The sequence below is a fragment of the Ambystoma mexicanum genome, chromosome 12 (genome assembly GCF_040938575.1).
Source record: "Ambystoma mexicanum isolate Mex_15411 chromosome 12, UKY_AmexF1_1, whole genome shotgun sequence".
Taxonomy (NCBI): domain Eukaryota; kingdom Metazoa; phylum Chordata; class Amphibia; order Caudata; family Ambystomatidae; genus Ambystoma; species Ambystoma mexicanum.
Window position 1 is genome coordinate 1,257,960,446 of NC_090936.1, and position 288,358 is coordinate 1,258,248,803.

Here is a 288,358-nt window from a genome sequence, read left to right on the forward strand (position 1 = left end):
GGCGCCAGGACTGGGTCCAAAAGGTCCCAATTGGGACTGGTTGGCCCTCGGAACCTGGGTTATGGATCTGCTTCCAAGGGAGTTGGGAAAACCCTGACCTTTTGGAAGCAGAGATCATGACAACAGGTGCAGAGAGTATCTGGCCATGTTTATCCCAGGGTACGGTATATAGGCTGCAGGGACACAGGTGCAGAGAGTACATAGATATGTATCTGGCCATGTTTATCCCAGGGTACAGTATACAGGCTGCAGGGACACAGGTGCAGAGAGTACATAGATATGTATCTGGCCATGTGTATCCCAGGGTACAGTATATAGGCTGCAGGTACACAGGTGCAGAGAGTACATAGATATGTATCTGGCCATGTGTATCCCAGGGTACAGTATATAGGCTGCAGGTACACAGGTGCAGAGAGTACATAGATATGTATCTGGCCATGTGTATCCCAGGGTACAGTATATAGGCTGCAGGTGCACATGTTATTGGGGTGGGATAATGTGTAGAGGAAGCTATAGGTTCCTGAGTATTAGAAATATTCGCATCCGCTCTTCATGTGGTCATTCCTTATGTACATGCTGTGCTGTAAGGCAGTGAGGTGCTATATTTTATTAATCGTTTAACTGTTCAGCCGGGATTTCATTTCCTGATTAATGCATGATATTGTTGAGCCGTGTTGAGGCATGTTATCCTCTGTCGTGTACATGCCTGCTCATGAGTTGCATTGCCTGGTGGCTTTACAGAGCTGGGGTCTGATTGAAGCTTTTCTTGCATTCTGTGCACCTGTAGGGCTTCCACAAGTATGGATTATCTGATGGATTATCAGAGCTGAGGAGTGACTGAAGCTTTTCTTGCATTCTGTGCACCTGTAGGGCTTCCACAAGTATGGATCCTCTGATGGATTATCAGAGCTGAGGAGTGACTGAAGCTTTTCTTGCACTCTGTGCACGTGTAGGGCTTTCCCCCAGTATGGATGCTCTGATGCTTTTTCAGATAGAAGGATGAACTGAAGCTTTTCTTGCACTATGTGCGCGTGTAGGGCTTCTCGCCAGAATGGATCATCTGATGCCTTTTCAGAGATAAGGATGAACTGAAGCTTTTCTTGCACTCTGTGCACGTGTAGGGCTTCTCCCCAGTATGGATCCTGTGATGGATTATCAGAGCTGAGGGCTGAATGAAGCTTTTTTTGCACTCTGTGCACGTGTAGGGCTTCTCGCCAGTATGGATCATCTGATGCCTTTTCAGATCTGACGATTGATTGAAGCTTTTCCTGCATTCTGTGCAGTTGTGGGGCTTCACTCCTGTATGTATCCTCTGATGGCTGTACAGAGCTGAAGAGTGGCTGAAGCTTTTCTTGCACTCTGTGCATGTGTAGGGTTTCACCCCAGTATGGATCCTCTGATGCTTTTTCAGATCTGACGATTGATTGAAGCTTTTCCTGCATTCTGTGCAGTTGTGGGGCTTCACTCCTGTATGTATCCTCTGATGGCTGTGCAGAGTTGAAGAGTGGCTGAAGCTTTTCTTGCACTCTGTGCATGTGTAGGGTTTCTCCCCAGTATGGATCCTCTGATGCTTTTTCAGATCTGAGGATTGATTGAAGCTTTTCCTGCATTCTGTGCAGTTGTGGGGCTTCACTCCTGTATGTATCCTCTGATGGCTGTGCAGAGCTGAAGAGTGACTGAAGCTTTTCCTGCACTCTGCGCAATTGTGGGACTTCACTCCTGTATGGATCCTCTGGTGGCTGCGCAGAGCTGAAGAGTCACTGAAGCTTTTCTTACACTCTGTGCACATGTAGGGCTTAACCCCAGTATGGATCCTCTGATGCTTTTTTAGATCTGATGATTGATTGAAGCTTTTCCAGCACTCTGTGCACGTGTAGGGCTTCTCACCAGTATGGATCATCTGATGCCTTTTGAGAGATAAGGATGAACTGAAGCTTTTCCTGCACTCTGTGCAATTGTGGGTCTTCACTCCTGTATGGATCCTCTGATGGATTATCAGAGTTGAGGGATGGATGAAGCTCTTTTTGCACTCTGTGCACGTGTAGGGCTTCTCGCCAGTATGGATCATCTGATGTCTTTCCAGAGATAAGGATGAACTGAAGCTTTTGTTGCACGCTGGGCACCTGTAGGGCTTCACCCCAGAATGGATCCTCTGATGCTGTTTCAAATTTGATGATTGATTGAAGCTTTTCTTACACTCTGTGCACGGGTACAGATTCTCCCCAGTATGGATCCTCTTATGGATTATCAAAGTTGAGGGCTGGATGAAGCTCTTTTTGCACTCTGTACACGTGTAGGGCTTCTCACCAGTATGTATCATCTGATGCCTTTTCAGAGATAAGGATGAACTGAAGTATTTCTTGCACTCTGTGCACGTGTAGGACTTTTCTCCAGTGTGAAGATACTGATGCTGTTTCAGAGTTGAGGCATGACTGAAGCTTTTCTTGCACTCTGTGCACTTGTACAGTTTCTCACCTGCATGGGATGTCATGTGTGAGATTAGAATGGACCTGTGAGTGAAGCACATCCCGCAGACTCTGCAGGCAGCTGCCTTCTCCTTTGTTTTGATCTTTATAGGGGTGACGGGCATTGGACTCCCCGAGGAGGATGGTAAATTATCTACAGGTTCAGGGGAATGGCACTGCCCATCTTCTGCAGAGCTTCTCTCAGTCCACTCTGTATTCCCCCGTCTCGTCTTCATGTGCAAATTCTTGGTTGCAGAAATGGCTCTAGTCTCGGCTGAAAGAAAGAAAGATTTCAGATATTATTTAATGGCATTGTACTGATCGACAAAGAATTGGCTAGTGTACAGAGTGCCCCATCACACTCCAGCACACTCTGTGATACTAACTGATTGTATCTGTATGTCTGTCCATCAAAATATATAGGACTTCAGAGAAAGTTATAAAAAACAGTGAAATAAAACCCTGTGTGTAAATGGAGGATGCTGTACAGCAGTTGATGCTCTTATGTTCTTGACTGGTATTTTTGTTGTATTCTACTCTCAATATGTACAATCCAGCACAATCCTGTACGAGGTCCCCTCTCCTTTACCTATTCTCGCTTCTCCGTAAGCGAGTTTCAAATTGTGTGATACTTTTACATTTAATTTACTGTGTTTGTAGATTTGTCTAATATGCAATACGATGGCACAACATATATTTATATGTCATTATTTAGTATTTGAAACAGATCTTTTTTAGAAAATAGTCATGTATGTAAGAATGGAAACGATCAGCTTGAAACCTAAGCACAATCTAAAAATAGAAATGATGAAGGGAATATAAATTATTCCAAGATGATGGACAGTCAAGTTAAATGCTTGGTCTAATCCACTATTCCCAAAGTAGTACCAGGAGCACTCAGGGACAGCAACCACATCCCAGCCTTTCCCTATTCACAAGACACAAGGATAGACCCTCACTAAGAATAGAAACCAGGGGCAGGAAGAAGAGAGCATACAATCAGAAAGCCCCATGTCCAATTGTTTTTATGATGTCTAGTTAATGACATGTGTTTGTGTGCCACTCCTGAATTGCTGTACAGAAGATTTCGGCAGTGATTGTGTTCCTCACTGTGCATCTGCAGACAGTAACTTGCAAGTCCACTCTTTCACTCCGTCCTTGCGCCACTTTTCCCTGCTACTCTCTGACACCACTCCTCGTTTCTTATAGTGGAGATCTGCTGCTTCCTTGGTGGGGCTGTTCTGTGTCCCCTCTCCTTTACCTGTTCTCGCTCTTCCTTGCCCCACTAGTCCCTGCTACTCTCTGACACCACTCCTCGTTTCTTATAGTGGAGATCTGCTGCTTCCTTGGTGGGGCTGCTCTGTGTCCCCTCTCCTTTACCTGTTCCCGCTCTTCCTCGCCCCACTTTTCCCTGCTACTCTCTGACACCACTCCTCGTTTCTTATAGTGGAGATCTGCTGCTTCCTTGGTGGGGCTGTTCTGTGTCCCCTCTCCTTTACCTGTTCTCGCTCTTCCTTGCCCCACTAGTCCCTGCTACTCTCTGACACCACTCCTCGTTTCTTATAGTGGAGATCTGCTGCTTCCTTGGTGGGGCTGCTCTGTGTCCCCTCTCCTTTACCTGTTCTCGCTCTTCCTTGCCCCACTAGTCCCTACTTCTCTCTGACGCCACTCCTCGTTTCTTATAGTGGAGATCTGCTGCTTCCTTGGTGGGGATGCTCTGTGTCCCCTCTCCTTTACCTGTTCTCGCTCTTCCTTGTGCCACTTTTCCCTGCTACTCTCTGACGCCACTCCTCGTTTCTTATAGTGGAGAACTGCTGCTTCCTTGGTGGGGCTGCTCTGTGTCCCCTCTCCTTTACCTGTTCTCGCTCTTCCTTGCCCCACTTTTCCCTGCTACTCTCTGACACCACTCCTCGTTTCTTATAGTGGAGATCTGCTGCTTCCTTGGTGGGGCTCCTCTGTGTCCCCTCTCCTTTACCTGTTCTCGCTCTTCCTCGCCCCACTTTTCCCTGCTACTCTCTGACACCACTCCTCGTTTCTTATAGTGGAGATCTGCTGCTTCCTTGGTGGAGCTGCTCTGTGTCCCCTCTCCTTTACCTGTTCTCGCTCTTCCTTGTCCCACTTTTCTCGCTCTTCCTTGCCCCACTAGTCCCTGCTACTCTCTGACACCACTCCTCATTTCTTATAGTGGAGATCTGCTGCTTCCTTGGTGAGGCTGCTCTGTGTCCCCTCTCCTTTACCTGTTCTCGCTCTTCCTTGCCCCACTTTTCCCTACTACTCTCTGACACCACTCCTCATTTCTTATAGTGGAGATCTGCTGCTTCCATGGTGGGGCTGCCCTGTGTCCCCTCTCCTTTACCTGTTCTCGCTCTTCCTTGCCCCACTTTTCCCTGCTACTCTCTGTCACCACTCCTTGTTTCTTATAGTGGAGATCTGCTGCTTCCTTGGTGGGGCTGCTCTGTGTCCCCTCTCCTTTACCTGTTCTCGCTCTTCCTTGCCCCACTTTTCTCGCTCTTCCTTGCCCCACTTTTCCCTGCTACTCTCTGACGCCACTCCTCGTTTCTTATAGTGGAGATCTGCTGCTTCCTTGGTGGGGCTGCTCTGTGTCCCCTCTCCTTTACTGTTCTCGCTCTTCCTTGCCCCCCTTTTCCCTGCTACTCTCTGACACCACTCGTTTCTTACAGTGGAGATCTGCTGCTTCCTTGGTGGGGCTGCTCTGTGTCCCCTCTCCTTTACCTATTCTCACTCTTCCTTGCCCCACTTTTCCCTGCTACTCTCTGACACCACTCCTCATTTCTTATAGTGGAGATCTGCTGCTTCCTTGGTGGGGCTGTTCTGTGTCCCCTCTCCTTTACCTATTCTCGCTCTTCCTTGCCCCACTAGTCCCTGCTACTCTCTGACACCACTCCTCATTTCTTATAGTGGAGATCTGCTGCTTCCTTGGTGGGGCTGCTCTGTGTCCCCTCTCCTTTACCTGTTCTCGCTCTTCCTTGCCCCACTTTTCCCTGCTACTCTCTGACACCACTCCTCGTTTCTTATAGTGGAGATCTGCTGCTTCCTTGGTGGGGCTGCTCTGTGTCCCCTCTCCTTTACCTGTTCTCGCTCTTCCTTGCCCCACTTTTCCCTGCTACTCTCTGACACCACTCCGTGTTTCTTATAGTGGAGATCTGCTGCTTCCTTGGTGGGGCTGCTCTGTGTCCCCTCTCCTTTACCTGTTCTCGCTCTTCCTTGTCCCACTTTTCTTGCTCTTCCTTGCCCCACTTTTCCCTGCTACTCTCTGACACCACTCCTCGTTTCTTATAGTGGAGATCTGCTGCTTCCTTGGTGGGGCTGCTGTGTGACATTGCAAACATGCTGAAATTCCAATAACCAACAACAATTTCTGAACAAGAAGATATAAATGTGAGCAGCTTCATTGGTTGCAGACAATTGTGGGGCAAAAATGTGACCCCAGACTTTCTGAGAGTAGGGAGCTTGCGTGGCTTGTAACTTCCGCAAGGATTCCCTGCTTGAGTACCCATGTAATAATGCATCGTGGTGAAGTCGCCCTGCCTGGTTATGGATGTTACCATGGCGGGGAGGGACTCTCTAATCACCCATTTCTGGGGTTCATATTTACCATGAGCAGTAATTCTGCACAGTCAATCTGTGGATTTTGAGAGTTAAGGTGGACGATTTACCTCCATCTTTTTGTTGGGTGTAAATCACCCCGGTTAACGCCATAACGCACAGTGCAGTGGTGCGGTAGTAAAGTCGATTTATCTGAATTGCCACCTGCTTGTAATACACCACTCGTCATGAGGGCCAGAGTCTTTAAACAGGTTGCCACATGTTTTATTGTGTGATACACCTCAAGCAGATGAATCAGATGAGAAAGGGCAGCCAGGAGCAGAAGAAGACAGCATAAAATACACACAACTCCATTTGATCAGTGTGGGTGATTAGAGGCAGCTGTGGATGTGGCTGGAAAGTGGTGGAAGGCGAGAAAGGGATGGCGTTGCAGGAACTTGAGGCAAGTGTGAGAGAAGGAGGAGGTGGTATCATCAGAAGCAAGTGTTTAACAGAAAGAAGTGGTACCAAGACAAGGCAGTTATCAGGAGGACGTGATAACATCAGGAGGGGCGATACGCGAGAGGAGATGAAAACAGCAGGATGATGCAGTTGGCTAACATCAGGAGGTGGCAGTCAGGAGGAGGTGGGGGAGGTAATTGTCCAGAATAGGTGGTAACATCAGGAGGTGGCAGCTGTCAGGGGGAGGCAGGAGGAGGTCATTGTCAGGAATAGGTGGTAACATCAGCGGGTGGCAGCTGTCAGGAGAAGACAGAATGAGGTGATGAAGTGGTGTTTGTCAGGTGGACGTGGAAACATCAGAAAGAGCTGGTTGTCATGTAGAGGTAAAATGAGGGGGAGGAGACAGTTCATCCCTCAGCTACTCAGGTCAGGAGGGAACCACTCATGTCAGGAGGGAACCACTCAGGTCAGGAGGGAACTAGGATGCCCTGTCTGGCTTACGACAGGTTATTGAGGTGGGTCGAGATTTGACTCTAACTCCCAATTTGAAGACTTGGCAAGTTTGGCCCGCAGCCATTTGAGTGTGTCACAGAGAGTCTTGCAGTAGAGAACCACGCAGTGGTCCCTCTAGTTAGCCAATGGAGAGAGCCTTGCAGTAGAGAACCATGCATTGGCCACTCTAGTTAGCCAATGGAGAGAGCCTTGCAGTAGAGGAGCACACATTGGCCCCTCTAGTTAGCCAATTGAGAGAGCCTTGCAGTAGAGGAGCACACATTGGCCCCTCTAGTTAGCCAATGGAGAGAGCCTTGCAGTAGAGGAGCACACATTGGCCCCTCTAGTTAGCCAATTGAGAGAGCCTTGTAGTAGAGGAGCACACATTGGCCCCTCTAGTTAGCCAATGGAGAGAGCCTTGCAGTAGAGGACCACACATTGGCCCCTCTAGTTAGCCAATGGAGAGAGTCTTGCAGTAGAGGAGCACACATTGGCCGCTCTAGTTAGCCAATGGAGAGAGTCTTGCAGGCCCATCAAGTTAGCCCATGGAGAGAGTCTTGCAGTAGAGGACCACACATTGGCTCCTCTAGTTAGCCAATGGAGAGAGCCTTGCAGTAGAGAACCACGCAGTGTCCCTCTAGTTAGCCAATGGAGAGAGCCTTGCAGTAGAGAACCATGCATTGGCCCCTCTAGTTAGCCAATGGAGAGAGCCTTGCAGTAGAGGAGCACACATTGGCCCCTCTAGTTAGCCAATCGAGAGAGCCTTGCAGTAGAGGACCACCCATTGGCCCCTCTAGTTAGCCAATGGAGAGAGCCTTGCAGTAGAGAACCATACATTGGCCCCTCTAGTTAGCCAATGGAGAGAGCCTTGCAGTAGAGAACCACGCAGTGGTCCCTCTAGTTAGCCAATGGAGAGAGTCTTGCAGTAGAGAACCATGCATTGGCCCCTCTAGTTAGCCAATGGAGAGAGCTTGCAGTAGAGAACAATGCATTGGCCCCTCTAGTTAGCCAATGGAGAGAGCCTTGCAGTAGAGGACCATGCATTGGCCCCTCTAGTTAGCCAATGGAGAGAGCCTTGCAGTAGAGGACCACACATCGGCCCCTCTAGTTAGCCAATGGAGAGAGCCTTGCAGTAGAGGACCACACATCGGCCTCTCTAGTTAGCCAATGGAGAGAGTCTTGCAGTAGAGGACCACGCATTGGCCTCTCTAGTTAGCCAATTGAGAGAGCCTTGCAGTAGAGAACCACGCATTGGCCCCTCTAGTTAGCCAATGGAGAGAGCCTTGCAGTAGAGGACCACACATTGGCCCCTCTAGTTAGCCAATGGAGAGAGTCTTGCAGTAAAGGACCACGCATTGGCCCCTCTAGTTAGCCAATGGAGAGAGTTTTGCAGTAGAGGACCACGCATTGGCCCCTCTAGTTAGCCAATGGAGAGAGTCTTGCAGTAGAGGACCACACATTGGCCCACTAGTTAGCCAATGGGAAAATAGTGTGAGAAACCTAAAAGCTCAGTGACAACACTGGGGGTGAGTAGCTATCACTCCCCATGGGAGACACTGGGGGGTGAGTAACTATCACTCCCCATGGGAGACACTGGGGGTGAGAAGCTATCACTCCCTATGGGAGACACTGGGGGTGAGTAGCTATCGCTCCCCATGGGAGACACTGGGGGTGAATAGCTATAACTCCCCATGGGAGACAATGGGGGTGAGTAGCTATCACTCCCCATGGGAGACACTGGGGGTGAGTAGCTATCACTCCCCATGGGAGACACTGGGGGTGAGTAACTATCATTCCCCATTGGGGTGAGTAGCTATCACTCCCCATGGGAGACACAGGGGGGTGAGTAGCTATCACTCCCCATGGGAGACAAGGGGGGTGAGTAGCTATCACTCCCCATGGGAGACACTGGGGATGAGTAGCTATCTCTCCCCATGGGGGAGAGTAGCTATCACTCCCCATGGGAGACACTGGTGGTGAGAAACTATCACTCCCCATGGGAGACACTGGAGGTGAGCAGCTATCACTCCTCAATGGGGTGAGTAGCTATCACTCCTCATGGGATAAACTGGGGGTGAATAGCTATCACTCCCCATGGGAGACACTGAGTAGCTATCACTCTCCAACACACCTGAAGCTCTCCTCTTGCAGCAACACACCTGGCACGGCCACTCGGCTTCAAAGTCACCAGACCCATAAAAAAGTGATAGTGGCTGCCTTTGTCTCCACCTACTCTCCTCCTCACATGCCTGCGGCTGACTCCCACCCTGACACAGCCCTCGCTAACTTCAATCTCTCTATCTCCAACACTCTTGACACTCTTGCCGCTGTCATGAGGGTAAAACTGGCAGGCTGCTGCTGGACCCGTAGTGAATTACCGGCGCCGGACTTGCCAGAATTATTAGGACATTACAGCCCTGGTGGTCCGGTAAATCCGGCAGCGGCATCCTGTTAATCCCCATTCCCGACTCCATGGGTGAACAGACATGTGACCAGCCAGGCGCGAAGAGGTACCAATGTCTGATGTCACCCAGAACCAAGGATGCCATAACTTCTCCAGATAAGAGGCTACAGTTTCGAGGCCATCCTCAGCCAACTAATTAACACATAGCCCTAAAAGTACTGATTGATGGAAAGGAGGCAGGGTGAATTTTGGGGCACAAGGCACCTGGGTGTCCATTCTGCATGCTGCTTATTAAAGTGGAGATTTATGTCTAGGGGTGTAACCTACCCAATCACAATGGACCACGTAATCAAGGGTCCTATAGCTCGTAGAACCAATAAGATGTTGTAGTTGTAGTGACGTCTACAAGTGATGTAGAGGGATGGGCATAGACGCCCACCCGATAAGAGTTATCCAATCTGCATGCTCTATTACCATAGACAGATATGGTTCCATGTGATTTCATCGCCTGCCATTACATCGCCACGCTTTTAAACGTGCACGTTCCATCATTCCCAAACCCCCCACCAACACTTATTTTTTACTATTGCTCACCCGCCCAAACCGTTATTTGCCCTTTCCCACCCCCACTAAAAGATTCGATGTGCACATACGATGTAATGTGCACGTTTAAAAGCCTGGCGATGTAACAACAGGCGATGAAACAACGTTGTACCACAGATATAGCAGCTATACTTTTTTCCAACCAATAATATTGCATAACAAACTTGTAGAGTTAGGCGTCAATGATGACGAGTTTTGACTATAACTATTGCTGTCTGAATGAAGAATTTGGGAGTTGAAGCGAGACAGGCGATCGCGACACTGTTGATTACCATTTGATTCCCCGTTTTTTGTACTTGTCATTAAACAGACTTCCCTTTGACAAACAATTGAGTTGTCTTTATTGGGTTGTGTCGGAATAAGAGAATCCTGCACCCCAAACTCCTCAAGGTGCAGCTATCTTGTCTTACAGGTACTCGAGGGTAAGCTCTGACCTATGGGCCCATCAGAGGACGCTCCGCCCTCCTGTACAAACTTGCTTTCAGCTCTCCAAATTTTTCTTTATACACACACCTGCCTATAAAAATATTGTTTCTTATTATAAGATGTGAAAAATAACAGTATAATTATGAAAAAGACTCTCCAGTGTGTTATAAAATTACATGCAGCCAAGATGAGTACATACATCTTCATTCAAGCACACACACAGACAATATCATTAGAAAGGCTCCCAGATCAAACGACACCACTGCCTCTATATCAAATCCTTCTGCTTTATTACCCACACCTTCACAAAGGCATACATTGAATGGTTTTATGTACAATCTATGCCATTTACCCTGTAAAAATAGCACAAAATGCATATAAATATTTACATCCATTAACATAACATTAAAAATATACAGGATGCACATAGGCAAAGAAAAGTGCAGAACAATGTCTACATTAACAAAAGTGCTATAAACACACATATGCACTAACTTCTTTCTTTTACACTTTCATTGAACACTAGTCTCCTGAAAAGCAGCAGCGTCTGAAGTACGAACAAGGACTTAGAAGAAACCTACTCTTTCCATACAAAAAAGTAAGTACAAAACTAACATAATGTTCTAACTGTTACTCAAACACACTAGCATTTTAGTGTTGATGAAGAAACACATATATTAACCCTTTTGCATTAGATGTAGTATTAGTGCTTCCCCTGCCAGCTACATATTTTATATTGTCATCTGAAGCCCAGTATAGTAACACACAAATACAAGAATAGTCTTCCCAACTTGATGTACCTGCCCATTGCACAATCACACGGTGTGCAGTCAAAATATCTATTTTTTTAATTTTTTTATTTATATATTTTTTTGGGGGGTTCGCATTTAAAAAAAAGGTCAAAACAAAAAAAAATGAAAAAGGGGGTTTGGGGGGAACCCCCCCATTTCAAATGAAAAACATAATAAAAAACAAATTCTGCTTTTTTGTTTTCGACATTTTTTTTCTATATTACGACTTTCAACATTATTGTTTTTGATTTTATAACTATAAACCCAATCACACACCTCCACAATCATACTTACCATCATACTCAGGCACTCATGCACAAAACACGCATACACTGCACAACAGCCCAGCCCACACTTTCTTTTTTTTCGCCAAAAAAACCCAAAGAATGCCTACCGAGTAATGTTGTTTATTTTAAAGAAGATGGCATTTCTTTATCTTTTTTGGGAAATGCCATGCTGTTTTGGAATGTAAGGATTGTTTTGGAGAAGGTTATGTAAAGATTCTAGTTGTAAAGTAAGAAAAAAAAAAAAAGAAAATACAAAATAACAGGTGTCTGTCAGGCATCTGCAAAAAAATAAAAAAGGCTCTTTTCAGAGCCCACCTCAAAGGGGAAATGGGGCACACTATTTAAATGTACATTCACCACGATCATATTTTCGATATGTCCGCAGACATGGCGGTAGTCTGCGGACAGCGCGTTTTACATACAGGGATTCTGGGGTAGAGAGGCATGCAAATGAGAATGAGTAGAGCTAGGGATTGTTCAGTAAAGTTTACTGGGTGTGTTGTGTAAAGAGAGATTTTGTGAGAACGTCTTTTTCTTGAGAGAAGAACAGATAGCTATGGCTGTGTGTTTTCGAAAACAGATTATCTGGATTTTGGGAGTCTCATGAATACATTGGTTGGAGGTGCATGCAGAACGTTGTGGAGTAGCTGCAGATCTTGGATTCCCTCATGAGGAAGTGCACTGGCATGGAGTGCGTGAAATGAAGTGGCTGGACTTGGTACCTCTCTGTGCTACTTTAGAGACAGAGCATCATCCAGACATAATTATAATTCATTGTGGAGTGAACAGTTTAGGACATGTGTCTGGAATGTCTTTGCAATTTGCAATGAAAGAAGGACTTGAGAAGGTCATGGACATTTTTCATTTTTACTGAAGAAAACCATGTGGCCTAGATATGTCAGTAAAGAAAAAAGGGGGAGCCAGGCATGTGATGTCATCAGTGATGTCATCAATGACATTTGTGATGTCATCTTTGATGTCCTGTGTGTTAGTATTAGCAGTGCACCGTGATGGCGCGGGTTATGGTTACTTAGCTTACCATAACTGGCGAATTTCAGGGGTTTTTCGGTTTTACTTGGAACCATAACGTCCCTTAAACAACGTTTTTTTTTACTGAATATATATATATATATATATATATATATATATATATATATATATATATATATATGTATATTACACAGCCTTCAGTAGGGACCCTGTAGTTATAGTTAAGTTGCTCAACCCATAGGAAGAGCACTTTTTGGGCGGCTTATAAGTTTGGCGCCGTTGGACGAATCCTCACCAAACTTTGCAAAAAAAGTAAAAAAGGGTATGGCCAACTCGGAATGACTTTGCAAAATTTGGGGTGTTTTTGTCTTTGGGGGCAAAGTTATAGGGGGTGTCCCAAAATATTTGAAATCATCATAAACACTATTTTGCTTGCGTCTACAGCCCGAATTGCTGTACAGATTTTCACCAAACTTGTGCCAGGAGCTGCAGCTTGGTCCCAAAAGTGTGCTTTTGTAAATTTGATGTAAATCCATCAAGAAGTTTTTCCAAAAATTTCCAAATAGGGGGTACAACAAAATTAGTGGTATCTGGGCCTGGTCCGTGGATTCATTTCCTGATTCAGAGACTGCAGACGCCCCTGGGCCAATCAGATAATGGGTTGGTATCCACGGACATCAAAGAGGCCTGCTGATTGGATGTGGAAAAACATGAGGTGCGTGAGAATTTTTGAAACGGTCACCATATTGGATCCGCTAACCACTGTTGTCCGCAGACAGCGCAGTGAGATAATTGTCTGGAAAATACATTTAGGGTTATTTTTTGGCCGAAAGAGAGACTGCAAAGGGTGAGGAAGAGGGATAGTTAAGATGAAGCTGTTTTATAGGTGAAAAAAGTAGTACAGGTGCTGCCAGGTCGGCTGGGATTGTTTGTGGCCGCTGACACAAATATTTGACTGCAGGCGTTCTTGGGATTGGGGGGGTTGTGGGTGAGTATTATTTGAAGGTATACTGCACGTACTTGTTATGTGGTTTCATTGTATTGTGGTTGTGCCCAGTGGCCAGATTCTTGAGGGCATGGCCACTATAACCACTATAGTAATTATACATACTGTAGGGGGAATATACTGTATTTGTAATATGGTGGGATGATATAATTGAAGTGTATATCGTATTTATGATTGTAGAAGAATTGAGGATAGTGCTTATGGAATCTATAGGTGAAGGAAATAAGGAAAAGAACACTGGATATCGATACTTAGTTTCATATGGAAATAAAGCTGGAATCTCTGGTTCTTTTTCTGTGATAAAAACAGTATCATTTGTTAAACAAGACAATTTAAAACTTTTAATAGCATAGAATTGGAAATATAGATGCACTTTTCTGACCCTCATAAATAGTACATGTATGTACTGTTTGGTACAACATTAGTGTGTGTTACATTCTTGTTGTAGTGATGTTAAATAATCAGTGGGCCATTGGGAGAAAAAAAAAACATTAGTGGATAAAATAAAACAACTGTGTTTACACACAATTTTTGGCATTTACATAGTTTTAAAGAATATACATGTTACAGAATACATGTGTGTGTTAGCATGGATATTTTATGTGAGTGTAAGTGTGATAGGATGTTTGATTGGAGTGTGTTGTAATTAAGGGTATGCGTACAGTAGTTAGATACATGTTGGCATATTGTAACTATAATGGATTTTATAAGAAGTATTGCAGTAACAATAACTGCAATGTATAAAATATGCATATTTAGGTGATGGGGAAAGGGTAATAAACTATTGATAACTAGAATGTGTTGAGTAGTTCTGCTGCTAGTGAGTACTGCTGCGAGTGAGTGCTGCTGCCAGTGAGTAAGGGAATGGTGGTGTGATGGAATAAATAGGAACATTATGATGTTTTGTGGATGTCCATCTCTCATCAAATGGTATACCACAATTTCATTTCCTTACTCTCCCTTCATAACAACCACAGTTTTCCTCAAAACATCATAATCCAGGCAGTAAGGAATTGATGGATTATTTAATGAAGAGACACCTGCGGTAGCAGGTACAGATATAGCAGCTATACTTAAGTTACCTTTTCCAACCAATAATATTGCATAACAAACTTGTAGAGTTAGGCGTCAATGATGACGAGTTTTGACTATAACTATTGCTGTCTGAATGAAGAATTTGGGAGTTGAAGCGAGACAGGCGATCGCGACACTGTTGATTACCATTTGATTCCCCGTTTTTTGTACTTGTCATTAAACAGACTTCCCTTTGACAAACAATTGAGTTGTCTTTATTGGGTTGTGTCGGAATAAGAGAATCCTGCACCCCAAACTCCTCAAGGTGCAGCTATCTTGTCTTACAGGTACTCGAGGGTAAGCTCTGACCTATGGGCCCCTCAGAGGACGCTCCGCCCTCCTGTACAAACTTGCTTTCAGCTCTCCAAATTTTTCTTTATACACACACCTGCCTATAAAAATATTGTTTCTTATTATAAGATGTGAAAAATAACAGTGTAATTATGAAAAAGACTCTCCAGTGTGTTATAAAATTACATGCAGCCAAGATGAGTACATACATCTTCATTCAAGCACACACACAGACAATATCATTAGAAAGGCTCCCAGATCAAACGACACCACTGCCTCTATATCAAATCCTTCTGCTTTATTACCCACACCTTCACAAAGGCATACATTGAATGGTTTTATGTACAATCTCTGCCATTTACCCTGTAAAAATAGCACAAAATGCATATAAATATTTACATCCATTAACATAACATTAAAAATATACAGGATGCACATAGGCAAAGAAAAGTGCAGAACAATGTCTACATTAACAAAAGTGCTATAAACACACATATGCACTAACTTCTTTCTTTTGCACTTTCATTGAACACTAGTCTCCTGAAAGGCAGCAGCGTCTGAAGTACGAACAAGGACTTAGAAGAAACCTACTCTTTCCATACAAAAAAGTAAGTACAAAACTAACATAATGTTCTAACTGTTACTCAAAGGGCCTCATTACGACCCAGGCGGTAAGTTACCGCCTGGGCCGTGACTTTACCACCATGGCGTAAACTACGTTTACGCCATGGTGGTTGGCGGACTTACCGCCCCATTCCGACCTAGGCGGGGCGGTAAGTCCCCAATCCCCATTTACCCTTCCCCATTCCCATTTTTGCCCCATAGGGCATAATGGGAGTGGGGAAGGCGTTAATTACGCCACCGTAAATTACGGTGGCGTAATTAACTCCATGGTCCCTTAGCGCCATGGATTTTAACACCTGCTAAAAGCAGGTGTTAAAAGCACCATGGCGCTAGGGGACCTCGTAATTGGCGGTAAGGGGTCGGCGCAGCTAACGCTGGCGTTAACCCCTTACCGCCAGGGTCGTAATGAGGCCCAAACACACTAGCATTTTAGTGTTGATGAAGAAACACATATATTAACCCTTTTGCATTAGATGTAGTATTAGTGCTTCCCCTGCCAGCTACATATTTTATATTGTCATCTGAAGCCCAGTATAGTAACACACAAATACAAGAATAGCCTTCCCAACTTGATGTACCTGCCCATTGCACAATCACACGGTGTGAAGTCAAAATATCGATTTTTTTTATTTTTTTATTTATATATTTTTTTGGGGGGTTCGCATTTAAAAAAAAGGTCAAAACAAAAAAAAATAAAAAAGGGGATTTGGGGGGAACCCCCCCATTTCAAATGAAAAACATAATAAAAAACAAATTCTGCTTTTTTGTTTTCGACATTTTTTTTCTATATTACGACTTTCAACATTATGGTTTTTGATTTTATAACTATAAACCCAATCACACACCTCCACAATCATACTTACCATCATACTCAGGCACTCATGCACAAAACACGCATACACTGCACAACAGCCCAGCCCACACTTTCTTTTTTTTCGCCAACAAACCCCAAAGAATGCCTACCGAGTAATGTTGTTTATTTTAAAGAAGATGGCATTTCTTTATCTTTTTTGGGAAATGCCATGCTGTTTTGGAATGTAAGGATTGTTTTGGAGAAGGTTATGTAAAGATTCTAGTTGTAAAGTAAGAAGAAAAAAAAAAAGAAAATACAAAATAACAGGTGTCTGTCAGGCATCTGCAAAAAAATAAAAAAGGCTCTTTTCAGAGCCCACCTCAAAGGGGAAATGGGGCACACTATTTAAATGTACATTCACCACGCTCATATTTTCGATATGTCCGCAGACATGGCGGTAGTCTGCGGACAGCGCGTTTTACATACAGGGATTCTGGGGTAGAGAGGCATGCAAATGAGAATGAGTAGAGCTAGGGATTGTTCAGTAAAGTTTACTGGGTGTGTTGTGTAAGGAGAGATTTTGTGAGAACGTCTTTTTCTTGAGAGAAGAACAGATAGCTATGGCTGTGTGTTTTCGAAAACAGATTATCTGGATTTTGGGAGTCTCATGAATACATTGGTTGGAGGTGCATGCAGAACGTTGTGGAGTAGCTGCAGATCTTGGATTCCCTCATGAGGAAGTGCACTGGCATGGAGTGCGTGAAATGAAGTGGCTGGACTTGGTACCTCTCTGTGCTACTTTAGAGACAGAGCATCATCCAGACATAATTATAATTCATTGTGGAGTGAACAGTTTAGGACATGTGTCTGGAATGTCTTTGCAATTTGCAATGAAAGAAGGACTTGAGAAGGTCATGGACATTTTTCATTTTTACTGAAGAAAACCATGTGGCCTAGATATGTCAGTAAAGAAAAAAGGGGGAGCCAGACATGTGATGTCATCAGTGATGTCATCAATGACATTTGTGATGTCATCTTTGATGTCCTGTGTGTTAGTATTAGCAGTGCACCGTGATGGCGCGGGTTATGGTTACTTAGCTTACCATAACTGGCGAATTTCAGGGGGTTTTCGGTTTTACTTGGAACCATAACGTCCCTTAAACAACGTTTTTTTTTACTGAATATATATCTATATATATATATATATATATATATATATATATATATATATATATATATATTACACAGCCTTCAGTAGAGACCCTGTAGTTATAGTTAAGTTGCTCAACCCATAGGAAGAGCACTTTTTGGGCGGCTTATAAGTTTGGCGCCGTTGGACGAATCCTCACCAAACTTTGCAAAAAAAGTAAAAAAAGGGTATGGCCAACTCGGAATGACTTTGCAAAATTTGGGGTGTTTTTGTCTTTGGGGGCAAAGTTATAGGGGGTGTCCCAAAATGTTTGAAATCATCATAAACACTATTTTGCTTGCGCCTACAGCCCGAATTGCTGTACAGATTTTCACCAAACTTGTGCCAGGAGCTGCAGCTTGGTCCCAAAAGTGTGCTTTTGTAAATTTGATGTAAATCCATCAAGAAGTTTTTCCAAAAATTTCCAAATAGGGGGTACAACAAAATTAGTGGTATCTGGGCCTGGTCCGTGGATTCATTTCCTGATTCAGAGACTGCAGACGCCCCTGGGCCAATCAGATAATGGGTTGGTATCCACGGACATCAAAGAGGCCTGCTGATTGGATGTGGAAAAACATGAGGTGCGTGAGAATTTTTGAAACGGTCACCATATTGGATCCGCTAACCACTACTGTTGTCTGCAGACAGCGCAGTGAGATAATTGTCTGGAAAATACATTTAGGGTTATTTTTTGGCCGAAAGAGAGACTGCAAAGGGTGAGGAAGAGGGATAGTTAAGATGAAGCTGTTTTATAGGTGAAAAAAGTAGTACAGGTGCTGCCAGGTCGGCTGGGATTGTTTGTGGCCGCTGACACAAATATTTGACTGCAGGCGTTCTTGGGATTGGGGGTGGGGGGCTGTGGGTGAGTATTATTTGAAGGTATACTGCACGTACTTGTTATATCATGGTTTCATTGCATTGTGGTTGTGCCCAGTGGCCGGATTCTTGAGGGCATGGCCACTATAACCACTATAGTAATTATACATACTCTAGGGGGAATATACTGTATTTGTAATATGGTGGGATGATATAATTGAAGTGTATATCGTATTTATGATTGTAGAAGAATTGAGGATAGTGCTTATGGAATCTATAGGTGAAGGAAATAAGAAAAAGAACACTGGATATCGATACTTAGTTTCATATGGAAATAAAGCTGGAATCTCTGGTTCTTTTTCTGTGATAAAAACAGTATCATTTGTTAAACAAGACAATTTAAAACTTTTAATAGCATAGAATTGGAAATATAGATGCACTTTTCTGACCCTCATAAATAGTACATTGTATGTACTGTTTGGTACAACATTAGTGTGTGTTACATTCTTGTTGTATTGATGTTAAATAATCAGTGGGCCATTGGGAGAAAAAAAAACATTAGTGGATAAAATAAAACAACTGTGTTTACACACAATTTTTGGCATTTACATAGTTTTAAAGAATATACATGTTACAGAATACATGTGTGTGTTAGCATGGATATTTTATGTGAGTGTAAGTGTGATAGGATGTTTAATTGGAGTGTGTTGTAATTAAGGGTATGCGTACAGTAGTTAGATACATGTTGGCATATTGTAACTATAATGGATTTTATAAGAAGTATTGCAGTAACAATAACTGCGATGTATAAAATATGCATATTTAGGTGATGGGGAAAGGGTAATAAACTATTGATAATTAGAATGTGTTGAGTAGTTCTGCTGCTAGTGAGTACTGCTGCTAGTGAGTACTGCTGCGAGTGAGTAAGGAAGTGGTGGTGTGATGGAATAAATAGGAACATTATGATGTTTTGTGGATGTCCATCTCTCATCAAATGGTATACCACAATTTCATTTCCTTACTCTCCCTTCATAACAACCACAGTTTTCCTCAAAACATCATAATCCAGGCAGTAAGGAATTGATGGATTATTTAATGAAGAGCAATGTTTGCATAGGAATAGAAAGAGAATGACTGCTATATTTGTAATGTGTTGCAATGTTGTTAAATAATATGACAACTGTGGCCTAATGATAATGGAATGGCAGTTTGCAGTTGGAGCAGTGTGCGGTGTTATAGTAGTGATTGGAAAAGAATATGATATGATATGATATGGCATTTATAACGCGCCTATACACAAGTGTTTCAAGGCGCGACGGGGCAAGGGAGGGGAACAAAGGGAGGACAGACAACGATCATACTAGACCAGGTGTCATTTAGAGCGTGCAAGTGCGTGGGAAGGGGGCAGGGCCAGTGCAGTACCTGGGAATAGATAATAACAATAAGTAAGTAACGGCCAGCAAGTGGCAAGTGCATGGGTAAGTGCAGACACCGGGTGTCTTGGTAAGTGCATTGGTAAGTGCAGACACCAGGTGTCAAGGGCAGGTAGGGGGACTGCAGGGATACAAAAACAGTCCCCAAGTGCGGGGCTTGCCAGGCGGGAAGTGCGGGTGTGTGATGCTGGCGGGAGAGGGACCTGGGCCCGAGATTAGAGGGTGTCCAGGTAGTCAGTGTAGATCTGGTTACAGCCAGGAGGTCAGCAGAGGAGAGGAGGAGAAAACGCAGAAACAAAGAGAAACGTTTTCAGGTGCTTCCGGAACCGGTGATGGTTCTCCTCAAGTTTAAGGGAGGCAGGAAGGCTGTTCCAGAGGGAGGAACCAGCCGAAGAAAGAGATCTACCACCAACTCGTTGCATGGAGAAGCGACTGACCCTGAGGGAGTTGGAGGCGGATGAATAGTACTTTGTATGTAAGGAGAAGTGTTATATAGAGATACTTTAGCAGTATACACATATGTGTGAGCAGGTGGGAAACGGTGGCACTACACAGGATGCAATGAGAAAGGTTGGAAAGTATGACATTTACATTTCTTTTTTGGAGTATTTTGTTGAGAGTTAAAAAATGCATATGTGCCTTTACATCAGTACTGTTTAATGTTTTTGTATAAGTAAGGGAAATGGAGATGCAAAAGATGTGTAGAACATTCTTAAGTGGCAGTTGGTGTGTGGAAGTTCAATATGTTGGCAGTACATGTAAGTAACTGCCACTTGATGTGTCCAGGTGCACAATGCTGCAATACTTGGCCTTTCATAGAGCGGTTAAGAAAGAGAATATGCTTGTTCAGAAGTGTATTACATGGAAAGTGGCAGCAGCCTTATATATATTTATATTACAGGGCCTGCGGTAGCGGCCCTGTAGTTATGCTTAAGATGCTCAACCCATGAAATAGCACTTTTTGGGTGGCTTTTAACTTTGGCGCTGTTCAACAAATCATCACCAAACTTTGCAACCTTGCAAAAAAATCTATATTGCTCCCTCAGAATGATTATGCACAGTTTGGTGCTGTTTCGTCTGGGGCGGGAGGACAAAGTTATAAGAGGGGCCCAAAGCTTCTGAAATTCTCATAGACCCAATGGAAATTGTTTATTGCTAACACCTACAGCCCAATCTGCTCAACCGATTTGCACCAAACATGCACGAGGTGCGGCAGCATGGTCCAGAATGTCTGCTTTTGCAGATTTGGTGTAAATACATCAAGTGGTGTTTAGAAAAATTGCCAAAAGTAGCTCCAAACAAAGGTGCAATATCTGGGTCCGGGCCACAGACTCATTTCCTGATTTGGAGTCCACTGATGTCTCTGGACCAATCAGGGAGCTGTGTGACATTCCTCGGACATCAAACGCGCCTGCAGATTGATCAATTAAAAATGTGAAGTGCGTCAAAATATCTGAAACAAATTCCATGATTTATTTGCGAACTGTGCCTGTAGTCCGCGGACATTGCGGTAAAAACATATTAAAAAACACAACATTACAATTGTCAAACTAATGAAACAATCTCTGGGGAGGTGAGGGGTGATGAGGATGGGATATGTCCATATAAAGCCAAAAATCCGGTGTTTTTTTTCTTCCCCAATGTGTGCGAACATCTCAGATATATAAGCACACGGTCAAGCTCTACATGCACAGTACCTTTATAGTATGTGTCAGAATTTAGCACACGTTCAAGCTCTGCATGCAGAGCACCTTTATATTATGTGTCAGAATATAGCACACGGTCAAGCTCTGCATGTAGAGCGCCTTTATAGTATGTGTCAGAATATAGCACATGGTCAAGCTCTGCATGCACAGCGCCTTTATAGTATGTGTCAGAATATAGCTCAAGGTCAAGCTCTGCATGCACAGCGCCTTTATAGTATGTGTCAGAATATAGCACACGGTCAAGTTCTGCATGCACAGTGCCTTTATAGTATGTGTCAGAATATAGCACATGGTCAAGCTCTGCATGCACAGTGCCTTTATACTATGTGTCAGAATGTAGAACACGGTCAAGCTCTGCATGCACATTACCTTTGTAGTATGTGTCAGAATATAGCACAAGGTCAAGCTCTACATGAACAGTACCTTTATAGTATGTGTCAGAATATATCACACGGTCAAGCTCTGCATGCACAGCACCTTTATATTATGTGTCTTAATATAGCACAAGGTCAAGCTCTGCATGCACAGTACCTTTATAGTATGTGTCAGAATATAGCACAAGGTCAAGCTCTGCATCCTCAGTACCTTTATAGTATGTGTCAGAATATAGCACACGGTCAAGCTCTGCATGCACCGTGCCTTTATAGGGTATCACGTAATATTATAACCCAACAAAAATATCGCCATATATATGGTCGTCAGGAACGGCCTAGGCAATATTTTTATTGGGGATAATATTTATCCAGAATACCTTTATAGTATGTGTCAGAATATAACACACAGTCAAGCTCTGCATGCACAGTGCCTTTATAGTATGTGTCAGAATATAGCACACGGTCAAGCTCTGCATGCACAGCACCTTTATAGTATGTGTCAGAATATAGCACACGGTCACACTCTAGAAGCACAGCACCTTTATAGTATGTGTCAGAATATAGCACAAGGTCGAGCTATGCATGCACATCGCCTTTATAGTATGTGTCAGAATATATCACACGGTCAAGCTCTGCATGCACAGTACCTTTATAGTATGTGTCAGAATATAGGACACGGTCAAGCTCTACATGCACAGCACCTTCATAGTATGTGTCAGAATATAGCACACGGTCAAGCTCTGCATGCACAGCACCTTTATAGTATGTGTCAGAATATAGCACACGGTCAAGCTCTGCATGCACAGCGCCTTTATAGTATGCGTCAGAATATAGCACAAGGTCAAGCTCTGCATGCACAGCGCCTTTATAGTATGTGTCGGAATATAGCACAAGGTCAAGCTCTGCATGCACAGTACCTTTATAGTATGTGTCAGAATATAGCACACGGTCACACTCTAGAAGCACAGTACCTTTATAGAATGTTTCAGAATATAGCACAATGTCACGCTCTACATGTGCAGCACCTTTATAGTATGTGTCAGAATATAGCACACGGTCACACTCTAGAAGCACAGTACCTTTATAGAATGTGTCAGAATATAGCACAATGTCACGCTCTACATGTGCAGCGCCTTTATAGTATGTGTCGGAATATAGCACAAGGTCACACTCTAGAAGCACAGTGCCTTTATAGTATGTGTCAGAATATAGCACAAGGTCAAGCTCTGCATGCACAGTACCTTTATAGAATGTGTCAGAATATAGCACACGGTCAAGCTCTGCATGTACAGTACCTTTATAGAATGTGTCAGAATATAGCACACGGTTAAGCTCTGCATGTACAGTACCTTTATAGAATGTGCCAGAATATAGCACAAGGTCAAGCTCTGCATGCACAGTACCTTTATAATATGTGTCAGAATATAGCACAAGGTCAAGCTCTGCATGCACAGTACCTTTATAGTATGTGTCAGAATATAGCAAACGGTCAAGCTCTACATGCACAGCACCTTTATAATATGTGTCAGAATATAGCACAAGGTCAAGCTCTGCATGCACAGTACCTTTATAGTATGTGTCAGAATATACACAAGGTCAAGCTCTGCATGCACAGCACCTTTATAATATGTGTCAGAATATAGCACAAGGTCAAGCTCTGCATGCACAGTACCTTTATAATATGTGTCAGAATATAGCACAAGGTCAAGCTCTGCATGCACAGTACCTTTATAGTATGTGTCAGAATATAGCAAACGGTCAAGCTCTGCATGCACAGTACCTTCATAGTATGTGTCAGAATATAGCAAAAGGTCAAGCTCTGCATGCACAGTACCTTTATAGTATGTGTCAGAATATAGCAAAAGGTCAAGCTCTACATGCACAGTATCTTTATTGTATGTGTATCATGTTTCAATAAAGTATAAAAACATGAAGTCCTCAGCTTAAAATGAATAATGTCACTGAATAAAAATAACCACCCTAGGTATGTGATATCATCAGTGATGTCATTGATGATGTCATTTGTGATGTCATCTTTGATGTCCTGGGTGTGAGTGTTAGCAGTGCACACAGTGTTGCTATAAATTCACATATCCATTTTTTAACTTTCATGAAAATGATCCTAGAAAGAAACATTTTTAAATGTTCTGCATTTTCCATTTTTCATTCCTTATAAATGTCACACTTTCCAACCTCACTTATTACATCCCTTCCACGGCCACCATTCTCCACCTGCTCACACATACATGTATACCACCATTGTATCTATGTTCAACACTTCCCCTTACACATAAAGTACTCTTCTTTCCAAACCTCTACTATAAGATACCACACACTGCTGCAACAATCCTCCATTGCATTAGTACTAGACCAGTTTCCCTGTTGTTTAAAAACAGTACAAGGCATTATATCAGAAACACAGCACTGCCTTCATTACAATCGGCAGCACTAAAGTAACATTCAAATGCACATTTTTCTTACACACATTTTTGCCCTGTTTTTTCTGATCTCCCAAATAGCACTTCTCATATTCCAACTGTTCTGACAACATAGTTCGCATAATTTAGTAGACTATCAATAACTTTAGCTCTTTTTCCCAACAACGCCTCCTACATTCATAAAGAACAACCTCTTTTACTAAAAGTACTTCACCATTACCATATATACCCACATATGTTCTTTTAAAATTACAGGAAAGAAGAACATTACTGAAGACACCCACCGGAAGAAGATGACTCACCATATCCGACAAAGTAAGTGCATTACTATAGTATTAATCTGTCTGTTATTGTAACAGTATAGTTTTGCTGTATATTAGTCTACAGTATTCCTTTGAAATCCACGCTTACCTATTGGGGGTCATTCCGAGTTGGGCGGTAAGGGTTTACGGGCACCGGCACCATTACCGGCGCCATTAAACCCATTCCGCCCACCTCGTAATGAGGCCCTTGGTCTGGTTGCGGGACCCGCTAAGGATGCTTGGGTTTACCAGGCGTCCTAAGCGGGTCCCGCGAGCAGAACTCATAATGAGGCGGTAACGGGTTGGCGGCTCCGGCACATTTACCGGCGCTGTTAACCCCTTACCGCCAGGGTCGGAATGACCCCCCTAGTCTTACAACCTTCCCACCAATAAAAATCATCCCACTACAAGATCACAATCATATGAAAACAGCTGAAAAGTCACGATCTACCCTTACAAACCACTGCAGAAGACTAACCCTCAAAGCTCTAATTGACAGCACATTTCTTTTTTTTAATTTTTTTTATTTGTTTAGCTGTTACAAACAACTTTTCAAATATTTGACAGCACATTTCTACTGAAAAGAAAGTTATTTATATCAATTTTAAACATAATGAAACCAAAAACTAAATTAATCAGTACATTACAAAAAGTACTTCTAAACATTCCACTCCCTGAGGACCCCCCATCTAGGTGATCCTCCCTCCCTGGTCCACCCCCAGGCACTGGATCCAATAGCGATGGCCATGTCCTGGCCACCTGGATGACAGATCCCTGGGGACTAGCTAGGGAGACACCTTCAGGTTTCTCACATACCCTTCCTCCATGCGATGTAGCCACATTTGTTTCACAGGAGAACCAGGAAAGAAAGTCTAGATTTTCCTGGACTGTTCCTTTTCTGTGTTCCACAATGAAACAATAGGGCTGTACGTCTAGAAACCATTGCATAACCCTAGGGTTGGAGTCTTTGCGTTGGCTAATCCACACTAGGGGTGAGTGGTCTGTAAAAAGATTGATTTTCTTCCCAATAGGTAATACCTCAGATGTATAATGGCCCACTTGATGGACAGGGCCTTCAGTGCCAACACAGAGTAATATGTTTCACGTTGGAACAGCTTGCGACTGGTGAATAATATGGGATGCTCCAATCCATCACAAACCTGGGACAGGACGGCTCCTAAGCCTGTAAGGGAGGCATCTGTCTGTAAGACAAACTCCTTAGAGAAGTCGACTACCTTTAGGATTGGGTTCTGACACAGCGTCTGCTTCAAGGTGTTATAACATATCTCATCCTCTTCATTCCAATGAAGTTTCTGGGGTTCGGCATTCTTAAGTTTATCTGTCAGCCGGGCTGTTTGGTCCGAAAAGTTGGGGATAAACCTTCAGTAGTATCCTATTAACCTGAGAAAATCTCTAAGATCTCTTTTGGTCTTGGGAGTTGGTGTATCTAAGACAGCTTTTACCTTCTCATGTTGTGGTTGTACATTCATGTTCCCTACGAAGAAGCCAAGATATTTTAAGGCTGATTCGGCCGATCTGCACTTAGCTGGATTAGCAGTTAGGCCAGCATTCCTAAGGACTTTCATGATGGTATAAAGATGGAAGAGATGATCCTCGCAAGTCTTCCTATAAATGACGATATCGTCCATATAAGCCCCACAGAAATCAGAATAGAGTTGTAGGATTTGATCCATGAGGTGTTGGTAAGTGGATAGCGCACCATGTAGACTGAAAGGTAGAACTTTAAATTGGAATAATCCTAGCAGCGTTGAAACACAATCTTTTCCGTATCTGGTGAATATACAGGAACTTGCCAGTACTTGGATAAATATAGGGTAGATAGAAAGTTGGCTGCTCCGAGTTTATCAATTAGGTCGTCGATGTGTGGCATGGGGTAGGCATCAAAATCCGATATGGCATTAACTTGACGGAAGTCAATACAGAATCTCCAGGAACTGTCAGGTCTAGTGACCAGCACGAAAGGAGAGGACCATGGACTTGAGGAGGGCTCAATAATGTTAGCTTTCAACATTTTGTTGACTTCCTCTATCACTATCTGCTTACGAGCTTCTGGGAGTCGATATGATTTTAAAGGTACCACTTTAACTTTAGGTGTTCTAATACAGTGGTATGTACCTTTTACTCTTCCTGGTTTTAACGAGAATACATTGGGAAATTAAATTACTACATCGTTTAAGTCCTGTTGGCATTGAGTAGATAACTCGGAAGGAATTAAATCAGCGTTCTCTATGGGCCTCATTACGAGTATGGAGGTAGCCATGCCGCATTTAGCGGCATGGCTTTCCCCATACCGGGTACCGGGTCCGGGTCCCAGCAATGGGGAATTACCAGGCCATTCTGACCTTGGAGGGACCGGTAATTCCCTTTCCTGCAACCCGGACCCAGTACATTCCCATTCCCATTTGAGCCCCCATATGGCTCAATGGGAATGGGGAGGATGCTAACAACGGGCCCGTTAATGACGGGCCCGTTGTTAGCATCCTGGTCTGCTAGCGGGTCCCGCTAAGGAAGCCTGGTTTTACCAGACGTCCTTATCGGGACCCGCAAGCAGACCTCGTAATGAGGCGGAAAGGGGCTAACGGCGCCGGCAGCTCTACCGGCGCTGTTAACCCCCTAGCGCACTCCTCGTATTGAGGCCCTATGTCTTCGGGAACCAGAAAGGCTAATACTTTGGCCTGGGTGTCTGACGGGTTCTCTTTGCACTCTTTCAAGAGATTTATGTGCTATTATTGGATTTTCTGTTTTCTATCTGATTCGGCTACTCTATAAGTACAGGTTCCTGTTCTTTCTACTACTTCATACAGTCTCTGCGACTTGGAGATCAGCTTGTTCTCAGAGGTTTTGTAAGAGGACCAGTACTTTCTGTCCTACGGAGAATGATCTTAAATTCACTTTCTTGTCATAAGTGGCCTTTTGTTGGCTCTGAGCTTTTTCCATATGGGTAGAAACTACATCTCGGACCAACTTCATATGTTCTCGCATTCGGGTGGCAGTTTGCGAGACGGGAATAGGGGCTTCCTTTTATTCTTCCCAGGTTGCCCAGAGTATGTCCAGGACATCTTTCGGTTCTCTTCCATAGAGCAATTCAAAGGGATAGTAACCTGTGGAATTTTGGGGGGTTTTCTTCACTGCAAATAGTGCCCGTTGGCTCATTCGGTCCCAGTCTTTACCGTCCTTGTCTACCAGTTTTTGGGGAATTCGTTTTAAGGTTTTGTTGAATCTTTCTACCAAGCCATTGGTTTGGGCATTGTACACTGAAGTTTGCAAGTTGGTAATATGGAGTAGCTCTTTGACTTCGCCGATAGACTTACTCATAAAAGTCAACCCCTGGTCGTTAGAATGTCCTTGGGAAAGACGACCCTTACCGGCATCTACAGGAGCTCCGGACAATAATTTGCCATAACAGCCTCTGTCCCAAGCGCTCCTGCCCGTGATTCTGATTCTCGCTTTTGAAATCTTAGTTCCTGCTAAGAAGTTACATGTTAGCCCATGTGTCCTGTGATGTCAATTTCTGCCATAAACATGTCTGTGGCTTTCTTACTTGTTCTGTCCGTCTGGGAAACACACATGATGTAAATCAGGGGGGGGGGCCTGCTCGTGGGATTCCATGAAACCGTACCAAGGAGTCACGTGCTGGCGATGTAGGGCTCTCTTCTGATCTACAGTATATGGTGAGCGCTGCCTGAAATTCCCAAACAGCCACAACGCGATACATGGCAGGTGCCACAGATCACAAGACAGCTCAGCAGGTGAATGCTGCTACCGTAAACTAGTCAGCACCCATCGCCCCTCAAGCATAGCTTGGGGAGCAGGGAAGTGAGGGGGGCATTGAAGGGAATGGGCGTGCAGGAGGCCTGGCAGGTGAGTCAGCTGTGTACCAGGAGAGTGGCACTGCCAACAGCGTGTGACTTCAGGGACACGCCTAAAGTGTGATTGCTGATGGCAAACAGACATCCAAAAAAATGAGATAACTATATCCCACACATGACACATCACACTCCTGCACACCCCTCACTCACCTGACCAGAAGCTGCTGGGACCCCCACACTCCGATGTGATGTCACTGCTGCTGTAATATCAGTTTCTGGCTGAAACTGGTCACTAGTTGAGGGTCAGTAATCAGACTCCAGATTCAGACACCCGCATATTCACGGCCACCACCTTCTGATGCACTGCACAAGCCCAGAGCCTGATTCACTGCTCCCCAGGGCAGCTTAGAAGCAGCATGTACACTGCAGCACATGCCCAGAGCTGGAGACACTGCTCCCCAGGGCATGGTTAGAAGCAGCATGTAGACAACTATACCAGCCCAGAGCTGAGACACTGCTCTCCGCAGCATGCAAGCCCAGAGCCCGAGACACAGCTCCCCAGGGCAGCTTAGAAGCAGCATGTACACTGCAGCACAAGCCCAGAGCCTGAGACACTGCTCTCTGGGGCAGTTTAGGAGCAGCATGTACACAGCAGCACAAGCCCAGAGCCTGAGACACTGCTCCCCAGGGCAGCTTAGGAGCAGCATGTACACAGCAGCACAAGCCCAGAGCCGGAGACACTGCTCCCCAGGGTATGGTTAGAAGCAGCATGTAGACAACTATACCAGCCCAGAGCTGAGACACTGCTCTCCGCAGCATGCAAGCCCAGAGCCTGAAACACTGCTCTTGGAGGAATGCAAGCCCAGAGCCTGAGACACTGCTCCCCAGGGTAGCTTAGGAGCAACAAGTACACAGCAGCACAAGTCCAACGCTGAGACACTGCTCTCCGGGGCATGCTTTGAAGCGGCATGTAGCTAGCTATATAAGCACACTGCCTGACACATGGCTCTGCAGCAGATGCTCACATGCAGCACCAGGCCAGACCCATGAGATATATGACTTCAAGCTTCGGATTCCAATAAGTGTTCGGCCAAATTCCAACTTAAAAAAAAAAAATATTCTGTCTCCGGCTAATAGGATACATATTTCACTGGGCTTCACGTACAAGTGTGCAGCAAGCATGCATGTAATGATGCATGCATGCATGCAATGATCCACGCATGCAGCATACATAAAATGGTCCATGCATGCTGTTTACTCCACATGCATTTTTTTGCAAATGTGCTTCTTTCTGCCACACCCATCTAACACCGGATATCCCAGGTCTAAAAGGATGACTTTAGAGACCATCCTGGAGTCATCCGATGATCATCGAACTACATTAGAAGTCATTTCCACATCATCAGAAGTCATCAGGCTGTTAAAGTCATCAGCAAATGTCTCAGAATGGTGGGTGATGATTTGGGGATGAGTTTAGGATGACCTGCTGATGATGCCAGCATCATCCATATTTTAGAAAACTCTTTGATCCTGATGACTTTAGGATGACTTGCCGATTACTTCAAGAGCATCACCATGATGATTTGGGGATGATTCTGGGATGACCTGCCGATTACTTTTGGAGCATCAACAGGTGTGCCCCAGATGATTCTGGGATGACCTGCTGATTACTTGAAGAGCCAAAACATGTTTGTCCCTGATGATTTGGGGATGATTCTGGGATGACCTACCGATTACTTGAAGAGCATCACCATGAAACATTTCTTGATGATTTGGGGATGGCTTGCTGATTACTTCAGAGCATCACAGAGTTTGTTGGATGATTTGCAGACTAATACTGATTGTCATTCAGCTTTTGCTTAGTTGCACTTGTGCTGAATGATTTTTTAATGCTTTGCTAATCACACCTTTTTGGCATTCTTTTTAATTGCCCTTATCTTCCCTGACTGGATTCCTGCCACTGTCACTCCTACGCAGACCTACTCCTCTTTTGAATGTCTTGTCTGCCGACTCTCTCTCTCTCCTAGCCATTCCCTTACCGTGGCTACTATCTATCGGCCACCTGGTCAAATTTCCTCCTTCCTCTCTGAGTGGGCTGACCTCTCCTCCTCACTCCTGTCCTTAACCACTCAACTCCTCCTTCTTGGCGACTTCAACCTCTACCTTGATGCCTCCTGTCCCCCCACTGGACTCTTTCGTGACCTCTGCGACTCTCTCTCACTCTCTATTCTCCCGTCTGGGCCTTCTCATTCTGCAGGTCACACTCTTGATGCTCTGATCTCTTCTGACCTTCCCCTCTCTGTCCCTCTCTCCATTCCTCTCTCCTGGAGTGATCACTTTCTCCTATCCTCCCACCTCACCCTCCCTACCCCACAGGCAAAGCCACCCTCACCACTGCCACCCACCTTCTCGGTCATCCGACCCATGAAGCGCGTGTCAGTTGAGGCTTTCGCCGCCACCTTCTCATCCCCCCTCCCCCTTCGGCTGACTCCCACTCTGACTCAGCCCTCTCCACTCTCCACTCTGCTATATCTGATACTCTTGATGTCCTTGCCCCTGTCATGAGAATCCGCCTGAAGCCCAAAGCCAAATGTAACTCCTGGTATGACTCGGATCTCGTCACCCTAAAACGCAAGTGCAGGGTGGCTGAGAGGAAATGGCGTGCTTCATGTTCATCCTCTGATAAACTGGCCTGCCGCCTGCTCCAAAGGCAATACCGTCTCTCCGTTCTCACCAAAAAGAGAGCCCTTATCCAAGCCCGCATCTCTGCAGAATCCAACAACTCGGCTGAACTCTTTAAAATCTGCAAGGAGCTTGCCAACCCTGCTGCAGTCTCTACCTCTCCTGTCCCCTCCCAGGCCCTCTGCACTGCACTGGCCTCTCACTTCATCTCAAAAACTCAGGACATCCTGTCCTCACTCTCCTCCTATCACCTCCCTCCCTCTCTTCCCGGCTCTTCCTCTGGCCCTTCTGCAGCCACCCCTCCTCCCTCCTTCTCTGCCTTTCCACTTTTTTCTGCTGACGAGGTAGCCAGACAAGTCCGATCTGTGAAAGTCTCGTCTAAACAGGTTCACCCCTGTTCCTCCAAAACTATCAATGACCACATCGACTCCCTGGCTCCTGCCCTGGCTGACTTTTGCAACCACTCCTTCGCCTCTGGAGTCTTCCCACCCCCCCTCAAGCACTCCCTTGTGCACCCTCTTCTCAAGAAACCCTCTTCCGACCCCTCCTGGGCAAGCTCCAGGAGAAACTGGCCATCTCCCAGCTTAACCTCCATGCTGAAACTGTTGGTAGTCTCCATGACCATCAATCTGGCTTCAGAGCGGCCAGAAGCACGGAAACTGCTCTTCTGAACATCCGTGAGGACCTGCTCTTGAACCTCGACTCCAACACTCCGTGTGTTCTCATTCTGCTCGATCTCTCTTCTGCCTTTGACACTGTCAACCATGCCATCCTGCTCAACCGTCTCCGTGATAACCTGGGTATCACTGGTCAGGCTCTGGCGTGGCTGACCTCTTTCCTTTCCAATCGACCCTCCCAGGTCCAACTTGGGTCCTTCCTCTCTGACATCTTTTTCTCCACCTGTGGTGTTCCCCAGGGATCTAATCTCTCTCCCTGGCTGTTCAACCAGTATCTGGCACTCCTTGCCCACCGCATCGCCACTCTCTGCCCCTACTTTCAGTGCTATGCGGACGACACCCAACTCATTTTCAGGCTACCCTCGGCCTCCTCCTCTCCTTCCCTCATCTCTGACTGTCTGTCTGCCATCCAGGAATGGTGTGCCGCCAATGACCTCTGCCTTAATGCTAGTAAGACTGAGTTTCTACTCATCGGCACACCCACTCCCTCCTTCCCTGTAGCTCTCTGGCCAGCCTCGCTTGGCCCTCCTCCTGCTCCTACCTGCAAGGCAAAAAACCTTGGGGTCATCTTCGACGCCACACTCTCCTTCTCTCCTCATATATCTGACGCCTCTAAGAAGTCACACTACCAGCTGCACCTCCTCAGAGGTATTCTTCCCTTCCTCTCCTTCCCCCAGAAGCTCACTGTCTCCCGAGCCCTGGTTCTCTCGAAGCTGGACTACTGTAACAGCCTCTATCTTAATCTGCCTGCCTCCACTCTCCGCCCCCTGCAACTCATCCAGAACAGAACTGCGAGACTTGTCCGTATCTCTCCAGGACTGAAATCTCTACACTGGCTCCCAGTGGCTGCGAGGATTAAGTTCAAAACCCTCTGCATTGTCCACAAGGCCTTCTGGGGCCTGGGGCCTAAATACCTTCAACTCTCTCTTCCTAAATATCTTCCCTCCCGAGCCCTTCACTCATCCATCTCCAACTTCCTCAGGGTCAGCCGCTTCTCGAAGCAACGAGCTGGGGGTAGATCTCTCGCCGTGGCAGGGGCCTCCCTCTGGAACAGCCTTCCAGCCTCCCTGAAACTTGAGGAGAACCATCTCCGGTTCCGGATGCACCTCAAAACCTTCCTCTTTGCTTCTGCTTTCTCTCTCCCTCTCCCCTGCTAAATTCTCGACTGAATCTGCACCTAATCTGCAACTGGGCCACTCTCACCGACCTCGGTCCTGGGCCCAGCCACTCTCCTCTTGCACTGCCTCCCTGGCAACCCCTGCACTGCGGGACTGTCTCTGTATTCCTACAGCCCCCCCCCCCTTTCCCAGCACTTGTCTGCACTTACCTTGCACTTGCCACCAGCTGGCCCTATTTATTTACTTTATTCTACTTACTTGTACTGCACTTCCCCCCTCCCCTTCCCCTTGCACTTTTCCCTTCCCCCTCCCCCTGCACTTGCGCGGTCTGAATGACACCTGGCCTAGTAGGATCGTTGTCTGTCTTCCCCTTGTTCCCCCCTCCCTGCCTCGTTGCGCCTTGAAACACTTGTGTATAGGCGCGTTACAAATGCCATATCATATCATATCATAATTGCATGTAAAATGCATAATATGGATATGATCATTTAAATTGCAACACCCAATGTAAAAGTGCTAAGCCATTGACCAGGAATCACACTTAAAAAGCAAACATGCCACAAAAATAGTTTTCTTGCAGTAAAAAGTGACTGGTCACAAATGTCCCCAACACATATTTGTCCCTAGGGAATAAGTAAGGGAAACGCACCGTAAAAATACTAGCAGCACTTAATGGAAGAAGGGGTAAAACAAGTTGTGAATGGCCAGACAAACTATAGAACCCATCCCAAATGGAAGTCATGAGGCCTAAACATATCGTGCACCTCCTGGGTGAGAATCCTTTGCCATCCAGCCAAAAGCAGGCACCCAGCACCCTCAAAATCCCCAATGTGGCAAGGGTAAAGCGTGAGACTATGTTGGGTGAAAATGGAAGCCATGAGGCCTAAACATAAGCATGCACTCCATGGGAGAGAAACCTTTGCCATCCAAGCAGGCCCGAGCACCCTCAAAATCCCCAATGTGGCAATAAGGGAAAGCTTGAGACCCAGCATAAAAAAACATTGCACACACATGAAAGCCCCCCCAAAAGTCAAACGCAGCTGCCATGCTGGTCAAGTTGCTGCATGCATAAAGAGTTTTTCAATGGCGCACAAAATGCATTTAGAATTCACAGAGCTGGATCGATGCACTCACCTGATATGCTGCCTGGAAACTGAAACTGAGCTTCTGCTAAAAGAAGGCCCTATGTAATAGCACATAAATAAAGTCCATATGAGACCCGAGAGCATTGTGTGTTTGTTTAAAAGTTTGCCAACACTTTCTGAAATGCCTTTAAGGCTTCATGACGTAGGGACGTTTTTTCACGTAGGATGCCTACGTGATGACGAAGCTGAGGAAGACAATCATGGAGGAAGAAGGACTCCATGCCGTGCAGCGGCAGGTATATTTAGCTGCTGGTGCGCTTGATTTGTTCTTTCTATTTTGGAATTTTGCAGCAACATCTCGTTGTGCCTGTTTCGTGTTTGTCTGGTAAGCATTACACCCCCCCTCCCCACAAACAGAAGTGTTTTTGATCATTTCGAGCGATGGCCGCCATCATCCACGCAGCCCCCGTGTGCAAGTGTGATTAATATTAAGTGCTCCTCGGTGTATGCGATGTAACTGTTCGCCGCGGGCTGCGCGTGTAATGGGTTTCTGTATGCTGCATGCAAAGCAATTGTGGAATACGCTGTGCTTCTGGGCCAGCTATCAATTTATTCCTGCATACACCGGACGCGCATTCCTTTGGCTTTTATGATTCATTGTCATTTTCATTCCTTAATACGAATGAACCTCGGCCTAGAAGGTGGTTCCTTTGATCTCACAAGCATGCTGGGGTGGAGGCTACGGTTCCTCGCAGCATGCTGGAGCGATAAATGGAAAAAAGGGCAGGGAATTCTCCCAGTAATCCTGCGGGTCTGCCTGCCCCGAGTCAGGTTACACTCCTAGCTCAGAGTGATGGAGGTAGTGCTATAGTTCACATCCCGGAATCCCCATTGGCTAGGATCGCTCTAAAGGTTTTCGTCATAGTGTTGCAGATCGCACAGTCGACCCTAAGTCACTTGTGAACAGGTGTTTAAATATCGCCTTGTGTCCGTGGGCTAACCCAGCGCAGCGTGTGCAGGGTGGCAGAGACTCCCTGTTTTCACTGGAAAGTAAAGTAATATGAGCTTAATCTCCATTGGATTTGTAAATGTGCTTTCAAGACACACAACAAAATGTATTTAGTGATAATAATATCACCTACGTTTAGTCATTGTTTGATAGAGGTGTGCAGCCAGGGACGTCATTTCACCAAAATGCCTGGGGTAGGACATCACATGACCCTTAACATCTGATGACATCACAGGAAGTGATATAATTGGACCCCACCCAGAAGTGACATCACAGGAAGCGATGGAACATGACCTTTCACCACTCGATAAAACAGGAAGTGGCATCACATAGCATTGTTCCTAAGTACACTATGAAAATTATGGGTTACGCTATCACTGTAAAGTGATATACATTTCATACAAGAATGGATCACCATATGTATCGTTAATATCAGTGTATATAGGCACCTATTAACAAATCACTGTAATTGCAAGGAGATGCCCAAGGCCAAACGATAATGATGTGTTATTATATAGCACTTATGTTTAAGTGCTTCATATAGAATAAATATACGTACAATATCACCCAACCTGTGTTGGTACTCATTTATCAACCTCAGCAGGATGAAAGGCTGCGTTGACCTTGCTGGGAGTCGAACCTGCAGATCGCACACACTTTGCAGCAGCCAGCACTCAACCCACAGAGATATTTTACCAGTTATAGCTATAAGAAAACCAGCCACTCCAGGAACAGAGCCACCTGCTGCTGGCCACAGCCCATGAGTCTGTTTAAAAAAATCAAAAAAAAAAATCGATTTTTATTTTTTAGGGGTACCAAGGGAGACTACAGGGGTAGCAAGAGAGACCTCAGGGGTCGCAGTTGCGACCCATAAATGACGTCCATGCGTGCAGCTAGTTAATAAAGAGAATTTCATTTAACTGTGCTGCTTAAAACAAAGGGTGGTTTTTTTTTAAAAAAAGTGTCTCTTTGGAGAGTGTGGTTATATATGCTGGGTGAGCAGCAGATTATAGTAAAATATTTTTATTTTAAAACACTGTGTTCTATGTATAGTTATGCTATTCTGTTAAATGTGTTACTTTTGAGACCTAACCATGGCATTTTAAGTGAGCGCTCTTTCTATCTGCTTATTTTGTTGGGAGTAGGCTTCTTTTGGGCTTGTCTTTTTATTTTCTCGGACCTGGCACAGCTGCTGTAAGCAGCAATGGCGGCGGAAGACCATATGGTGGTCGTGCTCTTGCTGGAAAACAAAAAAGTGGATAAATAACACCAAAGATAAGTGGGAGTGCACAGGTTTTAGGGAACCCTTGTTTATGCCAGCATGAGGGTTTTGCAACATACGCTGCAGGGGGACTGGGTCGGATCTGGTGGTCTCTCGGGACGCAATGACGGATCAGGCCACAAACATGGAGAGGAGAGGCGGGAAAAGGCATCCGAGCCAGCTGAGTAGCTCAGGCAGGCAGCAGAGAAGGAAGGAGGCTCTCACGGGCCTGTTCTGAGGCCTGGCGAACTGATATAGCCGAGGAACTGAGCGTGAGGGAGGATTGAAATACCCGGACATTCAAGAATGTTGATTTAGGAGGCAGGTCGTGCTGCCTTTGTTGTTGGAAGTGTCCACGCGGCAAAGACTATAGCAGTCTGCAGGCGTGTATGTGAAACATGAAAGCGTGCCTGGTTTAGTGAGCAATTCTTATTTCTGCCCAGTCCATTTCTCGTTTCCATGTATATGGCTGTGATCGCCTCAGCGAGCCACTTACTTTGACCACTGTAATTACTTTTGCGGCTAGGATGGTGTGGCCGTGTTTGAAGTCCTGTTGCTGTGCATGCATATGGTATATCTTCCACTCGGCTTCCGCTATTGTTTCTGGACAATATTCATTTTAAACGGCCGCATATTATTTCAAAATGTTCCATCCCAGTCCCTTCTCGTGCTGGTTTCACAGTTCTCAGTGTGCAGCACTTTTTTGTACACAGTGCTTTTTTATTTTTGGCTAAACTGAAGTTATTGCAGTGGAGTACATAGTAAGTAGGACACGTGTGGAGGGACCCACAGCATGTGGGTGTTTTTATTTCTTTATACTGGTTGATCTGCCACTATAAATGAGCTCATAAAGTAATACAAATGCCTTAACTAAGTGTGCCTTCTCCCGTTCGATTTATAAGCTGGGAGCGTGTGCCTGCATAAGAGTGGTGATGGGAGTGGTGTCCCTTGGGGCCAAGTGTGGCGATGGCAGTGGTGTCCCTGGGGGCTGAGTGGTGATGATAGGGAAATATCCTTGGGGCTGAGTGTAGTGATGGGGGGGGGGTCCTTGGGGCTGAGTGTTGTGATAGGGGGCATCCTTGGGGCAGAGTGTAGTGATGGGGGGGTGTCCTTGGGGCCAAGTGTAGTGATGGGGGCGTCCTTGGGGCCAAGTGTTGTGAGGGGGCATCCTTGGGGCTGAATGTGGTGATGGGGGGGCATCCTTGGGGCCGAGTGTAGTGATGGGGGCGTCCTTGGGGCCAAATGTAGTGATGGGGCGCGTCCTTGGGACCAAGTGTTGTTAGGGGGCGTCCTTGGGACCAAGTGTTGTTAGGGGGCATCCTTGGGGCCGAGTGTAGTGATGGGGGTGTCCTTGGGCCGAGTGTAGGGATGGTGGGCATCCTTGGGGTACAGTGTAGTGATGGGGGCATCCTTGGGGCCAAGTGTAGCGAGGGGACAACCGTCCTTTGGGCTGGGTGGGGTGGTTGGGGGTGCACCTGAGTGTGGGGAAACAGACCTTGGGTATAGGGTTAAGGTGGTAAGTCCAAGGGCGGTTCTATTAAAGGGGAGTGAATTCTTTGACTAAGGGATAAGGGGGTGAGGGGAGACCTTGGGGTGATGGTTATGAGTGGGTAGAAGTGCTTGGTGTGGGGGATTAAGAGTTTGCTGTAAGTCTTTGGCGGGGACATGGGTTAAGTTCAGTGGAAATCTTTGGGGTCTGAGGCATAAGAGCTGGGTGGAAGTCTTTGGAGCGGAGAGGGTTAAACATGGGGAGGGTGTCTTTTGGGTTGCGGGTTAAGAGTTTGGAAGTATTGTGACAAGATTAAGAGGGTGTTCACGGGTAGAACGGGTATAACAAAACGTGGGTGGTGGGGGAGTTTTGGGGTTAAGGTCACAGGAGTAGTTTGGGTGTGGATAGGGGCAGGAGTGCGTTTGGGGATGAGGGCAGGAGAGACATGGGGGGGCGTTAAGGTTTGGGGTGTCATTGGAGGGTAGGTGGGTTAATGCAGTCAAAGTCTTTTGAGAGAAGAGGCTGGGCAGAGGCTTTAGGGCAAGGAGGGCTAAGTGTGGGGAGTCCTTGAGGGGGAGGGCTAAGGGCGGGGGAAGTCCTTGATGGGGGGCAGTGGATTAATGGAGGTTCTGGCGGTTAGGGGTGGGGTGCAGTTGGAGGACAAGAGGGATGAGGGCAATTTCAGGAAAAAGGGAGACAGTTAGAGAAGAATAGTGGAGGGTGGATGCAGAGTGTGGGTGATTGCTGGGTGCTGAGTGTGAGTGGTGGGTCTGAGTGTGGGGGGCCTACTGTTGTGTGTGTAGGGTGTGCTGTGCCACCCCCACAACATTGGTTGGGGTGGAGTAACTGCAGTGAAGGGGGATGGGGGTAGTTGGGAGAGACGTGGTGTGTGATAGAAGGGTGTATGAGTCCGATGGGAGAAGTGGGCAGTTAAAGGAAAAGGGAGAATTTTATGGAGAAGGGGTGGGGAGCAATTGAGGCCGAAGGGCCTGGGGGAAGTTGAAGGGGGGGGCGGTTTCAGGCATTTGTGCAAAATGGGGAGAACAGGATGGGGGCAGATAGGGAGCAGAGGATGTGGCAGTTGGAGAAGTGGTGGGGCATTTGAAGGGAGAAGGTGTGTGGGGCAGTTTGGGGAGAAGGGTGGTGGGAGCAGGTAAGGGTTCTCCCTTACCTGCACCCACCACCCTTCTCCCCAAACATCAGTTGGAGAATGAGATGTGGGGCCAGTAGAGGGGGAAAAGGCAGTAGGGTCCTGTGGGCAGTTGAGGGTGGAGCATTTGATGGATAAGGGGGTAGTTGGGGTGAATGGTGGCTGGGAGTAGTTGATGGAGAAGGAGGCAGTTGGAGAAGGGGGTGGTGCAGCTGTTGAGGGAAAAAGGGGCAGTTGGGGGTTGGTGGGGTAGTTGATGGAAAAGGATGCACTTGGAGAGGCTGTTAGGAGAGAAGGTGTGCAGTTGAGGGAGAGGGAGCAGGTAGGGGATGAATGAGGTGGGGCATTTCACAGTTAAGGGGCAAAGAGTGGATGGGAGTAGTTGACGGGGAAGGGGCTGGTGGGGCAGTCGAGGAGGAGAGGCCATTTGGGGGTGAAGGGAGATGGGAAGTATGTTGGGAGAGATGGTGCACAGTTTCAGTGTCTTTATATTTCAATTTGAACTTCCATCTTGGGTCAACTAGTGTGGAGTAAAACCGCTCAAATAAACAAGCCAATATGTAGTACACACACAGGCTTGAATGCTTTTATTGTTGCTGGGAATGAGTGCAGAACTTAAATATTTTAATACAGTTACTCATTCACCACACAAAGGGGGGGCCACATGGTGCTAAAATACACATATACACTGATTTAAAACATTTTCTTGGCAAAGGAAATCTCTTTTAATGGTGTTACGAGCACAAGAAGATTGTCCTAGTGGCTTTTTCGGGGGATTGCTCATTCCTCAGGGCTGTCTGTCCTTAACAGGAAGGCACCAAAAAGCGGAAGTTTTACTTTGGTCTCGAGGGATTAGAATGTCTGATCACCGTTTTCAAAACTGAAGATTACTGTTTTTCTGAATCTGGGTCATTCAGTTCAAGAACTACAGCCATGAGATGGAGGTTCAAAGGGCCCCAAAGAAAAAGCAAGAGGCCAAGGCGACGACGAGAGAAAGGCACTCTGCATTGAACGTCCGGCTCTTTCTCAAGAAACTTTTCTTCAACCTCCTGGAAAACTGCTACAATCATCTCATATATTTTGTGAAGGTGAGTTGGGCCTGTTGGGATTGGAGTACATTGAGCGTAATGGCAAGGGCAGGAACGGTGAGAGCGCACTGACACATGGGGGTTCACTCTTGCCAACTGAGACTAGCAAGACATAAGCGAAGAGCCCAATGTTGGAGCTCTGTTCCGCACTACACTGGTCACAGCACTGGCTATTCACCTCACAACTTGTCTCAGTGTGAACTAGCTGAAGCAGCAAGTTTGCTGCACCAGTTCTAAATCGAGTGGCTGAAGGCAGACCTGGTTAAGACATTTCTATTACACCAGTAGTGGGTTTACTACTCCAATTAAGTTATTAACGCTCAGAAGACTGCTTTGAAAAAAACACTGGCAGGCACTTTGAGTGCACCGTTTGATGGGATGGCTTGATTAATACGAGCTCAAAGAGTTCCCATGAGAAGGTATTTTGGGGCAAGCGCAGGATCTGGGTGTAAATGGCTATGGGGATTAGCATGGCCATGGCCAGTCAATAAGTGGGCAAATAACCAAACATCTGCATGCTTTGTCTCCCTCCTTTTATGACATTCCCCCCTAGGTGTACTCTATTCCAATAGTTTCAGTGACACCCGATAGCCCTCAACTGACTCGCTGGGCAGGGTCAGGGCGCCCATCCGACTTCCTGGCTGGTTCTCAGGTTCTCCTTCCCTGTTACTCCCTGGGCTGGATCTCCACCTGACACCATTGCTCACTGGTAGGGGCAGTGGACCAAGTTGTAATTGTGTCTTCTCCCACTGTTACCGCAGTGTGATATCCTGCGCAATTTGCCTTATTGTTCTTGTCTACGCTGTTAGTTAGTCTGATGGCCAGAAAGTAGGTGCCTTTAACTTTTGTTTTTTGTTTTTTTTTAAATTGTAGAACAGTTACAAGCCACGCAAAGACACAATCAGTTGGCAATACATCATTTGCAGGCATCACTGGCGGCGCTTACCAGGACCGATTCATTACCAGAATCAGTGGAGAAGTCGTTGGGAATGGACACTGGATCATCCACACAACAGAAGGTGATATTCCCCTCATAACAGAACCGTTCCCAATTTAAAAACTGTAGTTAACTTACTTAATTTTGAGAGTACCTTTTCCGCATTGAATGGACACCATAAATAGATGGTGGCCGTTACGCGAGAGCTGTTGGTGTATCAATTCGCTACTGCATGAACAAATTCTATTCTAGACTAATAAATCATTTGTTTCTAATACATTTCAAAACCTGTCCCTCACATTCATTGCACATTGGCCATTCCTGGTTTCCAAGCAGAATAGGGGTAATTAAAGGCAGGGAGTGGGTATTATCTTTGGGGTGTTGTATATTTGTTAGTCCATTCGAGTATGTAACAAATCAGTGATGCATGGTTTTCAGGCAGGAGGCGTTGGGTCACCCATGTAAGCAAGGTGTGCTCTGGCATATCTGGGGTCATGTGTTTCCGGACCTTCTGGTTATGTTAATTAGCAAAGGATTTAAAAGACTATTCCCCCACATCCACGTATGCTTCTATTTCTAACTGTGTGATAGTTTCTAATTTAAAAGTCAAACTGTTGTATCTACACAATGAATCTGTCAATCTTGTTTCTGCATGATTGTCCTGTCTCCCATCCCCACCGACTCAGTGCCTGGCTCAACATCTCCTCAAAGACATATTAACCCCTTTGACCATTAAAGACCATAAATCTTCTGAATGCAGCCACAGAAAACCATGATTCATTTTCAGTTCAAATCTATCTTTTAAGCCTGTTTCAACCGTTGTGTACAAATGCATTTAAATGTAGTGACACATTTGTAGGTTGACATTTTAACATTTGTTAATCCTGTATTTATTCTACAATAAGTAATTTAATAATGCCTATTCTGATGTCCATTTATATTCATATATCCTTTCTTGTTTTTGTAGAATTTCTGAGATCTGTCTGCAAGGCTAACAGTTGGCCTACTATGGACAGCCAGGTGATGAGAAGGAAGCTTGCCACCAAAATCTGCAATGCCAGAAGAGGCCTAAAGAAGACACCGCCTTTCGAAATGCAGGATCAATGATTATTCGTTTGTATTTTTGCAAACTGATTTATTCTTATAGAATACAGCTATGCCGTTAAACTGCATTTGTTAAATAAAACATTTTTTGAACACTTTCTGAGCCTATGTTTGATTGAAGACATCTTATAGCCACAGCAATACTATAATAAAATATCACCAATGTATAGCTGCAGTATTTTACTATCATAATAATGTTGGCTGCTCTCAGTGATATTGGGTGAAGTGACTGGCGGCAGTCTGTCATGCAGGTAGACCTTTAACAGATTCTGTTTAGGTCACTGGAAGTGTGTGTTTCAATGCAGTGCTTTGTAATTTTGGGTGTGAGGCCCTGTTGGCTAGAGGTGAGAATTGAAATTAGGGAGTTTACAGGTTGGTTTGTGACATGGGAGGGGGCGGTTGTAGTTTTGTGCGCTAAATCGGTGAACTTGGTTAACAACATTTGGGTGCTCTAGCAAAGATGGACAGTGACAGCTGCAAAATTCATTAGATTTATTTCCAGTAAACTATCCATAAGTCTAACGAGTCGTTCTAAAGTAATGCCACCAATCTTACTCAAAAGGAATACATCCTTGGGTAATCAAACCCCTTTTCCTAAATGTTTTGGAAGCATCTTGAAATCTTTTAAACTCATCATGGAGTGGTCTGCAAGAATCATTCACAATTCAAAACCCATCCTAAAGTTCTCATGCAACCATCCTGAAGTAATCCCCACCCATCCTGAAGTTGTCATGAAGTCATCCTGGAGTAATCCTGAAGTTGTCATGGAGTCATCCTAGAGTAATCCGAAGTCATCCTGGAGTAATCCCAACTCATCCTGAAGTTGTCATGGAGTCATCCTAGAGTCATCCGAAGTCATCCAGGAGTAATCCCCACTCATCCTGAAGTTGTCATGGAGTCATCCTGGAGTAATCCAAACTCATCCTGTAGTAGTTTCTGTGATAACTCTAGAGTCATCATCTCATTACATATTTTGGCCTGTTGGAATACTTTGGATGATCTTCCTGAACTATGCATGGATGACTCTAGAATGGAGTCATCGGATGACTCCAGAATGATTCCAGGATGATCTTCCTTTTTGACTTGGGCTGCCTATACACAAGTGTTTCAAGGCGCAATTCCTTCTTTTTTGTTGCTTCTAATATCTTAACTCCTATGCTCTCTCATCTCTCTGCTTGGACATTCCAATATGGAGACAATGGTTGTATACATTATTACTGCATGACTGCATCAGTGAGGCTCACCGTAGGGCTTATGAGACGCCCATTTTGGATGTGTGATATGTTGCTGAACATGCCAACATGTCCTTATTTGGCTGCTGCTTAAATGTCTAGAGCCTCAGGCGTCAGGTGACGTGGACTCTTTGGCGATGCAGGATCATGGATTTGCCACTCGGGTTGATGCTGGGACTAGAGTCTTCTAGGAGGATGTCCATCAGGTCCATCTGAGCTGGCGATGTACTAACTCAGGCACTTAGAATGGATTTACCCAGAATGCAGCACTCTGAAGTCTAGCGGTGCATCTTGCCAGTCCTTTTCATGTCTTAGGATTCACTTCCCCTGTTGTTATCGAGTTGAAGTCTACCTAAATTGGGTCATGGAGATGGGAGGTTTGGTTGCTAGGTGACCTGCTGTCATTTGTTTTCTTTTCTTCTTGCAGTTCAGTCTATTTAACTGTCTTTGCTACTCTTCAAAATAAATTGTGAGGACTTCCTTTCTCGGTCATTAGCTACTAACCCATACATGCCTGGTCGGGAGATTTCCTCAGAGAAGTCAGGAGACAAACATTTTCCCATAGGAATGCATTGGGGCTAGAATTATTTTGGGCAGGAGAATGTGAAAAATAGCAATCTTTTTACTGAAAAATTAGGAGTCTTCTGCTAAATCGGGAGGGTTGCCATGTATGTACTAGCCCCAACGTTCTACTATCCAACTGGTATCCAGAGCACTGTGGCAGGCTCTGGGCTTATACAGCTGTGTCCATGCTGCCGCTGTGCAGGCGCTCCTGGAGACTTCCCTTGGGTAGTAGTAGTGCACAGTATAAAGCAACATAAAATAACATGCCTGAGAAGAGCAGTGTATCCTGCTCTGGGTGTGTACAGCTGTTTACATGCTCCTTCTATGCATACCCTGGAGAGTAGTGTCTCAGACTTATGCAGATGTGTACATGCTGCTTCTAAGCATACCCTGGAGAGTAGTGTCTCGGGCTCATGCAGATGTGTACATGCTGCTTCTATGCATGCCCTACAGAGCAGTGTCTCAGACTCATGCAGATGTATATATGCTGCTTCTAAGCATACCCTGGAGAGCAGTGTCACCTTCTCTGGACTTGTACAGTTCTGCATACGCTGCTTCTATGCATGCCATGGGGAGTGGTGTCTAAAGCTCTGGGCTTGTGCAGATGTGTAAATGCTGCTTTTAGCTTGTAAGCATACCCTGGAGAGTAGTGTCTCAGGCTCATGCAGATGCGTACATGCTGCTGCTAAGCATACCCTGGAGAGTAGTGTCTCAGGCTCATGCAGATGTGCACATGCTGCTTCTAAGCTTACCCTGGAGAGCAGTGTCTCAGGCTCATGCAGATGTGTATATGCTGCTTCTAAACATGCCCTACAGAGCAGTGTCTCAGGCTCATGCAGATGTTTACATGCTGCTTCTAAGCATGCCCTGGAGAGCAGTGTCACAGACTCATGCAGATGTTTACATGCTGCTTCTAAGCATACCCTGGAGAGCAGTGTCTTAGATCATGCAGATGTGTATATGCTGCTTCTAAGCATACCCTGGAAAGTAGTGTCTCAGGCTCATGCAGATGTGTATATGCTGCGTCTAAGCATACCATGGAAAGTAGTGTCTCAGTCTCATGCATATGTGCACATGCTGCTTCTAAGTATACCCACGAGAGCAGTGTCACAGGCTCATGCTGCTTTTAAACATACCCTGGAGAGTAGTGTCTCAGGCTCATGCAGATGTGTATCTGCTGCTTCTAAGCATACCCTGGAGAGTAGTGTCTCAGGCTCATGCAGATGTGTACACGCTGCTTCTAAGCATGCCCTACAGAGCAGTGTCTCAGACGCATGCAGCTGTGTATATGCTGCTTCTAAACATGCCCTACAGAGCAGTGTGTCAGGCTCATGCAGATGTTTACATGCTGCTTCTAAGCATGCCCTGGAGAGCAGTGTCACAGACTCATGCAGATGTTTACATGCTGCTTTTAAGCATACCCTGGAGAGCAGTGTCTTAGATCATGCAGATGTGTATATGCTGCTTCTAAGCATACCATGGAAAGTAGTGTCTCAGTCTCATGCAGATGTGCACATGCTGCTTCTAAGTATACCCACGAGAGCAGTGTCACAGGCTCATGCTGCTTTTAAACATACCCTGGAGAGTAGTGTCTCAGGCTCATGCAGATGTGTATCTGCTGCTTCTAAGCATACCCTGGAGAGTACAGTCTCAGGCTCATGCAGATGTGTACACGCTGCTTCTAAGCATGCCCTGGAGAGCAGTGTCTCAGGCTCATGCAGATGTTTACATGCTGCTTCTAAGCATGCCCTGGAGAGTAGTGTCTCAGGCTCATGCAGATGTGTATATGCTGCGTCTAAGCAAGCCCTACACTACTCTCCAGGGTATGCTTAGAAGCAGGTGGTGTCACAGACTCTGGGCTTACACAGCATATGTAGCTGAATCCCTTTTCTGTGTAATTGTATAATTATAATTGGTTATTTATAATGCACTTAATACCCAGCGTTTTCTAAACGCAGATCCCGGGATAAACTGTGTTGGTCCCAAGGCGAGCGTGTTGCCCCTGATCTATCCTCCCAAGACTACATGTACATGCTGCTGCTGTTGAGATTACCTTACAGTGTCTCGGCCACTAGGCCTGTGCAGCTGTGCACAGATTGCTGCTCAGCATTCCCCAGATAGCACTGTCTCCTGCTCTGGGCTTGTACAACTGAGTACATGCTTGTGACGAGAGAGTCTTGCAAGAGGCCGCGATCAATGCGGTCTCGCCAGACTCAGCAAGAGAAGCGCGCTTGGAAAAGGAAAGTGCGTGCAGATGAGAGCAGCAGAAGAGAGCGGAGCTTAGCTGGAGCAGGATGGAGCAGGATGATCTGCTGGCACTCCTCGGATAGACACATCAGCAGCACTTATGCTTTTCACATGAAGGCTCTATTGCATTGCAAAGAGATTTTCCAACAGGAAAAACACTGTGTTGCATCGGATTACATTCTATAGTAGGAAGCAGGAGGATTCTGAGTCAGTAGACGGTTACAGATGGGAGAGCTAGCAGCTTCTATGACTTTGGCAATAATACGCAGAGCATGTTCAGTAATCCACGGCCAAGGAGCAGAGTTCTAAAAGAGAAAATAAATGTCTACCACCCAACGAGACCACACAGATCAAGCAACAACATCCGCCTAGAAACAAAACCATACAACAAAAGAAAATTCAGAGGATCATCTTTCTCTCACCTGGCTTCAATAACCTGGAATGGGCTACCAAAAAACATACTTAACACAAGAGATCATCTTCAGCTCAGAAAACGACTAAAACTTGGCTCTTTGCCCCAGAACCTGAGGGAAAAGACTAGGAAGCATATATGCAGCGGGAAAGAAGAATCCCAGAGAGGGAACCCATCCTCCCTAACTTCCCAACTTTTCTTCCCTAATCGGAGGGCGGGGGGAGAATGCCATATCCACATGCCGCTAAACCATAGAGGAAATAAAGGTAGGTTGGGATGTCAGTTGGGAATGGGCAAGGAAGGACCCCGAGGGCAGGGGGAGAATGTCATATCCACATACCGCTAGCCCACAGAGGAAACATAGGTTGGTAAAGACCACAAAATCACAGAAAAGGGCAGGAAGGGAGCTGAATCCTGTAAACTATACATCGCCAACACCAGGGTGGGGGAACATGCCTGCTTCGACTGGGTACACAAACCACTAAATTAGCACAGAGGAAAACTGTCACCCATCATACCTGCCAACTAGACAGACAAACTACAATACCAAACTCGCTGGATAACCATAGATGTGGAGCAAAGAAACGCAAAGACTAAGAGGTAAGGAAAGACCCCAAAAAAACACTAACCCCAACCCCCAACGACATGCAGTACTCGGGACAAAAGGAGAAACCAACGGCAAGGATGGGAGGACCGGTAGAAAAGAACCATCAAGTGCCACAGGTGCGCCAGCACCCAACATCTAGCCAATGATAGGGAAAGTCTAACTACAGGAGGTTTGAACATATAGTGGTAGCCTTCAAGTGGAGATACAAGTACGTCTCATCAGTGGCAGTGAGCAGTGAAGCAAGAAGCGACAAATCTTTGGAGGAAGTCAAGCCAACCATCATTGCGGTAAACAGTTCCACTGCAAGGAAAGAGAAGACACACTGTGTGATCAGAGTCGACGGATTTAACCATTCTTCCGATACAAAGAAATGGTGGGCCAGAACAAGGTTGAGATCTTGAAAACGAAACACAGACCCACTATGCTCAGCGGCGTATCTGTTCGTCTGTTGGGATACATCAACAGTACGGTGGAATTGAAAGGGAGGAAGGAATACACAAAGGTATACTTTGCTGAAGAGGTCCTGCGGTGCTAGGGTGGGATGACTTGGCAAAATTGGACGTAAAACTCGGCCCAAGCACAGAAGATCAAGTTCTCTCAAGTTCGACAGTCAGAGGAGCGTCGGTATTGAGAGATGACTTTCCAAGGTTGTTTTACAATGGACTGGACAGAATTAAAAACTATCTGCACAAAATCAGGCTACATTACAATACAATCCAATCCAAATCAAACATAAAGTTTTGACCGTTGCCAGCTGCAGCACAATGTCTATAGGCGGGTTTGGAGAAAATGGTCAAAGAAGTCAGCATAGAGACCATAGAGTCATCAGATTGGCTTAGCCCAGTAGTACTTATAAAAAAGCCAGGCTCGAAGGACTTGAGAGTGTGTATACAGTTACACAGTTTGAACCTGGAAGTCATCACCGACAGTTCCCCACGTCCCAGCATCAATGAGCTCCTCTTAATGTTGAAAGAGGCAAGGGTTTTCTCTAAATTGCACATGCGGGATACGTACCATCAGATTACGTTACATAAAGAGTCAAGACCACTGACAGCGTTTATCACCCCATTTGACACATTTCAGTACACCATGCAGCCGTTTGGGTTGGCCTCTGTTGCGTCAGCGTCCCAGCGTATGATGGACTCTTTATTGAAGAACATCGTAAACGTATTCTATTTTCGATATGACATTCTGATATATGCAGAGGATATAAAGACACTCCACAAACTAGAAGATGACGGGGTACGGTTGCGGTACGAGAAGTGTGTTATAAGGGCCAAGGAAGTGGAGTACCTAGGGTATACCATATCCAGAGAGGGCATCAGTCCCAGGAAAAACCTACTGCAAGCTGTAGTGAAAGCTCCAGCACCGACCAATAAGGAGGAATCAAGGTCCTTCTTGGGACTAGCACAATACTATGCCAAGTTTGTGCCCAGGTTTTCAGAAGTTATAACACCACTGAGAGAACTGTTGAAGAAAGGGGCAGAATATATAACGATCTTACAACGCCTAGTGACATTGAGATCGTGCAAGTGCAGGGGAGTGGGAAGGGGAAAAGTGCCATGGGAAGGGGAGGAGTAGCAAGCGCAAGACAGAGGATCAAACAAAATGGTACTAAAACATCCAGTCCCAGATTAGCACGCATGGCTGCCAAGCTACAGGAATATACGTACAACATTGGACACATAGCTGGATGGAAAAACGCTCAGGCCGACTGCATGGCGAAGCGGCCAGAGTCAGGAGGATCAAATCTGACGTTCTTAAAGATGAATGTGTGATGGGCTCCTTTGAAGGCCTGAGCAGCAAGACGTACATGGAAATGGGTGAGAACCCTCCTAGTAAACCCCTAAAAACATACATCCTGCCAAAAAGAATAAACAGTATGATTCTAAAAAGGGTCAATTTAGGGGAACAAGAAATATGTATTAAGCAGATCATGGACTTAATCTGGATTCTGACCCCCCGCCGATCTTGGCAACCACTGATAATTCTCAATTGGTGTTTTCTTTGGACACAGGCTCCTCTGAAACCCAAAGTGATCAGAGACGGGGCTTGCCAACAATCCTGGTACACACCAGCCTTTTCAAGGTAAAGGCTGAGAAGAGATCGCTCGAACGTATTTTGGAATAAATATAACAAGTAAAAAGAAGGAAGCCTGGACATCAATACAAAAAGTATATAAACAACAAACTAATGAGGCAAAAAGAACTTTTACAATAATGACATTGAGTCCACAGAGAATAACTCAAAGAAATGATTTATTTATTTATTTTATTTGTTTTATTTGTATTTGGTTTTAAAACCAAAAGAAACCTTTACAAAGATGATAATTTCAATACGATAAAAGAATATACATACAAAACATGATACAAAACTAACAAACAGAATAACATTTGTGTAGATTTACATTACATCTTTTTACAAAATATACTATTACACCAAATTTTAAATGAGTTTAAAACTAAGATAAGCTCTTCTTTCTTAACTGTACTATAAGACCACAAACATTCGATAAGAATCGTATTTTTGCTATTTTTAGAGAAATCGATTTCCCATGCATCATGTTCCACCAAACTACCTCTGGAAAATATCTTTCTGTTTTTGATACAAATTGTCCAAAATAAGTTACACGTTCCTCACAAATCAACTCACAATCCAATAATAAGTCAATTTGGCAATACATTGAAATGGAACCGTGTATGCTGGGGGCTCACCTTCCTAGGGTGTGAAGGCTTGAAGGGCGTAGAGGGCTTTAAAGAAAGGCTAATGAAGGTCAACAACCTGAGGGCCAGTGGCAGCAGTTAACCTCCACCCCCGCAATGAGAAACGTGTTTTTTTTTCTTTCATTTTGTGGATTCCTTGTTTAGAAATCCTGCAGCGCTGCCACTACACCGGCTTCCTGTCCAGCATTTCACCCATTTCCTCTCCGAGAATTCATTACAAGTCACCAGAGAACGGCGGGCCCAGCCAATGCAGAGTCAGCGCAGCAGCAGTCCAGCAAGCCCCCGTTTCTTCCTTTATCTCAGCCGCATGCACCAATTATCTGTAATGGATTCAAATACTCAAGTGTTTGAAGGAAACAAAACCCTTTGTAATACGCAGTTGTTAGCAGTTGTAAAAATGTATTGTGCAGTGAACGTGCATTTATGCTTGGGGGCTATAGCATCAAAGATAGTAAAGGACCTGGTTCATAGTGATAATGTCGAAATCCTATACATATAATGAAAAGAGTCAATTTTTGAAAATAAAAAGTCGAAAAAAAATGTCATTTAGCACTATCAATAAATACATAAACAAGAAGAGTCCCCCCAACCCCCCTCACCCAACACCCCCCTGCCACCCCCTCCCCACCCCCCACCACCCTCTCACCCCTCATACTCAACACATTTTAATTCTATATACATTTATTTATTTATTTATTTAATAAATAAATAAACAAGAAGAGTATCATTTACTAGGGGGAGTTCCCCCCCAACCCCCCTCACCCAACAACCCCCGGCCACCCCCCACCACCCTCTCACCCCTCATACTCAACACATTTTAATTATATATTTATTTATGTATTCAATGAATAAATAAACAAGGAAATTATCATTTACTAGGGGGGTCACCCCCAACCCCCCTCACCAAACACCCCCCTGTCACCCCCCCACCACCCTCTCACCCCTCATACTCAACACATTTTAATTATATATTTATTTATTAATTTATTCAATAAATACATAAACAAGGAAAATATCATTTACTGGGGGGTCCCCCCCAACCCCCCCTCACCAAACACCCCCTTGCCACCCCCCACCACCCTCTCACCCCTCATATTCAACACATTTTAATTATTTATTTTTTTCTAAAAATTCAAAAAAATGTAGAAAAAATTCGACATTATTGCTTTTCTACATTATTTTTTTTTACATTTTTTTCGACATTTTGACTGTCGACATTATTGGATTCGAAATTATTAATGACCACCAAAGGACCTATTTTAATTTAAAAATAGCGCCTCCCTACGACATAACATACACTACTGAGGAGGATGGGGCCTGCTCTGGGGCCTGGTGTGGTTGAGGCCTCCCTTCCGAATCCGAGCTCCGGTGGGAGTTGATGCCATCCTCCTCCCCTCCCTTCCACCTGCCTTTGTCCGTGCTCCACGCCAAGTCCCTCTTTTTCTCTTTCCTCCTTTCCGTCCCGTGCACTGTGCATTTCATCGCAGCGACCCGAGTTACTCCCTGACCGAACTGACAAAATACAAACACTTTGGTGAAGACAACACTTAAAGGCATAAGTGTTAAATGTCACCAGTACCTGTCAAAATGTTTACATTAAATAAGAAATAAAAGTAAACAGCACTGGTGGAACAGAACGGACAGTCCCTTTCACCACTGCTGCATTTGTGTACTCTGGGGCCCATCAAGTATTTCCATTTTAATTTTGTTCTATGCAAATCCATGTTTTTTTTAAAAAAAAGGGCCTAATTCTCATGCTTATCTGGTTGCTTAATCTGGTTATAAAAAATATTCAATTTTTACCAAGATCACTGAATATGTAATGCTTTTCACTCAATACAATGTCAGTCCTAATAAGCGCCTCAGTCTGTCAATGCAAATCATACTTAGGATCGCAGCTTGGCTGTGCCCTTTGCACAGATAATTTCCCAATTATAAAAATGTTTAATAATCTACTGCAAGGCAGCAGGCCTTCCTGCTCTGCACTGGGGGACCAGGACACCTGACTGAAATCATGCATGGAGGTAGAACTCCCTGCTCTTCACAGGAGGACCAGGAGACCTGACTGAAATCATGCATGGCAGTAGACCTTCCTGCTCTGCAATGCAGGTCCAGGAGACCTGACTGAAATCATGCATGGAGGTAGAACTCCCTGCTCTTCACAGGAGGACCAGGAGACCTGACTGAAATGCATGGCAGCACTGGCAGACCATACAGCTCTGTACTGGAGGACCATGAGACCTGACTGAAAGCATGCATGGAGGTAGAACGCCCTGCTCTGCAATGCAGGTCAAGGAGACCTGACGGAAATCACGCATGGTGGCACTGGCAGACCTTCCAGCTCTGCGCTGCAGGACCAGGAGACCTGAAAAGACACCTGGCAGCACTGACCTAGTCAAAATAGAAATGCTCATGCTTTGCATCAGCGTTTCCCCATTTTTATTTTCTATTTATACATCAAGCTGCCATGTCGGTGCCAGCAAGTTGGCAGCCTCAGGGAAAGCTCAATGCTGCTACAGGTCTGAAAAGACACCTGGCGGCACTGACCTAGTCAAAATAGAAATGCTCATGCTTTGCATCAGCGTTTCCCTATTTTTGTTTTATTTCTTTTGATCTTTTAACAAGCTTTTAACAAACTTAGTGAGATCTATATGCCCATTTAATAAACATGAATATTCATGCCATAGAATGTCTCCTGATTATATTTAATGAAATGTTGTTTATTATGTTCTAAAACATATTTGTTTAAAAAAGCAACTATTCAGCTCACTATTCAGCTCCGGCCGAATAGTTGACAAACTATTCGGTATCCGGCTGAATACTAAATATGCTATTCGGTACAGCCCTAGTTTCAAGTTTATAGTTATTTAAGTACCAGCAAATTCCTGTTGCTTTTTATTTGAGCCCAAGATAAGAATTATAGATTTCCCTTCATTTATACTTTGACATCAATATATTCTTTGAATTTGTTTATCATTCGTTGTAATCCTATCTGCGTTCTATCGATCAATAGGAAGTCATCGGCGTAGGAACACCACTTTAGTTTTATTCCTTCTATTTTGGGGGAGATAAACAAGGCCGCATCCAATGGGGTACCCACATCGCAAACAAAAATATTGAACAGAGTAGGGCCAAAGATACAGCCTTGCCTCAGGCCATTCCATGTGCATATTGGAATTGGTCATTTGCCTTCCTGGTTCAAACGGACTTTGATCGCAGATCCCTCATGCAGATGGATAAGTAGAGATAATATATTCCCGGGCAACACTAATAATAGCATTTTCGACCATACTAGGAACCTATTCACGCTATCGAATGCTTGTGACAGATCTATACTAGCCACGTATGTCGGGGGAACATTTACCTTGCATCGATTATCCTGTAGCAGTGAGAACATAAGCCCTCCCAGTTCAGTACCCATACACTTTCTGAAGCCAAATTGCTTAAAATCGAATATTGCCTCTGTTTCTGTCCATTCTTCTATCAACTTCAATACCAAACCGGCAAATATCTTAGAGTCTGCGTCCAATAATGCTATGGGCCTATAGTTATGTGGGTCGCCGCTATCCCCCTTTTTATATATGGGGATAACGTAAGAAATTCTCCAGGAGGATGGACTATGTTTTGTTACAGCGATGTTCCCAAACAACAGAAACAGGACATTTGCCCACTGGAGTGGGTTTGCCTTAAAAATGACGTTTGCCAAGCCATTGGGTCCTGCCGCTCTAGATGGATTTGATTTATTTATTTGGGTCATTATCTCAGCCTCTGTGAAGTAACACTCCCAGTCGAGTTTGTGTATTCCAGGGATAGATAAAGGAGGAATCTTATTTGCTGCATAAATATACCCAAAGTGTCCTACCCAAACATCCTCTGGGACACTGTTCACTTGCAACGTCATAAGAGCAGATTCCATTGAGTGTATAAACATTTCGAGAGGAACCCTCTTTTAGAGCTCTTAGCATAGCATTGCCATCTGATTGTAACATCTGGGCCTTATGTGAGTGAAGCCAGTTTTTTAATTTTTGTTTTTCTTTACGAATTTGCTTATTTTTCCACTCCCAAACGATAGGTAGGGTTTTAATTTTCCGAATATTTTGATTGCACATTTTTTAATGATCTTTAATTAGATGGTCAAAAACATGTGGATGCTTAACACCTAGGATTCTCCTCTTGGGGCTAATGGAACTGGTGATTATTTTCCCAACGTAAGTGCTAAATTCCTCACTCGAGAATAACTTCCATCTATCCAGTAGCTGTAGTGCTTGGCAATCTACATTAAGAGCCGTGTTTATTTTCAGCACATTACCCGAGTGCCAGGTTATTCTGTTCCTTGTGTTCACTTCTATTTTAGTTTTGTAGTGTTTCCTTTTTTGCTGTTTTAATCTGATGTTCATTTGTATTTGAAGGAATCTATGATCACTAAAGGCGTTGTTAATCAAGTCAAAAGAGGTACATACTTTAAGTAGACTACCTGACATGGGTATGTGGTCGATTGTGGAATTGTATAGGCCAATCGACCAGGTATAGCTGGAATCTGAACTCTTTTTCAATTGGTTCGCATGAAGTAGGCCCCAATTCAGGAAGAATGTGTACCATATATAGCCTTGGAGTGTTTTCCTTGAGCAGCCCGATGGGCCTCCCTCTATTGTTTGGCCTTCCTCTCCTCCTACGAAAGAAAGGATACCTATATTGGATTCCAATTTCGATCTCCTGTTGTCTGAAATAGGAATTTCGCCGTTCAAATCACCAGTGATTACTACCTGTAAACCTTTGTATTTGATGTTCAGATCAACCAGAAGAGAATTAATCTCCTTGATTTTATTGGATAAATTAGTGGGTGTTAGAGTATATATTCACCACCAATACGTGCATTATCGCCATATCTTGTGACAATTCCAAAACCACTGCCAAGACACCAGATACCGGAGAAGTAGTCTCAAGGATTTTTAAACCTTCCTCTATCCTGACTGCAATGATCAACCCCCCTGAGGGGCGACCCCTACTTGATATGGATGCCAATTGAAACCTTGAGTTGAACCCATCAATATGGAATTTGCATGTAATCCAAGATTCCTGTATACAGATAATACTATTGGTTACTGGTTCTTCACACAGCTCTTTGGAAGATGTTAAATGAGAGTAACCCGTAGAGTTCCAGGATAATAGTTTGATCTTATTCTAAAGGCCAGATTTTAAATGTTTTAGTTCTGCCACTGATTCCTTCAAGGTTTGTGCCAACCACATCCATGAATTAACATCGTCACTTTTGGGGGGGAGCCAATTGCTTTCATAAGCATTTCCCTCTTTCCTGACTTCTCTCGCTTCTTCCACCTGTTCATAGGGTCCCACCCCAAAATTCCTACTGTACCCTTCAAGTCTTTCTCTGAGATCATCCCTCTTATTTCCATTTGGCGTAGAGCCTTCAGTTTGTGTATTTGGGACCAGGTTAAAGTCTTTTGCATCATATCCCAGTCTGTTCAATTCCATGATTTCCTTAAGAACCAAATCATGCAGAGTACTAGAGTGCAAGACTATATGTACAAAGTCAAAACGTTCAGGGTGAATGTAATTAATACATTTTAGGTCAACTGATGTAAGGAGTCTCAAAGTGGGAACTTCCCTGAACAAAGAAAGCACACAGTTTCTATTCAGACTGGGAGGACCTCCATAATCAAATAGAACAAATAGAAATAGATTTGGGTAATCTGTCATTATTGGTTTTCGCCAGCAAAGTTTACCAAAATCCTCCTTCAAAGGCGGATTAAAAGTATAGCCCTCTGGGTCTGTGGTATGCTGTAAAGATTGTACCGTAATGTGTTTTCCATAATTGCTTCCTACTTCCAAGGGAGTTCCCTGTTTTTGAACCCCCATTGTTGATGGATCACTGATGCCTTCTCCAGGTTTAACACTAGACTCAACCATCAAGTTTCCTACTACAATGTCATTGTTTACTTGGGTTGTTTTCGACTGTTGTAGTAGGGTGAGTTCTATTGTGCTTTTGATCAGGGAGACCAGAGCAGAATGATCCAAGGGTTGCTGCCCTTCTGTCTCACCTGTGTGTATCGAACTTATACCCTCCAGAGCGACACTTGGTTTCAATTTTTGATCGTCAGCTTCTTTTGATGGCATAGGTTTGGCTGATGTAATTTGTTCATTAAATACCTCCAAAAATGTATTTGGTCTGACCAGATGGTTATTAGACAGATTTGGGGTGGGTTTAGGATCTTTAGCCTTCTTCTTTGCCTCTACTTGAGCACTCCCGCCTTTCTGGGGTTTGTTAAAGAGCCCTGTATTTTGTTCAAATGTATTTGATTTTGAAATGCGAATGTCAGGACGATTCTGGGACTTCGAGCCCAACCCATGTGGTGCTTTTTGTTGATGCTCCTGGGCTCGCAGGTTTTTTGAGAACACGTGGTATGTTTCTTTGCTTTCTGTAACTCTGGGTCCCTTTGTTCCCTTATGCCTAATTACCTCAGTTAGAGTATAAGAGGCGATGCACGCTTCTTTTTCCTTTAAACCTGTTGGGTGCAGGGTATCTCTAGTGGGACCCAAATGTATGGTTCCTTTGTTCTCTTTCTGGGGGTTATTCCCTGTAAGATCGGGATTGTTACTTTCTTTTGTTATTTGCATTATGCCTAGGAGGGATTTAGATTCCTTGTCCAGCTGGTGGAGGTCCTTCAGGACGTCATCACAAGACTGGTTGTTCTGTTTCCTTTCATATTTATTACAATTTTTTGGGGAATTTTAATTTAGTTATGCCTTGCGTTTCTCTACGCACATTGCAGAGCGTCTTTCTTTACGAGTGAGTACCACAATAGGGCTTCCATCAATATGAGTCTCACCCTCCCATTCTTTATAATTACTCAGCGTTCCAGGCTTACCAACTTCCGTATCCAAATCTATCAAATCTGTCAGGGGGGACGGACTGTCCTGTGTTACAATATCCTCTTGGGAGGAGGAACTAAAAGTAGCTTCCATATAGTGCATGAGATGCAAAGATTTTATTGCATCCGTGAGGTTTGTTACCAAGGATAACAACTCGGTAATTTTCGCAGTATTTGTAGCTACTTCCTTCTTTCATTAGGCTCCCGTCCTTCTTGTCTTTCCCTTTACTCTCTCCTATACAGTTTAGTACTGGAACGAGCGCTTCGGGGTTGCCCGGGTTTGTGTTTCCCCCCACCTCGTTATCACCATATCTGCCTGGAAATGTGGGCTGAGGTGGAGCCTCGTAGGGCGGCAAGATCTTACATAGTTCACAGCTAGGTTTTTTTTGTTCCATTAACAATGACGCTATTACGTCACATGTAAACATCGCTCCATCCATTTTATTTAATTTTGCCATCATTTCAACCAATGTGTTTTTCATTGTCCTTATTTCCCAATGAGTTTGTTCGTGCCCCTTGTCTAGCAGGTTCAATATACGTGTGATTACTGGGAAAGAGTGCTCACCATCCGGAAGTATTTCCGCTTCATTGAATAAGCCTCCTGCCCCCCGAGGATGAGAGCTATCATTTGGAAATTCATTGCTCTTAATCTCGATACCATAATGTGAGTTTGTTTCTAGGCCGATATTTATGACCCCGGGTATTACGTTTGAGTCGTGAACAGGGGAGCTAGAGTTTACTTTGATAGATGGTATATGATCCTGGTGACCTAAAGCTGTCTGTACTTTTCCAGGATCAACTATTAATAATTTTGCTTCTTTGTTATTTCCTATTGGTCTCAACTGGACCAGCGTGGAGGGACCCAGGGAGAGGCGCATGCGTCTTCCCAGTTCCGCTTCTATGACTGGGGCAATTAAGGAGCAGTCTGAGATCTTATTTTCGAATTGTTCTTGTAATGCTCCCTCCACATAGGAGTCCCATATTCCCCCGAGGGCCACTATGCACATCGACAACCTGATGTCTGTCATTCATTTCCTTTAATGAGTAAGTTGGGAGGGTGCTGTCACCATCAGTGTTCGTTTGGACACTCTTCAAACCAATTTCATTTATTTTGCTTTTATCATACTCCCGGACTACTGTGAAGTTGTGCAACTAGCTCTATGCCCATACATTCTGTGCCTTCAGTTATTTTTTCTTGAGTGCATGACATTTCCAATTCAACTGTGTCTTGCTCATCCATATTTACATATTAAGGGGTGCCCGTGAACTTTCTACCGCTCCTTAAACCGTTAACCATTTTATCCCTTATTTACACTTTTAAATACAGGGATTAATTAAGGCCTTTTGTTACTTCATCTGCTGTCAACCAATTAGGTGTAGAGCAATTGAAACATAAGTATTTAAACAGTTAGATGCGGTAGAGCCAGGATGCCAATCGCCTCTCTTACAAGTGCATATGTAATATTCTAATTAGAGCATAACTCCACTCTTTCGAGATACCTGAGTTCTTACCTGGAAACTGGCGGTCCCGTCCCAACGCCTCCACGCCTAACAGCCCAACAGTCCACTTGTTCCCACTTGGGTGCGCACACGGGTGCGCGTGTCAGTGGGTAGTTGTAGGCTTGCAGGGAAGGCGGGGGGCGGGGCCCGTAAGGACGTAAGGTGGTGCTGCAGGAGGAGAACAAAAAACAACGGGTAAGGCAAGCTTATTCAGGAGTCCTTTGGGCAGAGAGCAAGTCCTCAAGGCTAACTAACAACAAGTCATCAAGGCGAACTAGAAAGCCAAGGACTACAATATGAGAGTGAGTCTATATTGAGACTAAAGAGTATTTACTTTGGTCCATGTAGTTTATGGGCAACATCTCCTACATTGTTCAATCTGTAAATGAAGCCCCTCTGTGACCTTCTCACCACCTTAGGCATCCATTTGGCCATTTACGCAGATGACACCCAGCTCCTACATATTGAAGCTGGTAGCAAGCCCAGCCACTAGGGACATCCTTGAGGAGTTACCAGCTGAATCAATCTACACAATTCAAGGATTAAACGCTGCTCTCGCACGTGCTTCACGCCACACATTATTGTGCAGTATGAGAGACATGTATTTCACACCACCAAACAGCAAAAGGGTGAACCTATGGATGCCTCGTGATGAGGCTGTGCATCAAATTGAAGCACTCTGGGCCTCATCATGGGTTGGACGGAGCAGTAAAAATACGGCGGGAATGCTATTACCATCAAATGACCGCTCTGCTCAATCCTGAGTTTGGGAGGAAAGTTGGAGATTTACATCCAGCTCTGAGCTAGAGGTAAATCTCCAGTTTTCTGCCCATTTTTGGCCCCATTACCGCTGGTGCTATTACAGACGGCGGTAATAGCACCAAAAAGCCCCATGAGTCCAACGGACTCATAATAAATGGGGATTAACAGCGCCACAGCAACTCAGGATCCGCTGTATATTGCGCCGGACTGGAGTTGCGACTACACTAATAGCATTGGGCGGTATCCCGGCGCAATTACTGCCAGGATTACACCCAACTCGTGATGCGGCTTTGTGACTTTAATAATTATTCTGACATGGAGGCCTTGCAATCTCAGATTATTGTGGGGTGTGAGTCACAAAACTTCAGAAGGAAACTACTACAAAGGGCAAGGACACTAGAGGAGATGCCCATGTTGGCAAGGGCAGAACTGGCAGTGGAGTCACAGGTGGAAGCCATGCATGCATGCCAACATTCAGATGCACATGGGAGGGAGATTTCCCCATGGAAATTGGGAGATGCATATTTCCTAACAGGAATGCATTGGGGCTTTAGTTATTTTAGGCGGGAGACAGTGAAAAATAGCAATATTTTTCACCTATAAATCGGGAATCTCCCGCCTAAATCGGGAGGGTTGGCATGTATGGCCATGGGTAATCCAAAAGGCTTTCACCTGCACCCGGAGATGATGCAAAATCTGATGGGGGCGCAAAGGTCTCAAGATGAGCCATTTTGCTACAGATGTGGTTACGAATTTTCCTAGGATGGTACATGTCCAGCAATAGGACAGAGGTGCCCGGCGTGTGTGGGGAGAACCACTTCAAGTCAGTGTGTTGGATGTCCAGAAGTCTGGAAAAAGGAGACAGTGAAGGTGGCAACACGACCAGCCATGGCCTCAGAGGCATCTCAGATTGTGGCTGAAGTACACGGGAAACTCATAGAAGGGGGACGGCGGGAGCACGAGTCAGGGGATGAAAATCATGGAAGGGACCAGATAGAGGACAAACAAGGGAGGGAACAGAGGAGATGCTGAGTCTCATCCTCAAGACCGGAGAGACGTTCCAGATGCCATGTAAGATATTTGGTGGAACAGTCACCATCTGAAACAGAACTGAGCTCCTCAGAAGTAGAGCAACGGCGCAAATGTTACTGATTTGCGTTTTGCAAACAACAGCCCATGGAACACAATCCAGTGCTGCTCATGCACCTCAACGAGCGTTTAATAGACACTGGTGCCACAGTGAACGTCATAAGTGAGCATATATGCCAGACTCTTTCCGCATGCACCTAGACTTCGCCCACCTGAAGTGGACATTTACCTGTATGGGTCCAAAGCCCGCTTGTAATGGAATGATTACCCCCTCCCTATTAAACTGACTGTAGTGAAGATGGACCCCCTCTACCTCATACCAAATGATGATTAACTATTGGGGTGATCAATGCCTTCAAATGTTGCAGAAACTAGAATTATAGTGCTTCGCTGGAAAGCGCTTTAAGGGACGATCCATGTTTATGGAGTCAGAAAGTTATGTGCAGTAGAGAATGTATCAAGTAGTAAATGTTATGATATATTATCAAAGAATCTAGATCAAGATAAATCAGAGTAGGGCCCAAGTTTTAGGCAAATTTAGGTTGGTCAGGCATTTCATAAGTGATCCGCCATTTTAGGTTTTGTGTCAAGGTCAGGTACTCTAAAATGGATACTTGCTTAAACAGAAAAGATGGTCGCTTTATGCTAACTCACTCTGACCTCAGTGGACAGTTTTTTTTAATAAAAGTTCATGCAGGGGTCAAAGGTGGGGGGAATGAGTGGGTAAAACCGGTCTAGACTATGGGGGTCATTACGACTTTGGCAGAAGCCATGCCTGTAATATAGGCACAGCTGCCACCGGAGTCGTCTTTTTTACGGCACTCAGGAATGGGAAATTAACGGGGTATTATAACCCCGGCGGACCCATTAATTGTCCATTCCTAGGCACCAGAAAGAAATCTTCCCCATTCCCATTTGAACCACATAGGGCTCTGTTAGGGAGAATTCTCCTTCTAGGGCTAATTTCCCTCACCTAGTGAGTCCCCCAGCAGCTTTGCTGGATTTCTGGAGTTTATTGTTTTCACTTGGTAAGAGTGTACACCTTTTGTCCACTCTTACATGTGTTTTGCCATGTATGTTTCTACTCTTTGTGTGATCTTGGGCTCTGGGGCACCCCACTCCAGGAGCCCCCTTTGTTTTGTGTTACACAGCACCCTCAGTGCAGTAACACAGGGTTGTCTTTGAGACTTCCCTCTGACTCCATTTCTCTGGGGCTGACTACTGTCCCCCAGAGAAAGGTAAAGTTGCCATTAACTTTACATAGTCACTCATACCACAGACCCAGTACACCCTATCTTACATGAAGTACTGTAAAGGGCTAATCTGTACCCCTTTTCTGTCTGTACCTCCCTGAGCATTGTTTCGCTCTTTTAACATTTAGACTTGGCTGGTGGCAGTGGTATCTACCCTAACTTTTCTACCGCGATTATATTATATAAACGTGGTAATGTTTTGGCTATTTTAGCAGCCTCAAGCATAAACCCGCTTGACCAAATTGTCTTTCTTTTGGCTCCGGTCGGGTTTATTCACCATTTCTTTTTGTTAAAGTCCTTCTTGTGTTTTACTTTGCGTGGCAACCTACGTTTGCTTTCTTTGTTCACCGTCTTTTGGCGGGCTTCTGCAGAGAAGCCCTCCTCTTGGCACCTGGGTGTCTAGCTGGACTGAATGTGAGGGAGGGGTGTAGTCGCCCCCTGCACAGGGTATCCTAGGAAACCCAAGACGCACTTTGCCATGATTGGCTGAGGTGGTTGTCCGGGCTGGACAACCCCCCTGTTGTGTGATTGACAGCCAGGCTGTGTGAATGGGTTTTTTTTGCATAAAAGGCAGGTCTCTTGGGCTAGAAGTCAGAGTCGCCACTGGAACTACAAGGAACCAAAGAGAAGCAGAGAAGAAGACAGCTGCTGCAACTATCCCGTCCCGGTGAAGCCCTGCTGCAGGTCCGAGCTATCTACCCTTCAACGACCAGAGAAGATCCAGTCCGGAGTCTTTTTCCCTTGAGCCTGGTGGGATCAACTAGCTCATCTTCAACAGCCAGAGGATCCTTTTCTTGGTCGAAATCCCTGCACACTACTGTAGTGGTCTGGATAGCCATCTGAAGAGCCTCTCCTGTTTTAAAGGAGCGCACCTTTTATTCACTGTCACTGCTGCTGGCTTCATCCGTGTGTGGCAGAGAAGAAATGAACACATATGCACACCTTAGTAGTTCAGGAATGGACCTGTTTGGTAGTTGTTTGATAGATAATGAGGTGCAGAGGAGAAGGCACAACCCTGACACTAGGTTGTGAGTTTGGGAAAACAAAGAAAGAGAGGGTATCCACAGGTTGTGGACCCCTCACGTCCCCTGCACTCTCAAGGTACTGTCAAAAAGACAGCCAATAGGTATGTTTTTTTTAATATATATAGAAAGCTCTATATCAACACATTTAAGGAAGAATTTCTTAACAGGTGATTCTCAGAGTGTTTGTTTTCTTGATACAATGTATGTTAAGTATATCTGCAAAGAAGATTTAAGGGTGATATTTCAATGACCTGCTACTGCTTGGTCATGTTTATGACTGATACACTTCACAGTAATATTCAGAATGAAAAATATTTGTTTATTCACAAATATTGTTCTGTTGATAATTATAGATTTTTCACATATTCACATACATCAAATGTTATTTAAAAATACATTGTACTGCAGAAATATACACATATGCAACAGTCTCTGTTATTTTTCACAGGTAGTGGTACATAGCTTTCTCAACGCGTTTCGGGAAGGTTCCCTTCATCAGGAGTGATTATTATGATTCCTCAAAGTCTATTCATCTTCAGTGACACATTTTTTAGGATGTCTATAAGAGAGATCATAATTCTCAGAATCTATTTGCTCACATTTTTACAGCTGTTAACTTATTATTGGGTCAACCATATGTTATAAGGTTTCCTACCTCGCATAAGTGCCCCGAGGTTGTCTATGATGCTGTAGTAACAACAGTAGTTCAGGATCATATCCAGTATCTTGTCTAAGTAGGTAAATCACCTATAATTTAAAAATGCATCTGCTTAGTATGAGGGGAATGTGTAGGTCAAAGAAAAGTACCTTGATCCTATGTCTGTGGTAGATTCCTAAACACCGGCTTGGCTAACACGGGTTTCAAGTCATTCAAGGTAGGGCTTCCATTTGCTGTGGGTGATTAAGCAAAACATAAGGGGAGTTCTGGTAAGTCTGAGTAATTGGGGCAAATATATACATCAATTTCGTTGGATAAGGTAAGGGCAGCTTAACTGCCAAGTTTGTAAGTCCCCTGGAGCAGATAACAATTCAGGGTGCCTTTATGCAGATCACTCTTTATTCAAAAATGCAATCCTATAACAGGAGAAACAAAGGGCCTCATTACACCGTAGGCGGTAACCATGGCGCTATTAGCGCCATGGTTGCCGCCGGTACCGTACCGAGTCCCCCTTGGTGGATGGCGGAATTACCGCCCTACTCCAAGGTGAGCAGGGGCGGTAATTCCCCATTCACCAAGGCCCTTCCCCATTCCCATTTTTGCCCCCATAGGGCATAATGGGAATGGGGAAGGTGCTAATTACGGTACTGCAAATTGCGGTACCGTAATTAGCTCCGAGGTCCCTTTGCGGGTCCCGTCCTTAACGCCTGGAAAAACCAGGTGTTAAGGGAGGGCCTGCAAAGGGACCTCGTAGTAAGGCGGTAAGGGTTTACCGGTACCCTTACCGGTACCGGTAAAACCCTTACCGCACAACGTGTAATGAGGCCCAAAGTATTGTGGGGGATAATCAGCCATCATTCTATACTGCAAAATTGGCCAATAGTTTGATATTAGTTGCCTTTGAAAAGAGTCTTACCTTAAAAAAAGTTGTTCTGAGGAGTTACTGAAACTGGGGGGGGGGGTCTTCTTGGAGCACCCATTCAGGGTTGAGTGCTGCTGTGCAAGACGCTTGAAAAGCGAGCGCCAAAAATGGCGTCCGGCGTTGTCAGCGCGATGACGTCACGCACGTTGTGACGTCACATGTAAACATGTGACATCACTACGTGGTCACGTAGCGTCACGTCATCGCGCTCGACTGACACGAGTGTAATTCAATGGAGATTATGGGCAGACCCATCCAACAGGGATGCGGTCTGGCTCCCTGGTAACAGGGAGGAAGGGTAAAAAGTTCAGTGCGGTGAGTACACAGGCCAAACAATGGGATTAAGAGGATTAAGAGGATCATCCAAAGGGAACATCCGTAAATGTTTGCTGGTGTTACAGAAAACAGCAGCTTGTAGTGTTAGCAAGAGAAAATACGGTAAATAGTTCATGTACAGTGCTGATGGAGTCCACTGTCCAAATCATTGTGATTAGAAGGTTGGCCCAAGAGGGATCCTAAAGGAGTGCAAAATGGTGTTCCAACAGAACAACCTATATTATGGGTTAGCTAATACGTCGTGTCTATGAGTAACTGGGATACAGTATACACCAAAGAGATGGACATCTGACCTGAGGGCTCTTCGGACTAATAGACGTAACTTGAAAGTGGATTGCTAGATTTAAATATTCACCTATATGAAAGGGGAATTTGGCTACCAGGATGATCAGGTGACGGTACATATGATTTAAATGAACATCCCTGTGTGGTGCAGACCCCTCCAGACGTCCTCCTTCACCTCGAAGCTCCAGGAACTATGGGTCTGTGGAAAAACCAACAGGAACAACTACCGTGGCACCAGCTTCTTATGCTGAATAAGGTACTGTGTTCTGCTAGAGGAATTAGGGTGAATCCCTTTTCTTCGTCTCCAAGGCTTGCCCTTGTCTTCCCTCCTTCTTATAACTTTTGCTTCCTCTTGTGACAATATCTAAGTACTCCTGGCTACGTTGAACATTGAACTATCTAACGGTGTGATCCTCGCCAACAGGGACCCAGTTCCACTTGACACTGGCTCTGGCCTATTGACTTTTGATTTTCGGTTGATGAATGTTCTCTGTTTCTACCTGCCTATGATTTTTGCCCCCAACTCTCTCTGGGTATCTCAGGTGCTAAGTGTGTTTTTGCCCCGGTAACATTTCTTGTCGCGGATACGCGTATCTTTAGCAAGACCAAACTGTCAAAAAATGATCTCAATTGTATTCACAGTAACACGTTTGTTTCATAACACCAGTCTGCCTAAACACAGGGTACTTACCTTGAGCTATTCCATACCAAGTGAATTGGTTGTGTGTAGTGTATTTTACGTGTGGTTTCTGAATTTCTAGAAGTGTTGTGTTTTAACTGAAGGTTTAAAAATAAATGTACTTATATTTTTTACCTGAAACCTTGAGTCAGTGTTTGCTTGAGTCACAGTATTTGTGGTCCCTTTGTGTAATCTCTGCTACTGCTACTGCTCATTTGCTCTTGAGATAAGCCTGGCTGCTCCGCTACTGCTACCACTTTAACATAGTAGTACAGGCTTGTACCAAAGGTGAACTTGTATTACCACTTGTAGTCTTAATTGTGTGTAGTGGTTCCTAAGGGCACTGCACAGGATTCTGCCTAACAGGCTCAATGGGAATGGGGAAGCCGGATGCACCAGCACCATTCGTGAGACCTGGAAGCTTACCGGTACCATAGTTCCCAGACTGGCAAACTTATAATGACCCCGTAGGTCTGAGTGGCAGATAGGCCGGCGAATCACAAGTAGGAAGAGGAACAGCACATTGATCATGCCATATCATGCAATGTAAAATCAATTAATCATAGACAGGAAAGGGGTTGTACTTTAGTTCAGACCATTACCTCACCTCCCTAGATGTGTGCATAAGGATGGGTGAATCTAGTCCAGAGATGTTTCTGATGATGTATCCTGTGTATCCTGTGTCTTGCCTGTTGGAAGAAATAAAACCTGATGACTTCTTGAAACCAGCCTGAGTGCCCTGCCTGCTCCAGAGTGTCTTCCCATCCCCAGAGATGCCAAGGCCCAGAGAGAGAGAGGGTGGTGGGACCCTCATGGACATGAACACCTTTGTAATGCTTAGGTCAGTTTGAGGTAAGATGCCGATATAAGAAACAAGTGCAGGGGATCCCTGTACATGTCATTCCACGTCGATGGAATGTGGGTGCCTTCTAAGCTTTAAAACCGCTACTGTTATGGGTCTGATGCATGTAATGTACAGGCTGATGGTCAACAAATTCATTGGCCCTCATTCTGAGTAGGGCAGTAAGGGATACCGGGCACCGGTAAGGAGACCGCTGCCAGTAATCGCTTACCGCCCTACTATGAGGTCCCTTAGCGGGTCCCTCCTTTAACGCCTGGTCTGACTAGGCGTTGTGGACGGGACCCGTTAAGGGACTTCAGAGCTAATAAGGGTACCAATTTGCAGTACCGTTATTAGCGCCTTCCCTATAGGGGCTCAAATGGGAATGGGGAATGGCTTTTTCAATGGCAATGGGGACGTACCGGTCCAGCAAAGGTCAGACTACACCGGTAAGTCCCCATTGAACCATACCGGTGCCAGACCCATTATTGGAGGCAGTCATGGCGCAAATAGCGCCATGACTACCTCCAATCTCGGAATGAGGCCCATTGACACTGTGGACAAGATTGACCAGCTATTTCCAAAACTCTTCAAAGGCAGAGGAAAGTTACACAGCAGACAAATCAAGCTTCACATTGATGAGGACATTCAGGTAGTGGCACAACACCCTAGGGGCATCCCAGTAAACATACAACGTCAAGTGGACGAAGAACTGCATAAACTGCTGGAACAAGACATTATAGAACCAGCGGTGGGTCCCACGCCTTGGGTATCACCTATTGTGTCCATTTCAAACAAAGGCTGTGAAGCAATCAGGCTCTGCGTGGACATGAGATGGCCTAATCAGGCCATCATGCTGGAACGCCACCTGGCTCCTCGCATTACAGACATGGTACACTTTCTAAATGGCACCAAAGTATTTTCCAAATTGAACCTGAACAAGGGCCTTCACCAGCTGGTCCTGAGCCTAGACAGCTGCTACATTACCTTGTTTATAACGCACCTGGGGTTACACAGGTACAAGCAATTGAGTTTTGGGGTATCGTCATTGGCAGACATTTTCCAAGCAGAGATACACAATGTAATTAAGCACTTGCCAAATTGCATCAATTGCAGTGATGACATTCTGGTGTTTGGCACGAATGTGGAAAAACATGACGATACACTTTCCAGAATATGTATGGTGTTAGAAGCAGCCAATATCACGGTGAATCGAGACAAGTGTGAGTTCAGGAAGAGAACCCTTTGGTTCTTCAGGCACATTTTTTCAGAGAAGGGCATAACCCCAGATTCTGAAAAGGTTGGCGCCCTTAATGAGATTCTGCTGTTAGGGAGAATTCTCATTCTATGGCTAATTTCGCTTACCTATAGAGTCCCCTAGCAGCTTTGCTGGATTTGAAGGGTTTGCTTCTTTTTACCTGCTAAGAGTGAGACTCTTTTTCCCCACTCTTAAGCATTTTTGCTATGTGTGTCCTAGGCTATTTTTGTGTTTAATGCTTATGGGATTTTTCTCAACCCCATAGGAACCATCTTTATTCACATGTGTTACACAGCACCCTCAGTGCAGTGACACGGGGGTGTCGTAGCAACCCCCAAACATAGACTCCATACCCTGGGACTGCCTAGTGTCTCCCAGGGCATGTAAAGTCCCCATTGACTTTACTAGTCAAATCCTATGAACTAAACCAGTACACCCCATCTTACGATGGAAGTACTGGGAAGGGTTATAGTTTTCCCCTTGTGTTCATTTTCGAGAGGGTACCGTACAGTCCCTCTCTCAAATGTTTCTGGCTGACGGCGCCGTTAACCCTTAACACCTGATTTCCAGGTGCTAAGCGTCCTTGGCGCTAATTACGGCACCGTAATTTACGGTGCCGTAATTAGCACCTTCCACACTCCCATTATGGGAATGGGGAATGGTAAATGGGGATTGGGGATTTACCGCCCCACTCACCTTGGAATGGGGCGGTAAATCCACCATCCACCATGGTGTAAACAGAGTTTACACCATGGTGGTAAAGTAGGGAACTTACTACCTGGGTTGGAATGAGGGCCATAGTAAATACGTAATACTAATGCTTCTACGTTACAATGCAAATTTTATGTATGAGTTCATAGTGAGTTTATAGTGAATTTCACCATTCCAGCACAGTAGTCCAATTCTTGTCTTATTCCATGAACACTATACGAGTTGTCAGGATTGTTTGTTGCGTTTCTATGAAGTACTAACATTTGCAAACACAATTGGTCTGTACTGTTTAAGTAAATGTTGTCAACAATTGGTAGCAATTGAAATAGAATATTCATTGCTACATTTGCGTAGAAACTTACACCAGTTATATTTGAAAATTTGAATGGACCAGATAGTTTTGTGTCCAAGTCATGTTTTTGGAGTGTGTGTTGCTTCTTTGAAGAAGTACCTGAGTTACTTTGAGTAATAGGTTCTTCTTTGTTTGTGGTAATTGATGAAGTATTAGCTTCTTTTACTCTCTTTGGAGGATTTGCAGTCAGATCCTGTTGCATTTCCGTTTGAATTAGTTTTCTTTTACAACGTTTTCCTTTTTGTGGAACAGGATAGGTTGTATAGTGAACGTAGTCTATTGTATTCTAAAATGCAAGGAATATCCGCGTTTAATTTACCTGCATCAAAGTTGATTAGAAATAGACCGTCAAGTGTACGTAAGCGAGATAGTGCTACATAGCTCATGCCTTCTTTAAAGACTGTGTTACCAGTATCTATCAATGCTTTGTCTAGGGTAAAACCTTGTGATTTATGAATGAGTTAGAGAAAATTGTTCTCTGCGTACATACATGTCTTTGAAGAGAAGGAATCGAGCTGTTAGGCGCCCTATCCTTTTTACTTCTGAAAGTTTGTCAAAGAGAATATTGACAAACTGACAGGCTAATTCATAGAATCCAGCGCACAAGTAGCGCACGCGGCTGGCGCACAGCGTGCGCCTGCGATAGTCTGCGCCAGGCACGTGCGCTAAAACAGATTTCCGCGCACAGCGTATTCATGGATTTCAAGCTCCCAAACCAGCCGTGGCGCAGAGAATCACAGCGAGCCTGCAGCAGCGCCAGTAACGCCCCCAAGAACGCCCTCGCGCAAGGAAAAGCCATCAAAATCGCATAAATCATCGCTAAGGGCTGCGATAACCCTGGACCACTTCACAGGGCAGGCAAACAAGGAAAGAAAAGCGGGCAATCTTCAAATCAGGAGTACGCGGGAAGTACTACACGCGACTAGGCAGGGAACGTGAATTACAGGGGTACGCGGGAATCATCACACGTGAACAGCCAGGGTGCGTGTATTACAGGGGTAGCGGGAAGTTCAACACGCGATTGGCCAGGGTACGTGTATTACAGGGGTACGCGTGAAGTAGAACACGCGATAGGCCAGGGAACATGTATTACAGGGGTAGGCGGGAATTATCACACGCGAACAGCCAGGGTGCGTGTATTACAGGGGTAGCGGGAAGTTCAACACGCGATTGGCCAGGGAACGTGTATTACAGGGGGACGCGTGAAGTAGAACACGCGATAGGCCAGGGAACGTGTATTACAGGGGTACGCGGGAATTATCACACGCGAACAGCCAGGGTGCGTGTATTACAGGGGTAGCGGGAAGTTCAACACGCGATTGGCCAGGGAACGTGTATTACAGGGGGACGCGTGAAGTAGAACACGCGATAGGCCAGGGAACGTGTATCACAGGGGTACGCGGGAATTATCACACGCGAACAGCCAGGGTGCGTGTATTACAGGGGTAGCGGGAAGTTCAACACGCGATTGGCCAGGGTACGTGTATCACAGGGGTGCGTGGGAATTATCACATGCGAATAGGCTGGGTGGGCCCTCACAGGTGTACCCTGTACACCCTCCACGGCCCCTGCAGGCAGCCCACAAAACAGTGGACTACCCTGCACACCTGATCATGTCCCCCTGCACCCCCATCCACCAGGGGCACCCTCCACCAGGCCCCCACCCATGTCTCCCACCACCCCCACCCCCCAGCAGTGCAGGGGCACCTGCCATCAGGCCCCCATCCATGTCTCCCACCACCCCCACCCCCCATCCACCAGGGGCACCCTCCACCAGGCCCCCACCCATGTCTCCCACCACCCCCACCCACCAGCACTGTGGGGCACGTGGCCAGCAGGCAGTCAGGCAGCAGCCGATGGCAGGTGGGAGCGTGCTCAGGGCTCTGGGGGACTTAAATTTGGCCTCCTGGCCAGGAGCGTGGTCTTTCGTGTTTGAACGCGTGGACAGCCTGATAGGGAGTGATTTTGCACGTGAAAACCCCACACTCAGCGAATCGCGCGAAAACCCGTCACCAGCATATGTGCGTCAATAGTTACCTGCACGTGCAGTGTCAAAGCGTGTGATTGGTGAAAATGGATCTACACGCAGGAGTGACAAAGCGTGTGATTGGTGAAAAGTGAGCTACACGCAGGAGTGTCAAAGCGTGTGATTGGTGAAAAAGGATCCACACGCAGGAGTGACAAAGCGTGTGATTGGTGAAAAGTGAGCTACACGCAGGAGTGTCAAAGCGTGTGATTGGTGAACATGGGCCAAGCACGTACACGCCGTAAGTGACGCTGTACGTGTGGGCCTGTATAAAAGGTAGTGTTGAACACCATTTCCTTGTACGTGCTTTTCGTGGAGAGCGAGTGGGTGAATTCTGTACTTCTTGTCGTTTCACACGCGATTTACTTCACGGCGTTTCCAGTTCGTACTCCCTGTTACCTCTGACAGCTTTTTCTCTTTTTCCTCTTGTACTGGTTTACCTGGGCCTGTTCCCTCAAACAGTGTCCCCTTCTACTGTTGTCCTGTCTCCTCAGACAGCGTACACATCTTCTTTTGGCGGGGGTGTTGCCAACCAAAAGCGCTCATTTTTCACGCTCTTTTACCTGGCAGACGGTGAGTCACGCACGTATCTAACATCTGTGCTTGCCCCGTGTGTAGCCTACCCCTTCAGAGGTCAATCTAGGCTGCGTGTGACACGCATACGTTCATTGTGTTACTGGATGCCACAGCGTAGTGCAGGGTTTTCCATCAGCACACGTGGTCTAGGAGGGGTATTGTGCACGTTCCTTAACTTTTTTGGGGTGCCTGTGCGTTGCGTGACCCGTCATCTTTCCCCAGGGGTGTCATATAGCCTTGCCACTGCACTAGGGTACGAATACCATCTGGTACCTAACCCCTTTGACACCCAATTGCCCAGGACAATTGTGCACACCGACTCCCATACGCACAATACCATCAGTGCCATGGTTGGGAGGCGTGCAAGCCGTAAGGGTGGCAAAGGTGGCCGAGCCACACGTGGTGGCCGTGGAGGATCCACTAGGGGACGTGGTTGTGACTTGCAGGGTGCCCCTGTCCCCCCCAGTCTGGAGGAACAGTCAGGGACACCCATGCCCCCCCCCCCCCAGTTGAGAGTCATGTGGCTGATACCAACCCTGATCAGCCCTTGTCGGACCAGGCCATTGTGGCACCAGACCTGTCCGAGGGTGATCCCATCGCTGACATCCAGGTCAGCAGGTCCACTGCACGTGCACCGGTGCACATTGGTGTCATCAGGGCACGCGCATCTATGCCAGATAGGTCATCTGCTGGCCCCCGTAGCCAGGGTGTGGCTCCATCCACCCCACCTCTCATACACCCTGCCAAGACTGTGTCGGTCCTAGTTCATGCACCTCAGATCAGGCCTGACCCCATCCCACTACCCCCAATGCCTGCACCTACTCCCATGCTGAGTGGGCAATCCCACACACCCAGTACTGAGTCCACCACGACTCCTGCCCCTAGTGTCCACAGCGGCGTAGGACACTCTGGATCCCCACCCCCTTCCAAGCGCAAGAGGAAGAGTGCACGTCCGGCACAGGCTGATGCCCCAGGCACGGCTGCACAGTCCGGCCCATCAAGGAAGCCAAGCTTCACAGACACCGAACTGAATGCACTTGTTCAGTATGTGTCAGATCATGATAGGGAAATGGTCATCGTTGCAGGGTCCAAGACCACACATGCCAGACGCCAGGCACACTGGCAGACCATTGCTGACAGAATAAGTGCCCTTGGAGTAGTGAGGCGCACAGCTAGTGATTGCCAGAAGCGCTGGAATGACCTTAAGCGCAGGGCAAAGGATAAGCTGGCCTCAAGTCATGCCGCAACCTTGGTGACTGGAGGTGGGTCCCCAGCACAGGAAATAGAACTCACACCACACGAGTCCGTAGCTGGATCCTACGTCACCGAGGGACAACTCCAAGGTGTGGGAGACCTCCCTGATTACGAGGCATCATCCGGTGAGTGCACATGCATGTGTGTATTATCCATGTGCATGGTGTGTGTGTGAAGCATTCATGTTGGGTGCCTGTCAAGGGGGTGTGTGGCAGAGTTGATAGTGGCACCCATGTGCCTCATCCAGTATGTTCAGTGCAACACCATCTGGCCACAGCACTATCCCTACTGGCAACAGTGCACATATGGGCCGACACCATGGAAGTTGCCCTTGAATTGTCATTTTGTCACTACATTGTTGCTCATACTCCCCTGTCTATTCATCTGATGTCTTACATACCATTCCTATCCTTTCCCCCAGCCATTCAAGTTTCATCTTCACATGCCTGACATGCAATGATACCACATGCTAATGCGTCCTCTGTATATAAATGCCAACCAACATGCTGTCATACTGTGGATGTTGCCTTGACATCCACCTCCTACCTGTGGGCTTTGGTACCGTCTGGTTTCGAGCCCCATTCCCTCACACTCCATGCTGCTCTTCATGGTCTATCTTCCATGACTTCTACAGTTCAGACCATCGTGCCCTACTCACGACACCTGCTTGCCAAAAGTCAAATGAGGGCACCCTGCCTCCAATGCGACCCACCCTATTGCTGACCAGTGCATCTGAGCCTACTCTAAGCTAACTCTCACTGACATCTGCTCATACATGCCTTTGCCTGTCCCATAGACCCTTCACATGGTCCCTGTCCTCTCTCCTTGCTCCTCTTCCACCATCATTGGTGGGACCCGTTGGGGTGTACTCCTGGCCTCCTTCCAATCCTCAGAGGCCACTATTGATGTGCATGGTAATGGGAGCGTCTCAGTCCAAGGCCCTTAGGCCAACCTCAATCTCCTTGAGAAATGCTACCCACATCTCATCAACTTCCTTACCTCTCCTGCTGTCCCCCCTCCTCTCTCCTCATCAATCCTGCACTGCCTCCCTGCACCCTCCCATGAACCTTCTCCGCCTCCCACTCCAACTCCTACACATGCTGCACCTCTGATCTCTAGCACTCCCCGTAAGTCCTACAAGGCTGTCAACCTCCTCCACAATTACACTCCTTTCACTGCGGCTGCATCAGGCATTCCTCCGATATCTGTCACTTACATGAGGTTATGCACCTTGACATCCTTGGTCTCATGGAAACATGTCTGACGGCCAGCTCTGTCTGCATCCTTGACCCTCTCCTTGGCCCGCCACTACTGTGCAGGGGGGGTGTGCCCTTGGCTTCCCTGAGGGTATTCCTGCCACTGTCACTCCTACTTAGACCTACTCCACTCTGGAATGGCTTGTGTGAGGTCTCTCTCCACCACACCTTGACATTCTCAAACAGTGCGTACTGTGTCTGGGAAAACTGGTCAAATGTACTACTTCCTTTCTGAGTGTCCTCACCTCTCCTCCTCACTCATGTCCCCAGACACAGAAATCCTCATCCTTGGTGCTGTACGCATCCACCTGCATGCTTGTTGACGCCCCCACGTGACCTTTCTGTGACCTCAGCAACTCCCTCTCACCCTCTAGACTCCCGTCTGTCCCTACTCATTCTGCAGGGCACACTCTTGATGCTCTGATCTCATCTGACTTTCCCCTCTCCGTCCATCTCTGCACTCCTCTCTCCTGGAGTGATCACATTCTCCTCTCCTCCCAGCTCTCCCTCACCACCCCACAGGCAAAGCCACCCTCACCACTGTCACACACCTTCTTGGTATTCCGACCCATGAAGTGTGTGTCAGTCGAGGCTCATGCTGCCAAAATCTCCCCCCCATCCAGCTCCCCCTTAGGCTCACTCCCATCCTGACAGGGCCCACTCCATGCTCCACTCCATGTCAGGTACACTGGATGTCTTTGCCACGGTCATGACCACCTGTCTGAAGCCCCATGCCAATGCAGAGTCCTGGCATGACTCGGATCTTGTGAACCCAAACCACAGGTGCCGGGTGGCAGAGAGGGAATGTCCTGCATCATGGCCATCCTCTGGCAAACTGGCCTGCCACATGCTCCAAAGGCAATAGCGCCTCACCCTTTTCACCAAGATGAGATCCCCAATCCAAGGGCACATATCTGCGGCATGTGACAACTCTGCAGGACACATAGAAATCTGAAAGGACCTTGCCGAGCCAGAAGCAGTGTGTACCTCCCCTGTCCCCTCCGAGCCCACAGCACTGCATGATTGTCTCTGTACCCCTATAGGCCACCCCCCCAGCACTTGTCTGCGCCTAACACCATCTGCCCTTGACGTCAAGTCCTACTTACCTTGTACAGCACTTCCAGCCGCCACTTCCCCTTGCACTTCATTGTGCCACCCACCCCTGCACTTGCGTGACATGAATGACACCAGCACCAGTAGGATTGTTGACTGGCATCCCCTTCTGCCCCACCACCCCTCAGTGCTCCGCTGTACCTTCATACATTACTTGACCGGTGCTTCACGAATGCAATATGAATCCTTTACAGGTGATGGGGAGGTGGAATCACATTGTTTACTGCATTTTGTTGATGTAGACAAGGCACTGTGCATCGTTGCCAATTTGGACTAGCAGATCCATGTACAACATTTATACTTATTGATGTGACGATGCAATGTCAGGACCAGAGTGGTTGAAATCCAAAAAAGTAGCCCTCCTCTCCCTCTTCACTTGGTGGCTATGTCACATGCCATGTGTGTGATGGCATGTGCCTTTGACATGGCAATCACCGGCCAATGTGTGATGGCAGTGCTAGGCAGCAAGGTGAGCAGGCGTTGCTCTCCAATCTGTACATTGTATGCCCTGAGCCTCCCCTACAGACCCAGTGATGGTGAATGCATAGGAGGTCTCCCAGTCATGTTGGACATGTGTCGTAGAACTACTGCCTCTGTTGTTCATCAGCCCTTGTTGCATGCCATGGTGCTAATGCCTGTTTCCATTTTTCTCTTTCATGTCTTTGCAGGGGACGAAGCACTTGTTGATGCTGGGGATGTGGTGGTGGAGCCGTCCCAGGAGGGCAACCCGGGCCGACCTACCACAAGTGAGGGACGTGGTGTGTTTGTGGGTGAAAACCCACAAGTGCTGCAGGCCGTGCTGTCGAGGGGTGTCTCTGGGGGTTCCTCCCCCGAGCAGTATTCAGGTGTAGACTCGGAGGATGACACCTATGTGCAGTCGCAGGTGAGTGTTCTTGGGAGAGAATCTCCTCTGTCCGACCCACCTGCAGCCGGGCCATTGCCCTCAATGGGGATGTCAGTGTCGGCAGATCAGCCTCCGGTGGTTACGGATGCAGGGCCACACCACCCAATCTCTGATCCTGTTCCTGGGGCTGCAGATCAGAGAGGGAATGCAGTCCTGCAGCCTGAGGCCTTGCCGGCACAGCAAGGCGCAGTCCGCCTTGCCCCAGGCAGGTGTGGTGCCCGTCAACGTGGTGGCCGTATGCCACCTGGCAATACCGTTTGGGAGCAATCCATCTACGGTATGGCCACCCAACAGGCAGCATCATCCGAGATGATTGCACAGGCCATGGATAGGGTGGCCACTTCCATTGTCCCCCCAGAAAGGCTGATGGAGCGACTGGAGCAGGCTACAGAGTCCATCTGCCAGGCACACAGGGAGGATATGTTGGCGTCCAACATGGACAGGCGGGCGGCACTGGCGACTCTGCGGGAATCACTTTCCATGGAGTCCCAGCGCCACAGGGAAGGCCTGAGGGAAGAACTCCGTCACCTCAGGTCGACCCTGTTAGAGCTTGAGGCTTCATCCCATAGAAGGACAGAGGAGCAGCTGGAGCGTCTGACACGGACGCTCTCGGCCGAGATGCAGGCAACTCGTGCGGAGGTCAGGTCATCCCGGGAGTTACTGCATGGGGACCTCCGCATGATTATAACCCAGAACCAGAACTACCAGACCCGCCTGCTTGCAGCCATGGAGGAGCAAACTCGTGCTTTGCGTGGGCTGCCTCCCATTGTCACACCATCTTCTGAGGCAGCTCCGCCACCTCCAGAGTCAGCTGCAGGGTCTGGCCAGAGCCATAGCGACTCATCTCCCACAACAGAGTAGCCGTGTGGGCCACGAGCCTATGGGGTGTTTTCCTTTCCCATGATCCACACAGGTGGATTGTGGCGTGCATCCTGTCCTCGGACCTCATAGGTGGCCCCCCACCCCCCGCCGGCCCTTTCATGGCCATTTTTTCTCATTTTTATTTTTATTTTGCAAGAGTGTTGCCTTGTGTGGGTACCTGGGCATACACTGTATTGTGGCTGGGCACATGCAGGCTTGTCCTGAGTTTGGTTTCGATGCTTGGGTAGCAGACATCCACACCCCTCCTGCTTCCGTTTCCATGGGCTTGCAAAGGGTGTGCCCAAGTGACAGCAAATTACACGGTGACATTGGACTCCCATGAGCTGTTGGCCAGTCCATAGTCAATACTGTGTAGACATTCTTAGTGTTCATTGTTGTTGCACCTAACTATGCATGATGGTTTGATATGTGCCTCTACTTACATATGTTGCTCATGTTTTGCAGGTATTTCACACAGTTCTTCACACGGGCATACTCTCTGGAGTCAGACTACATGTCGGTAGATGTGCACTGACACTTTTGCGTGGCGCCATCACTGTACATCTGGACGGTGAGGACATACCAGCAGAATCAGGTAATGAGACTACCATTGATTACATGCAATGTGTCTTGTTTGGGTGGGCTTCAGGGTGGGTTGGTGTGTAATTTGATTGAAAATACTCTTACACAGGTGTGTAGTAGTGGCTCCAGGGCGGTTAGCTGCTCAAGTGCGGCTATGTTCCATTTGGGGCACTGCTATTTGTGACACTGGTGTCATGTTGTGATGGCCAGTTTGTTTGCTGTCACATACCATGACATGGTGTCCTCAGTGGCGGGACTGTGAAGGGAATGGGTGACATGGCAATGTTGTCATGTAGTGAATCGCCTGTGGCAATGCATATTAGATTGATGGAGTTGTGTCTTTGCGTTGTGATGCATTGCTGGTGTATGTGTAGCTAGGGGTGCACACATATTGACACTTCCATGTTAACAATCTCAGGCTGATGTGTATCTGACTGTTTATTGTCAAGTAATTTTCAGACATTGTCAGGTAGTGTCATCATTGATTGTCAGATGGTATGTGCCAGAGCAGTGTGCACTAGCCAGCACTGTGATTCCTAGGTGAAGAAGTTGGCCACCAGTTGCGTACGGGCTGCCTCCCCCCGTGCCCTTTCCCCTCCCATGCGCAGCGGGCGTGCATGTGGTTGTGGATGTGGGGGCACCACCATGTCCACGGGCAGGCCCCGGCGTGTTGCAACGTTGTGCAGGACACATGCTGCCACTATGATCCTGCACACTATTCGGGGAGCATATAACAGCTGCCCGCCAGAACGGTCAAGGGAGCGAAAGCGTGACTTGAGCACTCCGAATGTGCGCTCCACTATGCCCCGTGTTGCAATGTGGGCTGTGTTGTACCTTACCTGGGGTGGCGTGGTGGGGTTCCGGATTGGGGTCATCATGTGGGGGCTGATAGGGTAGGCACTGTCCCCTGCGGAGGTGGTGATGGGTATCATTAGTGGTGTTGTGTCATGACCCAGTATCTGACATGCATGCATGTGCAGTGGCATTCATGCTCACCAAGCAGCCATGTATCTCCATGCTGGCCAGCCTCTAGGTCCCGGCATAGGGTAGACATTCTGTAGATGAAGCTGTCGTGGGTGGACCCTGGATAGTTGGCATATACTGATGTGATTATTCCCTTGGCATTGCATACAACTTGCACGTTGATGGAATGCCAGTGCTTGCGGTTTCTATAGATGTGCTCTGTTGCCCTGGGTGGACGTAGAGCCACATGTGTGCAGTCAATTGCACCAAGCACTTTGGGGAATTGAGCCACACCATAGAATTCCTGGATGCACGTCCGCCTTTCTGCATGAGTCCTGGGGAGATATATGTGCCTGCGGACTGATGGCCGTGCAGTGATGATGTTCAAGACCTGGTGTAGGCAGCGTGACTGCGTGGCCTGTGACACACCACCCACTATGGCACTTGTCCGCTGAAAGGATCCAGTGGCCAAGAAGTGCAGTACATTCAGGACCTTCTGCAGGGGGCTGAGTGCTTGGGAGCACAGGGTGGGTGATGTGAGGTCATCCTCCCACTCACTGACCAGGTCCAGTATGATGTGTGCTGGAAACCTGTACCTCCCATACACCTGGTCATCAGGCATCCCGAATAGGCTGGTTCTGGGTGTGAATATTCTGGCCCTGACTCTCCTCCTCCTCCTCCTTTGGTAGCCCACTGCCACTGCTGCTAGGAACGGTATGTTCATCCTGGCATCTGGCTTGTTTATTGAAAAGTGCGCAAATTAATGCCTTGCGCGTGTTGTAGGCGAGCGTGTGAGCCTCGCACCCCTGGAATCGAGTTCCCACTCCAATCGCGTGTGGAAATTCCCACGCAGCAGGCATACAGGTGCGCTGACGTACTTGCTTGTGTAAGTGGCCGCGCGCCCCTGAAATACACGTACTTAGGCCAATGGCGCGTACGCGCACTTTTGGCCAATTACACGCGATGAAATACACGTACATAGGCCAATGGCGTGTACGCGCACTTTTGGCCAATTACACGCGATGAAATACACGTACATAGGCCAATGGCGTGTACGCGCACTTTTGGCCAATTACACGCGATGACACTCTGACGTGCAGTATTTCCACGTGTGCTCCGTCTTCACGTGCTGAGTGGGGAACGCCCGTGCGGATCACGTCAGACGCGCTTACGCGATGAGGGACTCTGGTCCAATAGAATCGCGTATGCGTGCTGACGCACTTACGCGCTAAGGGCCTTTCCTCGGATTTCACGCTGACGTGCAGGAATTTCACGTGCCAAATCACTCCGTATCAAGCTGGCCACCCGAAAACACACGGAACACCACGCTCCTGCCCCGAAGGCCGAGTTACTGCCCCCCCAGTGCCCTGAGCAGCCTCCCACGTGCTATCTGCTGCTGCCTGCCTGCCTGCCTGCCTGCTGCCACCGTGCCCTGCCATTTGGTACCTGCACATCAGCCATCTGCAGGGGTCCACTTGCTGTGTCCACCCCTGCTGGAACTGAAGACTCCCAACTGGGATTACATCGCTCCACAGCCCAGCCCCAGGACCCAGTTGCCCACCCACACCTGCCTCTGGGGTTGCCATGTCGGGCACTTCTACATCTGGCACCAGTGGCAACCCCAGGCCAGAGGGGCAGAGGGGCACCAGCTTCACTGCCACCGAAGTTGGTGTCCTGGTGGAGCATGTCCTGGGGCAGTATGATGCCCTCTTTGGATCGTCCCGCGCCAGCAAGGAAGGACGGGAGAGGATCTGGGCCGACTGTGTGGTTGCCATCAACGCGGAGGGGGTGGCAACCCGCAACGTCTTGAAGATCAAGAAGCGCTGGGAGGACTTGAGGTCCAGGACCCTTGTGAAGGCCCGGCGCCTCGTGGAGGGGGGCCGGGGCCACATGAGTTCCATCCAGAAGAGGGTCCTGGAACGCGTACGCCCAGCGCTCCACGCCCAGATCCTTGAGAGGGAGACCCGTCTGGAGTTGAGCGGTAAGTGTCCAAGCATCACTGTGTGAGACAGGGCATGTTGCGGTGTGCTGGTTCTATGATACTTGCCTGTATGTGTGCCATGGGCCATGTATGCATGTATGTGTGCTGGGACATCATGGTAATGCATGTGCGACCAGTGATGTGTGACCCACATGGTTGTTGCATGTGTTGAAATGCGGCATGGGGAGCACTATGCAGATTTGGGACATGAGAGCATGCCAGTCTCTGTACCTGGACATGGATGGGGGTGAAGGATGGGTGCTGATGCCAGGTACATATATGGTAGCCATGTCTGTGTGCCTGACCTGCATGTCTGTGACTTGTGCATGCCATGGATGCATGACTCATGTGTGTGACAATGCACAGATTCAGTGACGCACCCAACTTACCCTTGTTTTGCCTGTGTTCGGTGTGATTGGGGCCAGATGGATGTGACTGAGGTGAAGTGTGTGCATGTGATATGCATGAGCCATGATGCATGTGAGTTACATATCATTGAATGTTTCAAGAGTCAATTGGACATGCATGGAAATGTGCATGGCATGCACCATGCCTGTTACTGTGTGTGTTTTGCCTGGACTGACCCATGTGTTGTGGAGGGACATGATGGAAGTGTACTTTGACAGGGGTGCTCATCTGCTATTGCTTCCTGTCTAGGGGACCATTGTACAGTAGCCTGATGCTTGTGTCCTTTGTCTCCCTCTACGCAGCGGCTAGTGAAGAAGAGGGCGGAGACGGCGCTGTGGAGCAAGGCGGCGGGGATGCCCCCACGGCTGCAGCGGAAGGGGTGGGTGAGCCCCCACAGGGGCCTGCTACGGCGGGAGACGGTGAGGAGCCATCCAGGTTGGTGGTTTGCACAGAGGAGGAGGAGGCCGACACTGGTGCACACATGGGGCCTGGTGGGAGCATCCCTGCTGGTGCAAGTGGTGCAGTCCAGGGCCAGGGGCAGGAGGCAGCACAGGTCACCGTGGAGGTGCCTGTGCATGTCGCTGTCCCTGACCCTGTGAGTGCACCACCATGCACCAGCAGGGATGCCCCGTCCCAGGCCCGTCCGCAGGTAGAGGGGATGTCCATGTCAACTGACTCCCCTCCACCTGCGGCCGTGGGAACCCCTGGCCGCGTGGAGCAGGTCCTGATTGGGGTCGCGATGCGCACGGCTGTGATTCGTGATGCCGTGCGTGCTTCCCGTGAGGAGCACGCACGTCATCACGAAGTGCACCGTGCCGACGTGGCCCAATTGGGATCGGCCATGTTCGGGGGGTTCCTGCATGTGTTGGCCAATCTGACGGCCCTCTCCTCCTCTGTGCAGGCTATCCACCGGTCGTTCTCCTTGCCGTCTTCCGGCCCAGATGCCACCATGGCCCCCTGTGGACCTGCCCCGACCAATGCAGCGAGCTCGGTGGGGATCCCATCCCTGCCGCAGTTGGGAGTCGGAGGTCCAGCAGGGGTGGACGACACAGCAAGTGGACCCCAGCAGATGGAAGATGTGCCGGCATCATCGGGCAGGGCACGTGCACGACGGCGTCGGTGGTTACCATCAGCCTGGATGCCGTCGTGCTGGCAGAGGCAGTGGCGTCGGAGGCAGCAGCGGGCTCGACGTGGGAGGCATCATGGCTCAGGGCCATCAAGATCGGAGGGGCAGGCATCGGCCGGAGGGCAGGGCAACCCTGGCATGGCGGTGTGTTCCGTGTGGGAGGAGTTTGGCCAGCGGATAGGTGCGGAGCGGCAGCGGGCGGAAGAGGAGCGGCTCGCCATGGCCAGGGCGGAGATCTCCATGCATCAGGCATTGAGGCGGGCTGAGTGCCTCGAGGAGGCTCGCAGGGAATTTGGTGAGCACATGGGGTTGTCCCTGCGAGACCTCGGGGCCAGGACTGAGTCCCGCCTCCAGGACATTGACATGGAGTTCGAGGATGCCCTGGCCAGCATCACCAAGTGAGCCGCAGGACTAGCCCGCTGCCTTTGTATATAGTTTTTTAGTTAGTTAGTGCTAGGTTTCCTTTATTTCTTTTTATTATTTTGGACCGCTTGGACAATGGCCACTTCTTTGTACATATTTTTTTAATTAGTTAGTATTAGGTTTCATTAGTGGTGTTGGGCTCATGGACCCTTGAACAATCCTGTATATATTGTTATTTTTTGGGAGGTACATTTTTTTACTTTCATATTGTTTACACCATGTCGTAATGGTTTTTCTTTCATTTCATACTACATGTGTTTACTTTGGACAAAATCTATTGATTTTTCTATCCTTTGTTTTTTGGTTTCTCATTTTTGTTCCCGGACATGGACCTTTTATTTGCTTTGCCAGATAGTTGTATTAGTTTACTTGATTTTTTTTTTAATACATTTCTATATTATCTTACACTTGTGTCATTTTTTCTTTGGTTTCTTACATGTCATGATATGGGTTTTGACATTCACTTGCACCCATTGTGTATGTGTGTGTGGCGGACATGTGTTCTTTTGCATACTTGCCTTTGGGGTTGTGTCATGTGATTGCATTCACTATGTGGGTGCATGCAATCCTTGCCTGGGTGTTTGTGCTGGGTATGCTGGCCATTACTGCCATTATTGTGTATCGTCAGGACCAGGGGCCAGGGGGACATGGGTGGGGGCCTGGTGGAGGGTGTCCCTGGTGGATGGGGGTTGGGGGTGGTGGGAGACATGGGTTGGACATGGGTGGGGGCCTGCTGGCAGGTTCCCCACAGTGCTGGGGGTGGGGGTGGTGGGAGACATGGGTGGGGGCCTGGTGGAGGGTGCCCCTGGTGGATGGGGGGTTGGGGGTGGTGGGAGACATGGGTTGGACATGGGTGGGGGCCTGCTGGCAGGTTCCCCACAGTGCTGGGGGTGGGGGTGGTGGGAGACATGGGTGGGGGCCTGGTGGAGGGTGCCCCTGGTGGATGGGGGGTTGGGGGTGGTGGGAGACATGGGTTGGACATGGGTGGGGGCCTGCTGGCAGGTTCCCCACAGTGCTGGGGGTGGGGGTGGTGGGAGACATGGGTGGGGGCCTGGTGGAGGGTGTCCCTGGTGGATGGGGGGTGGGGGGTGGTGGGAGACATGGGTGGGGGCCTGGTGGAGGGTGTCCCTGGTGGATGGGGGTTGGGGGTGGTGGGAGACATGGGTTGGACATGGGTGGGGGCCTGCTGGCAGGTTCCCCACAGTGCTGGGGGTGGGGGTGGTGGGAGACATGGGTGGGGGCCTGGTGGAGGGTGCCCCTGGTGGATGGGGGGTTGGGGGTGGTGGGAGACATGGGTTGGACATGGGTGGGGGCCTGCTGGCAGGTTCCCCACAGTGCTGGGGGTGGGGGTGGTGGGAGACATGGGTGGGGACCTGGTGGAGGGTGCCCCTGGTGGATGGGGGGTTGGGGGTGGTGGGAGACATGGGTTGGACATGGGTGGGGGCCTGCTGGCAGGTTCCCCACAGTGCTGGGGGTGGGGGTGGTGGGAGACATGGGTGGGGGCCTGGTGGAGGGTGTCCCTGGTGGATGGGGGGTGGGGGGTGGTGGGAGACATGGGTGGGGGCCTGGTGGAGGGTGTCCCTGGTGGATGGGGGTTGGGGGTGGTGGGAGACATGGGTTGGACATGGGTGGGGGCCTGCTGGCAGGTTCCCCACAGTGCTGGGGGTGGGGGTGGTGGGAGACATGGGTGGGGGCCTGGTGGAGGGTGTCCCTGGTGGATGGGGGGGGGGGGGATGGTGGGAGACATGGGTGGGGGCCTGGTGGAGGGTGTCCCTGGTGGATGGGGGTTGGGGGTGGTGGGAGACATGGGTTGGACATGGGTGGGGGCCTGCTGGCAGGTTCCCCACAGTGCTGGGGGTGGGGGTGGTGGGAGACATGGGTGGGGGCCTGGTGGAGGGTGTCCCTGGTGGATGGGGGGTTGGGGGTGGTGGGAGACATGGGTGGGGGCCTGGTGGAGGGTGTCCCTGGTGGATGGGGGGTGGGGGTGGTGGGAGACATGGGTTGGACATGGGTGGGGGCCTGCTGGCAGGTTCCCCACAGTGCTGGGGGTGGGGGTGGTGGGAGACATGGGTGGGGGCCTGGTGGAGGGTGCCCCTGGTGGATGGGGGGTTGGGGGTGGTGGGAGACATGGGTTGGACATGGGTGGGGGCCTGCTGGCAGGTTCCCCACAGTGCTGGGGGTGGGGGTGGTGGGAGACATGGGTGGGGGCCTGGTGGAGGGTGTCCCTGGTGGATGGGGGGTGGGGGTGGTGGGAGACATGAGCAGGTGTGCAGGGTAGTTCCCTGTGGTGTGTGCTGCCTGCAGGGGCCGTGGAGGGTGTACAGGTAATGCCTGGGAGCACACAGCCAATTCGCGTGTGGAACTTCCCGCGCACTCCTGCAATCCACGTACCCGGCCATATCGCGTGTGGAACTTCCCGCGCACCCCTGGAATCCACGTAGCCGGCCATATCGCGTGTGGAACTTCCCGCGCACCCCTGGAATCCACGTACCCGGCCATATCGCGTGTGGAACTTCCCGCGCACCCCTGCAATCCACGTACCCGGCCATATCGCGTGTGGAACTTCCCGCGCACCCCTGAAATCCACGTAGCCGGCCATATCGCGTGTGGAACTTCCCGCGCACCCCTGGAATCCACGTAGCCGGCCATATCGCGTGTGGAACTTCCCGCGCACCCCTGGAATCCACGTAGCCGGCCATATCGCGTGTGCAACTTCCCGCGCACCCCTGGAATCCACGTAGCCGGCCATATCGCGTGTGGAACTTCCCGCGCACCCCTGCAATCCACGTACCCTGCCATATCGCGTGTGGAACTTCACGCGCACCCCTGCAATCCACGTAGCCGGCCATATCGCGTGTGGAACTTCCCGCGCACCCCTGAAATCCACGTAGCCGGCCATTTCGCGTGTGGAACTTCCCGCGCACCCCTGAAATCCACGTAGCCGGCCTTTTCGCGTGTGCAACTTCCCGCGCACCCCTGAAATCCACGTACCCTGCCATATCGTGTGTGGAACTTCCCGCGCACCCCTGGAATCCACGTAGCCGGCCATATCGCGTGTGCAACTTCCCGCGCACCCCTGAAATCCACGTAGCCGGCCTTTTCGCGTGTGCAACTTCCCGCGCACCCCTGAAATCCACGTACCCTGCCATATCGCGTGTGGAAGTTCCCGCGCACCCCTGCAATCCACGTAGCCGGCCATTTCGCGTGTGGAACTTCCCGCGCACCCCTGTAATCCACGTACCCTGCCATATCGCGTGTGGAACTTCCCGCGCACCCCTGAAATCCACGTACCCGGCCATATCGCGTGTGCAACTTACCGCGCACCCCGGTATGCACGCACACGTTTATTTTTTCTCTCTGCGCGTGTCTGTGTTTGTGGGTACCCCTTTGTACGTCTTTTGTCCTGGAGGGCCACAGTATTGGACATTGATCATGTCTGTATATAGGTGCTATTTGTTGGCGCACCTTTTAGCGCACATTTCTTGCAGGCGCAGAGACGCTACCGCCTGCTTTCTTGTGGCGGTCGTGTTTGTGCCTGTTTGTGCCTGTGCGCTGCTTTGAGCGTGCGCTTTTTTGCCCTATTCTATTCCATGAATACGTGTTGTATGCGAGCGTGTGGGCGTTCCGCGCACTTGCCTCCTAAACTTTCCCCGTGCCGCCCACATTCTTCCCCATTCCGAGTGTTGTGCCCCATTTTATTCCCCATTCCGAGTGTCCCGCCCTGTGTCCCGCCTACTTTAGAGCTGTGCGCTGCGCTCGGAGTGATGGCGCAGTGGCCGTGGCGCACGACGTTGGTTGACCTGTGCGCCGGCCTGCGCCGCGCGTTTTTTCCGCGCACGTCCTCTGCTTTTCTTGCGCAGGGACTTCCATGAATCGACGTGCGCTGGTTTCCCTGCGCTTTGCGCTGATTTTCGGCGCAGCGCACGTATTGGCCCCTCTGCGCCGGGATTTTCGGCGCACATTTATTCCATGAATCGGCCTGTGAATGTTTTTGTCACATGGGTATGGTTGAAAGCCAACAACTGTACGCAGTGCTCCATTAACTAGTCCTTGCTCCACATCAAGGTTACGTTTAAGCATTACTCTACAGTTTAAGGATAATTTTAATATTTTCTCCAAACCAGCTGTGTTGGAGATAGAATGTTCTAAGGTATTTAGTCTTGTTGTGGCTTGTTGACACATGGGTAGTGTCATACCATGTACGTCCAGTTTGTCTGTGGAGCAAATTTCAATTATTGGTTGCATTTCTTTTTTCAACATTGTTTCATTGAATTTGGAACAGCTTGCAAGAGTTGGCATTAAGGACATACAATTGACATTTTTGTGCGCTAATTGTTCCATAACATCAGTAGCACATGAGTTATGGCCATAAAGTGCATGGATGTGCCGGGTTTTTAATATTGCTTGTGCTTCTTAGTACATCAACTCTAATACTTTTTAAAATGTTGGCGTAAGTGAGGTCTGCAGATTGGCGCATGTTTTCTGTTAATTCTCTGTATTGGAAATGTTGCCAAAGGTTGACATTTCCTATGGTGACAACAGTTTTACGGCAGTGTTTGAGTCCTAAGGTTTTAAAAATAGGTTCACCTTTCACTGGTGTCAATTGAAGAAGATCTCCAAAAATAATCATGTGTTTTCCTCCAAAGAGCTCTTCGTAGTTTGTTTTAAGTACTTCTTGCAATTGGAGGTGAATCAAAGCCAACATTAGGTTGGAGACCATGCTCACTTCATCTATTAGTAGCATTTTCATTTGTTTTAACACTCTGCGTAGTTCCATTGCAGCTTCTGTAGAAAGTTTGTAATATTCTAATTTGTTTTGGTGTTCTATTGGAAGGAGTAGTAATCGGTGTAAAGTGACAACGCCTATGTTGTAAGCAGCTAAACCTGTGGGGGCAGTTACAACAGCTGACACTTTGTTGTTTTGTCAATTGTTGAAGGAACTTGCTGATGATTTTGATTAAGAATGTTTTGCCTGATCTAGCTTCACCACTGACGTATAGTAGTATAGGTTGTAGACCATGTGCAATTTCTTTTGTTACTTCTTCAAAAATGGTGTGCTGCTCGTTGTTCAGTTTTGATTGTAGTACAGTTAAGTCTTCTGTATCTTCTTCATAGTGACACATGGTGTTCTCTACTTCTGTCATAGCTAATTCTGCCTCATTTGATATTAGTGGATGTCCCAGTGGTTCTTGACTTCCTGTTACAGAAGGTTGACTACTGTCGGGAGTGTCCTTATCTAGTTGGGCCTGGAGTTCTTCTTTGTGTTGCTGTTCAATGTGCAACATTGTTTTGTACTGCGTAAAGTCTATATCGGTGATAGTGCTTTCATTTGCTTTGAAAACGTCTTCATAGGAGTCATAGTTTTCTAGTATCTCTTCTTCTTTTCTCCATGGTTTAAAAAGTTGTAGCAGGGACATGTAATGTAGTTATTTCTGTTGAGGAGTTTTTAATGACAATTTGATATGATTAATTAAGCTTCGTTTCGTAAGTTTCACTTCGTATAGACACATGGTTTCCAAAGTGGCACTCCTGTTCGAGTAGTATGTGTCTAGTAAATTGTTTTTCAAAATGTCCTGGCTGTTGGGATCATTTTTGGCTATTGTTTCTATGTCCTCATATGATTTGAGAACTCTTTTTCTAGATTTAGCAGGACCAAGACTTAACCATACTATATTTTCAGATTTTCCATACAAAGCAGTACTGGTTAAACGACCTGCAGCTTCATAGGAGCCACATTCTCTATGAGAGAGAATTTTTATGCCTAAGCTGTACAATTTCTGAGATAGTGTTTTGTCTGATGATAGGTCATTCCGGAGGTCTTGAAGCTCTGTTTTTTCTGCTTTTGTTAAGTAAGCTGTAACATATCGTGCAACTGCAGTGGTATTGTCTGCAGTGTACTGCACATCTATGTTTGTATTCCATAAGAGGGAAATGATTGTATTGTAATCATTGATATATTTAGTTTCTTCTGTTCTATTTATGTAATACGTGTTCTTAGGTGATTTACCTTTAACACTATGGGCCTCATTATAAGATTTGCGGAATGGGTTAACGGGTGCCGCTAATGGAGGCGGACCCGCTAACTCCATTCCGCCAATTTACGAGGTTCCCTTGCGGGACCCAGTAAGGATGCCTGGTAAAACCAGGCATCATTACCGGGTCCCGTGAGGGGACCAGGGAGCTAACAACGGGCTGGTCGTAATCGGCTGGTTGTTAGCTCCCTGCACCCATTCCCATTGAGCCCTATGGGGTCTCGAATGGGAATGGGGAAGGTCCGGGCCCGGGTTATCTGAGGGGGGAATTACCGGGCCCTCCAAACTCGGAATGGCCCGGTAATTCCCCATTCAGGAAACCTGGACCCAGTTTTGGAGGCAGCCATGCCGCCAATAGCGGCATGGCTACCGCCAAAGCTGTAATGAGGCCCCATGTCTAACTGAAGACATGAAGTTGTTCACTTCACCTGTTTCTGTAACTGGTCTAGGGAAACCAAAGTGGCATTTGGTGTAGTATTTCCCTTTGTTTTTGTATTTGCGACGACAATATTTGCCACATCTGTGGGCCTCATTACGACTCAGGCGGTAAGGGGTTTACGGCGGCGTAAACAGCGCCGACCCTTACCGCCTGATTCCGAGGTCCCTTAGCGCCATGGAGGTTTTAACACCTGCTTTTAGCAGGTGTTAAAATCCATGGCGCTAAGGGACCTTGATGTTAAATACGCCACCGTAATTTACGGTGGCGTAATTAACGCCTTCCCCCCTCCCATTATGCCCTATGGGGCAAAAATGGGAATGGGGAAGGGTAAATGGGGATTGGGGACTTACCGCCCCGCCGACCTCAGAATGGGGCGGTAAGTCCGCCAACCACCATGGCGTAAACATAGTTTACGCCATGGTGGTAAAGCTACGACCCAGGCGGTAACTTACCGCCTGGGTCGTAATGAGGCCCTGTGTCTTTTAAATTGTACAATTTGTGCATGAAGATCACTATTTGTGGCTTCTGATGGAATTTCACAAGTGACATATTTTTCGATAAACTGTAAAACAGTGGCATCACTGTCTTGACCAAATTCAGGAGCATCTTTAATCCATAAAAGCATGTGGATATGTGGTGCTCCTCTGGCTTGGTATTCTTTTCTCCAAAAGAAGTGTTGCACTTCTCCGAGGGTAGGAACAGTTTTATTACAAATAAAGTGTAGCATAGCAATGAAGCGATGATGGAAATATCTTGAAACATTAACAGGATCTAGAGAGCAAAGTTATCCAGGTGTTAGTATATCTATGTTTGTTTTGTTTTCGTTTGATATGCGTAGGAAATCATGTACATCTTCCCATGCATATTCTGCACAACTTAATGTAACAAACCAAGTGGGCGGGCCAAGGTTTCTTATCATATAACATACATCTCCGTGACGTCGGAACCAGTACTCTTTCGTACCACGCATGTTTGCAAACAGATTTGTAATGCTTGATTGTAAAACCTCATCTTTTTCTTGCACTTTTTGTATTAATTGCGTAGCTGACATATATTGAACGTGGGTTCCTGATTTCAATATGTGTGCAACTCTGTAACATAGAGGGGGTAATTCATAGAATTCTGTGCACAAGTGGTGCACGCGGCTGGTGCGGCAGTCTGCACCAGCTGCGTGCGTTAAAACCCATTTCAGCGTACTTCAAAGGGGTCATATGTTTATCTATATGGCAGGGTGGAGGGGCCTGTACTTGGGTGGACTGTGGCCTGGCCAGGTGGCGGTCGAGGGGGCACAATCAGGCTAGTGGAGATGGATGGGCACATGAGCTGGGTGGGCTGCGACCTGGGCAGGTGGGGGAAGGAAAAGGCAGGTTTGTGGAGACAAATGGATGAACAGGCCAGAGCTGGCTTTGGTCACACACAGGGCAATGAGCTAATTTCACACTAGAAAGATACTAAACATTTGCAACAATACATGGTTGGTCTTCCATGAGAACTGGGTTCATACGGAGCTGACAGGAGGTGGAGGGGGGAGCATGGGTTGGCTGTGCGAGGCGCTGGGCAGAGGGAGAGCGACAGGCTTCTTAGAGATCATTTCTGGGCCTAGTAAAAAATGGCGTTCAGGGTGACACAAAATGGAGTCTTCACACACAGGCTTTGTCTCTTGCCTTCACGTATGGTTTAGTATTTGGTTTGAATTATACAAGCCAACAAACATGGAGACGTCTCCCGCCTCTGTAATTACAGAATCCATTTTGCGCAAGAACATTGTGGGGGTGGGTGAAAAACCACCTCTCTCCAACATCCATCATGCTTTCCCTGTAGGATGCAGAGAGTACTTATTGTGATCCATCGTGCTTTCCCTGTAGGATGCAGAGTACTTATTGTGATCCATCATGCTTTCCCTGTAGGAATGTTAGGGAGAATTCTCAAAATGTGCTAATTTCCCTTACCTTTTGAGACCCCAAGCAACTTTGCTGGATTTCTAGGATTTGATTTTTTTACCTGGGAAGAGTGTGAGCCTTTTTTCCCACTCTTTCATGTATTTTGGGTGCATTTTACTTGTGTGTTCTTTGGTTATAGAGTTTTAAAACAAACTCCATAGGCATCATCTTTTTCTGTGTCACACAGCACCTTCAGTGCAGTGGCAGAGAGATGTCTTTTAGACTTCCCAAGGTTTAAATACCTTCTCTGGGAATGACTACCGTCTCCCAGAGCATGTAAAGTTAAATTGGCTTTACTAGTCTCTTTAAATTTACAGACCCAGCACACACTATCTTACTATAGAGTGCTGGAGGGGTGGCCTAGCTTCCCCTGAGTCAAAACACTCATGTAACAGTCAAATGTTACCTTTTCTTACTTTAAATGGCTGGTGGCAGTGGTTTATATCAACTACCGTGATTGTTCCCGACCGGTAACGACGGTAGCTAAAAATCGGGTCAGCCATGTTTTTCAATATGGCGCCCAAGACCTATCTGTAAAAACAGACTCAGGTCATCTTCTTTCACCATTTCTTTTAGGAAGAGTCCTTCTTGTATTTGTCTCTGCGCACCAAACCAGGTCTGGTCCCTTTGTTCGTTGGCCTTTGGAGGGCTTCAGTGCTGAAGCCCTCCTCTGGCGTCTGATTATCTGGAATGGACAGGATGTGAGGGAGGTGCCCAAAACTCCCTGTGCTTAGTCTCCTAGGAGACCTGAATGCACTCTAGCGTGATTGGCTGGCTGACTGTCCGGCAAGGACAGCCACCCTGCTGTGTGAGTGACAGCCAGGCTGAAATGAAATGGGGAAAACTGTTTAAAAGCAGGTCTCTGGGACTTGGAAAGCAGAGTCGACCACTGGAACGAAAGAACCGAAGACGAGCTGAAGGAAGAGAACTGCTGCAACTCATGGACGGCCGGTGAAGCCCTGCGGCAGGTCCGAATTGCCTGAAACTCCAATCGACAGAGAAGCCCTTCGAGGTTAACTTCTTCCCTTGAGTTTGGTGGGAACAACCAACTCGTAAGCCACCTGGACACTGTCCCCATCTGGTCGAATTTTCATCAGAGTGCTGTTGAACACCGGATAGCCAGAGGGAAGGAAACCAGCTTGTGGTCTTTAAGGCACTCACACCTTAAACCGATGTCTTGCTAAGCTTTTGGCCTCATCCCTGGGCAGTGCAGGAACCTCCCGACATCCTCCTTCTGGTCCCCATGACTGAAGCACAGGAACAGCGAGATCTGCTCGAACTGCCAGGAACAACTGCCTCAGCTACAGCTCTTCCTCATTAACAAGGTACTGTGCAAACGCGGTATGGAAATCTTTTCAGCCATCGAGAAAGTGCATGAAACTGTCCTCAACTTCGAAGGCTTGTGCTTCTCTAAACATTCGTCAAACTTTTTGCCTAGTCAAATTCTTCTAAACTCTGTGGCAAAGACTTTACCGTTACTACCAGAACTGTGCTATCCAATACAAAGAGCCTGAACCATTGACTTTGGCCCAGGCCTACGAAATGAATTGCTGGTTGTAGTTTACTGAAATCCTTTGCCCTGCCTATGAATGCATTTGTGCTGTTGATTTGAATAACCTTGTCTTTTTACCCCTTTTAAAAGTATATGAAGTGCTATTTTGCTCACACTTCATTTTGGAGCTAAACTTGTTCATTTACTTATCGGTTGTGTATTTGTGGTTTATTAGTGTGTGATATTGAGCTGCTTATGCTAGAGTAATGTTTTCTAACTGACTAAGTAAATAAATGTATATTCTTTTACCAAGAAACCTTGGTTAAGTGTATACTTGAATCACTGGGCCTCATTACACGGAAGGCGGTGAGCCATGGCGCTATTAGCGCCATGGCTCATGCCGGTAAAATACCGGCAACGCCTTGGCAGAAAGGGGATTTACCGCCCATTCCAAGGTTGGTGGGGCGGTAAATCCCCCTTCCGCCATTGCCCTTCCCCATTCCCATTTCTGCCCCATAGGGCTCTATGGGAATGGGGAAGGCGCTAATTACGGCACCGCAATTTTGCGGTGCCGTAATTAGCTCCGAGGTCCCTTAGCGGGTTGGTTTTTAACGCCTGCAAAAAGCAGGCGTTAAATCACCAACCCGCTAAGGGACCTCGTAGTAAGGCGGTACTGGTTAACGGTCACCGTTACCATTAACGGTGGCCGTTAACCATTACCGCCTTCCGTGTCCTTTGTGTAACTTGCTCTACTGCTCACTTAAACTCTTGAGATAAGTCTAGCTGTCAGCCATCACTGCCACTTTACTGTGTAGTAGAGGCTTGTACCAAAGGTGAAATTGTGCTTACACTTGTAGTCCTAATTGCATGTAGTGGTCCCAAAGGGTACTGCATATGATTCAGCCTAACAAGGATGCAGAGAGTCCTTATTGTGATCTATCATGCTTTCCCTGTATGATGCAGGGAGTACTTCTTGTGATCCATCGTGCTTTCCCTGTAGGATGCAGGGAGTACTTATTGTGATCTATCATGCTTTCCCTGTATGATGCAGGGAGTACTTATTGTGATCCATCGTACTTTCCCTGTATGATGCAGGGAGTACTTCTTGTGATCCATCATGCTTTCCCTGTAGGATGCAGGGAGTACTTATTGTGATCCATCATGCTTTCCCTGTAGGATGCAGAGAGTACTTATTGTGATCTATCATGCTTTCCCTGTAGGATGCAGAGAGTACTTATTGTGATCCATCATGCTTTCCCTGTAGGATGCAGAGAGTACTTATTGTGATCCATCATGCTTTCCCTGTAGGATGCAGGGAGTACTTATTGTGATCCATCGTGCTTTCCCTGTAGGATGCAGCGAGTACTTATTGTGATCCATCGTGCTTTCCCTGTAGGATGCAGGGAGTACTTATTGTGATCCATCATGCTTTCCCTGTATGATGCAGGGAGTACTTATTATGTTCCTTCATGCTTTCCCTGTAGGATGTAGTGAGTCATGGATGTAGACACGGCCATCTATAGCAGTTTATCATCCTCCTGCACCAGGACACCATGAATTAGGCATTCTGCATCTATTACCACCAAACCAGCAGATAATTAACTTCTTCCCAGATACGGCCATCTGTAGCAGTGTATCATCCTCCTGCACCAGGACACCATGGGCCTCATTACAACTGAGGCGTTAAGGGTTAACGCCGTCGTTAACCCTTAACACCTGATTCCGATTTTAACGGCTGCTTTTAGCAGCCGTTAAAATCCATTGCGCTAAACCGCCTTGCTTAGCATTGATAGCTATCTGTTTCTATATTTCTTTGTAAACTGTACAGTAGAATTAAAGATCTGTGAATCGTTATAGCCCGTGTTTGGTGTATTTCCTCTTTGTAGTACTCGGCCTCGATATTTCCTTGTTTCTACAATTCTGTCATACTTGCCAAACCTCTGGCAAGAGTGGAGCCAAGAATGTGGCACCCTTGGTGCCTCTCCCAGTGGTGAGAGTCCTCTTTGAGAGGCTAGGAATCGACATTATTGGTCCCTTAGACCCTCCAACATCTTCAGGAAACAGGTTTATCGTGGTTGTAGTAGACCATGGTACTAGGTATCCTGAAGCCATACCTATGAGAACTATTATAGCTCAGGCTGTTGCTAAGGCCCTACTTGGTATCTTTACCAGGGTAGGTTTTCCAAAGGAAGTTATCTCGCAGTCTGCCGATCGCCGTGGAATCCTGCAGGAATCACAAGGTAAGGAGTCCCGCACTCCTGAACTACGCAATTCACTCACAAAAAGGCTACAGCGTTTACGCTCACGTACTCTCCCGATCGTATTGCTCGCTCTACCCATCCCCACAAGTGCACGCAATACACGCCTACAGTCAAGAACCATGAAATCTGACACTAACCTAAAGGCTCCTTCCTCAGTACTGCATAGTTCCCGCAGACTTAGCCACACAGCGAAACCGAGCCCACTAATTAAGCATCGCCTTGACCCATCTGCATTGGTTACAATGTCTAAGTCTCGCGTTAACGTGTCACCCACACGATTGAATGTAATTACCGCAATCTGCAATTCTTCTACCACTGCCTTGCTACCTAATGATGCAAATGCCACTTTATCTGTGTCTATGACCCCGGAAAATATGCCCCCCACTGGTCTGAATGTAATTACCGCAATCTGCAATTCTTCTACCACTGCCTTGTTACCTAATGATGCAAATGCCACTTTATCTGTGTCTATGACCCCGGAAAATATGCCCCCCACTGGTCTGAATGTAATTACCGCAATCTGCAATTCTTCTACCACTGCCTTGCTACCTAATGATGCAAATGCCACTTTATCTGTGTCTATGACCCCGGAAAATATGCCCCCCACTGGTCTGAATGTAATTACCGCAATCTGCAATTCTTCTACCACTGCCTTGCTACCTAATGATGCAAATGCCACTTTATCTGTGTCTATGACCCCGGAAAATATGCCCCCCCACTGGTCTGAATGTAATTACCGCAATCTGCAATTCTTCTACCACTGCCTTGCTACCTAATGATGCAAATGCCACTTTATCTATGTCTATGACCCCGGAAAATATGCCCCCCACTGGTCTGAATGTAATTACCGCAATCTGCAATTCTTCTACCACTGCCTTGCTACCTAATGATGCAAATGCCACTTTATCTGTGTCTATGACCCCGGAAAATATGCCCCCACTGGTTCGGATGCTCCACCCTCAACCATCAATGTCACCCCTGAACCACACCTCAAATGTCCCCTCATCAACGCCCGATCCATCAATGCGCACGCGCTAGACATCCACGACCTCATTACCACCCTAGATTTAGATCTTCTAATGGTCACCGAAACTTGGCTACACGAAGCCTCAGGCCCCGCCCTATCCCTCGCTCTCCCACCTGGCTATGCCATCACGAGACAAGATCGCCCGACCACTGGAGGCGGTGTCGCACTCATAGCCAAAGACTCGATCACCATCAGAAAGGTAGACAAAACTATTAACAATAAGAGCGACTACCTTCATGCCCTAGGCAGATCTCTAGACTGGATCGCCCACCACAATTGTCCCCTCACAGTCACAGGCAACACCCCCACCCCTTGGTCGGATCACCACACCATCACCTTCAACATCCCCACCACTACATCCACCTCCCACTCCCCTATACCCTTACCTCCAGCCCTTACAAGGAGTGCCCGTCAATTGACCAAAGAAAGACTCTACCCCTTCTTACAGGGACCTGCCTTTAGAGCCCCATTTCCTAACGACCCAGAAACCCTGGCCAAAAACTTCGATACTGCCATCACGGCAGCAATCAATACCATCACCCCACTTAAACCACGCAAAACTAAACCCACTAGACACGCTAATGCGTGGTTCACCCAAGACCTTCTAAAACTACGCATCGACAAACGAGCAGCACTAGCTCTTTGGCAAACTTCCCGGGATGATAAAGACAAACTCAACTTCAAATCCCTTGCAAATAAGTATAAGAAAGCCATCATTAAAGCCAAAGCTAAATCTTTCGAAGATAGAATCACGGAGGCCAAATCGAACACCAAGGAAATGTTCGCCATATTCAGGGAACTTGAAACCCCCACACCCACCCCCCAAAACTTCACCAAGGATAAAGAATGGTGTGACAACATACAAACAGCCATGCGCAATAAGATCAGCACCCTCCAAGCCAAAATCGTGAACACTAAACTATCACTTTCCACCCACATTACACCCTCCCCGCCACCACCGCCCCCCTCACCCACAGAGGCCCCACCCACCTTCTCTTTTAAAACCATCCAAGAAAAAGACATGATCAACATCATGAAAAACATAAAACCCTCCAATTGCAAAGGCAACCCCTGTCCTGCCTCCATCATCAAAGACTGTGCAGACACCCTGGCGCCCTTCCTAACAGCCTTCGTCAACGCCTCCTTCACCACAGGGAAAGTCCCCACTTGCCTCAAGGAAGCATGGGTCCGACCCCTCATAAAGAAACCCACACTTGACCCCACCTCCCCTAATAACTACCGCCCCATCACCACTGTCCCTTTCCTCCTCAAGATCCTAGACAAAGCAGCCTACCTGCAGGTCCAGCAATTCCTTGAAGAACAGAACCTCCTTGGACTGAGACAATCCGGCTTTCGCCCCAGACACGGGACAGAGACTGCCCTACTCGACCTTAAAAACCAAATTGACGACGCAAGGGACCAAGGCAAAATTGTCTTGCTCCTTCTCCTGGAACTGTCGGCAGCCTTTGATCTTGTATCCCACGACATCCTCTACCACCACCTCTCCTCCACAGCCAACTTCTCTCAAGAAGCCACCACATGGATCACCTCCTTCCTCCAAGACAGGACCATGCAGGTCTTCTCTGACCTAGTCACGGCATCACCCTCCATCATGCTATGTGGGGTCCCCCAAGGCTCCTGCCTCTCCCCCACCCTCTATAACATCTTCACCCGCCCCCTCTTCCTCATCCTTGACGCCATGGGCATCTCTTATACCAACTACGCCGACGATACACAGATCCTTCTCACCCTGACAGGAGACTATGACACGGACTCTGCCACCCTTAACAACATCTGCAACACAATCCAAATGTGGATGGCTATCAACGGCCTCTGCCTTAACTCTGACAAAACTGAGCTCCTACTCGTAGGCTCCCCTGACACCATCAAAAAACTCGACGCACAGTTTAGTCACTTCACTATTGACTCAATCAGGATCCCAGTACTAGACACAGTAAAAACACTAGGCGTCTACTTAGACTCCGACCTATCCATGACCAGACAAGTAAACGCCATTGCCTCCTCTGCTGCTTACCATGCAAAACTCCTTAACGCAATCAGACCTTATCTGTCAAAAGAAACATGCACTAACATAGCCAGGGCCATTACTGGCTCACAGCTTGATTATTGCAATAGTCTCTTCCTAGGGACCTCCAACAAAAACCTTGAAAAGCTCCAAGTAATACAGAACAATGCCCTGCGTGCTGCACAAGGCATTGCCAAAAGAGAGCACATCACCGCTGCCAGAAAAGCAGCCCACTGGCTCCCCATAAAGGAAAGGATCTTATTCAAAGCTCTAAGCATCACCCACAAATGCATCCATCTCGTCGCCCCAATGTACCTTTCCCAGAGGATCCTCCCGGTCTCCTCCGCAAGACCCACCAGGTCACCCTATGTCAGCATGCTCTCAGTACCTAGGGTAAAAAGAGCCAGAGCAGGGGGCTCTAGCTTCCCGTACCTCGCTGCCGTACACTGGAACACCCTCCCTAGCTCCTTGCGCTCTGAACCCTCACTGGCCGCCTTTCGGAAAGCCTTGAAAACGACCCTGTTCACCCAACAAACATATGCCTAGCCTTCATGAATGTTCATGTATGATGCATTACGTGGTATGACACCACCTATATCTGATCACAGGTCACTGCCTCACTGTTAACCCAAGGCACAACCTGTACCCATTGTAACTAAGTTTTCCTTACAAGTAACAGTGCCACAATGCCCCCGGGCTGTCTGCGCGCTATATAAATGTAATAAATAAATAAATAAATAAATATCTCTGACAGGGGATCTAATTATATGTCCCACTACATGCAGGCCATGTGGAAAAACTGTGGAGTATTTTAAAAGTTCTCAACTGCCTACCATCCCCAGACAAATGGATTGGTAGAGAGGTTCAACCATTCAATGAAAAGCATGATAGGTGCTTTAGAGGAACCCCTTAGGAGAATGTGGGACCTTCTACTGCCATGCTTTCTATTTGCTTATAGAGAAGTCCCTCAGGAGGGAGTTGGATTTACTCCCTTTGAGCTTTTCTATGGACATCCAGTTAGAGTCCCCTTGGCCCAGAATAAGGAGGGGTTGTAGAGTGCTCCTTCACCCAAGCCAGTGAGAGTCACTGGGCCTCATTACACGGACGGCGGTAAGGGTTAACGGTCACCGTTAATGGCAACGGTGACCGTTAACCCTTACCGCCGTACTACGAGGTCCCTTAGCGGGTTGGTGCTCTAACGCCTGCTTTTTGCAGGCGTTAAAAACCAACCCGCTAAGGGACCTCGTAGCTAATTACGGCACCGCAATATTGCGGTGCCGTAATTAGCGCCTTCCCCATTCCCATAGAGCCCTATGGGGCAGAAATGGGAATGGGGAAGGGCAATGGCGGAAGGGGGATTTACCGCCCCACCGACCTTGGGATGGGGCGGTAAATCCCCTTACCGCCAAGGCGGTGCCGGTAATTTACCGGCATGGTCCAGAGTGCTAATAGCACCCTGGATCACCGCCTTCCGTGTAATGAGGCCCACTGACTATGTGATAGGTGCCCAGAGGATAATGTGATACATGATGGCAGAAGCAGCAGATAATTTAAAAGCAGGTCAGGCTCTGGTCAAACCTTGGCATGACCAGAAGGCCAACATGGTTGATTTTACTCAAGACCAGCAATTTTTAGTTATGGTTCCTACAAGGCAGAGGGCCTTACAGGACAAGTGAATAGGACCCTTCAAGGTTGTGGGAAAACCTGGAGAGGTCAACTTTCTGGTGGATTTAGGCAATCCTAAGTAGGCTCCCAGAGTCTTTCACACCAGCCATCTAAAAGCTTATGGGCCTCATTACGAGTCCGGCTCTAACCAATGGCGCTATTAGCGCCATGGTTGACGCCGGACCCATAACGAGTCCGCCTTGCTGAATGGGGGAATTACTGCCCTATTCTGAGGTGAGCAGGGCGGTAATTCCCCATTCACCAAGGATATTCCCCATTCCCATTTGAGCCCCCATAGGGCTCAATGGGAATGGGGAAGGTGCAAATAACGGTAACGCTATTAGCAGTACCGTTATTTGCCCTGATTTCCCTCAGCGGGTCCCTTCTTTACCGTGTGGTCTGACCACACGTTAAAGACGGGACCCGCTGAGGGAACTCGTAATAGGGCGGTATGGGATTACCGGCACCGGTGCCCTTACCGGTGCCGGTAATCCCTTACCGCCAGGGTCGTAACGAGGCCCTATGTCTCAAGACCAGAAGTGGGAGCATTGCTTCTAGCTTCAGCTCAAGAGGAGGAGGAGAGTGAACCTCTACCTGACCTACTCAGAGGCCAACCTTCGGATGAGAAAATAGAAGGAGTCAATCTCTCTTCTAATCTGATATCTGAACAACAGGATGAGTGCAAGCTTCTGTTAAATCAGTTTGCCTCCCTGTTTTCACGATCACCAGGCTTGACCACTTGTCGCCAGCATAATATTATCACTTGTGACTGTTTACCTGTTAAAAACAGAGGTTACAGGATGTCAGATCATGTAAGATCCCATATATAGGAGGAGGTCAACAAGATGCTTGATCTCGGGGTAATAGAGCCCTCTGCCAGTCCATGGTCTAGTCCAGTTGTTATAGTACCAAAGGCAGGATTCAAGGAGTTGAGATTCTGTGTGGACTATTGAGCTCTTAATGCAGTCACCAAGACTGATGCCCACCTTTACCAAGAACAGATGAACTGGTGGATAGACTTGGTTCAGCCAAGTACCTCAGTACATTTGATCTAAGCCCAGGCTATTGGCAAATAGCACTGACAGACCATGCCAAGGAGATAACTGCATTCTCAACCCCAGCAGGCCTCTACCAGTTTAAGGTAATGCCTTTTGGACTGATGAATGCACCTGCTACATTCCGAAGGATGGTTAATCAAATTCTGAATGGGATGGAGGACTTCTGCATGTCATACTTGGATGACATTGCAGTGTTCAGCCCTACTTGGAAAGAACATGTTGACCACTTAGGATATGTTTTGCAGTCTCTTGAGCAGGCCCATCTGACCATAACGGCTAGTAAATGTAAAATTGGTCAGGGTAAAGCGGTTTACCTTGGACATGAGGTAGGAGGAGGTGAAATCAGGCCATTGCCTAGCAAAGTACTAGCTGTACAAAACCGGGCCACACTACTACTCAAACCCAGGTGAGAGCCTTCTTAGGCCTCACTGGTTACTATAGGAACTTCATAGAGAACTATGCGACCATAGCTTCTCCCTTGAATGTTGTCTCCTCTCCCAAATTCCATAAAAGGTCAGGTGGAATGAGGAGTGCACTCAAGCATTTGAAGGCCTTAAGAAAGCCCTTTGTCAAGCTCCAGTCCTAAGAGCTCCTTACTATAACCAAACCTTCATTGTGCAGACAAATGCTTCAAATGCAGGTATAGGTGCAGTCCTTAGTCAACTAGATGAGAAAGGTAGGGAACACGCCATTTTCTTCATCAGCAGGAAGCTGAAGGACCCAGAAACAAGGTGGGCAACCATTGATAGTGAGTGCTTTGCTATTGGGTGGTCACTGAAGAAGTTTAGACCATACTTGTATGGATCTACTTTTGTGATTCAGACTGACCACCAACCCTTGAGATGGTTGATGCAAATGAAAGGGGAAAACCCAAAACTACTGAGATGGTCAATCAGCCAACAAGGGTTTGATTTCACCATTGAACACAGGTCTGGGTGTCACCACCAGAATGCCGATGATCTCTCCAGGATGTTTGACCGACTGGAGTAAGGAGATTCATCCAGGAGTGGATTAAATCCTCCTGTCCCTTCGTCTGGGGGGGATGAGTGTTAGGGAAAATTCTCAAAATGTGCAAATTGCCCTTACGGAGCGTGGGAGAGCGGTCGCCGGTAGCCCTGAGGGAATTGCAGGCCAAGGAAGCCCTGCCTGGCCCTTGCGGGCCTCCGTGAGTAGATTTGTGTCTTAAATTGAATATTTGCTCTCGCGCTCTGAGCGCGTTGTTGTGCCTGCTCCCCCCTCCCATTTCCTGGTCCATCTCTCCCTTCCCGCCTCCCTGACCGCCCACCCCCCCTCTGATTGGCTGTCTGGCTGGTTCCCTTCTGGTCTACTCGACGGCCGCTCCCCCTGCTCGCTTCTTTGGTCAGCGGAGCGTGGGAGAGCGGTCGCCTGTAGCCCTGAGGGAACTGCAGGCCAAGGAAGCCCTGCCTGGCCCTTGCGGGCCTCCATGAGTGGATTTCTGTTTTAAATTGAATATTTGCTTTTGCGCTTTGAGCGCGTTGTTGTGCCTGCTCCCCCCATTTCCTGGTCCTCCTCTCCCTTCCCACCTGTAACGCTCGCCTGACTCCCACGGAGGCGCTGGTCTAGTCTGGGTTGCTGTGGCCTCTTCGAGCGTGATGCGCAGAACTCGGAACAGAGAGTACTTATTGTGATCCATCATGCTTTCCCTGTAGGATGCAGGGAGTACTTATTGTGATCCATCGTGCTTTCCCTGTAGGATGCAGGGAGTACTTATTGTGATCCATCGTGCTTTCCCTGTAGGATGCAGGGAGTACTTATTGTGATCCATCATGCTTTCCCTGTATGATGCAGGGAGTACTTATTATGTTCCTTCATGCTTTCCCTGTAGGATGTAGTGAGTCATGGATGTAGACACGGCCATCTATAGCAGTTTATCATCCTCCTGCACCAGGACACCATGAATTAGGCATTCTGCATCTATTACCACCAAACCAGCAGATAATTAACTTCTTCCCAGATACGGCCATCTGTAGCAGTGTATCATCCTCCTGCACCAGGACACCATGGGCCTCATTACAACTGAGGCGTTAAGGGTTAACGCCGTCGTTAACCCTTAACACCTGATTCCGATTTTAACGGCTGCTTTTAGCAGCCGTTAAAATCCATTGCGCTAAACCGCCTTGCTTAGCATTGATAGCTATCTGTTTCTATATTTCTTTGTAAACTGTACAGTAGAATTAAAGATCTGTGAATCGTTATAGCCCGTGTTTGGTGTATTTCCTCTTTGTAGTACTCGGCCTCGATATTTCCTTGTTTCTACAATTCTGTCATACTTGCCAAACCTCTGGCAAGAGTGGAGCCAAGAATGTGGCACCCTTGGTGCCTCTCCCAGTGGTGAGAGTCCTCTTTGAGAGGCTAGGAATCGACATTATTGGTCCCTTAGACCCTCCAACATCTTCAGGAAACAGGTTTATCGTGGTTGTAGTAGACCATGCTACTAGGTATCCTGAAGCCATACCTATGAGAACTATTATAGCTCAGGCTGTTGCTAAGGCCCTACTTGGTATCTTTACCAGGGTAGGTTTTCCAAAGGAAGTTATCTCGCAGTCTGCCGATCGCCGTGGAATCCTGCAGGAATCACAAGGTAAGGAGTCCCGCACTCCTGAACTACGCAATTCACTCACAAAAAGGCTACAGCGTTTACGCTCACGTACTCTCCCGATCGTATTGCTCGCTCTACCCATCCCCACAAGTGCACGCAATACACGCCTACAGTCAAGAACCATGAAATCTGACACTAACCTAAAGGCTCCTTCCTCAGTACTGCATAGTTCCCGCAGACTTAGCCACACAGCGAAACCGAGCCCACTAATTAAGCATCGCCTTGACCCATCTGCATTGGTTACAATGTCTAAGTCTCGCGTTAACGTGTCACCCACACGATTGAATGTAATTACCGCAATCTGCAATTCTTCTACCACTGCCTTGCTACCTAATGATGCAAATGCCACTTTATCTGTGTCTATGACCCCGGAAAATATGCCCCCCACTGGTCTGAATGTAATTACCGCAATCTGCAATTCTTCTACCACTGCCTTGTTACCTAATGATGCAAATGCCACTTTATCTGTGTCTATGACCCCGGAAAATATGCCCCCCACTGGTCTGAATGTAATTACCGCAATCTGCAATTCTTCTACCACTGCCTTGCTACCTAATGATGCAAATGCCACTTTATCTGTGTCTATGACCCCGGAAAATATGCCCCCCACTGGTCTGAATGTAATTACCGCAATCTGCAATTCTTCTACCACTGCCTTGCTACCTAATGATGCAAATGCCACTTTATCTGTGTCTATGACCCCGGAAAATATGCCCCCCCACTGGTCTGAATGTAATTACCGCAATCTGCAATTCTTCTACCACTGCCTTGCTACCTAATGATGCAAATGCCACTTTATCTATGTCTATGACCCCGGAAAATATGCCCCCCACTGGTCTGAATGTAATTACCGCAATCTGCAATTCTTCTACCACTGCCTTGCTACCTAATGATGCAAATGCCACTTTATCTGTGTCTATGACCCCGGAAAATATGCCCCCACTGGTTCGGATGCTCCACCCTCAACCATCAATGTCACCCCTGAACCACACCTCAAATGTCCCCTCATCAACGCCCGATCCATCAATGCGCACGCGCTAGACATCCACGACCTCATTACCACCCTAGATTTAGATCTTCTAATGGTCACCGAAACTTGGCTACACGAAGCCTCAGGCCCCGCCCTATCCCTCGCTCTCCCACCTGGCTATGCCATCACAAGACAAGATCGCCCGACCACTGGAGGCGGTGTCGCACTCATAGCCAAAGACTCGATCACCATCAGAAAGGTAGACAAAACTATTAACAATAAGAGCGACTACCTTCATGCCCTAGGCAGATCTCTAGACTGGATCGCCCACCACAATTGTCCCCTCACAGTCACAGGCAACACCCCCACCCCTTGGTCGGATCACCACACCATCACCTTCAACATCCCCACCACTACATCCACCTCCCACTCCCCTATACCCTTACCTCCAGCCCTTACAAGGAGTGCCCGTCAATTGACCAAAGAAAGACTCTCCCCCTTCTTACAGGGACCTGCCTTTAGAGCCCCATTTCCTAACGACCCAGAAACCCTGGCCAAAAACTTCGATACTGCCATCACGGCAGCAATCAATACCATCACCCCACTTAAACCACGCAAAACTAAACCCACTAGACACGCTAATGCGTGGTTCACCCAAGACCTTCTAAAACTACGCATCGACAAACGAGCAGCACTAGCTCTTTGGCAAACTTCCCGGGATGATAAAGACAAACTCAACTTCAAATCCCTTGCAAATAAGTATAAGAAAGCCATCATTAAAGCCAAAGCTAAATCTTTCGAAGATAGAATCACGGAGGCCAAATCGAACACCAAGGAAATGTTCGCCATATTCAGGGAACTTGAAACCCCCACACCCACCCCCCAAAACTTCACCAAGGATAAAGAATGGTGTGACAACATACAAACAGCCATGCGCAATAAGATCAGCACCCTCCAAGCCAAAATCGTGAACACTAAACTATCACTTTCCACCCACATTACACCCTCCCCGCCACCACCGCCCCCCTCACCCACAGAGGCCCCACCCACCTTCTCTTTTAAAACCATCCAAGAAAAAGACATGATCAACATCATGAAAAACATAAAACCCTCCAATTGCAAAGGCAACCCCTGTCCTGCCTCCATCATCAAAGACTGTGCAGACACCCTGGCGCCCTTCCTAACAGCCTTCGTCAACGCCTCCTTCACCACAGGGAAAGTCCCCACTTGCCTCAAGGAAGCATGGGTCCGACCCCTCATAAAGAAACCCACACTTGACCCCACCTCCCCTAATAACTACCGCCCCATCACCACTGTCCCTTTCCTCCTCAAGATCCTAGACAAAGCAGCCTACCTGCAGGTCCAGCAATTCCTTGAAGAACAGAACCTCCTTGGACTGAGACAATCCGGCTTTCGCCCCAGACACGGGACAGAGACTGCCCTACTCGACCTTAAAAACCAAATTGACGACGCAAGGGACCAAGGCAAAATTGTCTTGCTCCTTCTCCTGGAACTGTCGGCAGCCTTTGATCTTGTATCCCACGACATCCTCTACCACCACCTCTCCTCCACAGCCAACTTCTCTCAAGAAGCCACCACATGGATCACCTCCTTCCTCCAAGACAGGACCATGCAGGTCTTCTCTGACCTAGTCACGGCATCACCCTCCATCATGCTATGTGGGGTCCCCCAAGGCTCCTGCCTCTCCCCCACCCTCTATAACATCTTCACCCGCCCCCTCTTCCTCATCCTTGACGCCATGGGCATCTCTTATACCAACTACGCCGACGATACACAGATCCTTCTCACCCTGACAGGAGACTATGACACGGACTCTGCCACCCTTAACAACATCTGCAACACAATCCAAATGTGGATGGCTATCAACGGCCTCTGCCTTAACTCTGACAAAACTGAGCTCCTACTCGTAGGCTCCCCTGACACCATCAAAAAACTCGACGCACAGTTTAGTCACTTCACTATTGACTCAATCAGGATCCCAGTACTAGACACAGTAAAAACACTAGGCGTCTACTTAGACTCCGACCTATCCATGACCAGACAAGTAAACGCCATTGCCTCCTCTGCTGCTTACCATGCAAAACTCCTTAACGCAATCAGACCTTATCTGTCAAAAGAAACATGCACTAACATAGCCAGGGCCATTACTGGCTCACAGCTTGATTATTGCAATAGTCTCTTCCTAGGGACCTCCAACAAAAACCTTGAAAAGCTCCAAGTAATACAGAACAATGCCCTGCGTGCTGCACAAGGCATTGCCAAAAGAGAGCACATCACCGCTGCCAGAAAAGCATCCCACTGGCTCCCCATAAAGGAAAGGATCTTATTCAAAGCTCTAAGCATCACCCACAAATGCATCCATCTCGCCGCCCCAATGTACCTTTCCCAGAGGATCCTCCCGGTCTCCTCCGCAAGACCCACCAGGTCACCCTATGTCAGCATGCTCTCAGTACCTAGGGTAAAAAGAGCCAGAGCAGGGGGCTCTAGCTTCCCGTACCTCGCTGCCGTACACTGGAACACCCTCCCTAGCTCCTTGCGCTCTGAACCCTCACTGGCCGCCTTTCGGAAAGCCTTGAAAACAACCCTGTTCACCCAACAAACATATGCCTAGCCTTCATGAATGTTCATGTATGATGCATTACGTGGTATGACACCACCTATATCTGATCACAGGTCACTGCCTCACTGTTAACCCAAGGCACAACCTGTACCCATTGTAACTAAGTTTTCCTTACAAGTAACAGTGCCACAATGCCCCCGGGCTGTCTGCGCGCTATATAAATGTAATAAATAAATAAATAAATAAATATCTCTGACAGGGGATCTAATTATATGTCCCACTACATGCAGGCCATGTGGAAAAACTGTGGAGTATTTTAAAAGTTCTCAACTGCCTACCATCCCCAGACAAATGGATTGGTAGAGAGGTTCAAACATTCAATGAAAAGCATGATAGGTGCTTTAGAGGAACCCCTTAGGAGAATGTGGGACCTTCTACTGCCATGCTTTCTATTTGCTTATAGAGAAGTCCCTCAGGAGGGAGTTGGATTTACTCCCTTTGAGCTTTTCTATGGACATCCAGTTAGAGTCCCCTTGGCCCAGAATAAGGAGGGGTTGTAGAGTGCTCCTTCACCCAAGCCAGTGAGAGTCACTGGGCCTCATTACACGGACGGCGGTAAGGGTTAACGGTCACCGTTAATGGCAACGGTGACCGTTAACCCTTACCGCCGTACTACGAGGTCCCTTAGCGGGTTGGTGCTCTAACGCCTGCTTTTTGCAGGCGTTAAAAACCAATCCGCTAAGGGACCTCGTAGCTAATTACGGCACCGCAATATTGCGGTGCCGTAATTAGCGCCTTCCCCATTCCCATAGAGCCCTATGGGGCAGAAATGGGAATGGGGAAGGGCAATGGCGGAAGGGGGATTTACCGCCCCACCGACCTTGGGATGGGGCGGTAAATCCCCTTACCGCCAAGGCGGTGCCGGTAATTTACCGGCATGTTCCAGAGTGCTAATAGCACCCTGGATCACCGCCTTCCGTGTAATGAGGCCCACTGACTATGTGATAGGTGCCCAGAGGATAATGTGATACATGATGGCAGAAGCAGCAGATAATTTAAAAGCAGGTCAGGCTCTGGTCAAACCTTGGCATGACCAGAAGGCCAACATGGTTGATTTTACTCAAGACCAGCAATTTTTAGTTATGGTTCCTACAAGGCAGAGGGCCTTACAGGACAAGTGAATAGGACCCTTCAAGGTTGTGGGAAAACCTGGAGAGGTCAACTTTCTGGTGGATTTAGGCAATCCTAAGTAGGCTCCCAGAGTCTTTCACACCAGCCATCTAAAAGCTTATGGGCCTCATTACGAGTCCGGCTCTAACCAATGGCGCTATTAGCGCCATGGTTGACGCCGGACCCATAACGAGTCCGCCTTGCTGAATGGGGGAATTACTGCCCTATTCTGAGGTGAGCAGGGCGGTAATTCCCCATTCACCAAGGATATTCCCCATTCCCATTTGAGCCCCCATAGGGCTCAATGGGAATGGGGAAGGTGCAAATAACGGTAACGCTATTAGCAGTACCGTTATTTGCCCTGATTTCCCTCAGCGGGTCCCTTCTTTACCGTGTGGTCTGACCACACGTTAAAGACGGGACCCGCTGAGGGAACTCGTAATAGGGCGGTATGGGATTACCGGCACCGGTGCCCTTACCGGTGCCGGTAATCCCTTACCGCCAGGGTCGTAACGAGGCCCTATGTCTCAAGACCAGAAGTGGGAGCATTGCTTCTAGCTTCAGCTCAAGAGGAGGAGGAGAGTGAACCTCTACCTGACCTACTCAGAGGCCAACCTTCGGATGAGAAAATAGAAGGAGTCAATCTCTCTTCTAATCTGATATCTGAACAACAGGATGAGTGCAAGCTTCTGTTAAATCAGTTTGCCTCCCTGTTTTCACGATCACCAGGCTTGACCACTTGTCGCCAGCATAATATTATCACTTGTGACTGTTTACCTGTTAAAAACAGAGGTTACAGGATGTCAGATCATGTAAGATCCCATATATAGGAGGAGGTCAACAAGATGCTTGATCTCGGGGTAATAGAGCCCTCTGCCAGTCCATGGTCTAGTCCAGTTGTTATAGTACCAAAGGCAGGATTCAAGGAGTTGAGATTCTGTGTGGACTATTGAGCTCTTAATGCAGTCACCAAGACTGATGCCCACCTTTACCAAGAACAGATGAACTGGTGGATAGACTTGGTTCAGCCAAGTACCTTAGTACATTTGATCTAAGCCCAGGCTATTGGCAAATAGCACTGACAGACCATGCCAAGGAGATAACTGCATTCTCAACCCCAGCAGGCCTCTACCAGTTTAAGGTAATGCCTTTTGGACTGATGAATGCACCTGCTACATTCCGAAGGATGGTTAATCAAATTCTGAATGGGATGGAGGACTTCTGCATGTCATACTTGGATGACATTGCAGTGTTCAGCCCTACTTGGAAAGAACATGTTGACCACTTAGGATATGTTTTGCAGTCTCTTGAGCAGGCCCATCTGACCATAACGGCTAGTAAATGTAAAATTGGTCAGGGTAAAGCGGTTTACCTTGGACATGAGGTAGGAGGAGGTGAAATCAGGCCATTGCCTAGCAAAGTACTAGCTGTACAAAACCGGGCCACACTACTACTCAAACCGAGGTGAGAGCCTTCTTAGGCCTCACTGGTTACTATAGGAACTTCATAGAGAACTATGCGACCATAGCTTCTCCCTTGAATGTTGTCTCCTCTCCCAAATTCCATAAAAGGTCAGGTGGAATGAGGAGTGCACTCAAGCATTTGAAGGCCTTAAGAAAGCCCTTTGTCAAGCTCCAGTCCTAAGAGCTCCTTACTATAAGCAAACCTTCATTGTGCAGACAAATGCTTCAAATGCAGGTATAGGTGCAGTCCTTAGTCAACTAGATGAGAAAGGTAGGGAACACGCCATTTTCTTCATCAGCAGGAAGCTGAAGGACCCAGAAACAAGGTGGGCAACCATTGATAGTGAGTGCTTTGCTATTGGGTGGTCACTGAAGAAGTTTAGACCATACTTGTATGGATCTACTTTTGTGATTCAGACTGACCACCAACCCTTGAGATGGTTGATGCAAATGAAAGGGGAAAACCCAAAACTACTGAGATGGTCAATCAGCCAACAAGGGTTTGATTTCACCATTGAACACAGGTCTGGGTGTCACCACCAGAATGCCGATGATCTCTCCAGGATGTTTGACCGACTGGAGTAAGGAGATTCATCCAGGAGTGGATTAAATCCTCCTGTCCCTTCGTCTGGGGGGGATGAGTGTTAGGGAAAATTCTCAAAATGTGCAAATTGCCCTTACGGAGCGTGGGAGAGCGGTCGCCGGTAGCCCTGAGGGAATTGCAGGCCAAGGAAGCCCTGCCTGGCCCTTGCGGGCCTCCGTGAGTAGATTTGTGTCTTAAATTGAATATTTGCTCTCGCGCTCTGAGCGCGTTGTTGTGCCTGCTCCCCCCTCCCATTTCCTGGTCCATCTCTCCCTTCCCGCCTCCCTGACCGCCCACCCCCCCTCTGATTGGCTGTCTGGCTGGTTCCCTTCTGGTCTACTCGACGGCCGCTCCCCCTGCTCGCTTCTTTGGTCAGCGGAGCGTGGGAGAGCGGTCGCCTGTAGCCCTGAGGGAACTGCAGGCCAAGGAAGCCCTGCCTGGCCCTTGCGGGCCTCCATGAGTGGATTTCTGTTTTAAATTGAATATTTGCTTTGGCGCTTTGAGCGCGTTGTTGTGCCTGCTCCCCCCATTTCCTGGTCCTCCTCTCCCTTCCCACCTGTAACGCTCGCCTGACTCCCACGGAGGCGCTGGTCTAGTCTGGGTTGCTGTGGCCTCTTCGAGCGTGATGCGCAGAACTCGGAACACGGACTGAACAGGACCCTTAAATCTTGCTTGTCTGGCCCGTAGGAATATTCTTCTGCAGATGAGAAAGGGGATTAACAGTCTGCAGAATAGTGTGCTTGCTCCCCCCTACCACCCCTTCGTTCTACTCTAACTTCCTCCGAAATCCCCGGTTGAAGCTCACCTTATGGTTTGAAATGATGAACTCTCCATCCTGCTTCTGGTGCAGGGGCGCGTGTTTGTCCAGTTACTTCACTGGTTTTCAAAATGGCGCTGGCAAAATCCACTTGACTTTTCCGAGCGGAATGCCGTAAGTATGAATATTACAAAAGTTCAAGTGTTGAGCCTCCTTTTCTGTTGCCTTCCTAACCTGTGATCTGTCCTTTATTTCAGGTGCAGAATGAAGGCGATGCGTTGAGTGATTGACTTGCCGATGGTAAACTCAGGTGAGTTAGCGATGGGGGCAATCCCTCTTAATGTCTTTATATTCCTCCAGTAATGTCTTTTGTCCTTTCCCCATAGGGGCCGGGGTGCGGTACCTGCCAACGAAGCGGCGTCGACCCGAAATGAGGAATGGTCCACCAACAGAAGACCGGTAAATGTTATGGCGGAAAATTAGGCTTTCCTCATATGTTCCTTCTGCTCACCTTTTGTCTCTTCTTCTCTCCCCTAGGCGCAGAGATGTGGCGACCGGTGTAGACAGTCGCGGTGGAGCCAGAAGAACTTCCGAGGACAGGTGAGTGAAGCGAGGCGCTGCAGCGAGCAACGCGGTGCTTTTAAATGAAAGTCTTTTCTCAGGAACGCTGGCGTGAAGGTTCTGGATGCAGGTAAGAAGTTTGATAAAATTCTTGGTTTTCACCTTTCTCTTCTCTTCTCTCCTTACATGTTTTTCAGGATCGAGGCGGGCGTGGCTGGAGACCAGATGCAGGAGCAGACACGGTGAGCGTTCAGCTGCTTGGATGCAGAACGCGAAGCGTGAGCTACTGACTGGGCGTGGCTTAAATAGCCCCCAAAGTAGTTCCAGGTAAGTATCCTTCCCTGGCCACGCCCGAGTGGCAACATAGGGCCTCATTCCGAGTATGGCGTTAAGGGATAGCGGCCACCGCTAACGAGAGCGGTGGCGGTAATCCCTTACCGCCATACTCCGAGTTCCCTTAGCGCCATGGTGCTTTTAACACCTGCTTTTAGCAGGCGTTAAATACCATGGCGCTAAGGGACCTTGATGTTAATTACGCCACCGTAATTTACGGTGGCGTAATTGACGCCTTCCCCACTCCCATTATGCCCTATGGGGCGAGAATGGGAATGGGGAAGGGTAAATGGGGATTGGGGAATTACCGCCCCGCCAACCTTGGAATGGGGCGGTAATTCCGCCAACCACCAAGGCGCTGCCGGTCCGGGTACGGCGTCAACCAAGGCGTTAATAGCGCCATTGGTTAGCGCCGTACTCGGAATGAGGCCCATAGTCCCAATGAAAAAATAGTCCCGTTCAGGTCTCAGGGAGGCCTGAATCTTGCCGCATGGTCTGCATCAGGTAAGTGCACAAAACACCTCCCTTTATGAGCCTGGCGCCTATGGCGCCAGGACTGATGTCCAACATGAGCCTGGCGCCAAAGGCGCCAGGACAGAGTCCAAAGAGCCCCTATAAGGGGCCGCTGGGCTTTTTCCCAGGGGCATGATGCCTGTTCCCGGGGGTGCTGGGCCTGGCCTGGTGCTCCGGGGGTAGGCCTCATGACACCACCTCCCTGCCCGCCCACCCCCCCCCTCTGATTGGCTGTCTGGCTGGTTCCCTTCTGGCCTACTCGACTGCCGCTCCCCCTGCTCGCTTCTTTGTTCAGCGTAGCGTGGGAGAGCGGTCGCTGGTAGCCCTGAGGGAACTGCAGGCCAAGGAAGCCCTGCCTGGCCCTTGCGGGCCTCCGTGAGTGGATTTGTGTCTTAAATTGATTATTTGATTTTGCGCTCTGAGCGCGTTGTTGTGCCTGCTCCCCCCTCCCATTTCCTCGTCATCCTCTCCCTTCCCGCCTCCCTGGCCGCCCACACCCCCCTCCAATTACTCTCGTCCCACTGCTTATAACCTCCATCCTCCTGGGTAGCCCTCTACCCGGCAGCCCCCTGCGGCTAAGGGCCCCAAGGCCAAGGGCGACTCCTACAGTTGCGGCTCCCTGTGTGTCTGCAGGTGTCCTCAGGGGACGCTTGGCGCCGGTCCACCTTGGTTAGCTACACCTGCTCCCTCTGCCCACCACATTTAGACCTGTCACCTCCTTCGCATTGTGCCCGGTCTTCACTATGCCTTTGCAAAATGTGGTAAACTAGGGTTTTTCTCCCCTCGCAGGATTTTCAAACTTAGGTGGCCTCTCCACTGGGTACCTGATATGCATTACTGTGTTCACTGTGTTCTGAATTTGCGGTAAACTAGGGCTTGCTGCTCTCTTCCTGCCCGCTCGTGCTTGTCCTACCCCCCCACTCCCTCCTATCCCATGGTGCTCTCTATTTCACCTATCTTTTCTAACTGCTTCTCCATTGAATATCCTGCTCTCCTCACTAAATCTGGTAGGGAAAAGTTTAAAAAGGACATCCTGGTCTCCAACCCAGGCCTCCCTATCGCTGACACCTACACCAGTGCCTCCTCTAAGGAAACTCTCAGTGACATCCTCTTTTTTGTGCCTTCACCTGACCTATGGACCCTTCATATGGTCTCTGTGCTCTCTCCTTTCTCCTCTTCTCCTATTAATGGTGGCACCCGCTGGAACGTCCTCTTGGCCTCCTTCCACTCCTCTAAGGCCATCATTAATGTCTACGCTAATGCGACCGTCTTGGTCCAAGGCCCTCAGGCCAACCGTCACCTCTTTGATAGATGCTTCCCGCGCCTCATCAACTTCCTTTCCTCGCCTGCTGTCCCCCCTCCTCTGTCTTCGGCTACCTTGCCTCTACCCTCCCTCCCTGGCCCCTCCCGTGCTCCTTCTTCTCCTTCGCAGGGCGTACCTCTGATCTGTACCATTCCCCGGAAGTCCTTCAAAGATGGCAACCTTCTCCACATTGCCACTCTTAACTCTCGCTCTGCTGTCAAACATTCCTCTGATATCTGCCGCCTTCTTGAGGAACTGGACCTTGATGTGCTTGGTCTCACTGAGACATGGTTCACGGCCAGCTCTGTCACCAGCTTTGACACACTCCTACCTGACGGCTACAAGATCCTCTCCGTGCCCAGGCCCAACCGTGCTGGGGGGGTGTGGCCCTTATCTTCCCTGAGTGGATTCCTGCCACTGCTATTCCCACGCAGACCTACTCCTCTTTTGAATGTCTTGTCTGCCGACTCTCTCTCTCTCCTAGCCATTCCCTTACCGTGGCTACTATCTATCGGCCACCTGGTCAAATTTCCTCCTTCCTCTCCGAGTGGGCGGACCTCTCCTCCTCACTCCTGTCCTCTACCACTCAACTCCTCTTTCTTGGAGACTTCAACATCCACCTGGATGCCTCCTGTCCCCCCTCTGGACTCTTTCGCGACCTCTGCAACCCTCTCTCACTCTCTATTCTCCCGTCTGGGCCAACCCATTCTGCTGGGCACACTCTTGATGCCCTGATCTCTTCTGACCTTCCCCTCTCTGTCCCTCTCTCCACTCCTCTCTCCTGGAGTGATCACGTTCTCCTCTCCTCTCACCTCACCCTCCCTACCCCACAGGCAAAGCCACCCTCATCACTGCCATCTTCCTTCTCGGTCATCCGACCCATGAAGCGCGTGTCAGTTGAGGCTTTCGCTGCAACCTTCTCGCCCCTTCTTCCCCCCTCGGCTGACTCCCACCCTGACACAGCCCTGTCCACTCTCTACTCTGCTATATCTGATACTCTTGATATCCTTGCCCCTGTTATGAGAATCCGCCTGAAGCCCAGAGCCAAATGTAACTCCTGGTATGACTCGGATCTCGTCACCCTTAAATGCTTGTGCAGGGTGGCAGAGAGGAAATGGTGTGCTTCATGTTCATCCTCTGACAAACTCGCCTGTCGCCTGCTCCAAAGGCAATACCGGCTCTCCGTTCTCACCAAGAAGAGAGCCCTCATCCAAGCTCGCATCACTGCGGCATCTAACAATTCGGCTGAACTCTTTAAAATCTGCAAGGAGCTGGCCAACCCTGCTGCAGTCTCCACCTCTCCTGTCCCCTCCCAGGCCCTCTGTACGGCACTGGCCTCTCACTTCATTTAAAAAACTCAGAACATCTTGTCCTCACTCTCCTCCCATCACCTCCCCCCCTCTATTCCATGCCCATCCTCTGGCCCTCCTGCAGCCACCCCTCCTCTCTCCTTCTCTGCCTTTCCCCTTTTTTCTGCTGAGGAGGTTTCGAGACAAGTCCGATCTATGAAAGTCTAGTCAACACACATCCACCCCTGCTCCTCCACAATTATTAAGGACCACATTGACTCCTTGGCTCCTGCCCTTGCTGACTTCTGCAATCACTCCTTCGCCTCTGGAGTCTTCCCATCCCCTCTCAAGCACTCCCTTGTGCACCCCCTTCTTAAGAAACCCTCTTCCGACCCGTCCTGCCCAGCTAACTATCGCCCTATCTCTATCACTCCTTTCTTGGGCAAGCTCCTGGAGAAACTTGCCATCTTTCAGCTTAATCTACATGCTGAATCTGTTGGTAGCCTCCATGACCATCAGTCTGGCTTCAGAGCTGCCAGAAGCACAGAAACTGCTCTCCTGAACATCCGTGAGGACCTGCTCTCGAACCTTGACTCTAACATTCCATGAGTTCTCATTTTACTTGATCTCTCTTCTGCCTTTGATACTGTCAACCATACCATCCTGCTCAACCGTCTCCGTGATAACCTGGGTATCACTGGTCAGGCTCTGGCTTGACTGACCTTTTTCCTCTCAAATCGACCCTCCCAGGTCCAACTGGGGTCTTTCCTGTCTGACATCTTTTTCTCTACCTGTGGTGTCCCCCAGGTTTCTAACCTCTCTCCCTGGCTGTTCAACTCAGCTCATTTTCAGGCTGCCCTCGGCCTCCTCTTCTCCTTCCCTCATCTCTGACTGTCTTTCTGCTATCCAGGAATGGTGTGCTGCCAACAACCTCTGCATTAATGCTAGTAAGACCGAGAATCTACTCATCGGCACACCCACTCCCTCCTTCCCTGCAGCTCTCTGGCAGGCCTCTATTGGCCCTCTTCCTGCTCCTACCAGCATGGCAAAAAACCTCGGGGTCATCTTCGACTCCACACTCTCCTTCTCTCCTCACATTTCTGACGTTTCTAAGAAGTCACACTACCAGCTGCACCTCCTCATAGGTATCCTCCCTTTTCTCTCCTTCCCCCAGAAGCTCACTGTCTCCAGAGCCCTGGTTCTCTCGAAGCTGGACTACTGTAACAGCCTCTATCTAAATCTGCCTGCCTCTACTCTCCGCCCTCTGCAACTCATCCAGAACAGGACTGTGAGACTTGTCCGTATCTCTCCAGGACTGAAATCGCTACACTGGCTCCCAGTGACTGCGAGGATTCAGTTCAAAACCCTCTGCATTGTCCACAAGGCCTTCTGGGGCCTGGGGCCAAATTACCTTCAACTCTCCCTTCCTAAATATCTTCCTTCTCGAGCACTTCGCTCTTCCGCCTCTAACTCCCTCAGGGTCAGCCGCTTCTCTAAGCAACGAGTTGGTGGGAGATCTCTCTCTGCTGCAGGGGCCTCCCTCTGGAACAGCCTTCCTGCCTCCCTGAAACTTGAGGAGAACCATCTCCGGTTCCGGAAGCACCTCAAAACCTTCCTCTTTGCTTCTGCTCTCTCTCTCCCTCTCCCCTACTAAATCACTGAAACTGTACTGAATCAGCAACTGGGCCACTCACCAATCTCGGTCCTTGGCCCAGCCGCTCTCCCCTGCACTGCCTTCCTGGCAACCCCTGCACCGCGGGTCTGTCTCTGTATCCCTACAGCCCCCCCTTCCCAGCACTTGTCTGCACTTATCTTGCACTTGCCACGAGCTGGTTCATTACTAACCCTGTACTGCACTTTCCCCTCTCCCTTTCCCCCTGCACTTTTCTCCTCTCCCTTTCACCCTTGCACTTTTCCCCTCCCCCCTACCCATGCACTTGCACGATCTGAATGACACCTGGCCTAGTAGGATCGCTGTCTGTCTCCCTCTGTTCCCCCCTCCCTGCCTCTTCGCGCCATGAAACACTTGTGTATAGGCGCGTTACAAATGCCATATCATAACCCCAGCAACTTTTATGGATTTGTAGGAATTAATTTTTAACCTGGGAAGAGTGTGAGCCTTTTTTTCCCACTCTTCCATGTATTTTGATGTGTGTTTTACTTTTGTGTTCCGTCTTCCCTTCCCCCTGGTGCCAGTCCCCAAGCATCACAGGTGCATGCCATAATGAGGCAGCAGGAGCACAGAATGTGTGGGTGAGCCCGATTGTGTTTCTTCCCTTCCCCCTGATGCCAGTCCCCGAGCCTCCCAGGTGCACGCCTTCCCTTCCCCCTGGTGCCAGTCCCCAAGCCTTCCAGGTGCATGCCATTATGATCCCTTCCTCCTGGTGCCAATCCCCAAGCCTCCCAGGTGCATGCCTTCCCTTCCCCCTGGTGCCAGTCCCCAAGCCTCCCAGGTGCATGCCTTCCCTCCCCCCTGGTGCCAGTCCCCAAGCCTTCCAGGTGCATGACATAATGATGTAGTAGGAGCACAGAATGTGTGGGTGAGCATGATTGTGTTTGTTCCCTTCCCCCTGGTGCCAGTCCCCAAGCCTTCCAGGTGCATGACATAATGATCCCTTCCTCCTGGTGCCAGTCCCCAAGCCTCCCAGGTGCATGCCTTCCCTTCCCCCTGGTGCCAGTCCCTGAGCCTCCCAGGTGCATGCCATAATGATGTAGTAGGAGCACAGAATGTGTGGGTGAGAAGGATTGTGTTTGTTCCCTTCCCCTGGTGCCAGCCCCCTATCCTCCCAGGTGCATGCCATAATGATCCGTCCCCCCTGGAGCCAGTCCCTGAGCCCCCCAGGTGCATGTCATAATGATCCCTGCCCCGTGGTGCCAGTCCCAACACCTCCCAGGTGCATGCCATAATGATGAAGCAGGAGCACAGAATGTGTGGGTGAGCATGATTGTGTTCCTATCCCTTCGCCCTGTTGCCAGGCCACAAGCCTCCTAGGTGCATGCCATAATGATCCGTCCCCCCTGGAGCCAGTCCCTGAGCCCCCCAGGTGCATGTCATAATGCTCCCTGCCCCGTGGTGCCAGTCCCCAAGCCTCCCAGGTGCATGCCATAATGATACAGCAGGAGCACAGAATGTGTGGGTCAGCATGATTGTGTTTCTTCCCTTCCCCCTGGTGGCAGTCCCCGAGCCTCCCAGGTGCATGCCATAATGATGTAGCAGGAGCACAGAATGTGTGGGTGAGCATGATTGTGTTTATTCACTCCCCCCCCTGGTGCCAGTCCCCAATCCTCCCAGGTGCATGCCATAACGATGTAGCAGGAGCGCAGAATGTGTGGGTCAGCATGATTGCATTTCTTCCCTTCACCCTGGTGCCAGTTCCCAAGCCTCCCAGGTGCATGCCATAATGATGTAGTAGGATCACAGAATGCGCGGGTGAGCATGGGTGTGTTTCTTCCCTTCCCCCTGGTGGCAATCACCCACACATTCTGTGCTCCTACTGCATCATTATGGCATGCACCTGGGAGGCTTGGGAACTGGCACCAGGGTGAAGGGAAGAAACACAATCATGCTGACCCACACATTCTGCGCTCCTGCTACATCATTATGGCATGCACCTGGGAGGCTTGGGGACTGGCACCGGGGGAAGGGAAGAAACACAATCATGCTGACCCACAAATTCTGTGCTCCTACTACATCATTATGGCATGCACCTGGGAGGCTCGGGGACTGGCATCAGGGGGAAGGGAAGACATACAATCATGCTGAACCCCACATTCTGCGCTCCTACTGCATCATTATGGCATGCACCTGGGAGGCTCGGGGACTGGCACCAGGGGGAAGGAAAGGAACACAATCATGCTCACCCACACATTCTGTGCTCCTGCTGCATCATTATGGCATGCACCTGGGAGGCTCGGGGACTGGCACCAGGGGGAAGGAAAGGAACACAATCATGCTCACCCACACATTCTGTGCTCCTGCTGCATCATTATGGCATGCACCTGGAAGGCTCGGGGACTGAAACCAGGGGGCAAGAGAAGAAGGGTGAGCATGATTGTGTTCCTCCCCTCCCCCTGGTGCCAGTCCCCGAGCCTCCCAGGTGCATGCCATAATGATGCAGCAGGTGCACAGAATGTGTGGGTGAGCATGATTGTGTTTCTTCCCTTCCCCTGGTGCCAGTCCCCAAGCCTCCCAGGTGCATGCCATAATGATGCAGCAGGAGCACAGAATGTGTGGGTGAGCATGAGTGTGTTTGTTCCCTTCCCCCGGTGCCAGTCCCCAAGCCTCCCAGGTGCATGCCATAATGATACAATAGGATCACAGAATGTGGGGGTCAGCATGATTGTATGTCTTCCATTGTCCCTGGTGCCAGTCCCCAAGCCTCCCAGGTGCATGCCATAATGATGCAGCAGGAGCACAGAATGTGTGGGTCAGCATGATTGTGTTTGTTCCTTTCCCCTGGTGCCAGACCCCTATCCTCCCAGGTGCATGCCATAATGATCCCTCCCCCCTGGAGCCAGTCCCTGAGCCCCCCAGGTGCATGTCATAATGATCCCTGCCCCTGGTGCCAGTCCCCAAGCCTCCCAGGTGCATCCCATAATGATGCAGCAGGAGCACAGAATGTGTGAGTCAGCATGATTGTGTTTGTTCCCTTCGCCTGGTGCCAGTCCCCAAGCCTTCCAGGTGCATGCCATAATGATCCCTTCCCCCTGGTGCCGGTCCCCAAGCCTCCCAGGTGCATGCCTTCCCTCCCCCCTGGTGCCAGTCCTCAAGCCTTCCAGGTGCATGACATAATGATCCCTTCCCCCTGGTGCCAGTCCCCAAGCCTCCCAGGTGCATGCCTTCCCTTCCCCCTGGTGCCAGTCGCCAAGCCTCCCAGATGCATGCCATAATGATCCCTTCCCCCTGGTGCCAGTCCCCAAGCCTCCCAGGTGCATGCCATAATGATGTAGCAGGAGCACAGAATGTGTGGGTGAGCATTATTGTGTATCTTTACTCCCCCCCCCCCCGGTGCCAGTCCCCAAGCCTCCCAGGTGCATGCCATAATTATGCAGTAGGAGCACAGAATGTGTGGGTGAGCATGATTGTGTTTGTTCCCTTCCCCCGGTGCCAGTCCCCAAGTCTCCCAGTTGCATGCCATAATGATGCAGCAGGAGCACAGAATGTGTGGGTGAGCACGATTGTGTTTCTTCCCTTCCCCCTGGTGCCAGTTCCCAAGCCTCCCAGGTGCATGCCATAATGATGTAGCAGGAGCACAGAATGTGTCGGTCAGCATGATTGTGTTTCTTCCCTTCCACTGCTGCCAGTCCCCAAGCCGCACAGGTGCATGCCATAATGATGCAGCAGGAGCACAGAATGTGTGGGTCAGCATGATTGTGTTTCTTCCCTTCCACTGCTGCCAGTCCCCGAGCCTCCCAGGTGCATGCCATAATGATCCCTTCCCCCTGGTGCCGGTCCCCAAGCCTCCCAGGTGCATGCCATAATGATGCAGCAGGAGCACAGAATGTGTGGGTCAGCATGATTGTGTTTCTCCCCTTCCCCCTGGTGCCAGTCCCTGGCCTCCCAGGGGCATGCCATAATGATATAGTAGGAGCACAGAATGTGTGGGTCAGCATGATTGTGTTTGTTCCCTTCGCCTGGTGCCAGTCCCCAAGCCTTCCAGGTGCATGCCATAATGATCCCTTCCCCCTGGTGCCGGTCCCCAAGCCTCCCAGGTGCATGCCTTCCCTCCCCCCTGGTGCCAGTCCTCAAGCCTTCCAGGTGCATGACATAATGATCCCTTCCCCCTGGTGCCAGTCCCCAAGCCTCCCAGGTGCATGCCTTCCCTTCCCCCTGGTGCCAGTCGCCAAGCCTCCCAGATGCATGTCATAATGATGCAGTAAGAGCACAGAATGTGTGGGTCAGCATGATTGTGTTTCTTCACTCCCCCCCCCCCCCTGGTGCCAGTCCCCAAGCCTCCCAGGTGCATGCCATAATGATCCCTTCCCCCTGGTGCCAGTCCCCAAGCCTCCCAGGTGCATGCCATAATGATGTAGCAGGAGCACAGAATGTGTGGGTGAGCATTATTGTGTATCTTTACTCCCCCCCCCCCGGTGCCAGTCCCCAAGCCTCCCAGGTGCATGCCATAATGATGTGGTAGGAGCACAGAATTTGTGGGTCAGCATGATTGTGCTTCTTCCCATCCCCCTGGTGGCAGTCCCCGAGCCTCCCAGGTGCATGCCATAATGATGTAGTAGGAGCACAGAATGTGGGGGTGAGCATGATTGTGTTCCTTTCCTTCCCCCTGGTGCCGGTCCCAAATCCTCGCAGGTGCATGCCATAATGACCCATTCCCCCTGGTGCCAGTCCCAACACCTCCCAGGTGCATGCCATAATGATGTAGTAGGAGCACAGAATGTGGGGGTGAGCATGATTGTGTTCCTTTCCTTCCCCCTGGTGCCGGTCCCAAATCCTCGCAGGTGCATGCCATAATGACCCATTCCCCCTGGTGCCAGTCCCAACACCTCCCAGGTGCATGCCATAATGATGTAGTAGGAGCACAGAATTTGTGGGTCAGCATGATTGTGTTTCTTCCCTTCCCCCGGGTGCCAGTTCCCAGTCCTCCCATGTGCATGCCATAATTATCCCTTCCCCCTGGTGCCAGTTCCCAAGCCTCCCAGGTGCATGCCATAATGATGTAGTAGGAGCACAGAATGTGGGGGTGAGCATGATTGTGTTCCTTTCCTTCCCCCTGGTGCCGGTCCCAAATCCTCGCAGGTACATGCCATAATGACCCATTCCCCCTGGTGCCATTCCCAACACCTCCCAGGTGCATGCCATAATTATGCAGTAGGAGCACAGAATGTGTGGGTGAGCATGATTGTGTTTGTTCCCTTCCCCGGGTGCCAGTCCCCAAGCCTCCCAGGTGCATGCCATAATGATCCCTCCCCCCTGGTGCCAGTCCCCGAGCCTCCCAGGTGCATGCCATAATGATGCAGCAGGAGCACAGAATGTGTGGGTCAGCATGATTGTGTTTCTTCCTTTCCCATTGGTGCCAGTCCCAAGCCTCCCAGGTGCATGCCATAATGATCCCTCCCCCCTGGTGCCAGTCCCCGAGCCTCCCAGGTGCATGCCATAATGATGCAGCAGGAGCACAGAATGTGTGGGTCAGCATGATTGTGTTTCTTCCCTTCCCCCTGGTGCCAGTCCCCGAGCCTCCCAGGTGCATGCCATAATGATGCAGCAGGAGCACAGAATGTGTGGGTGAGCATGATTATGTTTCTTCCCTTGACCCCTGCTGCCAGTCCCAAAGCCTCCCAGGTGCATGCCATAATGATGCAGCAGGAGCACAGAATGTGTGGGTGAGCATGATTGTGTTTCTTCCCTTCCCCCTGGTGCCAGTCCCCAAGCCTCCCAGGTGCATGCCATAATGATGCAGCAGGAGCACAGAATGTGTGGGTGAGCATGATTGTATGTCTTCCCTTCCCCCTGGTGCCAGTCCCCAAGCCTCCCAGATGCATGTCATAATGATCCCTGCCCCGTGGTGCCAGTCCCCAAGCCTCCCAGGTGCATGCCATAATGATGTAGCAGAAACACAGAATGTGTGGGTGAGCATGATCCCCTGATGCCAGTCCCCAAGCCTCCCAGGTGCATGCCATAATGTTGTAGCAGGAGCACAGAATGTGTGGGTGAGCATGATTGTGTTTCTTCCCTTCCCCCTGGTGCCAGTCCCCAAGCCTCCCAGGTGCATGCCATAATGATGCAGCAGGAGCACAGAATGTGTGGGTGAGCATGATTGTATGTCTTCCCTTCCCCCTGGTGCCAGTCCCCAAGCCTCCCAGATGCATGTCATAATGATCCCTGCCCCGTGGTGCCAGTCCCCAAGCCTCCCAGGTGCATGCCATAATGATGTAGCAGAAACACAGAATGTGTGGGTGAGCATGATCCCCTGATGCCAGTCCCCAAGCCTCCCAGGTGCATGCCATAATAATCCCTTCCCCCTGGTGCCAGTCCCCGAGCCTCCCAGGTGCATGCCATAATGATGTAGTAGGAGCACAGAATGTGTGAGTGAGCAGGATTGTATTTCTTCCCTTTCCCCTGGTGCCAGTCCCCGAGCCTCCCAGGTGCATGCCATAATGATGTAGTAGGAGCACAGAATTTGTGGGTCAGCATGATTGTGTTTCTTCACTCCCCCCCCCCTGGTGCCAGTCCCAGAGCCTCCCAGGTGCATGCCATAATGATGAAGCAGGAGCACAGAATGTGTGGGTGAGCATGATTGTGTTTCTTCCCTTGACCCCTGGGGCCAGTCCCCGAGCCTCCCAGGTGCATGCCATAATGATGCAGTAGGAGCACAGAATGTGTGGGTCAGCATGATTGTTTCTTCCCTTCCCCCGGTGCCAGTCCCCAAGAATCACAGGTGCATGCCATAATGATGTAGCAGAAACACAGAATGTGTGGGTGAGCATGATCCCCTGATGCCAGTCCACGAGCCTCCCAGGTGCATGCCATAATGATGCAGCAGGAGCACAGAATGTGTGGGTGAGCATGATTGATTTTCTTCCCTTCCCCCGGTGCCAGTTCCCAGTCCTCCCATGTGCATGCCATAATGATCCCTTCCTCCTGGTGCCAGTCCCCGAGCCTCCCAGGTGCATGCCATAATGATGTAGCAGAAACACAGAATGTGTGGGTGAGCATGATCCCCTGATGCCAGTCCACGAGCCTCCCAGGTGCATGCCATAATGATGCAGCAGGAGCACAGAATGTGTGGGTGAGCATGATTGATTTTCTTCCCTTCCCCCGGTGCCAGTTCCCAGTCCTCCCATGTGCATGCCATAATGATCCCTTCCTCCTGGTGCCAGTCCCCGAGCCTCCCAGGTGCATGCCATAATGATGTAGCACGAGCACAGAATGTGTGGGTGAGCATGATTGTGTTTCCTCCCTTCCCCCTGGTGGCAGTCCCCGAGCCTCCCAGGTGCATGCCATAATGATGTAGTAGGAGCACAGAATGTGTGGGTGAGCATGATTGTGTTTCTTCCCTTCCCCCGGTGCCAGTCCCCAAGCCTCCCAGGTGCATGCCGTAATGATGTAGCAGAAACACAGAATGTGTGGGTCAGCATGATTGTGTTTCTTACCTTCCCCCTGGTGCCAGTCCCCAAGCCTCCCAGGTGCATGCCATAATGATGTAGTAGGAGCACAGAATGTGTGGGTGAGCATGATTGTGTTTCTTCCCTTCCCCCGGTGCCAGTCCCCAAGCCTCCCAGGTGCATGCCGTAATGATGTAGCAGAAACACAGAATGTGTGGGTCAGCATGATTGTGTTTCTTACCTTCCCCCTGGTGCCAGTCCCCAAGCCTCCCAGGTGCATGCCATAATGATGTAGTAGGAGCACAGAATGTGGGGGTGAGCATGATTGTGTTCCTTTCCTTCCCCCTGGTGCCGGTCCCAAATCCTCGCAGGTACATGCCATAATGACCCATTCCCCCTGGTGCCATTCCCAACACCTCCCAGGTGCATGCCATAATTATGCAGTAGGAGCACAGAATGTGTGGGTGAGCATGATTGTGTTTGTTCCCTTCCCCGGGTGCCAGTCCCCAAGCCTCCCAGGTGCATGCCATAATGATGCAGCAGGAGCACAGAATGTGTGGGTCAGCATGATTGTGTTTCTTCCCTTCCCCCTGGTGCCAGTCCCCAAGCCTCCCAGGTGCATGCCATAATGATGCAGTAGGGGCACAGAATGTGTGGGTGAGCATGATTGTGTTTCTTCCCTTGACCCCTGGTGCCAGTCCCCGAGCCTCCCAGGTGCATGCCATAATGATGTCGCAGAAACACAGAATGTGTGAGTGAGCAGGATTGTGTTTCTTCCCTTCCCCCTGATGCCAGTCCCCGAGCCTCCCAGGTGCATGCTATAATGATGCAGTAGGAGCACAGAATGTGTGGGTGAGCATGATTGTGTTTGTTCCCTTCCCCGGGTGCCAGTCCCCAAGCCTCCCAGGTGCATGCCATAATGATGCAGCAGGAGCACAGAATGTGTGGGTCAGCATGATTGTGTTTCTTCCCTTCCCCCTGGTGCCAGTCCCCAAGCCTCCCAGGTGCATGCCATAATGATGCAGTAGGGGCACAGAATGTGTGGGTGAGCATGATTGTGTTTCTTCCCTTGACCCCTGGTGCCAGTCCCCGAGCCTCCCAGGTGCATGCCATAATGATGTAGTAGGAGCACAGAATGTGGGGGTGAGTATGATTGTGTTCCTTTCCTTCCCCTGGATGCAGGCCCCAAGCCTCCCAGGTGCATGCCATAATAATCCCTTCCCCCTGGTGCCAGTCCCCGAGCCTCCCAGGTGCATGCATAATGATCCCTCCCCCTGGTGCCAGTCCCCAAGCCTCCCAGGTGCATGCCATAATGATGCAGCAGGAGCACAGAATGTGTGGGTGAGCATGATTGTGTTTCTTCCCTTGACCCCTGGGGCCAGTCCCCGAGCCTCCCAGGTGCATGCCATAATGATGTAGTAGGAGCACAGAATGTGTGGGTGAGCATGATTGTGTTTCTTCCCTTCCCCCGGTGCCAGTTCCCAGTCCTCCCATGTGCATGCCATAATGATCCCTTCCTCCTGGTGCCAGTCCCCGAGCCTCCCAGGTGCATGCCATAATGATGCAGCAGGAGCACAGAATGTGTGGGTGAGCATGATTGATTTTCTTCCCTTCCCCCGGTGACAGTTCCCAGTCCTCCCATGTGCATGCCATAATGATCCCTTCCTCCTGGTGCCGGTCCCCGAGCCTCCCAGGTGCATGCCATAATGATGTAGCACGAGCACAGAATGTGTGGGTGAGCATGATTGTGTTTCTTCAATCCCCCTCGTGCCAGTCCCCGAGACTCCCAGGTGCATGCCATAATGATGTAGTAGGAGCACAGAATGTATGGGTGAGCATGATTGTTTCTGACCTTTGCCCTGGTGCCAGGCCCCAAGCCTCCCAGGTGCTGCCATAATGTTGTAGCAGGAGCACAGAATGTGTGGGTAAGCATGGGTGTCTTTCCTCCCTTCCCCTGGTGCCAGTCCCCAAGCCACCCAGGTGCATTCCATAATGATGTAGTAGGAGCACAGAATGTGTGGGTCAGCATGATTGTGTTTCTTCAATCCCCCTCGTGCCAGTCCCCGAGACTCCCAGGTGCATGCCATAATGATGTAGCAGGAGCACAGAATGTATGGGTCAGCATGGTTGTGCTTCTTCAATCCCCCTCGTGCCACCAGTCCCCGAGACTCCCAGGTGCATGCCATAATGATGTAGCAGGAGCACAGAATGTGTGGGTGAGCATGATTGTATGTCTTCCCTTCCCCCTGGTGGCAGTCCCAACACCTCCCAGGTGCATGCCATAATGATGTGGTAGGAGCACAGAATGTGTGGGTCAGCATGATTGTGTTTCTTCAATCCCCCTCGTGCCAGTCCCCGAGACTCCCAGGTGCATGCCATAATGATGTAGCAGGAGCACAGAATGTATGGGTCAGCATGGTTGTGCTTCTTCAATCCCCCTCGTGCCACCAGTCCCAGAGACTCCCAGGTGCATGCCATAATGATGTAGCAGGAGCACAGAATGTGTGGGTGAGCATGATTGTATGTCTTCCCTTCCCCCTGGTGGCAGTCCCCGAGCCTCCCAGGTGCATGCCATAATGATGTAACAGGAGCACAGAATGTGTGGGTGAGCATGATTGTGTTTCTTCCCTTCCCCCTGGTGGCAGTCCCCGAGCCTCCCAGGTGCATGCCATAATGATGTCACAGAAACACAGAATGTGTGGGTGAGCATGATTGTGTTTCTTCCCTTCCCCCTGGTGCCAGTCCCCGAGCCTCCCAGGTGCATGCCATAATGATGTAGCAGGAGCACAGAATGTGTGGGTGAGCATGATTGCGTTTCTTCCCTTCCCCCTGGTGGCAGTCCCCGAGCCTCCCAGGTGCATGCCATAATGATGCAGCAGGAGCACAGAATGTGTGGGTCAGCATGATTGTGTTTCTTCAATCCCCCTCGTGCCAGTCCCCGAGACTCCCAGGTGCATGCCATAATTATGCAGTAGGAGCACAGAATGTGTGGGTGAGCATGATTGTGTTTCTTCCCTTCCCCCTGGTGGCAGTCCCCGAGCCTCCCAGGTGCATGCCATAATGACCCATTCCCCCTGGTGCCAGTCCCCACACCTCACAGGTGCATGCCATAATGATGTAGCAGGAGCACAGAATGTGTGGGTGAGCATGATTGTGTTTCTTCCCTTCCCCCGGTGCCAGTCCCCAAGCCTCACAGGTGCATGCCATAATGATCCCTTCCCCCTGGTGCCAGTCCCCAAGCCTCCCAGGTGCATGCCATAATGATCCCTTCCCCCTGGTGCCAGTTCCCAAGCCTCCCAGGTGCATGCCATAATGATGCAGCAGGAGCACAGAATGTGTGGGTGAGCATGATTGTGTTTCTTCCCTTCCCCCGGTGCCAGTCCCCAAGCCTCACAGGTGCATGCCATAATGATCCCTTCCCCCTGGTGCCAGTCCCCAAGCCTCCCAGGTGCATGCCATAATGATGTGGTAGGAGCACAGAATGTGTGGGTGAGCATGATTGCGTTTCTTCCCTTCCCCCTGGTGCCAGTCCCCGAGCCTCCCAGGTGCATGCCATAATGATGAAGCAGGAGCACAGAATGTGTGGGTGAGCATGATTGTGTTTCTTCCCTTGACCCCTGGTGCCAGTCCCAGAGCCTCCCAGGTGCATGCCATAATGATGTAGCAGGAGCATGGAATGTGTGGGTGAGCATGATTGTGTTTCTTCCCTTCCCCCTGGTGCCAGTCCCCAAGCCTCCCAGGTGCATGCCATAATGATGTAGCAGAAACACAGAATGTGTGGGTGAGCATGATTGTGTTTCTTCCCTTCCCCCTGGTGCCAGTCCCCAAGCCTCCCAGGTGCATGCCATAATGATGCAGTAAGAGCACAGAATGTGTGGGTGAGCATGATTGTGTTTCTTCCCTTCCCCCGGTGCCAGTCCGCAAGCCTCCCAGGTGCATGCCATAATGATGTAGTAGGAGCACAGAATGTGTGGGTGAGCATGATTGTGTTTCTTCCCTTCCCCCGGTGCCAGTCCGCAAGCCTCCCAGGTGCATGCCATAATGATGTAGTAGGAGCACAGAATGTGTGGGTGAGCATGATTGTGTTTCTTCCCTTCCCCCGGTGCCAGTCCCCAAGCCTCCCAGGTGCATGCCGTAATGATGTAGCAGAAACACAGAATGTGTGGGTGAGCATGATTGTGTTCCTCCCCTCCCCCTGGTGCCAGTCCCCGAGCCTCCCAGGTGCATGCCATAATGATGTAGTAGGAGCACAGAATGTGTGGGTGAGCATGATTGTGTTTCTTCCGTTCCCCCGGTGCCAGTTCCCAAGCCTCCCAGGTGCATGCCATAATGATGTAGCAGAAACACAGAATGTGTGGGTGAGCATGATTGTGTTTCTTCCGTTCCCCCGGTGCCAGTTCCCAAGCCTCCCAGGTGCATGCCATAATGATGTAGCAGGAGCACAGAATGTGTGGGTGAGCATGATTGTGTTCCTCCCCTCCCCCTGGTGCCAGTCCCCAAGCCTCCCAGGTGCATGCCATAATGATGCAGTAGGAGCACAGAATGTGGGGGTGAGTATGATTGTGTTCCTTTCCTTCCCCTGGATGCAGGTCCCAAGCCTCCCAGGTGCATGCCATAATGATCCCTTCCCCCTGGTGCCAGTCCCCAAGCCTCCCAGGTGCATGCCATAAATATGCAGTAGGAGCACAGAATGTGTGGGTGAGCATGATTGTGTTTCTTCAATCCCCCCCCCCCCCTGGTGCCAGTCCTCACGCCTCCCAGGTGCATGCCATAATGATGTAGTAGGAGCACAGAATGTGTGGGTGAGCATGATTGTGTTTCTTCCCTTCCCCCTGATGCCAGTCCCCAAGCCTCCCAGGTGCATGCCATAATGATGTAGTAGGAGCACAGAATGTGTGGGTGAGCATGATTGTGTTTCTTCCCTTGACCCCTGGTGCCAGTCCCCGAGCCTCCCAGGTGCATGCCATAATGATGCAGTAGGAGCACAGAATGTGTGGGTCAGCATGATTGTGTTTCTTCCCTTGACCCCTGGTGGCAGTCCCAACACCTCCCAGGTGCATGCCATAATGATGAAGCAGAAACACAGAATGTGTGGGTGAGCATGATTGTGTTTCTTCCCTTCCCCCTGATGCCAGTCCCCAAGCCTCCCAGATGCATGCCATAATGATGTGGTAGGAGCACAGAATTTGTGGGTCAGCATGATTGTTTCTTCCCTTCCCCCGGTGCCAGTCCCCAAGCCTCACAGGTGCATGCCATAATGATCCCTCCCCCTGGTGCCAGTCCCCGAGCCTCCCAGGTGCATGCCATAATGATGTAGCAGGAGCATGGAATGTGTGGGTGAGCATGATTGTGTTTCTTCCCTTCCCCCGTTGCCAGTCGCGAAGCCTCCCAGGTGCATGCCATAAAGATGCAGTAGGAGCACAGAATGTGCGGGTGAGAATGATTGTGTTCTACCCTTCCCCTGGATGCAGGCCCCAAGCCTCCCAGGTGCATGCCATAATGATGCAGTAGGAGCACAGAATTTGTGGGTGAGCATGATTGTGTTTCTTCCCTTCCCCCTGGTGCCAGTCCGCAAGCCTCCCAGGTGCATGCCATAATGATATAGTAGGAGCACAGAATTTGTGGGTCAGCATGATTGTGTTTCTTCCCTTGCCCCCTGGTGCCAGTCCCCGAGCCTCCCAGGTGCATGCCATAATGATGTAGCACGAGCACAGAATGTGTGGGTGAGCATGATTGTGTTTCTTCCCTCCCCCTGGTGCCAGTTCCCAAGCCTCCCAGGTGCATGCCATAATGATGTAGCACGAGCACAGAATGTGTGGGTGAGCATGATTGTGTTTCTTCCCTTGACCTGTGGTGCCAGTTCCCAAGCCTCCCAGGTGCATGCCATAATGATGTAGCACGAGCACAGAATGTGTGGGTGAGCATGATTGTGTTTCTTCCCTTGACCTGTGGTGCCAGTCCCCGAGCCTCCCAGGTGCATGCCATAATGACCCATTCCCCCTGGTGCCAGTCCCCACACCTCACAGGTGCATGCCATAATTATGTAGTAGGAGCACAGAATGTGTGGGTGAGCATGATTGTGTTCTTCCCTTCCCCCTGGTGCCAGTCCCCAAGCCTCCCAGGTGCATGCCATAATGACCCATTCCCCCTGGTGCCAGTCCCCAAGCCTCCCAGGTGCATGCCATAATGATGTAGTAGGATCACAGAATGTGTGGGTCAGCATGATTGTGTTTCTTCCCTTCCCATTGGTGCCAGTCCCCAAGCCTTCCAGGTGCATGCCATAATGATGCAGTAGGATCACAGAATGTGTGGGTCAGCATGATTGTGTTTCTTCCCTTCCCACTGGTGCCAGTCCCAAGCCTCCCAGGTGCATGCCATAATGATGCAGCAGGAGCACAGAATGTGTGGGTCAGCATGATTGTGTTTCTTCCCTTCCCACTGGTGCCAGTCCCAAGCCTCCCAGGTGCATGCCATAATGATGCAGCAGGAGCACAGAATGTGTGGGTCAGCATGATTGTGTTTCTTCCCTTCCCCCTGGTGCCAGTCCCCAAGCCTCCCAGGTGCATGCCATAATGACCCATTCCCCCTGGTGCCAGTCCCAACACCTCCCAGGTGCATGCCATAATTATGCAGTAGGAGCACAGAATGTGTGGGTGAGCCTGATTGTGTTTGTTCCCTTCCCCTGCTGCCAGTCCCCAAGCCTCCCAGGTGCATGCCATAATGATGCAGCAGGAGCACAGAATGTGCGGGTGAGAATGATTGTGTTCTACCCTTCCCCTGGATGCAGGCCCCAAGCCTCCCAGGTGCATGCCATAATAATCCCTTCCCCCTGGTGCCAGTTCCCAAGCCTCCCACGTGCATGCAATAATGATGCAGCAGGAGCACAGAATGTGTGGGTCAGCATGATTGTGTTTCTTCCCTTCCCACTGGTGCCAGTCCCAAGCCTCCCAGGTGCATGCCATAATGATGCAGTAGGAGCACAGAATGTGTGGGTGAGCATGATTATGTTTCTTCCATTGACCCCTGGTGCCAGTCCCCGAGCCTCCCAGGTGCATGCCATAATGATGTAGTAGGAGCACAGAATGCGCGGGTGAGCATGATTGTGTTCTTCCCTTCCCCCTGGTGCCAGTCCCCAAGCCTCCCAGGTGCATGCCATAATGACCCATTCCCCCTGGTGCCAGTTCCCAAGCCTCCCACGTGCATGCCATAATGATGCAGCAGAAACACAGAATGTGTGGGTGAGCATGATTGTGTTCCTCCCCTCCCCCTGGTGCCAGTCCCCGAGCCTCCCAGGTGCATGCCATAATGATGCAGTAGGAGCGCAGAATGTGTGGGTGAGCATGATTGTGTTCCTCCCCTCCCCCTGGTGCCAGTCCCCGAGCCTCCCAGGTTTAATGCCATAATGATGCAGCAGGAGCACAGAATGTGTGGGTGAGCATGATTGTGTTCCTCCCCTCCCCCTGGTGCCAGTCCCCGAGCCTCCCAGGTGCATGCCATAATGATGCAGTAGGAGCACAGAATGTGTGGGTGAGCATGATTATGTTTCTTCCATTGACCCCTGGTGCCAGTCCCCGAGCCTCCCAGGTGCATGCCATAATGATGTAGTAGGAGCACAGAATGCGCGGGTGAGCATGATTGTGTTCTTCCCTTCCCCCTGGTGCCAGTCCCCAAGCCTCCCAGGTGCATGCCATAATGACCCATTCCCCCTGGTGCCAGTTCCCAAGCCTCCCACGTGCATGCCATAATGATGCAGCAGAAACACAGAATGTGTGGGTGAGCATGATTGTGTTCCTCCCCTCCCCCTGGTGCCAGTCCCCGAGCCTCCCAGGTGCATGCCATAATGATGCAGTAGGAGCGCAGAATGTGTGGGTGAGCATGATTGTGTTCCTCCCCTCCCCCTGGTGCCAGTCCCCGAGCCTCCCAGGTGCATGCCATAATGATGTAGCAAAAACACAGAATGTGTGGGTGAGCATGATTGTGTTCCTCCCCTCCCCCTGGTGCCAGTCCCCGAGCCTCCCAGGTGCATGCCATAATGATGCAGTAGGAGCGCAGAATGTGTGGGTGAGCATGATTGTGTTCCTCCCCTCCCCCTGGTGCCAGTCCCCGAGCCTCCCAGGTGCATGCCATAATGATGTAGCAAAAACACAGAATGTGTGGGTGAGCATGATTGTGTTCCTCCCCTCCCCCTGGTGCCAGTCCCCGAGCCTCCCAGGTGCATGCCATAATGATGCAGCAGGAGCACAGAATGTGTGGGTCAGCATGATTGTGTTTCTTCAATCCCCCTCGTGCCAGTCCCCGAGACTCCCAGGTGCATGCCATAATTATGCAGTAGGAGCACAGAATGTGTGGGTGAGCATGATTGTGTTTCTTCCCTTCCCCCTGGTGCCAGTCCCCGAGCCTCCCAGGTGCATGCCATAATGATGTAGTAGGAGCACAGAATGTGTGGGTGAGCATGGATGTGTTTCTTCCCTTCCCCCGGTGCCAGTCCCCAAGCCTCCCAGGTGCATGCCATAATGATGTAGAAGAAACAGAGAATGTGTGGGTGAGCATGATTGTGTTTCTTCCCTTCCCCCTGGTGCCAGTCCCCAAGCCTCCCAGGTGCATGCCATAATGATGCAGTAAGAGCACAGAATGTGTGGGTGAGCATGATTGTGTTTCTTCCCTTCCCCCGGTGCCAGTCCCCAAGCCTCCCAGGTGCATGCCATAATGATGTAGTAGGAGCACAGAATGTGTGGGTGAGCATGATTGTGTTCCTCCCCCCCTGGTGCCAGTGCCCGAGCCTCGCAGGTGCATGCCATAATGATGTAGTAGAAGCCTTGGAACAGCAACATGTGAAAAGCCTGAACTTCACTCCCCAGAAAGATGAGCCCAGCTGATCCACGTCAAAGCAGATAGACAGCTGTGATGGGAACCAATCATAGCCTGGCATCCCCTATGGAGCAGGACATTGTGGGCCTCATCATGAGTTTGGCGGTAACCCTTAAATGCGGCGGTGTGGCTATTACCGCCACATTTAAGTGTCTGCCAAATCATGTGCTTGGCAGATTTTCCCCCAGCTCTGAGTTGGTGGCAAATCCGCCGCAATTTTGCGGATTCTCGGTGCCAAGGTAATACCGGCGGCGGTAATTGTGCCAAACATTCCCCATTGGGTCCAATGACTGGGTCCAATGGGGAATGGGAAATTCCCGAATGGGCCCAATGGGGAATGGGGACTTACCGCTCCTCCAAACCAGTGATCCGGCGCTAATAGCGCCGGGGGTTTTTGCGGTAGGGCTAATAGCCCCGGCAGTAATACCGGCCAACTTGTGATGAGGCCCTGTGTATGGTCTCACCAATCAGATGTGCGTGTTTAGACCCTATGGATGACGTAATTTGTGACGCTGTGAACTTTTGTAATTATTGGGCATGATGATGCTTACAGAACATTCAAGCCGCAGAGTCCTCTGCTGGCACCCTTGTCTTTTGTACAATTAAACCTTGGTATCCTTGCAAGCAATCTCTTGCCCTTTTTCCTTAGAGGGTTGTATTCTTTCTGGCATGAGCATACAGGGACTTGCCTTCATTTGGTGACCCCGACGTGATCTCAACGCCCGGTACCTGCAGAGGTATCCAAGTGACCTCTCCGGAAGGTCCGCGCACACCTACAGTGACCAGCCCCAAAAAGCATACTCCCCAGTGCCCTGCAGGAGCTGTCTTTGTACAATCCCACCTGCTCTTTGGAGCGGGGTGTGGCCTCAAGGAGAGTTGCAGGCCGGTGTTTGAACCCTGTGAAAAGAGGAGTTTTGGTGAACACGCGTACGTGAGTATAGCCTGCGAAGGATAAGAAAGTGTGGTTGGATGTATGGAGCAATGTGAACACAGAGCGACTGAAATAGGGAGTGCTGTATGCTTGTGGAGTGTGTTGATTGTTTGGTTTTTTAATTACGTTTTTAAGGATAATAAGGAAAAGGAAAGTGGAAGAGAGGGTACATCCCCGAGTAAGGTGTCTTATGTACAATTCAACCTTGTTATCCTCTTGGCCTTTTTCCCTAGAGGGTTGCATTCTTTCTGGTGTGAGCGTACAGGGACTTGCCTTCACAGTCTTCAGGAGAGGCCACATTAGTGGTTAATTTAGTCGATTGGCCACTGGGTGGAGCCTGGGCGGGCACTAGGACCCCAGGGAAAGCCTTTACATGCTTTGCTCAGAGCAATGCCCATCAGACTGTGGCTCCCTCTTTCTACTGAAATAAATGAAAGAACTGAAAAACCTTTCCCTAGAAACAGCTCTTTCTCAGCACTTTTTCTACATCAATCTTTTGCTTATTATCTCGTGCAGCTTCATTTGTCTGTTTTATGTACAGAATGTGATCTTCAATGCAGTTGTTTTAGAACAATGATTTTAATGATATCTGTTATATCCAATAATTTTGCCAGTTAATCGCCCTATGTCCATCTCGGCATGATTTCCGCTATACAATACTTAAATATTTTTTTTTTTTAAATACCCACCTCAAGCTGCTATACCCGACATACCCAATTCATTCTCTCTAACTCAGCACTCCCCTGTAGAAGACTTTTTATTTATTCAAGTGCATATGTTTGTGCAAATTCAAACTTTTACACTAAAACAAGGAAAAGTTAAGATCATCACAATGTTAAAACAGCAATATGAACATACAATCAGGAACATACAAAACAAAATCATCACAATGTTAATTACACAATTAAAACAACATAATGAACATTCAGTCAGGCAAATACAGATAGACATTAAAAGAGACACTTTCAGAGATATATATATAAAAGCAATTAATAGTACCCCTATGGCTAAGAACCTCTACGGGCTAAGTACCCCTACGGGCTAAGTACCCCTACGAGCTAAAATCAAATGGACTCATTCATCTTGTATTTGTTAGGAAATGACATCCAACATAGCTTTGGCCCTCGGCCATATGTGATAGGCCGGGGATGTCACTACCAAGATTCTGCACCATAAATCATACCCCAAAACTGGTAAAAACGGTAAGCGTAGCCTCTCGTAAATTAAGCTGTGTCGGACATTGTTTAAGTATATGGCGCGTAGACTCAATCTTTATCTTTCAAAGGAGTACGTCTCCAAGCACCAGTGCAAGCCAATACAGGTAAAATGTCAAAGCGTATCAGTAAGATAAAACGAGTCAACACCGTATTACGCATTTTAACCAAACAGCCGCGGGGCCTTTCAGCAAACAATCCCTGATGCAGGTAGATCACGTATTCACGTAGCCAAATGGGCTAATAATGAGAAATGGTCATGACGCCTGGATTTTGTTCCCATTTCTGTATAAACAAAGCCACATCTCGACTAGAGGAGCAAGACAGTCCAATATCCAGGCAATAGGAAATAACCGTATTCTTCATGTCCCTATACCAGACACTACCATACACTATGTGAATAACGCTTCTCATGGCCCATAGTTTGGCTCAAAAGTGTGTCCACAGATCTCCCCTCAAATGTTATTTTGACCCAGAGTTTACACACATTTTTCCATAATGAAAGCAGTGACTGGAGACCCAGCTCCAGTCTAACGGCTTCCACTGGGACAGACTCAGGAAGACCAGGCAGGGAATGCAAGATTTTAGCCTCTAGTTTAGGCAATCAAGTCACCACATTCTCATCTAATACTTTTAAGGCATACTTGATGCCGGGGAAAATAGATAATTTATAGGCGATGATCTTAGCCTCTAAGGAGCGCCTGCCACAGTTGTTAATAACTTTGTTAAGAGCAAGCCACTTCTTCCATGCTTTGGGACGAATAACATCCACAAAATACGTTAGAGAACGAGTGGCCTTAATTTAAATGCCCAAATACTTGTAAGTGTTAATTTGTTCCAGGCGGGTATCGCCCAAGTACCAACTATAGGTTGATCCGCCATAGGTCTTTTTGCCCTATAGTCATAATCTTAGTGTTGGAAGTATTGACACGTAAACGATTGGTTTTCGCATACGAGTAAAATACATTAAGGGTACGCTGTAAACCTACTGCTGTCCCATCTAAAATAACCCTAACATCTGCATATGTTTGGCAAATTATATCTTCCTTGCCAAAATGGAGAGGTTAGTTGTGTGCAAGCTTCAAGGTTCGGACAAAATCAGCAGCATACAGATTAAAAAACAGGGAGGCTAACATGCAACCCTGCTTCAGACCAATGCAGATAAAAAAAGCAGGGGGCCTAACACGCAACTCTGCTTGAGACCAATGCCTGTGGGAAAGGACTGCGATAAAATGCTGCGACATCCTAATTCTAACACTTGTGTCGTCGTACAGCAATTTTATGAAGTAGTCAAGAGGAATCAATACTGTAGAAGACTTTGCTGCTTTGGAACTGTGTAGGTGATAAAGAAAATACTATACATACATGCATATACATGTGTTGCAAGATCACATGATGTTCTAAAGTCAAAAAAGCAATAGTGTTGAAAACAAGGCTGACAACAAGGGTCTTTGGGCCTCATTACACGGTAGGCGGTAACCATGGCGCTGTTAGCGCCATGGTTGCCGCCAGTACCGTAACAAGACCGCCATGGTGAATGGTGGAATTACCGCCCTATTCCAAGGTTGGAGGGGGCGGTAATTCCCCATTCACCATGGCACTGCCCCATTCCCATTTGAGCCCCCATAGGGCTCAATGAGAAGGGGGAAGGCGCAAATAACGGTACCGCTATCAGCGGTACCGTTATTTGCTCTAAAGTCCCTCAGCGGGTCCCGTCCTTAACGTGTGGTCAGACCACACATTAAGGACGGGTCCCACTGAGGGACCTCGTAATAGTGCGGTAAGGGATTACCGGTACGGGTGCCCTTACTGGTACCAGTAATCCCTTACCACACAACGGGTTATGAGGCCCTTTGTGTCTTTCTTTTATGTGTAGCATATGAGGTTCATTTCTGGGTCAGGATGATTCACCCATCAGAGGGTGATCGCCGGCCTCCATTCCTTACCAGGAATCAGTCTCTTTTCCTCCTGTTTTGTTCTCCCTCGAGTAGAACAAGTTACTTTCTTACCTGGTAATGTTCTTTTGATGGGATGGTCCGACGACGTATTCCATATCTATGACATGTAATCACCACAGCTGTGCTGCTTCGGAAACTTTTTTCGACGTCTGCGTCCTGCGTCGATGGCGTCGATGCGCCGTCGTTGAGGACCTCCTCCAACGTCCGACGTCATCCGATGTGATAAGTAGGACGCACGACGCCCGTAGCCTCAGTTGTAGTTTTTTCCCCCAGAACGTGTGACATTAGTCAACTGCCAGTCAGACACAAAGCCTTGCGGAACGTAAGCTGCAATCGCAAAAGAAATTCTGCAGTGGGGAAGGCAGGGCGGGAGCGATATGGAATACGTCGTCGGACCATCCCATCGAAAGACCGTTACCAGGTAAGAAAGTAACTTGTTCTTCGAGGGGATTGGGTCCTCCGACGTATTCCATATCTATGACAGACTCCCAAAGCAGTACCAGAGCAAGGAGGAGGGAAAGAATTTAGAATCAAAATTTAGAATAGCCAATCAAATAGCAGAGCAAAGGACCGCCTTGCCAAAGGCCAGATCCTGTGCTCGGATGGAATCAAGGGAATAGTGACGTACAAACGTATGTACTGAAGCCCAGGTGGCAGCATCACAGATGTTGCAAATAGGAACACCCCTCTGCAGGGCAGTAGATGCAGCCATACCCCTGGTAGAATGGGCCCGCAAGCTTGCCGGTGGGTCCTTACCCGCCAAGCGATAACACTCCGAGATGGCCAAAATAATCCAGTGAGACAAAGTCTGTTTCGTCACAGCTTGCCCCAAACGCTTTCCAGCGTAACCAATAAAGAGTTGATCGTCCACTCTGACCTGGGACATGCGTGAAACATAAAAGCTTAAAGCTCTCCTAGGATCAAGCCTATGGAGCCTCTCCTCTGCCTTACCAGGATGCGGAGGAGGATAGAAAGCCGGAAGAACAACCTTCTGGGCCAAATGAAATTCCGTCACTACCTTCGGAAGAAAAGAAGGACGAACTCGAAGGACAACCCTGTGCTTGTGAAATACAGTGAAGGGTGGCTTAACTGAAAGTGCCTGTAACTCACTCACTCTGCGAGCGGAAGTAACCGCAACTAAAAACACAGTTTTCAGAGTTAACAGCCTCAAAGGGCAAGAATGTAAAGGCTCAAACGGAGCACCCATAAGAAATTTAAGAACAAGGTTTAAATCCCAACCGGGCACCGGAAAGGTGACAGAGGGAACACATTTGTGAGCCCTTTCAGAAACTGTGAAATCAAAGGGATTTTAAAGTAAGAACACTCTCCAGATGAGCGCTTAAAGATGGACAGCGCGCCAGGTAACCTTTAATGGTACCTACTTGCAAGCCCCTGTGGGCCAAAGAAAGTAAAAAGGACAGAACCATGGGGATGTCACATGCAAAAGGATCCACATTCTGAACTCTGCACCAGTCACAGAACTTACGCCAACGGCAACGGTACAGAGACTATGTTGCTGGCCTTCGGGCCGAAAGCAACACCTCCATCAAGTCTTCAGGGAGGTCCCAATCCTTATACCTCAACCTTTCAGAAGCCAAGCGTGAAGGTTGAGGGATCTGACCTCTGGATGGAGAACCTGAGCCCCCTTCCGTGAGAGCAGATCGTCTCGGTAGGGAAGACGACGTGGAGGGCAGATGGACAACTCGAGAAGGTCCGGGTACCACGTCCTCCGAGCCCACGCCGGAGCAATGAGGAACATCCGGGAACCGAACTTCCGTAACCTCTGCAGCACTTGCGGGATGACGGGGACTGGAGGAAACGCGTACAGCAGCGGGAATGACCACTCCACCACAAACGCGTCTCCTAAGGCTCCTTTTGGAGGAAATTCCCGCGAGCAAAACCTTTCGCACTTCCGGTTGACACTGGAGGCGAAGAGATCTACTTGAGGGGTCCCCAAAGGGCGAAGATCTCCAGGAGAATCTCCTGAGCCAACTCCCACTCGTGAGAGATCGCGCTCTGCCTGCTCAGAGCGTCCGCCGTCACGTTTTCGTCTCCGGCCAGATGATCTGCCGAGATCGAAACTCCCTGCTGGATGGCCCAGAACTCGAGCTGCATCGCCTCCCTGCACAGAGGAAGTGACCCTGCCCCCCCTTTTTGTTGAGGTAGTGCATGGCCATTGTGTTGTCCGTCAGGATCAGGACACTCTTTCCTCGCACAGTCGGAAGAAAAGCCTTCAGGGCTAGCCTGACGGCCCTCAGCTCCAACAGATTGATATGGAGTCTGGACTCCGACGGAGACCAACGACCGCTGACTGTCAGCCTGTTGGCATGAGCTCCCCATCCCGTGAGGGATGCATCCGTCACGATCGTCACCTCCGACCAGGGAATCCAAAATGGAGCCCCCTTCATCAAGTTGCCTTCGACGGCCCACCACAGAAGGTCCCGGGCGACCGAGGGCGGCACCTGAACCGGGTCCAACATCCTGCCGGAGGACTGCGAGCATTGCGTCTTGAGTGCCCACTGCAAAGATCTCATCCGCAGGCGAGCCTCTGGCACCAGAAGAATGCAGGATGCCATGAGGCCGAGCAACCTCAAGAACTCGAACGCTGGGAGCGTCTGGGCATGCTGAAACTTGTGCACCATCTGCTGAATGTGAAGAGCCCTCACCTGGGGAGGAAAACACAGCCCCAGGGAAGTGTCGAGCACTGCTCCGATGTACTGGAGCCGCTGTGTTGCCGTCAAATGGGACTTCTTTAAATTGAAGGAGAAGCCCAGCCTGTGAAGGGAGTGGCAGGTGACAGACAGATGATCCAGGACTTGCTCGGGAGAGCTCCCCCTGATCAACCAATCGTCCAGGTAGGGGTAGACGTGAATCCCCCCTTGCCTGAGATGCGCTGCCACCACCACCATGAGCTTGGTGAAAACCCTCGGGGCGGAGGTCAATCCGAACGGCAGGACCCGAAACTGAAAGTGCGAGTCGCCAACCGCGAACCTCAGGTACTTCTTGTGCTTGGGATGGATCGGCAAATGGAAGTAAGCATCCTTGAGGTCGAGTGACACCAACCAGTCCTGAAGCTGAAGGGCCTGGAGGACTTGAGAGAGAGTAACCATCTTGAACTTGTCCTTCCTGAGGAGTTTGTTCAAACCGCGCAAGTCCATGATGGGTCTCAATCCCCCGTCTTTCTTCGAAATCAAAAAATAAGGGGAATACCATCCCTTGTTCCTCTCCGCTACAGGCACCAGTTCTATGGCGCCTTTCTCCAGCAGGGCTTCAATTTCCTGCGCAAGGAGCGGATCCGGACTCTGCAAAGAGAGGTTCCCCGGTGGATTGTCGCGAGGCCTGTGCCGAAAGGGAAGACAGAAGCCGTGGGTTATGATCTCCAGAACCCACACATCTGAAGTAATGGCTTGCCACTCTACAAGATGCTGCGCCAGCCTTCCCCCAACTGGCGAACCATGGGACATGGCCTCATGACTGAGTGGGAGCAGCTGCGGCGTTACCTGAGGGCAAGGAGGCAACTGCCCGAGCGGCCTTGGCACCATGGGTACCCTGTCGTCCACCTCTGGTACCCCTGCGTTGGCCTCTTTGACTGCCAGCTCCTCTCGCTTTACTGAAGGACGAGTAATAGCGAAAGGAACCACCCCTCCACTGCTGTCCCCTAGGACGAAAAGGCAGAGGTTGGCGAACTGCAGCGCCCAACGAGTTCGCTGCAGCTTTTGAGGTCTGCAACCTCTCAAGGCTCTCATCAGCCTTGCTGCCAAAAAGGTGTTCACCGTCAAAGGGCATGTTGAGGAGCCGGGACTGCACATCAGGAGCAAACCCCGACTTCCGGAACCACGCAAACCTGCGTATCATGGTGCTCGCCGCCATGGACCTACTGACGCATTCAGCTAAGTCCAAACCCGACTGAACGGACTCACACATGGCATCCTTACCATCCTGGACCATAGCAAGGAAACCATCCCGTTCGTCCCCTTAGGGAATATGTTCAGCCGCTAACGCAACACAGTTCCACAGAGTGTGTGTGAAACGAGACAAGGCACAAATGGAGTTGGCCGTCTGAAGCGCCATACCACCAGAAGAAAACACTTTCTTCGCCCAGCCATCAAAACGTTTGTCGTCCCTATCAGGAGGGATGGTAGGGTACGACGCCTGCTTTGCCGGGGCCGTAGCCGCCTGCACCACCAAACTCTCCGGAGTGGGGTGCCTGGTCAAGTAGCAGGGGTCGCTACTGGCTGGACGGTATTTTCGCGACAAGGATCTGCCCACCGCCGGGAGACTCTCCGGAGCAGTCCAAGCCGCCGCCACCCTTCTCTGTAAAGCCATATGGAACGGCAGTACCGGGTCAGTTGGGGACCAACATCAAGGATGTCCGTCAGATCATCCTGCACAAACTCCCCTGGGGGAGCAGACCATCCCAAGTACTCAGAAACCCTAGCCATAAGGCGCCGGTACGAGGAATCGGCATGAGAGCCAGGCTCAGGCCTACAAAACTCCACCTCCGGAGAGGTGTCCAGTTCACTGGCATCATGCAGTGACTGCCTCAAATCGTCAAACTGACAATGGCCCGAGACAATTTCATCTGGAACCTGACTAGGAACCAGGCCATCAGAATCCTCATCCGCCTCTGAAATATATTCCAGGTGGCGAAAAGAAGGCACCCGAGAGTGCTTGCTCTTAACCAGAGCCTTCCTAGGGGGTTCCCCCGTGCCACGGGGTACCTCCGACATGAAAGGCGTCGATGGGGTCGAGCGAATCAGCGCCCACGTCGAGAGAACAGGCATCGGCGCCGAGAGGATCGGCGTCGACGTCGAGGAAATCGGCTTCGACGTCAGATGGAGCGCCGCCAGCATCGGCGGCGTCGACACAGCCCTCGAAGCCGGAGCCCCGAGCGTGTCCTTCGACGACCTGAGCGTCGACGGCTTCGACGACTTCCTCGGAGCCGGAGCCTCGAGAAAGCCTGTCAACGCCCTCGACGCCTCAGACGTCGATGTCTTCCTCGAAGACCTCACAGGTGCACAAGGTCTCGAACGCGTCGAGGACCGGGACCTGGAATGGGTACGTCGAGAACGAGTCTCCTTGTCCGAACGGGACCTCTCCGTGACTCGTGCCGACCACTCTTGCGAGCGGTGTCTCTCGACCTCTCACGACCGACCCCACTCGGGGGCGCGGACGGCTTAGTACCCTGCGACTCAAGAATCGCCAGCATTTTCTTCCCGAAGGAAGCCCATTCCTCCGGCGTCGCACGGCTGGTGGGGTAAGCGACATGCCGGGCAGAGTCCTCCGAAGAGGACCTGGAAGACGACCGGTGTCGGCGCTTCCGAGAATGCCTCGAAGAGGCTGAGGAGTGGCGAGACCGATTCCTAGAAGGAGACCCACGAGACTTCCGACGATGACGCGGAGAGTCACCCCCTCGAATCATCCGTCGAAAGCCCCGCAGACTTCGACTTCCGGGGCTTGGACACCCGACCTACCGACAACTTCTTCTTACGTTCGCGTAAGGCTTTGGACGTGAGCGACTGGCAGTCGATACAGTCATCCGTGTCGTGGGCCTCCCCGAGGCACCAGAGGCAGGCGTCGTGCGAGTCCGTCACCGACATCTTGAACCCACACTCCCCGCACTTCTTGAAACCCGGACGCGGGGTCGAAGACGAAGTAGAAGACATCTTCACACAAAGGATTTTCACAAAAACGAACAGGTTCGAAGAACCGAGAAGAACAGAACTCCAAAGAGTCGAGGCTTTAACCGAGAATCACGAAGCAACACGTTCGCGGAAAAAACGGAACTGAGGCTACGGGCGTCGTGCATCCTACTTATCACATCGGATGACGTCGGACGTCGGAGGAGGTCCTCGACGAAGGCGCATCAACGTCATCGAAGCAGGACGCAAAAAAAAGTTTCCGAAGCAGCACAGCTGTGGTGATTACATGTCATAGATATGGAATACGTCGGAGGACCCAATCCCCTCGAAATAAAGTTTCAGAGTTCTAGGCACGTTCAGGGTTCTCAACATCTTTCTTATTCTACGTGCATTTAAGGTCTTCATCAGCTTCTTTAAGCATCAGACTTCTACTGTGTCCAGGAGGATCTATAGGTTTGCCGCATCTCGCACAGTATCTCTATAGGTCCTGTTCCAACCAGAGACAATCACATGCTCTTGCTGGGAAACTCTCCACTATTGTACACCCCCATTCTCTTTTCTGATGAGAATGGAGTGCTCTTCTGATGATTATAGCCTCCACATCGGCCCAAGTGCCCTGACATCAAGTGCACCCACTTTTGTTCATGCTCTGGCTATTCTCATATGAGAAGGTCAGCCGATGTAAACCTGGTCAGCCATTTTGGATTGCCTACCCTCTTGCACAGTGTGGTCGTTTCCACGCTCTCATTCATGCAGCTCCAGGCTGCTTCCCTCTTTACACGGTTCTTCCTGTTAAGGTCTTTCTTGGCTTGGTACAGGTTATAGAAGGTTTCTGTGGTCACATCTGAGCTGCTGCAGCAGTTTACTCTTTGATGGGCACTGACCTTTGCGTATGCCTCAGTCTGTTTCCTGATCCCCCTAATACTCTCATCCAATAGGTAAATGTGCAGCTACTCATCAGCTTTTCCTCCAGTTGCCCAGGACGGCCTGATTCATCATTTCATTGCCTAGGGTTTAGCAGCGCAAGATGTGCTTTTCTTGACATGGTGTCCATTGCCAGGATGTGTTTGGATTCTGTGCATGTATGTACTTTCATCATTTACCTTCTAACCCAGTGTATAGTGCACAGGCAGGCTGCATATAGACAGGTGCGGATTCCATATGTTTATGTAGCCTGTCAAATGGAGCCTGTCAACATCTATCCCAGGGTCAGTGTACAGGCTTCAGGTAGATAGGTTAGAATTCCATATGTTTATGTAGCCTGTCAACATCTATCGCAAGGTACAGTGTACAGGCTTCAGGCAGACAGGGCTGGATTCTATATGTGTATGTAGCCTGTTAACCTGTATCCCAGGCTAGAGTGTATAGGATGTAGGTAGGCGGGCATGGATTCTATATGTGTATATAGCCTGTAAACATCTACCACAGGGTACGGTGTACAGGCTTCAGGTAGACAGGGCTGGATTCTATATGTTTATGTAGCCTGTCAACTTGTATCCCAGGCTAGAGTGTATAGGATGTAGGTAGACGGGTGTGGATTGTGTGTGTGTATATAGCATGTCAACATCTACCACAGGGTACGGTGTACAGGCTTCAGGTAGACAGGGCTGGATTCTATATGTTTATGTAGCCTGTCAACTTGTATCCCAGGCTAGAGTGTATAGCATGTAGAGAGACGGGTGTGGATTATATATGTGTATAGGGTACAGCGTATAGGATATAGGTAGAAAGAGTATTGAGCAGCAGTATGCAAAAGATGAAGAAGGATTTCAGGATTACAAATCTTCTGCCCGTTGATGGCCAGGTTGGTGTTAATTCACAGCACAGGTGCAGACATGTTATGGCTACTGCAAGGCATGCATGCAGCAATAACTATCATTTCAGCCAGACGCTGACCCTGGCGGGTTATCATCTATGGCATTTTCATCTTTTCTGTGAATGTTTTTACCATTGGTTGCTGTCTTAGTTCTATTTCATTTATGACTTAGTTAATTTAATGCAGACAGTTACATTCTCACGGTTGTGTCTGGTGGTATTAGTATGGCTTTCGTGTTTTTTCTCCAAGTTCCATAAAACCTTCTAACTGTTTCTACCTCTTAAACAATCTCAACATTATTTTGAAATTAAATGGATTTCAAGGCACAATGCCCCTGTTTTGTTTATGTATCTGATGACTTTGGTTGTCATCACTCCTTCCAGAGCCACATCTGCTCTTCCTGTGATAACACAACATTTCTCGTGTGTTGCCAAGCTGGGGAGGTTGCATTTCTTTTGCCAAGCAGGGGAGGTTGCATTTCTACTGTGTGTTGCCAAGCAGGGGAGGTTGCATTTCTGTTGTGTGCTGCCAAGCAGGGGAGGTTGCATTTCTCTTGTGTGTTGCCAGGCAGGGAAGGTTGCGTTTCTGTTGTGACAGGCAGGGGAGGTTGCATTTCTGTTGTGTGTTGCAAGGCAGGGGAGGTTGCATTTCTGCTGTGTGTTGCAAAGCAGAGGAGGTTGCATTTCTGTTGTGTGTTGACAGGCAGGGGAGGTTGCATTTCAGTTGTGTGTTGGCAAGCAGAGGAGGTTGCATTTCTGTAGTGTGTTGCCAAGCAGAGGAGGTTGCATTTCTGTAGTGGGTTGCCAAGCAGTGGAGATTGCATTTCAAGTGTGTGTTGCCAAGCAGGGGAGGTTGCATTTCTCTTGTGTGTTGCCAAGCAGGGGAATGTTGCATTTCTGTTGTGTGTTGCCAGGCAGGGGAGGTTGCATTTATGTTCTGTGTTGCCAAGCAGAGGAAGGTTGCATTGCTGTTGTGTGTTGCCAGGCAGGGGAGGTTGCATTTCTGTTGTGTGTTGCCAAGCAGGGGGGGTTGCATTTCTGTTGTGTGTTGCCAGGCAGGGGAATGTTGCATTTCTGTAGTGTGTTGCCAGGCAGGGGAGGTTGCATTTCTGTTGTGCGTTGCCAAGCAAGGGAGGTTGCATTTCTGTTGTGTGTTGCCAGGCAGGGGAGGTTGCATTTCTGTTGTGTGTTGCCAAGCAAGGGAGGTTGCATTTCTGTTGTGTGTTGCCAAGCAGGGGAGGTTGCATTTCTGTTGTGTGTTGCCAAGAAGGGGTGGTTGTACTTTTTGTTTAAGTTTTCAAACGTGTAATTTCAGTATGAATAACTACTTTTGCTGCAATGTTTGTGCGTATTTATATCTGTCATTTAAATTCCCACTAATGAGTTTAATCACCTGATTCCTCTTGTGATCTTCAGTCCCAATTGCTGCTGTGATGTTATCCCTACAGGACTTGTCCATTCTCCCCAGGATATTATGTATCGATGATGCCCGTGTCAGGGGTATACTGCCCGCCAGCTGAGCCTAGGCAGGCCGAGCAAAGCAAGGGCCTCAGTGAGGGCTCAGGGCTGTTACCCGCACTGTAGGCCCTCAGAGAAGGGGGTGATAGCTATTTGCACTCCAGGGTTTGTTTAGGGTGCAAATAGTTGTAGTATTATTTTTTTATTAGAGACGGGCTCCACGTAAATAGCACAAGCCGAGACTCCAGTAAAGAAACAGAGAAACAATGAGAGAAACAAAATGCTCACTGCCATAGTAAATATAAAAGGGGCAGAGTCTCATTTCTATTTCTGTGGCATCGGCCAAGGATGGTAGGGAGCGCCGCAACCTGAGCAAAAAGCTCCAGTCCAGCAGGTATGTGGGTAGGGTGTAGTAGGGAGGGAGGAGGTATGGGGGAAGTGTGTGGGATGTTGTGGGAGGTCTCCGGGAGGCAAGAGGGAAGGGCTCTCCCTATTACATCCCCACAATCAAGATGGCGGCACCCAGAATATGGCCTCTAGTGCGAAAGTTATATCAGTCACTTGTAAAGTGCATACGGCTGTCTAAAGGCTTCTCAGTGCTAACCCCTGACATTACAGCCACACGATCTCTACACATAAAAACCATGGGAAGAATGCAATCTTCAAAGATCTCCTGAAGACTAGATGTTTCTCCAGGCTTTTTTAATTAACGGATCATCTGATGCTTTCTCAAAGCTGAGGATTCCCTGAAGCTTTTCTTGCACACACGGTATGGGTCCTCTGATGGATTTTCAGATAAGACAACGTGCTATAAGATCACTTACATACTATGCATGCATAGGGCTTCTCCTGAGTATGGACCCTCTGATGCGTTATCAAATGTGGGAATTGACTGATGCATTTATTGCACTCAATTCGCTTGTAGGGTTTCTTTCCAGTATGGATCATCTGATGTCTTTTCAGAGCAGAGTTTTCACTTAAGCTTTTCTTGCACTCTGTGCACTTGTAGGGCTTCTCTCCAGTATGGATCCTCTGATGGATTCTCAGATGTGAGCAATGACTGAAGCTTTTCTTGCACTCTGTGCACATGCAGGGCTTCACCTCGGTATGTGTCCTCTGATGGATTTCTAGAGAAGACAACAACCTATAAGATTTCTGACACAATGTGCAAGTGTATGGCTTCACCCCAGTATGGATCATGAGGTTACCACTCAAATCAGATAAGTGACTAAAATGTTTCTCGCACTTTGTACATGCTAGGGCTTCCCCGAAGAATGGATCCTCTGATGGCGTATCAGATTTGAGGAATGACTGTAGCTTTTCCTGCACTCAGTGCACTTGTAGGGCTTCTCCCCAATATGTGTCATATAATGGCTTTTTAGAGAAGACAACATGCTATAAGATTTCTGACACACTGTGCACGTGTATGGCTTTACCCCAGTATGGATCATGAGGTGGCGTCTCAAATCAGATAATTGACTAAAATGTTTCTTGCACTCTGTACATGTGTAGGGCTTCTCCCCAGTATGGATCCTCTGATGGCATCTCAGAACTGAGGAACAACTGAAGCTTTTATTGCACTCAGTACACTTGTAGGGCTTCTCCCCAGTATGGATCCTCTGATGGCGTTGCTGCACGGAGGGATCTCTAAATACTTCATTACACTCTGTACACTTATAGGGCTTCTCCCCAGTATGGATCCTTTGATGGATTATCAGAACTGAGAAATGTCTGAAGCTTTTCTTGCACTCTGTGCACTTGTAGGGCTTCTCCCCAGTATGGATCCTTTGATGGCTTTTCAGATTTGAGGATTGAATGAAGCTTTTCTTGCACTCTGTGCACTTGTAGGGCTTCTCTCCAGTATGGATCCTCTGATGGCTTATCAGAGCCGAGGAGTGACTAAAGCTTTTCTTGCACTCTGTGCACTTGTAAGGCTTCCCTCCAGTATGGATCCTCTGATGGCTTATCAGATGTGAGGATTGAGTGAAGCTTTTTTTGCACTCAGTGCACTTGTAGGGCTTTTCCCTAGTATGAATCCTTTCATGTCTTATTAGATGAGCGGAACGACCAAAGCTTTTCTTGCACACTGTACACTTGTAGGCCCTTTCCCTAGTATGGATACTCTGATGACTTTTCAAAGCAGAGTTGGCGCTGAAGCTTTTCTTGCAATCTGTGCACTTGTAGGGCTTCTCGCCAGTATGGATCCTCTGATGGGTTATTAGATTTGAGGAACAGCTGAAGCTTTGCTTGCACTCTGTGCACTTGTAGGGCTTCACTCCAGTATGGATCCTCTGATGGAGTATCAGAGTTGATAAATAGCTGAAGCTTTTATTGCACTCTGTGCACTTGTACGGCTTCTCAACAGTAGGGGTTGTTTGTCCCCACAGACCTGTATGTGATTTAATATGTAATACCAGGTTAGTCCTGTGCGTGAAGCACATCCCACAAACACTACAGGTAAAGGCCTTCTCCTTTGTCTGGATACTCATAGACGTGCCGGGCATTTGGCTCTCCTGAGAAGATGTCAATATCTGTACAGGTTCACTGGAAAGATGCTGCCCAGCTTCTGTAGTGGGTGCTTTATTCCTCTTCATGCCCAGTCTTCTCGTCTTCATTTCCTGACTCTTCGTGTCGGTGGTTACACACTGTTGAAAGAAGCAAAGGTTTCAGATGTTATGTCATCGCACAGTCTGCAGGATGATAGGCCTAGTGCAGAGATGTGAATTCAAGTCCCCATTCCCCACTTGCACACGGGCTGAAACGGCATGAATCTGCTTTTCTCCCTGCCTCTTAAAACAGACTTTAGAGAATTAAAATAACTTGAAAAGTATCAATGTATTTGGAGGAATTGTTCAGAGCATCACAGCAATAGATGTTATTAGGCTACTTACTCATGCATTCATGTTTGCATTGCATTCCCAATATGTCAAATCCAACCCTCAGCTCTCATCACTCCACTCTCTACTATCACTCCACTCTCTACAATCATGCCACTCTCTAGTCACTCTACTCTCTACTATCATGCACTCTCTATTACTCCACTCTCTACTGTCACTCCACTCTCTACTATCACTCCCCTCTCTATCACTCCACTCTCTATCATACCACTCTCTACTATCACACCACTCTCTATCACACCACTCTCTGCTACCACTGCCCTTTTATATATATGTATATATATATTTTTTTTTTATTGTAACATTTAGCTTATTACAAACTTTTATTAGTTTCATTGTCAATTTTCCTCAATTTATACTCAATGTCTTAACAAGAAAATGTCTTTCATTCTTCCCGACCCCACAGTCAGTCAGCTCCAGTGATTGGCTTTAACCTGTCAATCCTGACCATTTTGTTTGAGCATTTATCTCAATACATGCGACAATTCTTCATTCCGTCGCCTCTCAACTCCTTTCACCCAACCTAAAATTTTATCGAGATAGTTTATAGTTGCACATGTGAGTTGCACCGTCATACCACTTAGGATTCTATACCATCAATCGTCTAAGTTATCGTTGGCAGGTGCACATTTCCCATGGTATAATGTCCTTTGATCTTTTAATCATGACAGTCCGTTACCAGGTGCTTTCTGGATTCTATCTTTATACAGCAATATCTACATAGGATGTCTTTGGTGTCACGATCTTGTTTCATGAACATGATTTCCTTTGTTTTAGATGCATTTAGCCGCAATCTCAAGAACCCATCGCAATGATATCTAGATGGAAATTGTTGTAGATATCTGGGCATTCTTTCTAATGCATTCATTGTTGGACCTAGATTGAGAGCTGTTGCTAAATTATTGTACTTCTGCAGATTTTGTATCCAGGACCATTGTTTTAATTTCTTTTTTGCAATTTGTGGCTGAGCCAGAAGTGTGTACATCGTTATATCAGCCGTTCGCAGAAGATCGTTTATCTTTTCTTTCCAGGTTGTTATCATGTTCTCGTGTACCTGAGATTTTGATAGTGCTAGTATCTCGTAAGCTGGTTCTGGATTTGTTATGGTCAGCTTCCTTAATAGTGCCAGTGATTTCCACTGCACCGTTCCATATAAGGCGTCTAAGGCTAATTCATGGCGAATGATTGTCATGGACATGTTTTTTGGTAGCCTCAGCACTCTTTTCCAATACATCCCTTCTAAATATGACAATATCTTATGATCTATATTCCAGCCGGCATCAGCACCGAATGTTATCACAGGAATTACTTTTTGTAGATAGAAGGTTCGGGTCGGCTTTAAAGTGAACTTCCCATATTGTAAGTGAATTCTTGCACCTTGTAAGGCAAATGTTCGCATTCTGTGTTTTAGATCTTGCACCCAGCTCCATTCACGTATTGATGTGTTTATCATCACTCCAAGGTATCAAATCTCTTCGATTATCTCAATTTGTTCATTTGCAATTTGCCACTTAAAAGTTCTTGTTTTTTTGCACTTTTGAAACACTCATCCTCATGATTTTTGTTTTTTTGACATTTATGGTTAGGTTGTTTTCTTGCATGTAGTATTGCAATTTTGTCAAAAGCCTTTGAAGACCAATTAGGGTGGTATCAAATAATACTATATCGTCGGCGTAAATTGCATAGCTTATGTGATGTCGATTTATTTTGGGTGGAAAGCAGTTCACATTTGCTAGGGCATTAGGGATGTCAGCAATGAACAATTTGAACAAGGAGGCAGCAAGCGGACATCCCTGTTTAACTCCTTTATTCGTGGCGATTGCCAAGGATAGGTTCCCCTTCGCGTTTATTCGGATCCTGATTGAAGTGTTTTGGTGTAGCGCTGTTATCGGCTGTAGTATATTATCAGGACAGCCCCATTTGTGTAGTGTTTGCCACAGCATTCCACGGTTAATCGTGTTGAATGCCTGTTGCATGTCTACAAATGCCATGAAGAGCTTAGACTTACTTTTCATCACCTCAGGTTTTAGCAGGTTTACAATTGTTTGATTATTCTCTGTGCCCACTCCCTTTGTAAAACCTGTCTGGCGACAGTCAGTTACTCCAGTTCTTTTTGCCCAGCCTGTTAATTTTATTTGCAAGAAAGATGCAAATATCTTGCTGATGGTGTCTAGAAGGGCAATCGGGCGATAGTTGGCAGGAGCGTCCCGATTGCCCTTCTTAAAGATTGGCATGATTATCGCTGATACCCAGGACTGAGGGATACATTTTAGGTCCGAAATTCTTTTAAAGAGTATTGCTATGAAGTCTGCCCATTCCTGTTTGTTTGCTTTCAGCATCACGTTTGTGATGCCGTCTGGACCTGCAGCCCGTGAATTTTTTAGCTTGGCTATTGCAGTGATCATTTCTTCCACACTAATTTGTGTATCCGTCATTCCAAGTTGGGCATGTGCTTGACTCAGATTTTACAAAGAATACTTCTGTGACGTGTTTGAGCCATGGACCCTCTGAGACACCGTTGGCCAAAATTTCGTTTTTGTTACCATACCCTTTGTTTAGAATTGGCCAAATGTCTTTTGAGTTGTGGATTCGTATTAAGGACCACATCAGCCCCCCGTTTTTCTTGATCACGTTAGTATGCATAGGATTTTTGTCAATTACGATATTTTTGTTTTCGTTTTTTAATGGCACATGATGCTGATTCACCCAGTTTGTTTTTTGAATCTCGGATGTCTTCATGAAGTTGTTTTCGTTCTTTATTGACCTTAATACTCCACTCGTGATTATGTGTGGCCTTTTTCATCACTGATGATCCTATTTCTTGATATGGTAGAAGTGGGACGTAATGTATTGATTCCGCTTGAGGTCTTTTCATTGATTGGTAGGTTACAGATAGGATATCCGCAAAACAAATTACTAATCTAAGTCTATTCCTTCCAAAATGTATCTCCATGTCTTGGCCTGTGTTGTGTGATTCCGTTCTCCAATCTATTTGCCAGAACATCACCAAGGGATTGTGGTCACTATTAACAGTCGGAATTATTGTCATTTTGTCAATTCTGTACCATTGATTTCTCGAAGTCCAAATATAGTCTAAGGTCTTCACGAGACCCAAGTTATGCCACGTCGTTTTTTTGGGCATATCGCCTTTGACTTGCCCATTTACCATCACACAGTCCCGTGCTTCCATTTCGTTATCCCATCGCGTTCTTCTTGAATTTATTTTCAGGTTTTGCTGCTGATGTATCAGTCTATCACCGTTCTCTAGCTTAAACCAGGCCAATTTCATGTCTCCACATATTGTGATCGATAAATCAAGGCATCTTTTTTGATTCTCGTCAATTTGGGCCATTATTGAGGATATAAATCTTCCTGCTGATATTTTAGCTGGGTTCTAATACACGTTGATCAAAGCAGATATTTGAATCTCTGTGTTTCCTCTATGAGATGTTGTATTAGCGTGCTTTGTACAAAGATATTTGGGTTCTCAGTTTTGAGGACTTCCCAGCTTGTGCCATTTTTTATAAGAGTTAGTAGTCCTGAGAACGGCCGTCCTTGTGCGTTCTTTTTCGCTGGATTTAAGAGTGGCCTTTTATATTGTTTCTCCCAACTATGGGTAGGGAGCTTTAAAATGCAAGTGTGTGATACTATTGTACTTTTGGTTATAATGTAAGCCTTACACAACTTTAAAAGACAAAAAGAAAACTATGTTACATGTATACGCAAATGTGCCTCACCATTCACATTCATACTTTTAGAATATCAAAACAAATGAATTATTTCAGTATTTCTTTAAAAAAAAGTACCGTCAAGGCTATCATCGATTCCTGCCTGCTAAATGTTGATCCCAACGTTTATATGCATTGAAAATATGAATATTATGTACATTTCTACCAATATAAATAATTCTAACTTTATAAAGTACAAGGCAATATATATATATATATATATATATATATATATATATATATATATATATATATATATATATATATATATATACACAAAGTCCCAACTCAGTTTTCAATTCTCCTGAAATAAAAATCTCTCTTCCCTTCTTAACCCTGTGTGTGCGCCAGCAATCACATGTGTTTGTAATGAATTCAATTTAAAATACATGTACTCTCTTGCAATAATTCTACATGGAAAATATGTAATATAAGGTTGAACTATCCTATTAAAAGCGCATTCTCCGATGTGGATATATTTCTTCTAATATATAAAACTATTTGCCCAATCATTCTTTATCAATTTATTTTTTTTAGTTTCAAGGAATGCACATCTTCTAATTTATCTAATAGATGTCCAATTCTATCTATACAAATTTTCACATTAAATACAATTTCCTTAAGTGTGAATGTTTACCATTTTGCACCATATCATGTAACTGGATCATCAAAGCATTTCTCGTTGTTATATAATTTCCTGATAAAACATAACCTTTGTAACATGCATCTCGTGGCTAGACTAGGCAAATCAAACTCTAATTGTATTGCCTGAATGGGAACTAAGTTGGGTAGATTCAATAAAACTCTCCACATCTTACCTTCCAACAAATCCACATCATCTTTTAATATTTATTTGCAATTCTGATACACATAAAATTAAATGAGTTATTTTCTGCACATAAAATGTTTTTCAGAGCACATACAAAAACCCACCATATATGAGTTGAAACTTTCTCATCAAAATCAACGTAGGGTATATAATTGTAAATATATTTAATATCATGGATTTGGTTCTAGATGTATTTGCTATATTATAAATCAAATATTTAATTTCCAATATTTCCGTAAAACTTTCTCTATGTATGGACCAGACAATTCCATAACAAATGATTTGGATGTGTTAATTTCTAAATTGTTATTTACAGCAAATGGCATCCAATCATGTTGTAATCATGTTGTAATAATGTACGTGTTTGATCTACTAAGCACCACATCATCCTCATAAGCCAGCCTTTACATACATGGTGGCCTAATTAAGCTGAATATAATAACCTTCCATTTGCATATAGTTCTATGTCTGCTATATACAAGTAACAAAAGAAATGCAGATAATACACATCCTTGCTTTGGTTCAACTGTAGTGTTTGTAGGTTCAGACAACAGCCCCAATCAATCTAATCTGATATGAATTGAAGTGTCCTCATATATGTGAAAGATCAGGAAGGATGCCCCATTTAAAAGGTTTTGTCAATCATTTATGGTGATCTACCTTATCAAAGGCAGCAGGAAAGTCTATAAAAGCCCTACACAGGGAACGACAGTGTATTTATTACCTTTGCAATATTATTTTAAAGCATATAATAAAAGCCCATTATTCAGTGCATTCTAATCTTTAATTAACGCTTTTTTATACGGGGGGGTCATATAGCATGGCCCAAGCCGGTTTATTAGTTCTCAGAGCAGAATAGAACAACATATGTTGCTTTATCCATACACCAATGCTATGGGTCTGTAAATATTTGGCTAATCATAAGAATCCTTAATAAAAAAAAAGATAAACTATGTATGATACCTTTGAAGTATACAGAACAGGTAACATATGTAGCATGTCTCAATATATTTGTGTTAAAATAGTAGCGAATACATTTTGGGGCCGATTCATGGAACAAATGTGCGCCGAAAATCGTGGCGCAAGCGTGAAAAAGCAAGCGCACGCGTGCGATTCATGGAAGGCACTGCGCGTGCATTTTCCCCTGGGATGTGCACCAAATCCATGCGTGGTGCACACGGGCGCACACGTCATTGCAACATCCAGAACGCCATGCGCACAGCGAAAGCGCACAACGTTAGTGCACACACCAAAAAGGGAGCGTAACGCGGGTCGTAACATGTGGAATGGGGAACAACATGTGAAAATAAGGGCGTAACTGGGGAAGTACTGCTGGGAAGTACAAGGAACGCCCACACGCACGTGAACTACACGTATTCATGGAATCGAATAGGAGAAACCCATGCACGCCAAAAGACACGCACAGGTCTAAACACGTCCGCCACATGAAGGCAGGAGGTAGCGTCCCGCACAGTATAAAAGTGCGCACAAACAAAAAAAAACAGGGAAAGGGACCGTGGAGGCCGCCCAAATGAGGCGCCCCTCACCCCTTGTGGCCTCCCAACCATGGCACAGATGTACTAGTACCAATGGGAGGTGCACACAACAATTGTCCTGGGCAACTTGGATGGGGGAGCAAGGAACGTGATGCAAACAGCACCCCTGTGGTCCTGCAAGGCTGCCTGTGGCCCCTTAGGTAAAATGACGGTCACGCAATGCTCAGGCATCCCAAAATAGCAAGAAAAAGAGATACGCGACCCCTGTAGCCCACGTGCATGTAAAAAAAACACACGCAGCACGCTGTAGCAGCCAGGAACACAAAAAAGCGTACGTGGCCAACTGTCATAAATGATGAATGTCACAATATTCATTACAATTTAAACAACTGGCATGTTACCCCAAGGACTCACTGTTACCTCTCTTCCTGTCCTGTGACTGACACCTTCCAGCAAGGGAAGACTCTCCTTGTTCCAAGCGGAGAGATGAAAGTGAAAGCCTCCCAAGTACCTCTTCCCCCTCCCAGATAAACCAGGTAGGAGAAGAAGTCCCAGGGAAACCCTCTGGGGAAGAAAACCCTGTGCCGAAGGTAGCGGCAAGATGTCTTTCAATTTGCAGGCGGAGATTCAGGTGAAGTCCGGAGGACGTTCGTCTTGAAAGAGAAAGAGACTGGTAAGTATAAGCAGGTAAGTGGAAAAATGGATATGTAAGATGTATAGAAATGTTGATTACCCTTAAACAGGAACGATGTGTGGAAAAAGGTGCCAGTCAGAAACTTCAGAAAACTTCTACGATAGTAAGAAAGGTTTAGATGAGAAATAGTGAGATAACTAGATAGAATAGTGGAAAGCCACGGGGAAGTCTTTACCTAAGAGGCCTGAAGGGCGGAGTTAGTAGCTGTTTTGATAGGGCAGAGTTTTGCACGGGCGGTCGCAATACCGGTGTGACATAGACCTGTAACTATGCGAAGGAAGAGAGAATAGTAAGTCGGGAAAGGTAGAGAAACGGGAATTTGATATGCCGGAGAATTCCGAATGAAGCTTACCGCGCTCCGGAACGAGACCGGTGGGCAAACTTGGGTGAGAAAGAGATGGAGTCCGTGGAATCGGGAGACAGAGAGGCAGTGAGGAATGCACTAAAATTGAGACAGAGCAGGAAAGTTTAGAATGCTGAAATGCAGTGTTTAGCAAGCCGTATCAGGATACCTAGATGCGAACTTACGTAGCGTTGTTGAAGCAGAGTAGCAACGCAATTCTGTGCTGATCACAGGAACAGATATACCTACACTCGGGTAGGGAGACAGCACTTCCTGGAAACTGAGTCGTGCAGAGGCTAGACCCGCAACTCCAGTTACGGCGGCCATCTTGCTAGAAAAAATGGCTGACACCCGCCGTCCTAAGGTCCATCGATGCCACAAGGACCACCGCCTTCGAAGGGGCGTGACAGTATGCCCCCTCAAATGTCCCGGGCCACCCGGTTTAGTCGGATGGGACCGAAAAAATCGGCGGATCAGAGCCGGAGCATGAACAGCCAATGCAGGTTCCCAAGAGCGATCAGCCGGAGAATACCCCTTCCAGTTAACCAAGAACTGCAGACGTCCCCGAAAAAGACGAGAATCACAAATACCAGCCACTTCATATTCGGGACCCATCGGGGTGATGACAGGAGGGGGTGCACCCATCCGTGCTCGGAAAAAACGATCCACCACGTCCTTCTTTAATTGTGACACATGGAAAACAGGATGAATCCTGGACCAAGACGGAGGGAGCTTGAGCTTGTAAGCAGACGACCCCATTCGTTGCAAAACGGGAAAGGGACCAAAGTATCTCGGGGACAATTTGGATGGCACCAGATGACGAGGTAAAAATCGGGAAGCCAATCAAACTACATCTCCTGGCACCAATCTCGGAGCTGGAGTGCGATGTGTATCAGCAGAGCGTTTGACACGGGCCTGGGCTTCCAGAAGAGAGGTCCTGGCTGTTCGATGTCCCATCTGAATAGCATTGATGAGAAGGTCCACATCGGGAAACCTAGATGCGGAAATCGGACCGCTGGGAAAACACTGAGGGTGATATCCGTAGCAGCAAAAGAAAGGGCTGTACCCCAAGGCTGAGTGTCGAGAGTTATTATATGCGAATTCTGCCAAAGGCAACAAGGAACACCAGTTGTCTTGTGAGGAAGAGATGTAACAACGCAAATAACCCTCAAGGGTCTGATTTAGACGTTCCGTCTGACCATTCGTCTGTGGATGGAAACCTGAACTCAATGCCCGGGAGATATGCAAACTCTTGCATACTTGCTGCCAATATCGAGATGTATATTGTGAACCTCGATCAGAAACGATGGTCTCAGGAAGTCCGTGAAGAGAGAAAATCCGTGAAAGAAAAATCTTTGCCATCTGGGATGCGGTAGGAATCCGCGGAAGTGGAACAAAATGTGCCAATTTTGTGAAGTAATCGATTGTGACCATGATTACTGTGCAACCTTCCGAGAGTGGCAGATCGACAATAAAATCTGTTGAAATCATTTGCCAAGGACGGTTAGGAACTGGCGTTACTGATAGGAGACCCGAAGGGGCAGATCGCGGGCATTTTGATTGCAAGCAGATGGCACAAGCGGAAACATAATCTATGATGTCTCGAGTCATTTCCGGCCACTAGAAATTACGCTGGATCAATTCTTTAGTATTAGCCACACCTCTATGACCAGCTAGGTAGGAGTCGTGACAAAGATTCAGAACCTTTCTTCGTAGTTCACTCGAAGGGAGGAAGAGCTTTTAGTTATTATAAGCACATCCTTGGACCATGGTAAGTTTCCAGGTAGCCAGAAACTTTGGATTCAACTGGATAAATTGCAAAGTTGAGTTAGCCACGTTTTGCAGAAATCTGGTAACTACCTGCACGAATGTGGCTCTGGGAAACAGAGGCTCTGTTCGGAAAGGCGTAGACGAGTTATAATCCTTTCTAGACAAAGCATCTGCCTTGAGATTGGCTCTTCCGGGAATGAAGGTGAATACAATCTCATACGGTGAAAAGAAGTGTGCCCAACGTGCCTGTCGGCTATTTCGGGTCTGAGCATATTGTAGGACGCATTAATTACTGTGATCAGTCCGGACCTCAACTGGGTGTCTTGCCCCCAATAGCAGGTGTCTCCACTCTTCAAATGCCCTTTTTATAGCTAGAAGTTCTTTTCAAGCACTGAATAATTTATTTCAGAGGGAGACAGTGTCTTAGAAAGATAGGCTATAGGACATTCTATTCCTTGATCATTTTCTTGAAGCAGAACGGCCCCAAGGGCCTGATGAGACGCGTCAGATTCAACAATGAATCTCTTGGCTTGATCTGGAGTAATCAAAATGGGTCCTGTGAGGAAATGTTCCTTCAGTCTCTCAAATGCTAGTTGTGCCTCCTCTGACCAAAAGAATCGTACATTCTTTTTAAGAAGAGTCGTCAGTGGGAGAATTTCTTGCGAATAATGTGGGATGAAACGTCTATAAAAATTTGTAAATCCCAGAAATCTCTGCAGATCTTTGATGCACATCGGTATAGGCCAATCAGTAATAGCTGAAACTTTCCTAGGGTCCATGGCTACCCCATTTGCAGAAATTATGTATCCTAGATAGGCAACCTGGTTCCTGTGAAACTCACATTTCTCTAGTTTGCAATAGAGATGATTGTCAAACAGTCTCCGTAGGACTTCCTTCACATGCTGACGGTGTTCCGATGGGGATGTAGAGAAAACCAGAATATCATCTAAATAGACAATAACTGTGTGAAGAAGAATGTCTGAAAATATGTGGTCCATAAAGCGTTGGAAGACAGCGGGGGCGTTGGACAGGCCGAAAGGCATTACTTTATATTCATAATGTCCCAAAGGAGTACGGAAAGCCGTCTTCCACTCATCGCCAGCTCGTATACGGATGAGATGGTAAGCCCCGCGGAGATCTAGTTTTGTGAAGATGGTAGCTCCTTTAACGGCTTCGAGTATATCTGGTATGAGAGGCATAGAATAGCGATCAGGGATTGTGATCTTATTCAAGCCCCGGTAATCTATACACGGTCTGAGTTCCGTAGATTCTTTCTTGGGGATGAAGAATAAGGAAGCTCCAGCTGGCGAGGTGGATTCTTGAATAAGTCCATTGCGAAGATTCTTTTGAAGATATTCCATAAGAACTTCACGTTCTCGTCCTGATAGGACATACATGCGACCAAAAGGAATCAGTGCATCTGGAACTAGTTCCAAGGCACAGTCATCTCTCCGATGTGGGGGTGGTTCTGCATATTCTGAATCGGAGAATACTGTCTGAAATTGTCTGTATTCGAGGGGTAACTCCTGAATATGGTTCAACATAGAAATGGAACCCGGATTTTCCAACATGGAGATAGTAGGATGAAACCCAACAGCTCCGTCCAAGAGACAGTGCGTCAAACAATGTTCAGAGCCCAGAAAAACAGTGCCCGCCTTCCAATTGATATAAGGATTATGGGTACGAAGCCAGGGTAGCCCTAAAATTACTGGATAGTGTGCTGTACGGATTACATCAAAGACAACAGATTCTTGGTGGGAGGAAATATTCATCCGCAAAGGTATTGTTTGTTCCTTTATGGGTCCTGAAGTTAACGGACTACCATCCACCGACTCAACTGGGATTTTTTTTATTAAGGATTCTTATGATTAGCCAAATATTTACAGACCCATAGCATTGGTGTATGGATAAAGCAACATATGTTGTTCTATTCTGCTCTGAGAACTTAACTGAACACGGTATATTATGAGTGGTCTTCCAGAGGGTATCAACAAAATTCCCCGCGGCCCCACAATCTATTAAGGCCGTGACCGGAATGGGATCAGAATCTCCCCATTTGATTTGGACTTGCAAGGCCAACATAGTAAGATCGGGGATCTCTGTTACTTGTGATGGTATCATAGAGGATGAGGAACCTGTTACTTATTTCCTAGCCGCGGTTCGCCTTGCGGTTGGGAAATGGCGTTTCCCTGTCTCTTGACTGGGATGAGAGGACAATCTTGAAGTGCGTGTTCCTTGGAACCACAATACATACACAGCCCCTTGACTCGACGTCTATTGCGCTCTTCTGGAGTAAGACGACCTCTGGTAGTTCCTATCTGCATAGGTTCTTCCGTCTGAGATTTCCCTAAACTAGGAGAGTATGTAACAGGTTGTCTCACGGGACGGCCGCGACGTCGTTCCTTTAATCTTTCTTGCAGTCGGTAGTCCATCTGCATGACCATGGTGATTAATTCTGCCAAATTTGGAGGTCTGGGTACTCGGGAGATCTCATCTTTCAACTCCTCATTTAATCCCCTGCGGAATATAGTGATCAGAGCATCGTCCGCCCATAACGTGCCAGCTGCTAACTGCTTGAAATTGGTGATATAAGACAACAGATCTTGAGATCCTTGTTTGAAATCTAATAACTGTTCTTGGGCTGAAACCGTGATTTCTTGACGGCTAAACATGGCTCTAAGACTGTTCAAAAAGGCAGGGTAAGAATCTAGTAAGGCATTATTTGTAGTAACAAGAGGCGTGGCCCATGCTAAAGCGGGACCTGTTAAATTCGCAATCATGTGTCCTACTTTATCACGGTCACTTTGAAAAAAGGCTGTCTTGAATGAGAACTGAAAGGTACAAGCCTCAATAAAGGCCTTGAGTTTATGAGGATTACCATCGTGTAAACCCCCCGGAATGGGGCCAGGAGGTATCTCAGAACAACTAGGGACTCTGCCTACCTGTTGTCGGAGGTAGGCATTCTCCTGTTTTAAAGCCTGCACTTCAGCCGTCAACGCTTGTACTGCAGTGACTAATTGCTGTTGTTGGGATGCGTCCATATTTCCTTGTAACCCTGAACCCCTGAGATAACCTGCTCAGAATTCCTGATAACTCAGATTATATTTCGAAACTCAAATAATATTTTGGCGTTGCTAACTGTCATAAATGATGAATGTCACAATATTCATTACAATTTAAACAACTGGCAGGTTACCCCAAGGACTCACCGTTACCTCTCTTCCTGTCCTGTGACTGACACCTTCCAGCAGGGGAAGACTCTCCTTGTTCCAAGCGGAGAGATGAAAGTGAAAGCCTCCCAAGTACCTCTTCCCCCTCCCAGATAAACCAGGTAGGAGAAGAAGTCCCAGGGAAACCCTCTCAGGAAGAAAACCCTGTGCCGAAGGTAGCGGCAAGATGTCTTTCAATTTGCAGGCGGAGATTCAGGTGAAGTCCGGAGGACGTTCGTCTTGAAAGAGAAAGAGACTGGTAAGTATAAGCAGGTAAGTGGAAAAATGGATATGTAAGATGTATAGAAATGTTGATTACTCTTAAACAGGAACGATGTGTGGAAAAAGGTGCCAGTCAGAAACTTCAGAAAACTTCTACGATAGTAAGAAAGGTTTAGATGAGAAATAGTGAGATAACTAGATAGAATAGTGGAAAGCCACGGGGAAGTCTTTACCTAAGAGGCCTGCAGGGCGGAGTTAGTAGCTGTTTTGATAGGGCAGAGTTTTGCACGGGCGGTCGCAATACCGGTGTGACATTGACCTGTAACTATGCGAAGGAAGAGAGAATAGTAAGTCGGGAAAGGTAGAGAAACGGGAATTTGATATGCCGGAGAATTCCGAATGAAGCTTACCGCGCTCCGGAACGAGACCGGTGGGCAAACTTGGGTGAGAAAGAGATGGAGTCCGTGGAATCGGGAGACAGAGAGGCAGTGAGGAATGCACTAAAAGTGAGACAGAGCAGGAAAGTTTAGAATGCTGAAATGCAGTGTTTAGCAAGCCGTATCAGGATACCTAGATGCGAACTTACGTAGCATTGTTGAAGCAGAGTAGCAACGCAATTCTGTGCTGATCACAGGAACAGATATACCTACACTCGGGTAGGGAGACAGCACTTCCTGGAAACCGAGTCGTGCAGAGGCTAGACCCGTAACTCCAGTTACGGCGGCCATCTTGCTAGAAAAAATGGCTGACACCCGCCGTCCTAAGGTCCATCGATGCCACAAGGACCACCGCCTTCGAAGGGGCGTGACACCAACACGCAGGCTAGTATGACCGAAAAAAAAGGGGTAGGCGACAAACAGGGACACCCGCAGTGTGAAAAATAGCGTGCATGACTCACCATCTGCAGTGCGTGTAGATGAAGAACGCGTAGATAACACCCCCGCCAAAAGATAAAGTATGCACTGTAGCCGCTGTGAAGTAATCGCGTGTGAAGCCCAACGTCTGGAAAACACAAGCACCGCTCTCCACGAAAAGCACGCACAGAGCGATGGAAACCCACATGGGACCTTTAACCCATGCCGAGGAAAACTCCTGCGCGTGTTACGTCACAGACGCGCTAAGGGCCTTTCCTCGAATTACACGCTGATGTGCTGTTTTTTCACGTGCAAATCACTCCGTATCAAGCTGGCCATGCGACAACACACGGAAGACCACGCTCCTGCCCAGAAGGCCATTTTCCTGCCCCCCCCCCAGAGCCCCGAGCCGACTCCCACCAGCCATCTGCTGCTGCCTGCCTGCCCGCCCGCTGGCCAGGTGCCCTGTAATTTGGTGCCTGCATGTCAGGCATCTGCAGGGGTCCAGTTGCTGTGACCACCCCTGCTGGAACAGAAGACTCCCAACTGAAGTTCCATCGCTCCACAGCCCAGCACCAGGACCCAGTTGCCCATCCACACCTGCCTCTGGGGTTGCCATGTTGGGGCAAACACCATCAGAGACCACTGGCGACCCCCAGCCAGAGAGGCAGAGGGCTACCAGCTTCAGTGCCACAGAAGTTGGTATCCTGGTGGAGCAAGTCCTGGTGCATTATGATGCCCTCTACGGAAGAAGACGCGCCGACAAGGATGGACGTGAGAGGATCTGGAAGGACATCGTGGCTGCCATCAACGTGGAGGGGGTGGCAGACCGTGACATATGACACGTCCGGAAGCGCGCTGGGAAGACTTCAGGTCCAGGACCCTCAGGAAGGCCCAGCGCCTCTTGGAAGCAGCGCGTGCAGTGAGGCGCCGGGTCCACCTTTCCACCGACGACATGAGGGTCCTGGAACGTATAAATCCAGCCCTTCACCTCCAAGTTCTCGAGAGGCAGAACCGTCGGAGTCGAGCGGTAAGTGTCCGTGCATACTTATTGCATGCAGTGCATGTTGAGTGTGCCAGGAGTGTGTAGCTTGGACATATGTCTGAAAAGGGCCATGTATGATGTGCATGTGCAGGGACATGACCGTGCTGCATGTGAGTCCAGTCATGTGTGATGCACATCAATGGTGTATGTGTTTCAAAGCATGATGCACAACTGCATGTGGAGACGCACAAATGTGTGCATTTCTGTATATGTACTATGGCATGGTTGGGGTGTGACACATGGATGCTGGTTCCACCTTCATGTACGTGAACGGCATACATGTGTGTGTAAGTGTGTGTGTGTGTGTTTGACATTGTGTGTGACTGTGATACGCCATGGATGCATGTGACACAGACATGTAGGAACCTGATTGGCAGATGTGACATAGTTGCTGATGATTGCACTGTGACAGGTGGTGGAGATGTACAGATGCATGTCTGTCTGTTGGCGTATGTGCATGTGTTCGGCACTCCCCATGTTGCTTGTGACGTCATGCCAACCTTCGGATGTTCATGCTGTTGTGTGTGTGTATGGATGCTGCTGCTTGCTGCACGATTCCTGTTAATTTGTGCATGTGTGTGGGTTCAAATGATATGAGTGTTGGGGAGTGTGATGCCATCTGTGAAGATTGACAACTGCCACTCATATGCAACTGTCATGTGTGTATCCGACCATTGTACAGTGCCCCGATACCTGTGTTTTGTCTCTCCCTGTCTGCAGCGTCGACTGATGAAGAGGACGGAGACGGTGCTGTGGAGCACAGCGGCAGAGATCCCACCGCCAGCCGGAGACGCAAGGCCCAGCTCTCCTCCCACGTAGTCATCTCTTCCGGGAGTGAGGAGTCTGGTGCCGCGTCCATGGCCGAGGGGAGGTCCAAGAGGCAGAGTTTGGAGGTGGACTCCTCGGCAGCAGTAGGGGCAGCTGAGCCCACACAGGGTCCTATGGAGGAAGATGGCACAGAGTCATGCAGGTTGGTGGAGGGTTTGGTTGAGGAGGAGGCCGTGGAGGCCCCACGCATGGGGCCTGGAGGGGGGGGGGGAATTCCACTGGTGCAGTCCAGGGGCAGGGACAGGAGGCAGCACAGGCTGCCGCAGAGGTGCCTGTGCCTAATCCTGTCCCCGATTCTGTGACTGCATCATCCCGCACCAGCAGGGATGCCTCGTCCAGACCCGTTTTCAGAGAGGGAATGCGCAAACAACAACTGGCCTTCCTCTCCCTGCGGACGTGGCAATCCGTGACCGGATTGAGCCTGTCCTAGCTGGGGTGGCGTTGCGTCAAATTGGTATTCGGGATGACATGCAGGGTTCTCGTCTGGACAATGCACGTCATTTCAAATGCCTCTTTGACCGTGTCGGCCTACTAGGACAGGTCACCAGCGCTGGGTTCCTCCGTGTGCTGTATCTTCTAGCGACCCCCTCCTCAACTGAACCCCTTATGCGCCAGTCTTCCTCCGTGCCATCTTCCTGCCCAAGTATCACCTGGGCACCCTGTGGAGCTGCCCCTAAGCCAGCGGCCAGGCTGGTGGAGGACACATCCCTGCCAGTCTTGAGTCGGAGGCCCAGTAGGGGTGGCCACCCCACCAACTGGACCCCAGAAAGAGGAGGACAAGCAGGCATCGACAGGCAGGGCACATGCACGGCAGCAATAGGCTCAAGGTGGGAGCGATGATGGCTCGGGGCCGGCAACATCACAGGGGCAGGCATCGGCCGGAGGGCAGGAGGACCCTGGATTGGGAGTGTCTTCCGTGTGTCAGAGGTTGGGCTAGCAGATAGATGCGGAGCCGCGGCGGGCGGAGGAGGCATGGCTCACTATGGTCAGGGCAGAGAACTCCTTGCGCAGGGCATTGAGGCGGGCTGAGTGTGGTGTTGGCTGCCTGCGGGGCATGGGGGGGCACACACTGCCAAATCACGCGTAAAACTTCACATGTACCCCGCTCGCGCCAGGACAATCGTGTGTGAAACTCCACGCGCACCCCTGGAATACATGTACCCCGCTCGCGACAGGCCAATCGTGTGTAAAACTCCACGCACACCCCTGGAATACATGTACCCCGCTCGCGCCAGGCCAATCGTGTGTGAAACTCCACGCACCCCTCGGAATACACGTACCCCGCTCGCTCCAGGCCTATCGCTTGTGAAACTCCACGTGCACCCATGGAATACACGCAGGCAGCCCATCCACCCTCCCCATGCCCCGCAGGCAGCCCGTCACCCCAGTCCATGGCCCGCAGGCAGCCCGTCACCCCAGTCCATGGCCCGCATGCAGCCCATCACCCCTGGGCATGCCCCGCAGGCAACCCATCACCCCTGGGCATACCCCGCAGGCAGCCCATCACCCCAGTCCATACCCCGCAGGCAGCCCACTCCACAGGGGGGACTTTTTCGACATGTTTTCGCTGGCGCGAGTGAGGTACGTGTATTCCGGGTGTGCGCGTGGAGTTTCAAATGCGATTGGCGAGGCGCGAGCAGGGTATGTATATTCCGGGGGTGCGTGTTAGGGAGAATTCTCATTCTATGGCTAATTTCCCTTACCTATAGAGTCCCCCAGCAGCTTTGCTGGATTTGAAGGGTTTTGTTTTTTCTCCTGCTAAGAGTGAGACTCTTTTTCCCACTCTTAGGCATTTTTGCTATGTGTGTTCTAGGCTATTTTTGTGTTTAATGCCTATGGGATTTTTTCCAACCACATAGGAACCATCTTTATTCACATGTGTTACACAGCACCCTCAGTGCAGTGACACAGGGGTGTCATAGCGACCCCCAAACAGACTCCATACGTTGGGACTGACTACTGTCTCCCAGGGCATGTAAAGTCCCCATTGACTTTACTAGTCCATTTTTATGAACTTAACCAGTACAAACCCATCTTACAATGGAGGTACTGGAAGGGGTTAATTGTTTTTCCCCTATGTTCATTTTCGAGAGGGTACCATACAGTCCCTCTCTATAAAGTTTCTGGCTGGTGGCAGTGGTTACTACCATAAATATCCGACCGCAAATATTTCCCTATAGGATTTTCCCATTGTTCGAGGCTACCACTTTTACTGACAGCCTCTTACATACCGCCGGTGTATTTTATTAGTAACTTTACTCCGGTAGGTTTCATTTGCCAGAACTTTAATATAAATTCTTTCTTGTGTGTTTCTCTATATTCCTAACCCAGGTCGGGGATCCTTTGTTCGTCCTTTTGGCGGGCTTCTGCCAAGAAGCCCTCCTCTCTGCACCACTGAGTCTGGGGTGGGTCCACTGTGTGGGAGGGGGAGTAGGACCCCTGGACAGGGTTGCCTTGGCAACCCATGTCACACTCTATCCTGATAGGTTGGAGGGTCTCCCGCCAAGATGACCACTCCACTGTGTGAGTGACAGCTAGGCTGTATGAATGGGGATCTTTTTGCATAAAAGCAGGGTCCTGAGGACTGGAAGAGCAAGACGTCACCACTGGAACTAAGAAGCCGAAGAGGAGAGAAGCCAAAGACATCTGCAACGACTGAACCAGCGGTGAAGCCCTGCTGCAGCGTCTCACCACTTTTCTCCACACGACGAGAGGAGATCTTCATCTGAAAGAGCCTTCGTCCCTTGAGCTGGTGGGGCCAACCAGTTTGCCAATCGCCTTCCCGGACCTGCCGTGGTCGAATCGCCAGTGCCCTGCACTTGGAGACTGGATAGCCAGGCAGCTATCGACCCGGACCGCGATTTAAAGGAACGTACCTTTTAATTTCGTTTGGCAGCACCGCGGCTGGTTTCATCCCTGGGTAGTGCAGTAACTCGAACCTTCCTCCATGACGAGAGCCTCTCTTCCTCTGCTGGATCCCCCGAACTGCAGGAACTGCCAGGAACAACCACCACCGCAGGAGCCACCTCTTCACTTTCAAGGTACATTGTTCCACCAGGCCGCCCTTTCTTCGCGGTAGCACTAAAGGTGTTTTAAATCCTTTTCCTACCTGTGGGGTTGATCGCCCCTCCCTCTTAACATTGTCTTTCGCTGTCTGCATCCACCTTTTCAACATCGTTAACCAAAGACTTGATTGCAGCTACAAGAACATTTTGCTCCTGGGCCCTTGCCCTGTACCACTGACTCTGGCACAGGCCTATTGACTCTGGTTCCATTTGTTAGAACTGCCTTCTTTAGAATGATAAACTAGACTTGTGTTGGTGCAACAATTTCTTATAACTACCCTTTCCTTCCCCTGTTTAAACCTTGTGAAATGCCATTTTGCTCAGTTTTCATTTAAGTATTACCTACACTAACGTACTGCCTTGCCTAAATTGGTTCACAAACGTAGGGGAGGTGTTGCTAGGGTGTGTAAGAATATATTTCTGGATAACTTGCGTTTTCCCTCCCTTGTGAGAAATTGCTAGAGTCACCCTTGTGTTTAAGTTCCACTGTGCTGTTTTGCTCAGTTTTCACTTTGGTTCACTGGGTCTACAATTTAAATAGGGAGTTGTGTTTACTTTTCTTTGACTTAATTTAACTTGCTTATTAAATGTGATAAATGTGTTTTACTAAAAGTGTATAAAATAAATATATAACTACTTTTTAATACAAAGCCTTGGTCAGTGTTTCCTTGAACCATAGTACTGAAGGCCTATTGTGTAAACCCTGAATACTGCTCATTTCCCTCTTGAGATAGGTCTGACTGCTCAGCCACAGCTACCATCTAAATCTTTGTTGTACAGACTGATACCCAAGGGGATTTATTGCTCTCTTCTGTAGTGCTCCCAAAAGGAACTGCAGTGGATTCTGCCTAACAGTGCGTGTGGAGTTTCACACGCGATTTCACTGGCGCGAGCGGGGTACATGTATTCCAGGGTTGCGCGTGGAGTTTTACACGCGATTTCGTTGGCGTGAGTGGGGTACATGTATTCCAAGGGGTGCGCTGGGAGTTTTACACGCGTTTGTGGTTTGGGGGCTGTATGCTGGTCCACTGGCCTTTGCGCCATGTACTGGATTTGTGCTATGTTTTTGGCGCACGGGGCGTGGTTGGCGGCGTAACTGGCACTGCTGCAGGGTCGCTGCGCCACTCTGCGCCATGGCTGCTTATGGATGTATAAATCCATGAATACGCTGTGTGTCTAAATGGGTTTTGGCGCACGCGGCTGGCGCAGACTGCCGCACGCGCACTCTGTGCACCAGCCGCGTGCGCCACTTGTGCGCCGAATTCTATGAATTACCCCCTTTATATCAAGCTTAAAGATATCATTAAAAAGTCACCCAAGACCAGCAGCTTTTGAAGGTTTTAACTTTTGCAATAATTATGTTACATATTCTTGGAAATGTGATATTCTTCTAATGTAGAATTTGAAATATTATGAAAATGACTATTAACTTTACTTTATTAAACTATTTTTTAATAATGATCTATGAGTTGAACTTCTTCTTTCATTTTTCCAGCATCTAAGTTTGTTATCATGATACAATGACTAGAAATTGCTTTACCAAACCTGCTCTGATATCATATTAACGTGTGAAATAAGTTGTGGTTTTGCAAAGCCTGTCAACAGATTGCAAAATAATGTTTACTATTGTGTTGTTTTAATATTTATAGCATAGTTCCCCTTTGAAAAGTGTTTTTCCTTTTTCTTATGCTATTTTAACTAATTATTATATTTCTGAAATATGCATTTTTTATCTTTGGACATGCTAATGTTGGGAGTGTGGGGGCGGTAGGAGCTGCAAAAGGGGGCCTCTGTGGACGGAGCCACCAAGCACGTGCTAACAAGTCCTGGAGATGTTGTGCGCTGGGCCACGAACTGTGTTTCCTCTGGGAACTTCAGTTCCCAGGACTCCATGCACGTATAGCAGAGGTTAAAGGAGCTGGTCCTTCCTGGGTCAGGTGCTGGTAATTTTCCTGATGAGGCACGGGCAGGATAGTGTGGATGGAGTGCACAGCACATAATGCTCGGTACTCGGGCGACAGCTGTGAGGTTGCTGAGGCCAGTCTTATCTTCACACACAGTCAGCATGAACTTCTGATAGCGATCCGTGTATACCGGAGACCGCAGTCGGCATTGTGGAGACCGCACGTGAAGCAGGAAGGAACCCGCTTTGTCAAACACCAGCATCATGGTTGATTAGGGCTCAAGTTAATCTACTCGGGGTTACTCGTAGGTGCCCCAGGCCTGAGAAAAGTGTTTGTGTAAACATTGCTTGCATTACGCAGGGTTATAGTGTTTGTGGCATATTCAGTGGAGGGAGCATATTTGATCCCATGAAGTAACAGGAATTCATGCACTTTTGAATTCTTCTTGGAGACTCAATCTTCATTTATGTGTGTAAGGGTAGGGTGAGCTCTCTGCTTAAGGAGCAGGCATTGTGAACTGTGAGCTTGAAGTAATCTCCACAGAATTGCTGTTAATTTTCCTGCAAATTAGAAAAAAATGGATTTCAAACATTCCCTACTGGGCAAAACTCCTACAAACGTATACAAATTTACCCAAGAACGTAGAAAAACACGACATGCTAGACAAAGCACAAGTCGGCTTCAGACCCACAAGAGGAACAGAATCGGCACTCCTATCCATCTGGAATGACCTAAAAACAAATGCATATTCCAACACCTCGGTTCTGATTCTGCTCAACCTCTCCGCAGCCTTCAACAAAGTAAGACATGACGCCTTAATCGAATGATTGGAAGATCTAGGTATAATTGACCTGGCACTACTCTGGATCTAATCATTCCTAGCAGGCAGAACAGAAACCGTATGGCTAAAACCCTTCAAATCTACTCCACAAATTAACGACTGTGGTGTACCAAAAGGATCCTCACTATCACCACTATACTTGAACATCTATCAGACTCCAGTAATCTGGATCTTCAAACAAACATTACATGCTACAACTACGCAGACAACACTGAAATCATCTACAAAATCAAAGATACTCAAGCAGCTCACTCAAACCCTAGTAGAATGTCTAAAATAAATCTTTCACTGGATGAGCACCAACAACTTGAAAATCAACCCAGGAAAGACAGAAATCATGATTATATCCAAAACCAAGAGAACAACACCTACATTCCCTGGCCAACGGAAATGGGAACCACGCCCACACCATCTAAGGTAGTAAAAAACCTGGGAGTCCTAATGGACAACGCCTTAACCTTAGAATCACAATTAAACGCAATAATCAAGAAATCCTTCTTCCTCCTTCATACAACAAGAAGAATCCTACCTCTCCTCTCCTTTGCCAACAAAACATTCACACAAAAAATCGTCCCCCTCATCGTGTCAAGAATTGACTACGCAAACAGCCTCTACCTCGGGTTGCCGGAATACCTCCTGAAAACATGACAACGCATCCAAAATGCATAAGCCAGACCCCTCCTCAACTATCCAGAAGAGAACACATCACTCCAGCACTAAATATACTACATTGGCTTCCAATCAAACATTGTATAATGTTCAAAACAATGTGCATAACACACAGGGCAATCAGCAGATAGGGAGCAGAATTCCTAGAAACGAAAATAATCTACAAGCCAACAAGACTCCTCAGATCAAGCAATGAAATTCGCCTGGAACCTTTCTCCCACCTAGCAGCAAAAACCTGGTACAACCTCCTGAAAGAAATAAGAAACACCAATGACCACCTAAAATTTTGAAAACTTCTAAATACCAGGCTCTTCAACACCTCGGAACCAAATTGAAACAACAAAAACAATCAAACACAAACAGGAAACACAAAGAACAGATTGACAAAATATATGGATAAGGATAATTTAAAAGGTAAAAACTCCTGAGTCTGAAGTCGAGTGCCGGAAAATGGATCTATGAATTAGATAAAATGACAGGAGGAAACATGCTAGCTATAGGGGACATTAAGGGTCTACTAGCAGCTATACTTGGGGAGATAGCTGATGACATTTGGTCGAGAGCAGGATGAATAGGTGTCACTGCCCAAATCACAACCCATGATGGAGCACCTACGAACAATACATCATCATCAGATGGGTCATCTTTAAATATGTCCTCATCAACTTAGCCTCCTCAAGCTTCCTACCGTCTTCTCTCTTTTGATTTTAATCTTGCAACAATCGGCAATGATGCGCTATGGTCAGCTGTATTTCTGGCCATGGTTTTGCATCCATACCCACCAGCTTGTAGATGTGTAAATAAATCTATATTCTTTTACTCAGAAACCTTGAATGTTTGCTTGAACCATAGTAATTGCTGTCCTTTGTGTAACTTCTGATACTGCTCACTGTACTCTTGAGAGCTGCTCAGCCATCGCTACCACTTTACTCTGCAGTACAGGCTTGTACCAAAGGTGAATGTGTGCTGTCACTTGTAGTCTTAATTGTGTGTGGTGTTTCCAAAGGGTACTGTAAATGATTCTGCCTGACAGTAACATGCCATCACACATGACGACTGATCACTCAAATTGCACATGCACCTTACTGTATAGCACAGTTGAAACACACGATTATATATCTCTTTGAAGCGAATAAGAAGACATGTCAGAAGAAGCTGCTCATACATCTGGCAAGCTGGTGCCTTTTTAGCCCACAGAGACATCGATCGGGCTTTAAGGTATGTCACATTCCAGACTAACTGTTCATTGGATTGTTCCAAGTCTAATACAAGTAAGACACTATATTGGGAGGGGGGTGAGACCCCCCATTGTAAATATGGTAGATGCATAAGCGATGTTGACAATTGGTTCTTTGTAATGACATTGTAATGTGGGTATTATAGCACGGAAGCAAGAAATAGAAGTCCACACACAACCTTTAGGTGAACAAGGTATTAATTTCCTCCCGGGCCACGGAATGGCTGCCAGTTCCCCCAAGATGGATGACAACGATTGACTCCAGTGGGCTAAATTGGTGTCATCCTCTGCAAGACCATCAATGAGCTAAGTCATCAAAATGTGTCAATGCCGATATTGACAAAGGAATCCTAATACAGCTATTTAGAATTCTGATGATAGACCTGCCCAGTGGTTGTGGCAGTGCGTAACTAGTAACTAGGAATTAGGAAGCATAAACTGTGGGTTGACGCAACATTTTATTATTAGCAGTTTACCCCTACCTTGCCTCAACTGTACACACCTCAGTGAAGGTGAATAAATGAGGCATTTGAGCCGTATAAATAGTCCCCTCTGCACATGTCCAGGATGCACTGAGATGCTAATTGTTTGCATCTCCTTCTGCTGAGATTGGGAAACCATAACTGCGTTTGTTCTATTTTTTATAGTTATTTTAGAAATCTGTTTAGCATATGGTGTAGAGACAGGGAAAGATTCCCTCTCCCTTTTCTATTAGATATGACGGCGTACCGCCAGTGACCTAGGATGAGCCCCGCCCCTGACAGGGACAGGGTGTGCTTCTGTATAGGGAAAGCTTCCCTCTCCCTTTTCTATTAGATAGGTGGCGCACTACGGGTGACCTAGGGCGAGCCCCCCGACAGGGGTAGGGTGTGCTTCTGTACAGGGAAAGCTTCCCGCTCCCTTTTCTATTAGATAGGCGGTGCACCACTGGTGACCTACGGTGAGCCCCGCCTGACAGGGACAGGGTATGCTTCTGTATAGGGAAAGCTTCCCTCTCCCTTTTCTATTAGATAGGCGGCGCACCACCGGAGACCTAGGGTGAGCCCCCCTGACAGGGACAGGGTGTGCTTCAGTACAGGGAAAGCTTCCTTCACCCTTTTCTATTAGATAGGCAGCGCACCACCGGTGACCTAGGGCGAGCCCCCCCACCCCCCCTGACAGGGACAGTGTGTGCTTCTGTATATGGAAAGCGTCCCTCTCCCTTTTCTATTAGATAGGCGGTGCACCACCGGTGTCCTAGGGCAAGCCCCCCCTAACAGGGGCAGGGTGTGCTTCTGTATAGGGAAAGCTTCCCTCTGCCTTTTCTCTTAAATAGGCGGCGCACCACCGGTGACCTAGGGCGAGCCACGCCCCTGACACGGTTTGCTACTGTATAGGGAAGGCTTCCTTCTCCCTTTTCTATTAGATAGGCGGCGCACCACCGGTGTCCTAGGGTGAGCCCCCCTGACAGGGACTGGGTGTGCTTCTGAATAGGAAAAGCTTCCTCCTTTTCTATTCGATAGGCGGCGCACCACCGGTGACCTAGGGTGAGACCCCTGACAGGGACCGCGTGTGCTTCTGTATAGGGAAAGCTTCCCTCTGCCTTTTCTATTAGATAGGCGGCGCACCACCGGTGACCTAGGATGAGCCCCTCCCCAGACAGGGACAGGGTGTGCTTCTGTATAGGGAAAGCTTCCACCTCCCTTTTCTATTAGATAGGCGGCGCAACACCGGTGACCTAGGATGACCCCCCTAACAGGGACAGGGTGTGCTTTTGTATAGGGAAACCTTCCGTCTCCCTTTTCTATTAGATAGGCGGTGCATGACCAGTGACCTAGGGCAAGCTCCCCTCCTGACAGGGACTGGGTGTGCTTCTGTATAGGGAAAGCCTCCCTCTCCCTTTTCTATTAGATAGGGGGCGCACCACCAGCGACCTAGGGCGAGCCCCCCCCCCCCCCGTGACAGGGAGAGGGTGTGCTTCTGGATAGGGAAAGCTTCCATCAACATTTTCTATTAGATAGGCGGCGCACCACCGGTGAGCTAGGGTGACCCCCCTGACAGGGACAGGGTGTGCTTTTGTATAGGGAAACCTTCCGTCTCCCTTTTCTATTAGATAGTCGGGGCACCATTGGTGACCTAGGGTGAGCCCCCCCCTGACAGGGACAGGGTGTGCTTCTGTTTAAGAAAAGCCTCCCTCTCCCTTTTCTATTAGATAGGGGGCGCCCCACCAGTGACCTAGGGCGAGCCCCCCTCCCCCCGTGACAGGGACAGGGTGTGCTTCTGGATAGGGAAAGCTTCCATCAACATTTTCTATTAGATATGCGGCGCACCACCGGTGACCTAGGGTGAGCACCGCCCCTGACAAGGACAGGGTGTGCTTCTGTATAGGGAAAGCGTCCCTCTCCCTTTTCTATTAGATAGGCGGCGCACCACCAGTGACCTAGGATGAGCCCCCCCTCACAGGTACAGGGTGTGCTTCTGTATAGGGAAAGCTTCCCTCTCCCTTTTCTATTAGATAGGCGGCGCACCACCGGAGACCTAGGGTGAGCCCCCCCTGACAGGGACAGGGTGTGCTTCTGTACAGGGAAAGCTTCCCTCACCCTTTTCTATTAGATAGGCAGCGCACCACCGGTGACCTAGGGCGAGCCCCCCCCGCCCCTGACAGGGACAGGGTGTGCTTCTGTATAGGGAAAGCTTCCCCCTCCCTTTTCTATTAGATAGGCGGCGCACCACCGGTGTCCTAGGGCAAGCCCCCCCTAACAGGGGCAGGGTGTGCTTCTGTATAGGGAAAGCTTCCCTCTGCCTTTTCTCTTAAATAGGCGGCGCACCACCGGTGACCTAGGGCGAGCCCCAGCCCTGACAGGGTGTGCTTCTGTATAGGGAAAGCTTCCCTCTCCCTTTTCTATTAGATAGGAGGCGCACCACCGGTGACCTAGGGCGAGCCTCGCCCCTGACAGGGACAGGGTGTGCTTCTGTATAGGGAAAGCTTCCCCCTCCCTTTTCTATTAGATAGGCGGCGCACCACCGGTGACCTAGGGTGAGCCCCCTTTGACAAGGACAGGGTGTGCTTCTGTATAGGGGAAGCTTCCCTCTCCCTTTTCTATTAGATAGGCGGCGCACCACCGGTGACCTAGGGGGAGCCCCTGCCCCTGACAGGGACAGGGTGTGCTTCTATATAGGGAAATCTTCCCTCACCCTTTTCTATTAGATAGGCGGCGCACCACCGGTGACCTAGGGGGAGCCCCTGCCCCTGACAGGGACAGGGTGTGCTTCTATATAGGGAAATCTTCCCTCACCCTTTTCTATTAGATAGGCGGCGCACCACCGGTGACCTAGGGTGAGCCTCGCCCCTGACAGGGACAGGGTGTGCCTCTGTATAGGGAAAGTGTTAGTGACATGATAGTTTGAGTCTCATAAATCACGGGTACACGAATATGGGTGCCATACCCATTGTTGTGTGTTAATAACTGTTGGATATAGGTGGTGGAGCAAATTCCAAGAGAGGTTTTCTTAAATTGTGAGTCCCTAGTGCATAACGGTCAATCTTCATAATCACAAATGTGGAGGCAGTCAAGTCTTTATGGGTGCACAGCATAGAAGTAACATCCTTTCGACCCTGAGGAAGTGCTTGTAAAGCACCTGAGGGGGGAGTCTGTACTCCTTCCCTCTATATGGAGGAGGAGAGGCACAGAGCGCCCCAGCCAAAATTCTCTATTGGTAAAACGTGGGCGAGCAATCAAGGCCTAGCTCTCAGGAGGTGATGCAGGCTGGTTGTTAAGTACAGTGTAGTCCCCAAGCCCCCACAAAGGAATGTCCACACACTGGGCCTCATCACGAGTCTGGCAGTAACCATTACATGCAGTGGTAGCGCTATTACCGCCGCATTTAAGGGTCTGCCAGATCATGGCCTTGGCGGATTTCTCCCCAGCTCTAAGCTGGGGGAAAATCTGCAGCGAATTTGCTGATTTTCGGCGCTATTACCGCCGGCGGATTTAATAGCGCAAATGTTGCTCATTGGGCACAATGGGGAATGAGGAATTACCGAATGGGCCCAATGGGGAATGGGCACTAACCGTTCCGCCAAACCCGTGATCCGAATAGCGCCGGGTGGGGGGTTGGCAGTAGGGCTAATAGCTATTACCGCCAGCGTTACCGCCCAACTCGTGATGAGGCCCACAGTCTTTATATAAATAAGGTTCAAGGTTATATACACAATCTTCACTGACTCTCAACGGCCCGATTAGCGAAGGACAGCAGCAGCAATAATTCTTCTTCCAGTGGGCTTCAAGGTTAAGCATCAAGTATTAACTTCAGCTTCTGAATGATTTCCATCAGTGAGAGGACCCCAGATATGCTGTTCTGTCTCTCATTCACTCTGCTGGGTCACACTCAGGCAACCGATCATTCAGGCATTCAGGCAGCCAATCAGGCTCCCAGTGCATTCAGGCAACCAATCATTCAGGCATTCAGGCAGCCAATCAGGCTCACAGTGCATTCAGGCAGCCAATCATTCAGGCATTCAGGCAGCCAATCAGGCTCACAGTGCATTCAGGCCATTCTTCATCTTGCATTTTTCCCAGTTTCGGGCAGGACTGTCTCAGTCATTGTGTCAAAACACCAGATACTAGACACCCAGAACATGAAAAGCGTATTCGTCACACACTCCATTCACCCAGGTCCCACCCCACGGGCGTACCTAAAACAGTTATTGGGAAGGCTCCAGCCAGTCTGGCCTGGACTTCCCCACAACACCATATATGGAACATCCACCCGACAGCCAGTGGGGGGAAGGGACAGAGTCATGGCTTCCCTGGACTTAAAACACAGTAACAAGTGATAGAAAGCAAGAGGCCAGAGGGGCCATCTTGTCTTCTATCAGGAATCAACTGATTCCAATGGCAGGGCCTGGGTATCCTAAAATGGAGGATACTCAGAGCACCTGTCAAATTCAGCATGGAGCTGCCACCAGCCCATACCCTGCTCTGTGGGCCACACATAGATGCCCAAAAACATACACTAGGGGTACAGGGTTGTACCCCCACCCATGGGTGCCATAGGGGTATCCCAAGGGTCTGTTCACCACGATCAAAAAGAGGAAGAGCGGCACTACCAGGAGTCCCACATGAATTCCTGCGCGGAAAACAAGACAGAACATACATGATAAAGCAATAAAGGACAAGGATACGGAAGCCCTGTCCCTCTGATGCATTTCCAGCATCACAGCGCTCACCTCTCACGTTTCACCTCCAGATAGCCGCCTCCCTACCCCACAGAATAGCTGAAACCTAATTACAATATGAGGCAAGCTATTGTACCTACTCGGGAAGCCAATTTGCCACATCTTTCAACCTAACGCCAAACCATACGGGCCAATGTGAGATTGTTTGCTGTGGACAAGCAGTAGGTGGCATGTCTCATACATGCCAACCTTGCAGCCCGGGCAGCATTTGAGAGAATCAGGCCGGCTCTTGTAGGATTCTCAGATTTACACCACTCTGAAGAGTATAGTCGTCCCTCGGCAAACGTTAACTCAAAGAGGAAGCAGGTATATCACTTATCTGTGCCTGTATCACCTTTATGGTCACTGCTGCTCTGCAGAAGTGCCAGGGATGAGTGGTCAGTTTAGCCACTACTCACCTGTTTCACCGTTATGGTCACTGCTGCTCTGTTGAAGTGCCAGGGATGAGTGGTCACTTTAGCCACTACTCGCCTGTATCACCATTATGATCACTGCTGATCTGTAGAAGTGCCAGGGATGAGTGGTCAGCTTAGCCACTACTCACCTGTATCACCTTTATGATCACTGCTGCTCTGTAGAAGTGCCAGGGTTCAGTGGTCAGTTCAGCCACTACTCACCTGTATCACATGGCGGAGTCAGCAGAGTCTTGGGAGTATTTCTGTCTTTGTTGCTCTGAGGAACTTTTCCATTGCTCTTGCCTGGAGGTGGAGCATACTTGCTGCCAGTACCATAAGACTCAAGACTCCGCGAGCAGACGCAGAGTTAGCAGAGTCTAGGGAGTCGAGGTGGAGAGGCTTGCTGTTATGGGAGACTCGCAACTCCCGATGTGTCCCAGAGGGAGAGGACCAGTCCTCCAACATCCCCTGACTCGACTACAGCTGTGTCGTGGAGTAAGCAACACATTGTTCATCTCGGAAGCGGCTCCTCCTCCTTTTCAAGTAAGGCTGAATATTGACACTAATACTAATTCTAACATTAATAGTATGCCTAGCACGAAAGCAAGTCGTACCTCACCCTACACGGGTGCTTCTACAATTAGTACAAGTTCTCCCAGCTCTACTCAAAGTACAGCAAAAACGTCACCAACAGTGACTGACTCTTTGTCATCCACGTCACAGAACGTAGGTGCCCGGCGGCCTGTGCCCCCGCCCTGCGCACCAAACAACATTATTCCAATAAGAAGATCGCCTAATGAGCAATCACTTACCCAGGTCGCTGTGCCCTCAGTGTGTGCTCTGGGGGTGCCGATGGATCTGGGGAATCACGACGCGGGGGCTGGCGCTGGTTCCCTGTGTTCTCTGGGAGAGTCCTGTGTCATTTCTTCCCTGCGCGTCTTAGCTGCACGTGCGCTGTCTATTCATGAGGAGCTGCAGCGTGTTTCCTCTGGAAAGCAGCCAGCCGATCGGGAAACGGAGCTCCCTATGCATGCCACTCAGTTCTTTTCGGCGTCGGACACGTTCGAAATCTCACAAGCATCTCATGACATGGCCTGTAAAATGAGCGAGAAATGCAATGACACTTCAAAGAGCCTGCTCAAGCTCAAATTGAAAACAACGCAATTCACATTCTCGAACAAAGCGTCTCAGGAGACAGTTTATGAGCAGATCCACAAAGACTGCTCAGTGACACCCCATAACGAAGTGATTACCTCCTGTGAGCCCCACAGTGAGCCCCGTTTAACCTTAGAGGAGACAACAACGACCACAGATGTAACAAGCCCCAAAACATGGGATCTTACCCCAGAAGGAACAACTGAGGACATTGTGCATGCCTCCTGTGAGAGTCCTGACCCTGGGGAAAGTGCCTTTAGTGGGCAAATGAAGGAGCCTAGATTAACGCCTGTCTCCTCTACTACAGATCTCACAAGTTACGAAGCTCCTCTAAGTAATAGACAGACAAAAGATGAAGAAGATCATTGCTCGCTAGAAAATTCCCCTCTTCGAACGCCAAGATCAAATTCACTTGATGTAGTGAACAAACTCCTACAAGATCTAACTAAGATCAATCTAGCGCACGTTGGAGCAAAACATGACGAGGCTCCAACATCATCTAGCCCTAAAATACCAGCTAGAAACGTCATGCATCCAACCAAAACGAAGCCCACAACTGACATTACGGGTCGAAGTGCTCCTTCCAAACGCAGAAGAATTGAAGACAGTGGGCCTCATTACATGGTAGGCAGTAACCATGGCGCTATTATTGCCATGGCTACCCCCTTACCGCATTCCGGGTCGTGTTCCCGGAAGAGGGACTCACAGTGTCATTCCGACCTAGGAGGACCTGGTATGTCCCCATTCCGGGAACCATTCCCCATTCCCATTCGAGCCCCCATAGGGCTCAATGGTAATGTGGATGGAGCTAATAACGGTACCGCAAATTGCGGAACCGTTATTAGCTCTGAAGTCCCTTAGCGGGTCACGTCCTTAACACCTGGTAAAACCAGGCGTTAAGGAAGGGACCCGCTAAGGGACCTCGTAGTAGGGCGGTAAGGGATTACCGCACCGGTGCCCTTACCGGTGCCGGTAATCCCTTACCGCCTACCGTGTAATGAGGCCCAGTGACTCTCCAGGCATCTATTGCTCTAAAGTAAGAGCATGGAAGGATGTGACACAGAGCCGAAGACACGCTCGCAGCACTGACATAATAGGACCCCACAAAAGGAACTTTGCCCAGGACGGCCACCACCCACGCCTGAATCACTGTCAACAAGGACGGGGGGCCTACCACGCTGCCCAGCCTGCGCCGAATGACACGACCCTATGAAGGAACTGATGCAGGCCTGTTGCCACCGCATCGCAACCCGCCAAGGAAGGCTTGGAAAGGCCAAGAGATGGCGGGGGCACCCGATCACCGCCCAAGTGGCGCAACTGCTGGGTGCAGTTGGTTGAGTTTATTAAGTTACTGTTTAACATGTTCTGCACTCTTTGCCACAATACACATCCAGAATCAGAGCCCAACAGAGAACCTGATCAATACAATGCAACACGATGATGGCAGCTAACATTAGGGTGATGAGGTGGAACGTCAGGGGGATGGGCTCCTACATGCGTAGGAACAGAATCAAATCATACTTGCAGAGGGAGCATGTCTCTATTGCAAAAAACACAACTAACAGCAGAGGACAACAACAGAATATCGGAATGGTGGGGGGGACAGGGCTTCGGCGCCCCCTACTCCAAATACACACGAGGAGTCTACACCTGGATTGACAGCTCAGTGCCCTTCAGGCTACACTCAAAGGAAGCAGATGCGGAGGGAAGATACTTGATACTTACTGGCAGCATCGAGCAGCAAGAAATATGCATTGTCAACACTTATCTTCCCAACAACGGCATCCCGGAGTACCTGTCTCAGATAAGTGTCAAATTAACATCCTATCAGGATGGACGGTTTATGTGGGGGGGCGATTTCAACTGCACACAAGATGGTACGCTGGATAGGTCTAGACCCTCACCATCACCGGCCTCCTCCTCCCAGTCTCCACTGAACAAAGTACTAGAGAATCTTGACCTGTCGAAGGTGTGGACGGAACTCCACCCGAATGACAGAATATACTCATATTACTCATCCCACCACACACTGCACACCAGGATCGATTACTTACTAGTTGACAGACAACACTTACCTCAGGTTGAATCAATATCCTATCTAGGCAGAACAATACCAGACCACTCTCCACTTCTTATGGAATGGAAGACTAGAGAGCCGAGACCACCCATACCAATGTGGCGTATGCCGACTGAGGCCCTCACTGACGGGGCCTTCAGAGAAGACCTCCGGGTCAAAATACAAGAATACTTGGACACTAATATAGGTTCTGTGGAGGGCTGGAAAACAATATGGGAAGCGCTAAAAGTGATGATTAGGGGGGAGGTTATAGCCAGTGCCGGGGGTATAAGGAAAACCCTGTGGAGAGAACTAGAGGTGGGGGAGGGAAAAATCACCCAGCTCGAAGCAACGGCACCCAAATCAAGGGAAACAACGACTGCCAGAACGCATGGGCCAGATTAGCTAAATTTGATTACATAACTAGGGTCACTAGAATGCAAGCAGAAGGTGACAAACCAGGCAGACTTCTGTCGTGGTTATGCAAAAAAGAACACCCGAAATACCCAATTGCTGATATAAAAAACCCCACTGGAGAGACCTGCAGAACACAACTAGAGGTTAACGAGACATTTAGCCAATTCTATGCCCAGCTGTACAGTCACACGACAACAATACAGCAGGGCTACATACTAGACACCCTTGAAGAAATAGGCCTCCCAACGTTAGACGAAGCCCAGACATCTACCCTTAATGAGGATTTGTCGCTGGAGGACATAACCGAGGCAATTAAGTCGCTGTCCACGAGTAAGACTCCAGGCACCGATGGACTGCCTCCTGAGCTATATAAAACATACAGTGAGAACCTGGCCCCCATCCTCCTTGACGTCCTTAGAGAATCCTATGAAAGAGGGAACTTGCACAAAACCATGAGGGAGACGCCGAGGGTACCAATCCCCAAACCCGCGAATAACAGAGATGAGTGTGGGTCATAATGTCCGTTAGCCATGCTCAACTATGATATTAAAATACTAACCACCATTCTAGCACAGAGGCTCTCCAAGGTGATAGGCACACTAATACACGAAGACCAAAACGGGTTTATACCGGGTCGGGACACGGCGGCAAATCTGTGCCGACCACAACACATAGGCCCTCATTACGACCCAAGCGGTAAGTAAGTAAACTACGTTTACGCCATGGTGGTTGGCGGATTTACCGCCCCATTCCAAGGTGAGTGGGGCGGTAAATCCCCATTTCCCATTTTACCCTTCCCCATTCCCATTTTTGCCCCATAGGGCATAATGGGAATGGGGAAAGGCGATAATTACGGCACCGTAAATTACGGTGCCGTAATTATCGGCAAGGTCCCTTTGCGGCATGGATTTTAACGGCTGCAAAAAAGCAGCCGTTAAAAGACATCCCGCAAAGGGGACCTTGTAATCAGGCGTTAAGGGTCGGCGCCGTTTACGGCGCCGTAAACCCCTTAACGCCTGAGTAAGAATGAGGGCCATAGTGGCCCAAACAAAAAATCTACAACTATCATATGCAGTGGTCTCTTTGGACGCCACAAAGGCGTTCGATTCCGTTTACTGGGAATGGCTCCTGGAGGTCCTGAGACAGTTCGGGTTGGGGGCCTCCTTCATCAGATGGATAAAAATACTATACCAACCACCGGGTTAAGACTGGGAAGATAGTGTTGGGACTATGGAACATCCAGGGGGGTACCAGGCAGGGCTGCCCACTGTCACCCATGTTAGATATCCTGGGCCTACAACCGCTAGCCATATTCATGCGGAAGCAATTCTTCGACGCTGGCATCAGGATAGGGGGAGAACATCACATCATCTCATTATACGCCTGATGACGTTCTATTACATCTCAGAGACCCCCACCTCAACTTACTAACAATCATGGAGGTGTTAGAGAATTTTGATCGGGTCTCAGGGATCTCCTTTAATAAAGAAAAATCTAGCATATTCCCTCTGGCTGCCCTGGCCACACGCACCGTAACTAACCTCCCAACCATAGGGATTCAATGGACGCCCTACACCTTTAAATATCTGGGAGTCAACATTTGGCACACACCAAAACAAACACAAGGGGGCAACACACAGGTGGCGGTACACAGGCTTAGAGAAAAAAATAATAATAAAAAAAACGCTGGAATTTTGGTCAAAACTGCCATTATCAATGATGAATAGAGCTGCAATAGCTAAAATGATAGTACTGCCGAGATTCCTGCATTTCTTCCACAACATACATTGCCTCATCCCTTCCCCCTTCTTCCGGGTACTGGAGAGCCTGATGAGAGAACTACTCTGGAACAACACTAGACACAAAATATCCCTGAAAACACTGACATTGCCGTATAAAGCGGGTGGAATCCAACTCCCAGATCGAGGGAAATAATATCAGGCAGCGCAACTAATCCATGTGGCCAAATGGATGTCCGACGAACATACCCCGGAAACCAGACTGCTCCGGCAACACGTGGCCCCAGTGACCTTGAAAGAGATCCTATGGGTCCCGGCAGACTGCCTAGGGGAAACCCCGATGCTAGTAGAGCTGGGCAAAAGGGTTTGGGATAGAACCCAGAAGCAGAGCAAGGGTGTATACTCCTACTCCACAGACATACCTATAGCAGCAGGAGTATGCAAAGGGAAAACGGACCTAGCCCGAATGAGACAATGGGAAGGGTACGGTATCTACACTGGGGAGACACGTACGCAGAAGGAACTTTCAGGGAATTCGAGTCCATAGTAGCTGAAGAGGGCTTGCCCAATGGCCAATTTCTATGGTACAGAAAAGTCAGAGAAAGCGCCAAATCAAAGTGGCAAGGGTGGCTGGAAGAGCCAGAATTGGACCCACTAGCAACACTGCTATATAGCCTGGGAGACGGCTGGAAACCAATATCCAGACTATATGCCCAATTATCAGACAGACCCAACCCCAAAAGCAAGTCTTTGAAAATGAAGTGGGAACTCGACCTGGGGGAATAAATCACTGAGGAGGAATGGGAGAGAGCCTTTACGCTTTCCCAGAGAGGTGTCGAGAAATGCCCGATTAAGACTAATCCAATTGCAAGTCCTACACAGAACGTACATGACACCAGGAAAAATAGCCAAAATCAACAGGTCCAGTGACCCACTATGCCCTCGATGTGCACTAGAGGGAGCAGGGAGGGCACACATGTTCTGGGGGTGTCCGCAGATCCAGACGTTCTGGTCCAGAGTGGAGCAGACCTGCAGAAGAGCAGGAATGACCAGATACACATGGTCCCCGAAGGAATGCTTACTTGATGTGTACCCGAGAATAAGCAAACTGCGACACATAGTGAAGCTCATGGACATGGCATGTGTGCTAGCCAAAAGAGCCATGACGTGGAAATCCTCGAAAGGCCCACACTTTGAGAGATGGTACAAAGAACTAGAACACTGGGCAGGGGGCGAAACAAAGGTGTGGGGAGATGGAGTAGACAAAGCAGGAGGAGAGACAAGTCCGACATTTGAAGACTGGAAAGCACTAACACGAGACATGTTCCTCCCGTCGGATGACAAACCCCCCTGAACCACCCCCTGGCCATCGAAATAATACTGAACCAGACTTGACACCCAAAGCCCCACGAACACACTTGCAGATTTACGTGATTTGACACTACCCGCCAGTTTAACACTCAGGAAATTCTGACACTCAAGATCTACATGAACTAAAGGAAAGCCCCTAATTTACTCAAATGGCAAAGGGACCAGTTATTTAGTTGTTATTGTTTAAAGTTCAGACATTATATCTGTCTTCACCTTCCTTCCCTTCCCCAGCTCTTTCCCTCTCCTATTATTCCCTTTCCTTTCCCTCCCTCCCTTTGAGCCCGCCCCCCCCCCTTTATGGAAATGACGCTTTAACTGATTATTATGTAAATGCTACTAAACGTTAAATGCCAATAAAAACATTTCAAAATAAAAATGGAAGGATGTGACACATAACACAATACCTTCAATATAAAACAAAGAAAGATCGGTGCACAGCATCACAGAGGCAGTCTTGAGCATGACCTCAGTAAATAACGCAAAAGAGTCCAGTACAGATGACCCTTCTTCCGACTCATCAATCATAGAACGGGGGTTTCCCAAAATTCGAAGATTACAACACAGAGCGAAATCAAGACCACCTGAAGGATCCCTTAACCAGGACGACCTAATCATAAAAACTGTGCGAGAATTGCAACCGATTCTAACCCACAATGACAATGACCTTGTGTCTGTTCATTAAACTATACGAACAAATGAAGGAAAGCCTGAATGATTTAACCACATTGGAGTTCATCAGGGCGACCAAAGTCGTTAACTTGGAATGCGACAACAACTTATTCAAACAAATGTTCTACGAATCCACAAATAAAATTCATTTCTCCCCTGTCTACTTTAGCATACCAAAAACGAAACAATAGTGACGACAAAAAACTTGTGGCCACAGTGGCCAAAGAAGCTCTTGGCTTATTACGTCAACAAAAACATCATGCAGATGTGGGAAACTGTCATCAGGGTAGGAATCTGATATGTCACCAGGATCGAAGAACGCTTTTAAAAGTACAGCGAACAAAGAATCAAACACAGAGTCAATGGACAAAAACTACCCACCATTGTGAAGGAACACTCATTGACTGGGAACCATCAACCATCTAAGAATGTGGACTCAGCACAAATGCCCACGGATGCAGTACTGTCCATTAATGCTACACCTAAAATCCCGTCACACAGTGGAAACGCAGCACGAGACACCTTACAAATCCTACCAACTATTTTGGACCATGATAGAACGTGGAAATCGAGCATGCGCCGGCGATCGAAATTACGTCCTTTGCCAGTGCAGTGGAAAGTGCGCAAAACAATGGAAACACTGCAAATGTTGATTTACAATTTCCTTCTACCTCTGCAGACCTCAGAGGCCGAACCAATGATCCTCAGGGTACTGTTTTGCCAGTGGTTGTGATCACAAATTCGACGGAAGAATGGTTTCCATTCTTTAAAGCTCCTCAAAAAGAAGTCGAAAAAATTGCACAACCAAACCACTGCAAATAAAAAAAATAAAAAACCTAAAGGGGAAGAAAGCTCGGACACTCAATAGTTAGCGAAAATGTCTTAGAAACATCAAAGCTGTAAGCTTTACTCTAAACTCAAATGCCGTTAAATGCTGTTTGCACACAGGCAGCACCAGTGGTGCCAACTAATCCGAAGGAGAGTGACGCAACGTTAGATCCAATGCCAGACATGCCTCTATCTATCGATGAAATCCCAATCAATCTCATGGACTTATCTACCTATGAAGACGAGGAAGCAGACGACGTTGAGGCTGTCCAAGAAGCAAACAGTGGCGATGGTGAAGGAGACAATTATTGTGCTTTCCAACTCGCCACATATTCCAAAGTTTCAATCATCAAGATTTCCCCTGCCAATAATGCTTGGTGACCTTATGCCAGAAATAGGACAACTTTACTGCTAATCACACCATCGAGACAATGGAGCTGTCAAAGCATAAAGTGGTTTTACAGCCTTCCACTGGCCATGAAAAACGTATGTTACATTCAAAAGAATGCCCAAGACAGAAATGAGCATTAAAAACAATAACAAATCACAAGAGGGTGGCATTCAAACCAAGTTCAAAAAACACATATTGTGAAAAATAAAAAACGAGAAGCAAAACATCAATAAACATCTAAATGCCAAGTACTGTTTACGCTTCAAGCGCATAGAGGATATTGAAGATGATCTGTCTCTCAATTGGAACAACGTTCTACAATTACTACATTATGTGCCGAGTTTGCACATGATCAACACAAACAACATAAAAATTGTGGAATTTTTTAAGGAGAATCGAAACAATGCAGTGAAGCTTCACATCGACTCTAGAATAATATGTAATATCATACTAGAGGCTGCACCAACCTTAATATCAATGGGTTTTGACAACCCAGAGACACACAATCATCGAGAACCTGAAGTAAAACAACTTAATTCAGATGCAAAGACCTGTACGGATAGATCACAAAACCAACTGGCAATGCAGAAAGGCTTGAAAAACCTTCATTCTTAGAATGTTGCCAGCTGCCAGAAAGAACTTAATGTAAAAAATAAAACATATCAACAAGATGTAACATGAATCGCCCTTGTGACCGAAATTAGGGAACCTATTAAAATAACCTTTGTACATGAGGGGTTCCACACTCGGTGGAGACTCTACACCATCTTGTTAATAAAAAAAAACACAGTGGGGATTCTGTTGACTGGAGCTGGATATCAAAGGCCCTAGCTGTTCAGAACCAAAGCTAACGTTGTAAACCAGAACCACCAAAATTGATCAGCATTGGATGTTGGAACACTTGTGGCTTCGCACATCTATTTCACTCGAATTGGCTCGGAAATGTGCACATAGCGTGCCTGCAGGAAACCTGGCTTGTAGAGTGTCCAACCATAGAAGGATTTGAAATTGCCGTAAATCCTGCAATCAAAAAGATCATGGGTAAGCCCATGGCAGGTCTAATGACATTTGTACTAAAGAAGTCTGGCTATAAAATCCAAGAAGCCAATAACATCTCACCGTACATTCAAAAAATACTATTGGTCACTGAAGGTGTAAAAAAGATTGAACAAGATTAGTCTTCAGGTCATCAACATCTACTGGCAACACAATGCAAATGGCACATCAGCCTTCGTTGATCAAATTACATACATAATAGATCAAATTTATGAGCCAGAACTAGCTCCAAAAATTCTAATATGTGGAGATCTAAATATCAACTGCTTGGAGATAACTAACAAAACACGCCATGGAAATGCGGCAAGATTAAATACAGCTGAGCAATGGTGCTCCGAAATGGAAATGAGAACCATACAAATCCTAAATGGTAACACCACAGGCGACATACCAGCAAAAACAACCTGGAAGAGACAGATGCAAGAGTCAATACTGGACTACTTTTTTGTCTCTGAAGCGTTGCATATGAGTGTCAAATCGTTACATGTAGTTCCAAAACTGGAAAGCGACCATAATCTGGTATTACTAAATATCTACGGCCTACAGAACGGTCCTGATCAGCTATGGAAGCACGAAATAGCGGTCGAATCGAGTAGAATCAGACTCAGATTAACCAAACATGATGTTAAATCCATCAATAACGCTTACCAGAACGAGAATGGCCACCTGGAACATCAAGATCTACTTGTAAACTTTATGGACAAGAAGCAAGGCTTTAAAAAACCATGCATTCAGCATTAAACACGCATTTGATCTCGACATAGTGAAACAAAAACATAAGATGCAAGCTAAAATCGGAGCTTGTGGAAAACCACATACAATTCAAGACGCAGCTAACATCAAAATGATAAAACAGTCATATAAAAATGGGCTCAAATCACATAGATCAATCATACTCCAACATGATGCAGAATTAATGTTGTTAAAAATGAAAAACAAGAATACACGCGAGTTCTGGACCTTGATCAATGAACAAGAGGGGTCCCAGACTGCACTCCAAACAAATATGGTGACTGAGAATGATTGGACAAGTCATTACGAGCAGCTCTACAAGAAGAAGGGAACCTCTGGAGACCCCTCATTGCCTGCCCCAGACACGTGGGACCTGCACTTTGAGAGACCTGAAATTCTATAAATCATTAATAGAACAAGCACATCACGTGCCCCAGGCCCAGATGGCTTAAACAACTTTACACTAAAAGAAAATCCACAGGCCTGGGCAGATTTCTGCTACACTCTCTTTAAGAACATTGCAAGTATGTGTGCGACACCAGCATCCTGGAAAAGTGCAATTATCGTACCAGTATTTAAAAATGGAAACAGGGCAAATCCAAAAGACTATCGCCCAATTGCACTACTGGATGTGCTGAGTAAGATCTATGCCACGCTCCTACAACGCAAGCTACTAGCTTGGACTACCATGAGCAAGCATATCGACCAGAGACAAACAGGTTTTGTCAAAGGAGTGGGGTGCAGTCTAAACCTCTTAATTGTCAACATCTTGAACCAAGATCTATCGGGCCATAATTGACCTATCACATACTTTTGAAAGTATAGATCGGGAGATATTATGGTCGAAAATGTTCAAGTGGAAATGTCCTGCAAGTCTTTTTTTGGCAATAAAGGAACTTCATACAAACACAGAAATAAGAATCAGATTGGATCAATCCGGCGAATTATCTGATCCCGTCCGGACACTGTGCGGAGTAAAACAGGGATGCCCTCTAGCCTCTATCATCTTCACACACAGAAAGGAACATCCTTTCCACTCGGCGGAGGCGCTCGCCTTTTATTTTTCACCTCCAGATAGCCTCCTCCCTCCCCCAAGAAATAACTGAAACCCACATACAATATGAGCCAAGCTATTGGCCCTTTTTGGGACAGCCAATTTGTTTTCAGGGGTTACCACATCTATCAACCCAAACCAGAATAATCTGGTTCACTTTTAACTTGGTTGCTGTGATCAAGCAGTGGGTAGCATCGCTCATGGGCGCCAACCTTGCAGCCTGGTGTGAGAAACCTGAAGGTTTCTCCCACTCTAGTCCCTGGAGATCTATCATCCAGGTGGCCAGGACACGGCCATCGCTATTGGATCCAGTTCCTGGGGTGGAACAGTGGGGGTGGATCACCTGGATGGGAGGAGGGGGTCTTCAGGGAGTGGAAGTGGGACACTGACGGGTGAGACGCAGAACCCCCTTCCTTATACCTTTCGAAGGCATAAATTAGTTTTCAAAAATTGATTGGCAGAATTTGCCAATTGAAATATGCCAACAGCACACCACTCCTCTCACTATCCTACTCCCTTTTTTACCTCACTAACCCATCCCACCTTCTCGTTTACAGATCCACCAGAGCGCCTGGGGACCAATTCCGTTGGTGACGGTGCACTATATAAGTACCGATAACATAACATTAGCAAATAAAGCTATTTGATTAGCAATTTTGGACTCCTATTTTAAATGTCACCAGAAGTTAGTTTTAAACCAAGACATACCATTAGCAAGAATACATCCTTTCTGTGTACCGCTGATGTAATAGATTAGTGCAATGAGTGTCTGTAAAATGTAAAGGTTCACTGATAAAAAAAGCTCTGGTAACATTTCTCAGTCCAAGGCTCTGTGCAGCTGGGTCATGCAGCAGTCTGTGGTGCACAGTGCAGTGTCCATGAAATTGTCAACAAGACATCAAAAAAGATGCAATTGTGCAAGTGTCATTTTTATTTTATTACTGAGAGGGCCGAGAGGCAAAGCCGAGCAGGGAAGGCCGTGAGGAAAGGCCTCCCATGCTCTTGTCCGCTCTTTGCTGCTCGTCTGCTTCCTGCTGCCCCAAATCCCTGTCGCATCTCGGAGGTAAGAAGCATATCTACAACTTACCTCGCTCATACCCATGCCTTCATACTAGATGCTCGAGATAACGCACTCGCACGCTGCAGGCCACCTTCAACTCCCATCCCCTCCCCACGAGCACCCGCAACGTCCGCCTATGCTCGCGCATCCTGCCGCCCTCGCCACTTGTGATCACAGCTCTTCCACCCAAAGCCTACAGCTACTATGAATACGGACAATGTAGCGGATAATTAAGTACTCTACCACACCCACATTTGTGCCACCCTCAAACAAAATGTGTTACCACTTGTGTGCATCACCACTGAAAATGAGCCCCCCAGTGTAAAATCTGTGGTTTGCAATTCTTCTACCACCATTTTGAATGCTAATGTGCCAAATGTGTCACCACTTGTGTCCACCACCACTGAAAATGAGCTCCCCAGTGTAAAATCTGTGGTTTGCAATTCCTCCAACTCCCATAGCACAACCATGCACACCACCCCACCTATGCTCCCCACAACACTCCCCCAGCCACCACCGAACCCCATCTTAAATGCGCCATGATTAACGCTAGGTCCATCAATGCCCACGCTTTAGACACCCACGACCTCCTAACTACCCATGACCTCGATCTACTCATGATCTCAGAAACATGGTCACACGAGGCCTCCGGCCCGGCACTCGCCCTCGCATTACCACCTGGATACTCCATCACTAGACAAGATAGTCTATCCAAAGGTGGAGGGGTAGCAATTATTGCCAAAGACTGCTTTTCTATCAGGAATGTAGAGAAATCCCTGCACAACAATAGTGACTACCTTCAAGTCAAAATTAACATATCTCCCCAATGTACCATTGTTGTCCACATTGTCTACCGCCCCCCAGGCCCAACAGGTGACTTCCAAGCCTCCCTCATCCACCTCCTCTATGATAACCTCAAAAAACAATCAAAAGCCATTCTCCTTGGGGATGTTAACCTAGGTCTCCTGGACAGTAAGGACCCAGCAGCTAAATCCCTTGACTCAGCCCTCAAGGCTCTGGGCTACAATAACACCATCTTTAGCCCAACCCACACCCAGGGCAGAACTCTTGATTGGATCGTGCAACATAACTGCCCTCTCAACATCACTGGAAACTCTACCACCCCATGGTCAGACCACCACATCATCACCTTCAGCATCCTCACCCCCTGCTCCACCACCCTCTCACCCTAACCACTGCCACCTTGCCTTGCCAGAAGCTCCCGCCAGCTCACTAAGGAAAGGCTACTGCCCTTCCTCCAAGGCCAAGCCTTCAGACCCCCTTTCTCCACAGACCCTGAAACACTCGCAACAGCCTATGAAGTTGCCTCAAAGCAGCTATTAACTCCATTGCCCCCCTTAAACCCTGTAAGTCTAAACCCACCACCCATTCCAACTCCTGGTTCACCCCGGACCTCCTCGCACTCCGCATTGCAAAAAAGGCTGCTCTCAGTGGCAAATGTCTCACTCTGACAAAGACAAGATGACTTTTAAATCCTGTTCCACTAGATATAAAAAAGCAATCATCCAAGCCAAGGCCAAATCCTTTGAATGCAGAATCTCAGAAGCCCAATCCTGCACTAAAGAAAACTTTGCCATTTTTAGGGAGCTAGAGACACCCACCCCCGCCCCCCAGAACTTCACCAAAGACAAGGCCTGTTGTGGTGATATACAAACAGCCATGAAAAATAAATTGAGCCTGCTCCAAAACAAAATACTAGCCACTAAGCAAGCCCTACCCAACACACACTCCCCTGTCCCACCACCAGCCCCGGACCCCCCCCCAACCTTTTTCATTCAAACCCATTCTAGAAAAAGACATCACCATAATGAAGAACATCAATCCCTCCAATTGCAAAGGTGATACATGCCCAGCCACCATTATCAAAGACTGCTCTGAAGCGTTAGCTCCCTTCCTTACAGCCTTTGTAAACGCCTCCTTTGCCACAGGGAAAGTCCCTGACTCCCTCAAGGAAGCCTGGGTCCGCCCTCTCTTAAAAAAAAACCACCTCCCCCAAGAACTATAGACCCATCACCACAGTCCCTTTCCTCCTCAAAATACTGGACAAAGCAGCCTACCTGCAGGTTCAACACGTCATTGAAGAGAACAAACTCCTAGGACTCCGCCAATCTGGCTTCCGCCCCAGACACGGGACTGAAACCGCCCTACTTGACCTGAAAAACCAAATGGACGATGCCAGAGACGTGGTCAAACCAGCACTTCTCTTACCTGTCGACCTATCCGCGGCTTTCGACCTCGTGGATCATGACGTCCTATGCCACCACCTTTCCTCTACTGCCAAATTCTCCCCTGAAGCCACAGCATGGATCACCTCCTTCCTACAAGACAGAACCATGCAAGTATTCTCGGACCTAGCCTCCGCCTCACCAACTATCATACTCTGCGGTGTGCCCCAAGGCTCCTGCCTCTCACCCACCCTCTACAACATCTTCACACGACCCCTTTCTCATCCTCGACGCCATGGGCATTTCATACACTAACTACGCCGACGACACACAGATCCTCCTCACCCTCACTGGCAACTATGCCGCTGACTCCATGACCCTCAACAACCTCTACAACACCATCCAAGCCTGGATGGCAGACAATGGACTATGCCTCAACTCAGACAAGACTGAACAACTCCTGGTAGGCTCACCCGACACGCTGAAAAATCTAGACTCCCAATTCAGTCATTTCACCATAGACTCCATCAAAATACCTGTCTCAGAATCAGTCAAAACCCTTGGAGTCTACCTTGATTCCAACCTATCCATAGATAGACAAGTCAACGCTATAGCCTCTGCACATCATGCCAAACTAATCACTGCAGTCAGGCCTTTTCTCTCCAAAGAGAACTGCACCAACATAGCCAGAGCCATCACTGGATCTAGGCTTGACTATTGTAATGTACTCTTTCTAGGCACCTCCAACAAAAACCTAGAGAGGTTACAAATCATACAGAATAGTGCCCTCTGGGAAGCCCAAGGCATTGACAAAAGAGAACATATTTCGGAGGCCAGAACACTAGCACACTGGCTCCCAATTAAAGAAAGGATCATCTTCAAGACTCTGACACTGACCCACAAGTGCATTCATCTTACTGCCCCAGACTACCTCTCCCAAAGGATCCACCCAGTCTCCTCCACGAGGCCAACCAGATCACCATATACCAATATGCTCTCTGTGACATTGGTAAAAAAAAGCCAGAGCAGGGGGATCCAGCTTCCCATATCTTGCTCCCACTCACTGGAACGCCCTACCTCCCACAATCCGAGGTGAGGCCTCCCTCAGCGCCTTCTGCAAAACCATGAAAACCATCTTATTCACATAAGATGCCTCGCGCCACTTGAATACATATCATATGTTCCTAATGCCAAACTGTATTGTAACGACTAACTGCACCAAACATAATATCAGCTCTATGCCTTGTTGAATTCACAATGTACCACTGAATGCCTCTATTCCTGTAACTAAGCTCTTGCAAGTAACAGCGCCTCAATGCCCATGGGCTACTTGCGAGCTATATAAATTTAAATAAATAAAAAAAATGTAACTACTGTTTGGCATAAAACAGTTGCAAGCAACTGCCCAAGATGAAGACAGTAGCGACAAATTGGGGACATTAGTTATCTTACTCTGCAGAACCAAATGCCCTGATGCCAGTCTCTTGGTCTGCCCAGGTCAGTGAGGTCTTGATGCAGCACCTACCAACTAGTGCCGTTAAGTCTCATCTGCGAGACAAATGGGCCCAGCAAGTTAAAATGTTTTCATTCATTTGTGGTCTGGCTTACTGCAAGACAGCAAAACCTGAGATGATTTAAAAGATCAAAATAAATGATCTAAAGAGGGAGTGCCATCCCAGACACCTAAAAGTCAACAGAAAAATCACCAGGGTGCCCGAGAAGTCGGAAATCTCTTCTCTCAACCTATGGCACACAGGCACCGCATTTTGTGACTCCCCGGCATTGTGGCAGTGGCAAGTTAGCAGCAAATTATGCAATGTAATGCCCATCAGGCCACCAACACTGCCTAAGGATAAATAATGCACATTTCTGTTCTTGCCAGCAAACTGGTGTGGCTGGGTTGGGTGAAATGATTTGCTCAGGATCACACAGTTTGGTTAAGCAGTGAAACCAGAATTTGCCAGCCATTTAAGCAACTTTACCACATACCTTCCAAGCTCTAATTAGTACACATATTTGTTTTGTGTTTCAAGAACCACAAAATGGTTGTTTATTTGCAAAGAACACAAATCACTCGAAGCAGCCACCTTTCGGGGAGTATTTGCACCACCCTGAATATAAGACTACAAGTGACAGTCCCATAACATAACCTGCTTGCAAAAGGCCTTTTAAATATTTTGTTCCATTCTCGTAAAGCACTGCCATGGCACCGAACACAACAGATTAAAAGATGGGCTGGGCTTTTCTTACCTCTCAGGTAACTCTTCCTTTGTTGTGAGAGTCAGTGTGAAGGCCTCATGCCTGCTCTCTTCCTCTACAGGCACAGAGCACCTGGTTACCCACAGCAATGTGCTTAAGTGGCTGGGAATATGTGTCCGAACGGAACGGGTAGGAGAAATATTACTGCCAGCCACTTGCTAACAAGTGGCTGCAATCAGGGACAGCGTCGGGGCCTTTCAACGTTTTCACTTGATAACAGCCATGAGCCTCTGGGATGTCCCCAGCAACTGCCCCATGTTGCCAGTTTGCAGTGTTATATAATGTAAAGGTATTTGTACCGTGCACTGTCACCAACGGAATTGGTGCCCAGGCGCTCAGGCGGAACTGTAAGCGAGAAGGTGGGGTGGGTTAGTAAGGTGAAGAGGGAGCAGGATAGTGAAAGTGAAGTGGTGTCCTGTTGGCAGCTTCAGTTCGGTATACACTGTGCGCTGAGCTTTGGTGCCAGTATCTGATCAATGTCAGTCCTCGTGTGCTGTTTGTGCGGCTTATGTGCTGTTTGTTTGTTTGTTTGTTTGTTGTTGCGGTGTGGTGAAGTACATGTGGCTTGCTGTGTGAGAAGTGGTTGTGTAGGTTTTTGTAGGAGTTAAGCATGCAGAAATTTTGAGCATTTTTGATTAGTGGGTTATATGTCTCGCAGCTGACCTTTGCAGTTTGGCTAAGCGCCTAGATTCGAGAATCCTGTAGAATGGGGGAGAGGCCCAGGGTTCACAATACATTACGTTTCCCATATAGTAGACAGAGAAGGGGGATATACCTAGAATTGAGAGTCCTGTATAGTGGGAGAGAGGCCTAGGTTCTGCAATGAGTGTGTTTTAACATACAACAGACAAAGGTGGAGGCTACACCTAGGTTTGAGAGTCCTGCAGAGTGGGTGTGACGCAGGCGAATGTTCACAATATGCTCAATATGCAAAGCGCAATGCTGAATGTTGAATGCACCATCTTGACTCGTGGGGCACTTGCTTTTCTCTCCCCATCCTAGACGCTAGCTTTCTCTTCTAACACATATGCGCTCCACAGTCCCCTTCTGTGCATGGCAGAGGGTCCTCTCTGAGTCAGCCCCTCATTCACCCATTTCTCCCCTGCCCAGGGCATTGGGGCACTAACTTTCTAAAATGGACGGAGAAGAGGCTCCACCGATCTAAGCAGTACCCATTGTGCAAACAATATGAATCATTTATAAGGCACACACCACACAATTAATAGTCGCAAGTTGCAGAGTGAGTAGGTTTACCTCTGAAAAGGGATTAAGATATGATCAAGGCAGAGAAAGTCCATCTTTCTAGTGTCCTCTACCCAGAAATTATGTGACTCTGGGATCCCAGTGGCCTCCTTGCACACATTATTCACGCCGTGGGCTTCTCCAGCCCATCTGCTGGGACCACGACAACCCACTCGTCACTGCTGCACCCCTGAGCGCACGCGATGCAAAGACTCCCTCTCTGCAGAGGTCACTGAGCTGGTGAACAGCCCTGCGCGTCAGCAGCCGGCGGCGGCACATGGCGCTGACTGCAGCATTGCAGTAGAGTTTGCACAACAGCACCGTTTGCATCGCAGTGCCACTTGCAATGCAGGGCAGCTTGCTTTGCTCCGCAATGTGCTCGAAAGCACACTTTGCATTGCACTACATTAGGGATAACTTTGCCATGCAGCACAGTTTCTATCGCAGTACATATCTGACTGCATCTCACTTTGCACCGAAGCACGCTTCACATCGCAGCACGCCTTGCAATGCACTCACTTCCAGTGCTGCTCGCCATGCATTCAATGGCACACTCTGCATCACAGCACAGTTGCACTGCAGCACGCTTTGCACCACCGCTGCCTTTGAACGAGAGCAGACTTTGGGCCTGACTCACAAGGCGTTTTTTTCAATGGGTGCATCCAATTGAAAAACGCGTTGTGAGTCAGGCCCTTTGCTTTGCAGCGCCTTTTCCATTGCAGCTAAGTTGCACTGCATCTCCCTTGGCATTACATGCCGCAGAGAGAGCTGGCGGTGTACCCATGCACTGCAAGCTGGGCACGCAGCCATGAGCAAATACTTGGGAAGACGTAATATGCGCGTCGGGGCGTCCTCCTGGTGCACACTCTGGCTTAGGCCCCAAATTGGCTGCATCAATAGCAGCTCTGCTGTCTGGGCACCACTCTATCACCCTCCGCGGACCCCAACTGGAGGCCCCAGCCCTTACACCGCAGACGCTGTTATCTAAATAAGTGCAGCATTTCTAGTGTGACCCTGATAGTGAGCAATGACCCCCCTCCGCCTGCAGACAAGTGGCTTGCAGAAGGCCTGCACCACCCCTCCCCAAGTACCTCTCCCCAAGCACCCCCACCCAAGCACCCCAGCATGTCTCCTTACCTTGAAGTCGGGTCTGTGAGTGGAGCTGGCGTGCTCCTGCTGTAGTCTCGTAGTCTTGTAGTCTCGTGTCCACGTGACTTCCCCGCCGCATCCGGGCTAGGCTCATACATTAAGCCTCTTTATAACTATTGTGGAATGGGTTGACGGGCGCCGCTAATGGTGGCGGGCCCGTTAAACCCATTCCGCAATATTACGAGGTCCCCTCGCGGGACCCGCTCTGGACGTCTGGTTTTACCAGAGCGGGTCCCGCGATGGGACCAGGGAGCTAACAACGGGCCGGTCGTAATCGGCCTGTTAGCTCCAGCACCCATTCCCATTGAGCCCTCTGGGGGCTCAAACGGGAATGGGGAAGGTCCGGGCCCGGGTTCCCTGAAGGAGGAATTACCGGGCCCTCCGAACTCGGAATGGCCCGGTAATTCCCCATTCAGGGAACCCGGTCCAGATTTTGAAGGCAGCCATGCCGCAAATAGTGGCATGGCTACCTCCAAAGTTGTAATGAGGCCCATTGATAGAATGGGCCTCATTACAACTTTGGAGGTAGCCATGCCCTTAATAAGGGCATGGCTGCCTCCAAAACCGTGTCCGGGTCTGGGTCTGGGTTCCCTGAATGGGGAAATACCGGGCCATTCCAAGTATGGAGGGCCCGGTATTTCCTCCTTCAAGGAACCCGGGCCCGGTCCTTCCCCATTCCCATTCGAGCCCCCATGGGGCTCAATGGGAATGGGTGTGGGAGCTAACAACGGGCCGATTACGACAGTAATCTGTGCCTTTAAGCTCTGTGCTCGGTGCCATAAATCATATCGCAGTTGCTGCAGCATGATTTCTAATTAAAAGGCAAACCAGCAGTATCGTATCGCAAATCCCGATAACGCTTATTTTATGCCTTGCTTTACTTTATATAAAGTACCCTTTGTTTGACTCGCAATTATTCTCCTGGTCTCATTCCCTACTGGGGTGTGTCCATTTACTCAGAGTTTTTGGTTTGTATTTTTTGGGGAAATTACTACTTCATTACCTAGGCGGTCAGAAAGCAACCACCACTAGCTAAGTAAGGGAAGCTATCTTACCCAGGTGGCCAGAAAGCAACCACCACTAGCTAAGTAAGGGAAGCTATCTTACCCAGGTGGCCAGAAAGCAACCACCACTAGCTAAGTAAGGGAAGCTATCTTACCCAGGTGGCCAGAAAGCAACCACCACTAGCTATGTAAAGGGGAGCTATCTTACCTAGGCAGTCAGAAACCAACCACCACTAGCTAAGTAAAGGGTAGCTATCTTACCTAGGCGGTCAGAATGCAACCACCACTAGCTAAGTAAAGGGGAGCTATCTTACCTAGGCAGTCAGAAACCAACCACCACTAGCTAAGTAAAGGGTAGCTATCTTACCTAGGCGGTCAGAATGCAACCACCACTAGATAAGTAAAGGGGAGCTATCTTACCCAGGCGGTCAGAAAGCAACCACCGCTAGCTAAGTAAAGGGGAGCTATCTTACCCAGGGGGTCAGAAATCAACCATCACTAGCTAAGTAATGTGGGGCTATCTTACCTAGGCGGTCAGAAACCAACCACGACTAGCTATGTAAAGGGGAGCTATCGTACCTAGGCTGTCAGAAACCAATCACCACTAGCTAAGTAAAAGGGAGCTATCTTACCTAGGTGGCCAGAAAGGAACCACCACTAGTTAAGTAAAGGGGAGCTATCGTACCTAGGTGGTCAGAAACGAACCATCACTAGCTAAGTAAAGGGGGGCTATCTTACCTAGGTGCTCAGAAAGCAACTACCACCAGCTAAATAAAGAGGGCTATCTTACCCAGGCTACGTTTGTGGTTTTTCATTAGTGGTAGAGAAAGACGATAGCTTAGGTTTGGACAGAGGACAGAATACTCGTAAGACATCCTGAAAAACACACTAGTTTATTATTTTTCATTTAAGTTTGGGGAGACCCTCATCATAGCAGAAGGTCAGGAATGACATGATTCCCTTTAACACAATGTGCACGTTTAAATAATGTCTTCTTGTCTGTCTCCTATGTCTGACTTAACATGCGACCCTATTCCTCATACCAATCATGGACTCACAAGGTACTTTTTGAATGCATGATTTAGGTAATCCAGTACCGAACTGCCCTTATGCCATGAATCAAACCCATCCGTTGCAGTGGAACGAGAAATTGCCAAAATGGCATGATTGTGCTATCATTAAAAAACTGATCCCAATGAGCCTCAAATACAACTTACCTGGGAAAGAGCCCAGATTCAACATTGCATTCATCCTCAGTAAAACTCTTCCCTACTGCTTGTCTCTAGCAACCCCTCAGACTGACCTCATTATCACTGTCCCCTTCCTACTGCTTGCCTCTAGCAACCACTGACTGACCTAATTATCACTGTCCCCTTTATACTGCTTGCCTCTAGCAATCCCTCCGACTGAACTCATTACCACTGTCCCCTTCCTACTGCTTGCCTCTAGCAACCCCTCAGACGACCTAATTATCACTGCCCCCTTCCTACTGCTTGCCTCTAGCAACCTCTCAGACTGACCTCATTATCACTCCTGCCGCTTGCCTCTTGCAACCCCTCAGACTGACCTCATTATCACTGTCCCCTTGTTAGGGAGAATTCTCAAGAATGTGCTAATTTCCCTTACCTTTTGAGACCCCCAGTAACTTTGCGGGATTTCTAGGATTTGATTTTTTACCTGGGAAGAGTGTGAGCCTTTTATCCCACTCTTCCATGTATTTTGATGTGTGTTTTACATTTGTGTTCTTTGGTTATGGAGTTTTAAAACAACTCCATAGGCATCATCTTTTTCCTGTGTGTCATCCAGCAGCTTCAGTGCAGTGACAAAGGGAAGTCTTTAAGACTTCCCAAGGTTTAAATACCTTCTCTGGGACGGTCTCCCAGAGCATGTAAAGTTAAATTGACTTTACTAGTCTCTTTAAATTTACAGACCCAACACACACTAACTTCCTATAGAGTGCTGGAGGGGTTGCCTAGCTTCCCGAGTCAAAACACTCATGTAACAGTCAAATGTTACCCTTTCCTACTTTAAATGGCTGGTGGCAGTGGTTTAGATCAAACTACCATGATTTTTCCCGACCGTGAACAACGGTAGTTAAAAATCGGGTCAGCCATGTTTTTCAATATGGCGCCCAAGGCCTATCTGTAAAAACAGACTCTAGTCAACTTTTTTCACCATTTCTTTTAGGAAAGGTCCTTCTTGTGTTTGTCTCTGCGTGCCAAACCAGGTTTGATCCCTTTGTTCGTTGGCCTTTGGCGGGCTTCAGCGCTGAAGCCCTCCTCTGGCGCCTGTATGTCTGAGGTGGACAGGATGTGTGGGAGGTGCCTGATACTCCCTGTGCTAAGTCTCCTAGGAGACCTGAATGCACTCTGGTGTGATTGGCTGGCTGGCTGTCCGGCAAGGACAGCCACCATGCTGTGTGAGTGACCGCCAGTCTGGAATGAATAAGGGAAAACTGTTTAAAAGCAGGTCTCTGGGACTTGGAAAGCAGAGTCGACCACTGGAAATAAAGAACCGAAGACGAGCTGAAGGAAGAGGACTGCTGAAACTCCTGGTCCACCGGTGAAGCCCTGCTGCAGGTCTGAATTGCCTGAAACTCCATCGACAGAGAAGCCCTACAAGGCTAACTTCTTCCCTTGAGTTTGGTGGGAACAACCAACTCGTAAGCCGCCTGGACACCGTCCCCTCCTGGTCGAATTTTCTGCGCAGCGCTGTGGAAAACCGGATAGCCAGTGGGAAGGATACCAGTCCGTGGTCTTTAAAAGGGACTCACACCTCAAACCGACGTTTTGCCAAGCTTGTGGCCTCTTCCCTGGGCAGTGCAGGAACCTCCCGACGTCCTCCTTGTCCCCACGACTGAAGCTCAGGAACAGCAAGATCTGCTCGAACTGCCAGGAACAACTGCCTCAGCTACAGCTCTTCTTCACTTTAAAAGGTACTGTGCAAACACGGTCCAGAAATCTTTTTGGCCACGGTGTAAGTTTGTGAAACTTGTCTAACTTTTCGTCTGACCAAATTCTTCTGAGATCCGTGGCAAAGACAACCGTTTACTACCAGACCTGTGCTATCTTATACAAAGACTCTGAACCATTGACTTTGGCCCAGGCCTATGAACTGAATTGCTGGTTGTAATTAACTGAAACCCTTTGCCCTGCCTATGAAAGTATTTGTGCTATTGATTCTTGTCTTTTTACCCCTTTTTAAAAGTATCTGAAGTGCCATTTTGCTCCCACTTCAGGGGAGCTGAACTTGTTCAGTAACTTATTGGTTGCATATTTGTGGTTTACTAGTATAGGATATTGAGCTGCTCTTGCTAGAGTAATGTTTTCAAACTGACCGTGTAAATAAATATATATTTTACCAAGAAACCTTGAATAAGTGTTTGTTTGAACCACTGTATTTGTTGGGGCCTCATTATGACCCAGGCGGAAAACCATGGTGCTATTAGCACCATGGTCCATGCCGGTAACTTACCGACTCCGCCAGGAAGAAAGGGGGAATTACCACCCCATTACAAGGTTTGCAGGGCGGTAATTTCCCCTTCCTCCATGGCCCTTCCCCATTCCCATTTTTGCCCCATAGGGCTTAATGGGAATGGGGAAGGCGGTAAGTACGGGGCCGCAAATTGCGGCACCGTACTTAGCACCAAGGTCCCTTTGCGGGTCCCTACTGGTCAGGTCCCGCAAAGGGACCTCGTAATTAGGCGCTAATGGGTTAACGGCGCCACAGCCTTCTACGGCGCCATTAACCCATTAGCGCCAGGGACGTAATGAGGCCCATGGTCCTTTGTGTAACGTGTTCTACTGCTCACTAAACTCTGGAGATAAGTCTGGCTGCTCAGCCACTGCTACCACATAACTGTAGTACAGGATTGTACCAAAGGTGAAATTGTACTGGGCCTCATTACGACCCAGGCGGTAAGTTACCGCCTGGGCCGTGACTTTACCACCATGGCGTAAACTACGTTTACGCCATGGTGGTTGGCGGACTTACCGCCCCATTCCGAGGTCGGCGGGGCGGTAAGTCCCCAATCCCCATTTACCCTTCCCCATTCCCATTTTTGCCCCATAGGGCATAATGGGAGTGGGGAAGGCGTTAATTACGCCACCGTAAATTACGGTGGCGTAATTAACTCCATGGTCCCTTAGCGCCATGGATTTTAACACCTGCTAAATGGCGTTTACGCCATGGTGGTTGGCGGACTTACCGCCCCATTCCGACCTTGGCGGGGCGGTAAGTCCCCAATCCCCATTTACCCTTCCCCATTCCCATTTTTGCCCCATAGGGCATAATGGGAGTGGGGAAGGCGTTAATTACGCCACCGTAAATTACGGTGGCGTAATTAACTCCATGGTCCCTTAGCGCCATGGATTTTAACACCTGCTAAAAGCAGGTGTTAAAAGCGCCATGGCGCTAAGGGACCTCGTACTCAGGCGGTAAGGGTCGGCGCTGTTAACGCTGCCGTAAACCCCTTACCGCCTGGGTCGTAATGAGGCCCAGGGTCATTCCGAGGTTGGAGGTAGCCATGGTGCTAATAGCACCATGGCTGCCTCCAAACCTGGGTCTGGGTCTAGATCCGGGTAGTCAGAATGGGGACTTACCGGGTCATTCCAACCTAGCTCCGATAGGGCTCAAATGGGAATGGGGATGGGGATGGAGCTAATAACGGGCCCGCAAATAGCAGGCCCGTTATTACCTCCATGGTCCCTTAACAGGTCCCTCTAAGGACGGCTGGTCAGACCAGCCGTTCCTGGTGGGACCCGCTAAGGGACCTTGGAATGTGGCAGTAGGGGGTTAACGGCACCGGCATCCTTACCGGTGCCGTTAAACCCCCTACTGCCATACTCGGAATGACCCCCCTTGTCTCCGTTCAACTATTAAAATGTTTACTTGGGGTGTGGCTAGGCATTTGGAGAAGATGGCAGCATCAACATTTAGCTCCCACTCCATTTGGCTTTTATTTGTCACTTTAATTTTAATGTGCTTTTCGGTCATGAACTGATGATCACAGGTAAATGAGCAGATACATAGTCGGATCTATGCCTGGAGAATATCAACCACTGAGACATTAGAAATGTTGCATGCTAGACCTGATACTAAAATGGTGATGCAAAGTATGAGAACCATAAGCGATCAGGTGAACGAGGGGCTTTCTATGAGAATGGAAGGCTTCATTTCCTGGAGGCAAGGCAGAAAGATACAAAGGTTAAACCTGTAGCTGATTCAAAAAAATGACAAAACACATAAACCAATCCAAGATGTCGATTTAAAATCACTAAAAGTAACAATAGTTAATTTTAACGATTCAAAAAGAGTGGTAGTGGCAACTCGTTCGTTCAAAGCAAATCTGGCAAAAAATGGACAACTGGGGGTGCATAGGGGAGGCTTTTATTATTAGCAAGAAAAGCTAATGCAATGTTTTGAAAAGGGCCCTTTCATTCTCATTGTTAGGACTGATTTTCTATACTCTGGCCTGGTGGACAGATGTATAGAAGGCCAACCTATATTGTGACGGGGACAACTCTGGGGAGCAGTAACCAAACCAGTTCAAGGTAGCAGTGATGAGGGTCTAGGCTAAGGGCCTCATCACAAGTCTGGCGGTAACCCTTAAATGCGGCGATAGTACTATTACTGCCGCATTTAAGGATCCGCCAGATCATGGCTTTGGCGGATTTCCCCCCAGCAGCTCTGAGCTGGGGGGAAATCCGTGGCAAAATTGCCGATTTTCGACGCGATTACCATCAGTGGGAAATCCGCCGGCGTTAATAGCGCAAATTTTCCCCATTGGGCCCAATGGGGAATGAGGAATTCCCGAATGGGCCCAATGGGGAATGGGCAATAACCCTTTCGCCAAACCCGTGATCCGGCGCTAATAGCGCCGGGGGGTTTGGCGGTAGGGCTATTAGCGCCAGTGCTAATAGCGCCGGTGTTACCGCCCAACTCGTGATGAGGCCCTAAGTCTCAAGAGGTGGTGAGCTTGTAAAGGGTCCACAATGAGAATCACAGATTACACTTAGCCAGGATGTATACAAATATAGTTATTTATGGCCAAACAATCCTATGAAAAATGACTACTAACAGGTAGAAATATTGCACAGCACTAATAATAGATTACATTTATACAGTCACTGGTTGAGGGCATAATAAAAATCAAACCCCTGTAAAAGAAAGTACAGATTAGAATATGCACCAATAGTCCACAGAGAGTTAACCCTAACTTCAATTGTCCTTCCCTAAATTGTCTGGGGCCTTATGCCCAAAAGTTCAGGAAAGTTCCCACAAAAATTGTGAAGCTGAAAAGAATGAACGTAGGGTCTCTGGGGTTCAGTAACAGTTATAAGGGTCACAGGACAATGGGCCTCATTACGACCCTGGCGGTAAGGGATTACCGGTAACGGCACCGGTAATCCCTTACTGCCTTACTACGAGTTCCCTTTGCGGGTTCGCACCTTAACGGCTGGTTTTTCCAGCCGTTAAGGAACGGGCCAGTAAAGGGACCTTGGTGCTAATTACGGTACCGCAAACCTCCTTCCCCATTCCCATTGAGCCCTATGGGGGCAAAAATGGGAATGGGGAAGGGCCTTGGTGAATAGGGAATTATAGGCCTTGCTCACCTTGGAATAGGCCGGTACTTCTGCCATCCACCAAGGAGGACACGTTAAAATACCGGAGGCAACCATGGCCCTAATAGCGCCATGGTTACCTCCAACCTCGTAATGAGGCCCAAAGTATAATAACTAATAGAAGTGGCCCCAACTTTTGGAAGGCTTACACCAGCAAGCTATGGTAAAACCAAAGTATTCAAGGGAGCATAGGGGCAGGTATGTATGTATGTATGTATGTATGTATGTATGTATGTATGTATGTATGTATCAGAGTTTGTATAGCGCCGGTAGCCCAAGGGCATCAGGGCGCTTTAACAATACAACACAAAGAACTACTAGATAGGAGATGTCTAGTGCTAAACCTAGGAAAAAAAAAAGTCCCTGAACAAGCTTGTATACCAAATGTTTATCTGAGGAGGTGCGTCTTCAGCCGTTTCCTGAAAGCCAGATGACTGACTTCTGACCTCAGAGAGTCAGGGAGGCTGTTCCACAATTGTGGGACCAACACCAGGAAGGATCTGCCCAGCCCGGATTTCAATTTAAACTTGGGTACAACCAGAAGGTTGTACCTTCAGAGCGCAATCGTATCGAGGGTATGTAAGGCCCTATTCTATTCTTCAGGTAATCTGGAGCCTTGCCGTTAAGACATTTGTGTACCAGTGAGAGGGCTTTGAACTTTATACGTTCCTCCACTCTGAGCCAATGAAGAGACACCCTTTCGGATGTGACGTGGTCTTTCTTCTTCAAGTTTCTAACTATCCTAACCACATTGTTCTGAATCACCTGGCATCTAGATAGGTCCTTTGATGAGGCCCCCATCAGCAGAGCACTGCCATAGTCTAGCCGAGATAGAATAATGGCTCTGGCTATGGTAGCCAGGTTACATTCATTGAGAAAAGGCTTAATAGATTTCATTAGCCTGAGCTAGTACGCAAAATTTTTTTGGAGGTAGCTGGTCTGGGCGTCGGAATTAACCGCAGAGTTGACCATCATGCCAAGGGTTTTCCCTTTGGAGGCCACTAAAATAATAGCTTCCTTGATTTGGAAAGATTTACAATCAACCCCCAGGTTAGCCAACTGGCGACTGGAACCGAACAACATAAGTTTGGTCTTTGTGTCATTCAGACACATCCAATTGGCCTGCATCCAGTCATCTATTATCTTGTAGACTTTTCCAATCAGTTCACTATCGGCGGCGTGATGGCTACCATCCAGCTCCAAGATGAGCTGGGTGTCGTCTGCATAATTCGTAAACGACACCCCAGCCTTCACCAAGATGCTGCATAATGTACGCATGTATATATTAAACAACATCGGCGACAGACTAGCCCCATGGGGACTCCAAAAAGAATATGGCAAGGGTCAGAGAAGCTACTACCCCAATGGACTCCTGCCTGGCGGCCGATAGAAAGGATAATAGCCAATCTATTGCCTCTATCTCTGGTTCCCTTGAGCCTAAGACGCCAAATTTGCGCTGAGGTGAGTCTTGTAGGAACGATCTGAGGATCCCCCAAGTTCCAGGCCGAAACACGAACAGGGACGTCGGCAGCACGGTAGACCAAACTCAGAGCTGGTCACGCACAAGGCGGTCACGGGACAGGGCACGAGCAGATATCAGGAATCAATGATCCTTACACTCCAAGGGTTGCAGCTCCCTCGGAGGAGTGCTGAAGTTCACGAGCAAGAAAGGGCTCCTCCAGGACAGCAGCAGACGTTGGTCACCAGACCTCCTTCAGTCAGGTCTATGATCTCTTCACGGGTCTCACAGCTGGACAGGAGTCTTGGCTCTTTCTGGTTACTCCAGGATATCTGAAGAATGGGTGCAGGGGTCCTCCTCTTGTCCTAAAAGCCAGGTAAGATCCGAAACACCCTCTAGCTAGTAGCAGGACTTTCCCACACACACACACACCCCAGCAGTGGGCCAATCAGGATCACTGGCAGGAATATTCCTCAATACCACTCAAACACACTGAAACCAGTTTGTGGATTGGGAACAGACAGTCGCAGCCCACATCCTGCCAGCAAACACACACATCCCTCCAGCAGCTCGCCCAAAGCTGCTGCTTTCCCAGGCACTACAGTGTAAGGATTTTACCGGCATGACAGACCAGGAAGAAGGCTAAAGAACAAGATGGCCAAAAGGACAACAAAAAACCATGTGGCACAGCCATGTTTGGACACTAGCCACAGTTATTAGCCAAACACGGTAAATGCGGTAAGGCTAAAACGAAAAGCCCAAATACATTGTAAAATGTCACTGCTGACACCAGCTTGTCCATTTAGCACAACTAGGGTAACCAAAAATGCCTTCGAGTGTCAGTCTAGGGCAAAACAAAAAAAGTGCACCCCATTGTACAATGATACAAAGTTACCAAAAGTGATAACAAGTTACTAAAAGTAGTAACAAAGTCTCAAGACTAAGGGAAACAATGTTTCCCAGTACTGACAGCCTGAAGCACATGTCAGTTACCCTATAACAGATGAGCAAAAGACAGTGGGGGTCATTATGAATCATTATGAGTTGGGCGGTAAGGGATTACCGGCACCGGTAAGGAGACCGGTGCCGGTAATCCCCTACGGCCAAATTCCGAGGTCCCTTAGTAGGAACCGTAAGGGACGTGTGGTCGGACCACACGTCCCTTAGCGGGTGTCAGGAATAAGGGCAAACATGTGTACACTGGGCTCAGAGGGCTAAAACACTGAAAAAATCCAACGAAACTACAATTCCCGGCAGTACTTGGGAGGCTTGGTAGTTTACTGACGGGCGCGCGTGGGGCCAGCTGATCTTGATTGCTAACAGTTTATGAGCGGCTCACGGCGTGCGGCAGGTGTGGCTTATTTTGTTTGGAGGTCGAAGCTGCGTCGGTCGGAGCAGCATCGGAAGAGTCAGGAGCCGCCCGCTATGAAATTGGCATGATCACAGAGGCGGCAGGCGGGAGCACTTTGCAGCGGGGAGAAGAGAGTTCTTCACGGCTGCTACGGGCAACAGTATTCAACGTCCGGGAAGGCTCAGGAGCTTCCCGGACACAAGATAAGTGCGGGAAGGGCTTATTGGTCATTGATGAAATGCACATGTGATTACGAGCATGCTCACAAAGATACTCAGTGTTTGTTAGGCGTATGGGGACAACGACCTACTGAGAGACTGTGCATATTCTTCTGTTATGCTGCAAGAAAGCATTTAACAAATCTTTATGTTATACACGTTTAAGTACTTGTTGTGCTCGTTGTACTTGTTAGTTGCTTAAGTGTTGCATATACCAGCCCAAGGGGCCATGTGTCATGTCTTCATCTTGGGAGAATTCCCATTGTATGTTTCATTTGCTAATCATGCTTTGTTTGTTTCATGTCGATGACATATAGAGTGTGAGATACATGTATTAAGATGTTCTCAAGGTAGGGGTTATCAGGTAACAGGCATATATGAAATCAAGAAATCAAGGTATTGCAGATTATGGTGTTACAAGTATTATTAAGTGTAGGGTTTTTCCCTGTACTTCCCCAGTCCTATCCAAACTAGGTTTTTCCTCTACCCTCTATCCGGTGTTCCTAAAATTCCTCACCCTATCCACAACCTCTCCCTAACCCTCTTCCCCCCACTGGCTGCCACGTGGTGTCCTGTCTATAAATATATCAGGTACCTGTGCCAACCACGGTGGGAGGGTCGACTTCATTCGGCTTCTGTGGTTCGGGGGAGAGTGTCGACCTCTCCTCCTATTATTGTGTTTTGTGACATAATAAGCCACCCCCATATTGGGATACTCAAACCACCCAAGCCAAATGGAAGCGACTCCTCCGCCTTTGGCCGATGTGCTAAAGGCCCTTCAAGATATGCAGTTAGAATTAGCTCAGACAAGACAAGAAGCTGATAATTTGAAGACTCAAGTTCAAAGTTTGGTTGCGCAGAGGACTCCTTTGGAGGGGGTAGGTGCAATGGGAGTTGCCTCTTCTAGTCAGAATTCCACGGTAATTGTCCACCCTCCCAGTAGTGTCCCCTTGGCAGCCCCCGAGCGTTTTTCGGGGGATCCCAGAAAATACATGATGTTCCTTACACAGTGTAGATTACATTTCCTGTGTAAACCTACAGCCTTCGAGACTATTCAGGCTAGAAAGGCTTTTGTCATTTCCTATTTAACCGGGGATGCTGCAGCATGGGCAATGCCCTTGGTACAAAAGGATGATCCCCTATTATATAACTGGGATGGGTTTTTGACGGAATTTGGCCGGCTATTTGATCGCAGAGAGGTGTCTCTAGCTCAGGATAAGGAATTGTTGGGATTAAAACAAGGAGTGCGGGACCTAGTAACGTATGTAACTCAGTTTAACAGGCTAGTCAAAGAGACAGACTGGCCAACAGCCAAACAAACAGTATTGTTTTACCAAGGATTACGGGAGGAATTAAAAGATGCCATTGCACAAGTGGAGCCTCAACCGAGCACATGTACTGCTATGATAGATTTAGCGCTGAGGTTGGATCATCGCATGAATGAAAGGAAAGGTGATAAAAAGAGACCGGAAGTAGCACCTTTTGTACGACTAGACAGAAGTAGAGGAGGAAGGGCAAGTGAAGCAGAATCAATGCAGATTGGAAGTGTCAGAGGGCCATTATTGGCAGCAGAAAAGGAACAACGTAGGTCCAATAAGTTGTGTTTGTATTGTGGGCAAGCAGGGCACTTTATACGAACATGTCCCAATACCCCTCAGAAGAGTGGTGAAAAGAGTTCGAAGGAGGCGGGAAAAGAATTGGGCCGGCCTTGAGGGGAACACAGGTGTCAGGCCCATTAGAAGTAAGATTCCCCAGGTGGATTGCAAACACGGTGGGTGGGAAAACTTCCCATTTTTACATTCTGGTTACATTATGTTTTGCTTTGACGAAACAGGAGGTTAGGGCTATGGTGGACTCAGGGGCCACAGGTAATTTTGTAGACATCTCACTGGCTAATCAGTTAGGGTTACCTGTGGTCGTCAAGCAGCAGGTAGAAGGAGTCCAGTCGGTAGATGGTTCAACATTAACATCAGGTCCCATACGACAACAGGCTGAGGAATTGGAAATGATTTCTGAAGGAGGTCATCAAGAACTAATTACCTTTGACCTTATAGCAGCCCCGCAATTTGGGTTGATTCTGGGAATGCCATGGTTAAGATTACATAACCCGCAAATTGATTGGGTACTACGGACAGTAAGGTTTGATGAACAACGATGTCAAGAACACATGTTACTTGAAACAGGCCCCACAGCATTGTTAATTGAGAAGGTAGTAGGGCCCCAAGTGGTGGGAGCAGTGGAAAACGGAATTCCCTCACAGTACATGGAATTTGCAAAAGTGTTTGACAAAAGAGTGGCGGAGCAGTTGCCTCCTCATAGGACCTATGATTGTGTTATTGAACTAGAAGAAGGGGCGAAATTACCTTGTAGTAGAATATATGCCCTTACAGAGAAGGAAAATGAACACTTACGAGAGTATCTTGATGAAATGTTGTCTAAAGGATTTATTAGGCACTCTACTTCTCCAGTTTCTTCTCCATTATTTTTTGTCCCTAAAAAGGAAGGAACGCTACGCACATGCATAGACTATCGGGCATTAAACAAGGTGACCATCAAGAATCGATTCCCTTTACCTTTGATTTCGGTTCTATTGGACCAAGTAAAGAATGCAAAGATTTATACCAAATTGGATCTAAGGGGAGCCTATCATTTGATACGGGTAAAGGAGGGAGATGAGTGGAAGACGGCATTCAGAACTAAGTTTGGATTACTTGAGTATCTTGTCATGCCGTTTGGTTTGTGTAATGCCCCTGCTGCTTTTCAGTTTTTTATGCAAGAAGTATTGCATGAGTTTATTGATCTCTTTGTAATTGTGTACATTGATGATATTTTGATTTATTCAGATTCCCCAGAACAACATGTAAAACATGTAACAGCAGTGTTGAAAAGGTTACAAGAATATCAATTATGTGTGAAATCAGAGAAATGCGCATTTCATGTAAGTCAGGTGGAATTTCTGGGTTTTATATTGACAAACACAGGGATTGTGATGGACCCAAGGAAGGTGCAAGCAGTAGTGAATTGGCCTTCTCCACAATGTATAAAAGACATTCACAGGGTAATTCATAGAATCCAGCGCACAAGTAGCGCACGCGGCTGGCGCACAGCGTGCGCCTTCGATAGTCTGCGCCAGGCACGTGCGCTAAAACTGATTTCCGCGCACAGCGTATTCATGGATTTCATGCTCCCAAACCAGCCGTGGCGCAGAGTATCGCAGCGAGCCTGCAGCAGCGCCAGTAACGCCCCCAAGAACGCCCTCGCGCAAGGAAAAGCCATCAAAATCGCTAAATCATCGCTAAGGGCTGCGCAAACCCTGGACCACTTCACAGGGCAGGCAAACAAGGAAAGCAAAGCGGGCAATCTTCAAATCAGGAGTACGCGGGAAGTTCTACACGCGACTAGGCAGGGAACGTGAATTACAGGGGTACGCGGGAATTATCACACGCGAACAGCCAGGGAACGCGTATTACAGGGGTACGCGTGAAGTAGAACACGCGATAGGGCCGGGAACGTGGATTACAGGGGTATGCGGGAATTATCACACGCGAACAGCCAGGGAACGCGTATTACAGGGGTACGCGTGAAGTAGAACACGCGATAGGCCAGGGAACGTGTATTACAGGGGTACGCGTGAAGTCGAACACGCGATAGGCCCGGGAACGTGTATTACAGGGGTACGCGGGAATTATCACACGCGAACAGCCAGGGTGCGTGTATTACAGGGGTAGCGGGAAGTACAACACGCGATTGGCCAGGGTACGTGCATTACAGGGGTACGCGTGAAGTAGAACACGCGATAGGCCAGGGAACGTGTATTACAGGGGTAGCGGGAAGTTCAACACGCGATTGGCCAGGGTACGTGTATTACAGGGGTGCGTGGGAATTATCACACGCGAATAGGCTGGGTGTGCCCTCACAGGTGTACCCTGTATACCCTCCACGGCCCCTGCAGGCAGCCCACAAAACAGGGGACTACCCTGCACACCTGATCATGTCCCCCTGCACCCCCATCCACCAGGGGCACCCTCCACCAGGCCCCCACCCATGTCTCCCACCACCCCCACCCCCCAGCAGTGCAGGGGCACCTGCCAGCAGGCCCCCACCCATGTCTCCCACCACCCCCAGCCCCCATCCACCAGGGGCACCCTCCACCAGGCCCCCACCCATGTCTCCCACCACCCCCACCCACCAGCACTGTGGGGCACGTGGCCAGCAGGCAGTCAGGCAGCAGCAGATGGCAGGTGGGAGCGTGCTCAGGGCTCTGGGGGACTGTAATTTGGCCTCCTGGCCAGGAGCGTGGTCTTTCGTGTTTGAACGCGTGGACAGCCTGATAGGGAGTGATTTTGCACGTGAAAATCCCACACTCAGCGAATCGCGCGAAAACCCGTCACCAGCATATGTGCGTCTATAGTTACCTGCACGTGCAGTGTCAAAGCGTGTAATTGGTGAAAATGGATCTACACGCAGGAGTGACAAAGCGTGTGATTGGTGAAAATGGATCTACACGCAGGAGTGACAAAGCGTGTGATTGGTGAAAAGTGAGCTACACGCAGGTGTGTCAAAGCGTGTGATTGGTGAAAAAGGATCCACACGCAGAAGTGACAAAGCGTGTGATTGGTGAACATGGGCCAAGCACGTACACGCCGTAAGTGACGCTGTACGTGTGGGCCTGTATATAAGGTAGTGTAGAACACCATATCCTTGTACGTGCTTTTCGTGGAGAGCGAGTGGGTGAATTCTGTACTTCTTGTCGTTTCACACGCGATTTACTTCACAGCGTTTCCAGTTCGTACTCCCTGTTACCTCTGACAGCTTTTTCTCTTTTTCCTCTTGTACTGGTTTACCTGGGCCTGTTCCCTCAAACAATGTCCCCTTCTACTGTTGTCCTGTCTCCTCAGACAGCGTACACATCTTCTTTTGGCGGGGGTGTTGCCAACCAAACGCGCTCATTTTTCACGCTCTTTTACCTGGCAGACGGTGAGTCACGCACGTATCTAACTTCTGTGCTTGCCCCGTGTGTAGCCTACCCCTTCAGAGGTCATTCTAGGCTGCGTGTGACACGCATACGTTCATTGTGTTACTGGATGCCACAGCGTAGTGCAGGGTTTTCCATCAGCACACGTGGTCTAGGAGGGGTATTGTGCACGTTCCTTAACTTTTTTGGGGTGCCTGTGCGTTGCGTGACCCGTCATCTTTCCCCAGGGGTGTCATATAGCCTTGCCACTGCACTAGGGTACGAATACCATCTGGTACCCAACCCCTTTGACACCCAATTGCCCAGGACAATTGTGCACACCGACTCCCATACGCACAATAACATCAGTGCCATGGTTGGGAGGCGTGCAAGCCGTAAGGGTGGCAAAGGTGGCCGAGCCACACGTGGTGGCCGTGGAGGATCCACTAGGGGACGTGGTTGTGACTTGCAGGGTGCCCCTGTCCCCCCCAGTCTGGAGGACCAGTCAGGGACACCCATGCCCCCCCCCCCCAGTTGAGAGTCACGTGGCTGATACCAACCCTGATCAGCCCTTGTCGGACCAGCCCATTGTGGCACCAGACCTGTCCGAGGGTGATCCCATCGCTGACATCCAGGTCAGCAGGTCCACTGCACGTGCACCGGTGCACATTGGTGTCATCAGGGCACGCGCATCTATGCCAGATAGGTCATCTGCTGGCCCCCGTAGCCAGGGTGTGTCTCCATCCACCCCACCTCTCATACACCCTGCCAAGACTGTGTCGGTCCTAGTTCATGCACCTCAGATCAGGCCTGACCCCATCCCACTACCCCCAATGCCTGCACCTACTCCCATGCTGAGTGTGCAATCCCACACACCCAGTACTGAGTCCACCACGGCTCCTGCCCCTAGTGTCCACAGCGGCGTAGGACACTCTGGATCCCCACCACCTTCCAAGCGCAAGAGGAAGAGTGCACGTCCGGCACAGGCTGATGCCCCAGGCACGGCTGCACAGTCCGGCCCATCAAGGAAGCCAAGCTTCACAGACGCCGAACTGAATGCACTTGTTCAGTATGTGTCAGATCATGATAGGGAAATGGTCATCGTTGCAGGGTCCAAGACCACACATGCCAGACGCCAGGCACACTGGCAGACCATTGCTGACAGAATAAGTGCCCTTGGAGTAGTGAGGCGCACAGCTAGTGATTGCCAGAAGCGCTGGAATGACCTTAAGCGCAGGGCAAAGGATAAGCTGGCCTCAAGTCATGCCGCAACCTTGGTGACTGGAGGTGGGTCCCCAGCACAGGAAATAGAACTCACACCACACGAGTCCGTAGCTGGATCCTACGTCACCGAGGGACAACTCCAAGGTGTGGGAGATCTCCCTGATTACGAGGCATCATCCGGTGAGTGCACATGCATGTGTGTATTATCCATGTGCATGGTGTGTGTGTGAAGCATTCATGTTGGGTGCCTGTCAAGGGGGTGTGTGGCAGAGTTGATAGTGGCACCCATGTGCCTCATCCAGTATGTTCAGTGCAACACCATCTGCCCACAGCACTATCCCTACTGGCAACAGTGCACATATGGCCCTACACCATGGAAGTTGCCCTTGAATTGTCATTTTGTCACTACATTGTTGCTCATACTCCCCTGTCTATTCATCTGATGTCTTACATACCATTCCTATACTTTCCCCCAGCCAATCAAGTTTCATCTTCACATGCCTGACATGCAATGATACCACATGCTAATGCGTCCTCTGTATATAAATGCCAACCAACATGCTGTCATAGTGTAGATGTTGCCTTGACATCCACCTCCTACCTGTGTGCTTTGGTACCGTCTGGTTTTGAGCCCCATTCCCTCACACTCCATGCTGCTCTTCATGGTCTATCTTCCATGACTTCTACAGTTCAGACCATCGTGCCCTACTCACGACACCTGCTTGCCAACAGTCAAATGAGGGCACCCTGCCCTCCAATGCGACCCACCCTATTGCTGACAAGTGCATCTGAGCCTACTCAAAGCTAACTCTCACTGACATCTGCTCATACATGCCTTTGCCTGTCCCATAGACCCTTCACATGGTCCCTGTCCTCTCTCCTTGCTCCTCTTCCACCATCAATGGTGGGACCCGTTGGGGTGTACTCCTGGCCTCCTTCCAATCCTCAGAGGCCACAATTGATGTGCATGGTAATGGGAGCATCTCAGTCCAAGGCCCTTAGGCCAACCTCATTCTCCTTGAGAAATGCTACCCACATCTCATCAACTTCCTTTCCTCTCCTGCTGTCCCCCCTCCTCTCTCCTCATCAATCCTGCACTGCCTCCCTGCACCCTCCCATGATCCTTCTCCGCCTCCCACTCCAACTCCCACACATGCTGCACCTCTGATCACTAGCACTCCCCGTAAGTCCTACAAGGCTGTCAACCTCCTCCACAATTACACTCCTTTCACTGCGGCTGCATCAGGCATTCCTCCGATATCTGTCACTTACATGAGGTTATGCACCTTGACATCCTTGGTCTCATGGAAACATGTCTGACGGCCAGCTCTGTCTGCATCCTTCACACACTCCTACCTGATGTTCAGGAGACCCTCTCCTTGGCCCGCCACTACTGTGCAGGGGGGGTGTGCCCTTGGCTTCCCTGAGGGTATTCCTGCCACTCCTACTTAGACCTACTCCACTCTGGAATGGCTTGTGTGACGTCTCTCTCTACCACAACTTGACATTCACAAACTGTGCGTACTGTGTCTGGGAAAACTGGTCAAATGTACTACTTCCTTTCTGAGTGTCCTCACCTCTCCTCCTCACTCATGTCCCCAGACACAGAAATCCTCTTCCTTGGTGCTGTACGCATCCACCTGCATGCTTGTTGACCCCCCCACGTGACCTTTCTGTGACCTCAGCAACTCCCTCTCACCCTCTAGACTCCCGTCTGTCCCTACTCATACTGCAGGGCACACTCTTGATGCTCTGATCTCATCTGACTTTCCCCTCTCCGTCCATCTCTGCACTCCTCTCTCCTGGAGTGATCACATTCTCCTCTCCTCCCAGCTCACCCTCACCACCCCACAGGCAAAGCCACCCTCACCACTGTCACACACCTTCTTGGTATTCCAACCCATGAAGTGTGTGTCAGTCGAGGCTCATGCTGCCAAAATCTCCCCCCCATCCAGCTCCCCCTTAGGCTCACTCCCATCCTGACAGGGCCCACTCCATGCTCCACTCTATGTCAGGTACACTGGATGTCTTTGCCACGGTCATGACCACCTGTCTGAAGCCCCATGCCAATGCAGAGTCCTGGCATGACTCGGATCTTGTGAACCCAAACCACAGGTGCCGGGTGGCAGAGAGGGAATGTCCTGCATCATGCCCATCCTCTGGCAAACTGGCCTGCCACATGCTCCAAAGGCAATAGCGCCTCACCCTTTTCACCAAGATGAGATCCCCAATCCAAGGGCACATATCTGCGGCATGTGACAACTCTGCAGGACACATAGAAATCTGCAAGGACCTTGCCGAGCCAGATGCAGTGTGTACCTCCCCTGTCCCCTCCAAGCCCACAGCACTGCATGATTGTCTCTGTACCCCTATAGGGCACCCCCCCCCAGCACTTGTCTGCGCCTAACACCATCTGCCCTTGACGTTAAGTCCTACTTACCTTGTACAGCACTTCCAGCCGCCACTTCCCCTTGCACTTCATTGTGCCACCCACCCCTGCACTTGCGTGACATGAATGACACCAGCACCAGTAGGATTGTTGACTGGCATCCCCTTCTGCCCCACCACCCCTCAGTGCTCCGCTGTACCTTCATACATTTCTGGACCGGTGCTTCACGAATGCTATATGATTCCTTTACAGGTGATGGGGAGGTGGAATCTCATTGTTTACTGCATTTAGTTGATGTAGACAAGGCACTGTGCATCGTGGCCAATTTGGACTAGCAGATCCATGTACAACATGTTAACTTATTGATGTGACGATGCAATGTCAGGACCAGAGTGGTTGAAATCCAAAAAAGTTGCCCTCCTCTCCCTCTTCACTTGGTGGCTATGTCACATGCCATGTGTGTGATGGCATGTGCCTTTGACATGGCAATCACCGGCCAATGTGTGATGGCAGTGCTAGGCAGCATGGTGAGCAGGCGTTGCTCTCCAATCTGTACATTGTATGCCCTGAGCCTCCCCTACAGACCCAGTGATGGTGAATGCATAGGAGGTCTCCCAGTCATGTGGGACATGTGTCGTAGAACTACTGCCTCTGTTGTTCATCAGCCCTTGTTGCATGCCATGGTGCTAATGCCTGTTTCCATTTTTCTCTTTCATGTCTTTGCAGGGGACGAAGCACTTGTTGATGCTGGGGATGTGGTGGTTGAGCCGTCCCAGGAGGGCAACCCGGGCCGACCTTCCACAAGTGAGGGACGTGGTGTGTTTGTGGGTGAAAACCCACAATTGCTGCAGGTCGTGCTGTCGAGGGGTGTCTCTGGGGGTTCCTCCCCCGAGCAGTATTCAGGTGTAGACTCGGAGGATGACACCTATGTGCAGTCGCAGGTGAGTGTTCTTGGGAGAGAATCTCCTCTGTCCGACCCACCTGCAGCCGGGCCATTGCCCTCAATGGGGATGTCAGTGTCGGCAGCTCAGCCTCCGGTGGTTACGGATGCAGGGCCACACCACACAATCTCTGATCCTGTTCCTGGGGCTGCAGATCAGAGAGGGAATGCAGTCCTGCAGCCTGAGGCCTTGCCGGCACAGCAAGGCGCAGTCCGCCTTGCCCCAGGCAGGTGTGGTGCCCGTCAACGTGGTGGCCGTATGCCACCTGGCAATACCGCTTGGGAGCAATCCATCTACGGTATGGCCACCCAACAGGCAGCATCATCCGAGATGATTGCACAGGCCATGGATAGGGTGGCCACTTCCATTGTCCCCCCAGAAAGGCTGATGGAGTGACTGGAGCAGGCTACAGAGTCCATCTGCCAGGCACACAGGGAGGATATGTTGGCGTCCAACATGGACAGGCGGGCGGCACTGGCGACTCTGCGGGAATCACTTTCCATGGAGTCCCAGCGCCACAGGGAAGGCCTGAGGGAAGAATTCCATCACCTCAGGTCGACCCTGTTAGAGCTTGAGGCTTCATCCCATAGAAGGACAGAGGAGCAGCTGGAGCGTCTGACACGGACGCTCTCGGCCGAGATGCAGGCAACTCGTGCGGAGGTCAGGTCATCCCGGAAGTTACTGCATGGGGACCTCCGCATGATTATAACCCAGAACCAGAACTACCAGACCCGCCTGCTTGCAGCCATGGAGGAGCAAACTCGTGCTTTGCGTGGGCTGCCTCCCATTGTCACACCATCTTCTGAGGCAGCTCCCCCACCTCCTGAGTCAGCTGCAGGGTCTGGCCAGAGCGATAGCGACTCATCTCCCACAACAGAGTAGCCGTGTGGGCCACGAGCCTATGGGGTGTTTTAGTTTCCCATGATCCACACAGGTGGATTGTGGCGTGCATCCTGTCCTCGGACCTCATAGGTGCCCCCCCCCCGCCGGCCCTTTCATGGCCATTTTTTCTCAATTTTCTTTTTTCTTTTCCAAGAGTGTTGCCTTGTGTGGGTACCTGGGCATACACTGTATTGTGGCTGGGCACATGCAGGCTTGTCCTGAGTTTGGTTTCGATGCTTGGGTAGCAGACATCCACACCCCTCCTGCTTCCGTTTCCATGGGCTTGCAAAGGGTGTGCCCAAGTGACAGCAAATTACACGGTGACATTGGACTCCCATGAGCTGTTGGCCAGTCCATAGTCAATACTGTGTAGACATTCATAGTGTACATTGTTGTTGCACCTAACTATGCATGATGTTTTGATATGTGCCTCTACTTACATATGTTGCTCATGTTTTGCAGGTATTTCACACAGTTCTTCACACGGGCATACTCTCTGGAGTCAGACTACATGTCGGTAGATGTGCACTGACACTTTAGCGTGGCGCCATCACTGTACATCTGGACGGTGAGGACATACCAGCAGAATCAGGTAATGAGACTACCATTGATTACATGCATTGTGTCTTGTTTGGGTGGGCTTCAGGGTGGGTTGGTGTGTAATTTGATTGAAATTACTCTTACACAGGTGTGTAGTAGTGGCTCCAGCGCGGTTAGCTGTTCAAGTGCGGCTATGTTCCATTTGGGGCACTGCTATTTGTGACACTGGTGTCATGTTGTGATGGCCAGTTTGTTTGCTCTCACATACCATGACATGGTGTCCTCAGTGGCGGGACTGTGAAGGGAATGGGTGACATGGCAATGTTGTCATGTAGTGAATCGCCTGTGGCAATGCATATTTGATTGATGGAGTTGTGTCTTTTCGTTGTGATGCATTGCTGGTGTATGTGTAGGTAGGGGTGCACACATAGTGACACTTCCATGTTAACAATCTCAGGCTGATGTGTATCTGACAGTTTATTGTCAAGTAATATTGTGACATTGTCAGGTAGTGTCATCATTGATTGTCAGATGGTATGTGCCAGAGCAGTGTGCACTAGCCAGCACTGTGATTCCTAGGTGAAGAAGTTGGCCACCAGTTGCGTACGGGCTGCCTCCCCCCGTGCCCTTTCCCCTCCCATGCGCAGCGGGCGTGCATGTGGTTGTGGATGTGGGGGCACCACCATGTCCACGGGCAGGCCCCGGCGTGTTGCAACGTTGTGCAGGACACATGCTGCCACTATGATCCTGCACACTATTCGGGGAGCATATAACAGCTGCCCGCCAGAACGGTCAAGGGAGCGAAAGCGTGACTTCAGCACTCCGAATGTGCGCTCCACTATGCCCCGTGTTGCAATGTGGGCTGTGTTGTACCTTACCTCGGGTGGCGTGGTGGGGTTCCGGATTGGGGTCATCATGTGGGGGCTGATAGGGTAGGCACTGTCCCCTGCGGAGGTGGTGATGGGTATCATTAGTGGTGTTGTGTCATGACCCAGTATCTGACATGCATGCATGTGCAGTGGCATTCATGCTCACCAAGCAGCCATGTATCTCCAGGCTGGCCAGCCTCTAGGTCCCGGCATAGGGTAGACATTCTGTAGATGAAGCTGTCGTGGGTGGACCCGGGATAGTTGGCATATACTGATGTGATTATTCCCTTGGCATTGCATACAACTTGCACGTTGATGGAATGCCAGTGCTTGCGGTTTCTATAGATGTGCTCTGTTGCCCTGGGTGGACGTAGAGCCACATGTGTGCAGTCAATTGCACCAAGCACTTTGGGGAATTGAGCCACACCATAGAATTCCTGGATGCACGTCCGCCTTTCTGCATGAGTCCTGGGGAGATATATGTGCCTGCGGACTGATGGCCGTGCAGTGATGATGTTCAAGACCTGGTGTAGGCAGCGTGACTGCGTGGCCTGTGACACACCACCCACTATGGCACTTGTCCGCTGAAAGGATCCAGTGGCCAAGAAGTGCAGTACATTCAGGACCTTCTGCAGGGGGCTGAGTGCTTGGGAGCACAGGGTGGGTGATGTGAGGTCATCCTCCCACTCACTGACCAGGTCCAGTATGATGTGTGCTGGAAACCTGTACCTCCCATACACCTGGTCATCAGGCATCCCGAATAGGCTGGTTCTGGGTGTGAATATTCTGGCCCTGACTCTCCTCCTCCTCCTCCTTTGGTAGCCCACTGCCACTGCTGCTAGGAACGGTATGTTCATCCTGGCATCTGGCTTGTTTATTGAAAAGTGCGCAAATTAATGCCTTGCGCGTGTTCTAGGCGAGCGTGTGACCCTCGCACCCCTGGAATCTAGTTCCCACTCCAATAGCGTGTGGAAATTCCCACGCAGCAGGCATACAGGTGCGCTGACGTACTTGCGTGTGTAAGTGGCCGCGCACCCCTGAAATACACGTACATAGGCCAATGGCGTGTACGCGCACTTTTGGCCAATTACACGCGATGAAATACACGTACATAGGCCAATCGCGTGTACGCGCACTTTTGGCCAATTACACGCGATGAAATACACGTACATAGGCCAATCGCGTGTACGCGCACTTTTGGCCAATTACACGCGATGAAATACACATACATAGGCCAATCGCGTGTACGCGCACTTTTGACCAATTACACGCGATGACACTCTGACGTGCAGTATTTCCACGTGTGCTCCGTCATCACGTGCTGAGTGGGGAACGCCCGTGCGGATCACGTCAGACGCGCTTACGCGGTGAGGGACTCTGGTCCAATAGATTCGCGTATGCGTGCTGACGCACTTACGCGCTAAGGGCCTTTCCTCGGATTTCACGCTGACGTGCAGGAATTTCACGTGCCAAATCACTCCGTATCAAGCTGGCCACCCGAAAACACACGGAACACCACGCTCCTGCCCAGAAGGCCGAGTTACTGCCCCCCCAGTGCCCTGAGCAGCCTCCCACGTGCTATCTGCTGCTGCCTGCCTGCCTGCCTGCCTGCTGCCACCGTGCCCTGCCATTTGGTGCCTGCACATCAGCCATCTGCAGGGGTCCAGTTGCTGTGTCCACCCCTGCTGGAACTGAAGACTCCCAACTGGGATTACATCGCTCCACAGCCCAGCCCCAGGACCCAGTTGCCCACCCACACCTGCCTCTGGGGTTGCCATGTCGGGCACTTCCACATCTGGCACCAGTGGCAACCCCAGGCCAGAGGGGCAGAGGGGCACCAGCTTCACTGCCACCGAAGTTGGTGTCCTGGTGGAGCATGTCCTGGGGCAGTATGATGCCCTCTTTGGATCGTCCCGCGCCAGCAAGGAAGGACGGGAGAGGATCTGGGCCGACTGTGTGGTTGCCATCAACGCGGAGGGGGTGGCAACCCGCAACGTCCAGAAGATCAAGAAGCGCTGGGAGGACTTGAGGTCCAGGACCCTTGTGAAGGCCCGGCGCCTCGTGGAGGGGGGCCGGGGCCGCATGAGTTCCATCCAGAAGAGGGTCCTGGAACGCGTACGCCCAGCGCTCCACGCCCAGGTCCTTGAGAGGGAGGCCCGTCTGGAGTTGAGCGGTAAGTGTGCAAGCATTACTGTGTGAGACAGGGCATGTTGCGGTGTGCTGGTTCTATGATACTTGCCTGTATGTGTGCCATGGGCCATGTATGCATGTATGTGTGCAGGGACATCATGGTAATGCATGTGCGACCAGTGATGTGTGACCCACATGGTTGTTGCATGTGTTGAAATGCGTCATGGGGAGGCCTATGCAGATTTAGGACATGAGAGCATGCCAGTCTCTGTACCTGGACATGGATGGGGGTGAAGGATGGGTGCTGATGCCAGGTACAATTGTCTTCACTACGGAACTTATAATGAATTGTTTTGAATAAGGCAGAAATGGCCTGTGACCATTAAGAAGAGTTGTTTTGCCCGTTTGGTGAAGGGCGGGATTTATTCTCATGAAAATGCCTAGTTGCCACAGGCAACCTTGATATACACAATTAATGTATATTCTAAATTGGACAATCAGTTTTATTTACCTTCGCTACTTACATTTTTTGTTTAGATTGATATTGGGGATTGCACCCCGTTACTACTACATGGACAAATAGTCATAAGAACTGGTTACATCAAATTTCGGGTAAGGACATCCACCAAGTTGTCAGTTTGTCTCAAGGGACCATTGCAGAATTTGGTTATATTATTCAATGAATTGAAGAATAATGATTACTAATGGGTTCTTTTTTCTTTTTGTTTGTGTTTTTGTTTCTGTTTTTTGTGCTCTTTTTCTGTTTACTCAAACATAACAATGTATTATGATATGTTTGCCTATTTTTCTACACCCATGAACCCTTCCCTTTTGCCCATCCTTGTTTTTCTGTCTAATTTCTTTCATGTTATTATGCATATTTTGTGGTCACGATATTTGAAAACTGGTATTATGTTATACTTTATGATGTCGTTCATACAAATTGTTTTTTGACTATGATATATTGTATGTCCTATATTACAATTATGGGTAGCCCGGATTTGAAAAAGGCTCAGTGGAGCCGAAACATGTTATCAATTATGGGCTCAATGGTCATGGATGATCAATAAAGCATAATCTAAGATTTAACTCAACTTGAGTTGTTGGCGCAGAGTCCTGTATTTTCATTAATTAATTTCTTCAGGTACATATATGGTAGCCATGTCTGTGTGCCTGACCTGCGTGTCTGTGACTTGTGCATGCCATGGATGCATGACACATGTGTGTGACAATGCACAGATTCAGTGACGCACCCAACTTACCCTTGTTTCGCCTGTGTTAGTTGTGTTTGGGGCCAGATGGATGTGACTGAGGTGAAGTGTGTGCATGTGATATGCATGAGCCATGATGCATGTGAGTTACATATCATTGAATGTTTCAAGAGTCAATTGGACATGCATGGAAATGTGCATGGCATGCACCATGCCTGTTACTGTGTGTGTTTTGCCTGGACTGACCGATGTGTTGTGGAGGGACATGATGGAAGTGTACTTTGACAGGGGTGCTCATCTGCTATTGCTTCCTGTCTAGGGGACCATTGTACAGTAGCCTGATGCTTGTGTCCTTTGTCTCCCTCTACGCAGCGGCTAGTGAAGAAGAGGGCGGAGACGGCGCTGTGGAGCAAGGCGGCGGGGATGCCCCCACGGCTGCAGCGGAAGGGGTGGGTGAGCCCCCACAGGGGCCTGCTACGGCGGGAGACGGTGAGGAGCCATCCAGGTTGGTGGTTTGCACAGAGGAGGAGGAGGCCGACACTGGTGCACACATGGGGCCTGGTGGGAGCATCCCTGCTGGTGCAAGTGGTGCAGTCCAGGGCCAGGGGCAGGAGGCAGCACAGGTCACCGTGGAGGTGCCTGTGCATGTCGCTGTCCCTGACCCTGTGAGTGCACCACCATGCACCAGCAGGGATGCCCCGTCCCAGGCCCGTCCGCAGGTAGAGGGGATGTCCATGTCAACTGACTCCCCTCCACCTGCGGCCGTGGGAACCCCTGGCCGCGTGGAGCAGGTCCTGATTGGGGTCGCGATGCGCACGGCTGTGATTCGTGATGACGTGCGTGCTTCCCGGGAGGAGCACGCACGTCATCACGAAGTGCACCGTGCCGACGTGGCCCAATTGGGATCGGCCATGTTCGGGGGGTTCCTGCATGTGTTGGCCAATCTGACGGCCCTCTCCTCCTCTGTGCAGGCTATCCACCGGTCGTTCTCCTTGCCGTCTTCCTGCCCAGATGCCACCATGGCCCCCTGTGGACCTGCCCCGACCAATGCAGCCAGCTCGGTGGGGATCCCATCCCTGCCACAGTTGGGAGTCGGAGGTCCAGCAGGGGTGGACAACACAGCAAGTGGACCCCAGCAGATGGAAGATGTGCCGGCATCATCGGGCAGGGCACGTGCACGACGGCGTCGGTGGTTACCATCAGCCTGGATGCCGTCGTGCTGGCAGAGGCAGTGGCGTCGGAGGCAGCAGCGGGCTCGACGTGGGAGGCATCATGGCTCAGGGCCATCAAGATCAGAGGGGCAGGCATCGGCCGGAGGGCAGGGCAACCCTGGCATGGCGGTGTGTTCCGTGTGGGAGGAGTTTGGCCAGCGGATAGGTGCGGAGCGGCAGCGGGCGGAAGAGGAGCGGCTCGCCATGGCCAGGGCGGAGATCTCCATGCGTCGGGCATTGAGGCGGGCTGAGTGCCTCGAGGAGGCTCGCAGGGATTTTGGTGAGCACATGGGGTTGTCCCTGCGAGACCTCGGGGCCAGGACTGAGTCCCGCCTCCAGGACATTGACATGGAGTTCGAGGATGCCCTGGCCAGCATCACCAAGTGAGCCGCAGGACTAGCCCGCTGCCTTTGTATATAGTTTTTTAGTTAGTTAGTGCTAGGTTTCCTTTATTTATTTTTATTATTTTGGACCGCTTGGACAATGGCCACTTTTTTGTACATATTTTTTTAATTAGTTAGTATTAGGTTTCATTTGTGGTGTTGGGCTCATGGACCCTGGAACATTCCTGTATATATTGTTATTTTTTGGGAGATACATTTTTTTATTTTCTTATTGTTTACACCATGACGTAATGGTTTTTCTTTGATTTCCTACTACATGGTTTTGCTTTGGACAAATTCTATTGATTTATTAATCCTTTGTTTTTTGGTTTATCATTTTTGTTCTCGGACATGGACCTTTTATTTACTTTGCCACATAGTTGTATGTTTTCTTAGTTTACTTATTTTTTGTTTTTAATACATTTTTATATTATCTTACACTTGTGTCATTTTCTCTTTGGTTTCTTACATGTCATGATATGGGTTTTGACATTCACTTGCACCCATTGTGTATGTGTGTGTGACGGACATGTGTTCTTTTGCATACTTGCCTTTGGGGTTGTGTCATGTGATTGCATTCACTATGTGGGTGCATGCAATCCTTGCCTGGGTGTTTGTGCTGGGTATGCTGGCCATTACTGCCATGATTGTGTATCGTCAGGACCTGGGGCCAGGGGGACATGGGTGGGGGCCTGGTGGAGGGTGTCCCTGGTGGATGGGGGGTTGGGGGTGGTGGGAGACATGGGTTGGACATGGGTGGGGGCCTGGTGGAGGGTGTCCCTGGTGGATGGGGGGTGGGGGTGGTGGGAGACATGGGTGGGGGCCTGGTGGAGGGTGTCCCTGGTGGATGGGGGGTGGGGGTGGTGGGAGACATGGGTGGGGGCCTGGTGGAGGGTGTCCCTGGTGGATGGGGGGTTGGGGGTGGTGGGAGACATGGGTTGGACATGGGTGGGGGCCTGCTGGCAGGTTCCCCACAGTGCTGGGGGTGGGGGTGGTGGGAGACATGGGTTGGACATGGGTGGGGGCCTGGTGGAGGGTGTCCCTGGTGGATGGGGGGTTGGGGGTGGTGGGAGACATGGGTTGGACATGGGTGGGGGCCTGGTGGAGGGTGTCCCTGGTGGATGGGGGGTGGGGGTGGTGGGAGACATGGGTGGGGGCCTGGTGGAGGGTGTCCCTGGTGGATGGGGGGTTGGGGGTGGTGGGAGACATGGGTGGGGGCCTGGTGGAGGGTGTCCCTGGTGGATGGGGGGTGGGGGTGGTGGGAGACATGGGTTGGACATGGGTGGGGGCCTGCTGGCAGGTTCCCCACAGTGCTGGGGGTGGGGGTGGTGGGAGACATGGGTGGGGGCCTGGTGGAGGGTGTCCCTGGTGGATGGGGGGTTGGGGGTGGTGGGAGACATGGGTTGGACATGGGTGGGGGCCTGCTGGCAGGTTCCCCACAGTGCTGGGGGTGGGGGTGGTGGGAGACATGGGTTGGACATGGGTGGGGGCCTGGTGGAGGGTGTCCCTGGTGGATGGGGGGTTGGGGGTGGTGGGAGACATGGGTTGGACATGGGTGGGGGCCTGGTGGAGGGTGTCCCTGGTGGATGGGGGGTTGGGGGTGGTGGGAGACATGGGTGGGGGCCTGGTGGAGGGTGTCCCTGGTGGATGGGGGGTGGGGGTGGTGGGAGACATGGGTTGGACATGGGTGGGGGCCTGCTGGCAGGTTCCCCACAGTGCTGGGGGTGGGGGTGGTGGGAGACATGGGTTGGACATGGGTGGGGGCCTGGTGGAGGGTGTCCCTGGTGGATGGGGGGTGGGGGTGGTGGGAGACATGGGTGGGGGCCTGGTGGAGGGTGTCCCTGGTGGATGGGGGGTGGGGGTGGTGGGAGACATGGGTGGGGGCCTGGTGGAGGGTGTCCCTGGTGGATGGGGGGTTGGGGGTGGTGGGAGACATGGGTTGGACATGGGTGGGGGCCTGCTGGCAGGTTCCCCACAGTGCTGGGGGTGGGGGTGGTGGGAGACATGGGTTGGACATGGGTGGGGGCCTGGTGGAGGGTGTCCCTGGTGGATGGGGGGTTGGGGGTGGTGGGAGACATGGGTTGGACATGGGTGGGGGCCTGGTGGAGGGTGTCCCTGGTGGATGGGGGGTGGGGGTGGTGGGAGACATGGGTGGGGGCCTGGTGGAGGGTGTCCCTGGTGGATGGGGGGTGGGGGTGGTGGGAGACATGGGTGGGGGCCTGGTGGAGGGTGTCCCTGGTGGATGGGGGGTTGGGGTGGTGGGAGACATGGGTGGGGGCCTGGTGGAGGGTGTCCCTGGTGGATGGGGGGTGGGGGTGGTGGGAGACATGGGTTGGACATGGGTGGGGGCCTGCTGGCAGGTTCCCCACAGTGCTGGGGGTGGGGGTGGTGGGAGACATGGGTTGGACATGGGTGGGGGCCTGGTGGAGGGTGTCCCTGGTGGATGGGGGGTGGGGGTGGTGGGAGACATAAGTTGGACATGGGTGGGGGCCTGCTGGCAGGTTCCCCACAGTGCTGGGGGTGGGGGTGGTGGGAGACATGGGTTGGACATGGGTGGGGGCCTGGTGGAGGGTGTCCCTGGTGGATGGGGGGTTGGGGGTGGTGGGAGACATGGGTGGGGGCCTGGTGGAGGGTGTCCCTGGTGGATGGGGGGTTGGGGGTGGTGGGAGACATGGGTGGGGGCCTGGTGGAGGGTGTCCCTGGTGGATGGGGGGTGGGGGTGGTGGGAGACATGGGTTGGACATGGGTGGGGGCCTGCTGGCAGGTTCCCCACAGTGCTGGGGGTGGGGGTGGTGGGAGACATGGGTGGGGGCCTGGTGGAGGGTGTCCCTGGTGGATGGGGGGTTGGGGGTGGTGGGAGACATGGGTTGGACATGGGTGGGGGCCTGCTGGCAGGTTCCCCACAGTGCTGGGGGTGGGGGTGGTGGGAGACATGGGTTGGACATGGGTGGGGGCCTGGTGGAGGGTGTCCCTGGTGGATGGGGGGTTGGGGGTGGTGGGAGACATGGGTTGGACATGGGTGGGGGCCTGGTGGAGGGTGTCCCTGGTGGATGGGGGGTTGGGGGTGGTGGGAGACATGGGTGGGGGCCTGGTGGAGGGTGTCCCTGGTGGATGGGGGGTGGGGGTGGTGGGAGACATGGGTTGGACATGGGTGGGGGCCTGCTGGCAGGTTCCCCACAGTGCTGGGGGTGGGGGTGGTGGGAGACATGGGTGGGGGCCTGGTGGAGGGTGTCCCTGGTGGATGGGGGGTGGGGGTGGTGGGAGACATGGGTGGGGGCCTGGTGGAGGGTGTCCCTGGTGGATGGGGGGTTGGGGGTGGTGGGAGACATGGGTGGGGGCCTGGTGGAGGGTGTCCCTGGTGGATGGGGGGTGGGGGTGGTGGGAGACATGGGTTGGACATGGGTGGGGGCCTGCTGGCAGGTTCCCCACAGTGCTGGGGGTGGGGGTGGTGGGAGACATGGGTTGGACATGGGTGGGGGCCTGGTGGAGGGTGTCCCTGGTGGATGGGGGGTGGGGGTGGTGGGAGACATGAGCAGGTGTGCAGGGTAGTTCCCTGTGGTGTGTGCTGCCTGCAGGGGCCGTGGAGGGTGTACAGGTAATGCCTGGGAGCACACAGCCAATTCGCGTGTGGAACTTCCCGCGCACCCCTGAAATCCACGTAGCCGGCCATATCGCGTGTGGAACTTCCCGCGCACCCCTGAAATCCACGTAGCCGGCCATATCGCGTGTGGAACTTCCCGCGCACCCCTGAAATCCACGTAGCCGGCCATATCGCGTGTGGAACTTCCCGCGCACCCCTGAAATCCACGTACCCTGACTAATCGCGTGTGGAACTTCCCGCGCACCCCTGAAATCCACGTAGCCGGCCATATCGCGTGTGGAACTTCCCGCGCACCCCTGCAATCCACGTACCCTGACTAATCGCGTGTGGAACTTCCCGCGCACCCCTGAAATCCACGTAGCCGGCCATATCGCGTGTGGAACTTCCCGCGCACCGCTGAAATCCACGTACCCTGCCATATCGCGTGTGGAACTTCCCGCGCACCCCTGGAATCCACGTACCCTGCCATATCGCGTGTGGAACTTCCCGCGCACCCCTGAAATCCACGTAGCCGGCCATATCGCGTGTGGAACTTCCCGCGCACCCCTGAAATCCACGTACCCTGACTAATCGCATGTGGAACTTCCCGCGCACCCCTGAAATCCACGTAGCCGGCCATATCGCGTGTGGAACTTCCCGTGCACCCCTGCAATCCACGTACCCTGACTAATCGCGTGTGGAACTTCCCGCGCACCCCTGAAATCCACGTAGCCGGCCATATCGCGTGTGGAACTTCCCGCGCACCCCTGAAATCCACGTACCCTGCCATATCGCGTGTGGAACTTCCCGCGCACCCCTGGAATCCACGTACCCTGCCATATCGCGTGTGGAACTTCCCGCGCACCCCTGAAATCCACGTAGCCGGCCATATCGCGTGTGGAACTTCCCGCGCACCCCTGAAATCCACGTACCCTGACTAATCGCGTGTGGAACTTCCCGCGCACCCCTGAAATCCACGTAGCCGGCCATATCGCGTGTGGAACTTCCCGCGCACCCCTGCAATCCACATACCCTGACTAATCGCGTGTGGAACTTCCCGCGCACCCCTGAAATCCACGTAGCCGGCCATATCGCGTGTGGAACTTCCCGCGCACCCCTGAAATCCACGTACCCTGCCATATCGCGTGTGGAACTTCCCGCGCAACCCTGGAATCCACGTACCCTGCCATATCGCGTGTGGAACTTCCCGCGCACCCCTGGAATCCACGTACCCGGCCATATCGCGTGTGCAACTTCCCGCGCACCCCTGCAATCCACGTACACTGCCATATCGCGTGTGGAACTTCCCGCGCACCCCTGCAATCCACGTACCCTGACTAATCGCGTGTGGAACTTCCCGCGCACCCCTGGAATCCACGTACCCGGCCATATCGCGTGTGCAACTTCCCGCGCACCCCTGCAATCCACGTACACTGCCATGTCGCGTGTGGAACTTCCCGCGCACCCCTGAAATCCACGTACCCGGCCATATCGCGTGTGCAACTTACCGCGCACCCCGGTATACACGCACACGTTTATTTTTTCTCTCAGCGCGTGTCTGTGTTTGTGGGTACCCCTTTGTACGTCATTTGTCCTGGAGGGCCACAGTATTGGACATTGATCATGTCTGTATATAGGTGCTATTTGTTGGCGCACCTTTTAGCGCACATTTCTTGCAGGCGCAGAGACGCTACCGCCTGCTTTCTTGTGGCGGTCGTGTTTGTGCCTGTTTGTGCCTGTGCGCTGCTTTGAGCGTGCGCTTTTTTGCCCTATTCTATTCCATGAATACGTGTTGTATGCGAGCGTGTGGGCGTTCCGCGCACTTGCCTCCTAAACTTTCCCCGTGCCGCCCACATTCTTCCCCATTCCGAGTGTTGTGCCCCATTTTATTCCCCATTCCGAGTGTCCCGCCCTGTGTTCCGCCTACTTTAGAGCTGTGCGCTGCGCTCGGAGTGATAGCGCAGTGGCCGTGGCGCACGACGTTGGTTGACCTGTGCGCCGGCCTGCGCCGCGCGCTATTTCCGCGCACGTCCTCTGCTTTTCTTGCGCACGGACTTCCATGAATCGACGTGCGCTGGTTTCCCTGCGCTTTGCGCTAATTTTCGGCGCAGCGCACGTATTGGCCCCTCTGCGCCGGGATTTTCGGCGCACATTTATTCCATGAATCGGCCTGTCAATCTTTTTTGGGGTTTGCTAATTTCTACAGACGTTTTATTGGAAATTTCTCCAAGATCGTTAGTCCAATTACACAACTACTAAAAAAGGCAGTGAGATTTACATGGAGTGTGGAGGCAGAGCAAGCATTTCAACAACTAAAAACAGCATTCACTACTGCTCCTGTGTTAAGACATCCTAAACTAGAGAGAGCTTTTCAGGTAGAAACTGATGCTAGTAATGTGGCAGTAGGAGCTATTCTATCACAGAAGGATGAAGAGGGAATTTTGCAACCTGTGGCTTTTTTTTCTAAGAAATTGTCAGGATGTGAACAAAACTATTCTATTACGGATAAAGAATTATTGGCCATTCGATTAGCATTTGTGGAATGGAGACATTATTTGATGGGTGCAAGACATCAGGTGGTGGTGGTAACAGACCACAAAAACTTGCAATACTTCACAACGGCACAATCGCTAAGCCCTAGGCAACTACGTTGGTCTCAATATTTTAATGAATTTGATTTTGTGGTTACATTCAGGCCAGGTAGTAAGAATGGGAAAGCGGATGCTTTGTCTAGACAACAAAATGTGGATAATTCAGTAGGGGAAATTAAAAGTGTTATTTCACCTGAAAGAATTGTCGGGGCTATTACACAGAAAATCATTGAGCAGGTCAAGAAGGCTTTACCAGTTAGACAACTGCAGGAATGGTGTAAAACTCATCCCGCACGTACTCTACGGGAAGGTTTACCCTATCATCAGGGTAGACTGTACTTGCCCACCAAGGATTTACAAAAGCAAGCATTATACTGGTGCCATAATTCTCCATTGGCAGGGCATGCAGGTTTGAGAAAGATGCAAGAGATGCTAGGGAAATATTTCTGGTGGCCCACAGTAAAACAAGACTCGGAGAAGTACTTAAGGTTATGTGAGAATTGTGCACGTAACAAGGCAGAGCATGGGAAGAAGAGAGGGTTGTTACAGCCCTTACCAACACCAAGTCAGCTATGGACTTCCATTTCGATGGATTTCATTACGGATTTACCTCCTGATAATGGTTATGATACCATTTGGGTAGTAGTGGACTTCATGTCTAAGCAGGCTCACTTTGTTCCATGTGCCGGAATACCAGGAGCAGGAAAGTTGGCAGAGTTATTCTTGCAACATGTGGTCAGATTGCATGGGCTACCAAAGTGTATAATATCGGATAGAGGTTCACAATTCACCTCCAGGTTTTGGCGTGCCTTTTGTCAGATGCTGGGAATCAATTGTGCGCTCTCTACTAGCTATCATCCTCAAACTGATGGGCAAACAGAACGCGTTAATCAGACCCTAGAGCAATATTTAAGAGGGTACTTGGGAGATGGCAGAGATTCTTGGGTACAAGCTTTATGGTTGGCAGAATTCACATACAATAATACCTATCACACTTCCCTGGGAATGGCACCAAATGAATGTTTATATGGACAAGTGCAGAATATGCTACCCGAACATTTGCCAGAAGTGGGACAAATCCCCGCGTTACAAGAGCGTAAGCAGTTGCTTCTGGAGATCAGGCAAAAGGCACGGGCAAATCTAGAACAAGCCAAAAGACAATACAAGAGTCAAGCTGACAGACATAGACAAGCAGGTCCTAAATATGCAGTGGGAGATAAGGTGTGGTTATCCACACGAAATTTAGCCTTGATAGGCTCTCGAAAATTTCTGCCTCGTTTTATTGGGCCCTACGTGATAATTAAATGTGTGTCAGCCACTGCGATGAAACTACGTTTACCAAAAAATGTACCTATCCATCCGGTATTCCATGTCTCTTTACTTAAACCCGCAGCTCCGGGGATGACTGCTAAAAGACCACCAGCCATCATGAAAGAAGGTCAGATGGAGTATGAAGTGAAAAGTATTCTGGATGCAAAAATAAGGAATCAACGGTTATGGTACCTGATTAACTGGACAGGTTATGGGCCGGAGGACTGTTCCTGGGAGCTGGCGGAATCAGTACATGCTCCAAGGTTGGTTAAACAATTTCATCGACAGCATCCGGGTAAGCCAGGTCCTGGGAAGGGCCTTCGGAGAGGAGGTAATGTCAGGAATAAGGGCAAGCATGTGTACACTGGGCTCAGAGGGCTAAAACACTGAAAAAATCCAACGAAACTACAATTCCCGGCAGTACTTGGGAGGCTGGGTAGTTTACTGACGGGCGCGCGTGGGGCCAGCTGATCTTGATTGCTAACAGTTTATGAACGGCTCACGGCGTGCGGCAGGTGTGGCTTATTTTGTTTGGAGGTCGAAGCTGCGTCGGTCGGAGCAGCATCGGAAGAGTCAGGAGCCGCCCGCTATGAAATTGGCATGATCACAGAGGCGGCAGGCGCGAGCACTTTGCAGCGGGAGAAGAGAGTTCTTCACGGCTGCTACGGGCAACAGTATTCAACGTCCGGGAAGGCTCAGGAGCTTCCCGGACACAAGATAAGTGCGGGATGGGCTTATTGGTCATTGATGAAATGCACATGTGATTACGAGCATGCTCACAAAGATACTCAGTGTTTGTTAGGCGTATGGGGACAACGACCTACTGAGAGACTGTGCATATTCTTCTGTTATGCTGCAAGAAAGCATTTAACAAATCTTTATGTTATACACGTTTAAGTACTTGTTGTGCTCGTTGTACTTGTTAGTTGCTTAAGTGTTGCATATACCAGCCCAAGGGGCCATGTGTCATGTCTTCATCTTGGGAGAATTCCCATTGTATGTTTCATTTGCTAATCATGCTTTGTTTGTTTCATGTCGATGACATATAGAGTGTGAGATACATGTATTAAGATGTTCTCAAGGTAGGGGTTATCAGGTAACAGGCATATATGAAATCAAGAAATCAAGGTATTGCAGATTATGGTGTTACAAGTATTATTAAGTGTAGGGTGTTTCCCTGTACTTCCCCAGTCCTATCCAAACTAGGTTTTTCCTCTACCCTCTATCCGGTGTTCCTAAAATTCCTCACCCTATCCACAACCTCTCCCTAACCCTCTTCCCCCCACTGGCTGCCACGTGGTGTCCTGTCTATATATATATCAGGTACCTGTGCCAACCACGGTGGGAGGGTTGACTTCATTCGGCTTCTGTGGTTCGGGGGAGAGTGTCGACCTCTCCTCCTATTATTGTGTTTTGTGACAGCGGGTCCCGCTATGGGATCAGGGTGCTAATGACGGGCTTGCCATTCGCGAGCCCGTCATTAGCGCCCTCCCCATTTCCATTGAGCCCTATGGGGGAATGGTTTCTTCAATGGGGACTTACCAGTCCCACCAGGGTCAGACTACACCAGCAAGTCCCCATTGAACAAGACCGGTGCCGGACCAGTTATTGGAGGCAGTCATGGCGCAAATAGCGCCATGAATACCTCCAATCTCGGAATGAGGCCCAGTGCACTGAAGCTTAAGGCTTCACTGCACAGTACAAAGAACAGGTCTAGATCAAAAATAAAACTAAAAGGTTTGGGGGTCAATTCAAATGGAAGTGTAGAGGAGGAGCAAAGTACCCCCACCTCAACCATCTCTCCCACAGCACCTGTATGATGGATCCCGGAGTGGGAAACACATGCAGTTCCAGTAAAAGTACCGATACCTAGCAAGATCTGGGAGGCAAGGTTCCCACTGAGGAAATCATACCTGCATACGAGACAATGGCCCTCATTCCAACCCAGGCGTTAAGGGTATAACGGCGCCGTCAACCCTTAACGCCTGCTTTTAGCAGGTGTTAAGTACCAAGGCGCTAAGCGTCCTTGGCGCTAATTACGGCACCGTACATAATTAGCGCCTTCCCCACTCCCATTATGCCCTATGGGGCAAGAATGGGAATGGGGAAGGGTAAATGGGGATTGGGGATTTCCCACCCCACTCACCTTGGAATGGGGCGGTAAATCCGCCATCCATAAGACAGAGTTTACACCATGGTGGTAAAGTAGGGAACTTACCACCTGGGTTGGAATGAGGGCCAATAGAATAAAACTGATGAATAAAGAAGAGATGCCGAGATTAGAGAATGCAGACAATTCTATAAGGCATCAAGAAAGAATCGAAATAAATGACATCTTGGGATCAAGATGACAAGACTTATGCTGCAGACATAAGGGAGGGATCCAGCTATTTCACACGTGTAAACATTCAAAGAAACGCAAGCAGATGAAATATTCTTAAAAGGCTAGCATTATAGTGAATAGATTGTGGCATGCGCCAACAGATCCACATGCATGTATACATATATATTGGAGTGAGAACAGTAAAGGATGGATGTTCCCACTATGTACAATGGCAGTACGGAGCAAGAAAGGGAAAGCTGTTTTTTTTTCCATTTTCCAAGTACGGCGCAGTTAGAAAACAAGTGAATTACAGGGGAAAAACTCAGAAAGGTGAAATTAGATGAGCCATGAAGCCAAGGCCATATCAGGCTGGGGTGAGCCGACATTAGATACAAATTGTGTGAAAGAACGAAGCTTCTGTTCAGAAGGCATGGACAGAAACAAGAAGACGTCAGAGGTCTATTAAAGAATAGTATTTTAATACACCGAAAAGCTCGATTTTGTGGTCTTTATTCACGTGGGGAGAAGTTGGACGAGCATGATGGTCACACCTACGCATGAGGGTAGAGAGTGCTTTCACTCCCCGGAGCAAAGAACATGTTCAAGGCTGAGTTCAAAAGACCTAATTTACAGTGGGGCACTGAGGTGATGATGGATGGATATGTTAATTGGTGGGAAGCTATGGTTAAGACTAGCTCATCTGCACCTGGATGTTCAGCCTGTGTGCTGCCAACGTAGGTTGGGAAGGTACTTACAGAGGTTAGAAAGTAACCAATGATAGAGGACCGCATGATCAAGGGTCCTATAGATGTGTAACCAATTAGACATTGGGCCTCATTAAACGGTAGGCAGTAAGGGATTACCGGCACTGGTAAGGGCACCGGTGCCGTTAATCCCTTACCCCCCCTACTACGAGGTCTCTTAGCAGGTCCTTTCCCTAACGCCTGGTTTTACCAGGTGTTAAGGACGGGACCCGCTAAGGGACTTCAGAGCTAATAACGGTACCGCAAATTGCGGTACCGTTATTAGCTCCATCCCCATTCCCAAATGGGAATGGGAAATGGTTACCGGAATGGGGATTTACCGGGTCCTCGAAGGTCGGAATGACCCGGTAAGTCCCTATTCCGGGAACATGGACCCGTGTAGTGAGGCCCATTGTATATTTAGTGACGTTTTGAGGAAGGGCTAAGAGGAGAGGGGTCGGGGGGTCAAGAGGAGGAGAGGGGTGGGTGGGGGTCAAGAGGACCTGTCTGGTCCCCCGTTATGTCGCTATATGCCCCTAGGATCTCTGGCTTCCTGTGATCTTGCTGTGTGCCCCACCAACCCTTCTGGTGGCCTGTGTTGTCGCTGTATGCCCCCAGCCCCTGGTCCCTGTGATCTCGCTGTGCTACATAATTGTGAATTAAAAATGAGGGTGCCTTTGGATTTAGAGGGAATGTGGACTGAAAATCTTGAGACAGACACAGGGGTGAAACAGGGGGGTGCCTTAGCCCTCCTGTTATTTAATATTTACCTGATGGACTGGCGGCCGGGGAGAGCAGGAGTGGCCGGAAGGGGGGGAGCAGGAGTGGCCAGGGGGTGTCTTAACCCTCCTGTTATTTAATATTTACCTGATGGACTGGAGGCCAGGGAGAGCAGGAGTGGGCAGGGGGGAGCAGGAGTTGCTGGGGTGGGGCTTAGCCCTCCTGTCATTTAATATTTACCTGATGGACTAGAGGCCGGGGAAAGCAGGAGTGGCCAGAAGGGGGAGGGGAGAACAGGAGTGGCCAGGGGGTGTCTTAGCCCTCCTGTTATTTCATATTCACCTGATGGACTGGAGGTCGGGGAGAGCAAGAGTGGGTAGGGGGAGAGCAGGAGTGACCAGGGAGGGGGGATTTGAGTGGGTGGGGGGGGGGACAGGAGTGGCAGGGGGAGAGCAAGAGTGGCCGGGAGCGGGAGGGGTCAGGGGGGAGAGCAGGAGTGACCAGGGAGGGGGGATTTCAGTGGGTGGGGGGGACAGGAGTGGCTGGGGGAGAGCAGAGTGGCCGGGAGGGGTCAGGGGGGAGAGCAGGAGTGACCAGGGAGGGGGGATTTGAGTGGGTGGGGGGTACAGGAGTGGCCAGGGGAGAGAGCAGGAGTGGCCAGGGGGGAGAGCAGGAGTGGCCAGGGGGGAGAGCAGGAGTGGCCAGGGAGGGGGGATTTGAGTGGGTGGGGGGGGACAGGAGTGGCTGGGGGAGAGCAGAGTGAGCGGGAGGGGTTGCCGGAGTGTGAACATATGAGGAAGAAGCTTGTGGGGCACCTGACACCCCCTGTCTTAAACCTCGGGGAAGGGGATATATGAGCCCAGAATAAAGGCTGGAATAAGGGGGGGGGGATAATAAACCTCTCACCTCCGACTCCTGGAGAAGGAGAATCCGGGCAACTGACCCCGCCCCGCAGAACAGGGGCGAGACACGAGGCAGTGTCTCCAGTGCGCATGCTCCTAGCCTAGGAGAGACACCTCTCCACTGTGCGCATGCTCCTTGTCCATGAATGGCACGTCTCCACTCTGCGCACGCTCCTAGCTTAGGAGAGACACCTCTCCACTGTGCGCATGCTCCTTGTCCATGAATGGCACATCTCCACTCTGCGCACGCTCCTAGCCTAGGAGAGCCGCCTCTCCACTCTGCGCATGCTCCTAGCCTATGTGTCTATTTTCCTGGGCGTGTCCCTCCGTCAGTAATGACCAATCAGGACTTGTGATACACAGGGGTGCACTCATGCGCACATTGATGACGTCACTTTAATTGCCATCACTTTACGTTTCATCCACTTCACAGGAGGAGGGACTAAATGCTGCGGGGTTCCCCGCAATCAATAAAGCAATGCGAATGGGGGTTGGGGGGGCAACTTTACACATTAATTTCCAGGAGGCTTTAGACGTGGACGCGCATCCCAAGCACTCAGCACTTTGCCTGGTTCCACGCAGCGTCCTTTGCGCGTGCGTTCGCCCCCATGTCCAACACACGCACGCACTCACGCCCGCACACACACGTGCATGCATGCCACACGTATCTACACTTCCCAGCCTGGAGGACTGTTCTGCACACAGGGAACTGACCTGTTGGATTGGAAGCATCGAGGCTCTGTGCAGCAGGAGCCCTGCACCCCATATTCTGCATCTGTATTTACATCATCAAAAGTGAAATTACAGGACATAACATTACAAGGCGTTTTATCAGCCACGCGCACATACTCACGCCCGCACACGCATAAACACGTGCATACGTGCCACACGCATCTAAGCTTCCCAGCCTGGAGGACTGTTCTGCACACAGGGAACTGACCTGTTAGATTAGAAGCATCGGGGCTCTGTGCAGGAGAAGCCCTGCACCCCATATTCTGCATCTGTATTTACATCATCAAAAGTGAAATTACAGGACATAACGTTACAAGGTGTTTTATCAGGCACGCACACGCACGTGCCACACACACGCACGTACCACACAAAGGCACGCACGTGCATGCATGCCACACGTATCTACACTTCCCAGCCTACAGGGTTGTTCTGCACACAGGGAACTGACCTGTTAGATTAGAAGCATCGAGGCTCTGTGCAGCAGGAGCCCTGCACCCCATATTCTGCATCTGTATTTACATCATCAAAAGTGAAATTACAGAACATACCATTACAAGGTGTATTATCAGACTTTGATAAACTTGCTCTAGAAAAGTGCACTCATTCAATTGCACCCCATAATATGCACTAAAGAGTAGTTATGGGTCTGTTCTACTTTATTCATTGCCATAAAGTATCTCCATAGCAGAGACCCGGCTGGGGGGAAGGGGGTATTTAATTAGTTCATTCATCAGGGGTCCGGCATGGGAGCAGCGTGTCTGTGTACCGCACCCTGCCCCGCTTGCGCTCAATGACGCAGAGAGGAGCGCGCAGACAGGACGGGGTTCACTACTAGACAAGCACGTTGATGGTTGTGACATTATGACAAGTTTCCTTGTGTAAGCCAGGAGACAAGCAGCTTTCTGGTGTGCAATACATACATGGCCACTGTGGCGTTGCCCCTTTAAGGGTACGCACGCGACGGAGTGACGTCAACTCCGTCGCGTGCCTGTTTAAATAAACGGGGCGGCTCCTGGTGACGTCAGTTCACCGGGGAGCCCACACCGACCACATCTCCGTCTCTGTGTCTGATTACCACAGGGGGTGGGGGGCTCACGGAGGCGGCCCATCGGAGACCGCCAACAGTGGCGACGAGACCGGGATCGCTTCCTGGGACACGCGGGGGAGTTTCGACGCAGCGCAGATGATCGCGTGTGAGCGCGCGACGAACTCCGACCGCAGAGAAGGGAGCGACGCACGCGGCTGGCGGCCATTTTGATGAACAGGCCTCGGAGACTCACGGCTTCATAACGAAGCGTCGGTGAGCCATCCGGGCTTAATTTTTGGAAACTTCAGCGGCGGATGGTCGCTGAACACAGCACATGTCAATTTCATGAGGAAACTTTGACAATTTCCACCATTATCGTCGAGCAGAGGCAGGGGAACTCCATGGGGAGCCTGCTGTTGCACTAGGAGTCTGTCCCTTCCTCTACTCAATTTTTGGACACATCATTGTCTGCATGCTGGCTGGAGTGACACCTTCACGAAGATCACGGCTAGTGGTGAGTTGCGGCCCCTTTCTTGCCAATCGTGTGGGGTGCCTGTGCGCTCTCCACCATGAACCAGGATGCTGCTGCTGCTGCTGCTCCTGCTGCTGTGGGTCCAGTACCGCCTGTGCTTCCACCTGCCCCTCCGCCGAAACCACCGGGGTCCCTACAGCCAATGCCTGAGTTTGATATCTCGGGTGCTCCATCGGGCCTGGGACAGAGGTGGAAGATGTGGATGGATAGGCTGGAGATGTATTTCAGGGCCACAATGGAAACAACGGACGACGGCAAGCTGGCCACCCTCCTGTACTCGGCTGGTCCGGCGGTGCATGAGGTATTTATGTCCCTGCAGCCGGTGGACGGATCGTTTGCTGCGGCAAAGGAGGCACTCCATAACCATTTTCTGTCAATGGCCAATGCGGACTATGAACGTTTTCTTATGGGAACGGCTCGCCAAAAAGATGATGAGACTCTGGATGTATTCGTTGGGCGGCTGCGGCGTCTGGCAGCACCGTGTGCTTGGAATGACCCCGAGGTCATGATTAGGAACCAACTCATTCAGGGGTGCAGCTCTGGGAAACTGAGACGCCAGATCCTGCGGGAGCCGGGCATCACCCTCCCTCGCATCCTAGAACTGGGGAGATGCCACGAGGTCGCTGAACTGCGTGCGACCAGGATGGAAGCGGGTGTTCGCCCAGCCAAGGTGGAGGAGATCTGTGCGGTCGGAAGAGGCCGCGGGTTAAGGCGCCCTATGAACAATCAGAGCCAGCGCGCGCAGGGGTCGAATATCTCCTGCCCGAAGTGTGGCTATGATCTCCCGCACCCCGCGGAGTGCCCGGCAACGGGAGTCAAGTGTGGCAGATGCGGAGGCCCTGACCACTTCGCCAGAATGTGTAAGTCTGCCGCCCCCAAAATTGTGCCGAGGGGACCAGTTCGAGCCGGCTTCTTCCGGCCCCAGAGGGCCTCCAACGTTGCCCAGGTGGACCAGGGTGACGAAGGAGCCCCTCAGGAGGAGGAGGACGAGGATGAGGAGAACGTGTTCTTCGTGTCCAGTGTGAGCGTGCTCAAGTCCCGCTCCAAAAGACAACCCAGGTGCAACGTGCTGGTTAATGGAAACTCTGTGCCGATGCTAGTGGACACTGGCGCTTCTGTAAATGTAATGGCCCGCCAGCATTACAAGACCATGCTGGCCCCGCCCGTGCTGGCTGCGCCGAGGGCACGCATATTCACCTTCGGCGGGGACCGGCCTTTGCCTCTAGACGGTGTGTTCGTGGCCGATGTGCAGTATGGGGACTCACACATACGGGCTCGATTCTACGTTACACCGGTGAGCGACAACACCCTGCTCTGCTGTGCCGCGGCGGAGGCACTGGGCATCGTCACGTTCGCATACGCAGTATACTTAGAGGACATCCAGGTCCTCCTGGCCAAACATGGATCCCTGTTTGAGGGCATTGGACAGCTGGTGGGGGAGCCAGTCCGGCTCCATATCGATGAATCCATACAACCAGTGGCGCTGAAGCACCGACGGGTCCCTTTCCATCTCAGGGATCTGGTGGATCGTGAACTTGACAACCTCGTGGGGTTGGACATAATTGAAAAGGTTGAAGGACCCACCCCCTGGGTGTCACCCATTGTCATCGCCCGCAAGCCCAAGCAACCCGATGCTGTAAGAATTTGTGTGGACATGCGGCTGCCTAATAAGGCCATAAAGAGGGAGCGACACCTCACCCCCACCATCGATGACATTATTGCGGAGCTGCAGGGTGCAAGGTTTTTCTCTAAGCTCGATCTGAGATCGGGCTATCATCAGGTGGTCTTGCACCCCGAGTCCAGGTACATTACTACCTTTACCACACATCGGGGTCTTTATCGATATAAAAGACTAAGCTTTGGGGTGTCCTCGGCAGCGGAGGTTTTTCAAAATATAATAAGAGGTGCACTGGCGGATCTGGAGGGCGTCCTTAATATCAGCGACGATATCCTGGTGTACGCCAAATCGGAAACCGAGCATCTGTCACGCCTGTCCAAGACTTTTGAACGGCTACGTCTGCTGGGCCTCACGTTACACAAGGACAAATGCGAATTTCTGAAGACGGAGATCGAATTCTTTGGGTTCGTATTCAAGGCGGATGGGGTGTCACCAGATCCCCGCAAAGTGAGAGACATCAAGGAGGCGCGCCCGCCCGAAAATGTCGCGGAGGTGAGGAGTTTTCTGGGGATGGTCACTTACTGCGGCCGTTTCATCAGAAATCTCGCATCCCGCTCTGAGCCCCTGAGGTCGCTCACCAAGAAGGACACCACCTGGCAGTGGGGCCCTCTGGAACAGGCGGCATTTGACGATATTCGAGGGGCGTTGGCGGCGCATGATACCATGGCATTCTTTGACCCGAGCCTGCAGACGGAGATCGTGGTGGACGCCAGCCCATATGGGCTAGGGGCAGTGCTCACGCAAGTGGGAAAAGATCAGGAGGTCCGGCCAATAGCGTATGCCAGCAAGGCCCTGTCTGACACTGAGCAACGTTACTCTCAAATCGAGAGGGAGGCCCTGGCGGTACTGTGGGGCTGTCGGCACTTCCGCCTCTACATTCTGGGGCGTCCTGTGACCGTGGTCACTGACCACAAGCCGCTGTTGCCGATAATGGCGGGCTCGTCATCTCGCCCGCCAGTGAGGATTGAGCGTTGGATGCTCGCCCTGCTGGAGTATGGGGTGTCATTGACCTATCGTCCCGGTGCCAACAATGCGGCGGACTACCTATCGCGACACCCCAGGAACGACTCGCAGGTGTCGGCGTCGGCGGAGGAAGCCGACGAACACGTCTGCCAGGTCATAGAGAATGCAACACCGAACTCCATGCAGGTGGAGGAACTTGAGGCGGCTTCGAAAGGCGACGAGTGTTTCTCCATCCTGAAGGAGGCCATGCAGAAGGGTGCCTGGAAGACAGTGCTGGAGGCGGTGGAGCGAAGAACCTGTGAGGCCAGGGTCACTCTCGAGCAGTTGTGGAGAGTGAGAGAGGAACTAACGTTCTCCGAGTCGGGGCTACTGCTAAGAGGGGAAAGGATCGTAGTGCCCCAGGCCAAAGTGGCACAGGTCATCGCGCTGGCGCACCAAGGGCATCAAGGGGCCCCCAAAACCAAAGCTCGCCTCCGTCAGAAGGTGTGGTTTCCTGAGTTGGAGCGGAAGGTGGAGGCGTGTGTGGTGTCAGGCGGCGGCCCCGGCCCAGAAAGAACCATCCATTGAAGCAATGCCCCGCGGGACTCGACCATGGGAAGTGGTGCACGCCGACTCCGGGTCCACATCCAGAGGCACGCATTTTCTAGTGGTGGTAGACGAGTGGTCGAGGTACCCGGAAGTTGAGTTTATAGACTCAGTGGCGTTTGAGAACGTGGTGGTGGCGCTAGAGAAGATCTTTGCCACTCATGGCCTCCCCTCGGTGCTGTGCTCGGACAACGGAGCCCCATTCCAGGGGGAGAGTTTCGCAGAACTCATGAAAGAGTATGGAATTCAACACCGGCGGGTCACCCCACTGTGGCCCCGCGCCAACGGGGAGGCCGAGCGAATGATGCGCACCCTCAACAAGGTGTTCCGCATTGCCCATGGAAGAGGGGAGTGTTTGCAGAGGGCTCTGTACGTATTCCTACGAGGGTACCGCACCACCCCTCATTCGTCTACGGGGGTGGCTCCGGCAGAAGCACTATTCCAGCGGTGCCCGAGAGATGTCATACCGGAGGTGGGGGACAGAGACCCCGCCGTCATCGACAATGAGCAGGTGGAAGAGGACAGACAGGTCAGGACACAGCTGGAGAACATCCGGAGGGGGCTCAGACCCCCACACATCGCGCTGGGGGATGAGGTGCTGGTAAGAAATCGCCACCCTCATGGAAAACTGTCTCTCACGTATGAACCCGCCCCCCTGGACGTGGTGGCCGTAAAAGGGTCAATGGTGACTGCGTCGGATGGAACTTCATCGGTAACCAGGAATGCGTTGTTCTTCAGGAAGATTGGTGACCCCAGAGTGGACAACCCAGACAACCGAGAAGGGGAAGGCGCTCTGGATGAAGGTGGGGGAGAACACGCCGTAGTGGAATCACCCGCGCGAGGTGGACCTGGTCCAGGAACACCAGCCAGGGACGGTGGCAGGAGGTACCCCCTGAGATCAGGGCGTGGGAAACCTGCCCGTCTCAGTGACTATGTTACGGACTGAGCTGGGAGGCTGACCGGGGACTAATGGTCAGGCCTTGACAGGTACACACGGGGGATCCGGGGTGGCTGTCAATAAATGGGGGTTTTTGTTGAAACTTATAGAGTGATATGTGTCATAGATGTGTGCTAGTTAAGTACTCCTATTTCCAATTTGTTGTTATGGAAAAGGAGGAGTGTGGCGTTGCCCCTTTAAGGGTACGCACGCGACGGAGTGACGTCAACTCCGTCGCGTGCCTGTTTAAATAAACGGGGCGGCTCCTGGTGACGTCAGTTCACCGGGGAGCCCACACCGACCACATCTCCGTCTCTGTGTCTGATTACCACAGGGGGTGGAGGGCTCACGGAGGCGGCCCATCGGAGACCGCCAACAGCCACTGCCATTGTACACATAGCAACTCTAAAGTCTAGCAACAATATGAGAGCAGATTTTATGTAGAAAAAATTGCAAACTGAATCACCTCCAAGGTCTGCCGATTTTGACAGATAACTGTGAGATTAAACATTTGCCCAGGGTCACACACTTTGGTTAAGTGGTGAAACCAGGATTTGGGCCCAGTGTGTGATGTAAGCAGCATTTGATCAAATATGTTCCCACCTTTAGTTGATATAATTATTTGTTAAGTTTTGGGGTTGAACATCTTAAATAATAATCAATTGTATTGCAATGTTGTCATAAAAACATATAAGAGCAAAATAAAATAATTATATCTTTGATTGTCTTCCTCCTAAATGGTAAATTCCAGTAGAAGCCTGGACACATACGTGAATCTAAACAACCTCATGGGATTTTAAACCTGTATCCATAGTGAAATAAAAGGCACTGCAGTGTGAGGGCGTCATGGGGGGCGGGGGTGGGGATCATTATTCCACACAGCGTGCAGTTTTATGTGGCCCTCCTATCATCAGCCAGCATTTGCACATCCTAGGGGGCAACAGTCCTTCCCCAGACCCTGGGTGCCTGGACCAGCGACCTTTACCCGCCCTTTCTGTCATGCTTTGATAACACAAAGCAAACCTCAGTGGGAGCGGCTGTGCCTCCCACGGGTGTGAACTATCACAAGATCAAGTGTGAAGTTCAGCTGGGAAGGATTAAGAGAACGTATCCTTCTGCACAGGAGGTAAGTCAGGACAGTTAACAGTCCCGGGCAGGCTCTAGGCGAAACGCAGGATCTAGCCCACTAAATTAGAACAGTCCTTCAAAATACGGGATGGTTGGCCACCCTAAAGGAGAATCGCCAAAAACAGGCCCTTTATCTGCAATGCCATGTAATACTTAAGCAATATGCCCCGAGCAGCAGGGGCATTACCGAGTCAGGTAATGCCCAGGGGCCCATAGTTATAAACGAAGGCCCTGGGGCATTACCAGACTCTGTAATTCCCCCACTGCGAGGGGGATATTGCTATTAGTACCCCGGTCGGGATACTAAAAGCATCTTTTTCTCTTCTGAAACGCTGCAGCATTTCGGAACAGAAAAAAACAAATGACAATGAAAATGGCCGCCGGGAAAGGAAAAACGGAGTCCGTTTTCCCTTTCCATGGCGGCCATCAGGAGCAGACGTGCCTTGGGATCACGTTCGCTCCCGAAAAAGAAGAAATGTGAATGTAAGTGGGGTTGGGAGGGATGAGGAAAAAAATAAATAATCATAACTGAATCCCCTGCGGGGGACGAAGGCAGCCTCCAGCCGTGTGTAGGCTCGGAGGTGGGATGGCCCTGCTTCGAGCCTCCTCATTGGCTGAGGGGCTGCCATGCCCCCCGCCGGGGACAATAGCGTGGAATCCCATCTGTTTCTTACATTCTGGTTGACTCTCGCCGGGTACTAATTGTATTTATCCATAGTAAATGTAAAGAAATATCACCATTCAAAATAATTCACCCATTATCCAGTGTGGACAACAGTGCAGAATGAGACAGCTCTGGTGTGGCCATCTCTTGTGCACCCTCTCCTAAAAAAGCCATCTGTAGACCCTTCTTGCCCAGCTAACTATCGCCCTATGTCATCCCTTTTTTGGGCAAACTCATGGAGAAGTTGGTTATCCCCCAACCGACCTGCTCTCAAACCCAGACTCAAACACTCCCTCTGTTCTGGTCCTCATCGATCTTTCTTCTGCCTTTGACACAGTCAACAACTACATCCTCATAAATTATTTCCATGATACCCTAGGCATCACAGACAGGGCACTGGCGTGGCTGACCTCCTTCCTTTCAGACTGACCATCCCAAGTGCAAATGGCTCATTTTCTCTCCTCCACCTCACTCTCTACCTGTGGCATCCCTCAGGGCTCTATCCTATCGCCATGGCTCTTCAACATTTATCTAGCCCCCCTGGCCCACTTGATCCCCACCGTCTACCCTCATTTCCAGTGTTATGCAGATGGCACATAGCTCTCCTTTAAGTTGTCACCCTCCATCTCCTCACTCTCCTCTCACATACCTGACTGCCTGACTACTAGACAGGCATGGTGCTCTGCCAATGATCTCTGCCTTAATGCCAATAAGACAGATTGGGATGCCTGCTTCTTGTTTCCCCCCACTCTCTGGCCACCCTCCTTGTGCCCCCTCCCCTCACCCACCTGTGAGGCAAAAAACCTTGGGGTCATCTTTGACTTCTCTCTCTCTTTCTCTCCACACACCACAAGTCCAACTTTTAGCTTCACCTACTCAGAGGCATTCTACCTTTCCTCACCTTCCCCCAGAAGTTCAACGTCTCCAGGGCCCTGATTCTCTCTAGGCTGGAATATTACAACAGCCTCTTCCTCAATCTGCCTCTTTCCTCCCTTCACCCCCTTCAACTAATCCAGAATAGGACTGCAAGACTTATCCTTGGCCTAAAGCCCAGGGACCGCATTTCTCCAGCCCTAAGATCTCTCCACTGGCTCCTGGTGACCACAGGGATCAGATTCAAGACCCTTAGGATCATCCACAAGGCTGTCTGGGGCCTGGGACCTCTATACATCAAGTTTTCCTCCCGAAATTCCTCCCAGCTAGAGTACTTCGGCCCTCTGGCTCCAACTCTCTGCAGGTCAAACGTTTCTCCAAGCAGAGATTGGGAGGTAAATCACTTTCCTCGGGTGATTCCTCACTCTGGAACAGCCTCCCTGCCCCTCTCAGACTTGAGCCGGATCTTCTTAAGTTCTGGACATTGTTCAAGACTTTTCTTTCTCCTCTTCCTTCCCTCTCCCCCTACTGTGCTAAAGTCCCTCTGCCGCTGTGACTGCAGCCTTGTTCCTTCAAAGTCATACAAGGGTCAGACCACCCCCCCTACCTGTCTTCCAAGCATCCCTTGCTAGCACTTGCCCTTGGGCACCCTTCCCTAGACTACCCTAACCTGATCCACCTTGTCCACTGCACTCATCCTCCCTTCCCCTCTTTTTCCCCTTGCACTTGCGGTCTTGGCCCCTGTTAGGGAGAATTCTCACCCAAGTGCTAAATTCCCTCTATCTTGGAGGCTTCCAGCTCTTTTGCTATATTTTGGGACTTTGAACTTTTCATTTTCAATGTGTTTTACTTTTGTGTTCTTTGGTCATGGAGTTTTAAAACAACTCCATAGGCATCATCTTTTTCTGTGTGTCACACAGCACCCTCAGTGCAGTGGCACAGGGGTGTCTTTCAGACTCCCCAAGGTTTAAATAGCATGTAAAGTTAAATTGACTTTACTAGTCTTTTTAAATTTACAGACCCAGCACACACTATCTTCCTATAGAGTGCTGGAGGGGTTGCCTAGCATCCCCTGAGTCTAAACACTCATGTAACAGTCAAATGTTACCCTTTCCCCATTTGAAATGGCTGGTGGCAGTGGTTTTAAACACACTACCATGATTTTTCCCGACTGCGAACACCGGTAACTAAAAATCAGGTCAGCCATGTTTTCCAATATGGCGCCCCAGACCGATCTGTAAAAACAGACTCCGGTCGACTTTTTTTGCCATTTCTTTTTGGAAAGGTCCTTCTTGTGTTTGTCTGAGCGCAAAACCATGTTTGGTCCCATTGTTCGTTGGCCTTTGGCAGGCTTCAGTGCTGAAGCCCTCTTCTGGCGCCTTAGTGTCTGGGGTGGACAGGATGTGAGGGAAGTGCCCGAAACTCCCTGTGCTTAGTCTCCTAGGAGACCTGAATGCACTCTGGCATGATTGGCCAGCTGGCTGTCCGGCAAGGACAGCCACCCTGCTGTGTGAGTGACAGCCAGGCTGGAATGAATGGGGGAAAACTGTTTAAAAGCAGGTCTCTGGGACTTGGAAAGCATCGACAGAGAAGCCCTTCAAGGTTAACTTCTTCCCTTGAGTTCGGTGGGAACAACCAACTCGTAAACTGCCTGGACACCGTCCCCATACTGGTCGAATTTTCTGCAGAGTGCTGTGGAAAACCGGATAGCCAGTAGGAAGGATATCAGTTCACACCTTAAACCAACGTTTTGCCAAGCTTGTGGCCTCTTCCCTGGGCAGTGCAGGAACCTCCCGACATCCTCCTTCTTGTCCCCACGACTGAAACTCAGGAAGTGCGAGATCTGCACGAACTGCCAGGAACAACTGCCTCAGCTACAGCTTTTCTTCACTTACAAGGTACTGTGCAAGTGCGGTGCAGAACTCTGTTTGGCCGCGGTGAAAGTTTGTGCAAACTTTCCCCACTTTGAAGGCTTGTCCTTCCCTAAAACAACATCTACATTTTCATATGACCAAATTCTTCTAAGATCCGTGGCAAAGCCTTAACCGTTTACTACCAGAACTGTGCTATCCTATACAAGACTCTGAACCATTGACTTTGGCCCAGGCCTATTGAACCGAATTGCTGGTTGTAGTTTACTGAAACCCTTTGCCCTGCCTATCAAAGTATTTGTGCTGTTGATTCTTATAACCTTGTCTTTTTACCCCTTTTTAAAGTATCTGAAGTACCATTTTGCTTCCACTTCAGGGGAGCTGAACTTGTTCAGAAACTGATTGGTTGTGTATTGTAGTGTATTTGATTGTGATATTGAGCTGCTCTTGCTAGTGGAATGTTTTCCAAATGACTGTGTAAATAAATGTATATTCTTTTACCAAGAAAAATTGAGTAAGTGTTTGTTTGAATCACTGTGATTGCTGCTACTTTGTTTAACCGCTTGTACTGCTGACTTGACTCTTGAGATAAGTCTGGCTACTCAGCCATCGCTACCACTTTACTGTGTAGTACAGGCTTGTACCAAAGGTGACATTTTACTGACACTTGTAGTCTTAATTGTGTGTAGTGTTCCCAAAGGGTACTGCATATGATTCGGAACAGCCCCCCCAGCACTTGCTTACCCCCTCCCCATGAGCACCCCACTCCCGCACTCCTCCCTCTCGCCCTCCTGCACTTATTTATTTCATTTTATTTATTTATAACGTTTGTAACGCACTAAATTGCCACATAGTTACGCACAAGACGTGAGACATAAAGAGCAGGATCGGCATGGAGGAAAGGACAAACTGAGATTTAATCAGGAGCTAAATAAAAGAGAAAGGTCTTAACATCCTTCTAAAGGAGGTGAGTGAATGTTCCTGCCGAGATGAAGAGGTAACTTGTTCCAGGCTGCTGGTGCTTGTACATCAAATGTTGTACCACCAAATCTTGTAAGCTTGAATCTTGGCTGTGTACGTTTTGTAGTATCAAATGAGCGTAGGCGACGTCTGGAAATAAGAGGAGTCAGCCGATCGCATAGATATTGCGCAGAGTCCTTGTTACAACATTTATAGGTCAATGATTTGATTTGATTATTATATCGCACTTAACTGTATCCGGGCGCAGATGAATAAAAAGCCTCAAGTGAGGTACTGAGCAGATCATGAACACATACTATCACTAAGCTAAAATAGGCTAATTAAACAAGTGGGTTTTTAAGGCTCTCCTAAACTGGACTAATGACTAACAAGCTCTGATCTCAACCAGGAGATTGTAATTCCAAATCTCATATCCCCTCTAGCAACAAATTTAGAGCGTGGTACCTTCAGCAAAAGCTTGTCTCCTGAGTGCAATGCTCTTGCAGGATAGTAACGACGGACGTTAACACTGAGATACTCTGGGGCAAGCCCATTAATGCATTTGTAGATCAAACAGGCTACTCTGAGTTTGATTCGGTCCTTGACCGCCAGCCAGTACAGGGATCTACGAAGCGATGAAACCTGGCCCTATTTTCCCTGCTGCCCCACCAATCTGATCGCTGCATTCTGGGATTTCTGCAGTCTGTATATCTGCTTAGTTGGTATGCCTGCCATCAGGCTGTTGCAATAGTCCAGGTGAGTGTTCGTCATAGCCCCTACAATCCCTGCATGATCTTCTGATGGTAGGAAGGGAAGTACATTCCTAAGCATCCGCAAGGAGTAGTACACTGACTTGACCTTAGCCCGCACCTGGGCTTCGCTACCGAGATTCTGCTGCCAGACACATCCCACGTTTTTAATTTTTGGAGCAAATTGTAGCCTCTCACCAAGAATACGTGGGGAGATTAATTGCTTCTCATCCGTAACTCTCCCCTTGGGCCGAAACAGGATAATCCTGGTCTTTGCTGCATTGAGTGTAATTGGTTATCGTCATCCACTTATCAATGTAAGCCATACACTGATAACTCTCCTAAGCGCGTCTTCGATGTTATTTGCCTCAATATAGGTTTGAGTGTCATCGGCGTATGAGTGAAAGCTCAACTCGTGACTCCTGTAAAGACTGGAGGGGGGTTATCTGTACTCCTGCCCTCTATATGGCAGAGTAGAAGCACAGAGCACCCCAGCCAAGATTCTCTATTGGGTCGCAGTGGACGAGCAACCAAGGCTTAAGCTCTCAGGAGGTGAGGCAGGCTGGTTCTTAAGTACAGTGTAGTCTCCAAGCCCCCACAAAGGAATGTCCACACAATGTTATTTGCTAGCACAGTTCCTTATATAAATAAGGTTCAAGATATATACATCAATTAATAACACACTTTGTACTTTCGCAAATCTAATATTGCAAACATATATAATGGGCCTCATTACAACATTGGCGGCCCGGTAAAATGGATGCCGGTATTAGCGTATCAGCATCATTTACCAGACCGGAGTCTTATGAGCAGCGATGACGGTGTCACAGGCATCGGCAGGGACCCGCTGTGACCGGGCTCCTCCTTGCCGGCATGAGCGTCGACATGCAGCAGCCGTGCCAGTGGCACCGGTATACCGCAGTTAAGTGCACATTAAGAGGTGCACAGACATGCAATTACGAATACAATGATGCTGTTAACACCGGCATTGCGGCGCAGGCGTTAATATGAATCTGGTATGTTGAAATCTGCCACAGGTGCACACAATCAGCACAGGTGGAGGGCATGGAGTCTGGCACAGCACAAAAATAGAACTCCCACACACCACACCCCTCCCAAATCCACAATGCCACCATTAGCACTTGCAGTATTGGAGCTGGAGAACATGCCTGCACTGCTACTCCTTGAGCAGGCAGTGATCCAGAGAATGCAGCATTGGTGCAGGAGGAGAAGGAGGGTGAGACTGGACCAGCACATACCATACGACTGTACCCATGTGGAGCTGGTTGTCCGGCATGCTGTGGAGGTAGCGTACCGCAACAGGAAGCTCTACCATTCCCTGAATGTCCAGATGGTGTGCGATGCACGCAAAATCATCATGCATTGCTGTGCAAGATTCCTAGGCTCCACACATGATGCCATGGTTCTGCGAACTCCATGCTTCCCCGCTACATGGCACAACATGCTGCACAACGTACCTGGCTGCTGGGTGAGTCTAACCACAGTGCCATGAGGGGTGTTGATTGGGGGGTGGAATCACAAGCATAGGCAACGTGTCTGCTGGCTGGGCCATGAGGGGTGTTGATTTGGGGGTGGGGGGCAATCACAAGCATAGGTAACGTGTCTGCTGGCTGGGACATGAGGAGTGTTGGTTGGGGGGGGGTTAATCACAAGCATAGGCAATGTGTCTGCTGGCTGGGCCATGAGGGGTGTTGATTGGGGGAGGGGAAATCGCCAGCATAGGCAATGTGTCTGCTGGCTGGGCCATGAGGGGTGTTGGTTGGGGGGGGGGAATCACAAGCATAGGCAATGTGTCTGCTGGCTGGGCCATGAGGGGTGTTGATTGGGGGGGGGAATCACAAGCATAGGCAACGTGTCTGCTGGCTGGGCCATGAGGGGTGTTGGTTGGGGGGGGATCACAAGCATAGGCAACGTGTCTGCTGGCTGGGCCATGAGGGGTGTTGATTGGGGGGGGGGATCACAAGCATAGGCAATGTGTCTGCTGGCTGGGCCATGAGGGGTGTTGGTTGGGGGGGGGGAATCACAAGCATAGGCAATGTGTCTGCTGGCTGGGCCATGAGGGGTGTTGGTTGGGGCGGGAATCACAAGCATAGGCAATGTGTCTGCTGGCTGGGCCATGAGGGGTGTTGATTGGGGGGGGCAATCACAAGCATAGGCAACGTGTCTGCTGGCTGGGCCATGAGGGGTGTTGATTGGGGGGGGGGGAATCACAAGCATAGGCAATGTGTCTGCTGGCTGGGCCATGAGGGGTGTTGATTGGGGGGGGGCAATCACAAGCATAGGCAACGTGTCTGCTGGCTGGGCCATGAGGGGTGTTGATTGGGGGGGGGAATCACAAGCATAGGCAATGTGTCTGCTGGCTGGGCCTTGAGGGGTGTTGATTAGGGGGGTGGGGGGGGGGGGAAATCGCAAGCATAGGCAATGTGTCTGCTAGCTGGGCCATGAGGGGTGTTGATTGGGGGGGGTACAAGCATAGGCAACCTGTCTGTTGGCTGGGCCATGAGGGGTGTTGATTGGGGGGGGGGAATCGCAAGCATAGGCAATGTGTCTGCTGGCTGGGCCATGAGGGGTGTTGATTGGGGGGGGCAATCACAAGCATAGGCAACGTGTCTGCTGGCTGGGTGGGCCATGAGGGGTGTTGATTTGGGGGTGGGGGGCAATCACAAGCATAGGTAATGTGTCTGCTGGCTGGGCCATGAGTGGTGTTGATTGGGGGGGGGAATCACAAGCATAGGCAATGTGTCTGCTGGCTGGGCCATGAGGGGTGTTGTTTGGGGGGGGGATCACAAGCATGGGCAACGTGTCTGCTGGCTGGGCCATGAGGGGTGTTGGTTGGGGGGGGGAATCGCAAGCATAGGCAATGTGTCTGTTGCCTGGGCCATGAGGGTTGTAGGAACATAGCACAGGATTGCATACCTGAGGAGCACAAGTGCACACCACATGCATGAATCCATAATCACTTCTGAAAATAGGCGTAAGAATGACCATGAATGCAATGAAGTGCAGATAGACTGTGTCGGGCAATAGAAGGCAAAGTCGGATGAGGAATCGGACCTGGATACCTCTAGATCCCCAACCTGCACAATAACAAATCACACACATAGAATGGAACAAGACCACACACAGCGTCCTGGGTGCCTAAAACTGTGAGCCTAGTAAATTTAACAGATTTGGCATGCCTACACAGCTGTGCGTACATTCAAGCAACATACACAGTGCTCACACCAGCACATGCATCTGGAACATCATCAAATATGAACCACAGGTACCAGAATGCACCACCCTGCAGTCACAATGCATGAAATACATGATCTCAGCAAAGGAAATTACGAGTCATGCTGCCATGCCTGAGCTAAATCCAACTGCCACACAGAGAAATCTCAGTCACTGCACTCAGTCCACAGGTACACTGCAAATCAGTATACCTGTCATGTCACCTTAAGGGACACCTCCAAGTACAATGGGTCAAGCATGGAAACAATTGCAATCATCAATCATTTACCACCACCAACATATGATTGAGAGGAGCAGGACTCATCCAAACTACCTCATTCCCACCATGCCAGTCCCCACCCAGCCGTATCACAGAAACGTAACCCTTCACCCGCGGCGCATACCACCAATGTGAATCTGCTTTAGTCATATGGGGGAAGGTCTCAATGGACATGTCCATGGTGACATCAATAAGTAGAATGCATAATGTGGAAACCACTGTGTTTCATGAAGCACATTAGGCAAATGTGTGATAATGCACTGTACATGCATAGGCCATTTTCATTGGCAACACATCAATTAAATATGAGGACATCATGGACTTTTGGACTTCATTTTCGAGAGTGCAGGTTCAGATTGAATGTTCCTTGGGACGTCAAAAGCACCCATCCCCCCCAACCATGGATCATCCCTAAGTACACTTACCTGGGTCTTTGAATAAGGAGCATGTCATGTGCAGTAATGAATATTCTGTTGCATGTAATCATGAACACCGTACAGGCAGTGCTAACAAGGAATTACCAAATTAATCACAAGTACCCTTTCTATTACTCCCATGCAGGTGATGCCGGGTATCCCCTCAAGCCGTGGCTCCTGACCCCCATCAGCCAACTAGTCAACAGGCACGAAAAGGACTACAACCGTGCACATGCACACACTCGGTTTCGCTGCCTCAGCAAGTCGGGTGGGGCACTCATTTACGGGCCGGAGAAGATGGACAAAAATGTGTTAGTATGTGCCATGCTACACAACATGTGCATCCGGCGCAACGTCCCTCTGCCCCCTAACCTGGACATGATGCCAGCTGAGGATGGGGAAGATGGTGGAATTCATCAGCAGCATAATGTGAATGAAGGACGTGCGATACGCCAAGATTTAATTGCCCACTACTTCTGATGGACTGGAGTAGACAAGGCACTGGACACGGGTCACACTGGGCACTGTACATAATTCAATTGACACACACTCAAGAAGCAATGTCCAGTCATGCGTTTTTCTTACTCACACCAGCTGTATTGATCAAATGAATAACTATGTACATAGTCCCATTACTTAACTACCACCAATATCCCATTGAAATGACCCCTCACCGCCTCCCCCACTATCCCCACCACCCCCACCCATTCTACCCCCAGCCCTTCTACCCCCACCCCCACTACCACCACACCCAATACCCCCACACCGAATACCCCAACACCAACACCCCCACACACAATACCTCTACACGCCCACCCCAACTACCCTCAGAAAAACTTCACTACTACTCCATCCCAACAAGCACGTGTGAGTACTACTATTCACGCCCACTTTTTGGAGGAGAGGGAGTGAGCCACTGGGCGTCGAACAAGTTGCTGTGAGCGACGCACAGGGCTTGTTTGTGTCGAACTGGCCAGTGTCGTGCTCGATGATGGACGGGGTTGGGGGGTAGTGGTGACATTTCTTTGCTCTGCTATAGCGTTCGCCAACTATGTGATGGCACGGGCCATGGCAGCCATTACTGTATTCCTTCCTGCACGCGCCTGGCCACACGGTACACAGCCCTGCTGACCAGCCTTGTATTGTCTTACAGGGCTTCCTGCATGGCCTGCCGTGTTGCTTTTGTGTTCATTACGTACTGCCTCACCATGTACTGCATAGCCTGCTGCCGCCCTTCCATGTGTGCCAGTCACCCCTGATATCCCTGATGTGCTGTAGACAAGGTGCTGGCATGGGAGGTGGGCTGTGAGGGCTTCCGGGACTGAACACAGCTTCCTCACTCTAGCTGTCAGGGCCACTGGCATCCACTGTGCAGTGGGCATCTGAGCCATGTACAGGTGCACCACCTGGGCTTGCCTGCCTGGGTGGCGTTGATTCGAGGTCCTCATGCTGGCTGTGGGCTGGGAAGTCTGCCTCCTCCTCACTGTGCAGGGCAGATTGAGCCACCTCACCCTGCTCACTCTGCACCACAGATTGTGCCTCCTCCAGCTCACTGGCCACATGATTCCTGCTCTTCCACTTGAAGTGGCTCCTGTGCCCCAGATGTGGATGTTTGCCAGGGGACTTGCTGCCAGAAGTGGATGTTGGCTGGGGGGCCTGGCTGGCAGGAGTAAATCTTGGCTGGGGGGCCTTGCTGGCATGAGTAGATCTTGGCTAAAGGGCCTTGCTGGCAGGTGTAGATCTTGGCTGGGGGGCCTTGCTGCCAGGAGTGGAAGTTTGCTGGGGGGCCTTGCTGGAGGTAGGTGGTGCCTGCTTGGCCTGCTGGCCTACCTGTGTGTCCTCTTGGCAGGAAGGCTGTGGCGTGGAAGGTGGTGCATGATTCAGTCTTGCCGTGGAGGTAGATGGCTCCTGGCTGGAGGCGTTGTCTCTTGCCACAGCGCCGACGGGCAGCGGCTCTCTGGGGTGTTGGGGCGTGTTCACCCTCACTGTCTGTTCCTGTACCTGTGGGGGACAGTGAGGCAGGGCATTAGTCATGGGTATGCATACATCTGACATACATCGATGCTAGTACTTTCAGAGTCATGCACATTCTCATGGACCTGTTGGAGGGCCTGGCATGGTGCACACAAGAATGGGGGTGGGGGTGCAGTGTCGGAGCATCCTTCTGGTGCAACCATGTTGTGCATGGTGTCTGTTGGGTGCCCTACAGGTGTCTAGTGGTTTGCGTGTTGTGGCCATGGCACAGGGGCTGTGTGCCATGTGGTGTTTAATTGTGGAACTGATGTGCTCCCATTTGTACGTTGATGCATTGATGTGTACACTGCGTATATAGACATGTGAGTGAGTCATGTGTGCAAGTGGTGGTGGTGATGTGTGCATCTTGCCATGAGGTGGCACGTTGTTGTGAGTGCTGCAGCTGTACAGTGATGTGTATGTGTGTGTGCACATGCAGATGGTGCTTGTGTTGGCAATTAAGGGGTCATGTGGGGTGTGTCAGTGGGGTTTGTTGCATGTGTTTGTGGCAGGGACATTGTAGTTATGTGGGAGGTGGCTTAAGGTGGGAGCAAATGCGGCAGAAATTTGGTGCCACCTACTTGCCATTTGGACTTTGCCATTGACGTTGGGGATGAAGTTGTGTGGTGTGAGTTTGGGATTACGGTAAGGGACACTTACCATCATTGTCTGATGTTGCAGCTCTGATCTCGGCTTGTCCAACGTCCTCGATGCCCTCCATGTTGATTACAGTGCTGCAGGTCTCCTCCCATGTGGCAAGTTTGATGGGGGATGGCGGGCTGTCTCCTGTACCCAGTCCCTGGCTGCGGACCCACAGACGGAGATCGTCCCACCGCTTGCAACAATCGCAGACAGTCCAGGGTGTTGTCCCCACCGCTGATACCTTGTGGGCCAACTCCTCCCATACCGCTGTTTTCCATAGTTGGGCTGCCCGGTGCAGGTCGGCACAGAAGACAACGTCTGCATGTTTGACAAGTGTGTCAGCCAACAAGTTCAGCTCAATGTTGTTAAACCTTGGTTTCCGGTGACCGACGGTGCCTTGCCTGGTTGACATGTTCCTCTGCTTTCTTCGTGCCTACTCTGTTCTCCTGTTCAACTGCTGTAGACTGAGAATTGCAATGGATTGCGTTTTTAAAGATGGCCGTCAGTGCATTTCCCATTCCGGCGCAATGACGTTGTTTCTGGTTCCGGTATTACCGGCATCATGATGCTGGTAATTACGGCATTGTCAGTGCAGGTGCCTGCGGCATCGAGGATGCTGGTATCGAGGGTTTGGGGGGCATTACCATCGTGCCGGTGGTACCTTTACCAGCATGCCGGAATGCGCATGCACGCTGACTCGGAATCTACTGTAGATTCCGGCAGCAGTGCTACACGGACACGGTAGCACTGGCATGCCGGTAATTTTCTTTTATTACCGGCAAACTCGTAATGAAGCCCAATGTCTATGTGGTATCACTCTTAACTATTGACTCCTTTAAAATGCACCAACTGATGACAGTTTTTAATGGCATACAAATCAAACAGTAATGTGTATCAGCATAGAACATAGGAAGGAAGACACATTAGGTTAAACAATGGCAGAATGGTTCTCTTGCTACTAAAACACAGTTCTGCGTGAGGATCCCCCCACCTGGGCAACCTCTAATAAAGTGTATTAACAAGCCCAGTCCATTAATGTTTAAAATAGTCTTGTTTCCTGGTCAAAAATGTTCCACTACACCAATGTTCCTGAGTTTAGCAGAGTTTCTTCAATGGCTCGTCGACGGGTTCCTCGTGAGTGGAGTCCCTTTAATGCAGGAGACACGGTAGTCGAGATTCTGTGAAGAAAATGTGAACACCGTCGTCGGGAAAGCAGCTTCGAATTTTGCAGTGCTAGTTGACGATCGATCGTGGACAGCCTGTGTAGACGAGGCGTGCGGTGCACCTCTATGACAGAATTCGGTGCCACAAAAAGCAGCTGTACCATGTGTGCCCAAACCACATGTAGGACCGATATCGATATCGGATGGAAGACACATTGGCAACAAAGAACGTTTATGAGCTTTAACAGCAGGGGTTTGGTATACTTATTAAGCTGTGCATGCTCTTTGCAGTATGTAGGCATGACAATGAGACCTGTCAAAAAAAGGCTCATCAAACATATATCGTGCATCAGAACCTCAAGATTGACAGCTCCTCACATTTTGTTGCCATGGGCCACACGACAGAGGACTTTAGATGGACAGTCCTGGAGAAAATACATCCCCCACGTCGGGGAGGGTCGCCGATCTCTTTCTAAAACGAGAACAACTTTGGATTTTCCATTTGAATACCTGTAAGAATGGCCCTAACAAAGCCATCCAGTTGCATGAGATTGCTGTTATGAAGTAAACTGCCCTGCAGTAAGGGGCTATGCCCCACTGCGCACATGCATTAGTGTTAAAAACCAGTAACGACAAGTGCTGATTCACGTATGAAGACAAATTGAGCAACTGTCAGCATGGGGGGGCGTTATACTGCGTGGCAGGTCTTTGATTTACTCTTTCTGACTTTCTCAGAGTTCTTCTGATTTGTCCTGACCTAATGTGATCCACTAGAAGAAACACTGTTGGGTCTAAAGATGTGGTGTGGGTCCCTAAGGGTCTTTTTCACCCTTTCATTCATTCTCAGTTTAACTGCGATAATCTAACATCGGATATTTAAATGTTAATATACATTGTGAACAAATGGAATTACTGCCAGGCTGGATCCTGGCCAGATCCTTGGAGTTATGAGGCCAGCTTGGGCACAGATACACATAATATCGAAAGAGGGGAACCGGCTGACTCCTCTATCCAAGATGGCTACCTCGCGATATGTGAGCTAGTCTCGGAGCCGGGCCACGGCCACTCTAATGACGCCGTATAGCCAATGCGAGAGCGAGGTGCTTTAGCAAGATTCATACGAGCAGTGCTAGTGGAACGTGGAGTTCATCCCCTTGGAGCTAGTAATAAGTGTTGTGTACGTAATACACGAAGTGCGCATGCGCGGCCCGCCAGGCCGGCGCATGCGCGCTGGTTTAATAAAGGCGGGGCCCGGGCAGTTCGCGCCGGAGCACCGGAACACCCAGACGTCTCCGGTGTGCGTACTTGCGCGCCCGCGCGCGCTGGTGCTCAGACCCTAGGGGGCCCGCACGCCATCACTGGGCTTACCCAGGTCACAACACTGGCGACGAGGGTGGTACGGATCACTTCCCTGCTCCGACAGCCTCGGAGAGACGGAAAGCTCTTCCGTATCACGGACTCATGGAGTGCCGGCTGCCATTTTGTTTTCGCTCGCTCCCCTCTTCACACACAGCTGCAGTGGTTGCGGCCCGAGAGGGTGCTCGTGCGCCACCTGCCAGCTGTGTTTTGGGGAATACTACGTAATTTTTGGAACTCCCACAGGCGCAGGGCTGTGGCACCAAAGAAGAAAGAAGTGGGTTTCTACACCCCAGCACTACTACAAGCCTGGGACAAGCCGCCCATCATTCTAGGAAAAGATAACTGTGATTATGTGACGCAGAAATGGGCGAAGAGACTGATGATGAGGGTGCCATAGCCCCAATCCCACGCAGATCTCGCAGCTCCCTGGCCCCCATGCCTGAATTCGATACTACTGGCCCCCCTTCCAAACTAGGCCCGAAGTGGCTGCTGTGGGTCAAGAGGCTAGATATGTTCTTCAGGGCATCGGGGGTGAACGATGATGACACCAAAATAGCGACTATGATCTACTCGGCAGGCGCGGAAGTCCACAAAATCTACGATTCCCTCGTCATCCCCGTGGTCACGTATGACGCAGTCAAGCAGGCACTCAAAGACCATTTTCTCCCCATGGCAAATGTGGACTTTGATAGATTTGTCATGGGCGCCGAAAGACAACTAGACGACGAACCTCTGGACAAATTCTGTGCCCGTCTGAGGCACCTGGCGACCTCCTGCAGATGGGTCAATGAGGAAGAAATGGTCCGCAACCAGCTATTGCAGGGGTGCAGCTCCGGCAAACTTAGAAGGCAAGTACTGAGAGAACCTGGTCTGACCCTCCAGCAAATTTTGGACCTGGGAAGAGCACATGAGCTGGCAGAAGCCAGAGGTGCGAAAATGGACGCTGCCACGCGACCGAAGAATGATGAAGATGCATTTGCTGTGGGACGTTCAGCAACGGGAAGGTCGAAATGGGTGCCGAGAAGGCCTGATGCCCAGCCCACTCCAGGCAACGCCTCATCTTGCTCCTACTGTGGATATGATCTCCCCCACGGAGGAGAATGCCCAGCTAAGTCGAGAACTTGCGGCCGGTGTGGCACACCGTGGCACTATGCAAGGATGTGCCGGGCTGCCGCCCCTGTAGCGGCAGGAAGAGGACCGGAGAGAGTGGGACGTGGAGGCGCTCGCAGAGTGAGAGGCATCTCATCGATCGATCAGGGTCTGCAGGACCTGGACATCGCAGAAGAGGAGGAGGAGGAGGAAGAGATTTTCTTCATTTCCAGCATTGTGAAAGGTCCTGGCACGAGACGCCAACCCACATGCACTGTTAACATCGATGACGTCCCCACCCACATTCTCATAGACACTGGGGCTTCTGTCTGTGTGCTGGCCACCAAACATTATGAGGCCCTGCCGGGCCCACCGGAGCTGTCAGCGTCCATGGCGCGAATATATGCTTTCGGAGGGGAAACACCTCTACCCATCCAAGGCGTGTTTGTAGCCCCGGTTTCTCATGGACAGAACACTATCAAAGCAAGGTTCTTTGTCACCAGCGTCAGCCCACATTCCCTGTTGAGCTATGCGGCATCATAAGCACTCGACATTGTCCACTTCTCGTTTGGAGTATACCATGCCGATCTGAAAAGCATGCTACACAGATTCGAAACTCTCTTCAAGGGCATTGGAAAGCTGAAAGCAGAGCCCATACGCTTACATATCGACAAGTCCGTGAGGCCGACGTCCCTCAAACATCGCCGGATTCCTTTCCACTTAAGGGCCCAAGTGGAGGAGGAATTGCAGCAGCTGGTCGACCGGGACATCATTGAAAGAGTGGAAGGCCCCACCCCTTGGGGTTCGCCTATCGTAGTGGCCCCAAAGCCGAAGCAACCGGGGGCAGTACGCATTTGCATGGACATGAGACTCCCAAATGCCGCCATCAAAAGGGAGCGTCACCTCACACCCACTCTAGATGACATCGTCGGAGAACTCCAAGGTGCCAAAGTCTTCTCTAAACTGGACCTCAGGTCTGGGTATCACCAGCTAGAGTTACACCCCGAGTCGAGGTACATTACGACATTCACTACTCACGAGGGGCTGTGTCATGATCTCTGATTCCAAAAGGTCAGGATTTTCCCAACTCCCTTGGAAGCAGATCCATAACCCAGGTTCCGAGTGCCAACCAGTCCCAATTGGGACCTTTTGGACCCAGTCCTGGCGCCAGTGGCACCAGGCTCATAAATATGCCCAGTCCCAGCGCTGGAAGCGCCGGGCTCATAATGCTTGGGTGGACTTACCTGCAGCAGACCATGCTGCTTACTTGCCTGCCAGTTGAGCCTCTGATCCTCTTCTGTTTGGAACTACTTTTCCTGTTGGGTGGGGCAGGAGCCACTCCCTAGATTCAGAACACTGGAACTCTTCTGGAAAGCAGGAACTCTTTTCTTACCTAGGCGTGGCTGTGGAAGGAGACACCTAAGCACTACAGGAGGCTATTTAAACCACACCCGATGGATGAATCTTGCTTTGCGTTATTCTGCATCCTCTGCAGCAGAACGCTCATCGTGTCTTCTGCATCTGATCCTGGGCCTAAGGAAAAAGGCTTACCATCCTGAATCCAGTCTTCAGCAACACCTATAAAGACAAGAAAGAACAGGTTAGCATTACGGTCTTCAGTGACAGCTCTTCACTTACCTGGTCCATCGGCTGTCACCAACGCCTCGCGCTGCATTCCGGCATCTGAAAGACAAAGGCTTACCTACTCTTCGTGCGCTCCGGAGGTCTTCACACTGCATTCCGGCATCTGAAAGACAAAAGCTTACCAACTCTTTGCACGCTCCGGAGGCCTTCGGCACTGCATCCCGCATCTGAAAGACAAAACAAGGTGCGTTTAAAGACATTGGGGAACTTTAATACTCACGTGCCATTACTCCTTTCCACATCTAACCCAGTGGGTATTCCGGCACCCTGCAGCCGCTCCGAACTTGTACCTGCAAAATAAAAAGACAGTTAGAGTGCATCGTGAAGCAAGCAACAAGCGCTTACTTACATGCTTCCAGGCGCTTCTATTCATCACACGGGCTCCATCTTCAACTCACTTCAGCCCGTCATCCGCCATCGCCGGAACCCTGCAAAACAAGAAACATCATTACTAAAGACTTTAAAGACATTAGAATTACTCGAAACTTACCGTTCGTGCAGTAAACGACGGACAGCAGTCCTCTGAAGTCAAGAGGCCTGCTCCCCTTATCCAGTGAAGAAACTGGTTACAGCACCCTGCCCCGAGGCACATGGAGAGCACGGCGTTCACTTACCTAAGGTGAGAGCGTTAACCTTTGGGGTTCTACAGGAGAAGAGAAAGGGAAGAAGAGAAAGACATTCAATAACCCAGTTCCTTAATCCCATATTTTCTATCTGCAGACATCTTACCCTTCCAGTCAGACATACAGTGCACAGAGGTCCAGCCCAAAGAGCCAGCCGTGTGTTACACATCACCTTTGAAGATACGGTATACGCCCAGTCAAGACCGGCGCCTCTATGGGAATCAGGTGAGCGTTACAGGCTGTGCCAGTACAAAAGACTAAACTTCGGAATATCGTCCGCAGCGGAGGTTTTCCAAAACGCCATCAGAGGAGCCCTGTCCGGACTGAAAGGAGTCATAAACATGTCCGACGACATCTTAGCCTTTGCCAGGTCGAAAATTGAACATCTTAAACGGCTAGAGAACACTTTTGAGAGGCTACAGGCGGTGGGTTTAACTCTGCACCAAAAAAAGTGCGAATTCCTAAAAGACCGACTGGAATTCTTTGGGTTCACCTTCCATGCTGGGGGCATATCCCCGGATCCTGGAAAAGTGAAGGACATTAGAGATGCACCTCCACCCACATCACCGGCCGAAGTTCGGAGCTTCTTAGGGATGGTCAACTACTGCGGCCGTTTTATTAAGGACTTAGCCTTTCTGTCGGATCCTCTGGGGGAACTCACCAGGAACGATGTAGCCTGGCAGTGGACTGAGAATGAACAACGATCCTTCAAGGCCATCAAAGAAGCCCTGTCAGAGCAGGAAACAATGGCCTATTTCAATCCCAGCCGGGAATCGGAGATAGTGGTCGATGCCAGCCCGGTGGGACTTTTGGCAGTCCTCATGCAGGCAGACGAACTAGGGGTCATGAGGCCCATAGCATATGCCAGCAAAGCCCTCACCGACACGGAGAGGAGATACTCTCAGATAGAAAGGGAGGCCCTCGCCATCCTGTGGGGGTGCAAACACTTCAGAATCTACATCCTCGGCAAACCTGTCGTCGTGATAACAGACCATAAACCCCTGATTCCTATCTTGTCAGGAACATCATCCAAGCCTCCACCCCGCATCGAGAGATGGATGCTATCCCTCATGGAATACGGCGTCAAGCTAGTATACCGCCCAGGTACACACAACCCAGCCGACTATCTTTCTCGTCATCCAGACACGAGGGATATCCAGAGTCCCGTGGAGATGACTGACACTGGGGACGCCGTACACCTCGTCATTGAATCGGCCCTGCCCGTGGCCTTATCGAGATAGGACATTGCGGACGACTCGAACTCCGACGAGGCGTTCCTGAGGGTGAAAAGGGCGGTGGCCACAGGAGAGTGGCAGGACATCCTTTTGAACAACGCCAGGAGGAACCCGGAGGTGCAAAGGGACCTGCAACTGCTGTGGAAAGCTCGACACGAGCTCTCGGTGTCCACGGACGGTCTGTTACTGCGAGGGCACCAGATCGTGATCCCCAGGTCATTGGTCATGAGAGTCCTCCAGTTGGCCCACACAGGGCACCAAGGCATAGCCAAGATGAAGGCACGCCTCAGGCTGAAGGTCTGGTTCCCCGATCTGGAGCACAGGGTGGTCGAGTTTGTGAGGACCTGCATTCCCTGCCAAGCCACGAGTCCTGTGGAAAGGGGCCCACCCATTCAGGCCATGGAGCGGAGTGACGTACCATGGGGAACGGTGCACGCAGACTTCGGCTCGACCGGAAGGGGCCTATACTTCCTGGTGGTCACGGACCAGTGGTCGAGGTATCCGGAGGTGGAGCTCGTGGAATCCACCGCCAGTGATCACACCATCCTGGCAATGGACAACATTTTCGCCACCCATGGGTTCCCCTTTGAGATCTGCTCAGACAACGGAGCCCCGTTCCAAGGGCAGCGGTTTGCTAGGTACTGCGAAGAACGAGGCATAAAGCACTGGAAGGTAACCCCGCTATGGCCAAGGGGCAATGGAGAGGTTGAGCGATTCATGCGGACACTGAAAAAGATTTTTCGAATTTCTGTCAATGGAGGGGAGGACCTACGACGCAATCTAATTGACTTTCTTCGTGAATACCGGTCCACCCCACATCGATCCACCGGAATTGCACCTGCCGAGGCGCTGTTCAGGCGAATACCCAGAGGGCTGATACCCGAAGCGGGAGACAGACACCCGGGTGTGATCGATAGCGCACGGGTGACAGCAGAAAGAGCAGCGAGAAACGAGAACGAAACAACAAGGCGGAGGCTGCCAGAAAGAGAGATAGCGGTAGGAGACACCGTCCTAGTCCGGAACAGGAAACCGGAAGGAAAACTCTCGATGACTTACGAAACCCAACCAATGGGAGTCACTCATGTCAAAGGGTCAATGGTCACAGCTGCGAATGCGCGGGGTACAGTAACCAGAAACGTATCCTTCTTCAAGCGCATAGGACCTGTGGCAGCGGAAGAGGAAACCAATCCTGACCAAGGACAAGCAGCGGAGGCGCCGCGTGGAGGCGGTGAACTGCCAGAGGACCCCGGGGGACCAGAGAACCCCGAGGGAGGTTCACCCAGGTACCCGCGCAGGGAAGGACGTCGTCCACCGCAAAGATTCCAGGATTTCATCATGGACTCAGCGGCATGAGTAACAAGCCCTGTTAAGTACAGTTTGATTTGAGCCACGCTGGCTCCCCTGTTTAATGTGTTTGTTGTTTGGGGGGAAAAGGAGGGATGTTGTGTACGTAGTACACGAAGTGCGCATGCGCGGCACGCCAGGCCGGCACATGCGCGCTGGTTTAATAAAGGCGGGGCCCGGGCAGTTCGCGCCGGAGCACCGGAACACCCAGACGTCTCCGGCGTGCGTTTTGCGCGCCCGCCCGCGCGCGCTGGTGCTCAGACCCTAGGGGGCCCGCATGCCATCACTGGGCTTACCCAGGTCTCAACAATAAGGCTCCATTATGTTAAGCTCTTTTTAAGATTAAACATGCTGTAGGAAAGAGGCAGTACTTATTTTTGCCTCCTCGTGTTTTGCACAACCAGCGTTTGAATCTGAGCCGTTACTCAGCTGTTGACATGATCAAAATTACCAGACATGGCTCAACTCTTCATGCAGTGACAATACTGGGACAGCCTTTGTACACCCACTTGGGAAAGCGGTTTGTGTCATATGGGCATAACATGCCATCACCCATGACGACTGATCACTCGAATTGCACATGCACCTTACTGTATAGCACAGTTGAAACACACGATTATATATCTCTTTGAAGCGAATAAGAAGACATGTCAGAAGAAGCTGCTCATACATCTGGCAAGCTGGTGCCTTTTTAGCCCACAGCAGGGGCGTTGCTAGGGGGGGGCTAAGGGGGCTATAGCCCCTGATCTTTTGGTTGTAGCCCCGGATAGAATCTCAGGAGCTACAGCCAAAAGACTAGCTAGCCCCCAGTCCTGACAGTTCCAACATCAGCTTAGCCCCGGGCCTTTTCCAGACCTAGCAACTCCCCTGGCCCACAGAGACATCGATCGGGCTTTAAGGTACGTCACATTCCAGACTAACTGTTCATTGGATTGTTCCAAGTCTAATACAAGTAAGACACTATATAGGGAGTGGGATAAGACCCCCATTGTAGATATGTTAGATGCATAAGCGATGTTGAAAATTGTTTCTTTGTAATGATATTGTAATGTAGCTGTTATAGCCTGGATGCAAGAAATAGAAGTCCACACAGAACCCTTAGGTGAACAAAGTATTCATTTCCTTCCAGGCCATGGAATGGCTGCCAGTTCTCCCAAGATGGATGACAGCGATTGACTCCAGTGGGCTAAATTGCTGGTCCTGAAGAAGATGACACCAATGAGCTAAATCATCAAAATTGGTTGACCTTTTTAAGTGCGGATATTGACAAAGGAATCCTAATACGGCTATTTAGAATTCTGATGATAGACTTGCTCAGTGGTTGTGGCAGTGCGTAACTAGGAATTAGGAAGCATAAACTGTGGGTTGACGCAACATTTTATTATTAGCAGTTTGCCCCTACCTTGCCTCAACTGTACACACCTCAGTGAGGGTGAATAAATGAGGCATTTGAGCCGTATAAATAGTCCCCTCTGCACATGTCCAGGATGCACTGAGATGCTAATTGTTTGCATCTCTTTCTGCTGAGGTTGGGAAACCATTACTGCGTTTGTTCTATTTTTTATAGTTATTTTAGAAATCTGTTTAGCATATGGTGTAGAGACAGGGAAAGATTCCCTCTCCCTTTTCTATTAGATATGACGGCGTACCGCCAGTGACCTAGGACGAGCCCCGCCCCTGACAGGGACAGGGTGTGCTTCTGTATAGGGAAAGCTTCCCTCTCCCTTTTCTATTAGATAGGCGGTGCACCACCGGTGACCTAGGGCGAGCCCCCACCCCACTGACAGGGTTTGCTTCTGTATAAGGAAAGCCTCCCTCTCCCTTTTCTATTAGATAGGCGGTGCACCACCGGTGACCTAGGGTGAGCCCCCCTGACAGAGACAGGGTGTGCTTCTGTATAGGGAAAGCTTCCCTCTCCCTTTTCTATTAGATAGGCGGCGCACCACCGGTGACCTAGGGTGAGCCTCGCCCCTGACAGGGACAGGGTGTGCTTCTGTATAGGGAAAGCTTCCCTCTCCCTTTTCTATTAGATAGGCGGTGCACCACCGGTGACCTAGGGCGAGCCCCCACCCCACTGACAGGGTTTGCTTCTGTATAAGGAAAGCCTCCCTCTCCCTTTTCTATTAGATAGGCACTGCACCACCGGTGATCTAGGGTTAGCCCCCCCTGACAGGGACAGGGTGTGCTTCTGTATAGACAAAGCTTCCCTCTCCCTTTTCTATTAGATAGGCGGCGCACCACCAGTGACCTAGGGCGAGCCCCCACCCCACTGACAGGGTGTGCTTCTGTATAGGGGAAGCTTCCCCCTCCCTTTTCTATTAGATAGGCACTGCACCACCGGTGATCTAGGGTTAGCCCCCCCTGACAGGGACAGGGTGTGCTTCTGTATAGACAAAGCTTCCCTCTCCCTTTTCTATTAGATAAGCGGTGCACCACCGGTGACCTAGGGCGAGCCCCCCCCTGACAGGGACAGGGTGTGCTTCTATATAGGGAAAGCTTCCCTCACCCTTTTCTATCAGATAGGCGGCGCACCACCGGTGACCTAGGGGGAGCCCCTGCCCCTGACAGGGGCAGGGTGTGTTTCTGTATAGGGAAAGTGTTAGTGACATGATAGTTTCAGTGTCATAAATCACGGGTACACGAATATGGGTGCCATACCCATTGTTGTGTGATAATAACTGTTGGATATAGGTGGGGGAGCAAATTCCCAGAGAGGTTTTCTTAAATTGTGAGTCCCTACTGCATAACGGTCAATCTTCATAATCACAAATGTGGAGGCAGTCAAGTCTTTACGGGTGCACAGCATAGAGGTAACATCCTTTCGACTCCTTCCCTCTATATGGCAGAGTAGAGGCACAGAGAACCCCAGCCAAAATTCTCTATTTGGTAAAATGTGGGCGAGCAATCAAGGCCTAGTTCTCAGGAGGTGATGCAGGCTGGTTGTTAAGTACAGTGTAGTCGCCAAGCACCAACAAAAGAATATCCACACACTGGGCCTCATCACGAGTTTTCCAGTAACCCTTAAATGCGGCGGTAGCGCTATTACCGCCGCATTTAAGGGTCTGCCAGATCATGACCTTGGCGGATTTCCCCCCAGCTCTGAGCTGGGGGAAATCTGCAGCAAATTTGCCGATTTTCGGTGCTATTACCACCGGCCGGAAATCCGCCGGCTGTAATAGCGCGAATTTTCGCCATTGAGCCCAATGGGGATTGAGGAATTCCCGAATGGGCCAATGGGGAATGGGCACTAACCGTTCCGCCAAACCCGTGATCCGGCACTAATAGCGCCGGGGGGGTTTGGCAGTAGGGCTAATAGCACTGGCGGTAATAGCGCTGGCGTTACCGCCCAACTCGTGATGAGGCCCACAGTCTTTATATAAATAAGGTTCAAGGTTATATACACAATCTTCACTGACTCTCGATGGCCCGATTAGTGAAGGACAGAAGCAGCAGTAATTCTTCTTCCAGTGGGCTTCAAGGTTAAGCATCAAGTATTAACTTCAGCTTCTGAATGATTTCCATCAGTGAGAGGACCCCAGATATGCTGTTCTGTCTCTCATTCACTCTGCTGGGTCACACTCAGGCAACCAATCATTCAGGCAGCCAATCAGGCTCACAGTGCATTCAGGCAGCCAATCAGGCTCACAGTGCAATCAGGCCATTCTTCATCTTGCAATTTTCCCAGTTTCGGGCAGGGCTGTCTCAGTCATTGTGTCAAACACCAGATACTAGACACCCAGATCATGAAAAGCGTATTCGTCACAAACTTCTTTCACCGAGGCCTCACCCCACGGGCGTACCTACAACCGTCATTGGGAAGGCTCCAGCCAGTCTGGCCTGGACTTCCCCACAACACATATATGGAACATCCACCCAACAGCCAGTCAGGGGAAGGGACAGAGTCATGGCTTCCCGGGACTTAAAACACAGTGGCCCTCATTACGACCCTGGCGGAGGACCATGGTGCAATTTGCACCATGGTCCATGGCGCAGAGCTGCCAACTCCGCCATGGGGGTTGGCAGACTTACCGCCCCATTCCGACCTTGGCGGGGCGGTAAGTCCCCAATCCCCATTTACCCTTCCCCATTCCCATTTTTGCCCCATAGGGTATAATGGGAGTGGGGAAGGCGTTAATTACGCCACCGTAAATTACGGTGGCGTAATTAACAACAGGTCCCGTAGCGCCATGGATTTTTCCGCCCGGAAAAACCAGGCGAAAAAATCGCCATGGCGCTACGGGAACTCGTAGTCTGGCGGAAAGGTACGCCATGCATTACGCTGGCGTAAAACCCTTTCCGCCAGGGTCGTAATGAGGGCCAGTAACAAGTGATTGAAAGCAAATGGCCAGAAGGGCCATCTTGTCTTCTATCAGGAATCAACTGATTCCAATGGCAGGGCCTGGGTATCCTAAAATGGAGGATACTCAGATCACCTGTCAAATTCAGCATGGAGCTGCCACCAGCCCATACCCTGCTCTGTGCGCCACACACAGATGCCCAAAAACATACACTAGGGGTACAGGGTTGTACCCCCACCCATGGGTGCCATAAGGGATTCCCAAGGGGCTGTTCACCACAATCAAAAAGAGGAAGAGCCGCACCACCAGGAGTCCCACATGAATTCCTGCGCGGAAAACAAGACAGAACATACATGCTAAAGCAATAAAGGACAAGGATACAGAAGGCCTGTCCCTCCGATGCATTTCCAGCATCACAACGCTCACCTCTCACTTTTCACCTCCAGATAACCTCCTCCCTACCCCACAGAATAGCTGGAACCTAATTACAATATGAGGCAAGCTATTGTACCTACTCGGGAAGCCAATTTGCCACATCTATCAACTTAACGCCAAACCATAGGGGCCAATGTGAAATTGTTTGCTGTGGACAAGCAGTAGGTAGCAACTCTCATACATGCCAACCTTGCAGCCCGAGCAGCATTTGAGAGCATCAGGCCGGCTCCTGTAGGATTCTCAGATTTACACCACTCTGAAGAGTATAGTCGTCCCTCGGCAAACGTTAACTCAAAGAGGAAGCAGGTATATCACTTATCTGTGCCTGTATCACCTTTATGGTCACTGCTGCTCTGCAGAAATGCCAGGGTTGAGTGGTCAGTTCAGCCACTACTCACCTGTATCACATGGCGGAGTCAGCAGAGTCTTGGGAGTATTTCTGTCTTTGTTGCTCTGAGGAACTTTTCCATTGCTCTTGCCTGGAGGTGGAGCATACTTGCTGCCAGTACCATAAGACTCAAGACTCCGCGAGCAGACGCAGAGTTAGCAGAGTCTAGGGAGTCGAGGTGGAGAGGCTTGCTGTTATGGGAGACTCGCAACTCCCGATGTGTCCCAGAGGGAGAGGACCAGTCCTCCAACATCCCCTGACTCGACTACAGCTGTGTCGTGGAGTAAGCAACACATTGTTCATCTCGGAAGTGGCTCCTCCCCCTTTTCAAGTAAGGCTGAATATTGACACTAATACTAATTCTAACATTAATAGTATGCCTAGCACGAAAGCAAGTCGTACCTCACCCTACACGGGTGCTTCTACAATTAGTACAAGTTCTCCCAGCTCTACTCAAAGTACAGCAAAAACGCCACCAACAGTGACTGACTCTTTGTCATCCACGTCCCAGAACGTAGGTGCCCGGCGGCCTGTGCCCCCGCCCTGCGCACCAAACAACATTATTCCAATAAGAAGATCGCCTAATGAGCAATCACTTACCCAGGTCGCTGTGCCCTCAGTGTGTGCTCTGGGGGTGCCGATGGATCTGGGGGATCACGACGCGGGGGCTGGCGCTGGTTCCCTGTGTTCTCTGGGCGAGTCCTGTGTCATTTCTTCCCTGCGCGTCTTAGCTGCACGTGCGCTGTCTATTCATGAGGAGCTGCAGCGTGTTTCCTCTGGAAAGCAGCCAGCCGATCGGGAAACGGAGCTCCCTATGCATGCCACTCGGTTCTTTTAGGCGTCGGACACGTTCGAAATCTCACAAGCACCTCATGACATGGCCTGTAAAATGAACGAGAAATGCAATGACACTTCAAAGAGCCTGCTCAAGCTCAAATTGAAAACAACGCAATTCACATTCTCGAACAAAGCGTCTCAGGAGACAGTTTATGAGCAGATCCACAAAGACTGCTCAGTGACACCCCATAACGAAGTGATTACCTCCTGTGAGCCCCACAGTGAGCCCCGTTTAACCTTAGAGGAGACAACAACGACCACAGATGTAACAAGCCCCAAAACATGGGATCTTACCCCAGAAGGAACAACTGAGGACATTGTGCATGCCTCCTGTGAGAGTCCTGACCCTGGGGAAAGTGCCTTTAGTGGGCAAATGAAGGAGCCTAGATTAACGCCTGTCTCCTCTACTACAGATCTCACAAGTTACGAAGCTCCTCTAAGTAATAGACAGACAAAAGATGAAGAAGATCATTGCTCGCTAGAAAATTCCCCTCTTCGAACGCCAAGATCAAATTCACTTGATGTAGTGAACAAACTCCTACAAGATCTAAGTAAGAGCAATCTAGCGCACGTTGGAGCAAAACATGACGAGGCTCCAACATCATCTAGCCCTAAAATACCAGCTAGAAATGTCATGCATCCAACCAAAAGGAAGCCCACAACTGACATTACGGGTCGAAGTGCTCCTTCCAAACGCAGAAGAATTGAAGACAGTGGGCCTCATTACACGGTAGACGGTAACCATGGCGCTATTATTGCCATGGCTACCCCCTTACCGCATTCCGGGTCGTGTTCCCGGAAGAGGGACTCACAGGGTCATTCCGACCTAGGAGGACCTGGTATGTCCCCATTCCGGGAACCATTCCCCATTCCCATTCGAGCCCCCATAGCTCTGAAGTCCCTTAGCGGGTCCCGTCCTTAACGCCTGGTAAAACCGCTAAGGGACCTCGTAGTAGGGCGGTGAGGGATTACCGGCACCGGTGCCGGTAATCCCTTACCACCTACCGTGTAATGAGGCTCAGTGACTCTCCAGGCATCTATTGCTCTCAAGTAAGAGCATGAAAGGATGTGACACAGAGCCGAAGACACGCTCGCAGCACTGACATAACAGGACCCTACAAAAGGAACTTTGCCCAGGATGGCCGCCACCCATGCCTGAATCACTGCCAATAAGGACGGGGGGCCTACCACGCTGCCCAGCCTGCGCCGAATGACACGACCCTATGAACGAACCGATGCAGGCCTGTTGCCACCGCATCGCAACCCGCCAAGGAAGGCTTGGAAAGGCCAAGAGATGGCGGGGGCACCCGAGCACCGCCCAAGTGGCGCAACTGCTGGGTGCAGTTGGTTGAGTTTATTAAGTTACTGTTTAAAATGTTCTGCATTCTTTGCCACAATACACATCCAGAATCAGAGCCCAACGGAGAACCTGATCAAAACAATGCAACACAATGATGGCAGCTAACATTAGGGTGATGACGTGGAACGTCAGGGGGATGAGCTCCTACATGCGTAGGAACAGAATCAAATCATACTTGCAGAGGAAGCATGTCTCTATTGCAAAAAACACACCTAACAGCAGAGGACGACAACAGAATATCGGAATGGTGGGGGGGTCTGGGCTTTGGCGCTCCCTACTCCAAATACGCACAAGGAGTCTACACCTGGATTGACAGCTCAGTGCCCTTCAGGCTACACTCAAAGGAAGCAGATGCGGAGGGAAGATACTGGATACTTACTGGCAGCATCGAGCGGCAAGAAATATGCATTGTCAACACTTACCTTCCCAACAACGGCATCCCGGCGTACCTGTCTCACATAAGTGCCAAATTAACATCCTATCGGGATGGACTGTTTATGTGGGGGGGGCGATTTCAACTGCACACGAGATGGTACGCTGGATAGGTCTAGACCCTCACCATCACCGGCCTCCTCCTCCCAGTCTTCACTGAACAAAGTACTAGAGAATCTTGACCTGTCGAAGGTGTGGACGGAACTCCACCCGAATGACAGAATATACTCATATTACTCATCCCACCACACACTGCACACCAGGATCGATTACTTACTAGTTGACAGACAACAATTACCTCAGGTTGAATCAATATCCTATCTAGGCAGAACAATACCAGACCACTCTCCACTCCTTATGGAATGGAAGACTAGAGAGCCCAGACCACCCATACCAATGTGGCGTATGCCGACTGAGGCCCTCACTGACGGGGCATTCAGAGAAGACCTCCGGGTCAAAATACAAGAATACTTAGACACCAATATAGGTTCTGTGGAGGGATGGTACACGATATCGGAAGCGCTAAAAGTGATGATTAGGGGGGAGGTTATAGCCAGTGCCGGGGTATAAGGAAAATCCTGCGGAGAGAACTAGAGGTGGGGGAGGGAAAAATCACCCAGCTCGAAGCCACGGCACCCAAATCAAGGGAAACAGAGGAGGAATTAGCCACAGCCAGAGACGACTGCCAGAACGCATGGGCCAGATTAGCTAAATTTGATTACATAACTAGCGTCACTAGAATGCATGCAGAAGGTGACAAACCAGGCAGACTTCTGTCGTGGTTATGCAAAAAAGAACACCCGAAATACCCAATTGCTGATATAAACAAAAACCACTGGAGAGACCTGCAGAACACAACTAGAGATTAACGAGACATTTAGCCAATTCTATGCCCAGCTGTACAGTCACACGACAACAATACAACAGGGCGACATACTAGACACCCTTGAAGAAATAGGCCTCCCAAGGTTAGACGAAGCCCAGGCATCTACCCTTAATGAGGTTTTGTCGCTGGAGGACATAAGTCGCTGTCCACAAGTAAGACTCCAGGCACCGATGGACTGCCTCCTGAGCTATATAAAACATACAGTGAAACCCTGGCCCCCATCCTCCTTGAAGTCCTTAGAGAATCCTATGAAAGAGGGACCTTGCCCAAAAGCATGAGGGAGACGCCGATGGTACCAATCCCCAAACCCGGGAAACACAGAGATGAGTGCGGGTCATAACGTCTGTTAGCCATGCTTAACTATGATATTAAAATACTAACCACCATTCTAGCACAGAGGCTCTCCAAGGTGATAGGCACACTAATACATGAAGACCAAAACGGGTTTATACCGGGTCGGGACACGGCGGCAAATCTGTGCCGACTACAACACATAGTGGCCCAAACAAAAATCTACAACTATCATATGCAGTGGTCTCTTTGGACGCCACAAAGGCGTTCGATTCCGTTTACTGGGAATGGCTCCTGGAGGTCCTGAGACAGTTCGGGTTGGGGGTCTCCTTCATCAGATGGATAAAAATACTATACCAACCGCCGGTGGCCAGGGTTAAGACTGGGAAGATAGTGTTGGGACTATGGAACATCCAGGGGGGTACCAGGCAGGGCTGCCCACTGTCACCCATGTTAGATATCCTGGGCCTACAACCGCTAGCCATATTCATGCGGAAGCAATTCTTCGACGCTGGCATCAGGGTAGGGGGAGAACATCACATCATCTCATTATACGCCTGATGACGTTCTATTACATCTCAGGGACCCCCACCTCAACTTACCAACAATCCTGGAGGTGTTAGAGAGCTTTGCTCGGGTCTCAGGGATCTCCTTTAATAAAGAAAAATCTAGCATATTCCCTCTGGCTGCCCTGGCCACACGCACCGTAACTAACCTCCCAACCGTAGGGATTCAATGGAAGCCCCACCCCTTTAAATATCTGGGAGTCAACATTTGGCACACACCAGAACAAACACATGGGGGCAACACACAGGTGGCGGTACACAGGCTTAGAAAACCGATTAAATTTTGGTCAAAACTACCATTATCAATGATGGGTAGAGCTGCAATAGCTAAAATTATAGTATTGCCGAGATTCCTGTATTTCATCCACAACATACATTGCCTCATCCCTTCCCCCTTCTTCCGGGTACTGGAGAGCCTGATGAGAGAACTACTCTGGAACAACACTAGACAAAATATCCCTGAAAACACTGACATTGCGGTATAAAGCGGGTGGAATCCAACTCCCAGATCGAGGGAAATAATATCAGGGTGCGCAACTAAGCCATGTGTCCAAATGGATGTCCGACGAACATACCCCGGAAACCAGACTGCTCCGGCAACACGTGGCCCCAGTGACCTTGAAAGAGATCCTATGGGTCCCGGCAGATTGACTAGGGGAAATCCCGATGCTAGTAGAGCTGGGTAAAAGGGTTTGGGATAGAACCCAGAAGCAAAGCAAGGGTGTACACTCCTACTCCACAGACATACCTATAGCAGCAGGAGTATGCAAAGGGAATACGGACCTAGTCCGAATGAGACAATGGGAAGGGTACGGTATCTACACCTGGGGAGACACGTACGCAGAAGGAACTTTCAGGGAATTCGAGTCCATGGTAGCTGAAGAGGGCTTGCCCAATGGCCAATTTCCATGGAACAGAAAAGTCAGAGAAAGGGCCAAATGAAAGTAGCAAGGGTGGCCGGAAGAGCCGGAATTGGACCCACTAGCAACACTGCTATATAGCCTGGGAGACGGCTGGAAACCAATATCCAGATTATATGCCCAATTATCAGACAGACCCAACCCCAAAAGCGAGTCTTTGAAAATGAAGTGGGAACTGGACCTGGGGGAAGAAATCACTGAGGAGGAATGGGAGAGAGCCTTTACGCTTTCCCAGAGAGGTGTCGAGAAATGCCCGATTTAGACTAATCCAATTGCAAGTCCTACACAGAACGTACATGACACCAGGAAAAATAGCCAAAATCAACAGGTCCAGTGACCCACTATGCCCTCGATGAACACAAGAGGGAGCAGGGATGGTGCACATGTTCTGGGGGTGTCCGAAGATCCAGACGTTCTGGTCCAGAGTGGAGCAGACCTGCAGAAGAGCAGGAATGACCAGATACACATGGTCCCCGAAGGAATGCTTACTTGGTGCGTACCCGAGAATAAGCAAACTGCGACACATAGTGAAGCTCATGGACATGGCATGTGTGCTAGCCAAAAGAGCCATGCCACGACGTGGAAATCCTCGAAAGGCCCACACTTTGAGAGATGGTACAAAGAACTAGAACACTGGGCAGGGGGCGAAACAAAGGTGTGGGGAGATGGAGTAGACAAAGCAGGAGGAGAGACAAGCCCAACATTTGAAGACTGGAAAGCACTAACTCAAGACATGTTACTCCCATCGGATGACAAACCCCCCTGAACCACCCCCTGGCCATCGAAATAATACTGAACCAGACTTGACACCCAAAGCCCCACGAACACACTTGCAGATTTACGTGATTTGACACTACCCGCCAGTTTAACACTCAGGAAACTCTGACACTCAAGATCTACATGAACTAAAGGAAAGCCCCTAATTTACTCAAATGGCAAAGGGACCAGTTATTTAGTTGTTATTGTTTAAAGTTCAGACATTATATCTGTCTTCACCTTCCTTCCCTTCCCCAGCTCTTTCCCTCTCCTATTATTCCCTTTCCTTTCCCTCCCTCCCTTTGAGCCCGCCCCCCCCCCTTTATGGAAATGACGCTTTAACTGATTATTATGTAAATGCTACTAAACGTTAAATGCCAATAAAAACATTTCAAAATAAAAATGGAAGGATGTGACACATAACACAATACCTTCAATATAAAACAAAGAAGGATCGGTGCACAGCATCACAGAGGCAGTCTTGAGCATGACCTCAGTAAATAACGCAAAAGAGTCCAGTACAGATGACCCTTCTTCCGACTCATCAATCATAGAACGGGGGTTTCCCAAAATTCGAAGATTACAACACAGAGCGAAATCAAGACCACCTGAAGGATCCCTTAACCAGGACGACCTAATCATAAAAACTGTGCGAGAATTGCAACCGATTCTAACCCACAATGACAATGACCTTGTGTCTGTTCATTAAACTATACGAACAAATGAAGGAAAGCCTGAATGATTTAACCACATTGGAGTTCATCAGGGCGACCAAAGTCGTTAACTTGGAATGCGACAACAACTTATTCAAACAAATGTTCTACGAATCCACAAATAAAATTCATTTCTCCCCTGTCTACTTTAGCATACCAAAAACGAAACAATAGTGACGACAAAAAACTTGTGGCCACAGTGGCCAAAGAAGCTCTTGGCTTATTACGTCAACAAAAACATCATGCAGATGTGGGAAACTGTCATCAGGGTAGGAATCTGATATGTCACCAGGATCGAAGAACGCTTTTAAAAGTACAGCGAACAAAGAATCAAACACAGAGTCAATGGACAAAAACTACCCACCATTGTGAAGGAACACTCATTGACTGGGAACCATCAACCATCTAAGAATGTGGACTCAGCACAAATGCCCACGGATGCAGTACTGTCCATTAATGCTACACCTAAAATCCCTTCACACAGTGGAAACGCAGCACGAGACACCTTACAAATCCTACCAACTATTTTGGACCATGATAGAACGTGGAAATCGAGCACGCGCCGGCGATCGAAATTACGTCCTTTGCCAGTGCGGTGGAAAGTGCGCAAAACAATGGAAACACTGCAAATGTTGATTTACAATTTCCTTCTACCTCTGCAGACCTCAGAGGCCGAACCAACGATCCTCAGGGCACTGTGTTGCCAGTGGTTGTGATCACAAATTCGACGGAAGAATGCAAAATAACCTAAAGGGAAGAAAGTTCGGACACTCAATAATTCACAAAAATGTCTTAGAAACATCAAAGCTGTAAGCTTCTCTAAACTCAAATGCCGTTTGCACACAGGCAGCACCAGTGGTGCCAACTAATCCGAAGGAGAGTGACGCAACGTTAGATCCAATGGCAGACATGCCTCTATCTATCGATGAAATCCCAATCAATCTCATGGACTTATCTACCTATGAAGACGAGGAAGCAGACGATGTTGAGGCTGTCCAAGAAGCAAACAGTGGCGATGGTGAAGGAGACAATTATTGTGCTTTCCGACTCGCCACATATTCCAAAGTTTCAATCGTCAAGATTTCCCCTGCCAATAATGCTGGAAAAACCACAGAGTCCCCCCTTGGTGACCTTATGCCAGAAATAGGACAACCTTACTGCTAATCACACCATTGAGACAATGGAGCTGTCAAAGCCTAAAGTGGTTTTACAGCCTTCCACTGGCCATGAAAAACGTATGTTACACTCAAAAGAATGCCCAAGACAGAAATATGAGCATTAAAAACAATAACAAATCACAAGAGGGTGGCATTCATGACTCTGAGCGAAACCAAGTTTAAAAAACACATTGTAAAAAATAAAAACGAGAAGCAAAACATCAATAAACATCTAAATGCCAAGTACTGTTTACGCTTAGAGCGCATAGAGGATATTGAAGATGATCTGTCTCTCAATCGTAACAACGTTCTACAATTACTACATTATGTGCCGAGTTTGCTCATGATCAACACAAACATAAAAATTGTGGATTTTTTTAAGGAGAATCGAAACAACGCAGTGAAGCTTCACATCGACTCTAGAATAATATGTAATATCATACTAGAGGCTGCACCAACCTTAATATCATTGGGTTTTGACATCACAGAGACACACAATCATCGAGAACCTGAAGTAAAACAACTTAATTCAGATGCAAAGACCTGTACGGACAGATCACAAAACCAACTGGCAATGCAGAAAGGCTTGAAAAACCTTCATTCTAAGAAGGCTACCAGCTGCCAGGAAGAACTTAATGTAAAAAATAAAACATATCAACAAGATGTAACATGAATCTCCCTTGTGACCGAAATTAGGGAACCTATTAAAATGACCTTTGTACATGAGGGGTTCCACACTCGGTGGAGACTCTACACCATCTTGTTCAAACAAAACCAGTGGGGATTCTGTTGACTGGAGCAGGACATTGAAAGCCCTAGCTGTTCAGAATCAACCCTAACGTTGTAAACCAGAACCACCAAAATTGATCAGCATTGGATGTTGGAACACTCGTGGCTTCGCACATCTATTTCAATCGAATTGGCTTGGAAATGTGCACATAGCGTGCCTGTAGGAAACCTGGCTTGTAGAGTGTCCAACCATAGAAGGATTTGAAATTGCCGTAAATCCTGCAATCAAAAAGATCATGGTCAGGCCCATGGCGGGTCTAATGACGTTTGTACTAAAGAAGTCTGGCTATAAAATCCAAGAAGCCAATAACATCTCACCGTACATTCAAAAAATACTATTGGTCACTGAAGGTGCAAAAAAGATTGAACACGATCATCTCCACGTCATCAACATCTACTGGCAACACAATGCAAATGGCACATCAGCCTTCGTTGATCAAATTACATACATAATAGATCAGATTTATGAGCCAGAACTAGCTCCAAAAATTCTAATATGTGGAGATCTAAATATCAACTGCTTCGAGATAACTAACAAAACACGCCATGGAAATGCGGCAAGATTAAATACAGCTGAGCAATGGTGCTCCGAAATGGAAATGAGAACCATACATGGTAACACCACAGGCGACATAACAGCAAAAACAACCTGGAAGAGACAGATGCAAGAGTCAATACTGGACTACTTTTTTGTCTCTGAAGCGTTGCATATGCTTGTCAAATCGTTACATGTAGTTCCAAAACTGGAAAGCGACCATAATCTGGTATTACCAAATATCTACGGCCTACAGAACGGTCCTGATCAGCTATGGAAGCACAAAATAGCGGTCAAATTGAGTAGAATCAGACTCAGATTAACCAAACATGACGTTAAATCCATCAATAACGCTTACCAGAACGCGAATGGTCACCTGGAATATCAATATCTACTTGTAAACTTTATGGACAAGAAGCAAGGCTTAAAAAAACCATGCATTCAGCATTAAACACGCATTTGATCTCGACATAGTGAAACAAAAACATAAGATGCAAGCTAAAATCAGAGCTTGTGGAAAACCACAGACAATTCAAGACGCAGCTAACATCAAAATGATAAAACAGTCATATAAAAATTGGCTCAAATCACATAGATCAATCATACTCCAACATGATGCAGAATTAATGTTGTTAAAAATAAAAAACAAGAACACACGCGAGTTCTGGACCTTGATCAATGAACAAGAGGGCTCCCAGACTGCACTCCAAACAAATATGGTGACTGAGAATGATTGGACGAGTCATTACGAGCAGCTCTACAAGAAGAAGGGAAACTCTGGAGACCCCTCATTGCCTGCCCCAGACACGTGGGACCTGCAATTTGAGAGACCTGAAATTCTAGAAATCATTAATAGAACAAGCACATCACGTGCCCCAGGCCCAGATGGCTTAAACAACTTTACACTAAAAGAAAATCCACAGGCCTGGGCAGATTTCTGCTACACTCTCTTTAAGAACATTGCAAGTATGTGTGCGACACCAGCATCCTGGAAAAGTGCAATTATGGTACCAGTATTTAAAAAGGGAAACAGGGCAAATCCAAAAGACTATCGCCCAAATGCACTACTGGATGTGCTGAGTAAGATCTATGCCACGCTCCTACAACGCAAGCTACTAGCTTGGACTACCATGAGCAAGCATATCGACCAGAGACAAACAGGTTTTGTCAAAGGAGTGGGGTGCAGTCTAAACCTCTTAATTGTCAACATCTTGAACCAAGGAAATGTCCTGCAAGTCTTTTTTTGGCAATAAAGGAACTATATACAAACACAGAAATAAGAATCAGATTGGATCAATCCGGCGAATTATCTGATCCCATCCGGACACTGCGGAGTAAAACAGGGATGCCCTCTAGCCTCTATCATCTTCACACAGAAAGGAACATCCTTTCCACTCGGTGGAGGCGCTCGCCTTTTAGTTTTCACCTCCAGATAGCCTCCTCCCTCCCCCAAGGAATAACTGAAACCCACATACAATATGAGCCAAGCTATTGGCCCTTTTTGGGACAGCCAATTTGTTTCAGGGGTTACCACATCTATCAACCCAACCCAGAATAATCTGGCTCACTGTTAACTTGGTTGCTGTGATCAAGCAGTGGGTAGCATCGCTCATGGGCGCCAACCTTGCAACCTGGTGTGAGAAACCTGAAGGTTTCTCCCACTCTAGTCCCCGGAGATCTATCATCCAGGTGGCCAGGACACGGCCATCGCTATTGGATCCAGTTCCTGGGGTGGACCAGTGGGGGAGGATCACCTGGATGGGGAGTCTTCAGGGAGTGGAAGTGGGACACCGACAGGTGAGACGCAGAACCCCCTTCCTTATACCTTTGCAAGGCATAAATTAGTTTTCAAAAATTGATTGACAGAATTTGTCAATTAAAATATGCCAACAGTACACCACTTCTCTCACTATCCTACTCCCTCTTTACCTCACTAACCCATCCCACCTTCTCGTTTACAGATCCACCAGAGCGCCTGGGGACCAATTCCGTTTGTGACGGTGCGCTATATAAGTACCTATAACATAACATAACATTAGCAAATAAACCTATTTGATTAGCAATTTTGGACTCCTATTTTAAATGTCACCAGAAGTTAGTTTTAAACCAAGACATACAATTAGCAAGAATACAGCATTTCTGTGTAGCACTGAAGTAATAGATTAGTGCAATGTGTGTCTGTAAAATGTAAAGGTTCACTGATAAAAAAAAAAGCTCTGATAACATTTCTCATTTCAAGGCTCTGTGAAGCTGGGTCATGCAGCAGTCTGTGGTGCATAGTGCAGTGTCCATGAAAATGTCAACAAGATATCAAAAAAGATGCAATTGTGCAAGTGTCATTTTTATTTTATTATTGAGAGGGCCAAGAGGCAAAGCCGAGCAGGGAAGGCCATGAGGAAAGGCCTCCCATGCTCTTTTCCGCTCTTTGCTACTCGTCTGCTGCCTGCTGCCCCAAATCCCTGTCGCATCTCGGAGGTAAGAAGCATATCTACAACTTACCTCGCTCATACCCATGCCTTCATACTAGATGCTCGAGATTACGCACTCGCACGCTGCAGGCCACCTTCAACTCCCATCCCCTCCCCACGAGCACCCGCAACGTCCGCCATCCTCCTTGAAGTCCTTAGAAAATCCTATGAAAGAGGGACCTTGTCCAAAAGCATGAGGGAGACGCTGATAGTACCAATCCCCAAACTCGAGAAACACAGAGGTGAGTGCGGGTCATAACGTCTGTTAGCCATGCTCAACTATGATATTAAAATACTAACCACCATTCTAGCACAGAGGCTCTCCAAGGTGATAGGCACACTAATACATGAAGACCAAAACGGGTTTATACCGGGTCGGGACACGGCGGCAAATCTGCGCCGACTACAACACATAGTGGCCCAAACAAAAATCTACAACTATCATATGCAGTGGTCTCTTTGGACGCCACAAAGGCGTTCGATTCCGTTTACTGGGAAAGGCTCCTGGAGGTCCTGAGACAGTTCGGGTTGGGGGCCTCCTTCATCAGATGGATAAAAATACTATACCAACCGCCGGTGGCCAGGGTTAAGACTGGGAAGATAGTGTTGGGACTATGGAACATCCAGGGGGGTACCAGGCAGGGCTGCCCACTGTCACCCATGTTACATATCCTGGGCCTAGAACCGCTAGCCATATTCATGCGGAAGCAATTCTTCGACGCTGGCATCAGGATAGGGGGAGAACATCACATCATCTCATTATACGCCTGATGACCATCTATTACATCTCAGGGACCCCCACCTCAACTTACCAACAATCCTGGAGGTGTTAGAGAACTTTGCTCGGGTCTCAGGGATCTCCTTTAATAAAGAAAAATCTAGCATATTCCCTCTGGCTGCCCTGGCCACACGCACCGTAACTAACCTCCCAACCGTAGGGATTCAATGGAAGCCCCACCCCTTTAAATATCTGGGAGTCAACATTTGGCACACACCAGAACAAACACAAGGGGGCAACACACAGGTGGCGGTACACAGGCTTAGAGAAAAAAAAAAGCTGGAATTTTTGTCAAAACTACCATTATCAATGATGGGTAGAGCTGCAATAGCTAAAATGATAGTACGATTCCTGTATTTCTTCCACAACATACATTACCTCATCCCTTCCCCCTTCTTCCGGGTACTGGAGAGCCTGATGAGAGAACTACTCTGGAACAACACTAGACACAAAATATCCCTGAACACACTGACATTGCCGTAAAAAGCGGGTGGAATCCAACTCCCAGATCTAGGGAAATACTATCAGGCAGCGCAACTAAGCCATGTGTCCAAATGGATGTACGATGAACATACCCCGGAAACCAGACTGCTCCGGCAACACGTGGCCCCAGTGACCTTGAAAGAGATCCTATGGGTCCCGGCAGACTGCCTAGGGGAAACCCCGATGCTAGTAGAGCTGGGCAAAAGGGTTTGGGATAGAACCCAGAAGCAGAGCAAGGGTGTATACTCCTACTCCACAGACATACCTATAGCAGCAGGAGTATGCAAAGGGAAAACGGACCTAGCCCGAATGAGACAATGGGAAGGGTACGGTATCTACACTGGGGAGACACGTACGCAGAAGGAACTTTCAGGGAATTCGAGTCCATGGTAGCTGAAGAGGGCTTGCCCAATGGCCAATTTCTATGGTACAGAAAAGTCAGAGCAAGCACCAAATCAAAGTGGCAAGGGTGGCTGGAAGAGCCAGAATTGGACCCACTAACAACACTGCTATATAGCCTGGGAGACGGCTGCAAACCAATATCTAGACTATATGCCCAATTATCAGACAGACCCAACCCCAAAAGCGAGTCTTTGAAAATGAAGTGGGAACTGGACCTGGGGGAAGAAATCACTGAGGAGGAATGGGAGAGAGCCTTTACGCTTTCCCAGAGAGGTGTCGAGAAATGCCTGATTTAGACTAATCCAATTGGAAGTCCTACACAGAACGTACATGACACCAGGAAAAATAGCCAAAATCAATAGGTCCAGTGACCCCACTATGCCCTCGATGTGCACTAGAGGGAGCGGGGATGGCGCACATGTTCTGGGGGTGTCTGCAGATCCAGACGTTCTGGTCCAGAGTGGAGCAGACCTGCAGAAGAGCAGGAATGACCAGATACACATGGTCCCCGAAGGAATGCTTACTTGATGCGTACCCGAGAATAAGAAAACTGCGACACATAGTGAAGCTCATGGACATGGCATGTGTGCTAGCCAAAAGAGCCATGCCACGACGTGGAAATCCTCGAAAGGCCCACACTTTGAGAGATGGTACAAAGAACTAGAACACTGGGCAGGGGGCGAAACAAAGGTGTGGGGAGATGGAGTAGACAAAGCAGGAGGAGAGACAAGTCCGACATTTGAAGACTGGAAAGCACTAACACGAGACATGTTCCTCCCGTCGGATGACAAACCCCCCTGAACCACCCCCTGGCCATCGAAATAATACTGAACCAGACTTGACACCCAAAGCCCCACGAACACACTTGCAGATTTACGTGATTTGACACTACCCGCCAGTTTAACACTCAGGAAACTCCGACACTCAAGATCTACATGAACTAAAGGAAAACCCCTAATTTACTCAAATGGCAAAGGGACCAGTTGTTTAGTTGTTATTGTTTAAAGTTCAGACATTATATCTGTCTTCACCTTCCTTCCCTTCCCCAGCTCTTTCCCTCTCCTATTATTCCCTTTCCTTTCCCTCCCTCCCTTTGAGCCCGCCCCCCCCCCTTTATGGAAATGACGCTTTAACTGATTATTATGTAAATGCTACTAAACGTTAAATGCCAATAAAAACATTTCAAAATAAAAATGGAAGGATGTGACACATAACACAATACCTTCAATATAAAACAAAGAAAGATCGGTGCACAGCATCACAGAGGCAGTCTTGAGCATGACCTCAGTAAATAACGCAAAAGAGTCCAGTACAGATGACCCTTCTTCCGACTCATCAATCATAGAACGGGGGTTTCCCAAAATTCGAAGATTACAACACAGAGCGAAATCAAGACCACCTGAAGGATCCCTTAACCAGGACGACCTAATCATAAAAACGGTGCGAGAATTGCAACCGATTCTAACTCACAATGACAATGACCTTGGGCATCATTACGAGTCCGGGTGTAACCGCGGCGGTAAAACCGCCTGGTTACTGCCGGACTCGTATTACCATTCCGCCTCCGTGACTCCCGGAAATGCCAGGGCATTACAACCCCGGTTTCCAGGGAGTCACGTAGGCGGAATGGTGTTAATCCCCATTCTCATTGAGTCCTGTGGGACTCAATGGGAATGGGGATCATGGAAACACCGGCAGCATCTTGTGATGCTGCCGGTGTTTCCTCGTCCGCCTGCAAGCAGGCGGTGTTAAGCCCACCAGGTCAGACCTGGCGAGAAGATCACCTCCTGCCTGCACGAGTCGGGATAGGGCGGTCCGGAATTAACAGTGGCAGCGGGTTTACCGCCACTATTAATTCCGAACCGCCGACCCGTAATGAGGCCCCTTGTGTCCGTTCATTAAACTATATGAACAAATGAAGGAGAGCCTGAATGATTTAACCACATTGGTCGCCCTGATGAACTCCAAAGTCGTTAACTTGGAATGCGACAACAACTTATTCAAACAAATGTTCTACGAATCCACAAATAAAATTGATTTTTCCCCTGTCTACTTTAGCAGACCAAAAACGAAACAATAGTGACGACAAAAAACTTCTGGCCGCAGTGGCCAAAGAAGCTCTTGGCTTATTACGTCAACAAAAACATCATGCAGATGAGGGAAACTGTCAGCAGGGTAGGACATCTGATATGTCACTGTTAGGGAGAATTCTCTGTTTAGGCTGAATTTCCCTACCTAGTGAGTCCCCCAGCAGCTTTGCTGGATTTCTGGGGTTTAATTTTTTTTCTCCTGCCAAGAGTGAGACTCTTTTACCCTCACTCTTGGACATGTTGAAGTGTGTTTTCTTGGTTAAACCTTGTGTTGAATGGGCTATGGGGTCTTTTACTCCATAGGGCCTCATGTATTTTTGTGATGTGGGTCACACAGCACCCTCTGTGCCGTGACCCAGGGGTGTCCTAGGGACTCCCCAACATAGACTCCATACCCTGGGACTGACTACTGTCTCCCAGGGCATGTAAAGTCACCAAAGACTTTGCTAGTCTTGAATCCTGAACAGAACCAGTACAAACCATCATATTGTGGACGTACTGGCTGGGGCAATTCGATTGCCCCAGGGTCTGTTAGTCGAGGGGGCACGTCTCCGTCCCCCCTGATCGAGTTTTGGCTGGTGGCAGTGGAAACTACTTTTTATATTCGACCGCGAATATTTCCCTATGGGATTTCCCATTGTTTTAGGCTAACACATTTAATTATTTATTTACGGTAGCCTTAAACATACCGCCGGTTTATATATTTATTTTTATAACTCCGGTTGGGACTTTTTGCCAAAACTTGAGTCTAAAATGGCGTTGGTGTTCGCCTCTGTAACTCTGACCCAAAGTGGAGCCCTTTGTTCCACTTTTGGCGGGCTTCTCCACAGAAGCCCTCCAAAGTGGTGCCACTCTGTCTGGGATACTTAGGAGGGGTGGAGGGGGATTTAGGCACCCTGGACTGAGTTACCTTGGTAACTCAAGTCGCACTCCGTCCTGATTGGCCCAAGTGGTGAGCCGCCCGGCTCACCACTTAGCATGTTTGAGTGACAGCTAGGCTGGGTGAATGGGGGCTTGCTGCATAAAAGCAGGGCTTTGGGGACTGGGACTTCAGAAGTCGCCACAGGACCAAGAATCCGACGAGGGAAGAGCTGAGCCGACCTGCTTCGACGACACCACCCGGTGGAGCCCTGCTGAACCGTCTCACCACTTTTTCCCGACGACCGAGGAGAACTCTTAACGGAGTGGCTCCTTCCCTTGACTGGTGGGGACAACCAGTTTTCGCCTTCTTTCCGTTCTTTGAGGTATCTCGTGGCCGCCTTGCCTGTGCCAAGCACCCCGGCATCCGGAATACCACACTTTACCCCCATACCGCGAAAGTCGGTACCAACCCTTTAACCGGAGGACTCCGCGGCTGGTTTCTTCCCGGGCAGTGCTACGACCTTTCTCTTCTGCTCTTCAGCGAGATATTCTTCTCCCCTGACCGACGTCGAGCCTTGCTGTCGCTGCCTGGAACAACTGCCCCCGCTGGAGGATCCTTTCCGCTTAAGGTACTGTGTTCCGCCTGGCTTCCCTTGCCACCGACTGTACGGGGTAGATTTAGTCCCCGGCTTTCGAACCTGGGAGTGCCTGGGACACTTTGGCTAAACTTTCTGAGCCACTCTAAACTCTTTTTGACTCTTTGCAAGACTTTGAATCTCTAACTAACAGTGTGATCTTGGGCACATTTTCGCTCCGGCTACTCTAAGAGTGGGCCCTGCCTAGTGACTTTTGCTCACCTGTGACTTTGTGCTTCTTTGAGCCTATTGCAAGTGTTCTGGACCTTAGAGTGGTGTGTTTAACCCATTTCTGCTTTTTCTCTCCCTTTCTTGGAAACTACTAGAGTGTCATCTAACGTTAAGCACTCACCTCTGTTTTAATTAAGTGGTGTTAACCTAGAGTTGTCTAGATAGGAGAAAGGATTGAATCTACTTTCATTATAACTGTGTTGAAGTGTTTTTTACCCTATTCTTTGCTAGAGTGTTTTTTTACTTATGTGTGTTTTTAAATAAATAACTATATTCTTCTGAAACCAAGCTCTGGTCAGTGTTTGCTTGTACTATTGTGTTTTGGTACCTATTGTGTATACTTTGCATACTGCCTAACTCTTCTTGAGAGAAGTCTGACTGCTCAGCCACAGCTACCAGGTAAATCTGGGTGGTGCGGACTGCTACCAAAGGGGTTTACTGCTATACCTGTAGTCTTAAATCTTTTGCAGTGTTCCCCAAGGGAACTGCACAGGTTTCTGCCTAACACTGGTGTACAGCGGTGGGATTTGTATTGAGTATACATTTTATTGTGCTTTAGATACCTTAGTGCAACTAACCACAAAGCTTAGCACTGAAAAAGTAAAACCTCTAACATGTCAGTTATAGAAAGCTATAGTCAAGAGTCCCTTGCAGCCAAAACTGCTGATTGTTTAAGAGTGCTCTGTAAACATAAGGATCTCCTGACTAAGGGCAAGAAAATGGAGCTGATTGAAAGATTGTTAGCTAACCAAAGTCTGGGTGATGGTTCAGAGGAACCTACCACTCCAGCAACTGTAGATGACAGTGTTGAAATTAACATGGAGCAAAATGTTGATGATTCTGAGGAAGAGTCAGAAGAGGAGGGTGAGGCTGTTGTAACTGTCCCCCCTAGGCCTCTGCCTGCTCTACCTGCTGTGCCTACTGGACCTTTACCAGGTCCCACATTTAGTCCTCAGTACTTTGAACTGGAGAAAATGAAGCTAGAATTGGAGTATAAGAAACTTAATGCTCAAACTGACAAAGAACTAAGGCTAAGGGAAATGGAGCTCAAGTATGACTTAGAAATGAAGAAATTATCTGTTGAGAATGTTTCTCTCTCTGGCTCCTCTAGAAGTTCCAGTCCTAAAAGACCCCGGATGCCTAAAGAATTGGTTGGTATGTATGAGCCTAAGTTGGATGTGTTGGATTGGTTGTCTCTGTTTGAATATAATCATGGGCTCCAGAACATCACAGGAAATGACTTACTCACCTGGTTGTTCTCTAGGCTTCCCCCTGTTGCAACTGATGTGGTAATGGAGATGGGGGAGGAGGATAGGAAGGACTATGAATGTGTGAAACTAGCTTTGATAGCTAGGTTTGGGAAGACCCCTTCCCAGTATCTTAAGAGGTTTAGGAGCCTCAAAAAGCATGATGGTACCCCTTGGGCTACCTGGGTGAATGAATGTTTGAAAAACTTAGAGGGATGGATTAAGGGTTACAAGGTGAACACTTATGAAGGTATGAAGAATTTGTTTATGTTGGAGACTATTTATGATGCCTGCTCTCCTGAGCTCAGACAACACTTGGCTGATTCCAGGGAATTAGATTCCCGGAAACTAGCTAGGGCTGCTGACTTGTGGGTTGCCAACAGGGCCACTCACAAGGATTCTGGGGTAACTCAGAAGAAGGATGGGGAAAAACAGTCTAAGAAGGACTCCAAAGAGAATTCTAATACTACAAATTCCAAAGAGGGCCCCAAACAAAACTATAAGGGTAAGCCACAAGGGAAACCAAATCAGGCTAGTGTACCTTCTGGTCCCAGACCAGAAGGAGGTCAGAACAAGCCTCCATTCCAGCGAGCCTTTGGCTCATGCTTTGTTTGTAAGGCTACTGACCATGTGAAAGGAGATCCCAGATGTAAGGGTAAACCTTCAGGGGTCCAGCTTGCCTCCTTAGCCTTCGCTCCAGAAGAGGAAGTACATATGGCAAGTGGAAACTTTCTATTACTAGCTGATGAACCCACTGGAGTCTCAGCTAGTGTTTCTTTAGTCTCTCTGGGGTTGTGGGAGCAACAGAATTTAGATGTCTATAACTCTATCCCAGATAATACTAAAGAGTATTATAAGGACAGTGTCCAGGTGAATGGTCAGGAGACTCCTGCCATTAGGGACACTGGAGCCAGCATAACTGTGGTGGATGAATCATTTTTCAAGGCAGAGGATGTTGCTAAGGCACCCAAATGCCTCACCAAGTTAGCTGGTGGGCCTGTGCAGATGTGTCCCCAGTTACCAGTTCTCATCCAATGTAATGACATGGCTGTAAAAATACCTGTCAGTGTACAATGTGAAGTGCCAGGTAGGGTTCTGTTGGGTAATGACCTCAAAGCTCTTGGAGTTGTATCTCATACCCCCAGACCTCCTAGCAAAAGGTTCCAGGAACTCACAAAACCTGCAAGGGAGAAAACCCTGAGAGGGTTATCTCAGGAGATGATGACAGAAATCACTCCTCTACCACTGGAGCAACTTACTGCAGTAACTACCAGATCAGGAGCAAAGGGGCAACCCAAGACTCCTAGGAAAAAGCCAGCAGCAAGCACTCCAGTGCTTCCAACAAGGACTTCCCCTAGGTTGTCCAAAGTTACACCTGTAACTCCCCCTCCAGCTGAGGCTGAGAGGGAGGTACAACCCTGTGTGGTTGAGCTAGACTCTGAGGAAGAGCTAGAAGGAGGCCCCAACCTTATTGGAGATTTGGACCCTGAGGACCATCCTGAGCTGCAGTCTTTACTGGCAGAAGGTGGGCCTAGCAAGGCAGCTTCTCAAGCTGATGGGCAAGAGCCTGGGAAGTATAGGTTGCACTGGGAAGATGGCCTCTTCTACAGTGAACCCACTGAGTCTGAACCTGGAGACTACAAACGCCTTGTAGTCCCACAAGAAAACAGACAACAGTTCTTACAACTAGCCCATGAGATACCTTTGGCTGGCCACTTGAGTTTCAAGAAGACCAAGGAAAGGCTCTCACTCTACTTTTATTGGCCAAAGATGGGGGCCGAAGTGGATAGATATTGTAAGAGCTGCCATACCTGCCAGACTTCTGGTAAGGTTGGTTCCAAGAATGTGGCACCTTTAGTGCCTCTCCCAGTTGTGGGAGTCCCATTTGAGAGGGTAGGGATTGACATTGTTGGTCCCCTTGATCCTCCAACCTCCTCAGGCAACAGGTTTATCCTTGTTGTAGTAGACCATGCTACTAGATACCCTGAGGCCATTCCTATGAGGACTGTTACAGCTCCGGCTGTGGCTAAGGCCCTCCTTGGTATTTTTACCAGGGTTGGGTTTCCTAAGGAGGTAATCTCTGACAGGGGGTCAAACTTTATGTC

General features: G+C 49.1%; 1 protein-coding gene, 1 long non-coding RNA gene and 1 pseudogene across 3 annotated transcripts; 2 read left to right on the plus strand and 1 right to left on the minus strand.

Moving 5' to 3' along the window:
* Positions 1-381: 381 nt before the first annotated feature.
* On the minus strand, positions 382-235,072 carry LOC138514443 (zinc finger protein 91-like; annotated as a pseudogene).
* Positions 34,158-42,040, plus strand: LOC138514441 (protein timeless homolog). 2 transcript variants are annotated; one of them, XM_069629952.1, is made up of 4 exons: positions 34,158-34,200; positions 39,731-39,901; positions 40,775-40,920; positions 41,806-42,040. In XM_069629952.1, the coding sequence occupies exons 1-4, from the start codon at positions 34,165-34,167 to the stop codon at positions 41,831-41,833; spliced, it is 381 nt and encodes a 126-aa protein (XP_069486053.1). In that variant the 5' UTR covers positions 34,158-34,164; the 3' UTR covers positions 41,834-42,040. The 2 variants fall into 2 exon arrangements, with proteins under 2 accessions (XP_069486053.1, XP_069486054.1); XM_069629953.1 differs by having other exon boundaries at positions 34,171-34,216.
* LOC138513133 (uncharacterized) lies at positions 220,301-221,084 on the plus strand. The gene is made up of 2 exons (XR_011281723.1): positions 220,301-220,591; positions 220,974-221,084. It is a non-coding gene; the product is annotated as an uncharacterized lncRNA (long non-coding RNA).
* Positions 235,073-288,358: the final 53,286 nt, after the last annotated feature.

Excerpts from the sequence above, each read along its gene's own strand:
- LOC138514441 (XM_069629952.1), top strand. The coding sequence starts at position 34,165 with ATGGAGGAAGAAGGACTCCATGCCGTGCAGCGGCAG. Across the intron at positions 34,201-39,730 it reads TCCATGCCGTGCAGCGGCAG|TTCAAGAACTACAGCCATGA; the intron begins GTATATTTAGCT and ends TGGGTCATTCAG. Across the intron at positions 40,921-41,805 it reads GATCATCCACACAACAGAAG|AATTTCTGAGATCTGTCTGC; the intron begins GTGATATTCCCC and ends TTGTTTTTGTAG.